Below are 266,879 nucleotides of genomic sequence, written 5' to 3' on the forward strand. Positions count from 1 at the left end.
TTTATCACATACATACGTAAGTATGAAACACTTTAAAGTGCATTGCATTTTAAAAGATATACGGTTATGCAAACAATGAAAGCAACGATGAATATACAGACAGGAAAACGAGCTTAAAATACCACTGATTTTAAAACGTTTTTTTTTCAAGGGACATTCTCAACTTTCGTCGCAACAAATGCATTTTAAACGGACAAATTCGCAACACGTACTAGACAACAAATGCATTTAATCAAAACATGTTTTTCACGTCGAGATATCTTCATCTTGAATTTTTACATTATTTGCATACGTAATTTTATGAGCGTAAAGTGAACAAAACGCCTTTTTTATTGTACCCACTAGCAATAAAATCTCGAACCTTTCACGGATTTTATTGAATCAAATCGACATTTATGATAACGATTCATACTCGGAAAAAAATTGCATTCAAACATCAATGGTTTGCATAAATAATCATAAGAATTTTATATTATTAAAAGAAGATAGCAATGTAACGTATGAATGTGACTTTTTCGATACAAATAGATATACGGCAAACTTTCTGAAGTATGTATATATGTACATATGTACATATGATGCAATATAACTATTATAAGTCATCTTTCGGTTTAAAATCCTACATTTAACACACTGATTAACACTTGCCTCACTTTAATGGATAGCGAGTGACCAGGACTTAAATTTTATTTTATTTTATTTCTCCAAATATACTGAATACAGGGTCTTCATATTTTATTTATTCCTCATTAAAACCCCTTTGATTCGAATTATCGCCTTACAAAATAAAAACATTGATCAATATCAACAGAAATAATTATTTTCACGGGAAGCCCCTTGTACACGTGCCTCACAAATGCGAGAAAGAGAGGCAATTCAGTACGCGCCGCGCTCAACGGATAATGTGAGAGTGATATTTACATTGGAATGATGGCTCTGCTTCGGGCGTTATTTATTTTTTCATTCAACGTTTAATACACGAAAAAAGGATTTTTATAGTAAATTACAATAAGTAACTCGCATACTTTTCATTATTTAACTTAAAATACAAATTTTAATTTTTTTAGCACAGTAAGGCAAGTGTTAAATGCGATTGAGGCGTAATAATCATAGCCTAGCTCACCGATTATTCGACTGTTTACCAGTTTACCAATTATTCGACTGTTTATCATTTTTTTTAATACATACCAGTAACTGAAAAGTATTTATTTAATATTTAATATTAATATACTTGGGGGAGGCGGCAAAGTATTTATTTTTATTTTATCTTTAATTTATACCAGGAAGGCCTAGCAAGTAACCCCAATGCGCCTTCCCGGTCAGAAAAATTGTACATTAGATACAAATATTATTAGTATTATACAAAGTAAATATGTACATATCAATTAACATCCACAGAAACATCTATGGTTAAATTTATAAATTTGCAGCACTTTATACAATTCAGCGAACTTCGAGATTGCTGAAAATTGCGAGAAAATGAGTAAAGGTTGCCAATTTGTTGGAACCGTTTCAATGAAAATCAGATAAATTGGCAAACTCTGATAGGAAAAGATTAACCTGGAGCACAAATCCAAAGTCTGGCCAGCAGAAACCAGTGGGATTTGAATCCGTGACCACTTTGTTCAAATCATTGAATGCTAACCACTAGTCTATTCTGGTAGTCTGGTATACCAACATTGTATAATGTGATTGAATATGTACACAGTTAGCCATTTTGTCACATGCATACATACATATATGTATGAAAAAATATATATAAGCACGAGTAAAATTTTTAAAGAACATAATCTGCCAAATTAAACGGTTTTGAGCATTGTCCAAATATGATCCGTGCAAAATTCATCATACACATACATATATAATATCGCTATTCCGTCTGTGTGTCTGTCTGTCAGTCTGTCTGAGATAACGCTCGCCGAACATACATATACACGTCACAGGTAAACCACTGCCAAAAAGTGTATACATATTCTTCTTCTTTTTTATTCCTCTCCTCGTAGGAGGTTGGATATCATGACATACATATATCTTCTCTCTATCCATGGTTGCCCTAAAAAGTGTTGTGGAGTCACATTGGTACCATCCACGGAGATTGCCCATCCATGAGATGCGTCTTCTACCAACGCTTCTTTTCCCTTGTACTTTCCCCCTGCAATATGAGCTGTATGATTTCATATTTCGGATTTCTCATCACATGACCCAGGTATTCGAGTTTTCTGCGCTTCACGACGCTTAATAACTCTCGTTTTCTTTTCATTCGTTTCAATACCTCTTCATTTCGGACTCTGTCCACCCAGGGGATCCTCAACATTCTCCTGAAACACCACATTTCAAATGCTGCCAGCTTTTTCTCTGTAGCCTGAGTCATGCTCCAGGATTCGACCCCATAAAGAAGTACTGATAGAACGTAGCAGTGTAGAATTCTCATCCTTAGGTCAAGATTGAAATCTCTATTGCAGAGGAGATCACGCATCTTGAAGAAAGCGTTTCGCGCCATCTCTATTCTGATTTTAATTTCTTGTGAATGGTCCCATTGGTCGTTCAACCAGCATCCAAATATTTATATTGATGCACTAGTTCAATGTTTTTGTCATTTATTTTTAGTGGCGTATTTTGTTATTGTATACATATACAATAACAAAATAAGAAAAATCTATATTGTATATGTATATACTAAATCTTTACTCTTGGCAGAGAATTTACCGCCAACTATTGACAATTTATTTGATATATTAATTTTTCTATTGGTGTTTTATATTGTTTACTTGCAGTTAGGTAGGTAGTTTTTACCATTTTTTTTTCATATTAAACTATTAAATATAAATATTAAATTAAATATATTTAAAGGGTATTTGAAAAAAATTCTACCCCTTGGGGATCGAATACATGACCGACGACACATTTCTTTTTATTTATTTTTTATTTAATAACTTAATATGCCAACACCCATGCGATGATATGTCATCGGGTACAACAATAGTTAATAAATAATTGCTAAGCCGCTCTGTCAGCGTTCCACGCCACAATCGCATCAATCCAAATCTCACTTTTTCAACAGCTCTCGGGCGGAAAACGGTTGACTGGCCCGGCCCTACTTTGACGACTACCATACTTACAAAAAAAACACACAATAAGCTGGACAAACATATATGAATATAAAAATGAAAATAAAAAAAAACAATTACCTGAACATCGTGGAGTTGTTCGCGCTCGTCGAGCAGCACGACGCGGCACGCGAGCACGCGGCCCGCTCCGCACATCCACTGCATACTGAGTCTTACTAACACACGCGACCACTCACGAGCACATTGCAAGAACACCGAAACACCTGGAACAACAAAAATTTACCAAATGTTAGCCATGGATATGAGAATCAATCAACTGCACCGCGAAATTAGTTTCGAGGTTTCTTTCCAATGATTATGATACGTACATACGGTCAAACTTGTAAATAGATGGATATTTATATACATTTGTATTACATAAAAATTTGAATTCTTAATCAGACAGTAGTGACAATAGAAAAATGTGGCCGATTTGTGAAGAACCGTTCCAACAATCAAATCGGATGAATCAGCAAACTATCGACTTGGAGCCACAGATACCTATGATTGGATATGCAGTACGGCAGAATTTCTTCAAATCATACAACGTATGATACTTTTCAATCGAGGTCTAATCAGGGTATGAAGCCGGGACATCTCAGTCAAATTAATGACTGTAACTAGTTTTTTTCTAACTCGATCATACGATTCAATAGAATAACTGTACAAAAATTTCCAACTACAAAAGTAGATGTTTATTTGAAAGAATTTCAAATGTTAACATTCAACGAGTTTGATACTATTTTCTATCAACATTCCGATGCAAAAAATATATAGAGTGAAACAATAATAAAAAAAAGTTTTTTAAAAACATACCTCTTCTATAATTTGTATATAAAATTATTATTTCGAATAAAAACACCAATAATTTTTTTTTACTATCGCCATCTATGTTTAAAACTAACAAACAAACGTCAACCGTAAACGTCAAATAGAATGTCGGCGGGCAAATTACAAACGCGTCTTACACGATATATTTGCACCATCGTAATGACGGAGGCTCCATTTACTTATATTGATGACCAAAATGAGCAATATGGCAAAGTATGAAAACGATCGGATAAGAGATAAAAATGACCACTAACACGAAAGCCATGTGAAACGTAAAGGAGGTATGTAAAAAGTTATAAGCGTTTAAACAATTAAAATCTGACATAGCGAGAGGGTGGCGAAAAGGGAAAAAATGATCGGAAGATTGTGGATAAATACGGCAAATAGACGTCATCGAGAATGATAATGGAGTATTTTCAAACGTGTCCATTACGATTATGTTTCACCATCGTAAATGGCAGATTTCCACATACATATATTGATGACCAAACCAAGCAAAATGGCAAAGTTTGAAAACGATCGGAAGAGTGTGGATAAGAACCCAAATTTCATCAGACGAAATAATCGAAAGCGACCAAAAAGAGGCTAGTAAAAACTATTCAAAAAGTCAAAATTTAAATCTAGCCAACTTATGATATGTAATACAAGAAATACAACAAAAAGAATATCAATCGAAAGTTCCGGAAAAAATCTTAAATATCAATATTAAAGTTGTCAAGTCGATTATAAAATACTTCCATGACAATAATGTGCTATAAAATGTTCCCTCAAAATCATCCATTTATTTGAAACAATGTAAATTTTGCAATTTAAATGAAAAACCTGGAGCCTGCCAATACCGTAATATAGGCCAAGAAATCGCCAAACTTAGAACAAGTCAAAAAAACTGCATTCTCGTTTAAAATTGGTCACACTTACAGTTGCTATACAAACAAATTAAATTGTTTTGAATAATTTGCCACAAGACTACAATATTTTTTAAATCTTTTATTTATTAATTGAATAAATAGGACTAAACCACAGAGAGGCGTTACAAAATGGTTTCGTGTCTGCGTTTTTTTAACAACTCTGCATTAAATCAAGGATATGTTCAAATTTAACCTATGTTGTTTAACCGTTAAACAATCAATTAAAATAACACGATAACGTCCGACTTTCAATTTGTGTGAATTTGCAAACTTATCCAGTAGAGTTACAAAACTAACAAATATAGGACGAGTTGTTGTTTTAGGTCTAAAATATCAATGAATTGAATAGTAAATATATCCAACTTTTCACCATAGAATTTGACCTATGAATGTATAATATTATACTTCTCAATTATAACTTTCATGAAAAAAATCATTTTATAAATCATATTAATACGTGGCTCACAATTCAGAACGTTACAACGTTATAAAAAAAATATGTACTATAAAATACGATCCATATTAAATCATTTCAAGTCCAGAGGAAAGACATTTCGAACAAATACAACAACAACAACAACAACAAAAAAGGAAACATTTCGATGGTGAAATCGTTTCAAAACGGTGCGTTTTCCGAACGAGTTATCACGAAGCGAGTCAAGCGAAAGATTTATAGCAAATTAACTCACTATATTCTTACATATCCGCGAATTTATTTATTTAATTGAAAAAATATCTAATGAAACTTAAAGGAGGTTTGTAAAAATTATCACATCCACTTTTAAAAGACACATTTTTTTTAATTAACACGGAACGATATATACATATTTTATTCAAATTATATCATACTCACCCACTGGATACGGACTTAATGAGCCAAATATTAAAAATTAAACTGGAACTTTTCCGGGCGTCGTCTTTCCTATTCGACCTTTTTCTTTTGAAACGTTCGGTTCGACGAGAGCTTTTCTTTCTGTTTAATATATGCATACGCAGAGTAGCGAAAATCGAGAAAGAAAATTAAAATTTATACAGCGAAAAGGAGCCGTCTTTAACGATCGTTATTTACATTTCGTTTAACGCAATAAAACACCGAATAAAAAAAATAAATATGTATTAAGACGAAACGTGCCCTTTTGCGAACGAAATAAAAAAAAGCGATCAATCCCCATAATATACATACATACATATGAATACAGCAATACATACATACATACATACATAAAACACTAAACACTCAAAATATTAAAACAACTATAAATTAACAAAATAAATATATTTCATATGATATATGGCCGAAATAGCGCAGATTTATCGGGTCGACTCAAAGTCAGTACTTAAATTTAATAAAAGGGCAAGATGAATATTTTTCCGCACCAAATAATGACAAATGTATTTTCGCAACGTTTGCAAAAAGGCTTCACTGGCTTTGGAGAGTAATACATTTGAATACAACCTACCCTTCTCAACCATTCTGGATCATTGAGATATATTCACAACATATGTACATACGTATATGTACATACATAACTCATCTAACATGAAAAAGAAACGAAATATCCCACTCCAAATATATGTACATACATACATACATAAAAATTAATTTTTGTATGCGATTATACAAACATATGTATGTATACATCTGAGATTCACGGCCATGGATTGAAGTCCTGAATTGAAAGGCTCACATACAAAGACATACACTGCGGAAACCGCTACATCAGCTCCGTCATATTTAAATGTTCCTCTTCCCAATCCATAGAGCAAAATTAAAGAAATTATTGCAGTTCGTTTCAATATAACTCTGCTGCTTCACTCAATTCAACCAGGAAGGTCGACTATCCTGATATTACATCGTCATCGTCATCGTCCAGTCTTGCAAATATTCCATCAATGACAGCTAAACTGCACTCGAAACACTTGAGATTTTATTCAATCTGTTGAATAAACTCTTAACTATCACTTATTTTAATACGATACTGTTAAATTGCACTGTTCGACACGAAAAATGGTTCAGAGACGAGATATGACTTTTATATTATATTTTATATCTATGCCCAGTAAACACGAATTTGTTAATAAAAAATGTTTATTGGCTCCAGATTCGGAGATATGTATATGTATGTATGTGTTTTTTAAATCGCGCGATTTTTCGATATCTTCGTGTTGTTCGGTCGATGTCTCAAAATCTGTCCATTTCCTGATCAAAATGAATATTGGAATCGTCGGGTATTTTATCTTTCATTTGTAATACATTTCAGCTTTCAAATCTCTCTAAGTAGTCGTTTAGTTCAAATCAAAAGTCAAAAGTACGTATTTTCACATGGGATTTTTTCCCACTGTTAATACTATTTTATATTGAGTATTTTCTATTGAAACATATTTATTGGGACAGTGTTCTGGCCTCGTGATAAAAAAATAAAGTAAAAATAGTGAGTAATAAAAATTTTGAACAGAAAATTTGACAGATTTTAAGACATCGACCGAACAACACCAAGATATAGAAATATCCCGCGATTAAAAAAAAAACATTTGTATATCTCCGAATCTCGAGCCAATCAACATTTTTTATTACAAGATTCATGTTCACTGGACATAGATCTATAAGAAAAGTCATATCTCGTCTCTGAACCAAAAATTTTCCATATATTTCGTAAATAGTCTTATGGTAATATAAGTTACAACGATTTTTTAAAAAGACTAAAATTTCAGTCGACCGAACAACGCAGAGTAATTCATCTAGCATACAGTATATAATATAATAGAATCCGTTATGCAATTTATGCATTTTTGCATAATTTTTTTTAAGTTAGTAGCACCTTAATGAGAGGCATCACTCTCGTATAGTAATAAAAAAGAGGAAAAACCATTTTTGAATAAATTTTAAACATAATATAATCTTAACGACCGAACGATTACTGGTTAACCCATTGGGCGAACGTTTTTACTTTCCGCGGCCTATCCATCATAACGGATGAAAGTAAAATCTACCGTTTGTTTCGTTTTATAACAAGTAGACGACGGTGAAAATGGGATTATTTCATTTAATAGGAAACTGAACGTACTGAAATCCTATCGGATTAAAGTCCCGCGCGAACGAGCCTGTAAGGTCTCGGTACGTTTTCCGATAAGTTGGCCGGCTTATAACATAATATTTCAATTCGATCCGAATAAATGAATATGCTAATACAAATTCCAAGTGCATCTGTACATACATATATAGTATATACACATGCACATAATCGTCTGGCCACTGTAGACCATTTTCGAACATTCTCAAATCCACTTTTGAACGTGAACGCAATCAAAGTAACTCGCGTCAAAATCGAATCACCGTGTACCGTATATCGTAAATGTGAATCCAGAACTGTATGTATTTCGCCTCGACCATGCTCCACTTCAATCCAAGTGATTCTGAACTGGTTTAATTTATTATACCCACTAGAATCAACGAGGTTTCCAGAACGTTGTATCGATGCTTTCGTCAAAATTCTGACTAATAAACCATATATGTGTACATTGACTACACTTCGTATCATCAAATACAAGTACACCGACCATTGTACTATCCACAGCTTTTGACCATAGACTTCTATATCTATGCTTTTGACCAATTCTTAACACAGGTACTCCGGTCACTCTGGACAATCATAACATACAATTCACTTTCCTCAAATTGTTCAGTAATGCATAAATCGTGAGCGCAAATACATCCATACACGACACACACACACAGAACACGAAACCTTTTGTACTCGGTGCCTTATTTTCATCGTCATCGTCATCATCATCATCATCATCATCGCCATCACGCCCACATGCCACATGTGCGACGACGACGACGGCGATGACGCTACTACCTACACCCATCCAACGGGCATACATGATCGTCAACGGTCATCCATTGTTCGGGCACCTCTACGAGGACATGCGTGAACGGCGACCTGTCAGAATGTCACCGAAACGACTCTTCTACGACCGTAGATAGCTAGAGAGGCACTTTCCGAATTGTAGAAGAGCCGTGGTGGACTGTCGTCGGGGTGGGATCAGTGTCCTGGCGGTACATCCTGGTGTCGCGCTGGAATGTCCTCGGCTACCAATTTGTATTCAATCCGATCTCCTCGGCCTACGAGTGACCGACGACCGAGGCTCGTGGAGTCACGTGACTCACGAAGACCGAAAGGAGAGGAACACAGAGAAACCGAGAGAGAGAGAAAGAGACCTCTCTTCCATATAAGGAGAGCTCATCTGAGAAATTCGCTGATCCTCTTCCTTTTTGCGCGTCGTCCGGTTCTACCGACTCCTTAACAGTTTTACAATCTTACAAGCCAAATTATATCAGCCATTCGACCGGTTAACAATACGACTCAATATCGATTTACGATAAAATAAATACATAAATCGGGAAGAAGTAAAAAATGCAGCGACTGAGGATCTTTTTACATACATAAAGGCCTAAATTCAACCGTTGGATCACCGTGCAATAGCTACTTTTTAAAATTAATATAGGATTCGAATCCAACACGTATAAAAATAAAATTTATATTTAAAATTATTTCTTAAACGTTGCCATTATACCTTAAATATATGCAAGTAACATACGTGTTCAAGACACTCGCAGTATATAACAAAACTTTCACAGATAGAAACAATCCATGCTCTTGTTTTATGTCAAAAAACCAAATTAAGAACAGAACACTTACGCGGGCGCCTAAGAACAGAACTGGACTAGTATGTACATATATATTATAGATATACTTAGAAAACGATTTATATATTAATAATATGTATAAATATTTATATTTTACCATGATTTCATTACGGGTTTGAACTCTGAACGACAGCTGCAGTATTAAGCTGGTATATACACATGTATATAAATTTATATATTAGATTATAAATTTGAAATCATATTCGAATAGTAGAATGGTTTTGCCAATTCGACGAGGAAACGTTTGAACAATGAAATCAGACAAATTGGCAAACCCTGATAGGAAATGACCAGTAGCACTGCAGAAATACTGCGATTATCATGAAATCGAGGTCAACCCAGGGCTTGAACTCAAGAAGCTCTCGGTGGTTAGCATTAACGCAACCACCGAGCTATAATTCTGACTTATGAAAATCAAAAGTAACCTATTTTATAAAGTGAGGTATCTATCGGCTCATATTACATCTTAAAACAAATTCCACATCATCACAGCAATCGATCGAATTATTATTGCATACAGTTTTAAGCTTCGTGGGAAAATGATACGACACCGTACAAATATCTGTTAATTATGTACATATATCTAACTGTAGTTGTACGTACATACTTACATATATACGTATCGAGATGAATTTTAACAGAACTGGAGCAGGATCGGGTGCGGCATCTCTAATTCGTGTGTAATTCAGTTAATTGAACGGATTTCCGGTAAACGATAGGCTGCCGGATAACACCCAACCGACCTGACAAGTTTAACCGGTCACAAATAGAACAAACGGAACGTCAAACGCGCACATTGAAAAATCAACCAAAACCATGACCCTCGTCGAACGAATCCGATCAAGTATTATATTAACTGAATCTCAATATATGTACATATGTATGTATGTATGTAGATGCGAATTAAATCTATTTCAAAATATATATCATAGATGCTTTCGCATGAAAGCAAATTTTTAAAGGGTATATAATTCATCTCCAAGTAGGTATAATAATTCCATACACATTTTGTATCAAATCAGTCGACAGTGAAACTGATTTAGAAAGTGCCACTTTTAGACGTTGATCTACAAATCATCTCCAAATAACACCTTTAGCCGTTGTGTCATGGTCGTTTAACCTTTCAGAATCAAGTTAAAATTGATTTATGGCATTGCCGTTTAAGTTTTAGAGATGAATCAAAAATTGCAAAGGCCAAATCGAATCAGCATAATAAATGTGGGCATAAAATAATATGTACATGTGTTTTAGCACCCAGAAATGATTTATAATCAAAAATGTCGACATACATGTGAATCGTTTTATAAAAATTTACATTTAATTCTTATCTTTACTCAATATTAGTCCGTTTTTAATTTAATCAAAACGAAAGATGTATCAAATACATAAAAATCGTTATAATGTTACTAAAAATTCCATACAACTCATTCAAAATATGACATGTGCCTAAAAACACTCATTGGAAAATTAATCAAAATCGCAAAAATTAATTAAATTTTTAAATACTCAAAAGACTTCAATTATTAAATTTATTTATTTTATTTTTAATTTATACCAGGAAGCCTAACAGATAACCCCAATGCGCCTTCCTGGCCAAAAACATTGTACATTTGATACAAATACTATTAGTATTGTAAAAAGTAAATACATATCAATTAAAACTCACAGAGACATAACTCTAAAGAGTCTAATTTGTAAATTTGCAGCATTTTAAACAATTCAGCGAAATTCGAGATTGCTGAAAACTCGAGATTTTGCGAGAAAATGAGTAAGGTTGCCAATTTGTTGGAACCATTTCAATTAAAATCGGATAAATTAGCCAACTCTGATAGGAAACGATTGAACGACCTCAAGTCACAAATGCAAGGTCTGAGCACTTTGTGACCACTTTGTTCAAAACATTATATGCTAAACACTAGTCTATTCTGCAGATTCAAATGAACTAAATGCACTATTCTGGTAAATATATAGTGCATTTGTGACAACCCAAAATTAGTGCTGCCCAAAATTTGTCAGGTAATCATTTCACAATACCATCTTAGTATAATTTAACACAACAAAGACCCGCAAATAAAATCACTTACAGTAAAACGTACATTATTCTGTACATAATCATGATTTTCTCCAGATTTTGCAAAATATTGAATCGTGTCACTTTTGTCGCAAAAATGCGACAGAACAATGGTGACTTGTGACATTCAACCACTAGCACAAATCGACGCAATAAATCGAAGCCATATTTCATATCAGACGATCGAGATATCGTCGAGTAAGTACATACAAGGAAAATCTCATACGGTGTGAAACATAAATTGCAAAAAAAAGGAACTGATATGATTAACTGTGTGACATAATAATATTCGGAATTTTTATGCCGAACGGGGACAGAAGATCCGAAGATTAGAAAGAAACCTTCGTACCATTGACCCACATATATTTTCTATGCAGACATTTTTTACGCGAAAAGTTCAACCCTGCACGAAAAAATAAGGAAAAATATATATTACACCCCCCCCCTACTCCCTTAGAACCCCTCCCAGTCCCACTTTCATTCGTGCTCAATCTGCCTACGCGTAGGATGAATATTCTTTTTTATACGTCTTCATGTCATTAGTCTTCGAATGCGAATAAACGTAAGGCACAAAACATACACGAAAAATAATAAATATATTCCACGAATACTTGCCGTCACAATATCATATTATATTTTACAATATATGTATGTATACATATACTCAAAGAAATAACAAACTATCAAAAAGCGACGATTTGTATGCGTGAACATGACAAGCGTCATGGTCGTGTCTGTCCCCTGTAATAAATTTACTTTCTATGTCGGAAAAAAGCCATCGTACGTACATACGTACGGTCGAGTACATAAAGATCATTCAAAATTAATACAATTCATTTCACAGTGATTTATCTTGTTTGTGCGTGGACGAAAACAAAACAATAAACATGTCAATACATAAACAATCGACGCTCTTATCTTACGTACATTGTACGTACGATTGGTTCGCCTTAACCTCTCCTTGACCCGACGGCGAATACGCATAACTCACTTACGTTAGACGATAAAGTTGCATCCGAAACGATTTCACATAAATTCAATTAGATAAATATAATGGCCGAATCTTCGACGACGATATGGAAATTGATTTTATCAATTTAACACATTGGGAAGCGCCGAGCGAAGACTAGTTGCCGCCTCTATACCTGGGACAAATTATCATGCTGGTCACACCTTCTGAACACAATTATTCAAAAGTAAAAGTCTGACTGACAAAAACGAACGGATGAACAGAAAGAAAGACAATCTACGACTTCTAAAAGTCCTAAAGCAATTAAATAACCAGCGGCGTAGACTAGTGGTTAGCATACTACACTTTCGAGCAGAGTGGACGTGTTCGAGTCCCACCAGACCTTGGTTTGAGACTCCAGGTCAATCGTTTCTTATCAGAGTTTGCCAATTTTTCTGATTTTTATTGAAACAGTTCATGTAAAATTGGCATCTCCTTCCTATCCCTCTTGCTAATCTCAAGTTATTCAGCGTCTTCTGAGGTTCGCCAATTTGATTATAAAATGTTGCAAATATTTCTCCATATATGTCACTGTATATGTAGATGTTTGTATGAATTCGCATTGTATAAACGCTTATGTATTTTGATTGTATTTTATCTGTATAAGTGCACTCGTCGCTTTGGAGCGATCTGTAAAGGCGTATGTGCATGTTCTATGAAATAAATAAATAAAATAAATCTAACACATTGATGGTGTGAGGATATGAAATTTATACTTAACAAAATATATGAAAAGAAGTGCTTTAAGATGGAAATATGCTAAGCCTGCTCTTGTACAAAACAACAACCAATACCAAAAACAACGACCAATTTTCACAATAGATGTGAAAATTACTTTCAGCTGCAGTTTGGAGTGTTTTCGAAACTGATGAATCTGAAAGCTGTTTTAAATCATCTATGATTGCCTCAAATATATATATATATATATATATATATATATATATATATATATATATATATATATATATATATATATATATTTGTAGAAGAAAGACAACAATATAAAAAGGACAGCATCAATGGTTACCCGATTTGATGTACATATGTATAGGTAGAAGAAGGCAACATAAAAAATATTGGTTTCAGTAGTACATAGAACATCCTTGATGCACTCTACATAGCAGACGAGGTTTGTGTAGCATAAGTCTAACTTTTCTTTGCCTAATCCTAGATTAAGGTGACCATTTTATGTTTTTAGGTTATGTGACAAAACCAGGACATTTTTGTCAAAAGAATGTTTCTAAATACTTGGGTTATTAAAAACGTTAATTAACGTTTTTAATAACTCAAAACTTTAAACTTTAGAAAATCACAAATAAAAAATCGATTCCAATATTTATAAACAGGCCAATCCCAATGATTCTGCCTGGACAGATACCCAAAAAACCAGTACTGTACTGGTACTAAAATAAGTACGAATGGGTCACCTTCTCTTAAATCAGTTCTTTGGTTTCTAGGATTGATTAAAATGAGCAGGATTGGATACGGAAGTTACTGATGATAAAAAAGTATAGGATACCTTTAAATGCGTTTTGATTTTGCAAAGTCGATTTTTGGACCTGGGTGTAGCAAGGCACTTCTTATACGTATAAGTTCTTATATCTGGAACAGTTCAGGACAGAAAAATTGTGGATTTGTTCGTCCATTTAAACAATGCAACGTACTTATGTTTGAAAACAATCGAACGATTTAAAATTTTATTCAAATAAATAAAGCAAATGAAGGTCTGCGTATATGCCAGCAGTTTGGCTTAGTGGTAGCGTATATATTTAGCACCACTGAGGTCAAAGGTTCGAGTCCTCGCCACTGCTGGTTAGATTTGGGGGTTTTGTGACTCCAAATCGATCGTTTCTCTATCAGAGTTTGCCAATTTTATCTGATCATTGCTGAAACGGTTCCTGAAAATTGGTATTAGATCTAATCCTGTTGTCACAAAAATCTGCCTGTGTATAATTTGTAATAATTAAACACAGTAATCTGAAATCTATGGATATCTCTATAGACATCTCTATAATTTCGTATTTATTATATGTATAAAAATTGTATACAAAAAAAATCTAAAAATAATCCATAAATGTCTCTATGACTATTATTCCTGATTAATTGTTATATGCTCTATATTCTGATTGTATTTGTATGTATTACTGTATTTCTGACTTCTGATTGTTTATGTATTCTGTATTTCGTTAACGTACACCCGTCGCATTGGAGTAAATCTGTAATGGCGAGTGTATATTGATTTGTAACAATAAAATAAATAAAATAAATAAAATAAATATTACACATTTTTTAATGATCGTTTTGAATAAAAGTATATTATTTAAATTGAATCTATGTATGCCGTTTAATTTGCAGGATCTTAGAGAGTATCTTTGCAAAATTCAGGCTTGATAAATCACTGGATTTCGGGTTAAAATTGAATTCACAATTGGCCCTTGTGCGCGCGTATGGTTGTTGCACTGCATCGGAATGCGAAATGAGGATTCGTCTGGATTAGGTTGGCAGTCTCCAATTTGGAAGAAAAAAACGATGAAATCTCTATCTGTATACATAATTGTTTAATTGAATTTTAATGAACAAGCGTCTGCGCGGCTCAAGCTGAGTGTTCATAAAAAATTAATTGATTCCTGAAATGTAAAGCGGCCAAAGAAAACGACCCATCAAATTTATAGTCTGTCGTAAAGTTTCAGACTCGCGACTATAAATCCCGCCCAACTTATTACTGAACTACCCATTGAGAAATTCACGAAATATATTCAACGATTTTTCAAAAGTGTACCAATATACAACCGGGTGCCAATTTTTTTTTTGTTCACTTTCTTAGTTTAAAAAAAAATACGAATGTAAACATTATCTTTTGTGCCTTATTTTTTGATACGTCATAACAAGTTATCGTTTTTTTATCGCGACACGGCTTCACATTTCGCACATGCATCATCATAATCATCGTGGTCTTTAAACGATATAATATTTCAAAACGAGAAATATGCAGAGATAAAACGCTTCACAAGAAACTCGTAAACGAACCGCTTAATATCATCCCATGAAAATCACACTCCACACATCTTCTTTTGCATGCCCGATTTTAACGAGAGGTGAAATATTTGCAAGAATTTATTGCTGAAATAACGCAGATGGTTGTTTTCCTCCAATAGGAGATAAATCGTCGAATTAAAAACCGACAAAAACAAATAAACAAATGGGCACGTGTCGCTCCACAGAGAAATGCATACAAAATCAAACTAAAAAAAATTGTAAGCCCGAATAGAACACCCGCCGACGATAAATTTTGTGACAGTGTCTTCTGTGAACCCACACTTTGAGGGTCATTGACGTTATCTATACCCAAATACCCGTAAAGAGACTGAGAGAGGAATTAACAGAATGCGCTTCGTCTATTTACATGGCGACCTGTCTAAAAGTATCGAGGCTGAGTGCGATTATGCACTGATGCAGTGATTCTAAACAGTCGATCTACTAGTTGAAATCAGCTTGATTTCATTTGGAAATATTGTAAAATTCAACGTGAAATTAGGAGAATTTAAAAAGTCATGCATCGATTGAGAGGAAATGGTCGCGTGGGTGTGAAGCATGGCCAAGGTTGTGAAATTGGTGAGGTGTTGAAAAGTTTTATGTAATTATTATGTAAATAGAGGACTGATGAACAAAAGAAGTGGTCTGGTTGTGTCCTAAATGATGTACATTAGAAAAAAAGTAATTAAGGTTGAGTATAATCGTGTAAAGTTATGCAACTGGTATCTGCTGTAGAAGGTTTCATAGGTATTTTAGTCATCATACGATTGATGGGTTGAAGTTTATTATTTACTGCGAAAACGTATTGAAGTTTATTATTCAAACGATAAGTATTGAAGATGTTGAATAAAACGTTGTAATATTACAAAATTCGATTAAAAATCTTATGAGGATAATAAAATAGTCAGAAATACATTAACCACTCCAAGATGGAGGACTCACTTCAACTAAACTCACTTATGATCTACATAAATACACTTGCTTCCTTCTATGTATATTCTTTTGGGTATCGTTTGGGTATCATATTTTCAATCCATAATATATATAAGCGATTCCCAACCTTTTTTGACTCACGTACCAATTGGTAGTACATAGAAATTTTGTGGAAAAAAAGTTATTTGCGGAGTCACTATTTTAATATGCTCAAAGTTTAATATACATATTTATCTACTATTTTGTCATACTTCTATTATTGATAAATGCTTTTAATAAAAACTATTTATCGCTAATAAGCTCTATGTCAGAAAGCTGTTCGTATTCTTCACTAATACCTAGCCAAAAACAATAACCTTATTTATTTCGAATTCAGTTTTTAAATGCTATAATTTGAAAGTTCAATCAAGTTCTCCTTTTCCTTGGTAGCTGTTCGAAAATGTTCATTATCAAAGGGGTTTGAAATCCAATTGTTTGCTTCTTAAGGTTTGGGGAAGCACTGCGTAAAAGACGATTTCATCCCTATTAAATGTTCAATTATTTTTTCACGTATATCCCGATAAGAAATTATGTAAAGTTTCAAATATTTCAGTTTGATCATTTTCGATACATACATATATTCCAAAATTTCATTTTCTAATCATACTTTCAATTTTATCTGCAACATTAAAGATCATCATCGAGTTGTTCTCAAGTGTCAAATTCAAGTTATTTATGTATTGCAGCGCTAACGCGGTAAATTTAAAAATGCCCTCCAAAATCCATGCCGCATCTGAGGAAAAAGTATCGATTGTCAGATTTTCGATCATCAACTGTACTTATTGACGTCGACGATGACTAATTAAGATAATGTTTACTAATTATATAAAAAATATTTATATTTTTATGATTGTAAATCATTCATTCCTGCATGTCTTGAAAGAAACTTAAAAGAAACCTATGGAATCAGATAATATCAGCAAAAAAAAACATATTAGCATTTGAGAGTTGATAAATCATTTACATATATCAGATTTATTGTCATTCTCAATAATCATAAACACAGAGTAGTACACTGGTAGAGCTATTGCATACCAGTAGTCTTGGGTTCAAATGCATGCCAAATAATGCAGCTGTGTATCTTGTGGTTATTAAAACACAGGTCGACTGTCTCCTGTTAGAATCTTAGTATTGTGACGGATCCAATAAATAAGTATCATCCTCCTCAGTTTCTCGCAAAATCAAATTATTAGTAACTCAAATTTGTTGAATCTTATAAATGATACCTACATATATAATGTATTTCTTGCAAATTTCTAATATATCAAAAATGTATTGATTGTCTAAGATGTCTCTATTTGTATTCTATGTACTGTTATGTTTGAAAAAATGGTTAGTATTTATGTACAAAAAATAATCTAACCATTTGTGTCTCCTTGGGTAATTCTAGTCATGGAACGTATGTATGATGTTAGTATGTAAAAATAAAATAAGATAACTATTGATATTTTTTTAAATTGTGTCACTGTTTTTACTTATACACAATGTGGATAAAACTTCTCTTCTTTGGCACTATTCTGGTTACTTTAAATATATTAAACACTCATCTGCGCTTATTTGATGAAATTCATATCCAAGATTTAAATAGATTATATGAAAAAAGCAATGATCAACGTAAATTTTTCTATAGTTTCTATGATATTCTTAAATTTCCATTTCAATCTACATATGTAATTATAACTAAACTCCAATTAGAATGGTCCAAAATTATTAGATTCTGCCAAGATGTGTCAAAGTTAAAAAATCGTTTTAAGTCCTAAAATACACTTAATTGAGAATCATTGCAATAGGCAGTTGCAGATATGTATAGTAGAGCCCAGGTGCGGCTTGGCAACCCTTGGCTTAATGCAAGCGAATGCGACAAATTCATCCCTGCACGTGTCCAAATGTACCCCTTCACTAACTTACTTGACTTGACAGACGTAAATAAATTACGTTCGTGCATGAAAACGATTAATTCCGTTCAATTCACATTTAAAAAATGAAACAGGAATAATGAAACGGAAACAGGAAGAGAGTAGCAACACGAAAAATAGCTAAGTTTCATAGTTACAGTCACACGACTACAAAAAAATACAGATTTTTATGTCTGTGAGGTATGTACATAAGAAAGCAACAAGTTTTTAAAGTAATAAATCTATTTAAAAAAAATTAATTAAAACTATAAATAGTGTACGACCTTCCCAAGCTTGCACAGATGCAACTGAAGTGCACGTGATGCACACGTGTTCTGATTTTAGTTAAGTGAAACTCATAAAAATGACACCCCTCTAGTGCAATATAAATCATTCATAAAAACACTAGTAATATTTTTTATTTTCAAACGCCTAAAAAGTGGCGACGAATTCAGTTTCTATTTAAAATAAACACACACAGAATGTCGTTGTTAAGAGGTTGAAAAAAATCGTTAAAATAATAACTTTCAAACAAAAAACTCGGTTTATAATTTAAAATGTATTTTAATAACATCAACACTGTGCGAATGTCGTAAATATAATATAAACAATTTGTACAATCGTAAAATTTTAATATTTAATAAATTCGACGTATAATTATTACTATACATCTATTAAACGGACGAGCGTATATTTTTCGCTCATCAATATTCATAATCATAAATACATTTTTTTAAATTATTGTATGTAAAAAATTCGTTTTTACTATGTTTCAATAATAAATCGACGGCCTTCCTTTTAACGTTATGAGTAATTAAAAATGAAAATATACAAGTCGTAAAAAAATATGTACGTACTTCATTCGAGACGAGCACAAATGAGACGTTCGCTTTGATCTTATAAAACTAATACGGTCATATTAAAATAGACGTATCGTAATTACGCGAAATAAAGTATATGGGTATATATTATGTAAAAAAATAAAAATAAAATGTCTATGGAGAAGAAAAATACGAAAGCGAAATTCAAAAACAACCCCGGGGAAATTGGAAAAGCTCTATGTACTCGTACGTACTGGAAAACTGGCGAGTTCACATCTCACGTTACTCAAAGTAAAAAAGGACGTTCATCACATAATTTTAATATTTAAAATACTTCAGATTATTCAACGTATTCTTGAGAACTATAGAAAAAATAATAGTGAACATCACCCGACTTTTTTCATATAAAACTAATCAAGACGTAGATATAAGTTTCGACTGGGGATTGCAATACAAATATTTTATTACGAATAAAGCACATATACAGGCATATCATTGCATAATATTACATACATATATTAAAAATCGATGCAAATGGCGTATTATGGATTAGATTATCTGGAATTTGTTTATTTTCAGTATTATATAAATGTGGCAATTTAAAATTGATAAATTCACTCAGACGGTTGTTTCATTTACGATCGAGACATTCAAAACTGACCAAACTTTAAATAAATAAATATTATTTATTGTTACGAATTTACATTAATGCATTTATATTTATTTATTTATTTACATATTAGCCACAGTGACATAACAAAATACTAACTGTGTCTAACAAACATATAAGCATAATACAAATACTGTGTGTATATAAGAAAATTAACGAAACATCTACATATACGTTATAGATAATAAATTATTGAAATCATGATCATATTATTTTTTAATTCATACATACATATGTACATACGTACATATACAGTGGTGACATAGTGGGTAGGATGATTTTTGCCAATTTGATGCAGGAACCGCTTCAACAATGAAATCAGATAAATTGACAAACTCTGATAGGAAACGATCTACTTGGAGTCATAAATATCCAAGTATAATCAGCAGTATTAAAGATTATACTCGGAATAAATTCTTTTCAATCGCGGTCAGCTCACGGGATCGAATCTGGCGACCTCTCGGTGCTTAATATCAACGCAATCACCGAGCCATGCTGCTGGCTTTGAATGATATTATTCATCTGAGATTTATTTTAAACTTTTTACAATTCAACCTGTTAACGATTTTAGGAAAAGTAGCCACATACAGTAATCTAATAAACGATTTTTTCATTTACCGGTAAATAAATAAATTTATTTGAATGCTCATTTGTTTTTTTTATTAAATTGACTGTCACGAACAAAAAAAATTTATACTGTCTATCTTTCGAAATTATATGTATACCAGAATCAGGCGCCTGCGCCCCCGGAGCCTTCGCCCCCTAGGGCTTTGCTCCATAGGGCTTCGCCCCCTACGGCTTTGCCCCCTAGGGCTTCGCCCCCGGACTTCGAATCCTTTGAATCGAAAAAAATCGAAACGGCGTCTATGAATCGAAATAAAAAAATCTAACGTGTCGTCTATGAACCAACAAACGAAGGTTACATACATACAAAGTCTCTTTCGAAATTATATATTAGATTGTCAAAATATTTTAAATAGTAATTGTTGATTAATTGATATGGTAACCATATATTCAATATAACTATTGTTAAATATATTCCATACATATGTATGTCGATGTACGTAAAATTTCGAGGAGGTCGACTGGAAGTGGGTCAAAAATTTATTTCAAACTGACCCGTACAGATGATTGAATTTTAATATGAAAACTGATCTCACGTTCATATATCTATGTATGTACATATGTATAATACATCTCAATTTCATTCGGATTTTGATGACTTTAGCCGATGCGACGATATTATACTTGATGCACTGTTCTGATTTAGCTTTCTCGGTTCTTGGATTTGTGGACACGCTTCGGCAATAAAACCGGAACAAATGTGAACTTTTATAAGGAAAAATCAAGCTAAAAGAACTGCATATAATATCCGTATAGTCGAGAGAACGTGTCCACGGCACGCACGCACAGACAGGATGCAATAAAAAGAAGATGCGATGAATATAAGGAACTTGCATCAGCTGCGAACAAACCAGAACGAAAGAAAGAGGATATGAAAGGAAATAAGACGTGCAAGAGTCGATTCCACACCCTTACAAGAATATATATGAGTTTCGGTATAGAAAAATTTATTTGCCGGAATGTGTAGATACAAATATAGAAAAGCTGACACAATCAGAATGCAAGCAAATATACCCAGCGTTGCCCAATTTAACATTATACGTTCAAAACTTATAATTTATGTATGTACATACATATGTACAGTGCCGGAAATTTGACTCGCATTATTTACTTGATTATCTTAACATTCATTATTTATTTATTTATTTAAAGTTTGGACTATTGTAGCATTACAGGAATTTCTAATGCGCCACAATGGTCAAAAATATAACAGAAAATAAACAAAATAATAACTAAACAAATTAGACATGACAAAAACAAAACATATACATATACATATACACAAACAACACATTTAACAAAATCATAAAAATAATAAGCTATATAATAGCGGATTAAAATAATAATTACAAATTAAAAAAAACTTCATCTATTGTTACTACGTACATAGATAAAGTAAAAAAAAACAAAAAAGAAGGGAATGTCTTATAAAATAAAAAAGAGAAAGAAAAATAAATATAAACATATGTATATACATACAAAGACAAACATACATTTATACATAATCATAAAAAACAATAGCATATAACGTTAAAATATCAAATATAAAATATAACATAAGGAATGTCTTGCACCTACAGCCAGTTCCATTAAGAACCAACTGCAAATACAAAACATCTATGTGAGGCCCAAACGTAAGAGAGTAAATCAAAATTCCACTCATAAATTACAACCAATCATAAAAGCAATGATGAGCGCAGACTACCGGACAAATAGGTTAGAATAAGTACTAAAAAAAAATAAAAATTAACAATACAATAGAGACCGTCTATGGATTATGTAGGTAGCATATTTTGATTTAGATTCAACACATTTAAGACGCTAATGACTCGAATCTGCCAGAAATTGAAGGGGTGGCTACCGATTTATTGGATCAGTCACAAAAATTAAGCTAGAAAAATCGGAAGGAACGTAAATTTTGTGGTTATTAATTTAAAACTGTAGATTTTCATATTGAATAAACAAAACCATCGTAATATACATACATAGTAGAATATATGTATAACGTATAGAAGATGATTGTCAACAAAAAACTTTCATCAAAATCTTACGAAAACACAAAGCTCTCAATGAAATTGTATAAATTATTGACAAAACAATCTATAAATCCGTTAATGATTGCATATACTTTTCAGGAAATAGCCTGCGAACATATCATTTTTAATTGTATATCTTTTATGAATGTCAAAAATTTCTTCGAATAAACACGTCGAGATTATCATCGCGGAACGTTGTGTGTGTCGTCTCCATATTCCGATCTGATCTTACGCGAGATCGTCGGTTATGATAAGAGTAAAAAAAATGCTCACGCTTTTAATAATAAAATTATTAATTAACGACGGTTATTCACAAGCTTAAGTTAAATAATACGCTTTTTTTAATATCGAGTGTGAGACAGAAATAACGATGGAAGTAATGGGTATATAAATATGTACCTATGTGCGTGCTTATACGTATGTGGGAAGTTGTAAAATTCGCCGAAGATGAAATCGATGTTTCCATTAACAGATGAGTCATCGGATGTATGACAGAGATAGGTGTGAATAAGAATATAAAGAAGTTAAGAAGAAGAGAGAAAGACGAGGCGTATTCAAGGAGCAAAAAATAAAGCGAGAGAAAAATATCGGACGGCAATGAAAGAAGTCGGCGGAAATTTTAATTAAATCGTATTATTTTTATTCAAAATAAATAAGTTTTGAGTGTTTGCACTGTTTTGAGTAATACATACGTCATAAAAATAATTGTGATTGGTTTTATAGAACAACCGTTGCATAGCAGCATATTTTGTTTACAATTGAATCTATGTCTAGACTTGTTTGATTGATAATGATTGTATTAGGTTCCATTTTTATATTTTGTAAAAAAATCAGTTGCGGCGTATTGTTCTACATATGCAATTTAAATTATGTATACAGTAAGTCGTCGTAGTTTCGTACTTACACGATATAGAAATAAAAAAAATCGTTTATTAAATTTCTACCAGTGCCATGCCATGACAGGTTGCCCCAAATCGACACCAATGGCCAATTTTGTATATTACATCCAAATTTTAATTCAATCAACAAATAATGTTGACAAATAAAGGGCAGGTGACAATTTGCAAGGATCCGTTTCAACAATCATAGGTCAAGAACTCGACACAGCACGGAAAATACTATGTAGTTATGTTCATACTAAACAGCACCTCCCGTTTTCAGCACGTTCATGTTTGTTCTGGACAAGTGCAAGGCAAATTTGGCTTACATATACATTAAAATGTGCGACGATACGGCGCATTATTGCTTGCGGCTATCGTCGAGTCAATTTTGTCACAATATGACGATTCCAAAAATATTCATATGCGCATGCGCACTTTCATTAGTACGTGTGCACTCGCCACTATGACGTCACGCCTTGCATGAATATTAACATATAAGCTAAATAAAACGGTTTTGTTTGGCAATGTATACATATGTATATGTATATGAGGAAGACCTAACAGGTAAACCCCAATGCGCTTTCCTGGCCAATTACAAACATCGAAAATAATTTATATAGTGATTTTTACATAGTAATTTCATGAATTTGATTTTTTTTTGCATTTTTATAAATCGGCGAATTTTGAGATGATGAAAATCGAAATTTGCGAGAAATAGGTCAATGTTACCAATTTGTTAGAAGCGTTTCAATGAAAATAAGATAATTTGGCAAACTCTGATAGAAGAAACTCATATCCATGGTCTGGCCAGCAGCGACGGATAGGAATTGAATCCGTAACCACTTGGTTTGAAATCATTACAAGCTAACTACTGTTCTATGCTACTATGACGTCACGCCATGCGTAAATATTTCCCAAATAGTAAAAGAAAACCGGTTCCGATTGATACGTTTTGAAAACCGGTTCAGATTGATACGTATAGTATGAATAGATCGTGTCGGTTGATGCTGTTTCGGAACATCGCATACACATTGTGAATATTTTTGTAATAAAGAATTTTTTTGTACTGATGTTTACGTGCAGTTATCGGCTTGAGCTGTGTTGATATAAACAAACCATAAATCAGATAAATTTGCAAACTCAGGTAGGAAACGATCGAATTGGAGTCACAAATATCCAAATCTGAATGCAGGGAAGATTTTTAAACGTGCAGAGCGAGCAGTTAACGAACGTGCCTAGTGTGTATGGGCGGAGTGTTTGTGTACTACTTAGCTTGTAAAAGTAAATGGAGCACTTGCCCTTTAATAAATGTGTAATAAATTCCGTTTGATATATGCTACCATTAAGCCAGCAGTATAGCTTAACGGTAGCGTGTATGTTTAGCACCAAGTGATCAGTGGATTCGATCCGCCATACTGCTGGTTAGATTTGGGCGTATTTGTGACCAAATCGATCGTTTCTTATCAGAGTTTGCCAATTTTATCTGATCATTGCTGAAGCGGTTCCTCAAAATTGGCAAAAAATCATCTTTCCTATTGTCGCAAATCTTCTGTATTTATTGTGTGTATAATTTGTAAAAATTATGTACAAAATCTAAATCCATAGATGTCTCAATGGATTAATTCTGTAATTAATTAATTAATTGATTAATTGTTATTTCGTGTTCTTCAGATTCTGGAAATACAGTGATTTATGTAATAATAAAATGCTGCATTGTTTGTAATGAATTGTCCAGGAAGGCGCATTGGGGTCTTCCTGTCAATCCTTCCAGGTATATATCTATGTAAAATAAATATGTATGTAGTCTGCGTGCATCACTTGGAATCCCTCATATATGTACATATATTTGAAATCATACAGATGATTATTTTTAATCAAGATCTAACCAGGGCTCAAACCTAGGACTTCTCACACGCTAACCACAGCTATACTACTGGCTATTCAAATCCGTTATTGAAATACATTTTTATGCTATGTAATTTGTAGGTGTTATAGTACTAACTGTACGTTTGTTTTTGTTGTGAACATAATGTAATTATGACTTATGTCTGAAACAGTTTCCAATGTCCGTTATCCGATGCACACATTGGATGCACAGTATGCAAGTGCGATGGACCGGGTGACCAGAAAGTAAAAGTCTGATGTTGGCGAGCAGCAGCAGCAGTAATGTTTGATAATTTAGTGTTGTTGTCGGCATAGGGTTAACGGGTAAAGCAGAGCGGCCGGTTGTGTGTTAACGCGAACGTTTGCCGTTATGGAGGACATTCAACTCGACCGGACACCAAAGACTCGGCAAACAGAACGACATCCACATCCACATCAGTAACATCAGAAGCAGCATCAGCGACCGGACTTCCCAATGCACGGCAAAAAGTGCATCACTTCCATATTAAAATGTCATAAATTGCACTAATTTCCGAAAACTCTAGTTAAAACTTGATCCGTTTGGTTAAAAATACCCCTCGCTGATCTACTGATGCCTTTTTGAATGGCGTTTATACATTATTGCTCACTATTGCTCACTAGCTGTGATAGGTGTGTTTTCATGTCATTGTTAATTCGTACGATCTGATTAAGTTTCTTCTACATTTCTTCAAATATGGGAATCACCGTTATCAACCACTGTCAAACCTATATCAACATAAGTTAAAACTTGATTCGTTTGGTTAAAAATGCCCCTCGCTGATCTACTGATGCCTTTTTGAATGGCGTTTATACATTATTGCTCACTATGGTGAGAACGATACATACTCCAGCTGTGATAGATGTGTTTTCATGTCATTGTTAATTCGTACGATCTGATTAAGTTTCTTCTACATTTCTTCAAATATGGGAATCACCGTTATCAACCACTGTCAAACCTATATCAACATAAGTTAAAACTAGATTCGTTTGGTTAAAAATATACCCCTCGCTGATCTACTGATGCCGGGATTCGCCGTTATCAACCACTGTCAAACTTATGTCAATACAAGGATAAAATATCACAGAAAACACTCCATGTGGTGATTTTTGAGAAGGATCGCGACGGTACAGAGGTACGGTAAGTCATTCAAGCATTTTTTTCTTTGGATGCGCAAAACTATCAAAAATAAAGCACGCGCTGCATACCACTTTGTATGTCTGCACCTTTAGAGAACAATAACTTTTTTTAAAGTTGCAATAAGTTTGCCTTTCAATCGTAAGTTCTTTTCATTTTTATTATTACTTTGTCTATAAAGGAAGTATTGATAGATAAAGTTTTGTGATGGTGATAAAATTTGACTTTAAGATTTGATTTGCTTTCTACTAGTATTTTCTAAAAAAAAAAAATCGTACCTGACATTTTACTCTAACATACATATGAAGTTGAAAATTTTTGCATAGGCCCGTATTTATTTAGCCAGTAACTTTTTATTGAATTGGTTAGTTTCTGAAAGTTATATTATCGGTTATCGACTGTTTGACTATTCTCTGTTTATCGAACAATACTTCTTAATAATTGGTTTATTGATCGTTCATTTTTATCTATATACATTCATAGTACACTATTTTAAGATCTGCTTGTCAGAAGTCATAGGCAGTACAACAAAATGAGACTCGTTGAGCGGTTTAAAACATTGTTTATCATTGTCATCGGAGCGCCACAACGATCTAATCGTTCGTTAAGCGTCACATGTACAAGATGACAACTCAACCGTTCTTCAACTCATGCATGCCATTTATACATGCATTATTCTAGTCTACAAAACTAAATTCTACACTATCACTAAATTTTCCTAAAAGTTACTGACCATTTATTGAAAAAACCGAACAAAACACGTATTATAAACAGTCCCAAATTCCGTAAAGGATACTCTGTCATAATTTGCCATAGCTTTTAAATGGTTAAATGCATTCAAAATTTCGACTAGAGACTTTTCATTTGAACTTTAATCAAATTTGTTTGGTAAATTTTTTCGAATTTATCTTGGATCAGCTCCAAAATCAGATATTTTAAAGTGTGTATTTGATTTCGATTTTTACATGCTTTTTATTGATCACTATATATCTAAGGTCCTTTCTAATAGATACTGATCTAGAGATCATTATCTATTTTACAGATTATTTTTCTTGCAAAAATACACATACATATAGTATATTTTTATTTTAACTTGAGTGTATACTACAGGAGAAAATAAAGTAAAAATCACATTGCTTTTATGTATGTAAATTTAACTAAATATATAAAGTGTAATACAATATTTATCATTACAACAGCTTATATGCCGATACAAGTATGTGCTCATGTATAGAAAAATAGCTTAATGGAAAATATTTTTTCTTAATAGAAAAAAAATACAACAACATAATAATTTACACATTTAAAAAACGTATAAATCGCCCAATAAAATTAGCATATTATCGGATTTTTATAAATAAGACGTAACGTATTTAATATTCAAAAGAAAAACTCGTACGATAGTAGGTATGTTATTTACATACAAACATAGATTTGGTAACGAATTATCTTCAACTAAACTTTCAATGAATGGCTTGCATAAATTTCAATGCATATAACAATGAAAAATGAACAGTAAATCGAATGAAATATACAGGAGAGATATTTATCGATCAACTTGAATTAATACCGTGATAAACGACGATGGGAATTTCAACTGAAGATTACCATAAATAAATAAATGTCATGCCATATTTGGAATTCATTACGAATCGTAAAACTATAGTGATATTTCAATTAACATTCGACTTGATAAATCCTTCATATATAAATTAGCACTATCTAATATATCATATAATTTATTTTATTTGAATTTTAGCCCTACAGTAAAAGTCGACAAATTTAGTACGTCATATTTCGAACCGCTACTAGAAATTAACATAAATCTTAAACAAACACTCTAATATTAAAATAATAAATAACATAATAAATATACAATGCTATTTAACTTTTTAAGATTAGAAACGTTGCAATAAATTAATAAAAATGACAAAAAAAATGATAGTTGGAACATAATATTTTTGCCTTATGATCCGAGTTGTATACTTGCTTAGACAAATCTTTAGGCTGTAGAATATAATGATTTAAATTTTATATCTATATATGTGTACATATTTGTACGTATGTACAAAGGTCTATGTAGTGATAGTTTTTTAAAATTGGATAATTGAGAATGTCTTTGAAAATGAGAATAGTGCTACGTAGGGGTGGGTTCAGGATGCAAATGAAAGGCCAAAGTCACTTCACAGCATTTATTCAACGATTCAGGAGGTCCACACGTAACCACCGCTCACTCCAGAATAATTGATCTACCGTGTGGACCTCCTTATAAAGGACAAGTTGCCCAGCATAGCATCCCCGATCCGTTGGCGTGACTATTGTCTAGTCACGTAGATCTACCCGCACTCGCCCCGTTCTGTGGGAACCACAGCGTATACTTTGTTCAGGCACTTACTGAATCCCGTTAGCCTAATCCGGGGTTTTTATTGTTCACCCACGAATGCACTTAAACAGTGGATACTCACTCCCACGTTTCCACGTTACAATAGTTCATCATGTTGAGAACTGAAAATATGTCATATAAAGTAACTGTCAAATTTGGACATGAAGACTGAAGCTTTATATTTTTCATAGTGAAAAACATGTTTTTTTTAAATAGTGTTACATAATTTATAAACAATTCAGTAGCGAAAATGAATTAAAAAAAGTACTCGTAACTGTAAATTAATGACAATGCGTGAATGGGAAGATCTGACGCAGAGTTGATCGATGAAAACATTTTTTTTTTACCATTTAATTCGCACAGTAACGGTTTAGAGCCAGACAATAATATAATTCAAGTGGCATTTTGATACAGAACTGTCGGGACTTTAATTGCAATTTAATGGTTTCCAATTTCACCGTTAGTGAAGTGGTGTGTATTGAAATAAACCGCGAACTATGCGAACAATAGGATTGCAAATGCTATAATAATTTTCGACCTCAATACAAACACACTATAGCAGTAAAAGTAAAAAAAATAATAACAAGTACATTAGTGCAATTTTAAATTTTGAATTCACTTTCTTTAATTTTTTCATATTGCTATAATGATAATAGTAGACGACTAGAAAGTTTTTTTTTGTTTTCCCAGTCGTGTACACAATCTAAGAACTATCGTACACGAATTTTTCATTTTACTATGAAATTTATGATTTTATATATGTATAATACACACAAAAAATATGCTACTTTCTACAATTTTTGATATAATCCATCTAAAATGTATACGTAGATTTGATTTCGATCAATAAAATTAACGAAAACAAATATATACGACGTATAATTAATTCCAGTCGAATTATTTTCATATTATTCGGCTGTTTTTTTTTTACCATGGCGATGAATATGATAAGTATCTACGCAATAATTTTATAATACTATACAAAAGATTCAAATTTTAAGCTGCTTTTCAAAAATAAACATAAAGTCTTTTATATATATATGTACATATGTACATATGTTCATAAAATGGCTTTCATATCTTCTTAAACGTATGTATGTATATTAAAATTAATATTTGTATAGTTGCTTCTTTTTATATGTATCTACATACATACGCTATGCAAATCTATAGTTTTTAAATTGAATCCAACAAATCTTTTGTACTATGAAGGTTTTCCTTCCAACCTTTGAAGTCCTTTGAAGGTTTTCTTTCCAACATTTATCTGCCGAAGCAATGCCGGTTAGTATTTTTTGATGAAAAAATTAATCAAAGAAGCTTCAATCATTTCAAATATTTAATTATAAAATAATTATAAAGTAAAAATAAAATAAATCATTATAATAAAATATACATATATGAATGTGTCTTTTTTATTCAATTCTAGGTCATTATTCATAACAAGATCAAGTTTTTGATAGAAAATATGAATTATGAATATAAAATATGAAAAATTGTTCCTTACTTTTTGAAATATTCAAAGTTTTAGGCATCTAAATGTACAATTTTAGTTGTTATTTGTTAAATATTCAATTACCAATTTGCCAATAAATAGATAAATAAATAACAAAAAAAAGAGCATACAACAACATATTAAGTGCTAAAACTTCAATATTGACGGTTTATCTCCATTGATTTCGTGTTATACTCTGTATAACTGAAATGTTATTAATCAGATAAGAAAAAAGGTAGGTTATGTTATGTTGGTTTAGTTTATTTAATATTCATAGTATATCTAAACATTGAGAGATCCCAAGTTCGAGCCCTGATTTGACCTCAGTTGAAAATAATTTATTCTGAGTATTTCTGCATTGCTGCTGGTCATATTTGGATATTTGTGACTCCAAGTTGTTCGTTTCCTATTTAAATTTGCCAATTTATTTGATTTAATCGTTTAAATAGTTGCTCATCAAATTGGCAACCAACCTACTTACTATTAGTCACCACTATTTAAACGTAATTCAAAATGTATATATTTATACGAGTTTAAAACGATAGGTTTCGCTTTAGGGCAACCTGCAATGGCACTTTAGGAAAAATATAAAATTTAAAAAATTGAATTTTGGCTTGGATAGGTTAAGTTAAAAATTAAAAATAATATATGTATGTACAATCAATCACATGAACCGGTTATTATTAATAATTGGCGGAGTTATCACATCGATGTGTACATACTATATACAGAAACAATGACGGGAAAAACTTCTTATGATATACTAAAAGATATCTATTAAAATAAATAAAACCATTCGAATCGATTGATCAATCTCGACCGCATTTAAGAGGAAAACAACCGAGAAAATTAAAAAATAAACCCTAATTCTTCGAAAAGTAATGAAGTATGTAATTAGAGAGGACTCTAATGTTCAATCAAACATGATTTATACGAGTGTTACATGGCCACAATAAATAACAGCGAGATTTCCGAGCGGACGATTAGCAAACCGAGGCAGCGAAAGGGTTAAAAAGGCAAACGATATAAGTCAAAGACCGCACAGAACGATCACTATATACATACATATATATAGTATGTATAATACGCCTCCTTAGAGCTTGGCGCAAAAAAAGAGCACATAATAAAATAAAAATTAAACGGGGCGGGAATAGATAAAAGTTAGATCGATCCCGATATAAACACTAGGCTCTAACTCGTGTGTGGTTTTGAGTCGAAAAATAAATTGGAGCCGATAGGGTCAAAGTATCGTCCCTGACCTCACGATTCCCATTCACATTTTCACGGGGCAACGCGTCCATAAATCTCGTAAATCTATCTAAAGCGTTATTATGATGCTACATACCTAAAAGTATAAATTGTGATCGGACCATATATACCTACGTGCGTGGAGAAGAGCCGCGCCGTACAAAATTATACGGACGGTTGTGAACTTTGGCCGCTCCAAAAGCCCCGGTTTCTATCGAATAATAGACGGTGTTTTGTAGAATACCTTTGGTATACCTTTAGGTTCAAAAACGACAGGGGCGTTCAACTGGATCAGTCAGGTGGGTCGGTTTACTAGAGGTCGTGTCACGATCGTGTCTCGTCACGAAAGTCTTGTCTGTTCGTAACAATGCGGCGTAGATCAGGGATGGACAATCAATAGTCAAAGAAAAATGTATTTTTTAAGTACTTAAAAGAACCTTTCAAGATGACAAAAAAGACTTAAGGTTGTAAATAAAATATGTACTGAAAAAAAAATGAGTGAAACTTCACTGTGCAAAATCTGAATACACAACAGGCAAGAAATGGGCTATGTTTGTCATTCTATGTACATATTATACGTTAACATTTTGATTTGAGGGAAAGTAGGACTAAACACCTGGATAAGACGAAAATATTGAATGGTTATTGCATCCCTGATATATTATAGAATTACATTAGATGATAAAATAGTAGTAATTATATATATATATATTTAGGGAAAATAATAGACATAGAGTGACGTGTGAAATTAAGACGGAGTGCATTTGGATGAATGAATGCCATTTTTAAATCAAAAATGCCACTTTACCTGAAGAATAAGATCGATCAATTTATTTTATGTGGAATTTAGACATATGTATGTATGTTGTGTTAGTCAAGTCCAATGTACTCAAATAAAGAGGAAATATACGAAATGGAATACGTGGGTGAGAAGTATGACAAGATATATATTATAGTTGATAAAACAAAGAGAGTGGAAATATTTAAATGGCAATGAGCGGGTTACATAGAGAAAGAAGTGCTAGAATGGTACCCGAGAGAATGGGTAAAAGATAGGCCACAAGGAAGATCCTTGGATGAAATCAGATATTAGGTGAGATGAATGAGAGTTGCGCAAAACAGTGACAAGTGGAAGCATTTTGGAAAGGCCTTCATCCATCAGTGGATGGTGACTGGCTGCAGTTGATGATGATGATATAAATTAAAACTTTTTTTTTTTTGGGATCCTGTTGTTTCATATAATATAATTTTCTTTTTTTTGTATTTTTTTTTTCGAAAATATACATTAAATTTTTATAATAAGAATAGATTATTAATAAAAATAATGTGTTTCATAAAGTGATCTATGCCAGCTCTGACCGCACCTAGTGGCGCTTATTTCAGTCAATGTATTCTAATCACTACGCTATAGTTGCTAGCGCACATTGACTGTAGAATATTATTTATAATATATAAATATTATTTTTGGTAATGCTAAATTGAAATGTAAATACAACATATGTATGTAGACACTTCCTTATGTATATAAATTTTATAGGAATTTAATAACGTGTGTATTTTTATTAAGCCATAAAATACATACCCATTTGAGTACAAGATTAAAAAGTTGAAATCCTCGTAAAAGTTTATCTCAAAAGTATTCCACAAAATGTGCAATTTTAATACCATATTCGAATCAGCACAGTGCAGTGGAAACATACATACACATATTATATATATACCAGGAAGGCCTGACATGTTAACCCCAATGCGCCTTCCTGGTCAATTAAAAACATCGATATACAATTTTTTTACGTACAATAATTTTACCAAAGCATCGTAGAGACATCTATGGGCAAATTTTGATAAATTTTTGATAAACTTGCATTTTAGGAGTATTTTTTATTATATAAATAATCAAATTTCAACAAAATTGCAGCATTTTTATATATCAGCGAAATTCGAGTCGCTGAAAACTCTAAAACTGCGAGAAATAGGTAAAAGTTTCCAATTTGTTGGAACCATTTTGATGAAAATCAGATAAATTGGAAAACTCTGATAGGAAACGATCGACCTGTAGTCACAAACCAAGGTCTGGCCAGCAGCAATCAGTGAGACTCGAACCCGTGACCACTAAGTTCGAAAGTATATATGCTAATCACTAGTCCACAATACTGGTTAATTAATACATAATGATTATTTTCCTTGTTAAATGTTAAATGCTTTTTGTTAGAAATATCTGATATGATTTACATATTGTATTTTCAAATTACATCTAATATATAATTTCGAAGGAGACTTTGTAAGTATTGTTGGTTCGTAAATCCGTGACGTCATCGAACAAATGATATTCAAATAAATTTAAATAAAATAAAACTATTCAAATAAATTTTTACTATTAGATTGGCCATGTTCAAGCGGTTTATATTACAAATACCGAGCGAAGCCGGGTAAAACCACTAGTATATTATATAATGGTTTTTTTTTTGTATAAAGTATATATTTTTATATTTGTAAATATTGACTTATTATGATAATGTATTAAGAATTGTTGAAGGAATTTTCATAAGGTTCGTCGATCGGTATTACATTTCAAATTAAAACCGAAAAAAAAATGTTGCGAAACCTACCCATAAGCCGTCGGCGAAAAAATCTCACGAATTCGCACAATTTCATAGAATACATCTTTATATAATATTATAATAAAAAGGACTCGAATTTAATTAATTAAATATCAGGCGATAATCTCTCAGTATGACGAGCGCGTTACCAAGGATGCGTAAATCGCTAGCCATGGCAACCATCATCATAATCATCATGAGATGGGATTTTCCCCAATTAGGAGACGATAACGACGTCGACATTACAATCGAGAAAATCTGGGAAATGCTACGTGTCCCTTATACATATATAGATGTATATTCAACAAAAAATTGACACGTTTTGAGCCGAATGCGAGCATTCAAGGGTTAATTGGCGTGGCTCTGCAAAAAAGCTTCACATAAACGAGCTTCTAATTAAAATGTTTAAAGGACGATAAAACAATTAAAAAATATTAGTACGTACGTATGTATGTATATAGTTGGGTACGTATAATATGTACAAATACGAAGAGGATTATCCCGTTTAGTTTGATATCTTAATATGCGTAGCTGGATCATATTATCGATCCAGCTTGAATACTGAAACAGTTATGTGAACATACCGAGAATTCGATTTATAAAAGTACGTCAACATTCCGATATATATACATACATATGTATAGTGCATTCGTATACATTTTTTTACATTTGTGTATTCGCTGTAAATAAAAGCAATGCGATTGTCGTAGTGTGAGGTCTCAAATTAGAGATTGAAATTATATTTTTTTAATAGTTATGCCTTTGTTATACGTTGATTGTTCTAAAATATTAGTAGTATTTGATATGCGGAATGAAAGGTGTATTGGACGATTTAAATATACATATGTATATAAACAAGAAAGCTCTGTATGTAAAATCAATGAAGAATTAAAATACATTATCAAACACACTTTAACCATAGACAATTACATTGATATTTTTTATATATAGGTATTATATTTAAATCAAATAATATTAATTTTTCATTATATTTTACTGATAACTTACTTTGTATTTAAAAAACATGTACAAAGTTTCGATAGATAGATGGAAGTTTTTTTTTAATATATCATAAATCATATTGTATGTAAAATAATAATAAAAGGGCAGGTGCATAGAATATAAAAAAAATGGAACTTGGAAGCTGCTTTAATTGTAAATGATGTTTTGTGTCATGAGAAATTCGTAAAAAATAATATAAGAAATATTGCACTGCCTCTAGTCCATTTAAGTTTGTGAAAATCGTAATTTTTGCCGATTTTCGATGATTTTTTTCAAATTTAAGCACTGCTTTAATAGTTTGATTTTTTTATTCACCTCATCATATAAACGGAATAATTTTACATTAAAAAAATCCGACTTGGAATGATTTTTCATGTGGCTAAGTTATGAAAAAAGATCTGAAACTTTGTCGCGCGTACCTCAGTGCTTCTCAGGTCCATTATAAATTTGTCTTATCAATGTAAAGAATCATCTCATGTGAATTTTTTTAATGTAAAATCATTCCATTTATATTTGGGACAAATAAAAAATAAATACAGTACTAAAGCGGTGATTGTATTTAAAAAAAACTTGGAAAATTGGTAAAAAATTATGTATTTCACAATCTTTAATGGATTGACTGGAGTGCAAATTTTTATTTTAGAATTTTTATATTATTTTATACGAATATTTTATAATACAAGACATCTTTTTCAACTTGGTAATTTCGAAATTTTAAAATTCGCTCGTTTCGATGCATCATAATGTATCGTATATATCAAAAAATGTTATAAATATGTATAATTAATCGCAACGTCTATGAATCTTTACGTACAATGTTTGTAGATTATTTATTACATTACAAACTAATACGGAAAACATTATTTTCAAATTTTATAAGGATAACATCAAGATTAACGACGACATAAACGTTTCGTACTTTAGCGATTTTAGCACAGTAAGAAATCCGTAAAAACGTCCAATAAACTTTCTACATGATTACAAGTTGTTTTTACGATCATTAGAATTTCCTATATACGTCAAGTGCGCCTCATGAAGATTCTTCGCCATCCCGACCATATAATTAACATTCACTTATCGAATTCGACATTTAAACCGATTATTATATTATTTACAAGACACGATCGACGCGTCGAGCACCTGTCGGTTGATGTTAACTGTAAACAGCGGGAAAAAAAGATCACCGAAACACACTAATTGATAAAATATTCTATTTGAATAAACCCGCCACTTTGACATGCCGGATAAACGGTACATATTTCAACAGCCGACCGGCGAACGGTTTTGCAGAGCAAAAAATTCGACGGGATGATGATCATCGTCTGTCTTTTTTCGCGTTCGAATGCAAAAATACTCGTTTTTTATTTATTTAATCTTGATTGATAGTTTTCGGAATCATATGTGTACGTGTGTGTGTATACTCGTATTGTTGAAGTGCGATTACGAATATGATGAAGAATACTTTTTAATGAACTGGCTAATTTAAAGATGATGGAAAAAATGTCAAGAAATGTTTGTACATTCAAAATTTTCTAATGTGAAATAAATTTCGGTATAATACGAGTGCTGTAAAAAATAATAATACGGTGAAATTTATTCCCAAGCAATTTAGATGAAAAGTTTAAAAACATACTATCACTTTCTGCGGTCCAATCTCATTTTCTTTTAAACAAATCTTAAAAAAATAACCAATTGTATATGAAGTTTTAATTTTAATTAAAATATTTTCACCAAAAATATATAAATGAAACTATATCAGGCTAAAATGCAAAAATTCGCACTTTAATATAATTTTCGTTTTCATTTACGATACATACATATGTATGTGTGTATTAAATAATCATATTATTGTACAATAGATCAATGAGCCGAATCATTTACTATATTCAGTGTGAATATAATAATGAAATTTTATTTTAGTTTCTTAAATACATATTATATAATATAATACAAGCGCACAAATCACTATGAAATTCTACCATTTTTTAGCGTTAAATTACATCTACTTCGAAACAATACAATTCTACATTTAAAATAAGTAATTTAATCGAAAAACAATAGCTTATTCTTTACACTATCATATATTATAAATTAAAAATATTCATAATAAACCATCCAGAATAGCTCAAAGTAGGAAAATATGCCGCTTTTATGTACATTATGTAGATAATTTTTTTTCTGCAATAATTGGTAGCTTTTTTTAAACAATTTTTCAACTTAAAGCATTCATATAAATGACATACCTATTCCAAAAAACTGTCACATAGCCCTATATGCAGATGATACAGCTTGCTTCACAAGTAGCAAAAAACCAGACACTATTCTTAAAAATCTTGAATTTGCAATTAAAGCAATGACTGAACACTTCACTAAGTGGAAAATTCAAATTAATCAAACCAAAACAGACGCCATATTCTTTAGTGTTAGAAAGCATAAGCCAAGTTCAGATCTGAAAATCCCCTCTGGAGAAAGTCTGAAATGGCAGTCAGTAATAAAATATTTAGGAGTAACGTTTGATAAAAGAATGAGATGGGCACCTCACATTGAGGCAGCGAAATGCAAGGCGATGCGGGGTATATCCTCAATATATCCAATATTTAATCGCCATAGTTCTTTATCAACGCTAAATAAAATAAAATTATATCGCGCGCTCATATTACCATTATTAATGCTTCACCTGTATGGAATAACGCCTCGAATACTAACCTTTCCAAGCTCCAAGTAACACAAAATAAATCCCTAAAAATAATTTATAATACACCCATATATACTAACCTGAAAAAACTGCATGCCATATATAATATTCCGTTTGTTACAGACATTACTAACAAACTAACCAGTAGATTCTATGACAGAATCACTAATAACCATACTAACAAACTTGTGAAGAGTCTCGGTGATTACAACAAAATGTCTATACCCTTCAGGTATAAACACAGATTACCTAAACACAATCTGCTTTAGGTCATCGACTTTAGAGAGTCTTTAATTAATATTATGTATTAGATGTATTATGAACATTTATAAGGATTGTAAATAGGTTTTTGAGCTCTTTTTCCTATTATGCTTTAGATTAACATTAGAATAATATAATACTGTGATTAATAACCAAATCAAATTAAATTGTAAAATAGAAAATGATCAGTAGATCAGTAGCTATTAAAATAGATATAAGATGTATTGTGAACATAATTTCGTAATAATAAAAAGCATTTAAAAATCAAATCAAAAGCATTCATAAAGAATACATCTTCAACTTATAATTTATTGTTTTGGTTAAAAATAATTAATTTGAGTCGTGACTCATATTAAACTTTGAATGTAATCAATATATGATTTATATTATATATGTAGTAGATGGAATCAAAGACGTCTGAGACTTTTCTACAAACTTTCAAAGACTTTATAGATTAGCAGTAAGCTATCAAAATGCAAATGCATCAAAAACTTCAAACAATAAAAAGTTTACGAACGTGTAGTGGGTAACTTGAGAGGGCATGTGCAACTCCTTACCTTGATATCACCTGCTGGAGCGCAACAGGACGCCGAACACTTGCGATGTTGCAACAGTTTCAAAGTTGAATCTTATACATGTATATACATATATATATATAAATATATTTTTTACAACATCAAAAAACAAAACTGAGGAAAAAAAAAAGCGAACAGTATCTCCACTCAACACGGTAGTAGTATCGGATAGCGTTCACCGTACGATAGTAACTATTCGAAAAGTATCAAACTGCACTCGGAGATGGGATTCGTAATACTATTTCGATTCGTAGTCAACACACCCGAGAGGAAACCGGAGATTTCTCGAGAAATGCGATCGCATTCGCAACAAGTGTCAAAGTTGGAGTTTTTGAGCGAACCACGTCGAACGAGAGCTTACGGAACGAAAGCCGCGGAACAACTGAGAGCACCTGCGGCAGTTGCCCCACGCCAACAACCTGTCGAAGATGAGAATTTCCGAATTAATTCCACACTGACATCTATCGTTAGAGGTTTGAACTTGGTTCTAGGTTGGTTGGTTTTAATTTGAACCAATTTCTAATTTTCTTCTAGCAGGATAAGCTTTGAAATATATGTTGGTGTGGGATTAGAGAATGAATTTGATTTGATGCAAATGATCTATTGAAAATATCACCCGATTGGAAACTTTTGTAGTGACATCTATTGGCGAAGTTCTAGTTTGCGTCTTAGATAAATTAGAATTTAAATACATACAATGAAAAACTAACAAATAAAAGTACTACTTCCGGTTCAGATAAAAATATTTAAAAAATATAAGGTTATAAAGATTATTATTTATATTACATGTAAAAATATTTCAGTCCGATTTAGCTAGCGGTTTGGGAGATAATTATATGTACATGCTATAAAAGTAGTACAAAATATATGTATGTTTCAAAGTAGAATCAGATAAGCCATAAGGTACTGTACATATAGTTAGTTGTATAGCAAATTGTAGTATTTTCAAAATTTGGATAAGATGTATTAGTTTGCCTGTATTTAAAGTAAAACAATAAGTGATTTGCTGATTGTCCATTTTTATCTATAAAGAACACTATTATCACTAAATTTTCGTTTAAGTTACTGATTTATTTATTGAAAAATGAGTATGTAAAAATTTGACCATTTAAATTGTTGCCATTTAGGGGGTTATTAATTTCAAAAATTTTGCAGTGACATCTGTTGGTAAAAATTAAAAGTTATAAACTTTTTAAGTTGTAATGTTTTTTCTACATAGATGTCAGTTTATAAAATTAAAACAAAAACGGATTAAAAACTAACGTTTCTGTTAAAATTTTAAATGGCAAATTCTTGAATAATGAAATTACCACTAGTTGCATTTTATTTTCAAACTTGTTTGATTTCATATCAAGAATTTCTGATATATTCTTCAAATACTAAAAAAAGCAATACATCAGTTAATGTTGATGAAGTGCTGGAGCGTTCCGTTCTATCAACTTGCAATATTTCGAAACTCGTTTTCTCAACTTTTCATCAGCTTCAGAGTTTGTATATTGTAAACAAAAATATTTTTTAATATACATTTATGTAATATCTTTAATATACCAGACATATTGTGATCATTCATAGTATTTTACGCTTTTAAAATATTAAAAAAAACCTTAAATAAAAATCAATTCATTCTATATTTTTTTAATAGTTAATGTTTATCTTGTAAAATAAGTATTTCACTGTGTTAAACATATATGTATGTATACAAACTTGATGACAAAATACACCGAAAAAGTTAGGAAAATGAGTCTTGGGATAATGCAAAAATATGTTGATTATATATGTATAGTTAAATTAAAACGTGTCATCTCTTTAATATATAATTTCTAAAGAGACTTTATAAATTATGTTTGTTTGTTTGGTTCGTAGCATCCGTGACGTTCAATTTAATAAAAAAATAAATGAATATTCAAATAAATTTCAATAAAATAAAACTATTCAAATAAATTTATTAAAATGTTTACTATAAGATTGGCCATGTTTTAGCGGTTTATATTACAAATACCGAGCGAAGCCAGGTAAAAACACCAGTAGACAATATTTTAATATTTATATTATTTTATTTTATTATATTTAGACAACCATGCTACCGTAAATGCTCGAACACGACCATTGTATAGTGTTTTGTGTACAAGTTTTATTTACTTTTATCTACATATATGTACATACATACATATATTGTACAAATTGTATATTTGTATATATGAAAGTCGTTCGCGCGTCTAAATATTTATCGTATGGCTTAAATCTCAAATGCAGAACTTCAGCTTAGTAATGACTAACTAAAGTGGTATATAAAAAAAAACACAAAGCTATAATTTTGATTTGTTAAAAAAAAATCAACGCAACTGAGTTAATTGAAAAAAATACAATAAAAAAAAACAATGAACTTACATACATACACGCAGTAAAAAAGTAATAATTTAAATTATTCATGTATACAAATTACACATTTCTTTGTCTATGTACCTACATACATATATGGAACATTTTATAAGCCAAAATTTTCCTCAACAAGTTTCCATCTATGTACGATTTTTTCGTCGAGTTTTGACTTGCAAATGATACATCATATAAAAACGAAAAAAAAATTGACAGAAGAAGATCACAACCCAGACAGAATGCAAAAACATGAAGCAAACGGAGAAAATAAGTATCAATTAAAAAGTTGACGAATCACTTTCGCGTGCGACGGTTTACATATTGTACAACTTATCACAAACTTGACCGAGTGTTCTACTTTTACTTTTTCGAAAAAATTCAGCACCCGACACTCTAATTGCTGAAAATCTCAACACGAGACTACGATCAAATCATTCGCTATTTACGGATCGATCGTACTATGTACATAATGGACCAGGAAAAAAAATGCATTAAAAATAATTATCGATACCCACTCTCGTGCTTCGAGAGCTATAGCAGACCGATCAGGAAGTATCGGATTGGTATAATAAAATGTGGAGCTTTTGCTTTTTAGATTCAAGATCATCAAGTGGGCAGTCTCGAGTGGTCTGTGTGGTTTGCTTTGTGCTATGATTATTGTGCAAGTTGATCCTGATGTTAATTGATCGGCTAATGCGAACTGTCATGTCGTAATACTTCCGCTTTTTGGATATATTGTGTATGTTTGTAGGACTTGACAGGATATTGCATGACTATTGTTCAATGAATATACATATGTACTCACTTTCCTGTCTTGACCGCAATAAATCATCTGTATGACTGTTTCTGTAATGAATACTTCTATTAATAATATTTGGAACGATTGTTTGATGTCTGTATTTAGTTTATTTTAAGATAACGATTCCGTTTTGTCATGTAGGTGTAATATTTCCGGTATGTCATTCTTATTGTTGGATAAATTGTGAAAATTCCTTTATTGCGGCTTTAATTTCTAAGAAATTTGTCAAAATGATTCAGTAATTAATATGAACATATGTATGTACATATCTGGTTGTCAGGAGACATAGACGGTGAGGTGAAATAAGACTAGTTGAGTGGTTTAAAACATTGTTTACTTTTCGGAGTGGCGCAACGGTCTAAGTGTCACATTACATGTTATCAATCTCATCAATAATTCTAATCTAATAATTCTTCTAGGTAATAAATTTAAATCCCACAATATGTATGTACTTATATATAAGTTGTCCTTTCATTTTTCTATCATATAAATAATTATTAAATATATATAAATTTATAAATATATAAATATTTTAATAATATATAATTTATATAAATATTAATAAAATTTATATTTTATAAATTAAGCAAGGTGGGGTGAAGGCGGGGTGGGTGAAGGCGGGGTGGGTGAAGGCGCCGAGGGTGAAGGTGCCGGGGGGGCTGCTGGATTCTCGTTTACATATAATTTTGAAAGAGACTTAGTATGTATGTTTGTTTGCTCGTGACAGTTGATTTAATAAAAAAAAAAGCAAATGAATATTCAAATAAATTTCTCTCCCATCTCACAAATTCTTCAAGTCCGAATTTGTTGATTGTTGCAAGCAGTTTATATGCTTGTGGCTTATATTCAACATTTTTCTACCTACATTGGATAATGTGAAAACACACAAAGAGCAACTCGACACGTGATTTTTTTCTGGTATCATAAAAAATGGTAACATCGCGTCTCTTAGCAAACCTCACCCCTATAAGGAGTTATTTCGATGATGTTTTATTCTTGTTTTGACATACATATGACTGACAGTGATTGATAATGGTGATTCCTACATTTCAACAAATGTAGAATAAACTTGTCGAATTAATACGATCGCACTCCAATGACTTGAGGACATGCCTATCGCAGCTGGAGTCTATCTAGGCAAGCCGTGCCGTACGAATATGTATGCCTGCGCCTTTAAGGGCGAAATCACACAGGGAAGAATGGCACGTCGTGTTCTTTGCTCCCCGCTGTGGGGCTTCTCCTACATTTCTTCAAATATGGGATACGCCGTTATCGATCACTGTCAAGTAAGGATAAATACAATTTTACCGAAAATACTTCAGGGGGTGATTTTGGGACGGTGTGTGCTGGGCCGGTCTCCTTGACGAGCCAGAATGTTAAATTACAGAAAACACAAATATCGGAAGGCAAAGATCGAAAATCGAAAGATCTTAAGTCGAAAGATAAAAAAAGGGTGCATGGTAAACGGTACATACTCACTTAATTTGCGCGAGCAGGATACAACAGGAACAAGAGGAACAGGCTTTTCCTCCCATATTAATGTGCGCGCGCAGAATACGGGAGGAAAAGACTGTTCCTCTTGTTCCTGTTGTACCCTGCTCGCGCAAATTAAGTGAGTATGTTCCGTTTACCATGCACCTTTTTTTTATCTTTCGACTTAAGATCTTTCGATTTTCGACCTTTGCCTTCCGATATTTGTGTTTTCTGTAATTTAACATTCTGGCTCGTCACGTAGACCCGTGCTGGGCATGCCACATTTTTTTCGCATGTTTAAAAGTATCTAAAAAAAACCATGTGCCACGTTCCTTGCTGTGTGTTTTCGCCCTAAGGTGACTTGTCCACTATGGCGTATATGAAAAATATGACCCCAATATTTTTTAACAGTTAATAAATTATACCGAATTAAATTTAAACAACAACACCGAGTTTTATCATTGGTCGATGTGTACATTCACCGCACTTTTCGACGACACTTCGTGCACATTATGCAAGTGATGTACCCAATGTAGTGCGACACTGGTGTCAGTCTGTAAGTGGTGGCCGCGCGCGGCGGACGCCACTGGCCGCGAAATACTTCATACAAACAACTCAAAACGAGCGTGACATAAAAAAACGCAACGAACGTAATACATTAAATTATTAACCATTTAATAGCGTGCATGCTATTGAAAAATTATATTTAAAATAATATGATGTAACTCAGAATTCAAACGCTTCCGGAAAAACCTCGCGGAAAATTTCGATTTTCGGTCTTTTAACCAAATTTATACGCAAAGGTGATAAGATATTCTAATTGTGTTTAACAATGAAGTGGTGATGTAATGTTAATTCTTAAAGTGTGTTATGCTTACATTCTTGTATAATGAGGATAGTTATTTGCGACGTTCAAGATTCATTGTTGTGCTATTTTTTTGGGGTTAATGTTATTTCAATTTGATAATATAAATATGTACATATATTATATGTTATATGCATTTCCTCTAAGTTGCATTCACATTTTTTTATGTATGTATTTCAAATACTCGAAGAACTACTTACGATTGTATACATAACAGATAAGAAACATTATTGATACAACTATTGAACATGTGTACATATGTATGTACATATGCATATAGGCGATATAGCGATATAACATTCTTAAGATACCTTTCAATGATGTTTACAATTTTAATTTCATTGTTCAGTAGTTTTCAAAAGTTTTACAATAAAGAAAATCGTCGAGGTTTTCAAAAGAAAATGTTACATTTTTATAGCTACTAGTCTTTGTATGTTTTTATCATTTTGATTCGATTGAAATTAAAGTTCATTTTGATATCATATTATTAGTTAAGTTTGAAGTTTCATATAAAGGTTCTAGAGGTGAAAATAGGATTTATTTTATGCAAGTCTCTTATAAGTTTGCCTTGTAATATAATATATGTAATTAAATGTGGTAGTAAATATTGATAGTGATAGTGATGTTCAAAAGGCATCTATATACAGTAAGCTGGAGCAAAAAACGTGAATTATGGATTTTCATCGATGGACCTAGTGGAAAACTTCAGTCATATCAAGGGAACGTTAAATAAAATTCATTTATTTTCAACAATGTCTTGTGCTTCCAACCAATCGATTTATCTCGACAAAAATTTCTTTTCAATGTCTTTTTTGGGAATAGATTTGATTTTTAACTATTTCAAAAAATGAATAAACGCTTAATATTCATATGTTGAAAATTATTTGGGTTGATTGCGGCAGGTTTTGACTGATTAACGAAAATTCAAAGTCCCCATATAAAGCGCGCTTCGCTGGCAAATGGAAGCGCTATTTTCAGAAAGTCGTCATTTTTTTCATGTTCCCGTGATTATTTTGAACATAAAAGTTGTTGAAAGCTTCCTTGGATATATACCTTTAGTTTGAATATAAAAAAATATGATTTGGTTAAATATAAGAAGGCCAAAATTACCTATTTTGAAATGTTTTACGTTAAAACAGGTCATTTTGGCCTCCTTATATTTCATAAAATTCATCATTTTTTTTCAAACTTTTGGTATTCAAATTAAAGATATATTACTGAAGAAAGCTCTCGATGAATTTTATTTTCAAAACAATCACAAAAACATGAAATTAATGACGACTTTCCGAAAATAAAGCTTCTCCCATACTAAACACTCATTGCGATCGTACAAAACACCAATTGTATGGGAACTTTTGAGCGAAACAGCGACTTTGAATTCTTTTCAATGGGTCAAAACTTAGCATAATCAACACATATACACTTCGATAGGAGAATTTAAAGCGTTTATTTTTTTAATACTAAAAAAAATAGAAAATATTCTGGAAAAAGAGATATACATATGAAGAAAACTTACTTTTTAGACATTTTTGTCGAAATAAATCCATTTGTTCGGAACACAGGACATTATTTAAAATCAATGATTTTTTTTATTTAATATTCTCTTGATACAAAAAAAGCTCTCCGATAAGTCCATCGATGAAAATCCAAAATTTGCATTTTTCGCTTCGGTCTATTATAGTACAACCCCTAAAAGAAAAGTATTGGACTATGAAACTTTTACTAAGAGACACGTACTTGATCTAAAAAATCTAAAATTTTCAGTATAAGTACGTACTTATACATGTAACGATTCCTTTCAAGTAGGTTTCCTACAAAAAAACCGTACCTACATATAATATATTTGAAACGTGATAAAAAATCTAAATCAAATCAGGAAGTGTTTAGCGATAATTTGTTGTATTGTTAAATTAGTTCAAATTAACGACTCAATTTTCCACGAACACACTATTCCATAATATGTCCATACGTTAGCGCGTTTATTTATTTGGTATAATACTACAATAAATAGGCGTGGGCAACCTTGAGGATCGCACACTATAAAGGTTAGGCTTGTCTGTTTGCGCAACCAATTAACTATTGCACAATCGGTCGAGATCTGTGTTCGGTTACTTTTTATTGTTATTTTGTTTTGTTATTTTTGCCGACTAATGTCACGGTTATTGTTTCTTTGCTGGGCGCCGAATGCACTCTCGAAGCCTTGAAAGTTTGCTTTAGAGTATATGAAACAAAAACAAAAACAATTCGAAGAAATTAAAGTCGTGACTTGCGAAGTGTAGAGATGGACGGGATTGACGTTTTGACATTTGAGAATTAGCAGATGACATACGAGATCCGATTCTTCATTATTTCAAATGTCAAAGACAATTAAAGGTTAATGAACGCTATAACCACACTAAGCAATACCCTTCTACAAATGTACGCACGTATTTATGTACTTAAACATTGGATCGAAATGCTACGTACTTCCTAAATTAGCTAAATATTTCGTACATAAATAACAACATTAAAGTTGCCATTTTATAAAAAATCATTTTGTATATCATCATTGTATTGAAAATTTGATTCGTAAACATCGTTTGAATCAACAATAGTTTCATTTATTACGATCACTTCATACGTTTTTCGCTTAACTTTGACGCAACATTACGGACTTACTGTAAGTCATCAGGCCAACTAATAACTGTTTTTGTAAAGCGTTGTTCTCGCACTGTTCAATTATTTGATTAATAATACAATTAGAGTGATGATCTTTCATTTATATCGATTTTAAAGGCAATGCATTTTCTGCCTCGTTATACATACGTCACTAAAGTGAGTCAAGCGGATAAATTCATTTCATACTTATCAATACTTATCTTGTGACATGCTTTTATGCATGTATGGACATTGCAAAATTGAAAGGTTTTCCTCGCTTTCATTGCGTTCCCGCATAGTTTAAGTGTTTCCTTTGCCATTCTCTGAGGCATTCGCTTTGAAAAAGGATGTTTTTCCCAGTCGTATCCTGCAAGAGAACAGTATCGGCTTTTGTTTATCTTAATTGCGTTTTCCGTCACGGTGTTAAATGCTCTTATGAATAATGTAAATTTTAACCCTAAGCACTCGTGCAGTGTAATGCAATTTTATTTTATTTTATTAAGCTAGGTCATATTGCGAATTTGTACTTACGCGTATATGTATATTATAATAAACCCATTGTTTATTATACTGTATTGTTATGATTCTTGGAAGTTCGATTTGTTACATATACCTTGCAAAAAGTCGGTGATTATATTATAATAAAATTATTACTCACTCATCATATTGCAGCCTTTGCTTTTAATAAAACGAAACTTGCAAATAAAGTGCATAATGTATGTATTTTTCAAATGATTTTTATTACTTTTTTATATGATTCGAACGCGTTAGCAATACGGAAAATGTAATTGGATGGAATTTGTAATAAATTTTAATTAAAACATCGCATTTACTTCATAAGTGAAAATAAAAACAACGGAAAATCGATTTAATTTCGAATGTATATTTTAATTTAAATTCAAATTTACACACTTAAGTTCAATTTTATTACAAAATGTAATTTTTTTTTGTTTCATACTCCAATTATATATATTTAAATATAATTCTACATACTTTTACCATGTAAACATTTTTTGCATTGAAAATATATTAAAATACTTGGCTCTGAATTCACTCATATAGGAAATCAATTCAGAACCATTCGTACAAACAAATAATATTGTTAACAAAAGCTTTTTATTAGTGATAAATAAATTAATAAAAAATAAAATTAGATAATAGTACAAAAATGAAAATTTTTGAATAAGATAACAATACAAAAATGTAAAACCTCTTAGAAGATTTGTTTTATATGACCAAATATAAAAGCTTGGGGTGTAAATAAACATGTAGTATATTACTTTTAAATCATGTCTGGACAGAAGCTTGTTAAAAATCATCAGTTTTTATTAAATGTATTCAGTATTGGCGAAAAGTACATAAATGCCTGTACCTGTCTAATTTATCCAGTAGTGAACGGTTAAAATAAAAGTATTACAAAATTGAATTCAACTTCAAAGTTGACACGTGTCTTCAGTTGTATTTGTATTATATTAATATATTCATTTTTTATAACTTTCATCTTAAAAACAAATTAAAATTAAAAAAAGTAATTATCGCCACATTCAATATTCGTCGTCCGATTCCTCTCATCTAAAGGAAAAATTAACTAAATAGAAGTTATATATTAGACAAACATCAGTCACATGAATACTTTTTAAGCTTCAATTTTGCAAATTTGTACTAAAATCAATCAGAAACCTTAACTAAAACAGTCAATTTTCCACAATACCTAATTGGCAATTCGTACATTCGAAGGACTGTATTCAGCCAATTTTCCGGTTTATACCTCGAATATTGCAATTACAAGCGATATTATATAACAGTAATGAGATAACACTACGCTTGCATATTTATGCTAGAAATAAAACTGAAAAACGAGAGAGCCGGACAGACATCTTGATTATTCAAAAACTTCACGATCCGCCATTGTTACGGCGATCGGCGAAACGTAACGTTACGCACCGAATAAATTATGAGGGGTTCGATTCCCTCCAGAGGACATGCTGATTCGAAATCATCATTCTGCCATCCCTCTATAAATGGATTATACTCTTTAGTTTATTCTACTTTCAAAATATATAAGTATTTGTGGGTATTTCAGTCTTCGACGTGTTGTTTCGTCGTCTATGCAATCGTCGTGTGTGCGTACGGTCGTGTTTTACGAAACAGGAAAAATGCTGACAACGAATTCACTTAACAACGAACAATAGACGGTTACCGTAATCGTCGGTTCAAACTAAAAAGTTAAATAATCGCACTGTGAAAACGGGCATTTGCAGTTATATGGGTCATTGCATACGGATATGTGCAAACCTTTCTTCATGTAAACGTTTGGCACAGAGCGATTCGTTTTGGACTATGAAATACTTTCCAAAAATTAAATGGCTTCAGGTTTTGACGATTTGTGTATTCAAAAGATAAACTTCTTATTGATAAGATTCCTGTGACAAAATATCTAAATGAAATTCGAGACATACATAGAACGTTAATCTAAAAAAGTTCAATATTCTAATGCTAATAGAAATAACTAATTTGTTCGATTTTCTGAATTATTTTCGATTATTCATACAATAATGTATTATACCTACGTCAATGTATTATATATGTAATTAAATTCAAATCCCATTTCCTGTTACAATTTACTGATTTTATCTGTTTATTATACAGTCCGTTCAAAATGGGCATCATCAAATATTATAATATTAGTTGTTGTGATTATCATTTATTCTTTTCTCTTTAATATAAAGCAACTAAAAGTTCATTTACTAGATCTTTCTTGTCCTTTCAGTCTATTTATTCGTTCTAAATCTAATAAGTACAAGTCTATCATGTATTCATTTCATTCTTATACCTATGTATATACCATTTGAAAGGCAACGTGTAACGATAATTTTGCATATGTAAAAATATTGCCAGCAAGTCTAATCTATACCATCACGATCCTTGGCAAAACACACCTTTTTGAGTGGTTCCGGAGATATTTAATCGTTCCATTGACATAGATTTGACAGTGATCGAGAACTGTAATCCCCATATTTGAAGAAATGAATGAGTAACTTGTCGAGATAACAAGTTTGCACATTTTAAAATTTTCAATAAGTAGATTTTCTAATAAGTAGGTTTTCAATAATAACTTTTCAATAAGTAGGTCTCATAATGTATTTCATTTTTTATACACTCTTCTCAGATCGTTCCGATGCGACGAGTGTACTATGTATCTATATATCTATTACCTATATATCTATTTTTACATTAAACACAACACCTTAGGTCAAATATTGTACAGAAGCATTGCAAGCATTTATACAAGGCAAATACGATCAACATCCACAGGGACATCTATGGAGAAATTTGCAGCATTTATACAAACCAGTAAAAAATCAAGAAATCAGCCAAATAGCTCGAAATTAGCGAGAGAGATAGGACAGGGATGTCAATTTCGCAGGGACCGTATCAATGAAAATCCGATAAATTGGAAATCTCTGATAGGAAACAATCTACCTGGAGTCACAAACCAAGATCTGTCCAGCATCAACCAATGGGACTCGAACCCCTGACCATTTTGTTTCAAATCATTATATATTATTTTTATCTTTTTACTAACTATTTTCTGATAATCTAAACAAAAAGCAGCCCCATTTTTGGGTTTTAAATTTATTCATATTTTGTATGCATATTCCACATACATAGCTTAAAAAAAATTAGACTATGAAACATTCTCTGACAGAAATTATTGTATCTAATATATAATTTGGAAAGAGACTTTGTATGTGTGTAACCTTCGTTCGTTGGGTCGTATTTTTTTTTCGATTCAAAGGATTCGAAGTCCTCGGGGGCAAAGGCGCCGAGGGCAAAGCCACCTTCGCACCGAGGGCAAAGCCCTAGGGGGTGGAGACCTAGGGTACGAAGCCTCCGAGGGCGAAGCCCTAAGGGGCACAGCCGTGGGGATGTAGGCGCCGGATTCTGGTATATACATACAAATAATTTCAAAAGATACTTACTATATATGTTTGTTTGTTCGTGAAAGTCAATTTTATAAAAAAAAAAACAAATGAGTATTCAAATAAATTTATATAAAATAAAACTATTCAAATAAATTTAATAAAATGTTTACTAATAGATTGGTCATGTTTAAGCGGTTTATATTACAAATACCGAGCGAAGCCGAGTAATACAGCTAGTAGTATTATATTACACAAACAATTTTTTGCCACGTGAATACTACTTTACTGCCGAAAACGAAAAAAGGTTAATTAATGCAAACAAAAACAATATATACACATATTCTTTTCAATATACTTAATTTATAAGAAAAAGCTTTTAAAAATAATATTTTATCATATTGGGTATAGCAGAACGATGCTTAATCGAATTATTCTTTTAATTAAACGTACATAACATACATGAGAGATAGAAAACGCAATACGTGGGTTAGAAATAAAACAAAGGAGGTTGATGTAATTATGAGAGTTAAGAAATTGAAATGGGCAGGTCACGTGTCAGATAGATAGACGAAAGAAGTGATCGAATGGTACCTGAGAGAATGTAAAAGGGTGCAAGGAAGGCCAAAAGGGAGATGGGTGGATGATATCAGAAAAATGTGTCGGATGAGACGGATGAGAATTCCTCAAAACAGAGACGAATAGAAGTTTCACGCAGCAGTGGAAGCCGAATGTTGACTGGTTGCAGACTGTAGGTTGACACAATTTGTCCAGAACCGGGATCTTGAAATCAGCCAAGCTCCTCTAAAGTTTGTCGACAATATTTGGGATCGTCATCGAACGCTGTAAACAAATAAGGAGACGATTAAACCATGAGTTTCACAACAGCCTAGAGCATTTCGAAGACCGACCCACCCACACGGTTCGGCAGCTCACCGTGGCGTTTCAAAAGAGAAGCAAGCCCACACACTCGCAAACTCAAATTTGACGATGTACCTACCAGAGGTTGTTTTCCTCGCACAATTAATTCGTCATCGCGTTCTCCGGTCGCTTCTTGTCCGGGTATCTCCGGATCTTCAGTGTGCTCACAGGAAACGGTGAATTCGCCCGTAGCGATCGGTGCACTTAACCGGAATGCGCTTGCGAAAAAAGTAGAGTCGGTGCCGGTCTTAAAAACGAGTGCTTTTCATCATTTTTCGAGTCCACGAACTACTTTCTCTCCGAATCCCAAAAATAAGTACCTGCATCTCCTGGCGAGCCTCGTCCGGTAAACTTGACCTTAAAGTCTCGTGTGTCCATTATTGAATTTCAATACGTAGCACTCGATTATTTTTGACCAGTCATTGGAATCTGAGTTGATCTACAATTGGACCAGCATATTTCATTCAGATTCATCTGGAACTGTGAAAAAATGATCTTTATGATTTAATTGTTATATATTTTAATTTGTATGATTACTTTTTGCTTATATTAGTATTGAAAACTATCTGCAGAGTTTTACTCACCATACATAATGTAATGATCAACATAATGTAATTGCAAAAATGTAATGAAGTACACCATAATGCAATGATCCAACAAATAACCTCTGATCTTCTCTCAGCCCCCGTCTTTAAATTTGAATCATTTAATTAGATCAAACCTGCCTATTTATGATCAGAACAGCTTCACTCGACTTTTGTTACCTTAATTGTGGGACTAATCTTCTTATTTACTACTTTGTCTCTCCCCTCAAGTGAATGAACTCCTTATAATAATAATAGCTTTTATTCCAGACGATGAGGAGAATAGTGCAATCCCCAACGCCCATATAAATAATATATAGATTTTAAAATAAAAAAAGTATTGAAAAATAGTAAACAAAAAATAAATAAATAAATACATAAGTAAACATATAAATATTACTGATAATAAATAATAATAATAATAAATAATAATAATAATAAATAATAATAATAATAATACTCCTTAATAATGGATACTCCTTAACCTCTTCATCGCCATAAGCGCACCGGAGCGCGCTCCTTCGTATTTAAGGCTATGACTCGGAATTAATTTGGTTTCTTCCCAGTGACATCTAAAAATATCCTGTGATACTAATGAAATTGAAAAAAAATCAATATTTTTCGTTAGTTTGTGACACTTATAATAAAATAATCGAATCGGTTTCTACAAACGAGTGGCGATTAAGTGGTTAAGTAAACGTCAAAAATATGTTGTTAATCAGATAATCATAATACAATTATCTATTAAATAACCTATTGAACTAGAATTGGTTCCAATTTATCCAAAATTTGACAATCTCCCAGCATCGTGATGGTCTCATCTACATAGAGCAGTAATATGCAGTCATCTGTGAATTCAATTGAATCGACTTAATGATTAATATTGTGACCTATAGAGCGCTCCATAAGGTTTTGTCTCTTATTAGAATGTTCTGAACTCTTCTTCGGGCAGGAAAAGAGTCCTGATTGAGTCGGGATCTGATTTGACCAAAAATCGTCCAGAATATATTTTCAAGGAGATATCTATGTAGAAGCAATCTTTGTTCTTATTTTTTTCACTAATCCTGTTCACGAGCAGGAAAACTTAATACATAAACAGCTTTCTAAACTATTATATTAAAGATACTGCATGTCTACTACGAGAATATTCTCAGAACTTGTAAGAACTACATATTTTCCTGTAAGCTCAAAGTATCAGCAAACAAAACAAATACAAAGTTCTACTTATTATTTAAAACTAAATGCTTAAGCACGTCTCCGTATTACAATCGACTTTAAATTAGGTGCGTTTACCCCAGATACTTCAACGTAGCTTACGATTGAAAGATTTTTCGCATTGTTTTAGCGTACAGAACAATTACCCACACAGACAATGCGTGTGCAATTTTATCGCAAAATGAATAATAACTACTTGCCCCAAGGATCGCGTTTAGCGTTTATGGATATTTATTTATTGTCTTTCAATTGGTCGTTTGGTTGACACAATCTTTGCAGGAAACAAAACAGTTGAACGTCGTTCTCATACCTCATAGAACACCATAGATATAATCAATACGTACTTAAGTGAATAATTTTAACTTTAACATGAGTGAATGCTAATAGTGATATACATAGAAGTGTTGTGATCATGGGGGCTGCTGCTGGACCTCGTCTTCTGAGGATGGCCCCTTTGAGGCATAGTTTTGCAGCACCTTCTCCTGCCAAAGTGCCACCTCCAGACACCTGGGGTTACACCAGTGATGCTGATTGCCGTGCCAAAAAAGGTAATTATAGTCAAAATTCATACTTAATTCAAAATCTTGAAGCTTGGAATCATAGGATTGCAATATTTCAGCATCAGAATATTTCATGCCAACAGAATGATACTGATTTGATCTCAAATGAGATCAAAACCTAATAGATTATAATTTACAACAAATAGATAGTTTTGTTCAACATTTAAATCCATAGAAAATATGCACTGCAAAAGCTCTCTTTTATTAATAAAACAATCCATATATACGTATATTAATTATCTTAGCAGAAACCATTTTAGTTCAGTTTCTTATAATTAAAACAGAAAGTACTTTCAAACAAATTTCAAAATTTAATTATGAAAGTAAATGTATGTATATTCTCAATTCCAAAAATGATTCTGGATTATCTAAAATTTATATGAAAATTAATTTTGAATCACTTTTGGTTGATTTAAAGGGTTAGAAGCGTCATATTAAATTAATCATCGTGATACTCGTAAATAAAAGGAACTCGTGCCCTTTTTTTTGACCTGAAATAATAGGATGATTACATGGAAATATTATTTTTATTCGTGAAATTCATTCGCTGTCTTAAAATCTGTGGCAAAGTACTGATATTTTTAATGAAAATAATCTGTAAGTTTTATCTTCTATTTCACACATTTCCGTTACATTTACACAAAATACCGATTAACCTTTCGAATTAAACGTCAAATTAAGATTGTACGTAATAAGTATGAAAACTTGTGCTCGTTTGCATTTTGGTTCGGCTAACTGTTGATCTCGTCGATGACTTTTAAACTCGCGCCATGGGATGTGGGAATAAGGTAAATCATTATGGTCGTTATATTATTGTAATTAACGGCTCTTTTAATAATTTGATAGGTATAAAATTTAATTAGTAAGTTGATTGTAGGTACATATGTTCGTGTCTTGATTTCATACTAAAGTTTTATTATGGTCATATTAAAGTTATGCAGTTATTATTAACTAATAATAACAGTCAATTTTAATAATAATAAGCAATTAAATTTTCCCTCTATATTATATTATACATAAATATAATAGGTATTTGGTAAACATATTGAAACTCGTCAAAAGTATCTATTGCTTATCCATAATATAAAATTTTAGGTGCTTTAAATTTTTTGATAATGTAGAGTTAAATTATAACGCCAAAAAGCTTACTTAACTGTTTTGGATCTGCTAAATTTTTTCAAAATAAAAGGAATTTAAGAATTTTTTTATTTTTTCTAATACACTATCTCTAATTTCAATCAAATTTAACCAGGCGACAAAAGTATTTTCATGTAAAATTATATTTTTATTAAATGGTATCGAATCAACTGAAACTAAAAAAATCCAACCTTTTACTTATGATTTTCTTAAGTAATATTTTAAGAGATTTTTTTAAGATTGTATTCCAAGTATTATATACGAAGTTAAGTTGAAAATAGATGAAGCTTTATGATCGAGAAACGAGTGATTTGTATCCAGTATCTAGCCCTGATCACGTTTTCATGGTTTCTAACAAACATGTGTATTTATTTCTACTTGGGAAAGGTGACATAGCTAATGGACCCAATTTTTTTATATTTTCCTAAGATGGTGCTATCGGTTTATCTTTGACATATGAACCGTTATATTTGAAAGTGGCTGGAGAACAATTTTAAATTCCAAAAAAACTATTTCTGTTTGACTTAATTCACATATTGTTATCCATTATTTTAATTCCATATGTCCAGAATCTCGGAAAAACTGAATAAACGTATTACAAGCCACAAATATTTTTAAATATTGTTAAACATAAAAAGTTATATTTAATATTTTGTGAGATAGACTTATAAATTCAACAATGAAATCAGATAAATTGGAAAATCTGACAAATACCCAAGTCTGACCAGCTGCACTACAGATAATACTCGGAATAAATTATTTTCAATGAGGTTAACCCATGGGGTCGAAACCTGCAACCACCAAGCGATGCTGGTTGTGTGTATGCATATTAATTTAATACCTTGAGTTTTTAATACGTTTTGAATTAAAAAAATCGTCATAATCATAAATGAGGAAATACATCATTGATAAAAATATTAGTTATTTGATTTTGCCTGGACGATTAATCGATCTCAATAGTAAAAACTTTTAGTTTTGGGTCAAGGGCTACATTAAAAATGACAATTTATTTTCCAGTGCCTTTAATGTGTATACTATTCTAAGAATCAAAATGGGTACTCATTGCATTTACATATCGCAATTCGAATCGGAAATGAGATGTACATATATAGCTGTATCAATTTTCGAATGTTTTATTGACCCTTTTGTCTTTTGTTCACAGAAGAAGGCATATGGAGCCACAATATATCCCAAGGCTGGCGAAGACTACGCAGACGTTGTTCCCGTCTACGAGCTGGTACTTCGGTGCGTGAAGGTTCACCCCTCGACTCCACAGACCGTGACTCCCCAATACCAGCTGAGTCACGATCGAAATACTCCCTTCTGTCGGACAATGGGGACGAAGCCGAAAGCGAGGAACGAACCCAGGAGTGTTCAGGCAAACTGTCCCTTAGAAACCGAGTCAAAATACTCAAATCGTCCTCAGTACGAGCTGGGGGTTCGAGCGTCCAAGAACTACAACGCTCCTTGCGAGGAGGTCTGGGTCGTCTCCAAGCTGGCTTACGCAGAAGGAGAGCTCTATCTGTCCAAGACGTGTTCTGCACCCATGCAACATTCTACGTTCCTAGTCCCACTGGACCCACCTCCCTACCACCCAGAAGATCCCCACCCAGATCCGAAGAAGCAAGCATAGACTACAGAAGATCAGTCTGGGACGTTGGAAGAAGGACTCCTACAAGATCTGAAGACATATCACCACCACCTAGAGCACCCAGACTTCCAGACAGAGCTACTTCCGCCAGGAGAGGCAGCTCTCCAGACGTGTACCACCACAGAGAAAACCGCATACCCAACGCACGACCTACCAAACTAGCTAGAAGTCCTTCCCAGAAGATTTACAACGAGGACAAATACGAATACAGAATGAATGGACTGCACAGAGGGAATTCGACAGCTTCTAGGACTTCGACTTGCATCGATAGCGATATTCCAATCAAAACACCGCGCCCCTTCAGTGAATATAATAACAACGATAGTAGATCTAGTCATTACTTGTCGCGGTACCCTAATGATAGGAATAGTTATTGGGCTCCTACGGTTCCCGAATACCAGCCAGTTTATACGGAACGTTTGATTACCGGAAGTGGACCTCGTGGGTTACCTCCTAGGCCAGGGTCGAGACCTCCTGCTCCTGCTCCAACCCAAACCCAAGTCCAGACCCAGCAGAATCGTCGTCACGTAGAACAAAGACCGGAAGAACGTGACGGCTCGCTTCTTACCCAGGTACGTGTGTGTTTGTGACACTCCTCGTATTGAATCATATTACGTCGGTGATTTTTGTGTGAACTCGTACAAAGTCCAAAGTGACGTTTGCGGTCTTGATTTTGATTCACTGTTATTATTTTTAGGTGACTTTTACCAAATGCGCCGGTGGCAAGGGTCTTGGATTCAGCATAGTAGGAGGTCGGGATTCGCCGAAGGGAAATATGGGAATTTTCGTCAAAACCATATTCGAAAATGGACAAGCTGCAGAGTCAGGACAGCTGAAAGAAGGTGGGTGCATTTTTTGTTATCACTAAATAAAATATTAATCTATTTGTTGTGCGATATTGTATTGAGTACACACATATATTAGAAAATTTTATATGTACTAATTTTTTTTAGTTCAAATAGCTTAAAACTATACAGCTGAACTTTAGCTCGTTGATTTGTTTTGGGTGCGGCACAATAAACTGATGAAATGCATTTCGGATTGTTTTTGGCTTGGTACAAATAATAAAACAGCTTTTGAATGTAATATTTTCTTACGAGGCAATCATTTTGTTCATATTCAAGGTCATTTAAGTCATCATTGTTGTATTTCTACCATCGTAAATATGTACATACATAAACATTGAAACAACTAAAATGGTAGGAAAACCCAATTCAGCGTTCAACCTTCAAATTTAATCATAAAATCCGTATTATTTTTTTATAATATAATAAATACCTACATATTTACCTTTTAATAGATGTTTGAAACCAAAATTGAATATAATAAGTATTTGTATTTGTATCACAAACAAAGATATTAATTTGAATCAAATTAATGCACAAATCACTGCTAAATATCAAAATCGAATTGTTTTCTTTGTTTTTACAAAAATTTCAAATTATTGTTTCTATTTAATAAATTTAATTTATTTGACTGTTTATTTTTTTGAAATTCATCAAATCAAATTGCATTGTTTATGAACAAATGCTATTTGAAGTTCATCAGCTTATTGTGCCGCATTCCCCGCCTCGCTTAGAAAGTGCAATACGCTAAATCGTGAAATGTTATCTAAACAATTACACATAAATTAAATTTTAAATTGAAAGCTTCATACAATATTTATACAACAAATTCAATTGAATTCTTGCGGTTTTTTATAGCAATTTGCGGTTAACATTATATTAGTACAAATCTAACATATATGTATAGTCATTCATCATAGCGGTTGACGTATCAACAAATACCGCAGTGAATATACATATGTATACTGGCGCCAGGCGTTCCCCAGTAGACTTTGAAACTAGTTTTTATAACTCGATATCAAGCAGGAGATTTCCGCATCGATTGACATAAATGTTTAAAATCAAAGTATCAATTTCGACATACCGATCGAGTGAAAGAACACGATATATAAATCTCTATGCTACATACAACATAGACGTAATTTTCTATGAATCTTACAAATAATTATTTTATTTCATTTTAATGTTTATACAAACACTTCAGTTCTGGAACGAGGCCTTCGAACATCCGTTCGAGTGAAAGGTTAAAACGTTCATTAGTAGCGAACGTGTGACAATTTGTATTGCACAAAGGTGTATAAATGCACCTCTAAAGTGCAACCAACCTGAATACTTGATTTGTAAACGATTCTACAATGATAATATCACGCTTCGTAATCCTAACCTTAGTCTCTTTATTGTAAAATACAATGGACATATTCGATATATCTTATCTATATATGTACATATAAACCCTAAGCACTTGTTCAAGTATTAAGTAGTATCAATGAGTTCCTGCTCTGTCCTATCGGAAGTAAGCAAGCAAGGGTTATACATACATACATACATACATGTATTGAGCTTTAATATCGAAAATTATGGTACACAGGTACTTGATTTAAAATCCGGTTTTGTCTCACGAAATAATGTCGGGTCAAAAGGAAGTGGGTTTCCTACTAAAAATTTCGTGAACTAATGTCTATTTTTATTATAGCCCGCGAGCATTAGCGTAAATCACACCGTAGAACGTCGTTGACTTTTATGTTTGTAATCGATTTCAGTCACGTACAAATTGAATTTATCGTATTTAAGGATGTTGGGGATTTGCCGGAAGAGATCGAGTGCTGGCTCAATTCGAAATCCGAAGATGAATGTGAACATAATTTTTTTCATAAAGATTTCCTTACAAATTTTCGCGATAAGTTACATTGAGCAGTATTTTTAAAACCATAAACATATATTTTAAGGCGTACATTCTGATATATTACAGCTTCAAAAGTACAAAAGAATTATTGTCTTTTTCTGTACATTAATACATACATCTGTACATTATTACCTACAGATCCAATGTACTTGGAATGCAAGAATGCTACTTAAATTAAATTATATGCAGATTAGCATGAAATTAGGTACATATGCATACAAACATAAAATAATTGAAAGAAATCAAATGAGACATCTTCTTGATGATAATATGATATGAATGTATCGATCAATAGGTTAAATCTCAACTAAAAATCAAAAATACACATCATCTAATTGAAATTCTGAAATGGAAGCAAAATTCTTGCTATTAACTGAGAAAATTATATCTAATATCAAAAATTTTTAATAAAATATCTCAGATTAGTAATGACCGCAATAAGAAGAGAACATAAAATAAGCCAACCATTTAAATGGTCAGTTTTTTCAAAAATAGATCAGTAACGTTAAGTTAAATTTTGTGATAATATTCTACAATATATGTATGGACATACATATGTATGTAGATATAAATGAACTGTCAACAAGCCGCTTATTATTTGAAGTATTTTTTGACAGATAATAATAAAGCAGTCAGTGATCGATAATATAATTTACTGAGAACAACCAACGAACTTACTGACCAAATAAATACAGGCCATAAAATAAATCTGAAAATAAAATAGGTTTTTTATGATTATGGTAACGATGGTGATGATAAAATATACATACGAAGATGATCATCTTCAAATTCGATCTGACACAGTTCTGTATTAGTTACACTGATATTTCAAATGACTAAGATAAAATAATTTACAAAAGTTTTTAATGAATGCAAGAAGAATAGATCGTGAACGGAATATATTCTGCATTAATACAATTGGGACACATGCTCATAGAAAAGCTACTAAAAACACGGCAAGGGTAGAAAAAAAGATTCGCAGAATGACCCAGAGGTAATTGAAACCGAATAACAAATAAATGCTTGAATTTCAGACTTGTCTTAACTGGAAAAACTTGATCAAGGTAGACAGACTTCTACAGAAGGTCAATACTTTTTACACATGTATTAGACATGCATGTAACGATTCCAAAAAAGAACAACATTAAAAAGAAAATGGAACATATACTTACATTATACTACATATAAGGGCATCTCTTTATACAATTGATTAATGTATCTGTTATGACACCGTTGCGTTCCGAATCGTTTGCAAGACGACACGTCTCTCCAAAATTGATACGTCTCACGATCGGCAGAGCGTAACATCTCACAAATCGTATGATACGCTTCTCTATCTGGAAAATAGTTATTTATGACTCGTAAAAATCAAATGTGGGAGCTGAATTGGGTCTGAGCTAAAAGTTTCAAACCTGCACGCGTAGCACAAGTCACCTTATAATTACGTAGGCGAAAGCCAATACACCTTCGATGATGAAAATCCGCGATGACGATCTGTTTTGCAAAGCGCCCATTTTAGAAAATTAGCATGCTAGCATTATAATCATTCGTCTGGACGCTTTCGAACGAGTTATGTGGTAACTGTAAAATGCTTTGATTTCTATTGGGTATGACAGCTGAAAGGTAGTCTAATTGCTCTTTAGTATGAAAATCTAACCGTTATATTGTAAATGTCGCTTTAGATCTGTAAGTGAGACGAAAATATAATACTTGCGGAAGAATAGTCTATTTAGATATGAAACGACTTGTCGCATGATTTGTTTGTCGTGAAGATCAATTTTAGGATCATATTAAAAATAATCATAATCATACTAAATATCATAATCATACTAAATCATAATCATACTAAATATCATAATCATACTAAATCATAATCATACTAAATTGTTTAATGATGATTTAAGCCCTTGAAAGACATACCACTTATGAGTTTGTCGATATAATAAGCCGCAAATTACTCAACTAATGAATCACTTAAGAACGAACTGAATGGATTTGCAAAAACTGTTGCTTCTTCTTAGAGTTAATGATGAAATTCTGAATGATAGAATTAAGTAAAGATGAAAATTACAAACGACAAAAATCAGTTGGTTAAAAAATAAGGAATTTTTTATGCAACTATCTGAATAATTGTCATAAAAAGTTGAAAATACTGTCAGCTGATTTAAATTATTATGTCAAACGATTATAACTTTGATTAAAATCATGTTTTGATAGAAAATTAAACAATGTTTTGATTGAATTGAAAAAGTTAAAATAAAATACACGTTTATCACGTATTTTTTTAATCATCTTCTGGTGATCAGAATAGCCTCTTAAATTTTTATTAAGTCTTTTTATTCATTCGTCTATCTATGATGGCTTTCATTTTATTTAAAAATTATTTAGTACCATTACAGAACCACTTAATACCGTCTATGTATTCAACTTATGCGAATTCACTAGTTTATCTTCACTTTATTCTTATTCCCTCTATTCAAATCTGTCATTTTAATCCTAAATACATGAACTCCCTCCATTAAGATATGCATATAATTTTATTTTATTTTATCTTTAATTTACACCAGGAAGGCCTGACAGGTAACTTTACATCTGACATAAATATTACTATTGTACAAAGCACATTTCATACAATTCAGCGTAATTCGAGATTGCTGAAATCTTTCGAGAAAATGGGTAATGTTCACAATTTGTTGGAACCGTTTCAATGAAAACCAGCTAAATTGGCAAACTCTGATAGGAAATGATCAACCTAGAGTCACAAAAGGAAACAATCAACCTGGCCAGCATAAACCAGTGGGATTTGAACCCGTGACCACTCTGTTCAAAGTATTATACGCTAAAACTAGTCTATTCTGCTGATTATAATTTAAGATGAAAGTATCTAATGACCAACGATCGGTGTTAGATGGATGCTTTTCGCACAAAAAATGGCTCAATATTGTCAATTTATTAGAAAAACTACGTTTTTTTTGCTCTCTTGCTTTGAACACTAATGGAGGAGTCTATAGTTATTTGAAAAGCATCCTTCGAACGCTGATCTTTGCTAATGACTGCCAAAACTATGCGATGCGCGTCTACGGGCCCCAGTTTGAGCATCGCTCAGGCATCTACACATTGTAAAAAGGATCCCATATCTTATTGTTATACAAAATAATGACTCACCATCGCATTAATCATGTCGTGACTATAATTTAGAGACATCATAGTATCACCTACGTATCCATAATTCGCACACACCTCACGTGGTTCGCACGCTTGGGCGTGTTTCCTGGTGAAGGTCGGTCAATCGTCGTGGTTCATGATTTAAAAAAAAAATCAATTCGAATGTCTTAATTTGATATGCACGCCCGACACTTTAACCATTGCGAACTTTGACCGCGGTTTCGAAAGTATTCAATTAAAACAAATATTTAACCGTTAAATCGATCACGCGTTTACAATAACGAATACGTTCTGGAATGTTTGGTTGGTTTTTTGTTTATAGGATTTTGGTCATGTGACAAATTTGAACGAAATTGTACGTTAAAATGACTCAACGTCGCATACGTTAACCGTCTGAATTAATAACGATCGTTTGGCTCTTTTTTATTCGAACACATGTGTGTATAAATAATAAAGCATCGTGATTCACTTTCAGGCGTATGCAAACTTTAACTTAAATATATTATACAAATAAATCCAGTACATACAGTTAATAATACTTCTGACATTTTTCAAGCTAATTTTGAAAAAGAATTCCCAGAAACCCTCGAAATGGAATGATGATAACATTACAAATAGTCCCATATCATTTGAATTCCGAGTTTTATGACCGTTCTTCAACATATGTACCTCAAATACTTATCACTGAATGGTTCAAATATATTTTGACTTCTATCAAACCAATACCATCAGATTCTTGCGATTTCAATTTGCTTTCATTATGAAGCACATTATTCTACTAATCGTTTTCAACCCAGTTTTTGTACCAATCCATCAATTATGTATAGCCGTTTTCCGTATATCTTCAGTACGAAATGGTTTAACTTTCAGAATCGTTCGAACTCGGTTTCGCTCTCTTTTAATTTTGATTTGTTTGCCTATCTACTTGATGAAGTCTTATCTAGCACCTGGACAGATTTTAAATTGATCGGTTTGACGTAAATTTTGCAAAATCCGGTTTTTTTTGATACGCCAGATGTCTGGCTTGCGATTCATACCTCCAACTTCCGTATAAATAAATCTATTAGTGAAGTAGCAACATGTATGAGAGATAACGAGAGCCTATAACGCAAATTTTATAAGATATAGTGTGAAAAAGATAAAGTTATAGGCGTTTAAATATTTAAAATCTGATAAAACGAGTGAGGGGCAGAAAGTCAAACAAACAAGGTTACTATGTAGCTGTTACCAATTGGTTAGCTGTCACTGTCTCCATACTTTTAGAATTTTTAAACATGACTATGACAGTTAAATTTCACTGTCGAATAAGCGGAAATCTCTATCGGTGGCCAAACCTCCCAAAATGGCGAAGTTTCAAAGCGATCAGAAAAGTTTAGGTTGAGACCACTTATTTTCGAACGAAGTGAAACTAATTAAAAACTTGTAAAATTAACCAGTGATATCTCAACTACATATCTATGGCTTGGTGTTCAGATATTGTATGTCCATTTTTAAATTTCTATCGAATTTTAATTTAGTATCGAATTTTAAGTTTGTAGATGCTGGATTAATTCCAGGTTTTTCATTTCAAGGTAATTTATGTATACCACATAACTTACCTTGAAACGATAAACCAGAATTATTCCAGAATCTAAAAACTTTAAATTCGATACAAATTCAAAAATAGACACACAATACCTGTGCACCAAGCCAACGTTTTAATATAACCCAGTTTGTGTGAATAAACAATACATAAAATAATAATGCATAAAATAATAACAATACATAATAACAATACATAAAATAATAATGCAAGGCATTCCTTATGCTATATTTTATTTGATATTTTTACTTTATCTGTTATTATTAAATGCTATTTTTTATGTTTATGTATGGATGTATTTATGTTTATGTTTAATTGTTATTTTTTTTTTTTTTTTTTTTTATATTTTTTGACCATTGTGGCGCTTTAGGAATTCCTGTTATGCCACAATGGTCTGTTTAGAATAAATAAATAAATAAATATGTATGTAGAAAGAGTACAAATAGTATACTAGGATAGTTACATACATACATATAATGAGATTTTTAAAAATAAAGATAAAGATATAAGTAAATAAAGTATTTTAAACAATATTCTTCTTATCATAAAAAAATAGTAGAATAGATTGTTTTGATTCCGTTTTGACCGGCACTGTATATATGTAAATCTTAAGTTGAATTGATTTACATACTTTCAATTAATAAATTCTGCGAAAAATATTGTTGAACCCTTTAATACAATCAAGTGGACTCAATTTTATCATTGCATTAGATCGATCGTTAAAATAAATATAATAAATAAGACTGACTTCGAGGAATTCGCGGTGACGCACTCAGTACTTCAAGTAAACATCATTAAGTTTTTTCCCAGCCTCTTGTTTATTTATCTCGACTGGTTTAAGTCACAGTTTATGTTTACATGAACTTAAAGAAGGTATCTGTATATCATATTTGCAAGACTTCAAACAAATCTGAAATACCGTCAAGATCAAATCATTCTATACCGGTAGAATCATCATTCGAAAAAAGTACGAAGATAGAATAATAGCACACATTCTCAGATTGCTAGATTTAGGTCGCAAATCTTCCATTGTATTCCAAAACATGGACATGGAAGCTCATCTGATTCGCCGAACGTTTATCTGCATGCCTCATTACTCCAGCACTTCTCGTTAGATGTTGACCTTCGTGTCTTCAATTTAACTGCTAGCTAGTGGGTCATGCCTTTATTTATTATTTCTGTTTTTATATAGATATGTATACAAAAAAAAAATGGAAATTGTTCTTTGATGAAGCCACGCCATGTGAGTGTGTCTGCGAGCAATTCATAGTGTTAAGAGACACCTTTAAAAAAAATAATAGACCGTTATTGTGCAAAGTCCTATTTATAAAAATTAACGTATGCTAAAAGACCGTTGAGGTTTTCATTTGATTGTTTGTGTCATCGCTTTCAGACGCTCGGTGATTCTAAATCGGTGGTTCGAAAATTAGATTATTTATATAATTCAATTATTTCGCTTATATAATAAAATAAACTGAAATATATGTAATATATGAATGTAAAAATAAGCATGTAAATCGGCATTCTTTTCAGTAAATGTAAACAGCTCTTATCAGTAAACATAGTGAAATATAAAACTGGCCCAATAAATGCATAGTAGCTCGAGAAAAAAATATGTATAAAAAAATTATATTATGAACTTATTTCGCTAATTTTGTCACTTAAGCACGTTTATAAAAATATATTTATCACATTTTTTATTATTTCAATATCTAAACGCACTAATCGAGCGGTAAACGATCTTAAATTGAGTTAAAGAAAAGATCGTATGCGTATGTAAAGAGAATAATGGAGAGCGCATCACTCCATCTCACTCGCTCACGTTTGCATACCGAAACTTACGAGCGATAATCGTCCCATCCCGTCTAGGATATTTCATATAGTAATATAAAATCTTTTACCGATCGAATCGGTAAGTTTAGATAAAATAAAAAATATTGAGATTGAAAACCAATTCTTGCAAACGTAGTTAAATATAGAACTGGTCCAATGAAGTCATAACTAGAGGTAGGACCGGAATCGTGCTTTTTCCAGGAAACAGACCTCAGAACTACAAAGCTAGAGTGCAAAAAAAAAGTTCATCATAAAAATGAACAATGAATGGCGCAAACTTGGTCCGTTCTTTAGTCATGAGAGCTCGAGAAAAAAATGTACAAAATACATATTTTTGACTTTTAAAATTCGCTAGATAATTAATTATAAGTATTCCAAAGCAATAAAAATTTACAATTAATAGAAAAAACGCCTGACTATTGATTTAAATACTCACTTTTGGCACAGCAATACTATATTTTGAGTTAAAGACTACAAAAGCCAAACATCTGTAAAAACTGTACATTTTTTTAATCGCTTATACCTCATAAACGAGAGAAAACCAACAAAATCATTGTCATATTCGAATTTAGTGGGCTAAATTTAGTATTAATTAATTTGATTAATCTCCGCTCCGTTATTTTTTTTATTGCTCAGTGTAATTCGCAATGAATGTGTCAACTTTCTATTTATGACTAGTGTTGTGCCCGTTGATTTCAACGGGTGGTTAGGGAACAGAATTGATACACGAATTAAAATAGAGTTATATGTTTTATATAAGTATAATGTAAGGTGATTTATAGGCGCGCGCGCACGTATTATTATTCGTAAAAAGTTAAGTGCGCACATTTCACGATCACCAATCCAACCCGTTCGAAATGATGAATGTGTGTACATATGTGTCACCCGTCGCTCGGCCTGACGTCACATGACGCTTCACCCCCCCCCCCCCCCCCCACTTCACCGCGTCTTCTCGACCACTTGACTCTGATTGGCTGTGTATCCACGGTCTGGCACATATCCACATACATACACACATCGTGTCCGTTTTTGTATATGTACATTATTATATACTAATCGAAAGTTTTCCTTCCAGGTGATGAAGTAGTAACTGTCAACGGGGTGACAGCAAGTGGTTTGACACATGCCCAAGCTGTCAGACTCTTCAGGGACGTTCGCAGAGGTCCTGTAAAGCTCCAAGTCAGGAGAAGAAACACCATCAATAGCTCTCACTCTGCATCTCCAGCTCCATCACCATCGAATACTCCAGGAGGATCTCCACCTCCAAGACCCTCAAAACCGCAACAGCTCAGATGAATTCAAAATTTTACTGAATAGTCCTCTTCTAACAATATCAAGGTCGAGTTTCTAACATACGATAATACAAAGATCAATAAAAAATATATCCGCGAATCCAAAAATAGATCATTCAATACTCACTTTAAAAATTAATGACTGTCAATTTTTTTTTTGTTCGAATGTCTATCTCATATAAAACGTGACCACATACATACATATATATGACTTCCGGTTTAGTATTTCAATTTTTATTTAATTCGGTTTTATATTAAAAAAAAATATTTTTATAATTAAATTAAAATAACCAAAAATATGCTTGTAGTTTTTAATGATTTTATTATATTATATGTGGCGTTGAAAGAATTGATTGGATGCATTTATAAATGAGTGATTTTTTTATCTAGTGATCATGAGATGTGAATAAATTTAACGTTTTTTTATATATATTATACATTGTTATAGAAATAATAATTTAAGATGTAATACTATCGGAGATCTTGCATTTCCTTTTGAAGCAGCATACTTTTCCGCGTATACTTTAATATTATTTATTTATTCCTGCGTAAGAATTTACGACAATGAATTTTATTCAAGCAGATATTTATCTTGAAACATCAAACATTTGTTTTACAAAATCTCAACGACAATAAAATGCCAAATAAATTTATCATATCCATATAATAAAAAAGCGCGTATGCATATTGAGGATTTTTATTACATTTTATATCAAATAAAATCAATTCTTTATTTATTTATTGTTATTTTTTTAAATAAGATAAAATCATGTTTTAAAAAATAAAATGTAAATAAAAATGACTCAATACTATTGCGATTTGCATATTGAATGAATAATATCGAAATCTCGATTTGACCGATTCAAAATTACACAATCGTATTGCTGTCGCTCGTTTTTGACCCTTTAAACGCTGCCTTCATGTAACTTAATATTATAATTCATTTTTATTCATTCGTCGAATTGATTAAATCGAGATTTCCTCTTAAGGCGAATCAACTGTTTTGTTAGAATTTTTTTTAATAATATAATAGATATTGTTATTATATAATACATATTTAATGAAACGTCATCGGCAACTAATCGAAATATGTATAAAACCTCGATTATACGAATGGTGCACTTCTCAAACTGTAAGACCCTTAAATATTCCGCCTATTATGAACATTGTATATGTAAAAATAATCATTTTATAATCAAAGTATTTCTCATATAATTTTTTCACCAGCAGCACATTTTTTTTAAACTAGAGTATTCTTGTAAATTTAAAATATAGTACCGACATATATGTATTGACAGTGGTGTATTTACGCACAGACAGAGGCCTTGAAAGGCCCTAAATTTTTTTAATTAAATTTTTGATAACTTATAGTTTTTCTATACCAATTCAATACGAATACGACATCATGAAAGTTGAATCATTTTCAAAAGACAAAAAAGCATTTGTTATTTTACTGAATGCAGCACATTGCCAAAAAGCTCGTGTTCGGACATTTCATCACATGACCACTTCATCGTTGTGGCTATTTATAACGGGGACAACTCATTTACAGATTTCATGCAAATATTTATTATCTACAATATTATTCTTTAATTTTTATGTTGACTGTTCAAATAAATATTCAAATATTTGGAGCAATTATTTATTTGATCATACGTACATACATCACTCTTTTTTAATAAAATTAATTGAAAACTTTCTAGTTTTCTTTTATCAACAAAACAATAAATTATATACATATTTCGTTTGAAATTTCTGATTGCTGAATAATTAAATAATATTCGCATTAAATCTGTCCACGAATTATCCCCAAGATAAAATAGTCGTGCAATGAAATGTCCTAGAGGCCGAAAAGCTCCATATTTGTAATTATTGGCCATAACTTATTTATAGCAGAACCATCAGGATCTATATCTTGAATTTCGTGTACAGATAACGTTTTACTTTTATTGTTTAATCAAAATATCGCAGACTATAATCAATGGGGGCGTTAACACGGACGTTTTTTATAATTAATGCGTGCACGTACGCATTTCCGAAAATTCATTAAGCATAGTTTTTGTCTTTGCAAACTACCGTTAAAAATCGTTGATTGTTCTAGTTAATTGAATCTAGTTTCCACCTTCTTGTAGTCTTTACCTAACAGATTTGTTAATATAAATTTGCCTTGTTTTGTTAACATATGAAAAATCCACAATTTTCGCCTCATATAATTTTAAACACATCCACGGTATGAAATTAATAAATAAATACATTACTAAACATAGCTGAAATCTTGGGATTAAAAAAGTTTGAGAAGCACTGATCTGATTTTCACGTCGTATCATCGAGGTTTTATTTTTAAATAACAATTTATTTATGCTTTCGGATGAAGCAATCTGGAAAATCTTATTATAGCATTGCATATTTTTTTTAATCAAAAGTTGACTTTTTAATAATTATGATTATTTACATATATAATATGATACAATATAATATATCAAATGTAAGGCGAGGACAGGACATAAATATTGGCAATCGTATATCAGATTCAAACACTTAGCATTTCCTTTTTAAAACACATCATTGCAAAACAACAACGCCACCATTCATTTAAGTGCGTTTTATGCAAATTTATTACACAATTTTACAATATAATATATTTTCCAGATGTTCTTCGTCTCTATCGGTCGGCTTGTGAACACGAAAATGTTAAATGGATCTTTTTAAAAGTGAAAAACTGTTGAAGAGCGATAAATCAGCTACGATTAATCATAGCAACCGATTAAGATAAATACAGCCTATTCTTTTCCAATTAATTAGATCATTTTCGAGTTCATAAGCGCTCGTAATTCTTTATTCACAACGCAACGATTTAAAACCAAAAAATTTCTAATCACAAACAGAATTATAATTAAGATACGTTTCAATTGAAGTACCCATTGTCATGTTAGATACTTCAATAGAAACGCACCATTATTTATATAATATTTATATTAATTAAATGCACATACGAGTACATTCTACCTACCACAATGTAATGTTTCATCGCTTATTAAATAAATATTTATTATTTACACGAACGCATTTATTTTTAAACACAAACATTCCTTTACCAAAACATAGAGAGTTGGAAAAACAATAGCATTATGTAGCGGAAACAATTAATAGATCAAGGCTTCACGTATGCATAATATTATAGGCAATTTAGATAATTGTCGATGGATTTGTAACATTTCTATTATATTTAGGCAAAAATTTGACCTTACTATAAAAACGATTTACTTAAAAAATGAACTCGTTTCAAGTTGTTCACTTTTATTACGTACATATGTACTGACTTGTGTATGCATGAAACTAAACAGGTTTTTAGCCTATATTTTATACAACAAATTTGATTAGGTCATCTTAAAATTGGTATTCATTACTAATCACATACTTTTTTTAATGGAAACTGCTTAAAAAAAACTTCTTCATTCAATCTGTAATGGACTTTGGGTTCTTCAAAAATAACTTAAAAATGTGCTTTGACTATAAAGAAACTTCAAACTGTTAAATTAGATGGAATTAATGGTATTTTGTGAATGAAAAGCAGACAATATCAAAAGTCAAATGAATCTACATGCTATCAAAGTTTAAATTAATATTTAGAATTAAGTTATTCAATACGTATGTATAATGTATAGCCGAAACGGGTCTACGTGACGAGCCAGAATGTTAAATTACAGAAAACACAAATATCGGAAGGCAAAGATCGAAAATTGAAAGATCTTAAGTCGAAAGATCAAAAAAATATGGTGCATGGTAAACGGTACATACTCACGTACATACTCAATTAATTTGCGCGAGCAGGATACAACAGGAACAAGAGGAACAGGCTTTTCCTCCCGTATTCTGCGCGCGCACATTAATACGGGAGGAAAAGCCTGTTCCTCTTGTTCCTGTTGTATCCTGCTCGTGCAAATTAAGTGAGTATGTACTGTTTACCATGCACCATTTTTTTTGATCTTTCAACTTAAGATCTTTCGATTTTCGATCTTTGCCTTCCGATATTTGCGTTTTCTGTAATTTAACATTCAGGCTCGTCACGGAGACCGAGCCGAAACACATCAGAAAATAAATCGATTTAAATTTATCCGATAATGATTTTTAATTAAATTAAATTTGATTGATTAAGAAGAGTTGCAGTTACAAGATCTCATCATTATTTTTCCCATTCTTTCAATGTGAGTATTTTATATCACACTTCATATTTTACATACGCCTTGTCGGTAATAAACGCACAGGTACATGCGCTACAATACGCATAGAAGTCTGTGATGTAATACGAAACGCGAAACAACAACAAAAACACCATCTTCTTCTTTAATTGCTTTACGCCACCGTTGAAAAATAGTTTGAGAAAATGCGAGATATACGAGACGCGATTGTTGCCATTATTGCGGCCATTGTTGTTTTAATTTGGACTGTTTTATGTTGGTGATTCGCGTAATGAGAAGCGCTGATTTACCTAGGCGTGTTGCATTGCACGATACTTCGTCACCGTTCAGAAGTTACACAATTGGAATTGTTTCTGAAACGTACTTCAAATGCAATACTCAGCCCTTATGTAAATATTCATATTATATTGGATACTATGTTGAATAATGTTTTTAATTTTTCTTCATATTCCAATAAGTACACCTCTACAGTATATATCTACATATATGTAGTACTCTTATCAATGATTTCGATAAAAATGTGGCATATAAATTAGGTTCACAATAAATTTTAGACCTATTATATATGTAGCTGCTGATTCAATCTATTTTACAAATTATTATTCTTGTTATTAAATTATTATTCATAGTGTTATTGATTATTGATATACCTGATGATAATAAGATAATACTATGAATAATAATTTAATAACAAGAATAATAATTTGTAAAATACATAGATTGAATCAGTAGCTATATAATAGTTCTAAAATGTATTTTGAACCTAATTTATATGTAGGATTATTATCGAAATCATTGATAAGAGTACTTCATATATGTAGATGGTTCGGTGATTATTGGTCACAAAGCGCTCGCCCAAGTCACTAAAATCTCTATAACGGAACATCTGACAGCCGAAAAGTCCTTCATACTAACGAGAACTCGAGTGCCAAATATTCCATATTCGTGATTTTCATGGCAAAAATTGTCTTTTGGGCGATCGCAATATAATCAGTATATACTATACAGCATAGTAAAAAAAGGGTACCATTTATCGGCCGAGCAAATAAAAATAATGCCCCTTTTTAAAATAGCTCAAACGACAGATTTGATTTTTGCCCGGCAAATCAAACGTCAAATGGGTTGCCAGTAACAAAAATAAAATTTGGCAAAAATAAATACCGACCCTAACAACCTCATATTAAAGTAATAGGGCCAACCCTAACTTAACCTAACCTAACCTAACCCTTAATAACTAAGCGTTGGTTGCTAAGATATTACGATTACCCAGTGAAAATGAAACTGGTTATGATTTCATTGAAACGTCAAATTTTATTTTTGTTACCGGTAGCTCGTTTGACGTTTGATTTGTTGGGTGAACGCTGATTCTGTCATGCGATCTATTTTTGAAATGTTAATTTGACATTTGTCGTGTAATTTATTTTACAGCCGTTCCAAAAATATTATCCCCAAAAAAAGCTCAAAACCTATTTACAATTCTTATAAATATATTCATAATACATTCTATATAGGTACATATGATTTGAAACTAAAGACTCTTTAAAGTCGATTTTGTAGCGCAAATTTTTTTTAGTTATTTATATAGTATTTATGTATATCTAAAGGGTATGGACATCTAATTGTAATCACCGAGACTCTTGAAATGTTTATTATATGGTTATTTTTAGTGATTCTGTCATAAAATCTCCCCTTTGGTTTGCTGGTAATATTTCTTGGAGTTTTGAATGATTAGTATTGGAATCATTATTGCATAGAGGTACAGCAGACAATTAATAATAACTGTCTGGAATTGATATATGTATTACATAGAATATAAGTCAGATTATAATTTAACTAATTGTATGATATACATACTTGTTTTAATGGACACATTCTAACCGTATGCATGTATAATATAAGCATTAATATCATCATCATTGTGCCGATTTTTATCATCGTTTGACGTAAATCTACGTATTTTTTAGTGTTTTGGCGAGAGCCACGTGTTGACTGAATTGCAATAACACTTATATATTTGAACATGGCAAGCTCTCTTAACTCTTAATAAAATTTATATTTCTATTATGTCAAATGAATGTATGGAAGTTTCATAAATGAAAATCTTTGTTAAACAACTATAGTATTTTATTTTCAGTAACAAATTAACGGGCAAATCCCCCCCATTTTCAAATAAGTAAAGCCATCTTAACATCGACTATTTAAATAAATATCAGAGTAGATGAGTTTGATGTGTAAAAAAATTTACTTTCTTCTTTCTAAGGGACTATGTTTTGGAGGCGCTAAATGTATCTAAATGTAAATGGAGACGTTGCGAAAAAGTCGATTTTTGAAAAACAATGGACAGGTGTCGCCATTGTATCCGGTGCGATAACCGAAACCGACATCCATTGTTGATTGCCAGACATAAAGAGCCGTCGGATAATCGTGTCCGAATCTCCGTTTAAGTGGCCTTTTTTCACTTCTTTGTCCGTCCCCTGTGCACTATTAGCATAAGCACAATGTGAGTGTACAATATACGTACATATATATGTATTACGATTTTCAACGATACGCTGCCGTATCATATTTCGGGATATTCGTGAGAAAAATCTCGCTTATCTCAAAATGCTCAGTACATGTCGACACAATTGCAAATAAAAGTATATTATCTTGTAGGTTCGTGTTACGTTGTAAAATAATATTTTGGTCGAACGCATTTTCCTGGTTTGCAATTTTCATGTGAGGAGATTTCAACGCGCGGTTCAATTCGAAACCCATGACTGTTACGTCGTAATATGATTTATGTATCGTGTGCTTATAAAAGGAACAATTAAATTTTATTGCCAAGAATTGAAACAATGCTTGAGTACATATGTCATATAGATGTTTTTTGTTAATAATTCAGATTATGATAATTAATCATTGTTGCCCGTGTATAAATCGTACGTACATAATGCGACATGAAAAACATCGTTTTATCATTGTTAGAGTACCGTTTTGATTTTATTACAGTGTAAAATCATTAGAAGTAGCAAATATTCATTATATTATTTATATCTGTAAGGTTAATTGATAGTCCTGTATTCTATACCATTACATATTACATTTCATGTTAATTTGACATCAATTTGATTCTAAATTCCGTATGAATTATTGCATAAAATTGGTCGTGAATTTTTGAGGAAAAAATTGTCAATTTCAAAGAAACTTTATTTAAGTCGTTAACTCTAAACTAACATCAATGAAATTATAATGACAGTCTTGAATAATAACAAGGGTATAAAAATAAACACAGCTACTGTAGAAAAGCATTACTAAAATGGTAAAGAAAAAGGTCAAGTTGTTTATTTTATTAATTTATTTATTATTTAAATCAATCGTGCAGACTCGTCTCAACACATTTCTCCAAAGCGACGAGTGTGGTGTAAAGATTAAGAATTATTTATTATTATTTATTATTATTAGACTTATTTATTATTATTTATTTATTATAATTATTATTATTATTTATTATTATTATTATTATTTATTATTATTATTATTTATTATTATTATTATTTATTATCAGTAATATTTATATATTTACTTATGTATTTATTTATTTATTTTTTGTTAACTATTTTTCAATACTTTTTTTTTATTATCTATATATTATTTATATGGGCGTTGGGGATTGCACTATTCTCCTCATCGTCTGGAATAAAAGCTATTATTATTATTATTATTATATACACAGGTATACACCCATATATAATATTTACATTAAATACAACATATATGATCAAACATTCTACAAACATCGATTAAACATTAAATATCGATCCACAGCCAGATCTAATCTAGATCTAAAGCAAATAAAAACATCGATTAAACACAAAAAATCGATCCACAAATAGATATATGAACGAATTTGCAGCATTTATACAAATCAGTGAAATTTGAGATGCTGAAAAGAACATTTTGCGATAAAATGGGTAAAGGTTGCCAATTTGTTTGAACCTTTTCAATGAAAATCAGATAAATTGGCAAACTCTGATAGGAAACGATCAACCTGGAGTCACATATCCAAGGCATTATATACTAACCACTAGTCTATGCTGCTAGTTGGTAAAGATTAATCTTCTAATTGTTAAAGATACAGTGAAAGATTAAGTTTGACTTATGTATATGGCAAAAAGAAAAGGAACGATGAAAATGTTGGATAGCAAGTGCTCGAATGGTATTTGAATTTGGGCTATAGAAGTAGACTAAAGTTGACTATAAGTATAAAGATAATTGAATCAATCATATACCATATACAGATGGACTATCTAAAGCACTTATAGATAATAAACAAATTGGAGAACATTGGAAAAGCCTTCGACGAGCAGTGGATGGCGAAATCTTACGCTGAAGATCATATATTTTTTTATTTTTTATTTATTTATATGAATGTATGTGAACTAAATACTCAGCTTCAACGATAAAATTCAAAAGATTTTCAATTAAATCACAAAATCGAGGCCGCACACGCGTCGATCATTAAATATGACTTTGCTCACTGTTTTCCATGTGACTGTTTGAATCGTACGATTACTTTTATCGAATGAAGTAACGCGCGTTTTCACTGTTTCAGTACACGGCCATTAGCGATTTGGCGCGATTATACTAATTGCAAAAAGTGAAAATCAGATTTTCCGAACACTCAAGAACACACAGACACACACACACACTCGACGACATTTTTTAAGTTATTTTAATTCATTTTTAATCGTGTGTGTGTGTTGCATATTGTGAAACGTACTGGGTATTGTGCGATCGTATTGTTCCGCAGTGGGAGCCCTTCTCTGTATGCGATGGCTAAAATTGATATAAAACACTTGTTTTTGAACACGTTTTAGCTGCTGTGGTATATTGACATCGCTCTGCATAAAAGATCCAACGCACTATATATATACATTGATCAGAAGTTTAATGAATTTTACATTAACATTAGATGAAGTTTTTCGACCTGGAAATTTTGACTTATTCGAACTCAGAATTGATCACTGATCACGTTTAGAATAAATGTGTGTCTATATCTATGTATTTTAGAGATAATTTGAACACCGTTAAGGTGCAGACACACAGAGTGGTACGTGACACATGTTTTTTACAAGCCTTTTATTAGCTTCACTCTGTTAGTTCTATGAAATCCGGCCCGTCAAAAATTTGTGATCTGATTTTGAACCACTTCCACTCTTTTAGATCACATTGATATTTTACCGATATACCCGTGATAGTTGACATTGAAGTAAACTAATAATTTTCGACTTGAAGCTAGAACATTATCCCAATAAACATTTTTCAATAGAAAAAACTCGATATAAAATAGTATTAACAGTGGGAAAAAATCCCAAAGGAAAATACGTACTTTTGACTTTTGATTTGAACTGGACGCCTACTTACAGAGATTTGAGTACTACAAATTGAAGATAAAATACCTCACTATCTAAATCCATAAATGCCTCTATGGACTAATTTATCAATTAATTAATTGTTAATTTCGTGTTCTCCAGCCTCTCGAAATATATATATAACGATTTATGTAATAAAAATGCAATGTTTGTAATTAATTGTCGAGGAGGGCGTATTGGGGTCTTTCTGTCAAGCCTTGCTGGTATATATCCAGATATATATTTAGCCAGAATCCAATAATTTTTCTAACTATATCTGTAGTGCTGCTGGTCAGACATGGATATTTATGACTCTAGGTCGATCGTTTCCTATCAGACTTTGCCAATTTCTCTGATTTCATTGTTGAAACGGTTCCCGATTTTTCTATATCTTAGTGTTGTTCGGTCGATGTCTCAAAATCTGTTGATTTCCCGTTCAAAATGAATATTGGAATCTATAGTCGGGTATTTTATCTTTCATTTGTAGTACTTTTCATCTTTTAAATCTCTCTAAGTAGTCGTCCAGTTTAAATATAAAGTCAAAAGTACGTATTTTCACATGGGATTTTTTCCCACTGTTAATGCTATTTTATATTGAGTATTTTCTATTGAAACATGTTTATTGGGATAGTGTTTTGGCTACACTATTTTTTGTTTTCGTTTAAAATGGTTAATTGGAAGTGTGCCAAATTTTAAATCGGTAAAATTGCGAGCTAAAAACTCTAGAACTATTATTTACTCGTATTTACACGAATCTGAATTGAATTAATAGAGATAATATATTAAATTGTCTTTATATGGGAGTTAAATAAAATTCCACTTAGAAAAATCATATTTCGACTATTCTTGTGGATTAATAACAAAAATTCGTTTATATTATCGAGGTAAGCCAGTTATCAATAGAATTTTTGTTAGAAATTGACATATTTTGAGGCATCGACCGAACAGCACCAATATATAGAAAAATCGCGCGATTTAAAACACACATATATCTCTGAATCTCGAGCCAATCAACATTTTTTTATTACCAGATTCGTATTCACTGGCCATATATCTATAATAAAAGTCATATCTCGTCTCTGAACCAAAAAAAAAATCGTCATTTGTCGAACAGTGTAGTTTGTACATGAACAAATTATGTACATATGTAGTTCGTTTTTCAACTTGCCCCTTTGTGTACACTATAACTGGCCAGATTGGTTAGTGTATCAACAAACTAGTATGTTCATAAACGAACGAAATATGTATACACTTGTCTTATATGTATTCTCGAAGATGGCTGTCACTAAAATGTGTTCTATGATTATTTTGCCCGAACCTATCAACGAGGAAGAACCACTGTGCTTCTCAGCCATCTATCTTCATACATACATCTCGTTACTTAATCACTGTTGTAGTACACAGTTGCTTCAATTACGACTCGAATGCACTCAATTAGCATTCGTGGGCGAGTGCATCACGTCGAATGCAACTCGAGACTGCTTTTATGGAGGGAAAAAATGGAAATTAATTGACTCTATCCTGTCGCGTGCAAAGTTGGTCGTATGCGATGTTCGCACCTGTCATTTTTGCGGCTAATTAAATCAACCCCTGCTTCACTTCACCGTCTCATTTGGTATGCAATAAAACAGCACGAACTATCACAGCGCAGTTTTTCAATTTGATTCGGCCGTGAAGTTATATGTAATTTCAATATTTTCAAGATTAGACTGCAGACGTGTCGAATCGACTATATTACTGTGATTATTCTTTGAATTATAAAGACACATTTTAAGGTATATGATTTTGTAACGTTTCATTGTTCATTCCTCGGTTTTTGGAACGGTACATTTTCACACATTTATAATGCAAGTAATGAATGTCTTAGATAGATGAACATATAAAGCAACTACATAAGTAAACAGGTAGGATTTAAGGTTCATTTAAACTAGTAGAGCACAAACAAACAACTACACGTAAACAGCATACCGAAAAATATTCTATAGTACATTCTATATGAAAAATTCATATATTCCGTAATACAATAGCAATAACCGACACGATATATTCATGTTATACAGCAGTAAATGTCACCGAAACCAATCAAGCCGAACCCGTTGTATTTGGCCACAGTGGAAATATTCACGCACGAAGTGACGTCATAGTGGCGAATGCACACGTACCAATGAAAGTGCGCATGTGCATTTGAGTATTTTCGGATACGTCATATTGTAACAATATTGACGACGCAAGCAATATTACGACGTATCGTCACGCTCTGTAACGTATAAGTAAGTCGATTTTGCCTTGCACTCGGCCAAAATTTGTCTGAACGTGCAATTCTGTATAGTATGCAAATAAGTACATAGATTTTTCCGTGCACTGCTGTGCCGGGCTGTTACCTTGCTGTGCTGGATATAATGAATATACCTTAAAGATTCATTTATATAATACAGCAGCAGACCGAAAAATATTATTTATTAGATTATATATGGATATATTCATATGTTCCGTAATATGAACGTGGCGTATCCGTAACAGCAGTAACCGACACGATATATTCATATTACACAACAGTACATATCACCGAAAAGTATCTAGCCAAACCCGTTGTATTTGGCCACTGTGGAAATATTCACGCGCGACGTGACGTCATAGTGGCGAGTGCACGCGTACTAACGAAAGTGCACATGCTCATATGAATATTTTCGGAAACGTCATATTGAGACAATATTAACTCGACGATCTTACGCAAGCAGTATTGTCGCGCTCTGTTATTTATATGTATGTAAGCCGATTTTACCGACTTCACTCGGCTAAAGCTTGTTTGAACGTGCACTGCTGTATAGTATTGTAACGTGGAAACATAAGAGATAGCATCCACTGTCATCCAAATGAATTCTTAGGTGAACAATAGAGACACCGGATTAAGCTCATTAAGTTCTCACATAATAATAGACTTCACATAAATGGATCGGGGAAGCTGTAGTGTGCAACTTGTCCTTTATAAGGGGGTTCACACGGTAGATCAGATTATTCTGGAGTGAGCGGTGGATCCGTGTGGACCTCTTGAATCGTTGAATAAATGATGTGAAGCGTCTTTGGCCATTCATTTGGATCTTGAACCCACCCCTACGCAATAGTATGAATAGAAGTTATCTTTTCCGTGCCGAGCTGTTGACGCTCAGTGCTGGATAATATAAACGGACCCATAGAGGTAGTCTAGACAGATTGAATATTAAAAATAAATTTGTATAAGTAATCGTTTATAATTTAAAAACATTTTAATAACAAGGTTGCATCAAAAATTTAATTAAATTGTCAATGTCTCGTTAGCTTTTTTTCACACACTCTCAATTCGTCACATATTACAATACGACTCGCGTAACGATATACTTAATGGCATTATAATGGCAAAAACACGCCGTAATGATACAATTAATTACACACAGAGACGAAAAAAACCCATTATTAAACTCATATTAGATAAAGTGTGCGATTTTTTGCAACCATTGATTATTGAATTACTGCGCTTTTAAGCTAACGCGAAATTAACGATTTCAATTAGCTTAACGCCGTTAAATAGTCGCACAGGTAAGTTGGTTACTGTGCTAATGCTAAATTTATTGAAAACTAGCTATTTATTAAATTACGATAAACCTTGAATGCAAGCATATTTCAAATGAAAGCGTCACGCTTTTTTAAACCGGATATAACGGATAAGATGTAGACGCCAACTTGATACTGACCCGTAGATATGTAAGTCTTTCGTAGGGTTTCTACGATTATGTGGTAGCTAGAAACACCATGACAGACCCTACAGAAGATAAAGTGTCTGGGAACCTTGAAAACATATTGAAAAAATACCTATTATATAGATATTTTTTCATTATGTACATATTATACATAAGCGCTAGGCTAGGAGGAAAAATGCGAATTTTGGATTTCCATCAATAAGCCTGTGGAAATAATAATGGAAAACTTGCGTCGTATCAAAGAGACCTTAAATTAAATAATGTTCTGTGCCAACCAATCAATTTGTTTCGACAAAATTGTCACAAAAGCCGTTTTTTATATATATCTTTTTTTCCCGAATAGTTTCGATTTATTTATTATTTTCAAATTAAAAACGCACTTAATAGTCGCCAAATACAGTTTAATTGGGTTAATTATGATTTGTTTTGATTGATTACGAGAATTCAAAGTCGCCGTTTCGCCAGAAACCCGCATATAAAGCGCTACACCCTTACACGGGCATTTGTATGACGGCAGCAGTCTTTTTAAAAAATCGTAATTTTTTAATGTTTTCGTGATTATTTTGAAAATAAAAGTCGTTAGGAGCTTTCTTGAGTGCCTTACCTTTATTTTAAATATAAAAAATGCCAAGAAAACTTACGAATATTAAAAAATATAGGCAGGTCAAAATGTCATATTACGAAATATGCTATTTCTTTAAATTCGTTTTGTATTTTTGATTTTTAAACGCTTTTTATTATTACTAAATTATGTTCACAATGCATCTTATATCTATTTTAATAGCTACAGATCTACTGATCATTTTCTATTTTACATTTTTATTTTATTTGTGTTAGTAATTCAAGTATTATATTATTCTAATGTTAATTTACAGCGTAATAGGATAAAAAGCTCAAAAACCTATTTACAACTCAAAATTCATTTTGTATGTTTTTTTACGTAAAATAAATAAATTTTAGCTGATAATTAATTCAATATGAATTTTTTAAAATGTCTATAAGGCTAAAATTGAAAGAAAAGCGTAATTGAAATACAACGATTTGTACAACTGTGAACCAAAGTCTTATCTATTGGAAGAAAAGTTTCTAGTTGCTAATAAGCAGGTACGACAGGAAAACTGTCCGACTTATTTGCCAATATAATATTTGCAAACAAGTCAATGTCCACCCTAACAATGATTTATATAATATTATAAATCTTTCTTTAATGATTACTTAATAAAAATCGACTGCTCGATCCAAATTCAGGACTTTCTGCGCTACAATTATACAACGCATATGTTTTTGGTATCGATAATATAACATAAGATGTAAGCGAGTCGTAAATTTAATCCCACGTATTTTTATAATTCGTTTAACTTTCATAAATTCGATTTATATACAATGTAGAATGCTGTAAAGATGATCGATCAAGGTCATCGTTCAGGTAATGGAATGCGGTTGGATGTTTTCATTTGAAAAGTAGTACAACTTTTTACTACATTCGTTTTCATCTCGTCGAATACATATATCACTGAATATATTGGTATTTTCGGGTAATAATATGTACTGCCAATTCACTTTGCTTACAAGCCGCATTCGGGAATATGACCTTAAACCTGTCGAACGAATTGATTTCGATATTTCAAAATACGTACAATACTTTCACACGATTTTGGTTTCGTTCGTGTTCAAAGTCCCGACTTTGCGCAATGAAAATAAATGGTCTACATTGTGATGATAATTTAAAAAATCTCAAAGAATGGTTGACGTCAACTATAGAAAATGCATTTTGAATTCAAGTGTGTGTAGGTACAGTATTTGAATTTCTTATGGGAAAAAAATATCTCAAAATTACGGGAGAACGCTTAAGCACAATGAAATTATACGTTACCGTATGTTGTCGATTGATCGCATTTGCGATTGTGTCATTTTTTCCGTTTATCTTTGACTATTGTTTTTAAACGGTCGTAATTATCGTCAGTATTCAAAATTACAAAGCGAAAGTCGACAAGTTCACTGCCTTGACTTGACAAAGGGTCAACTCGACCGGTAATGCTTCCAAAGCGCTGTATCGGCAAGTTTCAACCTTTTATACGATTTGATCTGTGGGTCTTACAAAAAGCAAAATCATATTATATTAATAATTATTTTACGCTATCTTGATTTATTACTTATTAAAATAATATAAATAATTTTTACAGATAATTTATTTTATCAATTTACCTTTACTTGTGACCATTGACTTCAATTCAACGATCTTCAAGCCATTATGATTCAGATTACGACTCCGATCCCAATTACAGCTCGCACGGTGATTATAACTTCAAATACTTACAACTTCACACCTGACTTCACTCGTAGCTACAACTATGACTTGACTTCACTGCGACTACGACTCCAACTCATCTCCTACTATATACAGGTATTATCGCAATTCCACTCCTCTTGCGATTTCAACTCATTCGTCAGATATTTAGCTTTTCCTATCGGCCTATTTATGTCCTTTTGTACTTGTCTCTATACTGGTTAATTATGGACGAAAGACAAGCAGGAAACAATGAAGAGGATAAAGGCTTCGGGCTAGCGAAGGGTTGCAGCGTATCGCAGATGTTTGTATGAAGACTTGCCTTCATAACTTTGAGGCCATTCTTAGGATGAGAGCGGCCTCCCTACGTCGTCGTGTATTTGCATCGTCAAATTGTTTGCTTGCTGCCGCGTCTTCTCTTTTCCACTCTTCTCTGTATGGATGGATCTTCGGTGGATGGAGATACACCATCGACCGTCATAAATTGACTTTCTTGTTATAATTATTTATTATTTATCATACTTATTTATTTTTTAATATCAATTATTATTATTTATCATTATTCTTCTTCTTTTTCTCAATGCCCTGTTCACATCCGGACATTAGCGATCACCTCGTCGATTATTTGAAGATATTCGCATCAGATTCGGAACAGATCTTCGGCGCTCATATCGGTCCACATGCGCATGTTTCGAAACCAAGACAACTCTTTCCTGCCAATCCATTTTTTACCTTCTATTTTCCCCCATGGTTATTAATCGGAGAAATTCATATTTTGGACCTCGTATCATGTGTCCGAGGTACTCCATCTTTCTCCGCTTGATGACAGAAACAAGTTCCCTGCCTCTCCCCAACATGCCGAGGACAGCTTCATTTGATATTTTTTTTGGTCCACGGGATCTTCAGCATACGCCTGTAGACCCACATCTTAAAAGCTTCGATGCGGCTGATCATCCTGGTCTTCAGAGTCCTCGTTCCACATCCGTGCAGTAGCACTGTCCAGACGTATGTAGCTCTTCGCGAATCTCAACCGCGTACGAAGATTGAGATGCTTGTTTGTAAGCGCCGCCTTCATTTCGATAAATGCTGTTCTACCATTGATGTATAATACACTAGATCCACCCTCACGTCTTATACTGGTCTCCCTTTTAGCGCATGCAAAATACATGGCGCATGCACAGTTTCTCTTAGTAGGTAGGTAGGTACCGCTGCGTCGTGGGGAAAAAAACCATTTTTTTCCCAACTTCCCCGCTAATTAAACCCCCCGCACCCCTCAGTTAGTGAAGACAGGATCTCCGACCAAAATCACACGTCAGGGCCCATCTATGTGTATTATACATCAATGTGTTCTACCCATCTCAATGCGAATTCTTAGATCTTCATCTGGGTCCATTTTTTCATTCAGCCAGGTACCCAGGTACTTGAATCTTTTTACTCTTTCTAACACCTCTCCATCCAACGTTAGATCACCGGTGTCTGTTTGCATTCTATCTACTTATTATCATTATTATTTAGTATTTATTATTATTATTTAATACTATCTATTGCTACACAAAGACCAATGCACTTAAATAAGTATGGAACGCTGTATGATCGGCATAACGAGGAAAGGCAGGAAGTGAAACACGTGGGTGAGAAATATGACCAGTATGAATGCAAAAGATCGCCGGGAAGATGGGTAGACGGAATTAGGAAAATGTGTGAGAGTTGCGCAAAACAGACACGAGTGGAAGCGTTTTGGAGAGGCCTTCATCCAGCAGTGGATGACGAATGGCTGCAGATAATGATATATATATACATATATATATATATATATATATATATATATATATATATATATATATATATATGTAGAATTGATTTTTAAACGAGCCGAGATAGAGTGTGTGTGGTATGCCTGGGAAAGACCGGATGCGTGTTGTTATGGTCACTTGTTGGAGGACAAGCCCGAAGAGCGTGTACAATAAATAGTTCTGACTTAATCTGCGCGTTTCACTTGGAATCCTTCACATCTGGATCCTATATTTGGGGGCTTTGTCCGGGATGCCTGAAGACATTTCGAGTGACAGCCAGGAGCGGTCAGACGACGACGCGGAGTTTTGACAGTTGAGGTTAGGACGCGCGCGCGATGACGAGATCGCGTACGAGCTTAAAGGCGAAGCCCGTGACGTCGGTGACGTCACGTCAGCGAACACGCCACACGACGATGATGATATCCACGACGAGGGAGATACCACAGTTCAATTTCCGAGATCTGGAGGTTGGTTTCGGTCTGCCGAAATATAACGGCAGAAATAGCCCTATTGCAGTGTGGATTGAGCGCCTCGAAGAAAACGCGCAAATCCTCGGCTGGACGGAGACACAACAGTTGGTGTATGGGCGGATGCTGTGTGAAGGAACTGCCAAGGACTTCTTGGACTCGGAAACGGGCATAATCACGTGGGCGATACTTAAAGAACGATTGACCAGAGAGTTTGGCCATCAGTTGAATAGTGCGGACGTGCACAGAGAACTGAGGTTAGAGAAAAAGGGAAAAGCGGAAGACAGTTTAAGCTATATTTACAGGATGAAGGGGATTGCAGCCAAGTGTAGTTTTATTGAGGAAGAGGCGATTATCGCGTACATAATTGGTGGACTTGGGTTTGATAAGTACGAAAAATTGATTCTGAGCGGGGCTGGATCTATTAAGGAGCTGAAGACGCGAATTACGCAGTGCGAGAAAATTAGAGAGGACGACGAACCCAGGGTGACGGGGCCCGTAAGAAACCGTGAAAACCGAGAAAGAGAGAGACCACAATGTTACAATTGCGGAGGACGTGGACACTTAGCAGCCGACTGTAGGTTTAAGACGAGAGGAACTCGTTGTTTCAATTGTAACGAGTTTGGGCACATATCAGCTCAATGTAACAGCACCAAAACAAAGACTGTCTTGACAATACAAGAAGAAATAAGAAAAGAAGTCAGTATTCCAACACAAGAGGACGATGCGAACATGGCAGATGGAGATGTAAACATGGCCAATGTAAGTGTGAACAGTGATGGTTTGCACAGAAAAAGACCTTTGCAGCAACGGGCTTCACGAGAGATGTCTGCTCAAAGAGAACTCATTGTTTCCAATGATGAAGAGGACGATGCGAACATGGCTGATGGAGGTGTGAACCTGGCTGATGGAAGTATGGACGGTGATGGATTGCAAAGAAGAAGACTTTGGGACTACGGAGACATACCGTTTTCAAATACAGATGAACCACCCGATGATCAATTTGGAAAAGGATCTAAGGATTATAGTCATTTGAAGAATTCTGAAGATGAGAATAAAGAAAAGGAAAAACATAAAGACAAAGAGAAAGATATGGCTAAATCACAAGAAGGATTAAGGGACCCAGTCAAAATTTCAACACCAAAAGACACTGTATTCACTTTCAAGCTTGGTCGTAGTCGGATTGATGTTAATTCAATGGAAAAGAAAATGGAACCATGGATTGAGAAAAGACTTACTGGATGTATCAGTGAGCCAGAACCAATATGTGTTGACTTCATTTATGGTAAATTACTAGCAGAAAATCTGTGGGGTGACGGCAGATTCATCGGATGCTCAAGGAGAATCGCCACGGGCATTGGATAGTATTTAAGTTGTACCGATGGAAGTTAAGTGTGCGTTTGTGAATTAGAGAATAAGTGAAAGACCTGGAGGGTTTTTAGTTAAGCCTTACTTGTAATTTGATGATTGAAAAGTGTAATGTTTTATTGCTTATTCTAGTATTTTTTGGGAAGTGCTTGGTACATTGAATCATGTTTTAAAATGTGATTGTTTCCTATGTAAAGATTTAACCTGTCATTGTAAAGGTATTGATTTTAATGTTTTATTGCTAATTCTAGTAATGTTTTAAAATGTGATTGTTTCCGATGTAAAGATTTAACCTGTCATTGTAAAGGTATTGATTTTAATGTTTTATTGCTAATTCTAGTAATGTTTTAAAATGTGATTGTTTCTGGTGTAAAGATTTAACCTGTCATTGTAAAGGTTGTGATACCTTTCTGTTTTGTATTGCTTGTAATAATTTTACATAGTAATTGTGATACCTTTCTGTTTTGTATTGCTTGAAATAATTTAAAATTGTAATTGTGATGATTTATGTGTAACTTTAATTGTGATGATTTATGTGTAACTTTATTGAAGATTGAATTTTGTTGAAATGAAAAATTGATTTGTAGTGAAATGTGTAACGATTAATTTGTTATAATTGTAATTGTTATGTAAATTGTAAAATGATTGATGTATAAGTGTATTGAAATGTAGTTGTGATGATGATTGTAATTGTGATTTAAATTGTAATTGTGACAATTGAAAGCATGTTTAGAAGAATATAAGATGATTTTATGGAATGGAAGATTAAACATTGTTGAGGATGATAGAGGAAATGTTTTAAAAGAATGTAAGATGATACATTGTATAGAGTGGAAAATGAAATGTAAAAGAATGTGAGATGAAACATTGTTGAGGATGATAGAGGAAATGTTTTAAAAGAATGTAAGATGATACATTGTATAGAGTAGAAGATGAAATGTAAAAGAATGTGAGATGAAATGCTGTAAAAATATAAAAGACGAAGAATGTCATCCGAGGGCGAATGACAGTCAGGAATGACCGAATGTAGAATTGATTTTTAAACGAGCCGAGATAGAGTGTGTGTGGTATGCCTGGGAAAGACCGGATGCGTGTTGTTATGGTCACTTGTTGGAGAACAGGCCCGAAGACATGTACAATAAATACATAGTTCTGACTTAATCTGCGTTTCACTTGGAATCCTTCACATCCGGATCCTATATATATATATATATATATATATATATATATATATATATATATATATATATATATATATATATATATATATATATATATATATATATGTTTGACTTATTTAATATTAATGCAATACAAACTAGAGTGATTATTGCAAATTCGTTTATCGATGATTAATTTTATTGAAAATTTACGATTGTGATTATGAATTTTTATTTTGATGTATTTATTTTGTCTTTTTGTTTTTTGTTATATATTATATTATTTTTATTATTTCATAATTTTTATCATATTATTATTCTTATTATTTGGATATTTTTATTATACTGTTATTTCTATTTTTTTTCTTTTTGTTTTCTCTAACTATCTTACTCTATTATCATTTTTGTTTCTTATTTTAAATGTTTGACCTTTTCTTTTTTTTACCTATATGTTTCTTTTCGTTTCTTTTCGTTTGAGCTTTTCTTTTTTACCTAAATTATTAATGGTTTACTTAATATAATATGTTTTTTTACTATCAATCTATGTAACTTAATAAACTGTAAATTTTCCAAATAAATAAATATTATTAACATAGACGATGGGGATTGCACTATCCTATCGTCTGGAATAAAAAATATTATTATTATAACAAAACTTTTTAATCAATATCAATAGAGGTTTCCTATTACAAATATTATTGAAATAAAATGATAAATAAACCTTTCCTAATAAAATCTTATAATGAAATGAGACTGCACTCAATCATTCACCAATCCCTTTTTATTGCATCGAATCACCACAGGACAAACAACAACAACCATTTACGGTGCTGGGCAAAAACACACCTTATTAACACTCTACATGCGTGGACACTAAAAACGGTACTACATAGTAGCCGTTATACCACCATATCGGGGTTGTTCGTATCACCGTGGAATTCCCGGTCGTTCGACGGGGATGTGGCCGTTAAATAGTCGCCATTTTGGGCGATTAGATGCCTCTTCGTCAAACCGGAAGTAGATTTAATACGTACATATAATAAATTTGCCGGAAAGTGCACTGACCGCCACGCCACGACGAACACGTACATCTATCCTTTGCTCGAAAAGACCGACACTGTATTTTAATTACTTTGTGAATCATATATTTCTAGGTATAATCAAGAATCAGTCTCGAACAAACACTTGTCCCAATTAACAAAAATTCGATTCTATTTATATCGAGTTTACCGATATTGCATTAACTGTTTATTTTTATATGTGCAGTTGCTTTCTTGTATACTTTGCCAGGCGTATATTTTGAATTACAATAATATCGTGTGCTTCCACTCATAACTAAAATTATAGTAGTACATATGTGCGTTTGGAATGCAAGTGCATGATGCACTTCACGTGGTAAGCACGATTCGAGGGGAGACCCACAGAAAGACAGGTGTTCCAAAACAGGAACAGGAAGAAGCTAGAAACGTGCATGTGGTTAACAAATAGTGGGTTTTTACTTTATTTATAATGCGTACTTAGTTTTTGTAGATGAAAACATTGTTTTTGTAGGAAATTCCGACAAAAATGTATTAGTTTAATGTGCGTGTATTTCAAGGATAGCTTGAACATCTCTAAAGGCGCAGACACACTGAATCATACGGCTACGTAGACTCCAGCTGTGATGGGTGTATCTTCATACCATTTTTAATTCGTACGATCTCATTATTATAATTTATGAATTGATTAAAGATTGTGATTATTTTTTTCATATACGCCATAGTGCCAGCCTGGCACTGAATCATGGTTTCAGAAAACTGCACATGCTCGTGGTCTCCAGCTGGGAAGGGCGTTTCTTCAGGTCGTTTTTAATACGTACGATCTTATGATTTCGACAAGTTTCTCCTTAATATCTTCCAATATGAGAATCACAGCTATCGACCACCGTCAAACCCATATATATATATATATATATACATATATACATATATATATATATATACATATATACATATATACATATATACATATATATATATATATATATATATATATATATATATATATATATATATATATATATATATATATATATATATATATATATATATATATATATAATGATATAATATTATCGAAAATGCTCCAGGTGGTGAATTTTGGTTTGGACTGCCATATATCAGGCGCGCTAGGGTTTTTTTTACATGTGCAAAAGTATCTAAAGAAAAACACTCTGTTTGTCTGTGCCCTAATCTCAACCACTAGGTGTGTACATACGTATGTATGTTCCCAACGGGTCTACGTGACGATATGAGATATGTTTTTATTAAGATTTGTTTTTAAATTAATAACATAATAAATAAAATAAATACACGCGAACAAGGCGCACAGCCAATCAGAGTCGAGTGGTCCAGGTGGACTAAAACCTTTGACCAATTAGAGGAACGTATCGTCATTCTGACCAATGGGTGCATTTTAAGCATCCGCTATAGGGATGTGGCGTGCGATCGTGTTGAGGAGACGCGGGAAACCGAGGTAACGGGGAAGCGGGGGGGTGTGGAGACTCTGACATGTGCTCCTGATATTGAGCACCGAGCGACGGGTGACGTCGAGTCAGATGCGCTGCATGGGAGCGTTCACATCCATGATAACACACACACACGTTCATTCATCATTTTGAATGGCTGAACGGGTTGGATTTACGAGCGTGTAATGCGCGCACTCAACTTTTTTATATATTTATACGTGTGCACGCGCGCCTATAAATTACCTTACATTATATTTATATATAACATATAACTTTATGTTAATTGGTGTATCAATTCCTTTCCGAAGCCACCCGTTGAAATCAACGGGTACAATACCAGTTTAAAATATTAGTGGCCTGTAATACGTTTATTCTGCTTTTCCGATATTTTGGACATATCGGAAAAGCAGATATTGATAAAAAGTGAAACAGAAATATTATTTTTGGAACTCGAAATTGGATCTCAGCCACTTTTAAATGTAACTGCTCATATGTTGAACGAATTCCGAAAATGAGTGTTGGAAATGCACAAAAAAATGTCCAGGACGTTTATATTTTGGTTGTTCTACGGACATTTAAGAAGTTGTTCATTATTATAAATCAAATGTCAGGAAGTGGAAATTTACTCTTGTTGAACATCCAAAATGTACAAATTTCTGAATCGAGTAATGTTCATCACAAGTTAATTCATTACGAACCATTCATCAAAAGGACTATCCATCAGAAGATGAACAGTTCATGAACTAGTCGTCCTGTAATGAAAAATCCGCATACCATATTTCAACGACTATGTATGTATGTATGTATGTGCTTCAATTAGGAAATTTTGTTTTTTTATTCTCCTTATTTTATTTTAATAAACATATACCAGTGTCTTCACATGTTACCCCATTATATTATATGTTATATTATATTATACACTGTGGCCAGATATATTATATTATATTATATTCTCCATATACAGATAAAATCACGAGTTATAAAATTATGTTTTCGTGAATCTCCACTATCGACGACAATCGCGAATGAAAACAGCCGAGCGAATTAGTTACGGTCTGCGAAGCATTTTCGAAGAATGAAATTTTTCGAGAATTTCCGGACCCAACAGTCATAAATATGCATGATCGTTAAAATCTATCTGCCTTAAATGAGAATGTTTTCGAATTGTTTCATTATAACGTTGTCAGCCTGCGTGAAATTATTTTACTCGGAATTTGAAAAAAATAACGCGTTAAGATTTTCCAGTTAGATGAAAAAAATCCAACAGCGGCCAAGTTTCAGGTTAACCATTTTCAAGTTCAGTTTAAGTCGCGTTGAACTCTCTCACGTTTAGAGCTTAAACGCTCGTCGCTCGTTTAACCTTATCGTGCCCGATCTCGCTTTTTATCGGCATTCTTGATAACGCACAGCACGCATAATAATGAAGGGACAATGATTTAATGAGACGTATCCGATGAATTTTAATCATCGGTCTGTCTTAATCGCTATTTAATTTGCCTGTTTTGTTTCTTAATGTGCTTAAAAAGGTACGGTTGGAGAATCTGTGATGTTTGCGTGTAATATGGTGTGTCGTTTCAATGCACTTTTAACCCCTTTAACACAATATTGAATTCAAATTGGTTTAAAAAATTTCCTAGTATAAGATACTAGCTGTATTACACGGCTTCACTCGGTATTTGTAATATAAACCGCTTAAACATGACTAATCTAATAGTAAACATTTTATTAAATTTATTTGAATGTTTTTATTTTATATAAATTTATTTGAATACTCATTTGTTTTTTTTTTATTAAATTGACTGTCACGAACAAACAAACATATGTATATAGTAAGTCTCTTATAAAAAATTATATGTATACCAGAATCCGGCGCCTGCGCTCCCTAGGGGGCGAAGCCCTAGGGCTTCGCCCCCAGCGTTTGCGGCCCCTAGGGCTCCGCCCTCGGCGTCTGCGCCCCCGGGAACTTCGAATCCTTTAAATCGGAAAAAAGCGAATTATTTGTTCGATGACGTCTCGGATTTCTACAACCCAACGAACGAAGCATACATACATACAAAGTCTCTTTCCAAATTATATATTAGATACTTAATATAATACTATTTGTTTTGAAATTCGGTCAAAAATTTCAAAAAATTGTACTATGTATATTTATAATAGTAATAATTTACAAATATACGTAATAAAAAATACAACATTTTTTATTACGTATATTTGGTGTCATATTATTTTAAGGCAACAAATTAAATAGTCAGTATTTTAATCAATTTCCGTAAGTATATATGTAAATCAATTTTCAGCCAATATTTTGTTAGCAAAATAGTCAGTATTATATTTTTAAATGTCAGTATAAATAGCAAATGGACAGTATAAAAATCTGACGTACATCCGCCACAACAAATAACAATGCCTGTTGAATGGAATTGTCTATCAATATCGTATCAACCTTGTGGTTATATCAACCAAAAATTAGTACTGATCAATTGTCAAAATAAAACCTCACATTTAACATAAATACTGACCGTTTATGTTTAAATACTGACCATTTAATATAAATATTGACCTTTTATTATTTATACTGACAACTTATATACTGAACGATGTATACTGGTCGTTTAATATAAATACTGACCTTTCATATTTAAATACTCACAAAAATACTTACCTATAAAATACAAGCTTATTGTAATGTAGAGATTAGGTAATTGATGCTCCTGGAACACTGGTTTACCATCACCAATCACCTGATAGCGCCAAAAAGGCCTCGACGAATGAACAAGTTGTACACAACAGCCAATAAGATCTCGCCACCCATCGGCCAATGATCTCTCCGTGTTGAGTGTACACGCTGGGTATAAATATTAGGCGGTTTTGGTCCGTGCTTCATTCGGAGCTGGCGGCTGACGGATCAAGAGCAATAAGCCTCTACCACAACTGCTGTGTCTTTCACTCGGATCTCGGAAACCCCTCTACACATTCACAACGTTGACGTTTGGAGAAAATCATACAAGCGAAAGTAACGATTTTGTCTTTGTTTAATGATTTCAATGAGCTATCGGTTGTACTTTTATGTTATTATAATATACTAGTGTTGTGCCCGATGAAACATCATCGCATGTGTTATGGCATATAAGGCTATTAATTAAAAAAATATATAAAAATGTCTTTCCTGTGTTCGATCCACACACGGTCGTATTTTTCTCAACTACCTTTTAAATTAATTTAATTTAATATTTATATTTAATTGATTAATATGAAAAAAAGGTAAAACTACCTACCTACCTACATATGTATAAACAATAAAAAACACCAATAGAAAAATTAATTAATTAATTAAATATATTTTCAATAGATGCCGCTAAATGCTCAGAGACTTATTTCCCTAGAGGAAACATTGGTAGCAAACAGTATATATAGAAGTTTTTATTTTCGTAATTACATTCGTACATTTTGTTGGCAGTGGTTTAGCTGTAACGTACATGTGTATGTATGTCGAATTGAAACGACTATTATAATATGGCGAACGTTATCGCAGATACACAGACACACAGACAGACAGAATAGCGATATTATACATATGATATGTATGTATGTATGTATATACTATAAATATTATACATAGAAAATTCTGTGTAGGCTAAAATTTTCCATTCTCATATCATTTAAGATAATATACATATACATATGTATGTATGTACGTATTGAATTTAATTAAGTGATTTTAAAAAGGGTTCATCTCGTTAGAGTAAAAAATGATATACATACATTCTAAGTGGGCTAGTAAGCAAAAAACTCCATCAGAAGTAAACAAAGTCATGTACTCCAATTAGCCAGCGACCTTCACCCGTTCTGGAGGATCTCCGGGTGTGACGAACCCTCGTTGTAATTATAGGGGCCACGAGGCCAATCCTCATTGTTCGTCAATGTGATCAATTCACAAGTCATTTGATACCTACCAGGTAGGTACGACGATGAAAAAAAGTCTAATGCAAAATATAATGATACGTCGCAGAAGAGGAGAACGCTCGCGAAACCAGTTGGACACATCACAGTGAGTGATATCCAAAACGTGGGTCCTTTTAGGTGAGCTCGGACATGGCCCAATATGGATAGTTGATCTAGAAGTGGTCTCCAATCCGCCCCCACTGATTTAGCATGCTATGGCTAATGGCATTCTGCTCTAAAGGTCATGTCTACTGCAACTGTCATTGTGTTAGCCAGTAGCTACTTTTATTCCCAGACTAGATTTATGATGTCGTTGACATATACAAATAATATATTGCGTGTGTAATGTTGTTATGTTATTGTAAACTGGAAGCCATTTTCCAAACTCAAGATTCATGGCTTGCTCTGAAGAATGGGTCCCACTCGGTGTAATTAAAAGACGATTTTGAAGTCAAGTTCCAAGAACATACATACATACATATCTTAGTTGAAGAACTGACTCTGAACGACGTATCTCAGTTGATTTGTTATAGTGTGTCAATGAAATAGGAAATGTATGAAAAACTCTACAATTGTTGACCACTTGAACTAAAACTAAACACCAAAACCACTCAAGATATTGATATCAGTTAGTAAACAGGAGCACTATTAAAGGCACTTGCTTTTTGACTTTAAAATTCAATGGCACTCAAATATAGCGTATCTCTTGCAGTTGAAGAAATTTATAATGTATAGAGAAATTGTCAAATGTAATTAAGCAGTTATCAAAACTGAGATCCAATTTAATGGTTGAATATTGAACTATAAAAAATTGGCCGACTGATGTTGTCTTCTTGACTTAACTCTAAATAGTCTCAAGTTAATAAAATCTGATGAAAAGCTATGACAAATTCAATCTTATCTGGAATTTAATCAAAATGCTAGGATTTTTCTCAAGAAAATCTACTCAAAATGCTTTTTGTATATTGTGCATACTTTCAAACGGTAATTTATAATTTAAAATACATAGTTAATAAAGACTTATGTATGTATGTTTATAAAGATGAAAGAAAATATTGGTTAAATATTGGTACTGTTTATCAGTATTATAAAAAAAAAATTACAACATTTAATACACGAATGTACATGTATTTTACAGTCCATGTGTTTCTGTTTCGTTCATGAACATACTAGTTTGTTCATACCCGAACTATTGGTTTAAGTTTAGGGCTGCTATACGTCCCAGTAGACCAGCACATGTCCTGGTTTATACATAGATCTGTGTCCCCGTGTCCTGGTACACGAGTTAGTTGTCCCGGTATTCTATCTAGCGACATCGTTAGACAAAAACTACTAAAGAAAGACATGTAAATTTGACAACAAAAGGTGAAAGGGCCTCAAGGGTTCAAGGACAAGTGTGAATTTCGAGATTTCAAGTGTGATTCGCCAAAGCTAGCCTAGTTTCTGCGCTTGATTTATGGTCATTTCACCGTGCGTTCTGCAATTACTCAATCTTACACATATCAATAATATATGCAAAGGTATCCTTCCCGCTTTTGTATGAACACTTTTTAAAAAAATGATCATTTAGAAGTTCTTTTATTTATTGACAGACTAGTGAAAATTTCATCGGATGTACATATTACATATAAGTAAAAAACCACCTACTTATATACATATAAACAATATAAAACAGCAATAGAAAAATTACTTTATTAATTAAATTAATTTTCAATAGATAGCGCGAAATGCTCGTGGCACTATTCCAAGACGAAATATTGATAGCAAACAATATTATATACAGGTTTTTTTCTTGATTCTACAAATCAAAACTAACATACAAAGTCTCTTTCGAAATTATATGAGATTTAATTTGACAAGTTATATAAAAAAAAAATGAAGATACAGAATGAAGATATAGAATTTTTCAGTAACTGCCAAATATTTTTCAGTAAACATTAAATAATTTAAAGTTGCTTAAGATCTTGTCAATTGTTCTAGTCGGCATTCCGGCAATTATGGTAGCCCTAACAGTCAAAGGTTATCTCCAAATAGACTCATTGGGTGTCGCATAAAACTTTTCGGCGTCAAAACTTTTGCGATGCCAAAACTATTTAAACCCAAAGTATTTAAAAGGGTAATCCCATGGAAACCACATTAAAACGTTTCAACAAATCCCGTTTCCACTAATTTTAAAATATTGCAACTCAGGTTAAGCATACAAACATACATATATAGATGGGACAAACGATTGAGAGTACTTAAACTTATGCCTAATAGTTTGTGCATCAACAAATTATATATGTATGTATGTAGTTTGTTTGTCAATTTGCTCTTTGTGCACAATATAACTTGCCAGATTGGTTTGTGTATGAACAAACTAGCGTGTTAATGACTTACACTTTACACTACACTTGCAGTGTAACGTATGTATTTAAAAAATTGAAAAAAGCTTGCCTACATCTCAGAAACTATACTCGATATGGACATTTTATCATCATATAAACTTGGAAAGGTCTGAAAATTGATATTTATTTGAATCTTAATCAGTGGCGTAGCGTGAATTCCAGGCGCCCCCCCGCAAAATATTTTAAGGCGCCCCCCCCCCCCCATATATTCATATTATTTCCTTACAGCAAAATAACTTTCCAAATTAATAATTCATATCTTTTTTACGTAGAAAAACTTTTTTCTGGACTCATTGGCAAACACGACTATTTTGTTAAAATTTAATACTAATCATTGCTAATACTTTAAGACGATGTTGTGATATAGTTGACCTTAAGTAATTTTTAATAAGTTTCAACTTGTAAACGAGCGCTCCGTAGTGGCTACAGTTACCGGAAGCGTGAGGAACAAGATGATTTAAATGACGAATTTAAATTATAAAAATTACAAATGAAGAGCTTTGCCAAATTATGAACACGTTGATCTTCTTTATTTTTACAAGGTTAATTTTCTTTTAAGCACGAACGGAAATCAGTATCTGATCAGGCAATGATTTGTCAAAATCATTGACATATTAGTTGGCTAGAGACATAGCTTCATGATATACATATGTACATATATATATATATTTGCAGTGGCGGACTGGGACTGAAATCAGTGCATGCCAGGAGTCAAAGGGGGCCCACCCAGGGTTAAAAAAATTGTCCCCCCCCCCCCATATAACAAAATTTTCTTCTTTCCACCACGCTAAAAATCAAGGGAAAAAAATAAATGAAATTTTCAAAAATGGGAATAAACAAATTTAGGTACAAGAAAAATGGCAAAAGCAAAATTGATCCATAAATTTCATTGTATATTTCGTTTTAACCCTTGTCCTGGGTAAATAGAATGCATCATAAAAGAATGCGGCATAAAAGCGGCTTTTTCAGCTTTTTCTTGGGGGGGGGGGGGGGGGCAGGCAAAGATTGGTCAAATTGATTTTTTTTTCAAAAAATCTTTTTTATATCGGAATAAAAATGGAAAATATCCTTTACTTTATTGCATTATAAAATATGAAAAAAAATAAGCTTATTTTTGAAAAAGTAATTATAAAAAAATATGTAAAAAGAGAAAAAAGCGCCGCAGGCGAAAATTTTTTCCACAGATCTTCACATGGTCAACATTAATCGACCATCAAACTGAGTCATCAAAAAACTATCAATAAACTTAATTTTTACCAACTGTCTTTTCACTTTATCTATGTACATACATATGTACATACGTAATAACAATAGATAAAGTTTTTTTTTGTTTTTCTTCAAAGCACATAGTAGCGATTATTTTATTAGTTACCCAAAAGTAACATACATAAGAAATAAACGTAGCACTCATATGTAGATCCTTAGTATCTCATTAATCATTAAATTCAAAAAAATGCATAATACTTTCAATTAATGTCAATCGAAAATCGGGATTTTTGGGAGGGGGCCCCTATCCTATATTTCTATTTACATGGATGTGTCTAGATTAGGAATAGATTTTTTATTCGGAAACTGTTTAAAATTGTGTATTTAAATCTAACTATATCATCGAAGTATAATCAAATGTTATTTTGAAAATATGAAGTAAATTTAAATCGCTGGTTGATGATGAATCGTCGTATCAAAATTGTTTTAAGCAATTCTGTTTATATTATTCACGAAAATTTGTTTATTCCCATTTTTATTTCAGTAGTTAGTTGTTACATAGGTATTGGTATATACATAATATTGACGTTGGAAATGGGCCCGGCAAAAGGGCCCACGCAAATGTTGAAACTTACATTTCGAGCTTAATAAAAAAAGTTAACCGATCCTTGGGCTGTTAAAGCAGGTATTAGTTGTTTGTGTATATCGTAAGAAATTTATTTTGTTGAAATACCCAAACTTTAGGTCCCAAAGTTGCAATATCCTATGAATGGTTAAAAAGTTATTTAATTTTACTGAGGGCCCATATTTTCTAATAGATAATGGGGCCCACATGCCATCGGGCATGTTCGCTTGTATGGCCAGTCCGCCACTGTATATATGTAAATATATGTAAATCGTCATCTGATAATTGTTTTGCAGGAAAGCGAACTTTGAAACAATGTTTAAATAACGTGATACGAACTTTTCTTTTGATTGTTAATCATTTCTTTTACTTTTTAAAATTATTTCTGTAAGAAAGTTTAAAACATCTGTACATATATGTACCTACATATATATCGAAGTGCATTAATAGAGTCTAATCTGGACGACCAACAAGCAGTGCATAATCTGTTTAAAGTAACTGATAATGAATTTTCCTTAAAAACTTCCCACCTGTTAATGTTGACAGCTAAAAATTTATAAATTTATAAATTTTTACGTTTTTACGCATCACATAATTTTATTTTATTGTTTTAACACGTTGTTTTAACAAAAATATATACAAGAATAAGAGAGAATTGTCAGCTATATGTAAGTACAATAAAACGAGATGCAAATAGGTTAAAAAATAACAGAGGTTTTTAAAAAAATTATTGCAAAGAAATTACAGAACAAATTTAAAAATCCGCAAATAAGGCACGCCGCTTTGCGGCGCCCCCCCGCATTGCGGGGTCTGCGGGCGCGGTAGTTACGCCACTGATCTTAATTATGTATGAAACAAATGTTCATAACAAAGTTCCATTAAAATAAACCGTTACCCAAAGGATTACGTACATATAAGTGGAATAGGTTCAATAAGCTTTTAAGAACACTTACGAAATGAATACTAAAGATATATATGATGCATCTACAAAACAGCTCGATTCACCTGTTAAAACGCCCCCGTACATAAAAAGTACGAACGCCGATCACTTAAAAAGCAATTACTCGGCAATGATTCGTACCGAGGCTAACACTCGGAGTGCCACGATTAATTATTGCTCAAATAAAAAGGAAATGATATACAATCTAGCGATACATTCATCCGTCGCAAGTACAAATTTCTTAGAAAAATCGATTCGATATTGAATTTCAATCACAAACTCAAACCACACACCTACGCAAAACACCCACACATTGTCTAGCCTTGAATACGTAACGCTCGAGATATATAATATTTCGTAATTGAGTAATTATATATTACATGTGTGTCGAAGATGTAATAAAAATCGATACGATTCAGGTATTCGATTGGAGAAATTAATATGGTGTGGATTTGAATTTTTTTTGTATGTGAAAAAAAAACAAACGAACTTTTTAAATTGATATAAATGAATTTTATTTCAATTTGATAACACATTATAATATAATCATAGTATTTGATACAAAATGTTCAGAGACAAACTAAATAATAGAATAACTAATATATTAAAATAATATATTTAATAAAAAATAAGAGATAAATAAAATAACACAAACTTATAAACGTTTGAGAGAAGACTTTTCTTCCTAAAGCATACTATGCAAATAGTAGATTGCACTTACCCTTATAAAATTCAAGGCAATGTGGATTAAGTACTATAAAATCAATCTTTAAATTTACACATGCTTATTGCAAACTTAAAAGGGTCATTGTTTAAATAAATATGTATATATAGTATTACTAATGATTAATCACATTGAGAAATTGGGCTTTTAGCATTATCAATAATGTATAATACAAGTTACGGGCTAAGAATATTAGCACATAACATATGAAGACATTTTAATGTTTCATTCTTGACTCGTAAATGTGGTTAAATAATCGTGTAAATAGATGTATCGTAAATAGAAATAATAGTTTAGGAACTAACGATAAAATTAATCCTCAATGTATTAAAATACAAAGCAAACTAAAATCAATATTTGAAAAATAATAAAAATATACATGCAAATAAAACAACTCTTTTGATCAATGAGAAATATAAGCTTCGTACATTTGGCAAAATAAAATGCTAAAGCAATAGTAGAAAAGGCAAGATATTAACGTATAAAATGCAGTAAGGTACATTCATTATTAAAATTATATTATAATGTATATTGAAATTAGTAATTAATGATTGAAATTGATCTTCATATGATTTATAAATTACTAGACATGTAGAAAAGATTTCTCTTTTGAAATCGATGGCTTACAATATTTAATTTATACAATGAAATCATTTTCATTTATAATTTTGATTAAAAATTAATAACATTTTATATGTATATACAAAAATATAAGTTTTCACATTTGATGTCAGATTTTTCATATTAAAAACTATGCAATTACAACAAAGAAGACCATTCACTGTATAATACATAAACGGTATAAACATAAAAAGCACAAAACCAAATATATATGTATATATGATTTTTTGATTCAAAATTTCAAACATTTAAGTGGTAAAACACAACACTTATTAATTGCTAAGGCACGTGTTCAGTCTATACACAACAGTGAGTCAAATTGGCACACAATTTTTACATACAATTCGTATACATACATACAAATAGAAAAATTTAAAGTTTAATAAAATAATATTAAATACACAAAATAAAAATTGTTTAGAATCGAAAAAAATTATAATGAATTGAGAATTTTGACATTTAGATAATTTTAAAATCAAACTCGCACATTAAAACCAAGAACATAAAAATATTCACCACTTTTCAATAATTCAGACTTATGATTTATCTCACATTTTTTTTTAAAAAATTCGATTAAATCCAATCAGATAAATCCGTTACACAAAAAAAAAAGAAATTTTATTAATTAATTCAAACTCAACAAACAATAAAATATTAATCAGCATCGGCACGTCTTTAAATACTAGGGAGGTCGAAGAAGAAGAGTCACCGGACCCGACGGCAATGCTCTGAGTAGACCCCATGCTTCCGTCCGAGTTAATCCGGTAAATTTAGTGTCACCGGCAGCAAGGAGTTCACTTCCGGAGACAATTCGACCACTCCTAGCAGCTGCACCGCCTATAACACAAAATTAATCATATTTAATTCAAATGCACATAGTTTTTATGAGGCTCGTATTTTTCAGGTCTACGTTTGTGGTCAAAATTTATATTACATTGGTTAGAATTTATAAAGCATTGGTCAGAATTTATATCAAATGGTCAGAATATAAATTCCCAAAATAAATATTGGATGGGCAGAATTTATACTGATTGGTCAGAATTTATATTATTAAATGGTCAGAATTTATATTATTAAATGGTCAGAATTAAATGGGGAACCATTTTTTAAGCTGTCGAGAATCGTGGCCGCCTCCCTTTAGTCAGAATTTATATTAAATGGTCAGAATTTAAACTGGATTGGTCATAATTTACATCAAATGGACCACCAATACGACTCTCTAGGCTCTTTGACTGAACTATCGCTCACCTTAGCACTATCTTATCCCGAATACGATTCATCTCGCTGGAAGACGATTGGTTATCAGTTGGTATTATCAACTTAACCTAACCTAAACTAATTTAAAATACTATTTTTTTTTATTTAAAGAACTGCTTAGATATTTTTAAAATTAATTTTTTATCAAATTATAATACAGTCTATGAAAACGTGATTTAATGCCGATTGCTCATTATTTTTGACCATTCAGACCATTTATTATTTATATTATGAACATTCATTATTTTTATTCTGACCACATGCAATTTTTATTCTAACCATTTGATTTTTATTTTGAACAAAAATTCATTTGAATTCTGACTAAAAGTCGATTTTAATTCTAACCATTTAATTTGTTGCCTTTTTATTACATTTAAATGTAGTATTTGGGAACTGTGTTAAATAATTATCAGGTACATTTATAGAATTTCATATAAAATTTCCAATATTTTTTGCATAACTTTGATGCAATATTAATTTGAGAATGTAAATTACCGAGCCAACTAATTGTTATTGCTACAAAGCATAATTCTTACTTTATTCAATGATTTAAGTAATATTGCTGTACAAAAGCTAATCTCAGATTGGTGTTGATTTTAAAGATGGCACCTTTTCATTTTACCAGTGCTGCTAAATTTTATTTTATTTTACATCGATGGACGAACCGTTTCAACAAAGAAATCAGATAAATTGGCAAACTCTGATAGGAAACGATCGACTTGGAGTCACAAATATCCAAGCCTGACCAGAAGTATTAAAGATTAGCACGGGATCGAGCCCGGTAACCTCTCGGTGCTAAATATAAACGCAACCACCGAGCCGTACTGCTGGCTAATATAGTTCTATGTGAAAAAAAATACAAACCTGTAAACAATTTATTGATGAGGAGTGGTTTATTACCACCACCTTCAAGAGAAATTCCTAATCCAGCTCCACCGGGTGCATCAGCTTTTTCCAATTCAACAGCAATAGTAGTAGAAGTAGTAGTAGTGACATCTGAAAAGTACATATTGCAAATTGTTATATGTATATTCAAAATATAAACAATAGAAGATATTTATAATTATTTTTCTATTTAATACTGTGAAACAACTATATATGTATGTAATAGGAAGAGTAGCAACTTACTGGGTGGATTTTTGGATACATCGCTAGCGGGTCGTTTACCACGGATTACAATGCTTACTTCTGGCTGAGGGTCCTATATAAAATAAATGGATGGTTTATTGTATGGCTGATTCAAAGTGTTGGGTTTGAACAACAAAAAAATGTGAAAGTTTGAGATGGTTCACCTTCAATATGGCGACGGATTGAGCGTGAGTGACGCCCTTCATCGAGTTTCCGTTGATGGACACTACTTTGTCTCCTTTGCAAAGTCTACCATCTCGTTCAGCAGCACTACCTTGTAGCACTTTGTGAATCTGAAATCAAGAAACGTTCTAGTATAAGTACATGTTTGATGTGAATAAGTCCAATATTGATTGTTTACGACAAGTAAGGATTCCAAAAACACCGACATTTGTCACTACTGGTAAAAATTTACTACATTTTTGGTTGCTCCATGCTTTGAAGAATTTCCACATAGAAGGGATGGTTTTAGCTTTTCAAATAACAAATCCAAATTCAAATAACTATCAATTGATAAAAATAGGTTTCAAAAAAAAAAAATTAAGGCAACGAGGCCTCTCATTGTTAAAAGTCAGTTTTAAATCATAATATGTATTCATAAATAGTCTCAAGTGTAAGTATGATATTTTCGACATACTTTATTCTTTATTTTAAATTTATGATACACTTAGCAGTACAGGCAGAAGACGATGAAGAGGATAAAAGTACAATACAACTGCTACCATGCTCTCTTCAGGCTACCGAAGGGTTGCAGTGGGTCGTAGATGTTTGTGGAAGGGCACGTACTTCACTTTGAGGCCATTCTCAGGATGAGAGCAGCCTCCCTACGTTATCGTGTTTCTGTATTGTCAAATTAAGTTCTTGCTGCGCGATTTCTCATTTCTATTCATCACTGTATATTCGATAGATGGAACTGCTACACCGACCACCATTATTTGTCAATTGATTTAATAATCATTTATTATTATATGTATGTATATTTTATTATCATCATTATAATATACTATATATTGTTTATATGGACGATAGGGATTGCACTATTCTCCCTATCTTCTGGAAAATTATTGTTGTTATTATTATTAGCGGCTCCTTTGAATAGCAAGTCAAAAAGGATGTTTGACTATACTTTGACTAGTCGATAAAACGTTTTCTTCTAAACTCAAAACAATTCAACTCTCATAAAATTGAAATTATTTATTATATTTCGGTATTAGCAGTTGCCTATTTTGTACTATTGGTAGTCATTTTGTACTACTGATACTCTATTTTATACTACTCGACTACTCGTAGTCTATTTTGTAATACCGATGGTCTATTTGGTACTACTGTAAATAGTATGAAGTATTATTATTGTAAGTACTGTTTGTACTATTGTAGTTTGCAGATACTGAAGGTCGGATTTTAACCAAAAACCGGTAGAAACGGTATCGGTGGTACCAGTATTGGAATCCCTAATGACAACGTTTTCATATGAAACAGTTGATAGATGTCAGTGTGCAAATTTTGTATTTAGAAACTCTTCAGATTTGAAAATGCATTATGAAGGAAGCTCTGATCTGTATCTAGTATTTTGAATATAAATTTAAACGCAATTAAAATTGTTATCTTATAATATTATCGTGTTTAAGATTAGATAGATGCATTGAAAAAGTAAACAAATAAAAATGAAAGATAATTTTCACAAAAACAAAAGATTCATATCTTGTGTATTTAATTTTTAATTATTAAAAATATAATATATACTAGCTGGCGTTAAAAATTAAAAAAACCTTCTTTGAGTGCTCTGAACTCTTCTAAAACCCATATACCGTCTAAGTGAGGATATGTAGCATACCAAAAAGTTGAAAACTGTGAATTCGTTGTATGACGGTCCTCGAGCTGCTACACGCTTCATTGCAACTTCTGTATATATACAGCTTTCTGTATTTATACAGCTACCACGAATGCCGTCTGGTGCAGCTACATATATATGGCATCAAATATGGGCCACAATTGACTTTTGTTCAAATTCCTAACAAATGAGTGTATGTACCTAAAGGTAAGAGGGTTAACTGAATCAGTCAGACGGAGACGCAATCCAAAAACAACATGTGACCTTAGCTTCTCTTTTGGCGCTTCTCTCTCGTAAGTCATAACAATTAACAAATATTAACCACTAAATTGCCACACGTTTGTAGAAACCGATTCGATTATTTTATTACATGTGTTAGGTGCCAACCCTTGACACTACCCCTTGAATATATCACAAACTAACGAAAAATATTGACTTTTTTCAATTTCACTAGTATCACAGGATATTTTTAGTCACTGTAAAGAAAGAAAATTAATTTCGAGTCATAGCCTTAAATAGGAAGGAGCGCGCACCGGTGCGGTGCGCTTATGGCGATGAAGTGGTTAATAATTAGTAAAAAATATTTTTTAGGTGATACCACCCCTAGCGACGCAACTGCTTTAAATTGATTATTTTTAAAGCAAAATAAAATATATAAGTTGACGGAACCAAAAGTTAAAATTTATGTCAAATGATTCTAATTTTTACTATTGCTAAATTTTCCTCTTCTTACTTCGCTTTCGATTGTTACGTCTGAGTTCGTCTGACGAAATTTGGATTCTTATCCGATCGTTTACAAACTTTGTCATTTTGCTCTGTTTGGTGATTTGGAAACAAATCCGCCATTACGATGGTGAAAAATAATCGTAATAGACACGTTTGAAAATACTCCATTATCTTTCTCGGTGACGTCTATTGTCCACATTGCCGTATTTATCCATACTATTCCGATCGTTTTTTCCCTTTTCACCACCCTCTCGCTATGTCAGATTTTAATTGTTTAAACGCCTATAACTTTTTCTTTTTCACTCTATATTTTATTAACTTCAAAATCCAAACGGTCAATATTAGTCTACTCTAGCCAACAATTATAACGCTTCCTTTATACAACACTAGCTGTATTACCCGGCTTCACTCGGTATTTGTAATATAAACCGCTTAAACATAACTAATCTAATAGTAAACATTTTACTAAATTTATTTGAATAGTTTTATTTTATATAAATTTATTTGAATACTCATTTGTTTTTTTTATTACATTGACTGTCACGAACATACAAACATATATAATAAGTCTTTTATAAAAAAAATATATGTACACCCCCGGGGTCTGCGCCCCTTAGGGCTTCACCCTCGGCGCCTACGCCCCCGGAAACTTCGAATCCTTTTAATCAGAAAAAAGCTAATTATTTGATCGATAACGTCAGAACAATAGACTGTCGACCATTAATTAAATTGACCAAAAATACATACATACATACATACCAACAAACTTTAGTATTTTATATGTTATATATTGTTACGTACACCGCGGATTAAGCGAATAGAATCCCAGAGACTGTATGACCGTTCAAGGATTATCTGTTAACGGATTAACTAAGTGCATACCGTGCGACCGGGATAATTAGTTTCAAGGATTACATATATCTAGACTCTAAGTGCATATAGGCTAAACAATGACCGTTATTAATCCTTTCACAGAACTGACCCATACCGTGGGAAGACATATCCGAATACGTGACTATACAATAGGTAAACAGATTAGACGTCCTGAGAGATCTACCCTTTATAAGGCAGTACGTAGGCGATATCAGGTCATTCTGGACTGAGCACTGCCAGTGCGTGTATCTCCTTAATCATCAATAAATGCTGTGAAACGACTAAGGCATTTTACTTGGATCCTCCACCCACCCCTACGCAACAATATAAACAAATTGTTACATGGCACAAAAAAGGAAAAAAGCTGCGGCCACTAAAATATTGATAAAGAGCCTTGAATCCAGTGACGTGCGCTAAAATTCTCTCTCTTTTTGTCGTACAGCCTTACTTAATGTGCACGAACAGGATACAAGAGGAACAGGCTGTTCCTCTTGTATCCTGCTCGTGACAAAAAGAGAGATAATTTCAGCGCACGCCACTGCTTGAATTCTTATGAAAAACGTCCATATACATACACAAAAAGATAAAAAAATAACAACACAATCTCACCGTGCATATCCGATAAGCATTATTGCCCCATAGTAAAAAATAAAAAGCAATAAGTCGACTTATCACATTTCGGAACTGAACCATCTCATACACAATGCTGTATAAAGATGTATGTAAATGCTATGCCGATGATGCTGCTGCGGAGAAGAATTAAATGCACGACCTTCGCCTTACAATGCCGAGTGCAACAATTCCTGGCATTCCGACCGGAGATGAGTGCAATACTCTCTGGGATGAGTAGTCATTCATTCCCATTTACGGTATACTGGTGGCAGCTGCTGATTGTTGAGCGGGCACCATTCACACAATTATATTTCATTACGTGTGTGACAAGTACCATAACCACTCGGCGAGTTTTGCAGTTGACACAATATGCACTCACACACGTACACATAACTAGTGTTGTACCCGATGACATATCATCGCATGGGTGTTGGCATATTTATTTATATAATTTTAGCTATCTAGCTAATTAAAAAAATACACTCTCAATTACTTAACTCTAAAATTTTATGTATAAATGCATTGTCCTTCACATAGGTGTCTCCTCGCACCTCGCAAGAATGCATCCACGGTCTTAGAATACCTGACGCACTCAGGGAGGGCATTGTACATAAGCACACCCCTGAGAAAAATACCAACAGCTGTCTTATTTTTTATTACTCTACTTTAAGTTAAATAAAAAAAAATTAAAAAAAATGTGTTGTCGGTCATGTGTTCCAGTGGCGTGCGCTGAAATTCTCTCTCTTTTTGTCGTACAGCCTTACTTAATGTGCACGAACGGGATACAAGAGGAACAGCCTGTTCCTCTTGTATCCTGCTCGTGCATATTAAGAAAGGCTGTACGACAAAAATAGAGAGAATTTCAGCGCACGCCACTGATGTGTTTGATCCCCACGCGGTCGAATGTTTTCAAATACCTTTTAAATATGTTTAATTTAATATTTATATGTTTAATATGAATAAAAAAATGATAAAAACTACCTACATATAAAACACCGATAGAAAAATTAATTAATTAAATAAATGTTCAATAGATGGCGGTAAATTCTCTGCCAAGCGGAAACATTAGTAGCGATCAGTATATGTATATAGACGTTTTTTTCTTTTGTTATTGTATTCGTATATACGTTTTGGCAGAGGTTTAGCTGTGACGTACGGTGACCGGAAAATGCACTCGAGATAGTTGCACTCTCGAGACATCCAAACTTTCACAGATGTTCAAGGAGAACTTGCGCAGTAGAATTACACAAAAAAAGCGTCTAGGGGTATTTGTATGTTATCCGAGGGTGGTAATCTTTTTTTGTGGAATTCTATTGCATAAGTTCTTTGAAAATCAGGACTTAGTACGGCAAGCGTTATCTCAGAGAGACAGACATACATACATAGATTAACCAGCAGCGTGGTCTAGTGGTGAGTATTGAATTATTTCGTGCTTGATGTCACGGGTTCGATTCCCACTAAGAGTCTCGTTGTTGGCCAGACCTTGGTTTGTCGAGGTCGACCGTTTCTTATCAGAATTTGCCAATTTTTCTGATTTTAATTGAAACAGTTCCTGTAAAATTGGCTTTTCCTTCCCAATTTTCTGTTGCAAACCTTATTATTATAAGTTATTGTTATATCTCAGGTTTTGCCAGATATCTCACCATAAATGTCTCTGTGGTTGTTTATCGAATGTAAAAATTCGTAAAGTTACATACAAACAAAATGTTATTAATGATGTTTGTAATATCTGACCATAGATGTCAGGTATAGTTCCGATTTACATGTGTATGTATGTAGTAATGATGTATTTAGATGTCTCGTTAATTATGAGTTTTCAATGTCTTGTAATAAATTAGCCATAGTGACAACCTGGAGCTAATCTGTATTTGTCATTATGGCGAAATTGTAAAAAATAAATAAATAAATAATACAGACGGACGGAATAGCGATATTATATGTACATATATGATGATAATAATACTTTCAATATCAGTTCAAAAATGAAAAAAACAAACAAAAGAAATTCTGAAGTAATCTATGTATGTACATATGTCCATATACTATGGAACAATATGCATTTCAATATCTATTAGATTATATTATTGCACCAGTCACATAAAGACGTAAATATATAATAATCCATTTATCTACATGTGACTTGCTTTCTACTGTCGACTTTTGATTATTGCGTAAACTGGTGGAAATTTGGTCAATTAAGCTGTGATAAAATCGGTGAATTCAATGACAGAAGATGATCTACTTGATGTATGTGATATGATCCATATATGGACATACATATGTATGTTTACTTATCTGTGAGGCAATCAATATATGTAGACACTGCAATGTTTTCAAGAATACTAAATTGAGTGCAAATATTGAACGTGTAAATCTTAGCTCATTATCTATAGCAAATACATATTCACCGACAAGGTAAATATTGCGAAATGCAACGGCAATTGGAGATAGTCAGTTCTGTGATATGTGAATAGAAGATGCTCAAAGTTTATATTATATATTATCCAGCATTGCAATGGACGGAAAAGACTAAAGACTACTTTTATTCACACTATACAGCAGCGCACGTTCAGGCAAGTTTTAGCCGAATGCATGGCAAAATCGGCTTACATAAACATTACAGACCGCGACGATACGGCGCAATATTGCTTGCGTAGTCAATACTGTCACAATATGACGTTTCCGAAAATATTCATGCGCACTTTGGTTAGTGCGCGAGCACTCGCCACTATGACGTCACGTCGTGCGTGAATGTTTCCACAGAGGCCAAAGACAACCGGTTTTTTTCGATACGTTTTGGTGACATGTACTGCTATATAATATTAATAGATAGTGTCGGTTGCTGCTACATACATATTACGGAATATGTATGTATCAGCCACGTACATATTACGGAACATATGAATGTAACGAAGAATACTTTTCGTACTGCTGTTTACATGCAGTTGCCGGTCAGTGCTTTATCAGTATGAATAGACCTTGAATCGTGCTAGAAGAGTGTAAATGAACTTAAAGAATATTTCAACCGAGATAAATTGGAACAAGTAGGGAAAAATTATGGGGTAAATGGATCAATTTTAAAATTCAATTTTCAGAAAAGAAGATTAAAAGCAGATTAGCAATGCATTTAAAGATAGTAAGCGTTTGAAAAAGATAATTATAATAATCACTTCACTTCTCTATCTTCATTCAATTCTTGCATCAAACTCTCCCTGGAGAGTTTTCCACTTCTTATCAACCCGTAAGATTTCAAGCATTTCCTCTTCAAATTCCCCAAATTGACCCTTGCAAAATCCTTCTCATGAGTCTTACTGGAGATACAATTCATGCCGTAGTTAGCTTAATTAAGACCTCTAAATCAAGAAAAAGTTCCTTATTCGACCTACTCAAGATTCTCTTACTTATGTACATCTGTATTATATCAATTAATGTAAATATAAATATTTTCTGAATCATATTTTGAAGTTTGACCCAATTTCATTGTAATGACACTGCATCCTGTGTTCACATAACTGAATCAATCAGCTCAATTGATCTAAATCTGATTGTATGCATATCCACGAGACTGCGTAAGGAAGTTGATTTCGACATTGATGATTCATAAATACTCATCGAATGTTGACAACCAATTTAAAATTGAAAAACTCAAATATGTATATGTACATATGTATACACAATGCCATTACAAATTCATCAAATATAGAAAACCATTTACAATATAACCCAAGATACGTGTGACACTTCAATATGTACATACATACATAGAAGTGGAAAAGTGTAAAACGCTAAAAGTGTAAAAAGTGTAAAACGAGTATTTGATGATATACAGAGCGATAAATACTTTACTTCAATTCGTAGACTTTATAGGTCTGTTTATAATGGCACAGCTCAGACTGGAAACTTCGCTTAAACAGCAGTATGAAAAGTATTCTTAAGTACATTATATATGGACACATTCATATGTTCTGTTATACATATGAAGATACGTGGTGTAGAAGTAACAGCAGTAGGCGACAAAATCAATTCATAGTATATAACAGTACATGTAGCCGTAGCGTATAAAGCAAAAAAGCTTTTATTTGGCCACTGTGGAAATATATTGTAAACGGATTATTCCAAATAATCACATAGTGGCGAGTGCACGCGCACTAACGAAAGTGCGCAATATTGTAATGTATATGTAAGCTGATTTAGCCTTGCCAATCAATTGCCTTGTTTAGGCCAAAACAATTCTGAACGTGCCGACACATACGCTGCTGTAAAATATGAATATAAGTAGTCTTTACCGTGCATTGTTGTTGCCGTGCAGTGCTGGATAGTATAAATAGACCTTTATGCGGTTTTAACCATTTTAACAAAGATGAATCAAGTTTGAAAACTTAGTACAAGTTTGTAAGTGTAACATATGATGTAATTGAAATACATCATATGTTACATTTATATTATTTTACACTACTTACATGGTTAAACATAATACATAAGTATTGTTAGTATTATTCAAGACCAATTAAAAAATAGATTAACAATCATAGAGACGTCTATGGAAAAATTTCCAGCATTTTATAAATCAGCGAATTCGAGTTACTGAAAGCTCGAATTTTTCGGATACGTTCAATGAAATCAGATAAATTGGCAAACTCTGATTGGAAACGATCGATCTTGGAATCACACATCCAAGGTCTGGCCAGTGGCACAGCCAGGGATTGAACCCGTGACCACACAATGGAAAGCATTATACGCAAACCACTGATCTAAGCTGATGGTTCCTGATAAAATATTCTTTTGGATTTGGGGAAAGGAGAGTTTGTTCTATCAAATTAACCCTTTGAATGCTGACGTATTTTTTGTTGAAAGCCCGCCACGCTGAAAATTTCATCAACATTTCCAACTAGAATTATTTTAAAATCCAATAGAAAGCAGGTATAAAAATTGTAGCTAATCCAAACAAATCCTAGACGACTACCCTAGATAACTACCACCGAGAATTTCGAGTTTAAAGGCGTGTTTAGACTCTCTAATATATCTTGCAACAATATAAAATAAACAAAAGAAGTCTATTAATGAATATATTTTTCCCCAAAACTAGTTCCATCTTCTTAATTGTTGTTAAAAAGTAATGCTCACAATCTATATGCCAAGCCACAATCTAAAATAATCAGCAGTTAGGGATTTCCATCGGGAAATTCTGCTATGGTAATAAATTCGGAATTTCCGGTGTCAACCAGTCTTTATAAACGTTGACCCATGTTCAATGCATTTTTTTTCAATGCTACCTGGAAAGGCTTAGCGGGTAGTATTCTTGTTTATTTATTTATTTATAGTAGATTACTTTGTACATGCTCAATTAATATAATTTATATAATTGTCTTTGGCCAGGAAGGCGCATTGGGTTTACCTGTTAGGCCTTCTTGGTGTAAATTAAATAAAAAATAAAAAATAAAAATAAATAAAATATACAACGCCTATCTGCGATTAACAGGTCCATGGACTTTTTGGCAAAACGCCGATCGGCGTTGGCCAGCATTCAAAGGGTTAATAAAAAATAATTATGATAAAATTGTCATATTGTGATTGTTATTAAAATTGTCATATTGTGATTGTTATTAAAATTGTCATAATATCGACCTCTGTAATACGGACATTTTTTTCTCTGGTTCGACTGACTGTCTACACTCTACACTCCGTACCACTTGTAAGTGCCAGAGTAGCAAGTAAGCTGAAGCTGGCGTCCACGGGACCACAGCAGATAAGCAACTGCCCCGAACTGTTCAAAATATAATTTTAAATAAATAATATAAATAAACGCCTATCGGCGTTTATCAGGCCCATGGATCAGCGTTAGCCAGCATTCAAAGGGTTAAAACTAAACGAGGTCGACTATTAAAAGTTCATATAAAAATATCAATTAAAATTGCATATACGTATGTATGTATGTATGTACATACATAAATATATCTATTAATCAACTCTTGGAAGATGTGGAAAAAAATCTCATTTGCCATGTTGAAAAAAAATCTAAGCACCATTGTTATATTGAAATAAACGAACTTTATTATAGGTTGATGTGAAAAATTCTCAGTTTTGTAGATATAAATATATATAGGTATGTGTCTGCTATGGTCTTGATCCGTGATGTATTTAAAATTCGACTGGTTCGATACGAGTTTCAGCATTATTATATGACAGGTGTGAGTCGTTGTTGAGAGCGTCTAGGATGCCATGGGAGAGATCTAGATCGAGAGTAGTTCTTCAATTTTTTTTTATATTTTTGATCGACGGCCACTGCAGCATCTTCAGAGAGCGAGAGCACGTAACGCAGACCAGTTTGACCAAGATTGCAAAAAAATCCAATGGGTTAATTGTATGGTTTTGTGTATCGCAGCGGAGGTTCGATGAACGCAATCGGAATGCCCCGCGGCAATGGCCACCATCGGGAAAGGCGCACATTTCGTGCTATTATTTTATTACCTCATCTATGGCATTCTCGGGTCGGATACCACAAGAAGAAGACGACCAGATCGATGACAAGATCTTTGCCTTTGTTTTTTTGTTGTTTTCGTTTGCTGTTGTTATTTGTTACGTGACTGAAATGAAAACAAACAAAGCTACCGGGCCGGGCCGGTCGAAAAAACGGTGGCCGGCGAAGCATCGTTTGCCAAAAACAATCGATGGTACAAGACAAAGCAATTATGGTGGGACATTGTTGCTATTAGAAGAAAAAGGATCTTCACTTTACAACTTATTCGCATTCTTGGCTGTTTTTAAGCTGGGAAGAGTCTGGCGATTAAAGATCGGATGGCAATTAGGGCACAAATGAAAAAATTGGACAGTTGCTTCATATAATTCATACAAGCTATCTGCCGAGTTGCGAAGCTCTCACCGAAGTGGGGTATGCAAGTGCCCCAATTTTTACGTTTTTCATAATAACTGTGTGGTTTTCAAAGCTATACACCCTATATTTCTTGTATTCCTAGAATGAACTACAATAAATTTATTTTAATAGATTTTGTATGATTTTGAAAATGGGTACATTGTGAAAAAATACATTTCTACGTTCCAAAGTATGATTTAAAGGCGGTAGCGATAGGTCATGTTTTTGACTGTTCGCTTGCATATTTTTGTTGATCGATGAATCAATGCGAGAGAAAGATACAGCTATATTTTCGTAAGCTATTGTTTTCGTTGCTTTTGGCGCGTGTCTATTGAGTTATGCAGTCGCCTGTTGGCTTTACTTATGTGCGTTTGCATGTTTGCTTGTTGCTATTTTTTAATACAAAAATAGTCAAAAACATGCCATAGGACTAATACTTTTTTATGTTGATGTATAAAATGATTAATAAGATATTGAACATACATATATTGAACCCATTTGTATTGATATAAGCTGTATTTTGATTAAAAAATACTGGGGTCTTGCTCGACCTCGGTTCGGGACACTCGTTCGATCTCGACGCTCCGTCCTTCAAAGGTTGAGAATTTGCATACTCTGATATTGCTCTATAATAGTTTGGTTCGTAGTAATATGGAGTATGCTAGTCATATGGTCTCCTTATTACCAAACCCATATAGATCATTTACAGACAATTCAGAAGCGTTTTCTGCTCAATTTATCCCATAAGACTGGTCTTGTGAGATTGCTGCCAACTAATAATGACAGACTCTATTTTATCAAGATCACTAGTTTGTCTCATCGCAGAAGGGTTTCTGATTTGTTACTTTTATACAAGATTTCTAATGGTATCCTTGACACATCTGTTTTGAACGAAATTACATAAGTGTAACGTTAATGCCCGATTCACTAGGTGTAGAAATCTGTTCGATACACCAATTTATCATAACAACACTTCATTTAGTAGTACAATCGCACGTATATGCCGTCTTTACGATAGTATGCATGATTGTCTCGACCTTTTTGCTGACTCTTTCAGCACGTTTAGGGCTAAGATGGAGAAGCAAATCTGTGGTTGATTTGCTTCTTCAACTTAATTGTTTATTAATTTTAATATCTTTTGTGTTGCTCACTCTTTAATATGTGGTGCTCACTGTACATGGAATATAATATTTTCATTTATATTTGAATATTTTTTGTCTCGCTGTACTGCTTCTTTTTTATATTTAAGAGTGGCAACACAGACCAACCAATTCGTAATAAATGCGATCAGACGGTTGTTTCAATTGTGATTATTAATTATTCCAAATTGACTTCAAGTATTTATATGACATAATTCACCTGAGATTTATTTTTAATTATATACGGTTCAATCCAGATTGACGTTTTTAGAAAAAGTCACCACATACAGTTATCTAATCCACTTTTACTTTCATTTACCGGTAAATGAAATTTGACGGTAAATTGTAATCTCTCTTTGTAGTGTAAAAGTTGACTTGAAAATGGTCATACTTGTTTGAAAGTTACAACTTAGATTTTAATAGACGAATCTTTCTATCTAGAATCTTCCGTTCACAGTTAGCTACTTCCATATGTATGTATTTAAACTTATGCGAATCGAATATTGCGAAGAGGACAATTAAGTACTTAAAAGCTGTTTTTTCTTCATTGATAGCATTTTGTTACGTCACCTATGCAATGATGTGCGATTGTTCAATTCAGCAGATATGTATATGCACGTCTTTTATTGAAGCTTTTTTATTATTTAAATCAAGCTTGAGCAAACGAATATATCAAGAGTACTCAAGGATGAACCACGTACATATGTAAGTGCTCTTATGTACGTATGTGACGGTGTTTTTAAAGTTCGGGTTCAACGTATGCGATTTTCAATGCGAAATAGTGTGAGAACAGAGCGGGAAGCATTCGCAGGCTCTGCTGCTGAATGGTACGTGGAAAAATTTTCAGTCCAACGAACGTTCCCGAGAAGTTGGTGGAATTTAAAAGCGATCTTTCTCGGCCGAAATAACAAAAGGAGAAGAGTAAAAATAAACGTGACGGGAAAAAATTCGTTCTTGCGACGACAGCGATGAAGGTCGATTTTTTTCGCGTTTCTTTTGTGCAAGAGGAATATTCTCTTTTCTTCGATTCTCGTTTTCAATCGCGCGATCAAGGCGAGATCATTGCGCTCGGGCTTTCCATTGGACCATGAACGAGCACAGTGAATTCATCCGCTTTTGATAACAAGAACACAAGGCGACAAGTTGCGGTGCATAACTTCCAAAAAGAAGTTGTGCAACTCCTTTTGAACGGAAATTAAAAAAAAAGTCGTGGAAGAAGCCGAGATAACCACAGCGACAGCTCAGTCGGAAAAAAATGTTTTATCAATGGTTTCGATTACTCCCACGGCTTCTGACAACATTTTCATATTACCATGTTCAGATCGACTGTCACCTGTCAGAACATTTTAAAATAGAAATACTTGAATGAGAAACATAAACAAGGTAGCATTTGTTATATGAAGCTAACAGAGCAAAAAGGTTAAAGTTGCAACGGGTAGGATATGTACCATATAGGGACAAAGGAAGTATAGTCGGACTTGCTTAATATAATATGAACACGGCTGTGGCGAAATCTCGCCCGTTGGGAAAAGTTTTACTTTATATAATCATAACAAATTCACTATCTGAATAATGAGATAAAAAATTCTGGCACTATCTGGATAATGAGATAGATATGCAAAATTAAAAAAAAAACCCAACACGATTGTGAAAAATCATTGCCAGCAAAAGCACCAGTGTCGCTCTAAATTTTAGTGTGTGTGTTTAACAATGGTTTCATAAAAAAACCCATCCATTCTCAGAAGACACTGAGATTGCAATTTTTAACTATTTTTTATAAAGGATGTTTATTGTTACGTACGTACATATACATAGATATAAATATAGGATCATGAAATTTCCGCGAACTGCCTTAGAATGTTTAGCCAGCTGAATATCTTGGTAGTTGCGATAGACTTGGGTTCGAGCTATGGTTTGACCTCGATTGGAAAGGATTTATTCCGAGTATTTCTGCAGTGCTGCTGCTGCTCAGGCTGATTGTCTGACTCTAATTCAATTGTTACCTATCAAAGTTTGCAAATCTGTCTGATTTAATTGTGGAAACAGTTTCTCATCAAATTGGCAAAAACCATCCTACCCACTATGTTGTGTTTTGCCAATTTATCTGATTTCACTTTTGAAATGGTTCCTCACCAAATTAGCAAACAACCTATTTGAATATAATTTTAAATTTATAATCTATAAATGTATATACATGTACATACAAGTTAAACCATAGATGTCACTTTGGAGCAACCTGTAATGGCACTATGATACGAATATCATTAAAAACGTAAAGGAGGTATGTAAAAAAACAAATAATTATTACAAATATGTTGATAACGGACGAAAACAAAAACGACAGAATTTACTCGTTGTGGGCCCCATTTTGACGGTTTTTATGGTCAACTTCTAAGAAAAATCAACCAAATTGGAGATGGATTTGATTCCTATTAATTTAAATACCTTGGGTATTTGTACTCTAATGAAATACAAGATTGAAATATGAATTAAAAAAGATAATTTTAAGTAAAAGTGGAAGTCGATTGAAGAAAATTCCACCCCATAGAAGCAGTATATATTAGAATAGAAAAATAAGGAAACACTTAATAATACTGAAAGAGAATGAATCGATTTATAAAGTCGTAAACGGTACTAAAAGGGTTTAGGTTCAAGCGAGCGCTATTTCGTAATGACACGTATGATAATGGAGGAATAAAGCTTAGCATTCTGAAAGCCCCCCGGGCAACGCTTGGCATTCTGAAGCCGCTGTTCTTCGAAACGAGATCTCGCATTATTTCCGTATACGTCCGCGCGCCAGAGCGATGGTAATAAATTTAACAAATATTAATATTTATGCGGCAAGACAATGTCTCCTTTTTCATTTTTTCGCCATACATGTAAGTAGAAGTCTTTGTCAGTTTTCCAATAAATGGCTGCAGCTTGCACTCTCGACCTCGGTATCGTTAAGGCTTTATTTATATACATACATATATAAATTACAGTGTTTGCCAAGCTTTGTTGACTTTTAATACTATGTATGTAAATAAATAATAATCTGCCATATTTTATGAATCGTAAAACTAAAACGCGTGTACGTACTAGGGTTTCTGGGTTAATCGTAAAATATTCTCAACTTCGACCGAAACTAAAAGAGTTTATTCCATTGCTGGAAATTTTTCTACCAAATATAGAAATAGTCTTTCTTCTTGAACTTTTTACTATTTGCTGACGACATACAAATTAAAAAAAAAATCCATTGAAGAATGTCTGAAACTTTGACTCCTTCACTAACCACTGTCTTAAATATCCAGTTTTTTCCCAATGTTACCAAGTGTTTACACATTAAATTCGCTAGACTTACATCCCCTTTATTGTTTAATTCTTTTATCAATACGAATCAACTACTTGGGGTTAATCGTTTGACAGATTACATTTTAAGCATTTGTTTTCGAACTTTGAAAATTTGGCAGTTTTAAAAACATACGAACCCTAATTAATTTATAATAGTAAGCAGTCCTGCAAAATCGAATAAAAGCAAAAAGAACATTTCTGTTTTTAACTTAAATTAATTTTGTTGTTTTGTGTTGTGCGGCATGGCATTGTCGAGTCAATAAATTTAAGAAGCAAAGACAGAAAGAATCTGCACTGTTTGCTTAGGATGCATTTCATAATTATTCTGAAACATTGTTTTCAAAGAAGATGACAATTCTAGAATCAATAGATTTTGAAGAAGTTAATAAGGATTTTAAATTTATGCTGGCGTTAAAAAAATAGAAGATTGTCAAACATAAAGAATTTCAATGTATTCCAGAAGAATTATGATCAGCCTGTAGATGAAGGACAATAGACGAATCAAATCACATAAAATGAGTATCCAGTGTCTCTTTCCAGTATCCAAGAGGCACGGAATATCCTTTCCAAGAGACTTTGTATGCCCAAAAGATAATTTCTGCAGAGCCAAGTCGCCGATCGTGAAATGGGAATCGCCGATATGGTGTGTATAGGAATAAATGTTGAAATTTCCTCGTGATTCCATTATGAATGTCGGGGTGGTGGGGTGAACAATGTACCCCGGGTACTAAACAAGTTTGTGGCACGACCACGGGAATGTTAATACAGCAGAATACCTTGAACTCTATCAAGCTCATAGCACAGCCTGAGCGACTTATAGGCAATATTATTAGATCATGGTGGTTTACGAAGTTCAGCGAACCCGTTTTGTGCAGAGCCGTTTCGACGACAACATCCCCATAGCTCGCCGCGAAAATATTACTTTGTAGCGAGACCCAAGAGTTACATAGTTGGTGATGCTGTCGATTGCACCTTCGAACCGGTCAAATAATTCCAAAATTACTTTCGTTTGATGCGGTCATAAAAGAAAGAGAAAGGCGGCAACCTCTGATCAACATCCGTCTGATAACATTATCCGGCGGACAGTGGCGTCACTTGAGTATTTGGAACGGATCCTTATTCAATACCTATGTACATTCATACATTCATACATTCATACCTGCTCCAGTACATTTTTTCACAGTGAAATGCTGTTGCATAATATGAAAATGGGCGTAAATTTTATAGTAATATGTAAGTTGCTACAGCGTGTATGCAATTCAACTCCTCACAATACCTCAAAATTAGAGACGTCATTTCAACTATTTGAAGGGGGGGGGGGGCAAAAGTTGCATTTTTGGAAGAAGTTTCTGATCGAAATTGTTAGAGTTTCAGCTGGCCTAACTTTTAATAACAAATAATCGATTTGTTTAAGATTCATAGTATTACAAATGACATCTCCCTCTGAACCCTCAATAACGTCTCAGGTCAAAAGTATTTCAATTTTCGGTTAATAATATATGTATACACCTGTCAATCGGTGGAAAAAGGTTTTCTATGGGCTCACCTATTATATCTAAATTTCAGGTAATTAATGAAAGGACACTATTACTAGTATTTAAGAACAGCCAGAACGATGCAACATTAAACTTAAAGAAATGCCTGGTATAGTTGAAATACATATATTCAAGTATTCCCATAAATTTTGCATAAAATTTAAATCAGTGTTTCACGAATTGCCTAGTTTATGATTCTTCATGAGATTCCTTGTTTAACGGTTCTTCGTGAGTTGCCTCCAAGCTTTGTTAAAACGATTCTTTACAACTCTGAAGAATTCAATCTATGAAAGTCTAGAATTCAAGTAGGAAGAGTCTACATAGTGGCAGACAAATATTATACATGGTAGGTTATCTTGAAGGAAGCTCATTAAGACGTTGAGATTCGGACCCAATCATGAAAAAAGAAAGCTAGGATAATAGTATAAATAACTATTCTAGAATTCAGCCCCCTTTCTTCTTCCTCATTTGCTCGGTGCCGGTCATTAATGTCGTCTGGAATTTGATGGACGATCCAATTCCACTCCTCCCGGTTTTGTGCCAAGTTAAAGTCAGCGTTGAGGATGATCTCGTTAATTCCTTGATTTGGTTTGATTTGGCTTCCTCTTCTACACTGTCCAGACTCTCTACATACTTCCTGGCAACAATGGCCAAAGTAGGAAAGAACCCTTTTCCAACATGTTGTGGAGAGTCTCTTAAGTAGCCTCTATTAGACCTTTAAAAAAGCTTTCCTAATCAAATATGCTAACAAAAGTTCAATGACTCCAAATGTCGAGCACTGCATTTCAGGATAAGAATTTACACAGAAGAACATTAAAGTGCGACTGTCCTTCCTCGGAATTGGAATTCGACATTGTATGTATATTTTAAATTGAAAATGAGATCCTACAACATTGAAAGCTTGTAAAATGCTGAGCTAGCTCATAAATAACTTCAATTTGGCGCCTCGTATACACGTAGAGAGAGAGAGGCCTTGCGGCGACCGACCCTGAGAGTACATCTCCTTCAAATCTCTTGGCAGATCTTTTGTTTGCTCTGCTTCGGTAATGTAGATCATATCCACGGGATTCTCGTTCACTATGGCTCGAGAGAGCGTTTCGCCATTAAATTACGATAATGGCCGCTCACGATCGGCGCCTCCAATTGCAATACACACACACACACACACACGAGAGTACGTACAGAGAAACGAAGGTAAATATTTGACCAATGAAGTCATCCTCGAGTGTAAAAGTGACCCGTGGTTGTAAAAAAGGCGCCGACATCACGACCACGAAAGGAATGGTAAAAAAGCTCTCTCGGCGTACATCTCGCGAAACTTTCACGGAATGACACAACCGCGAATTCCGCGCAGCTCGGATTCGAAAGTCGAAGGTCTCTATCGAAAGCTCTCTCGGCGTATGCAAATCCCCGCAATGTGCACTGTTGCGATTGTGCGAGATTGACAAAAGGCGAACAGGTTTGAAGGTAGCCAGAGATATGTACGTATTGCGGAAAAAATTTTACAGTTTCGTTAAGGCCGAATGATGTTTGTGTAACAATTTTCGTAAACCGGTTGGTCGCTCTCCGTCTTACACATGCGGGCGCATCATTGGAAATTATGCTCGTTTTTTATGATAATGATGATTCTACATACATAGATTCAGCTCACGACGAATCTTTTTTCGACTGAAGACTGGATGATCTTTCGCGCCAAAAGTATAAAGGTGTCAATCACATTTGATTGTAAGACAAAGTCGTCTCCTGTCGGAATTTGCATACTTTATATGACCTAGATTTTGAGATACAACATTTTTCTCACCCAGTAAATCAGTAGCCTTTCCTCTTTTCAACAAATGCAAATCGATTTTTATAAGAACAAACACTTTATGTATGTATGTACTTGTTAAATGTTTCTAAATATACTAGGAATCATTATCATGATATACAGCTACTCGCCATCCACTACTGGATGAAGGCCTCCCCAATACGCTTCCAGTAGTCTCTGTTTTGCGCAACTCTCATTCATCTCACCCCCACATATTTTCCTAATTTCGTCTACCCATCTTCCCTGCGGTCTTCCTTTTATCCTTTTGCATTTTCTTGGGTACCAGTGTTCTAGTGTTTCTTTTATCCAACTATCGTTCATTATTCTAGCCACGTGGCCCGCCCATTGCCATTTCAATCTCTTTACGCTATCCACTATCCTGGTCATACTTCTCACCGACGTATTCCGGATCCTGTCATTTTATTTGGACGAGTTAGTTTCATCATGCAAAATTACAGAAAATACATATATTTACACCAAAAAGCAAAATTACAAAGGTTAGGCCCATTAAATGTATGTACATTACACTAATAAATGGTAGGATTTGAAAGATGAGCTTAACCAAATAATAAAAAAAAATTATGAAAATCCATTATTATTATTTCAGGACAGAAATTTTCAAAATATTCAAATAAAAAAAGCATATGAAATTTTAAACTTGTAGTGAAATCTAATATATAATTTCGAAAGAGACTTTGTATGTATGTTTGTTTGTTTTGGTCGTAGATTCCGTGACGTTCAATTTAATAAGAAAACAAATGAATATTCAAATAAATTTAAATAAAATAAATTTAATAAAATGTTTACTATTAGATTGGCCACGTATAAGCGGTTTATATTACATATACCGAGCGAAGCCGGGTAAAAACACTAGTATTAAATAAAATAATGCGACACCTCTGATATGAAAAAAAAGACAAAGAAAACATACATGCGAATCTTTAAGTCCTCAGCACGAGGCTATTATCTTCTAAAACCTAGAATCTAAGAAATCCTTATAAAATTAGACCTGAGAGAATTTAGAAATGTGGAAAAAAGGCAAGTACTTTACAACGTCCTTCATGATCCAAAAAGTGCAAAGACTCGTACCTACGTAAAAGTAGCGGGTTGTTGATAAATTATACTAAATACAAGAGGTAGCTTAAGTTTGGCAACTTAGCTTAACCTGATACTTCAGCCTAAGAAACAAAAAGGAAAGAAAGCTTTGTACAACACAAGCTAAAATATTCCAGCTCAACTGAGAAGACACTTGGGTCATCTCAGAAGATGACCCAAAACCTGAAGAACAAGTGGAAGTTAAGACGAGACGATACGACGACTGGAATTTTAATTGTAACCTACTATATAAAACACCAATTGCTAAGCAAGATCAGAAGAAGCTCAATAGCAACCACAGCCAGAGCCACATACGGCTCCCCAGCCTCCGGTCGCCGACCGCTACACTATGCAGAACCGTAACTTTTTCGCGAAAAATCATCACACGTTCATTTTGGATACGCCACACCGCGATAGGATTTTAAACACCATGAATAATTCAGAGCGCGCTCTCGATACTCTCTAGCCACGTAGTTGGATGCATTTCAAATCGAGCTTGTTACATTACGTTCGTTTACCTCCTCGGGTCACAACAACGCGAAATTCTGTCAGAGGCGACATTTTCGCCGAATCGCATTAAAAATCCGCACGAAATGGTAGTCGAATGGTGAATTTAAAATTCCGAATTCGCGGCGAGAATAATGGATAGGAGGGGATCGAACTCTTGCGCAACGCCTAAAATTCACAATAAAGATGCAGACTGGGTTGGACCACCCGTGTCGTTTAGAAGTGTCGTCTCGGAAACCGGCCGGATTATGAAATTCGCATTTTAACGCTGATTCGATGCCATAAAGTCGACATTATTGATCAATTATGCGTCTATGCGGGCTTAGTTCTAAAAGAGCTGATGTCAATGCTTCGATTTGTGGATTTAAAGTATATAATATATCAGATTCAGTTTGCAGTCAACGGCCTGCAGCCCCCATTCGAAAGAACAAGGACAAGAAAATCGATCACGAAAGTTAGGAACAATTATTTATATATCGTTACCTTATTGACCTGCAATAACTTCTAGAGAAGATATAATGGAAAATGATTAAAGATAATAATTTAGTTGAACCAATTGCGATTAGAAATTATTGAAGAAATCTTAATTAACTATCGTCTAAATATGTATATCTAAAAAAAGATTAAATAAGGATATCTGATTTTGGAATACGTGGAAATAATAAGATGAAAATAACAACTATTTCTACTTAACAAATCGTATCCTCAGAAACTTCTTCAATAGCCACTTTAAGTCTTAATGACACTGAAGATACCATTTTTTTATGTTTAAAGGGGTCAGAGAATTTTTAAAATCCTCGGCTCTTTTGCATCTGCAAAAAAATGTCGCATTGTTCAATTTCGAATTTGGATTACCCAAATCCAACAGAGAATCTGCATTTTCAAAGACTTTTTCAATAACTACTTTAAGGCTTAATGACACTGAAGATACCATTTTTGAACGTTTAAAAGGGTCAGAGATTTTTGTAAATCCACAGCTTCTTTTGCATCTTCAAAAATCCAATTTCGAATAAGGAATACCCAAATCTAACAAAGAATCTGGATTTTCATTTTAAGTTTAATGACAGAATCTTTAAGCACCATTTTTAAAAGGTCAAACAGGCCATAACATCCTTGAATTCCTCAGCTTCTTTTTCATCTTCCATAAAGTTCCACTTTGTAGAATTTCAGATTAAGAATACAACATATTATTAAACCCATACAAGAATACACAAAAACAACAAAGAATATCAAATCAGGATCTTTAAGATTTAAGATAAAAGAGGACACGAAGGCACCATTTTTGAAAGTTCAAGCAGGTCAATACTCTCACAAAATCATAAATTTTTCTACATCTTCTAAAAAGTTCCCCTTTTTTTTTCAATTTAAGAATACTTTTCTACAAAGAAATTCTAGCACATTAAGACTGGTACAAGGGTTTGGGCCCAAAACATCTCAATCCAGCAAAACTACTAATATGAATGTTTATCTAAAAATTTGGACATCAATCCTTTTACAACCGAGCCGCGTGCTTTATTGATATTTTGCCAGAAGAGGCGCGTGTAATTAAAATGTGCTTACGGGTAATGTGGGTTAGGTGAATCCGTGTAATTAAATTTTCCGGGTCATTTGCCAATTTGTTTATAATCGCTCGGGTATGGAAATGAGCACTCTCAAGGTCCCTCTCACCGAATCTGATTCATAAATTTTCGGATAATCGTCGTGCGAAAATGTCATGTTCGAAGCTCCACATAAACGGGCGAGGTACGTGACTTGCGTTGTTAAATACGTGTGACACGTTCATGGGTACGATCAGGAAAATACATCGTGTACTCCGAACCGGGCTTTTCATCGATTCCGTCATCCATGGATGATTCCTTGATATTTAAATCGCAAATATAGTAGTAGTAGTACCCAAAAATAATCAAAAATATTACCACTCATCTTTGAGTTTTGAATCATCTACACCCTTAGATTGAGGTCATTTTCAAGCGATCTTTTTGCGTCATAGCATTTATGTACTTTCAGTGCAATCTACTTCTGCTAACCACCTCCATTACATATTCATTGAAATACATGATCCATCGGCCTTCATATTTATTATTGTATTCTTACAGCAGATTGTACGACCTTCCATATTATCCGGAATGTATACAAAGGATTTGCAATTTTAAGAAGACGCTTTACATAAAACTGCTAAAATCTTAGAAAAATGCCAGAAGTTGTGGGATATGGGATTAGTTGAGTATTTATTGATGGATGCGAACTCTGTAGGTTTTTATCACATAAAAATTGCAATCTACAAATAAAAATGCTCCGCGGTGAATTTTTAAAGTAACTTGATACAAAGTTAAGTAACTTAATAGGTTTCTAGTCAAGTTTTCATCGATCAGAATGTACACACAATAAGTTTAAATATGATCTTGAAATGGAACAATTATGTACTAGATTTCTAAAGTACCTATTAAATGCAAAATTCTCGTGCAACCTAAACTTCTCCAGCTGGTTGACGAACATTTGGCCGATGGAAATTAGGCCGACGGGCTTTTGGCCAAACGAACACTAGGCCGAGGGACATTTGGACGAATAAATTTTTAATTGTTTAAATTTATTTGTACTCTTTATTTTATTTCATAGAACATGAACACGCGCTTTTACAAATTGCTCCAAAGTGCACTTAAACAGATACAATACAATCAATATAATCATTTTATACAATGCGAATTCATTCAAACATCCACAGTAACATCTATGGGGAAATTTTTAATCAAATTGGCGCACCTCAAGACGCTGAATTACTTGAGATTAGCAACAGGGATGGGAAGGAGAAGCCAATTTTATAGGAACCGTATCAATGAAAATCAGAAAAATTGGCAACCTCTGATAAGAAACGATCGACCTGGAGTTACAAATCAAGGTCTGGCCAGCAGCGGAACTCTAGTGGGACTCAAACCCGCGACCACTTTGCTCGAAAATACAATATGCTAACCACTAGTCAACGCCGCTGGTTGATATGAAAAAATGGATAAATAAAAATACCAATCCGTAACCATATTTTCTTTTTATTTTGTTTATTCGTTTATTTTTCAATTTAGAAATAAAATAAAACAATTAAAATTTTGATTCGGCCAAATGTCCATTCGGTCAAATGTTTGTTTAGCCAAAAGTACATCGGCCAAGTATCCATTCGGCAAAATGTCCACGCACGCACAAACCTGCCAATATGTAGCAGACATGGTAAATGTTGCAGATCATTGTCCTAGAAAATTGATCTTTACAGCAAAAGTATGTAGAAATGCCTGATTGGCATAAAGACAATTTGTTTCAATGATTTATCGCCTAAGCTAGTGGGTAATAGGTAGCAGAACTTTCAAGGATTGAAAGCATTATTAATTAATAAAACCAGACGTTTTAGCTCAGATACAATAAAAACCTACTTTATCTACACTCCTCCGGTTAATTGTAAATATATTGTGAACTGCAGTCCGATTTTAATTTTATTTTCAATATAACTTCAAAATTGAATTCGACAAGACTTTTTTACCGATAAAAGATTCCCAAAACGATTAACCCAATCAGAGTTGGTCGATTTACTTCTCAATCTTGCATACCATATCAAAATCGCCAGCTACGAAAACAAATATCATAAATGCGATCTCTATGACGGAGAAGGCATATTTAGAACAGATTTAATCACTTTTATTTTTAACAGATAACATGCATGTAAATGATTTTTATCATAGCATTTTATGTACATATGTATAATTATTTTGGTGACACCTACGGACTGACGAATTTGCCGCACCTATGCACAAAATGTGCATCTTTAAAATGTGCGGTTACACTTGCATCATCGGCAATGGTTTACGCAATCGTTCATTGTTTCAAATCATCCTCGAAATGAGTCAAAATTATTTCGAACGGTGTATCCTCATATGAGGCCGTCATCCTTCCGAGGAATTGCGGTGCCAATTGCGGTCATTTATATTACACTAATAAATCCTTGTTCATAATTGAATCGAGCGAGCTTATATAGCGGTAAATCTAAGTTTAGATCGAAACGAGCGTAGGGTACTTAAGTAGAGCGTGGTGAAAGGATCACTAAATGGGTTACGCTAAAGGGCACGCTCATTTCCAGGCAGAAATATTACATATGTATGTATATCCGAGGCTTCGGAGCCGCATGCGGTCCTCTGTGTCGAGATATTATATTTTATTTCACTTTAAAACAAAATCGCAGCGGGTTTACAGATTAAATTTATCAATCGTTTACATGCAAGTATCTAATGAGGGACTTTTCCAAGACTCAATCAACATGTAAATATAATAAACTTATTTTTCTTTTAAAATATTCTTATCTGAATACTGAACTGACATAATCCTTACATACATCCTATATTATTTTCCGAATTTACCAAAACTAAATAAATTTCGTTGCCAATTCGAGACCTTTTTCAGGCGATTATAAATTTTCCTAATATTTCCGAATATAAAACTTATTTATAAAGATGCATTGCTACGATCATTGTTTTTTTTTCTTAAAACAAAATCAAATCCTGGAAGAAATTCTTGTGGGAAAAAAAACTAATAATTTCAGTGATGTTTAATAAATTTATAATCATTGTAAATAAAAGTAATAAATCGACCGATCTGTTTAATCGCTAGAGTTAGTGTCGCCACAAACCACAGCATGTTGATTATCAGTAGAGAGATCGTGGACCAGCAGAAAATATCAGTGGTTAGCATGCCATGCTTTCAAAAACACGAGTGGTCACGGGTTCAATCCCTGCCCGGTACTGCTGGCCTTGGATATGTGAAACGGTTCCAACAAACTACAAATTGGGCAATCTTGTTCGCAAATTTCGAATTCACTGATTTATAAAAATTATGCAAAGACATTTGTCAAATTTATTCATAGATGTCTATGATGCTCTGCTAAAATTACTCCATAAATTGTCCATCTATTTTAAATAGGTGTTATTTTGTTTTTTAGCCTAGCATGTATGAATGATTAGGTTGGCATGCATGAGTTGAATGAATAATTAGGTTGGTAACATGTAATATGTCAGAACAGTTTAGTTCGTTGTGGCTCTCCGAGTAATAACCAATGTTTTAAACCACCCAACGAGTCTCATTTTTCTGTACCGCTTATGTTCCCTGAGAAACAGATCCTACATTGTTGTGAGGTTCATAAAATGGGAATTCCGCCTCCCGTCTCTCGAAAAATCGGCAAATTCGAATTATTTAATTGTTGCAAGCATATATATGCTTGAAATTTGTAATAAATATCTTGATGTATACAACAGCTAACCATATTTTCGATTTAAGGTGGCCTGTCAAAGCAATGTGACATACAATATATATATATATATATATATAACAAAATCAATCCAAAAAGTCGAAATCAGATAGTTGAAAACAAATATAGAAAAGATCGAAAAGAGAGACGTCAAACTAGCCGCGAAAGCGACTTGGCCAAAGAACAAACAAGGCATCGGCCATTTCAATTGAATAAAAACATATTTTTATCATTCATTATACAACCTATTAGTAAGTAAAAATATATATGAGAGATAATGAGAGCCTATAATGCAAATTTTATAAGATATAGTGTGAAAAAGATAAAGTTATAGGCGTTTCAACAATTAAAATCTGACAAAACGAGTGGGGGGCGAAAAGTCAAACATATAAGGCTAGTGGCTGTCACCGTCTCCAAAATTTTCGGATTCTTAAACATGTTTATTACAATTATATTTCACCATCGAAACACCGAAAGCAATTTAAATGTCTATCGGCAAAATGGCAAAGTTTTAAAGCGATCGGAAGAATATAAGAAATATTGTTTAATCGATTAGCGAAGTAATCCTAATGTAAACCTTGTAAAAATATAAATAACGTCACATGCTAAAAGAAAATAAAAAAGCTTTAATTAAATTTATTTAAAAGAAAATGTTGATCCATAGAGATGATTTCATATGAAGATCATTACAATAACCTTCATTTCAATCTCACCCCCCCCCCCCCTCCAGTAGGTTCCGGAACTTACTTGTACTTTCCAAAAGACTTTCCATACTAGATACTTATTATAGCAAAGCGATCAAGTATGAGTTATAGACATGGAAACGTGATTCGGCTAAAAAGGTAGCCAACGACTGGTCTAACATCGAGAGTGAAATATCACTTAACGCCGCGAAAACCGTAAATTTTATACAATTTATTAATAGCCAAGTGTGTATTAATTTTAAACAAGATTTTACATATTTAAGAATATGTAAATCGATATCGCCGGCCGTTACACGGCACACACTACTGATGTCACGTTGTACCGTTCAACGCGAAGCAAGATGCACATTCTGCGCATACCGCACACACACACAACATACCTGAGGCTTCGGTCCAGATCAGCGTTGTCCAAACAGTTCCAAATGGGAACACTTCAAAATCACATTCAGACAAATTCAACTCATTTCATTTGTAAGACCGACGCGTGAAAACCTACTAAGTTATGCACGGAGTATGAAATCCCTACAAATATTATTTCTTACTAGCTGAACCCGGCATGCGTTGCAATGCCAGAATAAGGCATGCAATTCCCGTTCCCGTTTCAAGTGATGGTTGGAGCTCAAATAACGTCTCTTCAAAGCCGTGTCGTCATAAACCAACTGTTAACGTGGTTACCAACGAACACATTTCCTTGACTACACAATGGCGCTTCAAACTTTCACGTCGGTAAAATCGTACGAATATTATTATTAAGACGTTTTTTTTCACAGTAAGCTTCCCGGACATGCATTCAACAAATCTTGAAAGTTTCATCGTAATCGATTGAGTGGTTTAGGAGCCTATTCGAGACAGACAGATAAACAAACAGACATTCAATTTTAAATACCTATTAGCTTTATTATCCGGCTTCGCTCGGTATTTGTAATATAAACCGCTTAAACATGACTAATCTAATAGTAAAAATTTTATTAAATTTATTTGAATAGTTTTATTTTATATAAATTTATTTGAATACTCATTTGTTTTTTTTTTTATTACATAAATTGACTGTCACGAACAAACAAACATATATAATAAGTCTCTTATAAAAAAATAAATGTACACCCCCAGGGTCTGCGCCTAGGCCCCCGGGAACTTCAAATCCTTTGAATCGGAAAAAAGCGAATTATTTGTTCGATCACGTCAGAACAAATTGACGAAAAATACGCAGGTACATACAAACATACGAACAGACTTTAGTGTTTTATATGAAAGATATATATATATATATATATATATATATATATATATATATATATATATATATATATATATAGATGGACAAATATTAATTAAAAGCCGCAAGCATATGTATATACAATGTACATTTGTAATAAATTCAGACTAGCCGAATTCACGAGAGGTATGTATGTCGATTTTATTGGACCCTTATCAACAATCAAGCTAGATAAATCAGCAAAGTCGGCAACAGGAGACGGTCGATCTGGATTTAATAACCATCCAGAACTTGCAAAGATGTCCAATAAATGTTTCCATTCCGGTCGGTATCATTATATATTTAAAGTAAAGTATAGACATGTCCGGTAGCAAAGAAGAGGAAATAAAGAGACTTTAGGGTGGAATGCATTGGGGCGAATGAACGCCGTTTTAAAATCAAAAATACCACTTTGTCTGGATATTAAAATCTTCGATCAATGAGTTTTGCCAGTGACTAGACTACGGGGGATGATTAGGATAATAACAAATAACAGAACTGAAAGCAAAAAAGAATTTCGACGAAATTAAAAGCAAAACCTATTTGCCCCGATCTCCATCCGTCCTTTAGTGATGAAGTATGGATGCAAAACTTAGACATTGAACGCCAAAATGTAACACAAAGTCCAGTGCACTTAAATAAGTATAGAACGCTGTATGCTCGGCATAAGAAGAAGAAATAGGAAACGGAATACGTGGGTGAGAAGTATAACAAAGTTAGTCGATGTAATGGAGAGAGTAAAGAGATTGAAATAGCAATGGGCGGGTCATGTAGTTAGAATAAAGGGCCAAATGTGGAAAAAAGAAGTGCTAGAATGGTAAGGGAATGAATGTAAAAGGGTGAAAGGAAGTCTAAAGGAAGATGGGTGGACGAAATTATAAAATGGTGTAGGGTGAGATGGATGAGAGTTGCGCAAAACAGAATGGAAACGTGTGAAGAATGCCACAAATGGCTATAAATGATCTTATAAACAGCCATATCTATGGATAAAATTTTGCCGCAATCAACAAAAATCGAGCGAAAAGGATAGGACGGCGTTGCCAATTTGTTGGAACCGTTTCAGTGAAATCAGATAAATTGGTAAACTCTAAAAGGAAACGATTGACTTTGGAGTCACATACCCAAGGTCTGGCCAGCAGCACAGGGGATAGAACCTGTGACCACACAATTGCATTACATGCTACGGTCGAACCGACCTAGCATGAGATATGTAAAATGTACATGCTATCGCATTTAGCCCCCACTCGACCCGCGATAGCCAATTACATTTCGTTTCAGTTTCGTATTGCATTTTGGTCAAGAATACAACATTGTTCGTATGTATAGCATTTTATAATAGCGGTCGGTAGAATTTGACATTTATTTTTTGTTTGTTTTGGGTTCGTGTTTTGTATTTTAAAATATTTACATTAATAAAGTTTTAATATAAAATACGTAAGTTGTTGAGATTATTAATTTATTTGTGGAATACGTATATATAAATTTTATATTAATAGAAATTTATATTTTTAGACGATAAAAGTAGTTGTCAACGTCATGTTATGGACAGAAAAACTTACAGTAATATTATAAAAGATCTTGCAGTGAATTATATTATAATAATATTATTAAGATAATAAGAAAATTTTTTTAAAAAATAAAGAAATTATGTTACGTAGTTAGTAGTAGTAGATAATAGAAGTAGTAGATATAAGATAGTAGTAGAATATATAGATATAGATATAGATAGTATAGTAGATATAGATAGTAGATATAGATATAGATATAGATAGTAGATAGAAGTAGTAGTATATTAAGTATTTAGGCATTTATTTGGATTGTAAATTAAGTTTTAAGGTGCACGTAGATTATATTATTAAAAAAATGGCAAAAAAAGTTGGTGTACTTTGTAGGTTAAGAAATTTATTAAGTATAAAAAGTAAAATATTGATATATAATTGTATTGTACGGCCTCATACTGTATACTGTGCTACAGTGCTCAATCTATTTAGTGGTTTGTGTATTGATAAACTGCAGAAACTGCAGAATAGAGCAATGCGTGCAATTTTGAATGTGAGGAAACGTAAGAATGTAAGAAGTGTGTTAGATGAATTTAAATGGTTGGACATTAGAAAAAGTCTTAAAGTAAGCACTTTAAAGTTTATATATAAGCGAGATAAGAATATATTACCCAAATATTTTAATAATCATATAGTTAGGAATAGAGATATACATAATTATAAAACGAGAAATAGGAATAAATTAATTATAGGTAGAGTTAAGAAAGCTAAAACTGCAGGAGGTGTTTTTCACAGAGGTGTTCAAATGTATAATGCCCTTCCTGAAGGCATTAGAAGTTCCAATAACTAGTCACCGGACCCAGAAGGTGCCGCGTATTGTTCAAAGGTTGTAAATGCATTGTTAAAGGTTTGCCGAACCTTTTTTACAAAGGATTTACAACAATGAAACAATGGATAGCATTGTGACTATCCTACCTCTACTAATAACATTGATGCTTTCTTGAAGGGTGTTAATGGATACCTTTGTGGAAGATGATTTATAATTTTTTGTTGTTATTTTGTGTTATATGTATTAGCAGTTTGCTATATAAATAAATAAATAAATAAACGTCATTACAATGTTACAACACATTGCACGAATGCGACAGCATGCTCGGTTCTCGTAAGTATCACGCTACATCGGATCAATTATAACTTATAACTAAAGAGCAGACCAACTTTGCGCCGTTCTTTGTTCATTGTTCGCCGTGCTTGATTCATTTTTATGATGAACCCTTTTTATGCTCTCTAGCTTTGTAGTTTGCCTTTTTTCCTGGAAAATAGACCCAAAACGCCCTATTTCCTAGAAAAAGCACGCTTCCAGTCCTACCTCTACTTATAATCTATGCTGCTGGTTAGTATGATTCAAATTCCGAAATCAAATAATTTCACGTAGTGAACACGCCTCGTTAATGCCCGCATTGCAAAAGCAAGTGACCGAGCAGTTCAAGAAACTCCGATCTATGTAGAGTCGAAATCAAAGAAAACCGTATCGATCGCCTATCGAGACAGTACGTATGTGGTTTTTTTTTTCACATTATTTTTTGTTCAAGTGGCGGGAAAGCCAATCAGCGTCCGTCCGTCGGGCTATCTGTTAACACTATAACAGCCGTCACCGTGGACCGGTATTAATGATACCCGCGTATAAAAGCTTTTTGTAATATTAGTATCGGTTCATTAGATTTTGAATCGAGTCCGCCCAGCGGCCGTCCGGACCACATTTCGGCCCTGGCCAGAAGATCGAGCTCGTATCATAATGAACTGGCGGAAAACCCGTTGCGAACCAACGGGCATCTGTCATTCTCATACTCTTTTCACGACGATCACGCACCCAAAAACGCCAAAATTTATTATGTTACGCCGCTGAGGAGACGAAGCTACTCAGTTTGAATAATTAAAAAAAAAAACCATATATGTATACATACATATATACTGTTCAATGCGTCTCGCGATAAGAGTCGCGAAAAACTCGCAGAACCGGTCAAAGCGTAGACAGAGGCAAATTATGGTTTTTTTACGTTCCGAGTTCAGTGATAATTGTTCCGATTAAAGAAGAGGTTTCGATCTGTGAAGTAATTTATGGAAGAATCATCAAAGGTTCTAAATAAAATGGCGCAGCCACCATTATTTATTTATTTTATCTTTAATTTATACCAAGAAGGCCTGGCAGGTAACCTCAATGCGCCTACCTGGCCAGAAACATTGTATATTTGATACAAATATTATAAGTATTATACAAAGTACATAAATACATATCAATTAATATCCACAGACACATCTATGGCTAAATTTGTAAATTTGCAGCTTTTGAAACAATTCAGCGAAATTCGAGATTGCCGAAAACTCGAGATTTAGCGAGAAAATGGGTGAGGTTGCCAACTTTGTGGAACCGTTTCAATGAAAATCAGATAAATTGGAAAACTCTGATAGGAAACAATTGACCTGGAGTCACAAATCCAAGGTCTGCCAGCAGAAACCAGTGACCACTCTGTTCAAAGCATTAAATGCTAACCACTAGTCTATTCTGCTGATTAAATAAGTAAATAGCGGTAAATTTTAAAATTTACCGGTAATTGCCGAAACTACTTTGTCGTGAATTAAATACATATTGTACATGCATTTAATTGCATACTGTTGCACTAAAAATCGATCCAAATGGCGTATTGTGGACAAGTTTTTTGTGGACAAGAATTTGTTTATTTTCAGTATTAATTGTGGAAATTTTAAATTGATAAATTCACTGGTAACACGTAACTGGTAACCAAATCGTAATAAATGCGATCAGACCGTTGTTTCAATTATGATCGAAACTTTCAAATGGTCCAAACTTTAAATAAATGAACATGATTGGTCAAATAAAATGTATTTATTGTTACGCATTTATCTTAATGCATTTATGTGACATCATTTACCTGAGATTAATTTTTAATTATTTACGATTCAATCTAGATTAACAGGAAATCATTTACCTGTAAATACCGGTATACCATATACATATGTATGTACATATGTACATATATATGGCAGGAAAAATCATTTACTGTTTACCGGTTTATGAAATTTGACAGCAAATTGCGTATTATTACTGCTAAATTCAGATACAATTAAATTTATGCAAATGTATATTGTATGAAATCATGTAAATCAAATTGTAATAAAAATCTGTGACAGCCGGACATTAAATCAATACAAATATTTTTCTTGGAATTCTTTTCTTACGGTTGCGGTACATACAAATCTATGCCTAAAAAATACAAACATTATGCAACAGATGAAAATTCCGCGAAAACCATCGTTTGGTAAAGTTCAAGGATTACTATTGTATAATATGTCTATAAATATTTTTCATATGAATTGATTACCCTTTCTTATTCCTGAATATTAAAAGCCACTTTGTGCACGATTCGAACGGTTGATGTAAAAGAAGTATGTAATTATTTAAAGGCTGTAGTTTTTAAGTTATCAAAGCTAAGTACAATATATCATATGTATGTATGTTTATGTAAAAAATAAATAAATTAAAGTTTCAAAGTATTTTAAGCATGACACGATTCCATATAAAATTTTCTATACTTTTTAAAATTCTTGGCATAGCAATCTTTATGTTTTAATTATTGCATACGATTTAGTACCAATCTCTATACTAAGTAATTTTAAACTAAAGACGCATATATGAACGTACATACATTATTGCTGATTCATTTAAGATTATTGACAATATTTTCAATCATTCCGAACAATGCAAGTGAACAACATTTGCTATAAATAAATTCTAAATTACAATAAGTAGTATACCATTCATAATAAAGAAAATTTCATTGTTGTAGCATACGCTTATAACATGTAATACGCATATGTATTTATGTATGTGCTATATATCGATTAAAAGTGAATATTTGTTTTTTTTGTTTGATATGAAAATCAAACCCACTATATAATATATGTATATTCTGAAATCCCTCATTTTAAACTTGCGACCTCGAATCTTATGGTACTCAACTTGAACCATGGTTTCGGCAGGGCTCTGAGCCCTTCCGTTATTGGTCCAATGGAATGCCTTTTACAATATTTTGTCGAGAGTGAACATCAATGCAAACAATGATCCTCGTGAAGGAGGACTTGAATAAATATAAAATGTACAAGAGTGGACTTACGGTGACTTCTTTGGCCTCGCAGTCAGCGCCCCCGGCCAGAGTGACTCCTACGCCTCCTCCTTCTCCTCTCGACAGTCGCACTTCGAAGCACTGCTCGTCCTCGGGTTCCTCAACTTTCGCAATTGGGTCACCCCCATCGGCGGCCGCCCTGACCACAGTCTCAACCCCCTGGTTGGCCTTGGCCGAGACCAACCGCTTCCTCGCGTAATTGTCGACAATCCTTTCCGGTTGGGTCGGTCCATTGCTATACTTTTTGGGCTTGGTCTGCTTCACCTCGACCTTAACTGGCATAGCAATCTCGGCCTCGCTCTCCGAACCAGTATCGCTTGCACAAGTGCAGTCGACGCCCTGCTTCTTCAGCGACGGGCACTTATCCTCGACCACCAGTGTCGAATATGCCATCTTCAAAACAGCATCTCCAGGATATGAAGATGCGTTCGGTACGGTGTGGTATCTAACCACCGAGCTGCCGTTGGTGAGTCGTTGATTTTCGTCTGAAGTTTCCACCTCGTTGAACTTTCGTTCGATGAGCGGTGAACCGAATTTGTTGTCTTTGCCGCTTCTGCACTTGGCTGAAGCCAGTATGTTCTTTCGGTTGATTGCTTCTATGCTTTTCGGTTTTAGTATTCGGTGACTCGTTTCGGAGTTGGAGCTGCAGCTGGCTTGTGAGCCAGACGTTAGAGTCGAGCTGTTGGATGAGCCTACGGAGGTGCTCGTGTCTGAGGAGAGTGACCTGCACACACTCCTCTTCCTCTCGTCCGATTGGAGGAAGTTCAGATTGAGATCGTTGTCGAACTGGTTGTTGATTTTGCCCATGGCTGACTTGGCGCTAGCTATAACGTCCCGGGACAAGGTCGACTGGCCGGAGCAATCCGATTCGGAATTGTTGAGGGACGGCGTCGGAGACGACACGGTCGACAAGTAGCTGGACTGGGTGGAGCTGAGTGCCGAGTCGTTGTCGCTGTCGGCAGCATCCGAGAATGCCTTCACGATCTTCAGATTCGAGTGATCGACCGTGTCTATGACAGAAAACAACTCGTGACGCTTCGACTTTGGGTTGTAAGTCGCAGAATTGGCGACGACAGCTGTCGAACCCCTGAAGTTCGACGGAAGCGTGCTGGTCTTTTTGCTGTAGTCTACTTGCTCGAAAGGTCGTCTCAAGTCCAAGGACGTGCGGGGTTTGGAAGGCATCTGCGATTTCGGCTCCGGTTTAGATTCGTTGCCGTTTAAAATATTTGGCGTAGTCGGAGCCGAGTTGGATTTGGAGCCGTAGACTTGGAGGGGTTTCCGCTTGAAGGCTGGGGAATACTTGGGCAGATTGTTAACGAGCGATTGGCTGTCCCAGAGAGATGGTAGGAATGTGGGCGTCGTTGGCGGTTTGGTCTTGTTCGAATATCTGTCCAGTGTGTTTGTTTTGTGAATGATCGGCGAGGAGAAGGTCTTCAAGGAATCGCGGCTTTTTATTTCAGGCAGGTCGGAAATGCACGACGAATCAGGTATGACAAGTCCTCTCAGTTTCGTCATGGACTTTCGTCTCTGCTCGATGAGGTAATCGATCGTCGACTTGTGTGAATCAGTTTTTGCCTTGTCGATTCTCTTACTGTCAATTGCACTAATTGGCTGAGGGTTTCTCAACGGACTCGCTTTGACTTCCTTTAATTTTTCGACAGTTTTAGTGTCGTAACTAATATTATTACTATAAGGTTTCGCTACGACGAAATCGTGGTTTTTATTCGTTGCACCGTTCGATGTCGGGATCTCTTGACTCTTATTCGCTACACCGTTCACACTCCAGTCCAAGTTTGACTTTTTAATTTTAGCACTTTTTCCACTATACAAATTAGAACTATCGAGAAGGCTCTCGTGTGACTTAGATAGGGTATCATTGAAAAATCCGGAAAACCTGCTTTGCGTCTTTGCGATTGTCGGTGACTTTTTGTCGGTGCAAGTTTCCGGAATTGTTTTGTGCACGGAGAACATGGCAATTTTATCCTTGACACTACTTTCACTCTTGGCATCTTTTCCCCGGCCGTATGTTTTCGTCGGAGTGATCTTGCTCTTGGCCGGCGGGTCGTACACAATGCGAGGACTCGTTTCTACCATCATGTCCTTCAGCATGTAACTCGGAGACTTGATGTTGATCGGCGGACAAGGCGCCTTATGGGTGGGGTAATCTTGGAGAGTGTTGAGTTTATTGGTGATTGTCGGGAAAATCGACACATTTTCCTGGTGAGATGCTGGATTTTCACGCCCATCTGGCGGTGAACGAGTGCCCCGGGATACTACCAGAGTCACGGCACACTCCTCGGGCTCTGTAAATAAGCAAAAAAAATCATTAATTAAAAAATCATTAATAAAAATCACAATTTATATAAATGCCTGACAGTACTACAATAGATAACAAGGCAATAGAATAAGTCGACAGTAATGTACATATGTACATATATGCATACAAATTAAAGCATGTCATCAACACGTCATAAATAAGGAAGAGACGAATTAAATTGGAATGGAATGGAATGCTGTTTTTAAATAACAAAAATTCCGCTTTGCCTGAAGAAGAAAGTTTATGATCAATATGTTTTGCAAATAATGACGTATGCATGCGAAACTTTAGCATTGGATGCCGAAATTTTGCATGAACATTTATTTTATTTGATTTTATAGAACGTGAACGCTTGCCTTTACAGATCGCTCCAAAGCGACGAGTGTACTTAAAAAAATACAATATAATCAATCAATACACATTAGCATTTTATACGATGCGAATTCATACAAACATCCACAGTGACATTTATAATCAAATTGGCGAACCTCAAGACGCTGAATAACTCGAGATAGGAAAGGAAATGCCAATTGTACAGGCACAGTTTCAAAATTTGCAAACTCTGATAAGAAACGATCGACCTGGAGTCACAAACTAAGTTCTGGCCAGCAGCGGGACTCCAGTGAGAAACGAACCCGTGACCACTCTGCTCGAAAGCATAATATGCTAACCACTAGTCCACACCATTGGTTTTATATATGAGGAGGAGAAACATAAAGCATAACACATGGATGAGGGGTATGATTAGAGTAGCCGACATACATAGTGTAGCGAGCTAAGAGATTGAATAGTGCATAAACAGTGTAAGAAGAAACAAGTGAGATGGGTGGGCAAATTAAAGAAAGTTTGTATGTAGATGAGTGTAGCTCAGAACAGAGAATAATAGAAGCATATTGGAGAGGCCCTCAACGACCAGTAAATGGTAAACGATTACAAATAATGATGATTTAAAACCAAATCCCTTTGAAAAATGCCCTCACTTTACAAGTACATACTATAAAATAATCCTGTGACAAAGTTGCTCTTTTAACAAGTACAAAAACTAATAACAACTTCTCAATCATACTTCTAGAGACAGGTCTGTAGGCAAGAGCTATACAAGTACAGAGCACATATGTATTTACAGTAAAAAAAAAGATTACATATATACTGAAGGAAGCAAGAAGTAAACATTGACAGGTCCAATCATAGAAGGTTGAGGCGGTGTTTTTAAAATTGCGCAACCGTGCTGCGTCACCAGTAATACGCAGATGCAACGGTGCACATTCAGATCAAATCGACTATAAAATAATATTTCTAATTTCGCACAAAGATGAACCGAATGATGCGATGACTGGCGGGTATTTTCACGTCGTTCAGCACAAAGAAAACGGCGAGATGTCGGACTATTTCGATTGATTTACAACTTGTCGGTTTTTCGCCTTGTCATACGCTTAATGACGCGAGTGTGTATAATACGGTGAAATTAAATCCGAACAAAATGATCTGGAAAGTCGACGGTAATTGCGAACGGCTTTCAACGTGCCAAATTATTCCTAAATGCAATAATAGGATGAAAAAGTACATTAGCCGTTGAAAATACGTGGACGTGTAAGAATCAGTATGCTATGGATTTTAAGCAGATTATACCAAGTATGATTCCGTGCACAATGAAATGTGAAATTTCACAAAATGCCCAGAGTAATGAGAGTGTCATTGGAGAATTCCAAATATGCAACAATATCCCACAAACCGGATTCATTGCAGTTCAGAGGCCTCGGGATTTCTTCAATCCAGTATACGCGCTATCACTGTGTATCAAACGCAAGTATTGAATACCTGTGTTGAATAACCTTTAGAAGACATAAAAAGGCTTAAATCTATCAGAAGATTATACGTATCGACTTTGTACAATTTCTGTTTAGATTCTTAATCCTAGTCCCAAATATGAACATATCCAGTTTAAACCAAAATTTATATTCTCTATATATGTATGTAATCCAATTATCGTCTAAGAAGTGTATACGAATAAGAAACGCCTACAATTTATGTATATGTACAAATGTATACATCTAACATAATGTACAGTTGCAATTCACATCCTGAAACATTTTTCAATCAACTTTTTTAAAAGTCAGACAACCTTATCAGTTTTGACATTTATGTATGTATGTAATTGCTCCGATGGAAGTGAAAACTGGATTTTATGTTACTGTGCATAATATAAATGTACGTATTGTAAAAGGTAATATTCACAAAAAGTCTAATGTCTAAAATTGCGAACGTATCATCACGGATGATACAAATGCTTATCAAAGGCTCAGTTATAAAACTTATCTTCACAAAAACGCGATATGCCGATAAGCATACTTTGAAGCGTTAAAAGAATACTAAGTATGTACGTCTATTACACTGTTCGACAAATGACGACTTTTAAAATGTTTCAGAGACGGGATATGACTTTTCTTATAGATCTATGCCCAGTAAACACGAATCTGGTAATAAAAAGTGTTGATTGGCTCGAGATTCGGAGATATATGTGTTTTTTAAATCGCGCGATTTTTCTACATCTTGGTGTTGTTCGGTCGATTTCTCAAAAACTGTTTATTCGGGTGCTTAAAATGTACTGATACTTATTTTTACGCTATACATATTCGTATTCAATAAATATATTATTAAATTCAAATCCTTCTAATTATTTCATTACAAAATTATTTAAAAACACATTGAAAAAAGTTTGTGACCACTATATCGTTGTATACAATGACGCACATGATGCAGCGTTCAATGATGCAGCGCACACAACACAAATTTGTGCTCTACTAATACGAAGTTTTTGGTCACAATTTTACCGGTTTAAAATTCACCACACATCCAATTAACCCTTTTAAACGAAATCAAAAAATAGTGTGGCCAGAACACTATCCTAATAAACATGTTTCAATAGAAAATACTCAATATAATATAGTATTAACAGTGGGAAAAAATCACAAGTGAAAATACGTAATTTTGACTTTTGATTTGAACTGGACGACTACTTAGAGAGATTTGAAAGCTGAAAAGTACTACAAATGAAAGATAAAATACCCGACTCTAGATTCCAATATTCATTTTTAACAGAAAATTAACAGATTTTGAGAAATCGACCGAACAACACCAAGATATAGAAAAATCGCGCGATTTAAAAACACATATATCTCCGAATCTCGAGCCAATCAACACTTTTTATTATCAGATTCGTGTTCACTGGGCATAGATCTATAAGAAAAGTCATATCCCGTCTCCGAAACATTTTTCGTGTCGAATAGTGTTATCAGCAACTGCACATTTATCTTCGTCAAATTTTATAAATACATGTATTTATTGTTTAATGGCCCTATACAATTCAATAATCGTAGGCAAAAGCAATAATATATTATTGTTAACATTAACGTTAACAAGTGCATAAAATGTTGTACATACGTAAAAAGTCACGAAGATTCTATTCATTATCATTGGTTCAATTGTGAAAACAAAAGATTATAATCTTAAAATACAATTGCCTTTCATAAAACAGATTAGAAAGAATAAGTAAGTAATGTGGTATATGAGGAAGAAAATGTATGATCCCAAAATATTTTTTCAAGAGAATCGTTAAAAATTATGTAAAGGCGACAATTTAAATGTTCAGTTTTTTTCAATAGATGGTCAGTAACTGTGATAATGATAAAATGAACGGTCGGTAAACCGCACATTGCTTCGCAAGTATTTTTTAACTAACGGACAATAGTCGTTCAGTCAGTGACCGATAATATAACTTACCGATCATCTATTTACTGACCAAATAAAATTAAGTTACTGACCAAATAAATACAAGCCTTATGCGAAATGAACATTTGCTTAACAAAACTATATTAAAATAATACATCAACATAAAGAAACAGCAAAAACGGTGACCGATAATACAACTTATTGATCATCTATTAACTGACCAAATTCAACGAAACCACTGCCAAAATAAACACAAGCCTTGTGCGAATTGCATTGAATCATTTGATTCACAAAACTAAAGCAAATTATTACATCAATGTAAAAAACAAAAACAGCAAAAGGCTGAAAACATACTAACATTCACATTTCAAACCCCACGAAAAGTAATCCAAAAACAACCCCATCTTTCATACAGAATCTAAATAAATTTAAAAAAAAATACAAAAATAAAAAAGGAAAAGATTTAAGTATGTACATACTTCCAACCCCCTCTGAAAAAAATCAGCATACCACTACCGAATCATCTCAACACACTACAGTTTAGCAAAATGCGAAAAAACATGCTAAAAAAAATCGTATTGTATCGCATTTCCAAACCACCCTACCTAAAAAGTACACGCATATAAAACACGCCAAAAATTTCGTATTGTATGTATCCTTAAGGAAATAAAATAAATTACCAAATCATCCACCCCTATTAAATGTTTTTTTTTAATCGTACATTTCCCACAAAAGAAAAACTTTAAAACAACCACCCCTACCGAATAATTACACTTGAAATACAAATTCGCAAATATGTAAATCATCATTTATGCACAACTATAATATAGAATACACTTTCGCGAGGACAATGCACACCGAGTTTGCACACACACACACACACACACATCCTAGACGCGCCGCTTTAGGCAAGCTTTGCAGAAAAGCTCGCCGGTCGGATGGATCGAGCGAAGGATCAAAACCAGAACCACCCCCAAGAAGAGGGTGACGAAGACGATGTCTGATGCCGAATCCTGACATCGGGAGCTTCCCTTATCGGAACCGACCTGAACACCTGGTGATGGCCATGTCCGTGGGTGTGATGTCCATGTGCGCGCGCGCATGTCTGTGGTCCGCGAGTCCGGCGCCGACTGGCCACTTGTTGTTTTCGCCGGCCACAAAGAGCGGTGGGGGCTCGCGAGGTGGGGGCGGAGGAGGTGGGGGCGAGGGGGCGAAGGCGCGGGGGGCGGATTCGCCTGGCGAGTGAACGCCCTTGGCCGCGCGCCCCGCCGCCCCCGCCCGGTTTCCGTTATTAACCCGTTCCGGTCCGCGCAGCATCTGCACACTCCGGATTCGCCGTCTCCGAAAAGTTGGGCTATTCTGTAATCCGCTCGCCGATTTGGACCGCGATCCGAAGAATGAGAGTTCGATAAACCCGGTCGATCGGGCGACGCATCGCTCGTCGATGTCTAACCCTTCACCTGCCTGCATGCCTGCCTCCATTCCCAACTAATACACTTTTCAGAAATTATACTAAACAATTTTAGTCTATGTACTATCGCATGGCAACTACAATGTAGACGGTTAATGGTAATGGTCGAATTTTGGAATGGAGGATATATGCAGTGGTGTACTTGCTAAATAAAAAATAACCAGGGAAAATCCAAGAAACTTATAATTAGTCACCGGAGCCTGAGGGGGCCGTGTATTGTTCAAAGGTTGTAAATGCATTGTTAAAGGTTTGCCGAACAATGGATAGCACTGTGACTATCCTACCTCTACTTATAATTGTACATTTGAAAGTTTCGCAAGCATTGATGTATATATATATATATATATATATATATATATATATATATATATATATATATATATATATATATATATATATATATATATATATATATATATATATATATATATATATATATATATATATATACTAGTGTAGGGCCCGTTGATTTCAACGGGTGGTTTCGAAAAGAAATTGAAACTCGAATAAAAATAAAGTTAAAGATATGGAATCGACTGGTTTCGGAAAGACAAAGGCACAAAAAAATGAAAATTATGAAAAAAATGAAAAATATGAAAAAAATGAAAAATATGAAAAATATGAAAAAAATGAAAAAAAAAAATTTTGTTCCCCATACTGGTTGATGGTTGATCATAATAAATCGGAAATCGATTCGAACAAAAGTCGATTGTCGACGAAAGCCGAAGATACGCGAATGATTGGTTCCCCATACTTCTAAAGGATAATCGAATATTAAGTAATTTTAGAGCGTTTTTTCTGTCGAGGCTGTAGTCTAATGGCTAGCGACCTGTTCTGGGCGAGGGGGCCTTAGTTCGATTCCGTGATTTGGAATTAATTTTATTTTTCAAATATCGCTAAAATATAAATTAATTTCAATAATTTCAATTAAAAATATATATTTAATTGTTTTATATGAAAAGAAAAAAAATGGTTCAAAACCTCGCTAAATAAAATGATTATAATTACGTATTTTTATATGGCGAGAAGGAATATTTCAATTAATGTTTAAAGATGCTTGTTTGTAAGCGCCGCCTTCATTTCGATAAATGCTGTTCTACCATTGATGTATAATACACTAGATCCACCCTCACGTCTTATACTGGTCTCCCTTTTAGCACATGCAAAATACATGGCGCATGCACAGTTTCTCTTAGTAGGTAGGTAGGTACCGCTGCGTCGTAGGGAAAAAAACATTTTTTTCGCAACTTCCCCGCTAGTTAAACCCCCCGCACCCCTCAGTTAGTGAAGACAAGATCTCCGACCAAAATCACACGTCAGGGCCCATCTATGTGTATTATACATCAATGTTCGCAAGTGAATGTGAATTAGCAAAATTATGTTCGTATTTTTTACATGTCTTCATACTGATTCTGAAGGGGCGAGGGCACCCCTCGCATCGAGCGCCCTTGCCATTCGCCCATTTGCCATAGCCTCGCTACGGCACTGTATGCAGGTGTAGTGCTAAATTAAAAAGAAGCATGGCGGTGTTTAATCTTTACAACCGCCCCTCCCCCCTTACTTTTTTCGTTACTTAAAAAATATGTATCCTAATAATGGTAGTTCAAATATATATAAAAATAATCAAATGTTAATTAACAAATATTCTTACTTATTGAAATTGTGACGTTTTTAAAAGATGACTTCCACACGTGTTTTTACCCGGATTCGCTAGGTATTTGTAATATAAACCGCGTAAACATGGCCAATCTAATAGTAAACATTTTATTAAATTTATTTGAATTGTTTTATTTTATTTAAATTTATTAGAATATTCATTTGGTTTTTATTAAATTGAATGTCACGGATTCTACGAAACAAGCAAACATACATACAAAGTCTCTTTCGAAATTATATATTAAATAAGGCCAAAATGATCTATCTTGACTCAAAATGTCATGCAAAATTTATTTATTTATTTATTTAATAGAAGGAATATTTATTTATTTATTTAATAGAAGGAAATGTTGTGTTTGTATTTAATTCGACGTTTAAACAGAACGGGCGAATCCAATTTGATTTGTCTGAAATTGTAGGTCACGATTTAAGGTGGGTGCGAAACTTTTTTGGCACAATTAAATGGAATGTAAGCAAATTTGAATTGTAAGAGAAAATATGAAAAAACTACGTATATGTATTGAATAGAAGCTTAAAAGTCACGGCTGTAAAAATTTTGAGAGTCACTGCTTTCAAAGATTTTCATGGTAGCTTTGTAAAAACTATTATACATTTACACATTTAATTGAAAATTCTATATTTAATAAATAAAAAATAAAATAATGAATATTTTGAAAAGGTCCTTCCATAACTACTTACACATACATACATATATATGTTTGCACATAAAATCGCAACGATTCATAAAACGGCTTATTATACAAGAGTTTTATTGTTTGAAATAAAAAAGAAAAAATTAAATACCCATTCATTTTTTACGGTAGACTAAGAAAGTGTACGACCTTTAAAAATTCGAATTAAAATTAATTAATTAAATAAATAACAGCACCAAAACCAATATATTTAATAATAAATGATAATAAAATTCATTTCAATATATTTACAAATGTATATATATATATATATATATATATATATATATATATATATATATATTTACACATACATATGTATATATGTATGTACATATGTACAATGTATATAGATATAATATATGCATATCATTCATTGTCAATGACTTACTAAACTGATAAGTAAATATTTATTCAATTTTTCACCAAATAAGGTATATTGAGATAATATTACTAATATATGTATGTATATTCAATGAATAATTTATAATAATAATAAAGTTATCAAAATTAATCAACCAATAGTCGATAATCTACAAACAGTCATTAGATTTATATTGAAAATGCGATTCAATCATCCAAGTTTGCTACGTATTTTGATTAACAATCGATTATCTCAATTTTTAAATATACAGGGAGTGAGTAACATTTGTCAAGAGCAAGAGAAAGTTCAAAATAAAACACAATCAGCGGATTATCAATAGATATCAACAGTAAACACAAATGACGTACGAAAATTTACCGGGAAATTTTATCAAGAGTTAAAGTTAATCTTATCTGGTTTACCTTTTAGTTATGATGGACGGAAAAGGTGAAGCGATAACGTTTGTTTGCAATAATAAGCAAACGCACTCAATTCCGAAAGTCCGCGAAACCATTTTCATTGCAAATAAAAATTTTCACTCGAGAGGTTCATTGGTATTTATAAAAAAATAATAAATTTTAATTAATTAAACCGTTGACAAGTCGTTGACGGAAAAATTTCGAATTCATTAGAAATTTTGCCAAAAAAAAAAAAAACTGTCAATAAACAATAATAAAAAACGACTATCCAATTTCCGAATACGTCGCAGATAATTAGCAAAGGAAAACATTTAAAGCATTCCGAAGTTTATTCATGTATGATATTTACACGAAATTCCTTTTTAGACGAAGTTCAAAATTCAAACGACTATAAAAATAGACGTTAAGAACCGGTGAGTAGTCGTATTTAATCAATCATTTGCGATGATAAATGGCAATCAATTCGATTGCGCTTTACACCTTGAAGAAATTTGAATGAGTCAACGTACATATGTACATATATATTGCACGCTAATCTAGCACTTTTATGAGCAATCTTTATAATATGCTCACAAATCTGGAATATGGAGATCGAAGCCTTATATGAAGAATCAATACCGTAAAAGTTCCAGACATATAATACATATGTATGTATAATAAAATACGAATCCAAAAACGTCTTGGATGGCTAACATAAAAATATCGATTTCGTATGCAAATTAACGGCGACTAAAAATTAATACGACGCTTATTTGTATTATTCTGTGTATGTATGGATTATATTTCAAGGTAGGCTTTTATATACGATGAAAATTTTTATTTTTCGTGTTTTGAATTGATGGTATGGCATTTTAATCGTCTTATATGACACAAACATGGAAATTTGTCATAAAAAGATTTAAGTCCGTGGAAAATATCTAAGGATATACATACATATTTATGTAAATATACCAGCAGCGTGGTCTACGTTTGGTAGACCCTCTTTAGTATTGAGATCCGCCCCTTATATATAGCTGAAATTTCCACACGTCCGTCTATATTTGTGTCTTTATTGATCTCGTATTGATGCGAAACTTGGGTATTGAACGCCAGAATGCTGCATAACCAGCAGCATGGTCTAGTGGTGAGTGTTGTATTATTTCGTGCAAGGTGTCATGGGTTCGATTCCCACTAGAGTCTAGTTGTTGGCCAGACCTTGGTTCGTCGAGGTCGATCGTTTCTTATCAAAATTTGCCAATTTTTATGATTTTCATTGAAACGGTTCCTGTAAAATTGGCTTTTCCTATCCAATTTTCTATTGCAAACCTTGAGTTATTGTGTTATATCTCAGGTTTCGCCAGATTTCTCTATACGGATGTCTTTGTGGATGATTATTGAATGTAAAAATTCGTATTGTTACATGAAAAATGTTATTGATCGTATTGTTTGACCATATATGTCAGGTGTTCTTTCGATTTACACGTGTATGTAATAATTATGTATTTATTATATGTAATATATAATTTCTGGAGTCTAAATCTGTTTAGCACACTCGCCGCTTTCGAGCAATCTATTAGGCGGGTGTGCATGATTAATTGAAATAAAATAAATAAAAACAACCAGCGGCGTGGACTAGTGGTTAGCACATTGTGTTTTCAAGCAGAGTGGTCACGGGTTCGAGTCGCACTAGAGTCCCACTGCTGGCCAGATCTTGGTTTGTGACTCCAGGTCAATCTATTCCTATCAGAGTTTGCCAATTTTTCTGATTTTCATTGATACGGTTCCTATAAAATTGGCTTCTCCTTCCTATCCCTGTTGCTAATCTCAAGTAATTCAGCGTCATGAGGTTCGCCAATTTGATAATAAAATGCTGCAAAAATTTCTCCATATATGTCACTGTGGATGTTTGTATGAATTTGCATCATATAAAATGCTTATGTACATATATTCATTGTATTGTATCAGTTTAAGTGCACTCGTTACTATGGAGCGATCTGTAAAGGCGTATGTTACTGTTCTACGAAATAAATAAATACCGTGTAGAAATTAAATGGCAGGTATGGTATGTAAGTTATAAACTTTGCTTGGATATCATATTTAATGATAAGGTTCTCACAGGCCCTTTCACCGATATTTTACATCATCATGCCCAATTTTGAAATAAATCTACAATCGAACTCAAGACCAAATATTGCACGAATTTATCGATCTCTATTAAGTTTCGAAACTGCTAATAAGCAAATGCAAGCAGTGTATATAGTAGATCCGAGGAAGCGCGACACTTATAGCGAAAACACACGGAGTGCTATGGGACGTCACGTCCCTGGCTTGTTAACAATGGTTGTTCAGAGACCGTAAACAGTGGTGTTCCCCAAACTGAATTCGGGTGTAGTTCCACGTGCAGAATGCATATGTTAGCCAGCAGTTTGGCTTAATGGTAGCGTGTATGTTTAGCACCAAGTGATCAGCAGGTTCGATCCGCCAAACTGCTGGTTAGATTTGGGGGTATTTGTGACTCCAAATCGATCGTTTCTTATCAGAGTTTGCCAATTTTATCTGATCGTTGTAGAAACGGTTCCTCAAAATTGGCAAAAAATCATCTTTCCTGTTGTTACAAATCTTCTGTATTTATTTGTAAAAATTATGTACAAAATCTAAATCCATAGATCTCTCAATGGATTAATTATGTAATTAATTAATTAATTGTTATTTCGTGTTCTTCGGCTTCTGGAAATACAGTGATTTATGTAATAATAAAATGCTGCATTGTTTGAAATTAATTGTCAAGGAAGGCGCATTGGGGACTTCCTGTCAAGCCTTCCTGGTATATATCTATGTAAAAAATAAAATAAAATGTTTGGGAGGTTGAACGTGTATGCATATCCATATGCCACCGACAAATTTCTCCTACATTTCTTCAAATATGAGATTCACCATTATCGATCACTGTCGAGAAGGGATAAATACAAGGATAAAATATGACTGAAAACACTCCTGGGGGTGATTTTTACCACTCCTGGGGGTGGTATCTAAAAAAAAACGTACCACGTACCACTCAGTGTGTTTTCGCCCTTACGAGAACCAAGCATGCTGTTTCATTCATGCAATGTGTTGTAACATTGTAAAAACGTAAATTAGTTTCTTTATTTTTTTCTCTATTATTTCTCATTTAACTATGTAATATTATTACAATATAATTCAATATAAGGTCTTTAATAATATTACTTTATGTTTTGATGTCTATAAAATAACGTTGACAATTACTTTTATCGTCCAAAAAATATAAATTTTAATTAATATAAAATAAATACGTATTCCATAAATTAATGAATAATATCAACAACTTACGTATTTTATATTAAAATTTCATCCCAAACAAAAATTATAATGTCTTCAATAATAATTTGACTCAGTGGTGTGAGCTTATAAATGTTATTTTTATCAATTTTGTAACCTTTTTTTTAATTGACTTAATTCACATATCTAACAAAACTTCGATTTTATTGATTTGATCGGAAATATCTTGAACGGTTCGGTGATTCAAACCTCGATCACGTAATATTTGGCACCCGAAAATACCACTCATCGAGAGCAACACACGCGAACTATCATACGAGAACGAGAACTCGAGTGTCAGATATTCCGTATTCACGATTTTCGTTTGCGCGAAATAGCCCTGAAATTTTTTTTAAATAGCCCTGATCTTCCCTGGAGTTTTTTTCCGTGATATTTTATCCTTGTATTGACAGCTTAGTGGTAGGATCGATAACGGTGATTCGACTATATTTGAAGATATGTAGGAGAAATTTATCGAAATAATAAGATCGTACGAATCAACAAAGACCTGAAGAAATGCCCTTCCCATCTGGATACTACGAACACGAGACACAGATCGGTACTCGGCACGTGTTTTCTTTTAAGATAGTTTTGCACGTACGAATTAATAATGATATGAAGTCACGCCTATCTCAGCTGGAGTCAAACTGAACGTGCCGACCCACACTTTTGAGTGTGTTCTTACAATTAATTCGACTTGAACCAATTATAATCCTAATTCCGATACCAATTACAGTTAAAGTATTTAAAAACATGTGACTACAGTTTTGACTTCGCTTTAAACAACCAAAAAAAAGGAAATACATATGTAGGAGAGATCTAATAATAACTACTCTATGTAAATCCACGAATTTATCTTTGAAATATTCACAAAACAATGAAAACCTTACTAAAACTATCCAAAATATATTCACAACTTAAGCTAGAATCTACAATGGCTTTGAAACCAAATATGTATATATATATATATATATATATATATATATATATATATATATATATATATGTATGTACACATACGTATTATATATTCAAAATCAACGACCGACTCCAACTTCAAATTTGACTCCGGCTTCGGTTCAAATTCCACAACTCTTCTCGATACTCATACATACATATATTATATATAATATGTAGATATAATACATCTTCACCAGGACTGTGAAGTCGTTTAAAAAAAGCCACGACTAAGGCTTTAAATTTTGTCATTAGATCACTCTGCGGTATAATTTGTATAAATAAATATGCATAAGAGCATTTTTAAATATACGCATACATTCTTGATTTCACCAACCCATGCGACGGATAGGCTAATTTTCTAACACAGAGATGAATAGACTACAACTCCAGTCACAATGAAACAAAATAATTAAAAAAATCCATATAAAATCGTGCCAAATTCTGCTTCCATAAAAGGCCAACACTAAACACCTATTTTATTTTATTTCATAGAACATGAACACTCGCCTGCAGATCGCTCCAAAGCGACGACAGACACAGTACAGTAATAGAAACAATACGAGCATTTTATACAATGCGAATTGAAACAAATATCTATGGAGAAATTTTTACAGCATTTTATAATCAAATTGGCGAACCTCAAGACGCTGAATAGCTTGAAATTAACAAGAGATAGGAAGGAAATGCCAATTATACAGGAAGCGTTTCAATGAAAATCAGAAAAATTGGCAAACTCTGATAAGAAACGATCGACTTTGAGTCACAAACCAAAGTCGGGTCCCACCAAAGTGGGACTCCAGTGGGACTCGAATCCGCGACCACTCTGCTCTAAAGCACAATTTATTCTTATTATGCAATAACGACATGCATCAACGAACGAATCATCCTATTGAGGATGATCGGAACAAACCAAAGAAGGACACGGGAAGGCAACGGGTTAAGTGAGGTGTGACCGAGAAAAGACATCGGCAGCATTCGAACCTCGAACCCAGAACAAAAAAATAAATGAAAATAAAAAAAACGTGACGGGGAAAGTCGCCGATGACCGGAGCAGCGTTCAGGTTTCTGGTGATCGCGAGGGCGAATTCTTTACGAGCTCGAGCCTGTGGATATCAGATATGTATGTACGTGTGTGTGTGTTTAAAACGAGATTTTGTAACTGTTATCCTTGCGAGTGGACCTCGACTGAGGCAGCATGACCTGGAGATTCCGCGAGTTAAAATGCGATTATTAATGGGAAAAAGTACGATAAATTACTGCGGTGGACCGCTCGCAGTTATGCAAAGCTTTTTCGGCGACATTAAAATGCAATATCGTCGCCAAAGTCCGATCGGACTTTATTGTGGACCTGCCGAGCATCCCGTATAACGGTTCAATGAGGATAAGAATTTTTCAGCAGTGCTCCGACAATACCTTGGGTTTAATCCTTTGACTTCGAAAGCATTCCGAGTATGTATGTATTCTGAAAGAAGATTATAATAAGTACGTATTGTTGTTGAAAGACCCACAATGTGGCTACATTAATGTTTTGTAATGTCGACTAGAGTAATGTTTTGTACATTGCTTTCAGCACGGTACAAAACATTACTCTAGTCGACTGATAACAAATAGCTGGCTGTATTGTCGAACGGTTCACAATGCAAGGGAAATTATCAATAACTAGCGTTGTGCCCATGGATTTCAATGGATGATTTCGGAAAGGAATTGATACAAGTATGATGTTATATGATATATAATGTAAGGTAATTTATAGGCACACGCACGTATTAATAGTAAAATGTTGAGTGCGCGCATTACACGCTCGCCAATCCGATCCCCGTTCGCCCATTCGAAATGATGAATGTGTGTTTTCGTGGATGTGTGTATTATGTGAACGCTCCCGCGCAGCGCATCTGATGCTGACGACATCCGTTTCAATGCAAGTGCTCAATATCAGGAGCACATGTTAAACGCTCCACACCCCTCACTTCCCGCTACCTCGCATCTCATCGACAATACTGGTCGACGCGTCCACCACACATCCACAAACATATATACATAAATCGCGTCCGTTTTTATTTTTATTTTTTTCAATTAATCATGCACACTCGCCTAACAGATTGCTCCAAAGCGGCGAGTGTTCTAAACAGATTAAAACTCGATAAATTATATATTACATATATTAAATACATAATTATTACATACATACATATGTAAATCGAAACAATACCTGACATCGATGGTCAGACATTACAAACATCGTAAACAATATGATCAATAACATTTTTCATGTAACAATACGAATTTTTACAATCATCCACAGAGACATCTATGGAGAGAAATCTGGCCAAACCTGAAATATAACAATAACTCAAGGTTTGCAATAGAAAATTGGATTGGAAAAGCCAATTTTACAGACTCTGTTTCAATGAAAATCAGAAAAATTGGCAAATTCCGATAAGAAACGATGGACCTCGACAAACCAAGGTCTGGCTAATAACGAGACTCTAGTGAGAATCGAACCCGTGACACCTTGCACGATAGAATACAACATTCACCACTAGACCACGCCGCTGGTTATGCAGCATTCTGGCGTTCAATACCCAAGTTTCGCATCAATACGAGATCGCTGACAAGACACATTGATCGAATAAAGACACAAATATAGACGGACGTGCGGAAATTTCAGCTATACATATATAAGGGGCGGATCTCCATACCAAAGGGGGTCTACCAAACGTGCATAGCCAAGTCGTTTACATACAAATAAAGGTGCAGACAAACAGAATGGTACGTTTAGATGGTTTTGGATATGCAAAAAAATGCTAGCACGTCTAATCTAGGCCATCGCGAACCTCGGCTGACTCACCCCTGGAGTGTTTTAGGTGATATTTTATCCTTTATTGACATTTGAGGAAATTTTTCGAAATAGTAATGTTAGGTGAGCACGTCACATGCCGCAATTTTCAGTGTGTGCTTGCCATAAGAGACAAATGTCTCACCAGGACCTCCTTGTTTACACGGTCGAAAAATACCACGTAAAGTTACGTCATCGATGCTTTAAATCGATCAAAGATTTTTTACACATTCGCAAATCTATTAAAGAAAACGTACAAAGTAGAAGACATGAATGGTAATGCTATGGAAAGCAGACTGCAGCTAATGTATATAATAGATGATATACGAAAGAGATTCCCAATACTTGAATGATAAAGAGAATGTAGAAGAAGGTATGATGCATACATGAGTACATTGAGCTGACGAAATTAGAAAAATCTGTAGTGTTTAAGTAGAGAATGTACCCCAGAATGGAAAATAATGAAAGCGTGTCGGAAAGATCTTCATCCAGTACATAAGTCGGAAATGATATGCAAAATCTACTCTAGAAACGAAAATGCAATCAATTTGTAGACTTACTTAGTATGTAATATCGATAAGAGGCAAAAAACAGTGAAAAAAAGCGCTCAAATGGTATACAAAATTGCAAAATCTACATATCTAGGAAAATGTTGTAACACAGAAGCAACGACAAAGACCACTGAACCACTTCATCAAAAAGGACCAGGACTGCCCAGATAATCCTATATTCCGCTACACCTGGAACCTGATTCCATTTGAAGCTTTCAAACATTGATATCATTTACATTTTGCAAACCATTCTAGGTCACCCTTTATGTCTTTCACTTGCACGCACTAAGGACATAAGCATCTTCATTAACCCTTTGAGTGTTGACGTCTATTCTGTTGAAGGCCCGCCAAGTTGAAAATTTCGCTAACATTTCCAATTAGAATTATTTTGAAATCCAATAGAAAGCAGGTATAAAAATTGTAGCTAATCCAAACAAGCCCTAGATAACTACCGCCGAGGATTTCAAGTTTTGTAAAGGTGTGTTTAGACTCTCTAATATATCTTGCAACAATATAAAAAAAACCAAAATAAGTCTATTCAAGAATGTATTTTTCCAAAACTAGTTCCCTCTTCTTCATTGTTGTTAAAATGTAATGCTCACAATCTAAATGCCAAGCCATAATTTAAAATACTCAGCAGTTGGGGATTTTCATCGGCTAATTCTGCTATGGTATACATTCAGAAATTCCTGTGTAAGCGAGTATTTATAAACGTTGGCAAATTAATGATACGGGTTACACGATCCATGTTCAATGCATTTTTTTTCAATGCTACCTTTAAATGCTTAGGAGGTAGTGTTCTTGTTTACTTTGTACATACAAAATTTACGACGCCTCTCGGCGTTTTGCAGCTCCATAGACTTGTCAGCAAAACGCCGATCGGCGTTGGTCAGCATTCAAAGGAGTAACCTGTCCCCTAACACTCTTAGTAGTCAAATTAAACAAAGTTAATGTAGTATGAAAAGTTCCAGTACATATGTATGTATATCAGAATTTTATGAAGATTTTATTCCATTATAATAATATGCACTGCTCCGGTGGAAATGCAGCATTGCAAAAGGAACAAATTAAAGCTCAAAGTCAACCGGAGCTGGGTCTTTTCACCCGAGCCTGATTTAGAAAACGTTGAAGGAGTACCACCGACAACAACAAAGGCCATTCAAGTGAGCTCGTTGAAGAATCGGAAACCCGATATGCAACTAAAAGCTCCGATGCACATGCAAAAGTGGTTGAATTCAAAACGAACGAGCTCTGCATTATATATTACAAAAACCCACATATGTACGTACGTATGTATATCAATTACTAATGAAACAAATTAAAAATCATGATCAAGTAACACTTTGGACAGTATAATAGCGTAACGAAATGGACAACTGTGAAGCGAAAACAATGAAAATGCATTATTTTTATATTATATATTATGTATTGTGAGTAAATATTCGCATAAAATTAACATCAATTTAATTTGAAACGGGCGTTTAGTATATGGGTCAATTTTTTTGCATTAATTACCGCTATTTTCCGTTATATACTAAGAGTCAAAGTGCATTTGTGGTTAATGTACGTTGAATGTAATATTTTAATAAAATACATATATTAAGAACCAAATTATTATTTTTTAAATTAATTTATAGTAAATATATTTATTATATAATAAAAAATATAAAATAATAGTTGAAATAAACTAATCATATTATTTTTAAATAAGAAATACATATTAACTTCAATTTTTAATGTGCAATTTGTAGAGACATCTGTAGTGAGAGCGACAAACTATTATGAAAAATCACACTGAGCCGTTTTTCCCTGGGAAAATTTTCATAATAAATAAAATCAAACTGGAATTTTTTGTATAAATATTATTAGATTGACTAAATTAACACTTCGGCAACCGTTTGCCAATTAGCAAAAATTATAAATATTTAAATGTTCACAAATTGTAAGGATATTGAAAAAAGATAATAAATAATAAAAGTAATACGATATCTCGTAGTACTAAAAAATCGATCAAAATTGACGGAAGTCCAATCATCGAAAAATTAATTGTAAAAACAAGCAAACGACTGAACTATAATAAAACGAGTTTCGTTCGTCGTAACGACGATACGTTTTAAGTGTGAAAATATGCATAAAAGCGCCGGATGAAATACATTTTCAACAATTCACACATAAAAAAGATAAATCTTTTATCGAATATGATTTAATTACAGTCGCACTAACGATATATGAATGTATAAGCGGTGGCGATTAAATGCCATAGATCCCGAGGCACTTTTAACTAGTCATTAATCACGGGGAAATTAATTGATAAATGCCCCCATGATGCGAATGTGTGGAATTTTTACGACGAAAAATAAACTAATACATGTGTGTATTTAAAAATAAATATTAAAGCATGGGAATCTCCAGCTGGGTTGCTTCCTCTACGGTTCGTCGACTAATAGAATGAGAGTGCGAATTTACGACGATTGAATATTTAACAGGGAATGTGTTAATTTACGATCGGTGCGAAGATTCAATGAAATTTCATTGAAAACTGGTCCAGGGCTGGTACAAGTAAAGTTGTACCGTGTGAACTGGGATCGAATTCTTGTTTACTCGTCGTAATTCCAGTTTTCGCCTTACCTTATATAGAACATTGCCAATGTATACATATTAAATCAATTTCGTAATTTTTGATGTTTACATTCTTTGACGGATACGTAAGACCACTATGTAGGAAAAATTTAGGAAATGATTTGGTTTTTAAATGCTAGTAGATCACAGACTAACTGTGCTATAGTTAGGATGACAATACGTGCCCTTTTTTCCCGGGGCAGTCCCATTTTTTTACGTACTTTGCGTTCGTGCCGTCGTTTTTGTAAAATTGTATGATTTGTCCGTTCACTGATGTAGAAATGAATTTTATAATACATACTCGTACATATATATGTAGCCAGCAGCATATCTCGGTTGTTAAGCTTCTGCTTAGCGTCGACAGGCGCCGGGTTCGATCCCATGAGCTGACCTCGACTGAAAAGAAATTTTCTGAATATGTCTGTAGTGCTGCTGGTTAGACCTGCATATTTGTGATCCAGGTCGATCGTTTCCTATCAGAGTTTGCCAATTTACCCTAATTTCATTGTTGAAACGGTTCCCGGTAAAATTGGCTAAATATCCTTCCTACCTACTATGTCACCACTATTTAAGATTGATTAATGTACAATAAAATTGATTTACAATTCATAGATGTCTCGTTAATTTGCGAGTTTTTCAGTGTCTCGTAATTCAGCGACTTGTATAATAATAAAAAAAATGCTGCAATGTTTCTAATTGGCCAGGAAGGCGCATTGGGGTTACCTGTAAGGCCTTCCTGGTATATAAAAAACAAATAAAATTAGAAAAAAAAAAACAAAATATATTTAAATAAGTTTCCAAATCCATTTGTTTCCCAGTAACAAATATAATTATATAAATATACATTTTCATACAATAAATTCATTTTAAATTAACATTTAAATATTTTGTTACATGATTAATTTTACATATTTCTGATAAAAAATGGTTTTGTGCCATTATTTTAACAATAATAAAAATTAAAGAAATCAAAATTTTCAGTTATTGAAAATATTCTGCTATACGGCAAGACTTTATCTGTGACACACATTAGCCAACATACTGAGAATGGGCATCAACTATCAGAGATTTCAACTGGGTTCGCAAAAATTTGAAAGAAATCAGATCCCTATCACGGCCGAATATCTTCCAGAGCTTATGACAACGGTGTTTTTTCCTGATGATTCTAATAATAGCAGAGTTGAACCAAGTTGGGTACGTTCTTATAGAAGACTCATTACGTCGAAGCAATACTCTATTAATAAAACAAGAGTCGAAACAGTTATAAAGTACACGATAGAAGGCTTGAAGTGCCTCATCAACCTGATCACAATTATAAAGCGCACCCCAGTCAGCAGATAACAAAATATTGTTGAGATCATTAAAACAGACATTTCTAAAAATCAAAACGGCATTCACATCCATATTAACAACTGGAGATAATTGATATACACGATAGGAAAAATTAACGTCACAAATAATGTCAAAGTTTAACGGACGATGATAGGGGTCAGATTCAACCAACTCGACAAGATTAGTGACCGGGGAAGCATCAACATGCTGAGTTACCAAAGTGTAATCAAGTATATGACCAAAATTGTTAGATAATGAGTTGATCTGGGTTAGCTTATAAAAATTAATAAGTAAATCAATATCAGCTTTTATATTGGGATGACAGTTGGGATTGAAGTCTCCCATTATAATAATTAGGTTTTTATTTTTTTCAAGTTTTTGGATGCATTTTTTTTAGTAAACGAATTGACGATAGATACAATTTTAAATAGATAATTGTAGCAATATAGCATTATTTTAACAGTTACAAAAAAGTTTTGTTGGAAACCCGTTGTTGCACTAATTAAATGACACCATCGAGAAAACTCTATTATGTGATACGATCCCCTTCGTTAATTCCAAACTATGTAATATGTACAACCTCACATGAACTTTGCTGTTTATTTTCGAAGCTGAATTAGTTGTCCACGTATTGTCAAAACTCACTGATACGCTTTGCCCCTTTTTTCGATGTCACAACTCATTCAATTAATGTGATACACGTGAACATTTGCAATTGCACGCTCGGTTTAGCATGGAAGCGTGACAGTGCGCTCATTTGCACAACTGAGAGGTGTTAAAATTGACTTATCAACGTTATGTTTCTTCGTTTTTACCTCGTTTACTGTCATGTAATCGTATGCTGTCACACATGTCGCATATCACCATCCTTTTTGCAACTTTTGGGACCAATGTATGTGTGTACGTAATACTCGCTTATCGAAGATGTGACTTGCATTCACAATATTACATATTACGTACCATACGTATGTACATACATCTACGTCAAGAAAAACTTGTTCGCGCTGTGCGATGAACCGCTCGTTTTAAAACTGTGAGAAGTGTGAGAACTAGACAGTTGTTGCAGTCAAAATTTTGACCTTGGTAAACTATAATATGTGGTGTCTGTGATTTATTTCAGTGCTATAAATTTCGCATGAAATCTCCATGCGTTTATGTTTTGCCGAAATCTCTAAATGCTCTTATCTATCATCTTCGTGGTGTGAATATATATATACAGCCAGCAGCGTGGCTCGGTCGTTAAGCTTCTGCTTAACACTGAGAGGCGCCGAGTTCGATCCCTTGAGCTGACCTCGATTGAAAAGAATTTTTCTGAGTAAATCTGTAATGCTGCTGGTCAGACCAGGATTTGTGACTCCTGGTTGATCGTTTCCTATCAGAGTTTGCCAATTTTCTCTGATTTCATTGTTGAAACGATTCCCGATTAAAAATTGGCTAAAAATCCTTCCTACCCACTATGTCACCACTATTTGAGTATGATTAATGTAAATATTACAATAAAAATGTATGTACAATTCATAGATGTCTCGTTAATTGTCGAGTTTAAGTCAGTGTCTCGTAATTTAGCGACTTATATAATAAAAAATGCTGTATTGTTTGTAATTTGGCCAGGAAGGCGCATTGGGGTTTACCTGTAATGCCTTCCTGGTATGAAATAAAAATAAAAAAAAATAAAAAATAAAATACATATGTATTCTCTATTCTTGTTTTATTATACTTTTATTTGGATCTTCTTAACTAAATTCTGATTATTGAGAGGAAACTGAAATACCTGATCACAGCGCGGTTAGTTTTTTCAACTATTTAAAAAAATTGTACATTTGTATAATAAACGTTGAAATGAAATGAAATGTCTACGAACAAAACATCTAACAGCACAATGTCTACGACAAAATGATTACGGACAAAATTTTAACGTGACATAATGCTCACGGACAGCATGATTAGGCGACTAATATTCATACAGAAAACATGTACAATTGACACTGTAAAATATAATGATTGAGAAAGTGCAAAAAGAATTTTTTCGTTTCCTATATCGGAAAGAGAATGGGTATTACCCATATCTCTACCCTAATCCTTTCCTTTTGAGTATACTTGGGTATAATTCTTTTGAACTTCTCATTAATTAGTTTTATTCTCCAGCTTCTACGTGTTGTTGTTTAAATAGTTGGGACTTTTTGTTCCTAATAATTATGTGCGTGGTAGACATAATTATTTGACGGTTGAACCTCCTGCTAGCACTGTTCTTTATCGAATGCCTCCTATTCCAAGAAGTATCGGACTTCTTAATTAAATCGTTGCTGATGAGCCTGAATGTGATATTTTCCAACTCAGTGAGTCTAGATTATCGAAGACTATTTTAACGTATTTCTCTGGTAGCCTGCACCCATCATTATTTTCATAATTGAATGAGATGAATGAGTGGAATATTGATCTTCTCTCTTCCATTTGTGCAAGACATTCCCTACTTTGTATTTTATTATTTGATATTTTTAGTTTATCTGCTATTGTTTTTTTGATATAAATGTTTTGTGTATTGGAGACTCCTGTAATGGCACAATGGTCCAAATTTAAACTGAAATAAATAAATAACGACCAAAACTTTTTACTTTGTTTACTTACTCAAAGCAAGTAAAAAAAAAGCACTCCCTTTAAAGGTTTGCAATAAAGAATATAAAAAAAATCTTTTTTTTTTATTATTTATGATTAAAATTAGTTTGTTATTTATGACTAAATTTCGATTAGACTGGCTTATCTAATACTTATTTATTAATCTGTCAAAGAACATGCGTAGGTCTTCATCACCACAGATTTGATTAAATTCTTGTACGTTTTTTTGGTTAAAAAAAAAAGATTTTGAACATACGAACAAAATGTTTACGTGTCGGCATTCTGTCACGTAAACATTTTGTCCATATCCATTTAGTCGCGTAATAATTTTGTAGTATGTATGTAGGTGTTTCATCGTGGAACTATAATATATTAGAGATTGCCATCGTAACCAGCTCTGTTTGCGATATAATTATATAAAATTAATGTTTAAATATGTATCCGCTAATAGGCTAAATCAAATCAAATTTTTAAAACTCTTTTAAAAGATCAAGCAGCATCTCTTGACATTTAATAGGTTAAAATGCGAGCTATGTGACCTTGACTTAAACGAATTGAACATTTCGACATTGACCTATTTAAAGAAATGTAACGGACTAGTAAAAAACTGGTTTAAAAACTTTGATAAGAAGATATGGAGTCCTTAACCATGCAAAAATCAGCGACACTAATCAGACCAGCACCATTTTAGGAGTGCATCAAAGATGCATAAATCAACGCTATATTAATCAAAACGAATAAAATTCAATAATAAATGCCGTTGGTCATAAACGCGACCTTATAACCGTTCGACCAATATCCAAATACGGCCATCCACTTACACCATAGAAAAACCTTGGAAATTCATTATACACACATATTTTCAAATTGTGTGCTGCCTCCCATGGGTTTCGTCGAAACATTTCAAAACAATTAATCCAATTATTATTATCTCGGGAATGGTATCTAACGCGCATTCCACAGAACTTATGCTCGAGTGCCGAAAATAGAGTAACGTGAGAAAAGCAGAAGAGGCTGCTGCACCGCTCGGGGCCATTGTTCTCGAGATCTTCTGGGTCACGCTGGGGCAAGAGGGTGACCCACAACATTTGCAAACAATCGAGAAGCACACATCCACCTGATCGGCGAAATTATCCCAAGTCTTCAAGGTGAGCTGCAATCTAAAAGTGAAGTCATTCACATTCAAGAGGACATTTCTCGTGGCAGTCGCCATTTTCTAGATTGAAATTCGCCATGCATACGTGCAATACCGTTGGTCTACGAACTGTCTTAATTTATTACACATTAGAAATGGGTTGACCGAGCATAGTCACGCCGAACTAATCGATCTGATCTTAGAAGCTATACCAATTATCCACTGTGTAGGCAGCAGACTCCTTGTTATTCAAACGAGCGCTCTCTAATATAGCATGCCCGTGGTTTGGGCAAATTGGTTCGAATGCACCACGACGGCGATTCTCAAACTATGTGAAGTGTCTAGATTTTAGACGCATTCTTCTAAGTCTAGAAAAATCAAAATAGTAGAAGTTTCATATTAGGGCCATTTCAGTTGAAATATTGGCGGATCGTGGTGTTTGCTACATGCGGTGATATCATTCGGTAGGTTTCTAGAAGTTTAAGGAAATCTTTTTGTGCAATTTAAAATTTCTTGAGGCTTTGCACAAGGACAGGTATGTGTTGGACAAACGTGTGTGTATGGTTGAAAAAAACATTGTAACTTATGTGGTAGAAATGTTTGTTTTAAACCCGTTGATAAGGAAATATTGTACGACACTACTAGGTACATACATCGTACAGGGAATGATATACAGAAGAGTTGAAAAGTGCAAAAATATATAAGCATCTGTATAAATAGGTTGGTCGTTTCCTATCAGACTTTGCCAATTTATCTGATTTTCATTGAAACGGTTCCAACAAATTGGAAACCTTACCCATTTTCTCGCAAATCTCGAGTTTTCAGCGATCTTGAATTTCACTGAATTGTATAAAATGCTGCAAATTTACAAATTTAGCCATAGATATCTCTGGATATGGATGTTAATTGATATCTTTTTACTTTGTATAATATAAATAATACTTGTTTCAAATATAAAATGTTTCTGGCCAGGTAAGTGCATTGGGTTTACCTGTTAGGCTTTCCTGGTATATACATTATGTGCATAAAGTAAAATAAAATAAAAATAAGCATCAGCCGGTGATTAACGAGCTAAGCACCCAATAAAATATAATTATATAGAAAAATTAGCATTAAGCGCATATTTACAAGCTTTTGCTTGGCTTCACTCTGCTAGTTCCATGAAATTCTTGCCCGTCAAAAATTTGTGATCTGTTTTTGAACCACTTCCACTTTTTAGATCGCTTTGATATTTCATCGACGTATGAAGGTTAGCTAACATTGAAGTAAGCTAATGTCTCTGACATGACGCCAGAGGAGTTTAATCATTAACGAACTCATTAAAAATTACAATGAAATCTTGTGTCAAATCGAAGCGGTGACAGCTAGCTATCAAAAAACGGCTTTTTACAGGCCCCTTCACAACTCACTTAAACAGTGGTAAAAGTTACTTTTTTCACTCTCATTTATCCCCTGTATAATATCCTGTAATGTATGCATAAGTTCGATTGATCATTCCAGAAGATTTGTTACATTCGTCGATAGCATCAAAGCTTCAATTCTTCAATCTAATTTAATCTCATCTTAAATTAACCTAATATTACAAGATTTTATATTCTCTCATAGCAAAAAGACGTCAATATACTTAAATGAATTCATTAATTTTTGTAGACCTGTGTCAAAAATTTTATTACGAAAAAGTTTGAGAAATATTCCACTGTGAGATGCTTCACCAATCCAATCAACGTTTGATCCATAGCTAAAGTGCACACAACATTCCAATCTGTTTTAGTAACGTCTAGTTATTTCACTTCCATTCAGAACAGTCAGATTAGTATTTTAATAGGAATACAAAACAATAAACTTTTTACAAGCTAGAAAACCCATAGAAGTGTACATTTTCACATAAATATGTATTTCACGAGGTGACCTCGACTCGCATTTGAAAATATTTGCACTTAAGGTGTTTCCTGACGCAAGTACTTGAACTGGAATTCGCTCATAATACATACAAATGTATAAGTTGATTTGTTAAATCTATTCAAAGTTATACTTTACGATCAAACCCTTACAATCCACATAGTAAAATCTTAGAAATTACCTTAAATTATCATGGATTATGTATAATTTTAAAACACAAAACAAAAGTCAACGTTATTAGATTGGAATTGAGCGATAGTTTTGGCCATCAAATTCACTACGACCAATCAAGAGATACACACAACTTAAGTTGAGTGTATCTCTAGTGTATAGTGGATTTCATCGTGGAAACGGCTCCTCATCAAATTGGCAAAATCACCCCACCCACTATTTGAATATAGTTTCAATATTTAAAATCTATACATTTATATATGTAAAAGTTTAATACCATAGATTTCGCTCGGGGGCAACCCGATAACGGCATCTTAGAAAAATATAAATAAATGGGTACATCGGATATGCCACCTAGTATAAATAAATAAATAAAAATTGAGACAAAAATTATCTTTCAATAAGAGCTTTACAAGTGCCGATTATCACTATATATGTACATATATATATCATTTATTTTTTCAATGCGAAGACAAACGAAAAATCGTCCATATAATTGCGAGAACAATACTTTAGGTGAGTTACGACAAACTTTTAAGACAAAAATGCACTGATTTTATACAGTACTAGTGGTGCTACCTAGCTTCGCTCGGTTCCACTTTTGACGGTCTCTTCCGTTTTAGCACGGATATAATAAAAGTAACTTGAAATAGAAATGCAGTCTAGTAGTGAGAATACCGTCGAACAATGAAAAAAATCTTCACTTGTTTTTTTTTATTAAATTTATTTGAATCGAAAAAAATCATATTATTTAACGAACGAACAATCACAAACGTCTCTGACCAATCCAGACGATCAGAAATGACTTTGACTACAGCCAATCAGAAACGAATTACAGACTCAGTTTCGGTTTAATATATAAGAAGATTTATGAGGGGAAAATCACTAGGGATAAAATATTGGACAAGATAAAATAAATTACTATTTCCTAGAAGTGCGAAAGGAATCAAAAAACTACAACTATAAAGCAGCAATTGATCTACATACTAAAGCGTCATAAAAACTATAACTGTTGGCACATGCCAATTGTCAGGATCGTCGCATCAGAGATTTAAGAGCAAACAAGTTCAAAACGGAGGATGTGGTCCATTTGAAACAGACAGACGAACGAGGGTGTAACCTCCTATATACGAGTATGTATGTACATACGCACATACAGTTGATATACCTATACATATACCGACCAACCTATGCGTTGCAAGTTTATTTAGTCTGTCTGAATGGGAGCGTTCACACCGCATAAACAGTGAATCTGCTTCACAAAGCCCCACACTCTCAAAGTCTAAATATACATGCGCCCTCAGACAGAGAAGGAAATGACCTCAACAGGATGTTCACTTGCCGGCCAGCGTGGAGATATTCGGCGCAGATTTCAAAATGCGTGGAAACACATCGGTACACTTAGCCGACATTCCGGCCCGGCCTAATAGGGAAGCCTTTTCGCGAAACGACTTCCGTTTACGGATTTAACAGGATAAATAGTAGAAACTTGGCCGCGCTGGCTCCATTTTACATGTGTACAAGTAAATTTGATCGCTTCTAAAACTGCTCGACCTTGCAGAAAGCAAAATGCCCAATACTAGGGGTAGAGTTGAGCGGCAGTCAAGGAAAAGTGTACGATTAGTCCTGCAAGTAATGAAACAGGCTACATATGTATATTAGTAGTTATAATAATACACTGATAAATTAAGAAAAAAACCCAAGTTGAGAATCTGTCAGAATAGAAGCATTTCGTTTGTTCATACGTCACTTCAGTAGTGTGGTGAACCTGAGCAAGTCCTATAGATCTAGCTAGCAGTTATTTACATACATAGATATTATCGGTAATGAATCAAATCAAGTTACCATACATCAACAATTCGATTGACTTCATTAAAAGTTGTTGATTTTTCATAATTTTTGTCCTTCGACATGTATTTTGGCCTTAGAAGTGGCGCCTACATATAAATTTATTTACAATATGATTATATTATATGTGGGTCAATCGCTACTTGCTTAAAATTGACACTGTAGGTGAATGATAAATGTAGTTATATCTACAAGACACGGGTAACACAGGCAGATCTACATATATATTATAATATATAGTCTATAAAAGGTTTTACGTTCCTTACAAATGTTGTTTAACTTCAATGGAATCCTGCTGACAGGTGTATCATAAATTTACCTTTGAAATTGTTTATTTTAAAGGTGTGACAAAATAAATGGAACATGTATAAATGAGTACAGATTTTTCATCATTTGAAAAAGAGTCTTAAATAAAGATGCGCTGAAAGATTTTTTTCAATAAACTGAAATATGTACATATTCACTAGTCTAAAGTATGACTCGATTCTTGCAGGTTAGGTCTTACTAAATTTTTATGAATACACGAATACACGACGATCAAAATTTAGTATATGCACTAGGCAAAACTAGCAATTGATTAGCATAATATACAATACTTCTTCGTGGAATACATACATATCTATCTCGCGACACAGTTTGGACATCGCTGGCCTAGAGAATATGTTACGTAGGTACATTTACTTATAAATAAATAAATGCATGCAAATTTCCACCGTGTATCGAACGCGTACGACGAACGTTAGATACACAACGCTGCGCCGATAGTGATCCGAATAGAAAATAGTAATAATATATATTGCTCAATGGAAAATGCATTTATTACACTTACACTTTTACCGCGATTGTGCAAGTGAGCAAAATTACCATCGCGCATTAATTTTGGCGTAATTTGAATAAAACTTCGTAACCGCGTTGACAGCGCGTAGCAAGCGAGCGGTCGAGTAAACACAGTAAGTAGCATTCTGTTATCCAATAATAAATAACAATCGGTACAAAATTAGACTTACCATTCGTTTTAGCCTGCTTCTTGTCTTTGGGTTGAAAATCGTGCACGTTGGTCTTGACCACGGTCTCGATGATCGGATCGTTGAAGATCGTATCTTCGGAAGATGTAGATTTAGCAACTTCCAGCGAACCATCTCCGTAGTTGCTATCTCCGTTCGTTAAAGCGATCGACGGTTGTTGGGTCACTTTGATGCTGAAACCAAATATAAAGATATGATGAATTTGAATAATTATCTGAGAGCAGAGATGAACGATTGGAATAACAAGTAGAGGCGTAATTACACAGACACGTACAAACAAGACAATCCCTAGTCACAAAAGAGGTTGGAAGAAAAAGGTGAAGTAAATTTGTTAGTGGTAGTTGATAGATTTTCCCAAAGAAAATTCATAAGACTTCAACTCGATCTTGAAAAATACAAACTGAAACCTGAAATAGCTCTTCTGACCATACCTTATCAATGAATTCACATAAAAATTAGCATTTCACCAAAATTCAGCTACCAATTTTTACTATCCACTTCTATTCGATAAGTGAAAAAAATAATTAGAATAAGCTGAGCATACAGACTAGTTCTCAGCCTAGGTAAAACCTTCTGAAAGAGATTTTGGGATCTCAAACTGATCAAACTCAAACTCAAACATAAAGGTTTGTGCATTTAAGCATCAAAATATGTTTGTTGGAAAAAATAAAATTAAGTATTGAAATTTAGCTAAACGACCGGACTTAGTTACGCCAATTCAAGAACCAAATTAAAGATAAATAAACATAGAAAACGTTCAAATAGTATCCATTAGGATGGAGAGGCAAACAAATGGGACTCAATGGAATTGTTTAGATTCTAAGTAACTAAGATGTATCTATTTGTGTCCATACATATGTATGTACATACCAGTGGCATGCCATCATCGGACTAGAGGGACTAGGCCAGTTAAATTACAATAAATTCAAATCGTTGCCCATATTGATATTGTCCAATCGGATTAGCGAAGTTCAGAAACCGGAATCGGCCTTATCTAAGGTAGTGGATTGCTATGGTGTGGTCCGCCCCGTCGTTCGCTTGTACGTACTCGCCGTCTCAATTCTATTCTCTTCGCGGTATTGGCGAATTATTATGTATAGATGTTCCGTCGAAGACAAAACATTTTTTAATTTACTTGTCTCTTTAAGCATTTTTGGAATTTTCAATAAGAATATTCAGATTTGTGTCCATCAAAAAAACTTTTTTTTTTTAAATAACACATATTTACACATAAGTTCCTTCGGTACAAACATGGCATGGAACTCGGCTCACGAAACGATTCCCTTAGAACAAATCAGTTCAGAGCGCGCGGAAACAAATAACGAAGTGGAATGTTGTATCCTTGATCGATTGTTCGACAATCATTCAGAAGATTTAGTTTTGAAGACAAACAAAATGTTTTTAAGAAGGTATGCTACTTAGGATATTTCTGTTAGCACAAAAATGAAAAATTATACTCATATCACTTCAAGACAGATCATTATAATTAAAAAATTAAAAATATACTTTTTTATATCCATATATTTTGACCATACCTAGGCCCCTGTTGTAAAAGTTACGGCACGCCACTGATGCATAAATAAATGTAGACATGTACTGTGAAACTAAGGCATACAGACGCTTTGTAACCAAGATGTATAGATGACACGTAACTACAACTACATAAGTGCATAAAAGTGGAGAATAAGGATATTGAAGAAACTTTCATTCAGTGGTGAATAGGGAAAAGCAACCGGTAAATTTATAAGCAGAAAATATCATGACACGTATTTAAAAAGTTGCCGAAAAAAAAATGCAATAAGCAACCTTGGTAAAGGTGAGAGAGCATATATCACGGCTAGAGAGCCATATTTGGGAATCTTTAAAATATGTACACACATACATACACGAACACGCTATAGAATCTATCGAACGTGCACCGATTAATTATTTGGTATCACGCAAATCGAATTAATCAGCCATTTTTAAAAATTAGATGGCCTCGTGAGATAATTAGTTACTTTCTCACATTCGGCACAAACACGCCATAACCACATTTTGGGGTTCAATGAGCTGAATTTTGGGTTTAAAAGTACATATAATCGTGTATCTGCTGTATGTGTGTGTGTATGTATGTATGTATATATACTTCAAAGAAGACATGGACCTACGTAAATTATATCTACGATCTGTCTAGCTTAGAAACAATGCACAATCTTCCATCAAAACATGAAGAACTTGATTATTATATTGATAGTTTTTACTCGAATTAAAGTACTGCTTATCGTAATAGATACTCTTATTATCTATCATTTTTAAGCGAACTTATTTATGCATTTTGGAAATTGACTTAAAGATTTGTCTGCAGACAAGTTTCTAGTGAATTGTTTGTCGGGCTATTTTTCAACTATCTAGTCTGCCAGCTTTTCTTCACAACACAATATAATCAGTCGGGTGATCCTAGTTGGGTTCGTAACTGTATAAGGACTCAAAATATGAATTAATCAACAATCACCTATAAGTATAAGATTTTTTGTTGATAAATATTTATCGTAGGGTCTGTCGTAGCATCTCTAGCTACGATAAATATAGTAGCCAGAAATATCTGCGATAAATCTCTCCGTTAATGCACCCACTGCTGTCTACTGGAATTAATATAGAATTTTGTGTGGATCCTACTCAAATTCTGAGAATTTAGTTTTGAATCGTGAGTTGAATGAACCTCAGATTGTATTATATATGTACATATGTATATTAGAGAAATAATAAAAATAAACTTACATCGGAAGAGTTGGACCGCTGGGTGAATCTTCATCGTCTTCTCCAATGGTCTCCAATTGTGGAGAACTGCCACCCGTATAAGTCCAATCGGACGTCAAATCATCAACTTTGCTAGGTTCTTTATCGACGTTTATAGTCAACTTGAGATTATAAGCTGGTTTTTCCTTCCGCTCAACGGCTACAGGTGCTTCCATCTGCTGTACAATTTCCACTTGATTTTTAGCACCAAATTGCGACTTGGGAACGAAATCGATCAGTCTAGGCAAAGCTTCCGGTTTGATCACCTCTCGGTCGTACTCCGTATGATCTTTCGCACTGTCGAAATTGCTCACGTTGATGGCTTCCTGGAGCCAAGTTTCGATGTTGTGCAATTTGGTCGGAGATAAGTTCTCCTCATACGGACGGTCCACTCTATTGTAATCGTTTTGCAAAAGATGCGTGTCTATGTTCTTCTTGTTCAAATTCCGCGGAAGCGGTTTCGGTATTTCCGTCAATGGAACCACTTTTGAAGCGAAGTCCACGACGTCTTCGTTTCCTATTTTGATCGTGCTCGTGTTGTTGTTGGCGTCGTTGTTGTACTTGATGGAATGTTCCACTTTGAAGCTCATAACTTCTTTAGAAGATGACACTGGTATGGATATGGGCACGCTGTCGTTCTGTATAATATCCCCGTTAGCCATTTGAACGTCTCCATTTTTTTCGCTAGTTCTGACACCCGACTTCGGCGAGTCCTTATTAGAGATGTCGTCCATGAATCGCGACGATATGTCCGAAATGAACTTCTCGTCCATGTTTTCTATGGATGTGAGGACGTGTATATTGATTTGTTTTGTGCCTAGAGTGGGCGTTGACGGTATACTATTCTCCACCGAGCCTGGAAAACTGGAATAAGAGCTCAATCTGTCAATGACAGTTGATATGGAGCTGCCGGTGTCGTCGGACTCTGATTCCGCTATGTGAATACCATTTTCGTGACAGAACAGATCTGTATACACCTGCGCTTCTTGAGGCGGAGGTGCGCTATGTATAGGTGCAGGTCGTCTAGGTCTACCTGGTGACTGCCTGCCCAGAGGACCTTTCCTCTGAGCACTATCCCCTAACCCAGAAGATTCCGTTATTTTAAATTGACTATCTAATTTCTTACTAACTTCGCTCACTTCAAATGTGGATACGATCCTGCTACCATTCAACAATGGTATATCAGGAGCAGGCGTATCCTTTGAACTTCTTCTGGGTAATTTTCGTGGGGGTACTGGCGGTGGGAGTGATAGCCGTTCAGCTTCCACCGTGTGTTGTTCGGAATCGCCATTTTTTATATTTGAACCGATTCCGTCCAGTACTAGGTGCTTACCTTCTGGGGAGTGCCTCACTAGTAATTTGACAGCTACGTTTGAATCTTTGAGACAGCGCACGCATTCTAATCTGGTCAAGGAAGTGACGGATACACCATCTATGCGCAAAATCTCATCTCCAGCATCCAAAGGTCCCCAAGCGGCTTTAGCTCGTCCTGCAGGACTCTCAGCTGCACAGGATTGTATGAAGAGTCTGCGGACTCTTTCTGCCGACTTGGTTCCACCTTCGAATTTGAGTCCAAAACCCAACTTCTCTCCAGGTAGACGATATACTGTTACTTCTTCCTCGATTGCAGCCTGTCCGATGGATAGCACTGTCACGAAAGGAACATCACTTGCCGCTTTCTGAACGTTGTTTGCCGCTTCGCAAACGCCATTTTCTGCAAAGGAATTTCCCACCGATACGATCGTGACGAATTCTTCGTTGTTGACATTTTCGCTTACAGTCGCCATTGTGGTGAATGTATGAAATTTGCATCTGAAACGATAAAAATAAAACCACACATAAGAATCAACTCCATTGAATATCAGGTTTAACCCCTAGAATGTCGAGGATTTTCCATGATCTTTCGTGTCAATTCTCTCGACACACTTCAGAACCACAATACATGATAATAAGAATTTGACTATTTACCTATGTACATACATACATACATACACGCTGATTAGAAGACTTTCAAAGCTATAAAAAAAAATCATATCATTATGATAATAGCACTATACATATGTAGTATAAAGATTCAATTGTATATACACGCAGTATGTACATATAATAAATAGCCACATTCCACAAACAAGTGAAACTTATAAAAAAAACCTTGTAAAAATCCGACAGTTCAACACCGAAAGGGTTAAAGCTGAGATTGAACAATCGTTACAACCGTAATAAACACTTTTACGACACTTCCGAGCGAAAATTTACAATCCCGAAACACAATAGTTAATAAACGTACGCCGCATGCTTAATAACGAATTCTTATATACATGCGTGTTTTGATTAGTTTCAGATTACGTGATTTATGTGGTATGCAAAATCGTTTTACTGCTGAATTGAAGCGACAATTGAATAAATCCAGCCTCCACGTAAATAATTCGAGACTTTCATGCACACTCGCATTTCGAACGAGTCAAATGAGAGGTCATCGTCTTCTCCGGCAAACTTAACAAAACGGCAAATTTGCATAATATAAATACATTAATTACGTTATAGGTGTCAAAAGCGCGACAAAGACAGTTGGAAAATATTCAAAGGAGAAAGAAAGCGTGATTTATCACATACGGGTCGGCCGATTTTAACCTTTTTATTGAATGAAAAATATACAGTTAATTTATTTACAGGCGCCTTTGAAAAAAAAATCTATTCACTTTTTGCAATAAAATGCGAACGAAATTAAAACAATACAGTCATAAATTAATTCATTGGAAAAAATACAAAGATTTGCATACAATTTGTTATACGGCATACCTGACACGGTTATATATCAAACCTTTCACTTTATTCATTAAATGTGATATAAATAATTTACTATGAAATACAAAGGTCACAAGCATTCATATTGAACAACAAATATACATAAACGTTCAAAAAGTTCTCGGAATATGCATAATAGACCGGAACAAAAAACGCGAATTATCGATTTTCATCAAAGAACCTTTTGTTGTATCAAGGAAACGTTAAATAAAAAATTTCATCGATTTTAACAATGTCCTGTGCTTCGATTTATCGATCCAACAAATCGATTTATCTCGACAAAAATTTCGAAATGTCAGATTTTTATCTCTTGTTTTTTTTACTATTTTATAAAAATAAACGCATAATATTCATCTATTAACGTTTATTTGGGTCGATTATGATGTTTTTAATTCAAAACCTCCGTTTCGCTCAAAAGTCACCATACGAAGGGTGGGTATTTGTATGGGCCGGGCCGCATCGTGCGACTTGCGAGCGACTTGGTTGAGGGTGACCAGACCAATGCTTTCAGGTAGATGGGACATGCTACACCCGTCAACTTGTTTGTCGCACACATTTTCATATATTTTTTCGTATCGCGCAACTGTTTATTGAAAAGGTCCGTCAAAAAACGACATTATTTATTAAATTTTTAACATAAATATTATATATCAAAAATCTACGACTTAAATTTGTAAGTGCATCCTTACTATTGATATTTTAATTTTATCGGCGCACTTTTGTCACCGCGTTCTTTTGTCGGCGCGGTTATGTCATCGCGGTTTTTTATCGCGCGAATAAAGAATGGCAGACGAACGGTTTGAATAAAAATAATAATTTATTATAATATTCAGTACAAGAGCTGATTACAGCCTGACTTAATTGTAACACGAATGGTTTATATATTCTTTTTTAAAACAATTAATGTGTTGAAGAAACGTGTCGTACAATTTCGGTTAGTCAGTGCGTAAGGTGTGGTATAACTCAATAGTGCTATTCATTAAATTATGTGTGTCACAAATCAATCGTATTACTTATAAAATTAGGTGTGACTTATCTCTACTGGTTGGTCGTTTTATTCTTAATCTTAATTACACATCATGTGACAATGAAGGAGTCATAATGATAGTGTCATACAAGTGACGAATTTGTGATAGTTGAGTATAATGGTAGAGGGTTATCCTCAGCCCTTAACTCGCGCTTAAATCGGGATACCCTATAATCATAGAGACTATGCACTTTTAATGAATACATTTTAATAATCAAAGTTTGTCTTCAAATCAAACTGAAGTCAACTTCAATTTCTGAAGAAAATCCATGCAAATGATATCTCAAACTTCAGATAAATCTATAAGATTAGCAGATTTCTAAAAAAGACAGCCTAAACTCAATTTGCTGTTTTTTCCATGAACTTTTTGAACGCTCGTATCAATGTAAATATAATATTACATTAACAGACAAGGCCCTAGAATGGCCCGGCGTTTTTACATTATACGTATACAAACAATATCAAATTACAAAATCCAATTCGTACGCGTGTTAATTAATGATTATAATAAAACTATCCTAAATGTAAAATCGGCGTATGTGCCTATATGTAAGCGGGACCGTTATGTAAATTTGTGATGTGCTTATAATAATGGACAGTTGAACGAACTTAGGTCCATATTATTACACAATACAAAGCATCTTTCAGGTGGCGGATGACTCGTCTCGTGGGCAGTGAAAGAACCACATAATGTTTATCTATCCATATTTGAGTGAATTGGTGTTTATCGTGAGACAAAAACGCATAAAAGCTTTCGAGGTGTGCAAGTTGGGAAAAGCGGTGATTGGAGTGTGTTTCAGTTAGAAGGCCAATGGCTAGTTGACATTTATGGGCAGTAAGTAAGTAAGGTGTGGTGGCATTGTCCAATTTTTTCCATCTCACATGCTAACTAAAAATATACGATATTGTATACCCACTTTGAATGTGACGAGATAGGAAAAATCTAAGTTAAGGTCATACATATAACGTGTCGCTAAATCCAATTTATTATAATCAGATTAAAATTCAATACAATGAAACTATGTAGACATTGATAATATACTATTAGATTGTTTATGAACTGGTCGAAATGAAACGCATGTATATTTTTAATATAAAATATGGGCTTTGTTCTACATTTAATTTAATCAGATTCCTACAAGAGAGTCTATGTATATTTGACTATTGCTCCCATCGAAGTTACCTATACCTTCTGGGTCACCCCAGAGTTCTGTCATCCTATTATCTGGTATTTTATTGCCCTGTGATTAACAGGGCAATAAAATACCAGAACTTAGAAATAACACCAAGTAAGTATGTATGTACATATTTCATAATAGCAAATTTGTGCGGAGCCAATTCATAAGAATAAGGCCTATTTGAGTTTAGCATGACAATTGTATAATAAATTTTAGCTATCTCTCTTCGGGGATTTTGAGCAAAATTTCTAACCATCTAAAATAAAATATCTCAATATAAAGGGTAAGTGGATCATATGCATATGTATGTACATATACATAACGGATTTCTTGATATGAAATAAAATAATTAAAACAAGAATCAAAATAAAATATAAACAAAAAAAAACTATCGGAAATAAAATACAATAAGAATGAACTGAAAAAGAAGAACTTAAAAAGCCGATGATTTCAATGAAATCATGAAGTTTATTTTTTAATAGATTTAAGTTATAATAAAAAGTTAGAAGGCCAATTAAAGCTTTTTGTAAGACAGTATGAACTCTGACAGACTCCCTTCAACACATATTTGAACCCTTCCAATCCTTTTTTAAATGAGTGTTTCAAATAATATATAATTTAGATAAATTACGTCAACCTTAGTCGCTTCTATCGTTTCTGAAAATGAATCCAAGATCTGACAGGACTAAAACTTGAAGCCTACAAATTAATATCAATTTATTTTTACATAAATTAACAGGTAAACCCCAATACCCCTTTCAATCCAATTACAAACATCGATTTATAATTTTTAGAATAATTTTAACAAAGCATCATAGAGACATCTATGGATACATGTTTTGACAAATTTTTGATAAACTTACATTTTCGGAGCATTTTGTATGTAAATCGTCAAATTTCAAGATGCTGAAAAACTGATAATTTGTGAGACATTTATAGACAAATTTGCAGCATTTTTATAAGAAACAGCGAAATTCGAGATGCTGAAAACTCGAAAATTGCGAGAAATGGGTAAAGGTTTCCAATTTGTTGCAACTGATCGATCGAAACGATCGACCTGGATTCACAAACCAAAGTCTGGCCAGCAGTAAGCAGTGGGACTCGAACCTGTGACCACTATGTTCGAAAGCATATACATATGCTAACCACTAGTCCAAGCTGCCAGTGTATAAATTACCTAAAAAATTGTAAATGTTTAAGTTCGTCTACTCAAATTAAGGAAAACGGAGAATTAAGGAAGTATACGTACTACGGTTTTATAAAAAATATATACATCCAAAATATTTGAAAAAACGTCATCGATGAGAAATCTAAATTATCAATGCGAAAATTAAAAATATATATGTATGTATATATTACGTATACTGTGTTCAAACATACATACTTTCCGTTTATGTCAATACTACATATCCAAACATTATTTAGAAACGCAAATTATTTATATAAAACTTTATTTGACATGTGCGTTCATCTTTATTTCAATTCAATAATAAATATCCTGTACTCCGTCATTGACCGTTAAAATATTGTATGTATTGCGAATTCCAAACATGATGGGCAAATAGAAACTGCGCTTTTCCGTTAAATTTTCCGGATATAGACCTACTTACCTACCCGCTTTTATGAAACCATTTGACCTGCACTAACAAGAACATTTAAGAAATCAATTAGAAATCAAAATTTAATCACGGTAAGAACCAATAAACGATGAATCGTAATAGCTTTGAATACGAAAGATCTTCATAATTGCACTCATCGACGAATCAACTAAATTTCATTAATTAACCACATGGATTTACGACAGCAGAAAAAGCATAAATCAAAAGAGCGCTTGCAGAAATAATTGAAACGAATACGAAGTGATAATGAACGAGTTCCACTATCTCTACAGTAATATATTTATATTAATACACACATACACAGTAACAGATGCACAAATGCTAATTAAAACAACTCAAAAGCGGCGAGAGAGCATCGGCGACTATATAACGGACAGAGAGACAAACACACTCATGTGTACACGAAAATTGAATAATATTTTATCAGCTGTCAGCTCCATTTCTACCTAATCATAACCGGTTGCGGTCGTTAAACTGTACGTATAATAATAATATTAAACTGGGAAGTTCACGGATCAAAATTCGCATTATAATTTGACAACGCGTGTACGATAAATCCATTTATTAAAATTCAATCGTCGCTCAATTGATTCGTAATAAAGATTGAGAAGCTTGCGAAAGATATCTGTTTCAAAAAAATATATATGTACATAGTTTCGATATGCTTCGTCACATATGTTTTTTGTTTGCATGATTTACAACAAATACCATGCAAATATTATGTACGTATGTGTATACATGTGTATATTTATACGTACTAATGTCAAAAATATATTACAACAATGTTAGATTGATGGCCTTGTATAATTTTGCAATTCAATACAGCGATTCTCTGCATTAATGGAACGAGCACTATTCAAACTCACTCAATATAAATATAATTTCATTAATTGTAGCTACCATAACGGTTTGAAACTGCACAAATCCTATGAGCTAGTGTTTGAGATGAACTATGATGATCAATGATGTTGATGAGCAATGGTTAGGCGATAGTTTCACATTTCTTATATATACATACATATGTATGTAGTATCCGTAATAAATGATTTCTAAGAAGTTATAAAACGAGTAGGCAAAAGTAAAACTAAACAATGATCATTGTGATTTTTGCGTATTTTTCAACAATAGGTGTATTATTTAAATACAAGAAGATTAAATTAATCAAAAAGTCGTCAAAAGGGTCGAAAAAATAGTAGAAGAAATTGCGAAAAATTTCACGTATGAAATCACTATTCTAAATATAAAGTATAACATTTGTATTCTGAAAAGGAGAAGTATTTTCTTATTGTATCTTAATATACATACACACAGGGGGGGCGCAGTTTAAAAACTTTGAACGCCGCTGACGCACAGTCAGGTTCAGTTAGGCGTATGTTTAATTAATGAAAGATTGGTATTTATTCAGATCTCATCTGTAAACAAATGCGCACATTTTAGTTTGTGGAGCAAAAAAGAAAATTTACGATGAATCAGCGAAAAAGGAATACGAATGGCCGCAATATTATGAATGACATGGAAAAAATTATTGTCATGCGCGTGAAATGAAATTACTATTCCGAACAACAGACTCGCAAATAAAATTGAGTGAATTCGCAATATTCACATACTGTTTTTGATTTTCTAATATTCAGCTTTTGATTGGTTATGAGATTAAGTGGACCACTTCATTATCGGCGAAATGAGATGTCAATTTAGTGTATGATTGTTGAAGGGAAAAATATCGAAGGGATATGGAAAGATGTACATATATTAGGAAATATAGATATTGGCAAAATGACAGCGAACTTGATTTATATCAATTTTGTATAAATAAATTTCTCTCATATACCAGACTTATACATAAGATTGTGTAAGAAAAATTGTAAAAACACAGGCACTAAATTATCCAGGATCGTGTTAACCGGGAAGTAATATAGCCACAACAATCCAAGTCATTTAAAAATGACAAAAAAGTAAGTGCGGAAATCATCTAAATGCAAATGCAGTAACCCACAAACACACAGTAAAAAAACGAGTTTAATTTCGTCATTTTTTGATGAACAACCGGTAAATCCCAGTATTTTAGATCTACAACTATGAAACGCTTCAAATTTCCATAACAATATTTAAGTCATAAAGTGTGATCATATTATTTAAGAATTGTTTAAATTTAATATCTATAAATTTCTGTTCTATAAAAAAAAATTTCTTTTCACAAAAAAAAATTGTAAGCTACGGTATAAGTCAGAGTAAACAAATATATCTTTATATTATAGAGAAGATATGATATTGAACATATGAGCCGTTATAATTGAAAATGGCACTTTACTTCATTTCGAGAAATATCTCGCAGAACAATATATACGTATAATGTTTTGCGTTTAACAATATTTAAAAATACTGGTTGTCTGTAATACGTTTAGTGCGAAAACACACTGAGTGGTACGTGTTTTTTTTTTAGATAATTTTAAACATGCGAAAAAAACGCAGCACCCCTAGCCCATATACACGGTGCACGGTCCCAAAAATCACCCCCTAGAGTGTTTTCGGTGATATTTTATCTTTGTATATTTATCCTTGCTTCACAGTGATCGATAATGGTGAATCCCATATTTGCAGAAATGTAGAAGAAACTTATCGGTTGCATACGGATATGCATACACATGCTACCTTCCAAACATATGAATTCGGTTTGGGGAACACCCACTGTTTACAAGTCAGGGACGTGACGTCCCATACCACTCAGTGTGTTTTCGCCCTTATTCTGCTTTACCAAGATTCTAGAATTATCAAATTAAAATAAGTGACAACAATTTGTGAATTAAGTCAAACGGAAATGATGTTTTTGGAACTGAAAATTGGACTTCCATCACTTTCAAATATTATATAACGAATCATATGTACCTATAGATACGTAGTTTTGAAAGTCAATGAAAATGGCCTTTAAAGCCCTCAACGTGAGGTCACCCTCCCTTCCCAATAAATATAGCCTGAAAGATTGTTCCATCTGAAAACCAGACTATTACGTAACATGTACATACATACTTACCTAATTCAAAATCTTAAAATCAAATTGAACAAACATTCAAAATAACGATTAACGCCGAGGGCCACCTTAAGAGCAAAACGAAGATGGCGATGGTACATACACATAATGGCTACCTACCGACTACAACACACATTACGGTTTTTTTCCGTTAATGTAAAATAAGCGTTCAGGTGTGGTCAAGTGCACCAAAGTTGAAAAACTGGATTATTGCAATACGTGCGTATACACACATATAGGAAAGCCGATGAAGTGGTCGCATTTTAAAAACGAGAATTTATTATTTACAGTTATGTAGTTCGCCGAAAATGGCCATTACATTATATTTATTATGCACGCTCGGTTCTTTTGGCATCATCGATGTCGTAATAATGTCCCTCACCCCTCCCTCTCTTCCATTACATGCTCGTATGTTACAAAATTTAATTAAAAACGATCTCATTGTTCGTCGCGAGTCGGGCGCTAACGGGTTGTTTGATTAGTATCTGGTAATAATTGCTCTCATTAACGCGGGAAAATTGGGTATTATGTTTATAAAGCAATAAGAATATACGCAGATAGAAACGCTTTCGGTAAGGATGAGATTTTATTCGTTGGTTGCAAAACGTTATGCATTTATACGAAAAAGAAACGTAATTAAGCACTCTTATCTTATCAAACGCAATCAATATTTGAGCTGCTCATTTTTATTTTCATAGTGCAATAAGTCTAGTCTAAAAATATTACAATATCAGCTGATGACAATCGCTTGCGTATGGATGTAAATTTTAATTAAAACCAGGCCGATCTATGGATTAAATCAGACAAGTATAGATTTGTCTGCAGACAATTCGATAGGCCTCATATTGTAAAAAGGTAATTCCAATTATGCTGTATAGTATACAGTGTATGCTAATCATTAAATGAGATAATATAATACCTATAAATACGAACAAGAAAAATAATTTGTAAAATATGTGATAATGATCACTGGTTCAGTAACTCTTAAAATCGACCTAAGATGCATCGTGAATATGAATATTAAAGTCATTTAAAAATCAAAAAATAGCTAGACAATATTTTAGTAATTCGTCTGTCGTAGCGGTTTCTTACTAATCAGCAATTAGTCTGTCAACATAAAAAGGTTTTTTTTCACAACGCAATACGATCAGTCGGGTGATCCTAGTGTTAGCCACGTCTGCCAAGTAATTATAAATAAATAAATAATAGACAAGATACATATATGCAGAAAAAAAACATATGTAATAATGAATAATGAATGAACATATGTAATAATGAATGAACATATGTAACATGAATTGTTAACACTATGATTGCCGGTGGTTCCCAAATCAAATTTAATGTGATACTTTTTATCCCAGAAAATATCCTCAAAAACGAATGTGTCTTAATAAGGTTGATCGTAGTATCTTGAGAGTGTCAAATATTATAGCCGTAGACCATATGAGAATCATCTTCTAACAAATATCTACGAGAATGCTCACCATCATCTATCATTGAAAATTATCAAAGAAAGTTTTACTATTAACGATAAAATTATCAGTCCTATATTTGTTTTTGAGGTAATAAAATAATCCAGTCTCATAAGAAGTGGCGATACATATGTATATGTATGTATGTTCAAAACATACATATGTACATATAATATAATATATCTAGCCCACCGTATCAAACTTCAATGAAACGATTTGATGAATTACTTTTTTTTAAATTTTCTGATACTTGTTTTTAATTTGCTTGCATCTATTATAAGTAGTCACCGGAGCCTGAGGGGGCCGTGTATTGTTCAAAGGTTGTAAATGCATTGTTAAAGGTTTGCCAAACAATGGATAGCACTGTGACTATCCTACCTCTAATTATAAGTACATCCTTGCTTTAAGAAGGCTGTACACCTGAAATCTTAATTTTTTTGCCGTTCCTTTCTTCGATATACATATATATTGAATGAATGTATATACATATTGAGTGAATGCGACAATATATATATTGAGTGAATGCGACAGTTGCGCTTCCACCAGATAATACGTATTTTAAATCGACAAAATCGAGGTTTCGTATTCTCCTATTTGCTCCTCCAAAACTGGACCAATTTTTAAAAAAATTTCATCATCGGTATGAGAAAGATATTTTCTGTGCAACTATCGGCGTATTTTTTTTTAAATCGACCGTTAAATAAGCACGCTGGACTCTTAACGTGTTAGCCTAATTCCACTATAAATACGATAACTAATACGACATTGCTCACATAAAAGGAAATATACTTTCGCGCAAAGTGTGGCCTTTGCGTTTGACAATCCTTACAAATGATACAAAAAATCGACAATAAATCAAATCGATTACACACATCGAAAATCACAATGGGTCGATTTATCAATAGCATAATAAGATTATTGTAATGCGAGTCAAATGTCACACTCTCACGTTACAATTAAACTTGCATTATAATAATGGTGCAAAATTAATCAGTCGGCCGGGGTTGTCCGTCGAATTACCAAATTGTGGCGAAAAGTGACCGTTCGGCCCACACTTTGGGAGGCGCTCGTTTCGAAACTATGCAGATGAATGTCCACAGATAACGCACCATTGCACAACGCGTCGAGTTCAAGGTGTTAACGTCGAGATTCAGAGTGCTCTCTCTCTCGCCGAGAATGCAAAAAGTACTAAGTAGGTATGTCGACCGTGTTCTATGAATACTCGGGTATATGGCCGCATCCGTAGAAATATCATGTCTTTCCATTTTTTTTATATACATATATTTGATTATTCTAAAAAACTAATCAAAGAATCACTAACAACCAAACTAATTTACTTTTTCATTTGAATAATATTTTACCATGATGCCATTACGGGTTACTCCTTAGCGACATCTATGGTATAAAACTCGTACATATATAAATTCATATAAATTCGAGTGCTACCCGGCTTCGCTCGGTGAATGGAAATTAAATAAAAACCATCACTTGTTTTTTATTAAATTTATTTGAATAAAAAAAATTATTTAACGAACGACCAATCACAAACGTATTTAACCAATCCAGCCAATGAGAAACGACTTTAACGACAGCCAATCAGAATCGAATTGCATGCGCCACTTCGGTTTTATATGTATATATAAGATAAATTTTAAATCATATTCAAATAGTGGTGATAAAACAATGCAGCATTTTTATTACATAAATAACTCTATTTTGAGAAGCTGAATAACATGACATTAACAATTAATTAATTAATCCATTGAGACATCTATGGATTTAGTTACATAATTTTTACAAATTGTACATAGATTAAATACAGAAGATTTGCGACAGTAGGTAGGATGAAATTTATGCCAATTTTGAGGAACCGTTTCAACAATGATCAGATAAAATTGAAAAACTCTGGTAAAAAGCGATCGACTTGGACTCACAAATATTCAAGTAAAGCGGGATCGAACCCAATAATCAATTGGTGCTAAACATACACGCTAACACTGAGCCATACTGCTGGCTTAATATATAGAATGTTTTTTTCCAACATGATGAGGAATCGTTTCAACAATAAATAAAAAGATCAACTTGGAGCAAAATATCCAAGTCTGTCTAGCAATACTGCAGAAATACTCTGAATGAATTCTCTTCAATCGAGGTAAACTCAAGGCTCGAATAGTGGTAACCTGTCGGTTGTTAACACAACTACCAAACTATACTGCTGGCTATACTAATAAACTTGTGTGAATGATTACATGATGATTTTACCCTTGGTGTAAACACGAATTACCAAAGCACTATTAACTTTATATATGTAGATCGTTAATTTAAAAATAAATCACAATATAAACTTAAATTCATCATTAAAATGCTAAAACGATTATTTACTTTGTTAAATTTTAAACTAGCTTAAGAACACAGCTTCGCTCAGGTGCGATTCAAGGCGACGAAATACAGAAATAATGGTGATTCAAATTTTATATTATAACCAATATTATCTCAATGGTCCGAAGTATTCAATATCCAATTTTGGTTTAAATCAGTAGAACGGTTTAGAATATTATAAAGAACACTTTTAAATATTACTCACACATTATCTATTTGTGTAATTATATACATACAACGTTTCATTTAATTATATGGTTTTATTTATTATTTAAATTTAAATTGATTATCGGGATAATAATACTATCGTCCGTATTTTCTAAAATAAATATTAGTATTATATATTACGAAATCTTTGTGTTTAAATTATGGATTGAGTAAATACAACAGTCAAGGTTTAGTCGTAACTCGCTACTCGAAAGTACTATAATTATACGAATAACTAAACCCAAAAGGTTAAAAATCGTAGATTTACATTACAAGCAATGCTTTGCGATATTTATAGGCATGCAGAAATCACTAACAGTATATTAATTACATTATATTTAAATATGTATGTACGTAGATAAGAATGCGAACGAATCTTATGCAAAACACGCCTACAGTAATTGTACGAAATATTATACAAAACATGAACTACATTTTAAAATTATAATTCAATCAAGTTATAACATAATAATAACAACACTCGAAGAATAGCATGTTTTTATTTATGCAATATAAAACTTGATTGCTCGTTCTCGCGTCCATTAATTATCGTCCATCTCGGTTTTAACGGTTCAACATTCCAATTTGAATTATAAAGTTAATAATATTTTAAACGTGATGTTTTTTTTCCTTCCTGACCGCAATATGTATATATATATGGCTTGTTAATATTTCATTCATTGCTTTTCGGTCCATTCATAAAAATAACACATTATGTAAGCGCGGGCTTCCTTAACTCATTAACATCAGCACACTTCCCAATTTACATGACAATAGAATTTTAAGCGAAATTAAATTTGCGCGTGCATTTCTTCTGGTGGCCTTGGCGAATTTAAATGTTAAAATTTTAAAATACGGTTTTACTTTTTCGAGTTTTTTTGCGGAAACTACTAACAGTAGTTTTCCGCACTAGTTCGCAAGCTCGTTTTTTTTTGTATAACGCGCACATTAATTAAAATGCATCAATTTTACGGTTTGTTTTGAATATCTGGTCCATTTATTTATGTACTTACTAGTCAAAAGTGAAACTTATAAAATCGTTCGATCTCGATTGCTATCCGATTCTGAGCAGATCTACATATTATGTAGGTATTAATTTACAATTTAGAAATCGCTATTTCGACAAGCTCTAACTGTTGACTGTTATAAATTATTAGTTTGCATTAATTGTTAGTTTCAATTTATATAATGTGATAAAAGCGAATTTATTTACCAAAAAAAAAGCAATTCCGTCAAGCAAGGTCGCTCAATGTATCATCACGCCCACACATTCGAAACTGCGAATTTTTCATGACTAAAACCACATAATATGCAGGATGGGCTTTAAATAGCGGATGTACTTGATTCATCAGCGAAAACCTTCTTCGAAATGAAATAAAATACTTCAATAGATGTAGAATAACCTATTCTATATCTATGTACATATGTATGTGGAGATCTAATAGTATCATCCGATTTCTGTAACAATGGGTTTCCAATAAAAAATTGTAATAACAACCAAATTATATAATAAATTATAATATTCAAATATGTAAAAACTTGTCAACTGAATTTTTCTGATTAGATCCAAATTATCATAAATCTATCCATGGAAATAATATCATTATAGAAATGAGAATAGCAGAAGTTCTTTTGGGATTAATAAATGAGCATGTTATTATTTATCATTTCTCAACAATTCAAAGTTACATTACTAAAGGGATTCTAGAAACCCTTCGAAATACCCCACTCGATGACAGCACTGACTATACATATGTATGTTCATATATTACAAATCTTGCAAGGTTGAAATGAATCGATATGTGCATTGTGCAGGTCACGAACATTGTTGACATTTGAGAAGGTAACGCTCGAATTGCCATTCGTCATATTGCGATACTTCCATAGGTACTTGAGAAATCTATTTGAGCGAATATAAATAATGGTAAGTTTAAAACGAGGAGTCAAAGCGAGATCGAGTGCAACAATACGCTTTCTTGATAATCAAAACCTGGTCTTTACGATTGACGGCCGATAATAATAGGTATACGCTAAGAAAATCAGAACAATGAAATCGTGTAGTGTGTGAATAATCGAATTATGCAAATAGGTACTTACTACAAGTACCTTCTGAGATTAAATAAAAAAACGACTAAAATTTTCCATTAAAAAATATGTATGTAGAACTCGTAATAGATGGTAAATAGAAACAAATCTATGTCGTTATATTTGATGGAATAATTTAATACGATTTGAAAGGAAAAGTGATACTGAAAAATTGTATCTATTAAAAAACCATTATTGAAAAAATTCCATTGAAAAATTAAATTCAAGGAACCTTAAAGGACCTTCAATATAATAAGATAAAGCGATAATTTGATTCTAACTAATCTAAATAAAATATGAAAGAACAGAAAGGCTAGCAAAATAACAGTTTTTTATACATACATTTATATTTATATACCTTATACCATTATATACCTTATTTATATGTATATGTATATACCTTAAGAGGGCTGGACGTACTATACTTCTCCCTACCTCAATTATGGCACTAGAGAAATTTTTTATTAATATGCTATGGATATCTACCATTGGGGTGCATCTATCGTTTTATTTTTTTGATTAATTATTTTTTATAGGAGCTAGGAGCCGCCAAACATCTATAAAATCGCCTCTTTTTTACACCCACGAAAAGAGTCTAGCGTGGTTATTTAACGGTCGATTTTTAAAAAAATACGCCGATAGATACACAGAAAATATCTTTCTCATACCGATGATGAAATTTTTTTAAAAATTGGTCCAGTTTTGGAGGAGAAAATAGTAGAATACGAAACCTCAATTTTGTCAATTTAAAACACGTTTTATCTGGTCGAAGCGCAACTGTCGCATTCACTCAATATATATATGTATATATATATATATATATATGTATATATATATATATATATATATATATATATATATATATATATATATATATATATTTATATATATATATATATATATATATATATATATATATATATATATATATATATATATATATTGATATATATTGTCGCATTCACTCAATATATATATCGAAAAAAGGAACGGTAACAAAATTAAGGTTTCGGGTGTACAGCCCTCTTAAGAAGCGAGTATCAAAATAAATACAATCAATAGTTCGGTTATAAGAACTAAAGGACCCTAGACGAGTTTTTCAGAGTTATACGAAAAATAAATATCTAAAGCTTTAAAATTTATAACGATGACCTTTGACATTGTGGAGCAAGTCAAGAGATTGAAATGCCAATGCGATGAGCTTGTGGCTAGAAGATTGGACGAAAGATGGACAGGGAATTTATTAGAATGGTGCTCAAGTGGGAGTCAAAAGACAAAGGGAAGGTCATAACTGAAACGGGTGGACGAAATAAGGAAAAATTGTAGAGTTCAGAGGATGAGCTTTGCTCAGAAATGAGAAAAATTAAAGACCCTTAAAATCCTCTTCCAAATAAGCTAATATACATTGATGATGTTTCTAAATGATTGAAACACGTTCAATTAGGTGTGATTAATACGACTTTCACACTAAATAGCATTCAAAAAACACCGACACAATATGTACATAAATATGTATGTATGTACATAAAAGTGCATTAATCATTGTTCAAATCACGCAATTTCTCCACCAATCACTACGCACACCCTATGTCAAAACACAGCGCATAACTAAACGCACGATAGGCAATCAAAAACGCATAAATTCAAATGAACAAAACGACCGTAAACACAATAAAAATACCAGAGCGCTAATAAATAATCCGATCGGTGGAAAGGTGATGCGCCTCTGCTGTCAATTCGCCGCCAACGGAGAGTGAATGTATTACATATTTAAAATGCGTATACCTACGAAATGAAAGTTCTCGTTGATCTTTGACTGTGTGGAAAAAAGTGCCGATTTATGGCGGCGACATTCCGATTTAGAATGACGGAGAATTTTTCGTGAAAGTGGCAAAGCGAGTGAGTGGTGCACATTCGCGGTTGTAAAACGAAGAAAATCCTGCACTGTGGAAATTCAGGTTGAAAATGCATACAGTAATGTCGGAAGCCGAAAGGCGAAAGTGGTCGATTGGTTGTTAACTCCATAGGTCGTATCTTTACTTGCGACATTTAAGATACGACGATGCAAAACTTCGATGAGAAATGATCGTAATAATTAAAGTACGACGTGATAACGACGCAAGTTCGAAACTACATACATACCTATTGATTAAATGTCCGTTTTTTTTATTTTAAATTGCAAAGTGGAAGTTTCACTTTAGTTGAGTCTTACATAGATGTTTATGTAACAGACGACGCTTTTATATCAGTTTATATACATATTTTATTTTAATACATACATACATAATATGTACCATGACATGAATTACTCCAAGGCTACAAATATGGTTAAATTATTTTTTTACATATATAAATACTAAAAAAAATTCAAAAATCATAACAGAACATAGAATACATACAATAGAGACATCTATGGACATTCAATAAATGTTTTGATACACAGCAAATTTGCAAGAAATTCATTACGTAGATAGCATTTTATAAGATTCAACAAATTTAAGATGCTAATAACTCAAATTTGCGAGAAACTGATGGGGAGGATACCGATTTATTTGATCCATCAAAAGAATAAACGCAGACCGTCGGTCTGCGTTTCAATAACCATAAGAACTCGTCAGTAGCGTATTTGGCTGGAATTTGAAACCACGACCTCTCTATTGGTATCGAATACCTCTAGCAGTGTACTGCACTGATTTTTTTTTAATTCTAACAAAATCGTCAAGATTGATGTCTGATAGAGCGGAGGCAACAAGAAAAACGGGTAATATACAAACATCGTTTAAGTTGACTTGGCAGTGATTAAATTCTAGATCTCGATTATTATCTCTAAATAAGCGATTCATAATGGTCAAGACATTTTAGCTAATCGACATGAATTAAATGAATGATTTTGACTAAAATAGATAGATATTTTCTGTAACAAGCTTTATTCTATTGACAAAATTCTAAGCTGTCAAACTTAGAAATAATTGGATTTGTCCGAAGATTTTTAAATTTAAACATTAATTACCATATTATATATAACTAGTGGTTTTACCCAGTTTCACTCAGTATTTTTAATATAAACCCTAAACCCCTTAAACTAATACTAATAGTAAACATTAATTTCAAATTCGGAACTGAATTTGGAACCGAAATCTAAGTCGGAATCGAAATTTGAATCGAAAACGGAACCGATATCGATATCGTGGTCATAGAAAATGAAATTTTTTCGATAACTTCACGGATTCTACGAACCAAAACTTATAACATAGTTACAAAATCTCTTTCGAAATTATATGTATACTAGTGGTTTTACCCGGCTTCACTCGGTATTTGTAATATAAACTGCTTAAACATGACTAATCTTATAGTAATCATTTTAATAAATTTATTTGAATAGCTTTATTTTATATAAATTTATTTGAATATTCACTTGTTTTTTTTATTAAATTGACTCTCACATACAAACAAACATATATACTAGGTCTCTTTCGAAATTATATGTATACCAGAATCCGGCGCCCCCTGGGGACGGAGGCGAATTTATTTGTCGTCATTGAAACTTTGTCTCGTTTTCATTTCCCACCCAACTATAGTTACAAAGTCTCTTTCGAAATTCTATATTAGATTAGATAAATGTTTGTTCATTTATTTCATTTAATTCAATATTTTTAATATTTTTTTACATTATTTTAACGACTTACATACATACAGACTAACTTTGAATTTTTGCTCGTTTTTATTGAAACTCTGGTAAATTTTCTTAGTGATAATAATAAGTCAAACCAAAAATTTCAGTCAATTTACTTTTAGTTGCAACCAATGATCCTTCTACATATAGAGAAAATGAAAATATCATAAAAATCATGATGAAAGAACATAACTTTTACATTTTAATTAACAAAATGACTAAATACTAGATTGATTATTGTGGTTTTTTTTTTTTGTTTATTGATACACGAAAACCGATGATTTAATTTGATAATTATCTGAACACATTGCATTTAAAAGTAAAATGAACACAATGATATTCTCACCGATTAATGAGTGTTGTCACAATCGAAATCAATCAAACAGACTGTGTACAAAGTTGAACGAATGCTCGTAAATTCAAAGCACCGTTATCATTATTAATGCGTGTGTTGAAATGAAAATAATTTTGAATGCATAATGAACCGAATGCACGCGTTTCCTCCCATATAATCAACGATTATCCGAACAAGTACAGGCTCGTTAATCAAAATTCGGATTGAATGGGCCATAAACGCGTGTACCTGCGCACCATAATGAATCAAAGAGAGAATCAACAAAAATCATAATAACGATATACATACATACATACAAATATAATGTATCGGCCGGTTAGAAACGGATGATTGAGAGCGCCAGTTTTCATTTCGATGAAAATCAAGGTTAAATTCCAGATCCTACAATATTGGTTTTCTTCTATTATATACCCACTATGCAGTACGTATGTATTTAGCTCGAACAGAACCAGTCGAGCACCGTCGAGAAAGTGAGTTAGTTGATGAGCAACTTGCATGTCGTACAAAAGCAGCGAAAGGTGCAAAACCCAAAAGAAAATTAACGAATTATAATAATACAGGTAATGGCGATAGCCAAGAAAATCTATCGACATGCTTTTTCCGTTGTTGGGTTTCGTCCGCGAAACTATAATGAACGGTTAATGATGTTTTACGCTTCTAACAAGCGTTGTCAATCGTGTGCAATTGCACAATTGAATTTTCCACAGTTTTGAAACGAAAAAAAATAAAATATAAAAACGGCCACGATACGGTTAAGTGCACCGTTACAGTGCGATCGGATCGAAATGATGTCTAAATTTTTATCCGAATGAATGTCAACTAAATTTTATTGAGGAAAAAAAAATAGCACAATTGTGTTTTTTATTCGATTTGAATATTTACAAGCGCATACGAATTTGAAAATTATATCAAATCTCAGTTGGAGGTGTCCAAATCAAGCAAATAAAATTGTATAGCGTGTCCTGATATACAGATATGTATGTATTTTACATTAGAAGTATATTTAGCTTTGTACAATAAGTAGCGAAGCTATGTTTAAATTAAAAACCATCTTTATATACATAGCGATAGTGTCTTACTAAATAAGAATAAAGTGAATCAGATGTGACATTTCTCATGTGAGAAATTTTAATAATAAAGAAAACCAGATAACTATGCGAAAAACTCTTAATATCAATCAATTAATATTCAATCAAGTTGACATGATTCAATGAAGACTTTTTTTCAATGAATTTCCTGATTTTAGCTAAAAAGAAACTTAACTTCTTTGCGAAACTTTATAAGAAGTTGTACGATTCATGGTATAAACTGTATGTATTTTTCTGGATAGTCAATTGGTATAAGCGAAGGCAAACGAAAATTTCAATATCTATCATAGTAACAAGTAAAAGACCAATGGGGTGATCCGAGACCAAGAAATTTTGCAAAGAAATACTATATAAATCATACATGCTTAGGTTAACATTCCGGAGGAGTTACTATACAGATTCTCTTGGAGAGATCAAACAAGTTAAATGATGTTTAACTTTTTCAAAGAGTACTAGAAATCATTGAAGATATTCCATTCTAATTATATTTCTATAGTGAAAGGTTTTCCACGATGTAAATCAAATTTAGAATAATTGGATTAGTGATATTATTAAAATAAATAGATCAAAATCAACTTACACTTTTTGTAACTGTTAAATAGTTGCACACAGCCAAGTATTGAGTACGATTTTGCACAACTCTAATAAAGAAGACAGAATGAAAACTGTACATATGTAGAAATTCATTACTGAAAGTATGTTCATCTTCATACACACACAGGTACGTACATGGAGACGATAAGTGCAAAAAGCACTTCTTTGTTTCCTATATAGAAAAAATATGGGTTTTACCCATATCTCTACCCTACTCTTTTCGTTTTGGGCATGCTTGGGTATAATTCCATTGAACTTCGGAGAAACTTTTCATTAATTATTTTTGTTCTCCAGCTTCTACGTGGTAATACGTCATTCCCATCGCTGCTCGAACAATTGGGACTTTATGTCCCTAATAATTATATACATGGTAGACATCATCATTTAATGGTTGTACCTCCTGCTCGCACGGTTCTTTATCGAATGGCTTCTATTATCGAGCTATCCGACTTCTCAATGAAATCGTTGCTGCTAAGCCTGAATGTGATATTTTCCACCTCAGTTGTTATCCACCTCATATCTGAGTTGTTATTTTCCACCTCAGTTGGTTATTGGGGATTATTTAAACCTTTTTGTCTGGTAGCCCGCGCTCATCATTATTTCAATAATTGGATTTGATGTATGAATGGAATTTTGATATTCTCTCTTCCGTTTCGGCCTTGCAGGGATGTTTTATATTTGTGGATAGTTCCTTCATATTGTTGCCGACTATAAATACAAGAAATTCCCTACTTTGTATTTTATTATTTGATACTATTACATTATCTACTATTATTATGTATTATTAAGTAAATGACTATAAAAATTTGACAGCTAGACAAAAAATCAACGAATTATGTCATCAGATAGTGAATTTGAACAAAATATGAATCTGGTCAAATAAATATCGAATAAATCTTACAAACTGTATACCCAATGGTAAAACGACCGAACGAGCTTTTAGCTTGTACTTTATTATAAGCCTACAAGTAGAACAATTTAGATAGCCATCACGGCGAAACGCACAGTTTCGATCAAAAATCTCACGGCCGAATATTCAAAAGCGATCGCGGTTAATATTTGATCTGTAATGTAACGTAAATATGAACACGGCAATAATCAGCCTGTAATGAATCACTAAAACAAAGCTGATCACATAAGCGGCGTTGACAGCCTGTAATTTACGCATGTTTAAACAATTTATTAAATTCATAATAATAAGCAGCCTCACACACACACACAACAACAGACGGCCCACAGCTTTTACTCGATTATACGAATTAAATATTCATTCGACTGCCAAGTCTAGTCTTAAAACTACACGCTCCGAGAGGAAGCCATAAAGAATGCGGTGAATTTTGAATGACATTTAATTCATTACTTGTTATGACTCCATCGCGGATGAACAACCGGTGGCTGATGAATCCAATGAAAAGTTAAAAATTATCGATTCAAAGTCTTTAATTTGAGATATAATTTTAAAGTTACTCACATAGTGACGCTATAAACACGACTTGACATGGCATGAAGCGAGGAATTGTAACCGATGCTACCTTATTTTTTTTTAAATAGTCTCCTTTCTCATTGAATAATGCGAGTCATTTTCTACGAGTGAAAATACTAATTTAATTTTTTATTGCCATGTATGCAGATTCTCAGATGACTGAAGACTACACCTAGACTCTCACCTGAACTTTAACAGACGAAGCTCTCATAGACTGTAGTCTAGCCACTAGACTTTCAAAGACTAGACTCTTATAGAACGCTAATATGAAGTTGCGGCAAAGGTAAAGGTGCAGTCTCCTATGGCTCAAATTATACAAATGGCTTAGAAAGGGAGTTCCCAATTGTTAAGTCAATTTGATTTGAATTTATTATCATCCAAATCTTGCGAGCAACTAAATTCATACATATATTAAGCTCCTTGTTGGTTTGTTGAGCAATCCTCAAACTAGTGCAGAATTGAGCTTTAATGCTCCCAGCCAACTCAGGTGCATTATATGTGGCACATCGCTCTCTTCTCCTGTGGCACGTACCAATTTGATGGTATCTTCGCCAACCAGATTCAAGGCATCAAGCTCCTCAACATGATTTAACTTTATTTATTTAATCTAAAATATACTGATCTGGTTGAGAGATTGTTTAATTTGAGATTGTGACGTGTTCTATCATTGGATATATTTTATATTTGTTTATTTTATTTTTTCTTATTATTGCACCCTTTTTAGCCATAGTTACGACATGGAACTACTCTGTAATGTCAGTCTGAAAGACCCTTTCATCGGAAAACAAGACGGTTGCCAGCTAGGTTGCGAGCTACTATAGAAAAACAACAACTGAAAAAACCAGGGAGGGCTGTAGAGTCGAAGCATTTCTCGGACTCCAACTCCTGTTTTTTTATTTTCTTTTACAAATAGTATTACGGTATGTGTCAACTAGGGTCTCCAATTTTGTTGAAGTAAATCTACAAATAAATTTAAATTTAATAAAGTCTTTATAAAAATCATGAAATTATATAAATTACATTATAAATAAAATCGTTGAATTCCACGTATTTTGATGTGTTGTTCTCCCAGAACCGATTGTCACCCCTTTCTCATATTTTTTTTATTCTCATTTTTATCATTGATTCTTTTGGGTATGAAATTCATACACATATTATTTATACCCATTTAATTACCAATAATTCAAAAACATGGGTAACATGTCAATTTTCTGCGATTTTTTAAAATTTTTATACATTTTGAAAATCGCTATTATTTTTATTACTAACAATTTAATATGTTGGGAAGAAAAGTCGATCTTACAAAAATCAAGTTTAAGCCGGAATTTGGAGTCGGATTCCGAGTCATTACATTTTGAACCGACTCCACAACTCTGGAAAAAACCTTTCAAAGTGATAACTTCATAAATCAAACAGGAAACTCCAACTGACGACACATCACATTGAAAAATCAACCATACATTTTACAGAACAGAAGCACTAGGGAAGGGGAGAGGAAAAGCCTTCCCCATCGTCCCGCTTAAAATTTCATATGAAATTTTCACCAAATAAAATCTGACGAAAAGTTTTACTCGAAAAAGGTTGCCGACCGCAAGTACTTACAAAACGCGTCGGCGGTCGTCTAAGTCGCCCGTCAAAATCGCGTCAAATGCTAAAGGTTTCGCGGTCAATTGCCGCGTCCGGCATCTGACACGGCCAACGTTTATTGTTACGAACCAGCAGATTTTCGATGTATGGAAATCGCATTCATCATTATTGTAATCGATCGACGCGATACTTTGACCGTACCGCGAATATGTGGACCGATCGACCCTTTACGGTTAGCGGGCGGGTTTTTCGGGTCGACGAACCCGACGAAATCGGACGAACCCGTTTCGACGGCTGGACCGTCTGCCGAGGAGAGGCTTTATGGTGATGAGGATGGGCAGTCGGGTCTGCCTCGCGCTGGACCTGGGATGCTGGTGGGGCCAGATGTGGGTCGGCCGGGCCGCCTAACGGGACACGACAGAATCTCGCAGCACACATTCGCGCCTATTACACAATTTTGTACCTCGCGGTCACCCATTCCGGATCGGTTCGCCGATTGTCGTCGACGTGCATACCGCGCCAGCGTTTAAATCGTCATTATGCACACCGATGAGGATCTTCAGGTGCATCCACTGGACGGGCTGACCTGCTTCTGGAGAACTGCACAACTGGCGCAATCACTACGTTTGTTATAACTGGAAGGTGGAGCATTTTGATCGACCACACACTGCAGTAGTAAAACTTATTTATGCAAAACCTATTATCTACATACACATTAGGTAAGTAATCCTCAAGGCTGGTGATGAAGTACTTTATATTTAAATGAAGAAATTCAAAAATATAAATTAAGTACTTGAAACATCATCATAGTTTGATTTGAGAGTCTTCTTTCTCGTTTGTTCAATGCCGAACATCGTTACTATCATCTGGAGTAGGGTGGACGACCCGCCTCCATTCCTCCCGGTCCTGTGCCAAATTGAAAGCAGCGTTTAGGGACGGTCCTGTCATTTTTTTTAATTTGGTCTGACCATCTTATGGGAGACCGCTCTCAGTCACCTTCCCTATGATGTTCCGGTAACTACCAGCTTTTTTTTTTGAGGACATTCGGCACATTTTTTAATTTTTCTTCCTCTTTCCTCTAAGCTTGAGGGTGAAGTGAGAATAGGCACTTAACCTGATATTAGAAAAGCAGATCTATGGGCAAGGCCGAGAGGCCAATAGGGGTGGAGCCGGGGTAAAGTTCCAGTGCCCTGACAACTCGAGGAGCCCCGTATCGGAAATCATACTTTCTTACTCAATTATTTGAAAAAAATAGCAACCAACATTTTTTAGACAAAGAGGTATTTTTCTAATATTTTTCGCATATTAAAAATATCTAAAAGATCTTTTTTTAGTTTGTCAAAGGGGCCGAAATTATTTTCTCAGGGCCCGGGATTCTTCTCAGCGGCTCTGAATATGAGAGCACTTATTTTAAGCCTATTTGTAGCTTTACTGGTTAGTAAACCCCTGGCTAGTTTGTTGGTATGATTCTCCAGTTTGTTTCTTATATACATACATATAGTTAGAGACTGCTGCTTCCTATGTCACCGTCGGTATCCATGGGTCCCTGTGTATTATACAATTTGCGACAAGCCGCAGGGCATCCAAAATGACTCACAAAATAGGGCCAAGAAGACTATCCTGGGGCACTCCAGATTTAATCGCGATATGGACAAAGTAGGAAAGCATTATTCTTCTACGTGTTATATAATACACTAATTAATGGCCGCATTTTTTCACGAATTAAAATATTTGTTTTGAAATCCTTTAAGTGAAAAGATCACTCACTCTAAGACAATTATCGAAGCATGCAAAAAACACCATCGTGGCATGTTTGTCAATGTGCTTAATTTAGTTTTTTTAAAATTTAATTTAATTTAAAAAAGGCCGTATGTGCTTATCACATAAGGCTATTTATATTATAAATGTGTAGTTCTGCATAATGGATTCGACCCAAATGGAAATTATTTTTAAAAAAAGTGACAAAACAAAAAAACTCGACCACATTCTATCATTTGAGCAATAGATGAACAAGTTGACCTTTTCACCGAATATTTGCAGTCCATCATTGCCGAAAAAGAGCAGCTCGAAATAAAAACAAATACACTTTTGTTGAAAGAACAATCTATATTATATATTGTGTATATAAATAAAACAAATAGCTCGCGAATAAAAAATAATAATATAGCATCTCTCGAGAGACTGCGTCATCTCATTTGAAAAGTCGGTACTTTCTAGGGACGCAACTTTCGAAGTTTCGGCACACTTTTCAAACATGAAAAAAAACATATTATTTTCTATAGGCATCAATCAAACGGTCTAAAGAATCTTTTTATTATTATTTTACTTCATCTACACACAAGCCCATAGTGCGACAGCGCAGCATTAATTACTTCTTCTGGCGAACTCGCTATAAGCTATATATTACTTTCACTAAAAGAACATCGCCGACGAACTTTTTTATCAACACATCTTTTTTTTGTTCACAAACCGACCATAAAATTAACATATAAACGCGTGTTTGTATACATGAGAGTTACGCCGTATAATTTTTTTTATCTGTCGTGTGTGACACTTAACGCATTATCTAACGCTTTATTAGATCACATTAAGATTAGTTTGCATGCAGGCGGGTAATAAACTTTTTGTTTACATTTTTAATAGATACGAAATTTGAATATTAAATTTTAAACTCAACATCACATACATCAAGGCCGCATTTTTGGTTAGTTGACGAACCACCGGATGCACTGATTTAGAGCCTGCCTGATGTAGTAGTTACCCAATAGTATTGTGATGAAAACACACTGAGTGGGACGTGGTGCGTGTTTTTTTTTTTTAAATACTTTTATACATGCGAAAAAACCCAGCATCCCTAGCCCATATACATGATACACAGACCCAAAAACAACCCCTGGAGTGTTCTCGGTGATATTTTATCGTTGTATTTATCCTTGCTTGACAGTATCCCATATTTGAAGAAATGTAGGAGAAACTTGTCGGTTGTAAAACATATGCTTTCTGCACATACAAGAACACCCGAATTCGGTTTCAGGAACACCCTTTATTTACAATCCAGGGACGTGACGTCCCATACTAATCAGTGTGTTTTCGTCTCAAGTCTCACGCTACATCTGCCGACGGTTACAGCGTGAAGCTAAGGACACATGACGTCCTTTACCACTCAGTGTGTTTTCGCCCTTATTCTGATTACTCCATACTAGGCGGAAAATATTTTTGAAAAATTTAGTAAAACAAAGTTTTAAGATGAGCATGCATAGTATCTGTTAACGAATATAGCTTTCGTTCACGATACAAAACAATCGGTGGAGTGATCCTAGTTGCTGTTTCAAAGACTTTTTTGTCAATTTGTTCACAAAATTCCTTTTTTTCTTTAATTTTGGACAAAAGATTCTCAAGAACAAAATTAAGGAATTGATCTATCATAAGTTCTATCTACAAATTTCTCCGTGATTGCCCTCTTTTATCCTACATATTAACGATTACTCTAGTTAGAAGTGTTTCTAAAACACGAACGCATTTTAATCACATTTTGCAAAATGACACAGTCAAATCACAGCGCGTCATTTAATAATGCAAAATTTCCCAAAATTACCACCGAGAAGATCGTGTGCAAAAAACTCGGTACACTGCGAATTATAATTACATTAGCGTGCGCTCAAAGTTGGGTGTCATTTTTTTGCGCCGAAAAATCTACAATTAATCGGCGTGTTTGCTGGCAATTCAAGAGCAAACGTTAAATACGAATTACCAACTAATCAATTATTCATTACGTGTCTTTTGTCTCGCTATTAGTTCAACTGGTCGTTTTTTTAATTCGACTGTTGTTTAGCGAAGGCCAGTGCCTTCCGGTTCGCAAAAACTCGGATCAGCATTAAAAAAATGCAACACGAGCGAAACTTGTCTTCGGTAAAAGGAACGGTCGACCGGTCAAAGGACCGGCAAAGGTCAACGCAATTTAAAAACAAAAATTGCGAAGGACTTTTAAATATTGGCCATAAGAATCAATTAGCACGAGCGATCGGGTCGTGCTGATCAATTGAACATTTATAAATTAACACGACCTGTCAATCTTCAACTTGAACTTCAAATCAAAGCTATATGGTATTTGAAATGCTACAAAAATTTCACCATACATATGTACATACATACATATGTAGATGTTAATATACCCAGGAAAAATATATGCATTGATATCTTAAGAATATGCACATACATATATTGTACCTATACATTGTACAAAAATTTGAAAATTTGAAAATACATATGTTTTCATCATCGTAAGCTTATATTTTCAACTAGTACGTAAATAGATTTTTGTTGTTTTGAAAAGGAATTGATACGTATTGGTTCCATAACTTTTGTAAACGGAACATTATTTTGAAAAGTTGCCAATGAGCTCTGATAAAATGTGAAAGCTTGAAAAAACAGCATAAATAAAGCTTTGCACTATAAGGTCACGATATGCTAGTGAATCACCGAAAGCATGCGAGTAACTTTCATGACGATTCAATCATGCAAAAAGTATGTATGTATTTTGAAATTTTACGACTAAATTTGAAGCAAAATGTCAGTGAGTCAAATAGTCATAAATGGCATATTAACTACATGCATTTTCGAACCAAACCACAAAAGCACAATTTTGATATACCGAATATAATACAATGTTAGAAATGTAATCTGTATTTTACATACTATGTAACACGCTTGTTACCCTACTTGCGTAATACATACTATATATTTTTTTCAAGAGTCAAAATTGTCCATTGTATAAAGTGGGCAATAAAACCGTTTTTTTTTCTTTATTTTTCAGTAAAGTATGTCAAAATACTGCACAATAGATTCCATCGCGTAAAATATAATAGAATACAATGGGAACTACAGTTTATGAAAAAAATTAATAATTTCAAGTCGGTGATTTCGACTGTAATAAAAATCCCCGAGAATGATTGATGATGTTTTGCTCATTGAACTTGAAACAAACGTGTGACGTGTATGTTATCTATCCAATCATCGGAAACCAGAAACCGCAATGGATTTCACATTATAATTAAAAACACGTAATGTAATTCTTGTCAATATACACAAGATAGATTGACAAGCAATTATCCTAATATTATAGTTAACTCTTAAATAAAATAAATAGCTATCAGTAGAAAATTTAAGTACAAATATCACATAAATATGAATTTTTTATGTTAACCTCCCCTTGTGTTGATAAAAAAATCCCACGAGCTACTACGATATCAATTTATTTACATTTTATCAAAATCTGTCAAAAAAAGACGAAAATACTATCCTTTTTCAAATAACATCTACAGGTCTATAAGGTCAAACCATTTACAATGGTATATTTATGTATAAAACGTATTATGAACATTGTAAAAATATTGTTAGTGGGTTTTTGACCTTTATTAACATTAAAATAGAAAATATTATGAATACCAACAAGAAAAAAAATGTGTAAAATAGATAATGATCACTAGATAAGAGTAACTATAAAAATATATGTATTGTGAACACAATAAGCTAATACTATGTACATACATATGTATTTTAAAAATAATGATGTATGAGTAATTTCAGATCAAAATGAAGAAAAACTAAATTTTTAAACTTGAATTTAATAAAGCCAATTATAATCAAGTCAATGGTATAAATGTTATAAATTAGTCACTCCTCGTTGAATCTGATACGATACATACATGGCGAATACGCATAGTTATGTTAATACAGTCAACTGAATGTGGAAAATGGATATTACTTTAAATGTATTGTGAACATAATATACAAATAAGCCACTGCGTAGTGTAGTGCACTGTAGTAGAGAGGTCGTGAGTTCAAGTCCGGGCCAAATATGCTGCTGACGAGATCTTGTTGTTATTGAAACACAGATCGGCCTGACAGATCTCCTGTTAGAATTTTTCGATTTTTTTTAGCTTACATAATTTTTGTAACGGATCCAATAAATCGGTATTGGATCCCGCTCAGTTTATCGCAAAATTGAGTTATTAGCATCTCGAATTTGTTCAATCTTATAAATGCTACACAATGTATTTCTACTACAACCTTCACAATGTATTTCTCAAAAAAATTACTGTGTGTCAAAAAAATTATTAATTGTCAATAGATCTCTTTATTGTATTCTATGTAGTTTTATGTCTGAGATATTCTTGGTACTTACATACATACATATGTACAAAAATAATCTAACATTATGTGCCGCCTTGAGATAAATCCTGTCATGTCACATGATGTACATATCATATTTATGTAAATAAAAAAAAACAAAAAATTATAAACAATAAAAAGCTTTTAAAATCAAAATTTACATAGGCCCACCCCCACTCCTCAAAAAACATGCGCAAAAGCAATATAGTCAGTATATAATCGAAGCGTACGATTTTTTTCCATGGAGTGGGGTGCGGGTCTTTGTAAATGGATCGACCTTTAAATACACAATTAAGATTACGAGATGATTTTAACCTACGAGTATTTGTCTGATAGCTTGCGCTCATCATTATTTTCATAATTGAATGTGATGTACATATGAGTGGAATTCTGTCTTTCATTTGGACCTCGCAAGGATGTTTTTTATTTGTGGTTAGTTGTTACATATTGGTGCTGGTTATACATAGGTGCAAGACCTACCTAAATTTATTTTTTATCTGTATATGTATTTTTTTTTCTCATCTCTCAGTATTTTTTTCAACCATTGTGACGCATTAAGGACTCCTGTAATGCCACAATGGTCTAAACATTAACTTAAATAAATAAATAATTAAAATACGCTGTAGGCAAATTTTTCGTTATAATGAAATGATAATCTCGTCACTTTTCAATATAAATATATTTATTTATTTTTAAAGTTTGGACTATTGTGGCATTCTTAAATAATCATAACACAAAAGTAAGTCGTAAAAAAAATATAACACAAAAGTAAGAAAATAATAACTATACATAAATTAATACATATTCTACATATATACAATTCATAAAAACAAAACAAAGTTCAAGCAGTGAGAGTAGTCACATAACATATACATAATAATATTTAATATAAGGAGAATAAAAATTAGCAATGTCTAGTATCAAAAGTCAGCACCAGTATATGTACTTATGTATGTATTTACATATGTACATACAAGAACTAAACGTGAACACAAAACATCCCAGTAAAGTCAAAATCTGAGAATATCAATAAGAGATATAAAAATGACGTCTTAATGTGAAACGTAAAGGCAGTTTGTAAAAGTCGAAAAATATATCATATCCAATTATTTAATTATACATTTAGTTTGGATCATTGTGACATTACAGGAATCCCCTATTCACCACAATATATTTACGTACATACATATGTAACTTTTGATAGAATTTGAATAGAATGTGTCAAAAAATGTATTTTCAATACATTTCAATATAACTTTAATACATAAAACAACTTATGAATAATTGGGACAGTCGACTAATCGAGCCAAACACCGCTTTACCATCATAGCTAATATGGTCAACATTACAAACGCGATACAACCTCAACCGCGACAAAAGTCTCGAGTCTTTAATCATGACGCACGATCAAACGCGACATTGGCAAATACGTGATGTGGATTTCTTTCAAAAATTTTCTAACACTGCTTTCATACAACCCGACGATCATCAAATGACTCCAGGGCTCTGCAGAGGTCTACCAACCTCCCACACATATTATACGAGATCGATTTTGAGCTTCGAGACTCATCAGCGGGCGAGCGCACATACATAAAAAAAATGATTTATACGAGCTATTTGCATAAACCGCAAGAGCTGCACATTGTTCGATACCCCACGGCACAATAACGACATCGAATTTGTCAAAATGTTGACATTAAATACGCGACTGTCATTAAAATATTACAAGTGTGCACATTACCACGCCGCGCCGGTCATCAGCGTGTGAAGGGATCGCGAGCTTTTGTATGCTACGAGTGTGTGGAGCGGTCTTAAGGAAAAGCCGGATATTGATGATCTTTAACGTGCGTGGTGATGCACCGTTATTATTATGTTACAGCTCGTCAATATTTTATTATTGTAATGTCGTATTGTGTGCAATTATTGCGCAATATACTAACGTCTGACAGTTTAAATTATACTACATAAATATGTTTCGGTTGTAATTTGTGCGTATTGTGTAACTAAAAGTAGAAATTAATGGTAATTTGGTGGGTTGGATACAGTGTTGAACTCTACAGATAGATGAAATCAAATTACAAATATCAATATGCAATTTGAATTTTTATCGATTTCTTTTTCTTATTGTATTAAATTATGTTTAATTAATTGTGTTAATAATAATTGAAATATATTGTACATGTTATACCTTAATCCACGGTTTCCAATCTTTTCGCTCCATAAAAAAGTGAAATAAATTCGTAATCATTTTTTTTAATTAAATTTTATATAAAACTGGACATGTGACTTAACTAAACAAGTGGTTAATGTGACGTTTTTAAATTAACCCACACTTATGCACTACCTGTATATTTCAGATCATTCATATGGTAATTAGAGAGTGTAATGAGATTCAGCAGGCATACAAAAAGGCAGATTAAGAGAGATAAATGCTTGCTAAAAATAAAATTTGCTACCACCAAAAAATATTGTTTTATTTAAAAAGAAAAATCATGAAATCTTTGGTTTATTTTTGAACGAAATATTTTATAGCAAAAATCAATTAAATACACTATCAATTTTCCTTCGATAAATTTTAAATAACAGTTGTTTGCAGCTAACAATTATCCGCAAAAACTTTCGGACACTTGAATTTGGACGAGAACTCATGTCCGAATAAGTACATACATATGTACATACTAGTATAGTACTATAGAAATACGCTCAAGGATGTTGAATGAAAATTTTCAAGCTTTTCGAGCTTTTTTTCTATTATGCTATATGTACAATATACATGTTACAGTAAGAGCTTCAAATCTCAAATCATTATACAGTGACTAGTAAGTGTGTACATTCACTTTGGTTTTTAACGCCTACGACGCTACATTCCGCAGATAGTCTTACTAGACAAAGTATACACTGACGCGCATATTCTAATTATACACTAACGAATGAAATTTGAGTGGGTTGACAGCTGACCAAAGTATGACATTGTTCTTCCAATGAATTTAATCCTCAAGAATATAACTGGTTGTGTTCAAATAACTAATTTATTGTTGAATGGCTAAATTCACTTTAGAAGTTTTACAATTACGTACATTCGTATAACCTACGATTTTAGGTTAGGTTAGATTACATTTTATTTTGTTCATTGATAATATGTTCTTCGATATAATTTCGCATTCTTTCAGTTTTTAGTTGCCGACTATATACTTCTTAAGAATGTCAACTTGTAATTCCTTTCGTAAACATTTATCGCGTACAGATAGCTTGCATATAAATTTACTAGTAAACGTATTCATCCATTCATACATCCATGCATACACTTACTAGTCAGTGTATACTGATTCGAGCTGTACACCCTTACTGTAACATACACTAACATCAAAATAAGATAATACTATAATATGTGTACATAAATACTGACAAGAAAAATAAGGTGTAAAAGAGATAATCATCACTGAATTAGAATAGACCTAAGATGCATTGTGAACATAATTTATAAACAATAAACGGCATTTAAAAAACAAAATCTTTTCTATTTTTTACAAACCTCTTCTTATTTAAACCCGAGACAATAAACTGTGAATTATCAGAATAACGAAGAAACCCAAATACATATACTTTTTTTCAATAATACCGACAACACAATGAAATATTCATCTTCAAAACACAAAAGCGAAAATCAATAAAAATAATAACTTGAAATCCAACCAAGAAAAGGTATGATAGATAATCCGATCCGCGTCCAATAAATAACTAACACAATTTAACACGGTCGATACATTGCGAAAATATTCCCCGCATGATACGACACGATAAATAAAGATAATGCATTATATCTGACAATTACAATGAATTATCGAACGCTCATTTGGAAGATTCGTTCTTTTGGAGGCGGACGTTTAAGACGGGTACACACGCGCGCGTAGGACGCCATTATACGTATTAGAATTTTATTTTATCTTTGAAACGACCATCGAACAATACGAGCTTAGAGGTTAAGGTCGCGCACAAAATACTCTATTGGAACACGCAGATATGTATTATACATACATACATACATATACATATATGTATGTATATATATAAAGTAGCGTAATTTCGTGTGAAAATTACGCGCGCGCACACAATGGAGTCTGCGGTCGATCATCGAGATGTGAGATACGGTTTACGGTGAATGCTATCTAGTCTGGGTCAACCGTTCGCAATTACCTTTTTGCCCATTTCGCTGATTGTTCAGACCGAATGCGGTTAGCATTTGCTTCTTAACCCCGCTGTGACCTTTGTCGATTCGTATTTTACACCCTTCGATGAATTTGAACTGGGTTAAAACGAGACCAACAGCATTTTTTTATCAGTAGATGCCCATATTTAATCTGTGCTAATCATCATCATCATCATCTACAGCCATTCGCCATCCACTGCTGGATAATGGTCTGTCCAACACGCTTCCACTCGTCTCTGCTTTGCGCAACTCTCATCCATCTCACCCCACACATTTTCGTAATTTCATCTATCCATCTTCCCTGTGGTCTTCCTTTTACCCTTTGAATTCTCTCGGGTACCATTCTAGCACTTCTTTTGTCCACCTTTCATCCATTCTTCTAGCGACGTGGCCCGTCCATTGCCATTTCAATCTCTTCACTCTGTCCACCATATCCACAATCCTTGTCATACTTCTCACCCACGTCGTCCGTTTCCCGTCTTTCCTCGTTATGACAAGCATACAACGTTCCATACTTCAATCTGTGCTAATTTTATTTATAAAATGAAATAACACAACTCCGTCTGTTTGTTTATGGTAACGCTATTAGATATAATACATAATACGACATTAAAACTACAGTTTTTTTACCCTGGGTGGGTTTCGAACTTATGAGCCTCCTGTTGATAACGAGTTGCCGAGTTAATGACGGATTTAAAATTCGACTTTAAGCTAATAATTTAGCTAAATATCTCTTTTCTTACATTTGCATATACATACATATGTATTATGATTAAAACATTTTTCGGTTTAAGTTTTAAGAAGTTAATTTTTTTAATTAAATTAAAAAAAAAACAATTCTAATAATACACGCAATTATATCTCAAAGACCTGTCACTAGCGATCGTATAAACAACAATGCAATGTATTATAATACTATTTATTATATGTATACAATGTATTATAATACTAAGCATCATATTTTTTTTAATAAACGAATAAATTACATAGACACTTAGTCATTATTAGCACAACGTCTTCATATTTTGATAGTAGACATATTTCTAACAAGAGGCTTCGATTTTTCAATTCGAAAAAATAGAAACGAAATTCAAATTTAATAATTCCATAGACATACCGAAAAGTGGAAGTTACGTTCACAGGTCGTTGCTGTGAAAAAAAACCTCAAAGTTACAGTAATAAATATGTATATCTGTAAAAGTCTTATGAGTGAAGTGTGGCTACGCGCGGTTTTTTTTCTCTTATAAATGGTTAATTTCTTAGAAAGTCTACTTATAAGCAGACTTAGGCTAAGAGCAGTTGCATTTCGCACGAAAAATGGTTCACTTTTGATAATTTCTTGCTTAATGCTTTTTTGCTCTCTTATATACTTCGAACACTAATGAAGCGGTCTATTGTTATTTGCAAACACATCCGCGACTCGCCGGTCTTTGTTTATTAGTCATAATTGCATAGTAGGTTAAGATCGACATAAATTTACTCGAAAATTTTCAGAATATGTACACTATATTTCCGCATTTTAAAAAATAGTGTTTTTCTAGATTGTAAAACCGATTACAACACTTAATTCAACGATCTTAAATGGATATATTTTTTAAACATATTGTAAAATAGAAGGAAAACAACAAAAACAATTGTTTAATATCATTAAATTTAATTAATTAGCTCTCATAATGTACAAAAAACCATTCATAAAGTTACTGTTGTCAAAAAATCAAAACCATATGTAAGTACCTTTACGCAAAATGACAATAAAATATTACAATTTCATTTTTGTTAATATTCAAACAAACCATATCTATGATAAAAATACATGTTTCAACCGAACAATTAAATACACAAAATATGAAATGAAAAATGTGGACAAGGCTTTACAAACACTGGCTGAAATTTGACGTGTCGCATTCAATAATAATAAATTTATTTGCGTAATAATTTTTGACTACATAATAACTGTGTAAAATTGCATTCGAGCGAGGAAAAAATAGTAAAATATACGCTTCGTATAACAATAAACAATAGCATTACATATACATACATACCTTAATAATATCCATAGATAGTAACATAAAAATGAAAATAGCACATTAAAAATAATAACAATAAATTTATTCGCTTAATTGGTGAACATAAAATAGGATGTTAAAAAAAACAAAAATAATTGGCATAACCACTAACTAGTCCAATTAAACCCGAATTACTCGTGCTATAAAATGTAACATGGCTCCAAATTATGGCTCCAATATTAATATATCTAATAAAAAAATGCCAATAAAATGGCCGAACTGGTAATCGAATTTTACGATAAGACTATTACACGGAAGAGTAGATCAATACAGTATATAGCAGTGATCTGCAACTTGAGACCCCGGTGCCGCATGCGGCTCTTGATATCATAACTTACATAAGTCTCAATTACTTTCTATCCCTATACATTTTTATTTTACGTTATTGCATACATACATACATGTGCCATGACAAGAATAAACTCAAGGTGAAACAAATGGTTAGATTATTTTTGTACTTATGTAAATACTAACAATTTTTAACAAACATAACAGTGCAAAAATAGAATAAAATAAAGACACCTATGGACAATCAATATTTTTTCTGGGTGAGGGGAGACGGGAGGATACCGATTTATTGGATCCGTCACAACAATTAAGCTAGAAATATTGGAAAATTCTAACAGGAGACGGTTGATCTGTGTTCAAATAACCGCAAGATCTCGCCAGCAGCGTATTTGGTCGGGACTTGAACCCACGACCACTCTACTGCAATTGCTCTACATCGCTGTGGCTGGTACATTTATAAAGCAATTAAAAATAACCGAATAATTTGTGTGGTATGCTTTTATACAGATTCAGTTTAACACGGTTCGGTCTTTATATTATATAAAAAAGCTCAAATCAACAATTTTAAAAGCTCGGTGGTTGCGTCAATACTAACCACCTAGAGGTTCCCGGGTTCAAGACCTGGGTTGACCTCGATTGAAAAGACTTTATTCGGAAGTGTTTAGGTAGTACTGCTGGTCAGACTTGGATACTTATGACTCCAAGTCGACCGTTTCCTATCAGAGTTTGCCAATTTATCGGATTTCATTGTGGAAACTGTTCCTCATAAAATTGGCAAAAAAAATCCCACCCACTGTCACCACTATTTGAATATGATTTCAAAAATTTATAATTTATAATTTTTTGTACAAGTTTAATACGTCAGGTGTGCATCAGGAGCAATCATTGGAAAAATATAAATTTATTAAAAAAAAAAAATGAATGAAGTAATTATTGTATTAGAACCTTTAAGAAGTCAATTCATGCATATCATTAACACTGATTAAATCATGGCACGGCACGGCCCAGACCTATCCCGGACGCGTATAAACTTGACCTTCACCCAAAATCTTTACAGAAACTGAAATACAATTCACACAATATATTTATTATTCTACGATTAAAGAACTTGAGTACAATTGCGGCCCCATTAATTAGTCCACAGGAAGACAAAGCCCCGTCCACACGGGTCAACATCAACTAACTAACCATCCATCGACACGAAACGTGTGGATAGGGCGTGGACGACAGCTGGTGGGTCGATACCCATAAATTCGAACGGTGAAAGAGTGATGCGAGTTCGGAAAAAAATCCAAAAAGAGAAAAATTCAGTGGGCGTTTCAAAAGACCGAAACGTCGTAAGTAACAATCGCGTTTTTACGCTTTTGACGCGTCGAACGATACGATGATGATGCGTATGTTTACAAAAAATATAAATAACAACAATAGTAATAATAAAGAGTGCGATTTCACGTACTGTCCGGAGCACAATGCGTCAAAAGTGGGTACATACAGACTGCGTTGTGCAACGCGAAACATTTAAAACGGTACCGTATACGCCCGGATGATAATAACCCGAAAAAATTCGTTTGAACTATGGAGAGCGTCGAATAAAAAAAAAACAACACAATAGTTGAGCAACGCTCGATGGGTGCATAATGTGTTATAAAAATCTATCCGAAAATGTACTCGAACGTTGGGTAATAAAACGTTCGATCGTACGCGCGAAATTGGGCTATCCTAGAAACATGTTAAAATTTGATTCGAACAATAAAAAAAATATAATGCTATGTTCAGTGAAAGTATGATTCCGTAGTAGTACGTGCATAATTACCGGTTAGTGTGTGTTGAATTCGATTCCGAAGTATGTATGTATCCACAAATACTATTTATTTATTTGTTTAAGTTTGGACCATTATGGCATTACAGAAGTCCCTAATGCGCCAAAATGATCGAAAAAAATACAGAGAGATGAGAAAAATGATAATATATACATTTGTACATAATCATAAAAAAAATAGCATTATAATAATATTAGATAAAGTAAAAATATCAAATAATAAAATACAAAATAGGGAATATCTTGCACCCATAGCCAGCACCAATATATAATAACCAGCCGCAAATACAAAACATCCCTGCGAGGCCAAATGTTAAGAGAGAAGATCAAAATTTGACTCATACATCACATTCATTATAAAAACAATGATGAGCGCAGGCTACCAGACAAAAAGGTTTAGATAATCGCCGATAACCTACGCCCACTGAGGTGGAAAATATCACATTCAGGCTCAGCAGCAACGATTTTATTGAGAATTCGGATAGCTCTTGGAATAGGAGCCATCCGACAAAGAACTGTGTGGGCAGAAGGTACAACCATCAAATGATGATGTCTACCACGCACATACATAATTATGAGGAACATAATAATACATGTTTCTAATGTACAATATGTTTCTGGCCAGGAAGGCGCATTAGGTTTTACTGTTAGGCGTTCCTGGTATATACATATGAACATACGTATATGTGTAAAATAAAATAAAATAGGTGGAACAGAAATGGTGTTTTTGGAACTAAAAATTGGACTTCCACCTCTCTTAAATAAAAAGGCTCGTATAGTGGATTTCTTTCAACAGAAGCAAAATAAATCTATATACATATATAAAAATCAATGTTAGTCTGTTTGTCTGTCTGTCACGTATGCTTTCCTATACCATTTAACCGATTGCAATGAAACTTACATGAGTTATTGTGTGCATGTCCGCGATGGTTTCTGTGAAAAAAATCGACCAAAAACGGGAATGAGTGGCATTGCTATGCAATAATTTCAAACGTTTTCGCGTCACCACCTGCGTTGTTAGGGTAAAATAAACAAACAATTGAATAATTTCAAATGTGCTCGCTGCCTTCGTCTTTCCGAAAAATTATCATCACTGTCATTTAATTTGATTATTACGTATTAATTTGAAACTGAAGCATTCACTTATTGAAACACATCGAGAAACGGGAATTGCTTGCATTATTGTGGCATTGCAACGCATGCCGGGTTCAGCTGGTATATTATATATTCATATTTTTAGTATATTATTTTTTCTAGCTAGTATATTATATTTTCACATTAGTCGTGAAACTTTTTCCGCTGTTAAACGCTGGATATGTTAGATTACCACAACTTTAACTCGGGAATTAACGGGAATTGCATGCGTTATTGTGGCATTGAAACGCATGCCGGGTTCAGCTAGTAGTATAACAAAAAGTGTCGGCAATTTCACGAAAAATTCACAGTACCCATACAATCACTGCAGATTAGAAAAAGTTTATCATTTTGGGATAGTCAGTTGCATTAGGAAATATCGTATATCGAATCGTATACACGTGAGAATCAAATCGAAACGAAAACAACAAACGTACAAAAGATTTCCATCCCGAGTTGTTCAAGTCCCCTCCAATCTACAGCAATCATCGCAATCAATTAGCGCGACCGCAACAACAATCAGGATTGCACACTTTACCTGTCCCTTGGAGACAGTGCCAGGCGCGAACGCAATTAAGTCGAGAGCAACATGCATTCACGCCACGGAACCCATTAGGTGCACACAAATAGGTAAAATTCTCAAAGGCGACCGCAGAGCGCAGCCGAGGGAGGTTGTATAACCGCCGCCGTTTAAAATGCGGAAGATGCAATTCGTTAAAACGCAATGATGTTTCTGCTGATGATTTTCCGCCGCCGCTGATGGTCGTGCAACAGTCGCTTTTGCCCAACAAAAGGCGGGTAACCGCAACGCAACGCATACATCACACCGAAGAAGCACGTGTGGCGATTAAATGCCGAAATTTTCACCGGAAATCACAGGTCGTTACGTGAGAGAGGTGCGTGACCGATTCTGTACACTCTATGTACGCACATTTGCCGGCGAATGTAAACTTTTGACATCGACTAGCTCGCCTGATCTATGCTATGGCAGTCCTCACTCACCAAAACTCACTCGCTAGTGTGCTTTTGGTAATATTTTATCCTTGTATTGACATAGGTTTGACAAAGATCGATAACGGTGATTCTCATATTTGAAGAAATGTGGGAGAAACTTGTCGAAATAATAAAATCGTACGAATTAATAATGACATGCGGATACGCCCATCACAGCTGGAGCCTACCCAGGCAAGCCGTGCCGTACGATTCAATGTGTCTGTGATCCAATGCTGGTCAAAGCGATAGAACGATAATCTGTCACTTTGTCGGAATAATGTCAAAATAGTTTTGAGATTAAAAAGTACTTAGAATAGTAATAGTTATGTACATAAAATAAATAAGAAAACACCATAACAAATAAGTCATAAAATATATAAGATAAATATAATAAGTAGAGATCGGCGGCCAGGATTATTTTCAGCACAAAAATATGGTTCACAATTTTCAATTACTATTGTCAACCTTTATTTTTGCTCTCTTGGTTTGTAGGAACATAAGAATGTAAGTAAGAAAGTAAGTAAGTAATGTAAGTAAGAAAGTAAGTATGTAATGTAAGTAAGTAAGTAAGAATAAATATAATATACCGATTATTGTTCAATGCTATTCGAAATGTATCAATGGTTTTCGAAAGGAATTGATACACTAACCGCACCGAGGTTAGTGTCGCTAGCAGTTTCAGCATGCAAACCCCTTGATTATTACTTACGAAAGATACTTACATACATACTTTCATACTTACATACAAAGTCTCTTTCGAAATTATATATTAGATACATTTTTGAAGTCATGTTCAATAGTGGTGACATAATGGGTAGGATGGTTATTGTCAATTTGATGGAGTAACCACTTCAACTATGTAATCATATAAATCGGCAAACTCTGGTAGAAAACGATCGACTTGGAGTCATAAATATCTAAGTTTGAGCTGCAGCATTTAAAAGTATACTCGGAATAAATTCTTTTCAATCGAGGTCAGCTCACGGGATCGAGCCCGGCGGCGCCCTCTCGGTGCTTCGTATCAACGCAACCACCGAGCCACGCTGCTGGCTAAACTTACGAACTTTGGATAATTGTAATATTCATTGAAACTTCCATACTCGTTCATGCAAAAAAACATGCATATTTCACGCCTCAAGAGATTTTTTTGCCTAAAATTTACGGGTTAGAAAACCATTTGAAAATTTTCATTTTAGATCTTTGCGGTGATGTGAGACTCGACCCGAAATGTTAATTTTTCACATTCCTAATCAGATCGCATCTTCGCCAAGATCCAAAACAGGCATTACACAAGACAACGAAATAGCAATATCGGTAGCAAAATGTAAAACACCTGACTTGCATACATACATACATATACTTGAACTTTTTGTTACGGAACTGCTTATCTTTCAATACCATCTAATAATAATATACCTTCTAAAAATCATGATCATATTCAGTGGGCAGAAATCCATAAAAAAAAAAACGTTAAAACTCGACACAACGACAGTTCGGTGCATAAAAGTGATGAATTCCCGCGATAAAAGCATAAGTGATCGGACCAAAGTGCATTTTCTACAACATGCAATAAAAAATGAACTATCTTATGCACCGTTTTTTGTATTATTTATTTATTTTTTACACTGATAACTCATACGTATACACACAAGTACATGTGTAATGAAAACGGTCCATAACGTGACGGTATGTTCGCGTGACGGATTCACTTTTATTACATATGAAAGTAACCGCGATCGTCGCCAAACACTCTTTTGGACACACACACACAAATCTTTATTCATTGATCGTTTTTACCGTTACATTTGACGGACGAGAAGAGAAAAACACACTCACGTACAAACATATGCGAGATGTGTATTTTTGGGTCATATACTTTTATACACACGCGAAAATAAATCCGAAAAAACACCCACATACACGCATACTACGGTTAATGCAAATAAATGCCAGTTAAGAATTTGCCGTATAATCATACATTTTTAATAACAAATTCGAAAATCCTGATTCGGACTCGTTTATGAGAACGACGACCTCTCTTCTGGGAGTTTGGATAAATTTCGAACATCCGACGTTCTACATATACATACATAGTGGTAATTGAGTAATAAATATAATATTTCTGCATTGGAAATTAGCCTGTTGACCTATGGAAGTCGTTTGAACGAATTGGTTTTTGGCTATTAGCCGTGTAGGTACTGTTATAAAGATACCTACATACATATGTAAAGTCAACTATGTATTCAAACAGGCGATTAATTATATTTCGCTTTTTACTTTCTCTAAACACATAGTGGTAATGCCACAAGTGGAACGCATTCTTCAATTTGGCTACCTCTGCTCTAGATTAACAAACTATATGAGACGAGAGAGCACCAAATTCCGTGGAGATATGAATGGTGTTAAAATGTACATATCATTCGAGTTAATTTAAGATATCATCAAAAAATTCAAACTTTTACAACAAAGTATATCATATATGTATTATGCTCGATTTCAAGCGTAACTGCTTTATTTATGGTATTCAATCTAGTGGTTTCCCGTTGCCTTCTGTCACTATAGAATTACTGAGGCTATTTGAAACTGCAACAGAAGAACAGTACTTTTTGTTTAAATGGAAAATTTACGGTCTTCAAACGCTATAAACGTGGAAATTAACGATTATTTAGCAATAAAATAAACATAAACTGATTGTTCGAAAACTTTGTTTAAACTGAGACCTCCCAGAGTATAAAAGGAAAACAATCAAACTTACAGCACATTTTCCTGTTTTAACTGAGTTTTATGTGCTTTTTGTTCTGTCAGATCTTAAATTATGACTTTTTGGTGAATGAAAGGAGCAGCACCTAAATTAATATTTAAGAATAAGATTTGCACTTAGAATCATTTGAATAAATGATCCGTCGACAATCACTTCAAAGGGTTTGTCAAAGCGACAAACAAAGCAACGGGTTTTTTAAAGACTTAATATAATATATATATATATATATATATATATATATATATATATATATATATATATATATATATATATATATATATATATATATATATATATATATATATATATATATATATATATATATATATATATATATATATATTATTGAAAAATAGACAATGCTTTAACTTTACGACGATCAATTTCAATTGTAATATAACCTCAAAATTGCACTTAACGAATAACCAGGGCCGCGCCTACCACATCTACAAATGTGTGCAACGAAATAAATGAGATGTATACTTGTAGATTGCTATTGCAAATTACAACTTGTAACACACCCGAACTATAATTCGGGGAAATATCGGGATAGCAGTTATAGCCTCGGTCCGCATAGAGCTAGGTCTTTTATGTTCTATTATCTTTGCGACTGCCAGATTTACATATTTCTTCAAGGATGTTGAGCATTGGTTGGTCATCGAAAGGACAATGTCCTAGATGTGGAATTTGAGGTAAAAATACTATATTTTCATAAATGAACTTGAAAACGTCCAGTCTCTGTTGTCGTCTGGTCCTGTTCAGAACTAACGCTTTGGTTTTCTGGTTAATTTTTATTGTGATCAAAATTTTCAACACTATATTCCTCACCTAAGATTTTTGCACTACTCGTGTGCACTTCATTTTTTCAATTTGTTTTTTTTATTAATAAGATTTATACAAATGCTGATAAAATTAAAGAGCGGCCGATTTAAGTTTGCAAACAGGCGGCCGCACTCCTAGACGCGGCTCTGCAAATAACACTATCAGATATCATAGGCAACGACCTCAACAACAGACAAAACACATTGCTTCCTTTGTAGTACCCATTACTATATGTGTATAAACGGGTGAGCTACAGGTGTCTGTACCTACACGTATGCATGTATGTATGTAGATTGGTCAACATCCTTCTGAAATGATCAATCTCAAGTGCTCTGAAAACAATTTCGATTGCGAACGAGTCCGATGCACTTGCGCAATGATGCAAATTCAGCATGCCAACGAAGAAATTAGGTTTAGTAGGTGAAGCACGAAGTTTTTAAGCAGCTGCCGACAGCTATGGGAGAAGTGGCACGCTCGTGAGTGACATCACCGCTTCTGCTCGAGTGATACGTCTACAACAGTTAGAAAAATCCACCGATGAACAAATGCACATCTATGTACATACATGCATACATGCATATACATATACCGAATAATAATAATCTTGACATTCGTGCAAGAACCTGATACGAACATAAGATTTGTAACGACGAAGATCGAAAGAAGGTGGGGCAACGATGATCGACCAGAGGCGGATAGGATCAGATTCTACATACGAAAAAAAATCGACTGATGAATCATAACTTTTTTATTGATTTCTGTTCGATGAAGGTGAATATAAAAAAGAAAAATACAAAAAATAGAAAATTAAGATGTACATATGTACCCACCAACGTACCTATGTACATACATTAGAAGTTCAAAATCATTACTTGGAATGTTCTCGGGTTCATTTCAATACCACTATTAAACTTTCAGTTTTAACATTTAGTACGGAAATAATCACCGGCTTTACAATCACTTACAAGCAAGTCTCGTACGAAATTCTATATGAACTTTCACGTCATCGACATCACAATAACAACACGGAGCACCCAACAACAGGCTACGACTCGACTAAAGGCGCAGACACACACACATAATCACTCGGCACGGCATGCCTAGGTGACTACAGCTGTGATTCGGCTTTTCTTATGTCATTGTTAATTCGTACAATATTATTATTTCGACAAGTTTCTCCTACTTTTATTCAAATATGGGAAACACTGTTATTGATCAATGTCAAGGAAAATGTATCACCGAAAACACTTCAAGGGGGTGAGTTTTATCCTAACATAGCTCAGGCGGGCTAGCGTTTTTTAAACATATTCAAAACTACATATCTTAAAAAAGCACGTGCCGCGTACCTGTGTATCAGCATTCTTAATCAGACTAATTTCGTTGGAGATAAACCACCATCACAGCTCAACTGCGACCTTATAAATAGATAAAATTCAATTGTCTTTTTTTAAGTTGGTTTTAATTACTAATTTAGTAGCATTCAGTCATAGATAATAGAAAAAAAAATAGTGTATATATATATACATATGTATGTATGTGTATGTGACCGGAGGAAAAGGTACGTGAGACATGTGACAATAGTAGCGGAGAGATTAAAAAGGGACAAGAATAAAGGACTTGAAAAATGCCTGAATAATATCCAAGAGAGCATAAAGCGACACTAGTGAGATAAGTGAACGAAGTAAGGAAAATGTTTGGAGTTAGATGGATGAATGTTGTTCAGAGCATACATCTATATATATACATATAAAAAATTAATGTATGCTGGTTTGTCTGTCTGTCTGTCTCGTATAAGCTCCTAAACGCCTCAACCGATTACGATGGAACTTTCAGGATTTGTTGTATGCATGTCCGGGAAGCTTACTGTGGGAAAAACCCTCTTAATAATAATATTCGTAAAAACGATTTTACCGACGCGAAAGTTTGAAGCGCCATTTTGTAGTCAAGTAAGTGTTCGTTGGTAACCACGTTACCAGTTGGTTTATGACGACACGGCGTTGAAGAGACATCAGTTGAACTCCAACCATTATGTACTTGAAATGGGAACGGGAACGGGAATTGCATGCCTTATTCTGGCATTGCAGCGCATGCCGGGTTCAGCTAGTATGTAAATAAATTGATGATACATGCATACTAGTTAAAAGTGTGCATTTTTTCAATACGACACAATTTCTTCAAATTTTTCTGTATTGAAAATTCGATACCAAAAATGAATTCAAAGCTGGATTTTGATCTGATTAAAAAAAATTTCCTCCAAAGCGTTTCTTCACCGATCCGATCCGCTCCTGCCCAAACAACCACCACCGGTTCGTAGAACAGAAAACACGAAAAAAAAAGAAGAACTTTCCTATTATCGTAGGCCTTCGAATGTTGATCACGATCGCGCCAGATACCTAGAGGTGTTTGAGATGTGTATTAAAAATAAACAAGACAAGTGTTGAAGAAATGATTTAGTGTGTGTGTGTGTGTGCGGTGGCCAGGGTACTAGAGATGATTCTTCCGCAGCTGAGAGGCCTGGGATAAAAACATGATAACAGTAATTCGAAACATGACCCCGGGCTGGTTTGGAGCAACCGACGCGCCCAAGTGACCATTAAGTTCCGACCAGCCGCAAAGTGGTCATTTTGCGAATCGAAACGTGGCCGTTCGTTTCAATTTTGACTTGTTTGGACACTTGCATACGTTTCCGCAGCATGGATGCAGACCTTTGGAATTTTTTTAAACGAATCAATGGCGTTACACATGCATATTGAAATACAACAAATGTTTTTGAATATGGGTAACTATGTAACTGGATCTGTACATAATCAATCAGCTATAGAGCGTAAGTCCTGACTGAATACACACATCAAAATTTAAACCGAAAGTCTCACAAGACGAATGAATAGTTCAAAAGAAATACAATTAAATTACGTAATTAATAATACATATAAACAGATGCTTAGATCATTTCATCGAATTCTCAAATATCAAAGGGAACAAATCAAATATTTTTGATTGAGATTATGGCATTTTTCTAGAATCTAAAAGATCGCCACCAGTGTTAAACACGCTTCATCAATCCAAGCCTAGAGATCATCTGAGATCATCGCATAATGTAAACAAAACCTTATTCGTTAACGTTCCAAAACGATTTATTCGATGCTTAAGCAATGATATCATTTATACTGAAGACTAAACAAATCCTGCCATCAAAGCAAAATTTCAACTACGCATGACATCAACGACAAATTTACGAATAAACAATTGAAACAAGTCAAATCGAATATCTATGTATGTACATACTATGCACATAATATACACTATGCACATATGATTTTAAATTTAAAATACCATATCAAAATACTCTAAACTAGAACTGACCGTACAATGTTTTTACAAGTGTTGGTCCACCGAGCAACGCCAAGCAATTCAACCAGTATACATACATGTGTGCATATTATATTTAAATACACAATTATCGTTTGTAAGCAATACGTGCGCAATAGACTTTTGGCCGAATGGACAGTTGGCCGAAAGGATATTAGGCCGATGAACTTTTGGCCGAACGGAAAATTTGACATTTGGCCAATTATATATGTATAGTAATTATTCAAAACTCACTGAAAACAGATGCATTATTCAGTAATCACTTCTACTTATTATTAAACTATCATTATCAACACGAGCAATTATTTTCATAATTGTATGTGAGTATGAGGGGAATTTTTATCTTGTCTCTTCCATTTGCGCCTCGCAGGGATGTTTTGTATTTACAGCTAGTTTTTATATATTTGGTTCTGGCTGTAGACAAGACATTCCCTACTATTTATTCTGTTATTTGATATTTTTACTATATCTGCTATTATTATAATGCTATTGTTTTTTTTTTATGATTGTAGCGCATTAGGGATACCTGTAATGCCATAATGGTCCAAAATAAATAAATAAATTTGATATTTTTGATAAATTAAATTTAAAAAAAAAAACAAGTGAAATTTCATTCGGTCAAATGTCCCTCGGCATAATATCCGTTCGGCCAAATGTCCGTCGACCTGATGTTCGTTCGGTTAAGTGCCCATTCGGTCAATAGTACGTCAACCAAACAATAACGTATTAAAATAAAAATAAAACTACATTATGAATGCGTTAAGGTTACATATACAAACAACTGATGATTCCATACATAATAAATATGTATGTATGTAAATATATATATGCATAATCATACAAACAAACATTCATCGATAAATCATCCAAACACACAGAGACTCACACCTGCCGAAGAAAATTGTGCAAAATTCAAATTTCACGCACAAGTGTGTCAATGGATGATTTACTAACGTTACACGGGGATAATTTCATGAAATGATATCCAATGTTTGTATGCAAGATGAAATAATACACCACACAATTCTTACAATGTACATACATACATACCTATATACATACAATACGAAATGGTGGTACATAGCGGAATCGACACGAAACCACGGTTCTTACATAGATACATTCCGATCTCGTCTGAGGAATTACACGCCATAAAATATTATGAGAGATCTCGATAGGTCACATCGAAACGGTGCAAATAATCTTTAATGTCTATATATTCAAAAATTGATCTCACACACTTTCCGTAATCGCCCACGTCATATAAATTATCTTAAGTGTAAATTTGCCAAAAAAAAAGCAACCTATTGTATTAAATTAATCTTTTTAGTTATCCGACAACTAATGGTAATGAGTCACATTCGAGCACACCTTTGTATGATATTATACACGTGTGAGACTAATCGCACACTCATCGCAAAGTCATCAGTGTCAGCATGTAACTAACTGATCAACAATACTCGATCAGGTCAACAGATTACCAGTTGCTTGCTACCCACGTTTTAAAAATATCTGCTCTGTGCTAGCAGATACTTCCACATGTTTTATGGTGAAGATTCTCCGATAAGTCTTAGAAATTTATCGACATTTTTGAATAAAAAATATGTTCTGAGCAAAGATAGCAAAGGTTAAAAAATTAAAGATTAAAAAGATTAAAAGCAAATAAATAAGTAATAATAATGAAACTAGAAAAAGTTTTAGAACTGTTATAAAGATTACAGACGATGCAATTCATCATTAGACTAGTTGTACAACCTATCTAGATGATTTAACGCTCGTAGACTTCACCCGCGTCTGATATAGTCGATAGCGACAAACTAAGCAGTATGTAGCAGATATTTCAGACAGATTATCGAAACAAAAGGCCAAATCAACGTTAATTGAAAAGGTTACGATGGCTACGCACCATACAAATAACATAATAGTGATCTCAATGATCGATAAATCGCTGCATCTGTGGCCCCCATCAGCTGAAACGGTACTTAATCATATTTAGTCTTATTCGTAGGCACTTGTGTCTTATCTATACTCAAAATCAAAGAATAGTTAAACGATAAGATAAATGGCTAAATAAATTATGTACAATGAAGGTTACTGTACAGAAAATCAATAAAACCATTGATTAATGTTAAAACTAAAACAATTATTAAAGAAAGAAGTTGCTAGTAGAGTACTGTGCTAGTAAGCAAAAGCAATTTGTAAAAACAAATAACTATATGTTCTCGTTCAAGACCCAAATTCAATGCAAATTGAAGACCAAAGCTCGGATTTCGATTGAATCCAAAAAGTGTACGTTGCTCTAACTTTTAACCGGTTCGGGTTCAAAGATCATTTATACAGCAAAGATACCCAACCTGAGTCACGAATTAAATAGTCGAACACAAACTAATCAAAAGGTTTCAATCTACTGAAAACTTCGAACAACGATATATAATATACCAACCAACGAAGAGCGCAGAAAGATAGTATCGTGAATGCCCATCCTAAAACGGGTCTAAAATGGACTGTCTCCATTAAATTTCTCCTAAGAAACACAGTGTAGGGTAAGTTTGGTGAAACCTAGAATCTGAGGTCCAAACGAGAATCTGAGCCAAGAATCGTTGGGTCATTAGCGCCGGAGGAAACGAACGCTCGGAGGCACAACGGTCAGAGGGCATCAATCAAAGTGGAAGCGACGGTTCTTTTCGATTTCACCTCAATTGTGGAAATCGAGCACGCAATTGCGGAAAAACGAGGGTGTGACGTAAAATCAGACAGACAGACAGACAGCCAGATGACCGAGTCCGAGGCTCCACATAGTCAACGGTGCAAGCAGCCAGCCACGTTGCAGCATCAGCGACGATGACTTCCGACAGGCGAGGGGACGACAGCAGAGAGTGAAACCCGATTAGCATCTCGACCCTGATCGGCAAAACCGCTAGGATCCGATGCCCTCGTTTAGCAGTCACATCATTATCATCATCGCCTGATTATGTAGTGTGAAGCCGAACGCGGCCTTGGGACATCTTGAGTCATCCAACTCCGAAGAAATATAACAATCGGTATTCTTACCGTATGCGGTCTACTGTCGTTTATTGGGGCTGACATTGCCTCACAATGATTTGCGTAGTTTAATATTTGAATGAGTAAACGAAAATTTGCATTCAAACCGAATTCGTTGCATTTCTCAACATTTGATCGTAGTAGCTAGATACCCTACGACAGACAAATCACCCGATTCAATTTCCCGACATCTTTTTTCGGGCAAAACATTACATATATTGACGAATGCAATTTCAGAAACGTGCATGCTAATAACAAACAAACAATTTTTTTATCACATTCATCGGACTTATCGATAAGCTTCAAACTTTGAACAATGCCAAACTAAACAATATCTTATTATGTAGTGGGTCAATGAAGCTTAAAATCAAAATTTTCATACAATCACCCGGACACTTCTTGAGATGTGTACATTATTTAGCTAATGTTGATGATTTAATTCTCGTTACTCCGTGATTTTTCAAAAAAATCTATAATTAAAAAAAACACTATACCTACATAGAACAGGTGTCCCAAGTTAATCAGTCGATGTGTAGAAGTAACTAAGATTAAGTATTAACAACCGATCTTTCTCCCAAGCAAACATTTCTACAATAGTGGATTGTTTCAATTAGTATTGTGAAGAAGACCGAACCATTTGTTGGTCCTAATTTTTAATAGAACCACAGATTTATTCAACATGCTGGTATCCGAGATGTACATACAATCTACCATATCTCGAACCAAAGACCTCTCAAGCATCACTCAAACCAGCAAAGATTGACTAAACAAATTATCCACCACTGACGTTTGTGCGACAGTAGACCGCATACGACAAGAATAGAAACCAGTCTTCTGCGAGGCACATTTTTGCATTATCGATAATAATTACAACAAAAACAAAAGCAACAGTGCCGTTACGTATCTCGTTAGACATGCGATTTTTTTCTACACAAATCCTTTCACGAACGAAACCTTGGGTCTCTTGAGACCGGCACGCGTGTCGAGATGATGTGCCCAACGCACTCGTTATATGTACATAGTTAGTCAGTCAGTTAGTGGTTGCTTACTTACTTATGTATTTTTAGAAAAATGCGTGTGAATTATTTACGTTAACTATTTCAGTGGCAGTTCAGTGTTGTTGTTGTTGTGGGCGAGTTAATCGCCACTAATTGAATGAATGTTGAAACGCATACACAAGTGCAGCGAGCCCTAATTCAATTACAACTAAAAGCATATGCGTTTTCAATTGGCTTCCTCGTAAACACGACGAAATTATGCATTCACATGCGTCGCAACACGTGTGAATACAGAGTGGTCTGTTCTGATAAACAATGGCATAAATATAAATAAATTATAAACGGGAATTACCTCCAATTTCAAAACATAATTCAGTAGGTGTTGGAACTATAGTATTACGTGCCACAATCTTAGTTATGCTCCAACGATTAAGATAAGATTACCATAGGCCATACTACATGTAGTTCATACGATTGGTCAAATGAGTAGTTCTGACCGAAGCTCGTTGATTCGAGATCTACATAATAGAGTTTGCCTGCTGTCAAGTCAACTGGATATATCAGTGCTGTCACTCAGCGGGTTTCTGAGGGTTAAAAATCTGAAGTGTTCGTAAACCCGTTGTTCCAATTATAAATTTTTCGTATTTTTTGTTGAAAATGCATTACAGCTTGGAAAAAATCTATAGTTGAGAATAGTTAAATTCACAATTGATAGCGTAGCAGGTAGTACATGAAATATGCCCTAATTTATTTTAAATAATAACTTGCATGTTGCATAATATGTAACTTGCATGATATATGTATGTATGTACATATGTAGTTCATTTTACTTTTATTCCAAGGTTTAAAAACTACGATCTCCTAAAAAGGTTTAAAAACTACGATCTCCTAAAAAGGTTTAAAAACTACGATCTCCTAAAAAGGTTGCGAACACTCACTTATCCAAAAATTAAAATTAAATTAAAATATTTTCAGAAAAAAATTTGCCTACTAAACTATTAAAAAAACTATTAAAAATCAATTAATTTATAACTTGAATGCAGTCTGCCATGAGTAGCACTTTTCAGCAAATTTCGGTAATAATAAACGAAAAATTCTCAAACACATCACTTTTTCATATGTACATAATTACACGAATATTGGTTTATTTCGGGGAAAAAATCTCCCGCATGTGGTTATAATCATATTCCATAAGCAATAACTTTCCAATTGTTCTATTTTGACTAGGACATCCATATTTTTTGGTATTTCTTATAAATTTCGTATAAATTCTATTCAAATTGGCATGTCTATATGAAAAAATTCTCAAGGAGCGGTTTTTAAAAATCTTATTATAATATATACTTCATTATATTTTCATCCTGCGCAAATTTGCACAAAAATATAACTATAAATAAATTTGGGAACCCATTTAAAACTATATTTTTGTTCCGAAATTGTGGTGACAGCACTGAGTACATGTGTATCAAATACACACATATAGAAAGCATTGATGCATTAACGACTGCGCTTAAATAATTCGAGGTAAAGAGTACTTATAAAAAATAAGGATATGAAATGCATTTTGAAATTCAATTTAACCTTAATTGGCATTGGAAGAGTTGAGGTCGAATAATAATCGACAGAGACGAAACATTCCCCGTACAAGGAGATAGTTTTATGTACAATGTGCCAAACTTGGATTGATTCTCAAACTGATACAAGGTCTATGTCGAAGATCAAATTTAATTTAAATTATAAGTGTATAAGTAACACAGTGTTGGAAAATTTTGTCTGAATCTTCTCAGTGCGTTTTGCTTGTGGAAACACAAATTAAAGTTTGGCATCCCGATGAAGCAGAATCTATAATAACGAACAAAGGAGTCTAAAAGCGAAAGTTGAGTCACATTGCTCTGAATTTTCATATGTTCAATGTTTCAGGAGGGTAAAACAGACGCATGTGTTTTCGCGCGCAAAAACAAACCGTTTTCAGGCAGCGGTGTATGCGTCATGTTTACATATGCGATGTAAACACACACCACTAAGGCCACAATTTAAAATAAGTCGAGCTAAATTTTTTAATGCATAACCTAAAACATTTTTACTAAAAACTACGAAAAACTATTACAAAACAACCAAAGAATCTTCTAATTTTTGAAAGCTTACCGGTTTCGTCACGGACTCCAAATTGGATTAAGCCATAATTCTCCAGATCCCCAAGCTTTCAGCCGAAATTTGCACAGGTTTTTCCTTGTCAAATCCCATTGAAGTGCAAACCTAACAAGAAAAAAAAAATACAAATAAGTACACGCTACCATTTTGGCTATTGTAAAGATGTAGCTACTACATATCTATGTACAATCGTTCTTTATAAACTTCATATACGTAACAATCCCTGGGAAAACTTTTTTTGTGGATGGGGGGGGGGGGTTAGTTCAGTGTTTAGTTAGTTAGTTAGTTAGTTTAGTTTAGTGTATGCCGTACAATTCAGTGTGTTTGAGCCTTATATTATTTAAATGGCAAAATCTACACTACCTAAGCACCTTTAAGTTGCTTAGCTAGTATTGAAATTGTTTAAAGTTCATTTTTTGATAAAAAAAAAGCCTTTCTAAAATGATATATGATAATGTGCAATGCAGATTCACTATTATTATATTATATTTTATTTTTAAAATGTTTTGCCACAGTGTCTTTACAGTTGCCAAAAAAGACACTGTGGCCAAACGTTTCAATTACAAAAAAATTACACGAAAAAGAAAAAATACACAAATATGATAAAAAAAAAAAAAAACACGATAAAACATTTAAAATTTGCAATACAAAAACAAATAAAAAATTTTAAAATTTTAAAAAATACTAAAATTGGAAAGGTTAGTTGAAAAAAAAGATCAGTTTGAGGAAGTGAGTAGCTCGAGCAATATACATAATATCCTTGTTATGATTATCTCAAGAATCAGAGATGCCTTTTAAATGGCAAGAACCCCTTGAAATTACCCCCCCCCCCCCCCCCCCCCTCCACATCACTCCTTATTCTAAACTTTTTTTCAGCCAACTCAACTTTGTCTCATTTTGAGTAGATTGAAAAGGTGCCTCAACTATGCCGTCTATACACAATGCACTCATGAGAAATGTCAACTTTGAAACAAAGTCAAACCAAAATAAACACACACATCTAAATTTAAAACGTAAACATAGGGGGCGTTGATCCAACCCAACGCAACCTGAAAAGTCAACAGTTGAAAAGTTTCGAATGGGGTGGGGAGGAGTTGGTTCTGCTGCGGCTGAAGATTGAACTTACTTTTTATTATTCGTGAAATCAAAACGACCGCAGTAAACAAGCGGCAGGTCGACTTTCTACGCTCCTAAACGGTGGACATTTTTATTTCGCCCTTTGGCAAAGTTTACAAAGTGGCAGGGGAGCGCGAGCGCACAAACACCGCGGCCAACGTGACGAGCGAAACGGCCAAATCGGAGATAAGCAGGCGGACACACGACCAGGTCCACGACAGATTCGGGCAGCCGAGTGGCTAAAGTGCCGAAAGTGGCGAGCGACGGTAACAGTAGTGAACGCGTGACGCGAGATGCGCGCGGCGAGCGCGACTGACAACAAACCTGTCGGCGGCCGACGGAGAATGTAATTTGACCTGGAATCGGCCGGCTCGCAGCCTCACACACTCGCATAGCAGACACACACACACACACACACACACCACACTCTCGGCCACTTCACATCTCATTCCTCATTCCTCATTCCTCACTCTTCGCCCGAGTCCCAAATCTGGCCGAAGATGATGAGCCTCTCTCGCTTTTGCAATGGCTGTTGCGGTTCAAAATCTGTAGGGGATGTGCGTGCGTGCGTGCGTGCGGTGGCGGTCGTAGCTCCGTTTAGATTCGGCCATGATTCAATTGTTTTTATTTTCCGCTTTATTCAAGTCGCACTTACAAACTGTAGTCATGCATTCGTTTCTATCGGCAATATTATCATCTTTAAAGCACTTCAGCAATGTCATCGAGTTATTGTTTTTAAATTGTACAGGAACGATCACAATTTTCAAAGATCGTTGATCGTCAACTTTGAAGAGTCGTCAGATTTTTAAAATATAAAAAATAACAATTGGGGGGGGGGAGTCAAACAAACAATGCATCAAACAAAAATCTCCAAAATTTGTGGATACTTAAGGTCTGACCGCACTATGCGTCAAACGAACGATCCGAACTTCACAATAGTGTCTTCTGTCTTTTCTTTTTCATTTGTTTATCTTGTATTTATCTTTTTCATTTGTTTATATTTGTAAAAATTTGTAATTGGACTCGGATGTTATATATATATATATATATATATATATATATATAAATATATATATATATATATATATATATATATATATATATATATATATATATATATATATATATATATATATATATATATATATATATATATATATATATATATATATATATATATATATATTATATATATTTACTCTTTGTTTTTATGCTTGTCTACATCTTGTTGTCTGTTGATTCTTCAATAAATAAAATAAAACATAAAATAGTGTGCGACAATATGGGTAAACCGCACTTGAACGACAGCGATGCGACACTACGCAGTAAATTATGTCAATCATTTGTTCGGTACCTCGGAGCAAGATGGACGAAACGGACGCTATTATTTATTTATTTATTTATTTATTTATTTTAAACAGACCATTGTGGCATAACAGGAATTCCTAAAGCGCCACAATGGTCAAAAAATATAACACAAAAAAGAAAAAAAACAAAATAACAATTAAACATAAACATAAATACATCTACATACATAAAAAATAGCATTTATAATAACAGATAAAGTAAAAATATCAAATAAAATATAGCATAAGGAATGCCTTGCACCTACAGCCAGTTTCAATAAATATGTAAGAAACAACTACAAATACAAAACATCCCTGTAAGGCCCAAATGGAAGAGAGTTAATCAAAATTTCACTCATAAATCACAATCAATCATGAAAACAATGATGAGCGCAGACTACCAGATAAATGGGTTAGAGTAATTTCCGACAATTTACGCTCACTAAGGTGGAAAATATCACATTCAGTCTCGGCAGCAACGATTTCATTAAGAAGTCGGATAGCTCTTGGAATAGGAGCCATTCGAAAAAGGACTGTGCGGGCAGGAGGTACAGCCAGCAAATGATGATGTCTACCACGCACATAGTGAATAGGGACATAAAGCCCCAACTGCTCCAGCAACAACGGGCATGACGTATTACCACGTAAGAGCAGGAGAACGAAACGAATTAATGAGAAGTTTCTCCGAAGTTCAAGGGAATTATACCCAAGCATGCCCAAAAGGAAAGGAGTGGGGTAGAGATATGGGTAATACCCATATTCTTTCCTATATAGGAAACGAAGAAATGCTTTTTGCACTTTCTCAATCATCTTAATATCTTAATATCTTAATATCTTTCATATGATAATCAATTATAATATCTTTGATATGCGAGGAAGAAGAACAATCGAGAAAAACCAAAAGATTATGGCTACATGCTATTTCAAAGTGACGATATGAAGAAGGAGAATAATTGTCGTAAGGCAACGCCCACTCAAAGACACTTGTCACGTCGCAAACGACACCTTGCGTCAAAGTTGGTCGGAAAGTCAACTTTGATGCACAGTGTCGTACTACGTCATGCGACTGTCGCGCAGTGCGTTATGTCTCATACAATTTCATACAAACAATATTTGATCGCGTACTGTTGTGAAGTGTCGGATCGTTCGGCTGTCGCATAGTGCGGTCAGACCTTTAAACGTGTTTATTACGATAATACTTTACAATCGACTTTGCGGACCCATTTAAAATCTCTATCGGCAGCCAAACCTCGCAAAACGGCAAAGTTTCAAAACGAGTTTCAAAGAGTGTAAAAAGTTTTTCAGACTAATTGACGAAATGAAAGAAACTTATAAGTAATAAAAATAAATAACAAAAAATATAGAGATTTGATCAAAATTAGGGTTGCCACCCCAATGATTTTGCCCTAGAGTCCCCGGGTTTCAGCTAGTACCCGGGCTCCCGGTTTGAGTATTATTTCTTCGGGTGTGTAGTAAACCCCGCAAAATATTATAAAAACAAATATAATTGTACATATATTAGAAATGGATGACCGTCGCCGCACCGAATGTTAAAAAGTTGAAAATGTTCGTTTACCATGCATTTACATATATGAAAAACGGTTAATTTGTTCCTGTTGTATCCTCACCGCAGGATCTTTCGATTTTCGATCTTTGCCTTCCGATATTTGTGTTTTCGGGCTTTTCACTTTCGGTCCCGTGAGGTAGACCCCTTAGCAGCCTACACCTATTTATTTAAGGGTCAGGATAGGTTAGGTTAAGTTAAGGTGGGCCCTATTCATTTAAGATTTGGCTAAGCGAAATGTATCTGCTGACGATATTTTGATAGAAATGCTTCGACAACATTATGGGGCGCAGGAAAAAACAAAAATTGTAATAAAAATTTACTTGGTTTTAGTAAAGTAGCACCAATTTTACTTAGTTTTGTTTTCATTGGGGGCTTTGCCCCAAAGCGATACCTAATGGACAAATTTGTAGATAGATATGTACAATGTACTTTATATAAATTTATAACATTATTATTATAAATTTGAAGTTATATTCAAATAGTGGTGACAAATGAGTAAAGCCCGGACCCAGAGGGGGCTGTATATTGTTAAAATGTTGTAAATGCATTGTTAAAGGTTTGCCGAACCTTTTTACAAGGTCCTACCTCTACAAATGAAGATAGGTTGCAAATTTGTATGGAACCGTTTCAATGATGAAATCAGATATAACCACCTGATACTATCTACCTGAAGTCACATACATACATCCAAGGTCTAGCCAGCAACATTGGGGCAGGGATTGAATATTATAGCATTATATAACCATTATAATCACTGAGCTATGTTGCTGGTTACTTACTTGATGTAACTAACTCAATCTCAAAAAAATCAACCAATTCATATTAATCGTTTCTTTATATCGAAGGTGTACTCTGCCCGTTTATCTAACTTAATTAAAAAAGACAGTAATTTTCCCTAGAGAAGGACAACATTTTTGAAGTAGACAAGGACGTTTCTTCTCAAGTATATATGTACATATGTATAAAATGTATTATGAATATTTATGTATAATAATTGTATGTTAATAGGTTTTTGAATTAGGAGTCAAAATCTGAACGAGCCCAAATATTGACTTATGAATGACATACAGAATATTTTAAATTACTAACTTAGAGTGACTCACCAATACACAATGAATGTACATATGTACGTATGCAGATTTGACACACGGTGTTGCCAACTTTTTTCTTTTTCTCACCTTTAGGTCAAATTGAGGAGAGGCTTGACATTTGAAAAATGTCGAAGTCAGAATCCAAAGGTCAAATTGGCCGAAATTTCAGACAAAACTCGAGCATTTGATGGGATTTGAAATTCCAACGTGATGAGAAATGGCCGACAGGTTAATTAAGACCGAAAATGTCAAACAATGATAAGGTATTATTTTACAAATCAATGCCTACTTTTATAAGTATTTTGATAAATTACGAAGTAAAAAATATTTATTGTAGAAGTTATAAACAATTCAAACCATAAATATGTACTTACAATGTGTAGGCGCTATGTTGCTGAGAAGTTGGTCGAAAAAAAAATATTTTGATTTTTCACAAAAACAATAGAACGTAATTTTTAGAAAAAAATTATTTGAAATTTTGTTTGTGAAAAAATATTGATTTTATTTCATAAAATACATAAATCGTGCCTCGGTAAAATGAAACGATTAAAAAATGAAAAAAATACTGTTATAAGACAAAGTAGTTTTACAGCTTGACTAAAATTATTGACCTATTCGATAATATTGAAAAAGAGATTTATATTCGTGTCACAATTTTTGTGTAAGTGTTAAATATAGCTGTTGTTTAGCTTTTCTCGCAAGGGTACGATTTATAAAAATTAAATTTGTGTTTGTTCGAAATATTATATATGTACATGTACATACATATATGTATATGCTGAATGTTTTCGAGTTTCATTTTTGATATAAATTAACACGATAATTACATGCTACATGGTTATATGCTCTTGATGAATTTTACTGAATTAGCAAAAAATTGTATTTATTCGTTTTAATCCCCTCTCCTTCCCCAAATTAAGTTCTGTTTATACCACTGATATAAGTCATTCAATCGAAGAATGAGGAAGTTGAACTATGTATATACAACAATAAAACATTCTGCATTTATGTAAGTATTTCCCTGCAATAAAATATAATTAATACGACTAATGACTATTCGATATTGCATTTCAAATTTTCAACAAAAAGGCCGTGAAAACTTCACGGGTAAAAAAATAAAATTAATTGTGTCTACGAAATTTGTAAATTTCAAGCTAATGAAATTCCAATGAAATATAATTTCCCTAACCAAGTGTATGTATATGTTTGATAAAAATATGTAACCAGGGGTGTGCTTTAGCCGGCTCGATCACGCGAGACAGCCATTGAGTTTGAAAAGCTTTTATTTAGTTTGTTAGTATTTAATGAAGTTACTTTAATTTACAATTAAATTGCAAAAAAAAAGATACATGCATACGTATGTGAATAAACAAAAAAATATTCATCTTTTTCTCACACAAGCAACTGCATCTTTTTGTGCATGAAGTTTTTGTCATGGAATGAGGCCAACGTCAAGTGTGGGCATTACCCGTTATCCACATGAATCTGGATAAGGTTTATTACTAATGAGAATTATATATATATATATATATATGTATATATATATATATATATATATATATATATATATATATATATATATATATATATATATATTTTGTTAAATCTGCTTAATTATGAAATTTCAAATTTTTATGTTTTCTTATATATGTTTTTATTTTATTGACCAATTTAGTAGCACACCCCTGCCTGTAACCGACATATGTATGTATGTAATATATCTACATAAAAGTTATTTTAATTTTATGACTGAAGGTCAAAATTAAATAAATTTAAAAAATATTAGTATTATAATTCTCTTTTCTTTCACTTCATATATTATAAAACCACACATTTTCAAATGAACGAAGACTATACACGTATTGCCGTATTTAATTAAAAATTAGAAAAAAAGTATTCTGGTATATGTATATAATTATGAACATGAAATATTTACATATCCTCAGCATATTTACATATGAACAAAGAACAAATAAAATAAAAATTCAACACCTGAAAGTACATACATACATACACTACTGAATACATACTACATATTTCGAGTACATAAATTATAAATATTTATTTTTAAATTAAGTTTCACCTAAAAATCCACTTTCATCTGTCAGCATTGTTTAAAATTTTTGTGTCGACAACCATTTCTGCTCTACATACTAGAGCTTTTAATTTTCAAACATAGATGTCACTAAAAATAATTATGAAAATTTAAATAAAAAAATATGAAACAAAAACAATTGAATCCAGGATTATTTTATTTGAATTTATATAAATCAAATTTCGAATGCGTGTAAAATCTGAAAAATAGTTGCACAAAGTTAAAATAACAAATACATATGCACATAAAAATTCTAAATTCATGAGCCAAAACATGGCATAATTTTTTAACAATTGTCATGAGAAATCTAATCGTAATCTACGCACTAAGGCCTTAATGAACTATAATCGAAGTAGCAATGATAATCAGTTCCTCATGATTCAATCAAATCTGTACGTACTATATCCAAACGTAGTTTTACATAATTCGTGTATTGTGTCAATATGCACCAAGTTTTGAATAATAAATCATCACAATTTATGATAATATACCAAATATGAATCATCTCAATCAATGATAATAATATACACTACAGTGCGTTTATTTTACATAAATATTATATAGCTAAATTTGTAACATTATCTTTACGTTACGTCCCATTCCCCTGCTCACCGAAAGTATTTCACGTTACGAAATCGAGTTTTACTACCCGTTTCAGCCATGCACATCTACATACAAACATACATACATATACATATGTACATATAGGAAACACATTGTGTTTTTCTCAATCGAAAAATCGTCGACTTCGATAAGAACTTCTGGCTACGTTCGAGATTGCTTTGAGTCGGCTGCCAACAACGGATTCGAAAGTGCTCCTGCCGACCGGAACCGGAAGTAAATATGAGTTTGGGTGGGTGGGAGTGGGGTGGGGGCCCCATCGGGTGGTTCGACCACGTAGTGTCGCACTACAGTCAACCAGCATCCCTTCCTACCGGGGAACAACTTCATTCAGTACCAACCCTGTTCTGGAATCAATACCGTAACCGCAATCTATTGTCGTACACTTTTCGGTTGTATTTCCTCAATGCTATCAGTGCCAACGAACGGTACGACACTCTCATTCATAATCAATTGTCCAAAAGCAAGATGTTGCAACCTGACATGAACAAAAATGTTTACTCACCTGAATATAAAACTTTAAATCTATATACATATGTACATACAAATTTACATATATACATATCTATATACTATGTAGATCTATTTACATATATAAAAAAATCATTGTTTATCTGTCTGTCTGTATGTTTTCCTATACCATTCAACCGATTGCGATGAAACTTACAGGAGTTATTGTGTGTATGCCCATGATGGTTTCTGTAAAAAAAATTGCCCAAAACCGGGAACGGAAACGGGAAAAACGCGAATGAGTGGCATTGCAACGCAATAATTTCAAATGTGTTCGCTGCCTACGTTTTTCCGACAAATTATCATTACTGTGATTTAATTTGATTATTAAGTATTAATTTGAAACTGAATCATTCACTTATCGAAACACATCGAGAAACGGGAACGGGAACGGGAATTGTTTGCGTTATTGTGGCATTGCAACGCATACCGGGTTCAGCTAGGATATTATATATTTATATTCATATTATAAACATACTTTAAGTCGTGAAACTATAAACTCAAAATATTTGTTGGATTTTGGGTAGAAGCAATCCCTCCAATTCCATATGAGTGTTTTCTGCTTACATTTTGGAAGCAGAAAACTAAATTATATCTTAATATGTGCATACATACTTATTCACCACATCAATATTTGGAATATGTATATCTGAAAATTAGTACACACATACATGGTTCCAAGAAAAAAAGCTCCAAAGATATTTAGTCAAACGGCTACATACTTCCACGACAAAAGATCCATTCGACAAAAGATCTAGCCGACCGAAGCTCCAGTGAATCATTGATCTACATTCCGTTAAATCGAACGACTTTACTTTTGCCGTGGACGTCCTTTTTATTTTACATATAATAGATATATACCAGGAAAGTCTAACAGGCAGACCCCAATGCTTCTTCCTAGACAATTAATTACAAACATTGCAGCATTTTTATTACACAAATCGCTGTATTTCGAGTGTCTGAAGAAGAAGAAGTTAACAACTAATAAATTCATAGAGACATCTATGGATTTAGACTTGTATATAATTTATTACATATTGTACATATGATTGTACGTAGGATAATTTTGGAACCATTTCAACAATTAAGTCATATATGTAAATTGGCAAACTCTGATAAGAAACGATCGACTTGGAGTCACAAATCTGTCTTGGAGTCAGAGTCTGACCAGCAGTATTTAAGATTGGCACGGGATCGAACCCGATAACCTCTCGGTGCTAAATATTAACGCAACCACCGAGCCATACTGCTGGCATAAAGTCGTTACATCAAAAATCTTTCTAGCTTTTGTCGTGAGAACTACTGATGTGAATACCCATACAAATGTAAATATCACACTCTTATGTAAGCTCACCTTTACAGACCCAAGTTTCATTTAAGAGCATTCACTCACTTCCATCGTTTACTATCTGAAATCTTCATTTTTCGAGCCGGTCCCCTATTTTAATCCTCTGATTAAATCTCATCCCAAATCCTCTTCTACCCTGTTATATATCCCTGAAAGATCCCATGTAATTTCTTAATATAATTTAAACATTAATGTATGCGTGTTTCCGCGAATAGAAACGCTTGTCAAATCCGATTTGGGGTCGTTTGGTTCATTGATTTTTCGCTTAATTGTCTTTTCGGCCCACTTCCTATACTTCTTAGTCCTTTTATCTATAAATTTGTGGTATACATATGTACATAAATATCCTCTCATTTTTCAATCCTTAAAACAAAGCTGCATATTATACATAATGATTTTTGTGAGGCTTCATCATTATTGTTTGAAATTAATGACATTTGGTGGGTTTCAGTACATATTCTGAATAATATTTGGGTTAAAATTACGTATTGGGGTCAGTGGCGTGCCGTCATTAGACTATGTAGAAGGACTAAGCTTGTCCCCTACAACCATTTACCTAATATTTAAAAATATTGACAATTAATTTACAATAAATTCAAACCATTGTCCATATTGATATTGTTCAGTCGGATTAGCGAAGTTCGAAAACCACAATTGGCCCTACCTGAAGTAGTGGATTGTTTTGATATGGCCCGCCGCGTCGTTCGCTTGCACGGACTCGCCATTTTAATTCTGTTTCCTTCGCGGTACTGGTGAATTGTTAAGTATAGGCGTTCCGTCGAAGACAAAACATTTTTTAATTTACTCATCTCTTCACAATTTTCAATTCTCACTAAGAATATTCTAATTTGTGTCTATCAACACCACTCTTTACATTTTTTTTTAAATAATACACATTTACACAGAACTTCTTGAGTAAAAATATGGCAAGGGACTCGGCTCACAAAACAATTCCCTCAGAGCAAATCAGTGCGGAGGACGTGAAAACAAATAATGATACTTGCTGTTTAATGTTGCTTTCTCGATCGATTGCTCGACAAATCATTTAGAAGATTAAGTTTTGAAGACAAACAATGTATTATTAAGAAAGTTTAACTATTTAGGATATTTCTCTTAGCACAAAAACGTAAAATTATACGCATAACTTCAAGACAGACTTATTATAATTCAAAAATTAAAATTATATTTTTATACATGTTTTTGTCCATACCTAGCCCGTGTTTTAAAAGCCACGGCACGCCACTAATTGGCGTTATTACAAATAAAATTCAAATGGAAGATTCCTATTCAGTGAAGAATTTCGTCCTGCTTGAAGAAATTTTGCATCTTTTTCATCAAGCATTCTAAGACAAACAACAATATATCGTCGTTTGATAGCTGAAGGGTTAATAAAGAGTGGGGTGGAAACAATTATACGACTATCATCTTTAAAGCAGCATAGCTCGGTCGTTAAAGCTTCTGCTTAGCGTTCGATCCCATGAGCTGACCTCGATTGAAAAATAATTTTTCTGAGTATATCTGTAGTGCTGCTGGTCAGACTTGGATATTTGTGACTCCAGGTCGATCGTTTCCTATCAGAGTTTGCCAATTTTCTCTGATTTCATTGTTGAAACGGTTCCCGGTAAAATTGGCTAAATATTCTTCATACCTATGTATGTACTATGTCCTCACTATTTGAGATTGATTAATGTACAATAAAATTTATGTACAATTCATAGATGTCTCGTTAATTTGCGAGTTTTTCAGTGTCTCGGAATTCAGCGACTTGTGTAATAAAAAAAAATGCTGCAATGTTTGTAATTGGCTAGGAAGGCACATTGGGATTACCTGTAAGGCCTTTAAAAAAAATGAACACTTAATTGAATAGTACATATTCACACGCATAGGATAGTATAATGTTACAAATTTTTAGTAACACAAATGTAACTATTTTCGTCCCATCCATTACTTAAGCCTTAATAGCTGACTTGAAATAGCCGTTCAATAAAATATTATGAAGAGGTTTCTTTCACGTTATACGTATATAGAAATTCGAAAGGAAAACTATCGCTCTAATAAGTAATAAAAAGAAAATATCGCCAACTGTGGAAAAGCCTTACAGAAAATGATATACGACCGGTCAGCACCACTGCACTGGTCATTAATTTAAGTAAAGCTTGATGAATGGCCGGCGAGCTCTGCTTGCAACATAACCTTATCCAACATTATTTTTTGTTGATAAATAATTTACGACATTCGTCGTCAAATCCCCTGAGCTAAATCATCATCATCATCATCATCACAATCTTAAATAACCAAACGACAAAGATAAACCTACATGAGACGTGTTTTGACTCCCCGTGTCCCAGCACTTTAATATTTGGAACTATTATTAATCGTATGCTTTATATGTCTACGCTTCCCAAATATTTTCAGCCGGGAATTATTTTAACTTCCAGTATACTTGAAATTGTAAAAATGAAACTTATAGAAACATTTTATATATAATATTATATAAATAAAATCCTTTATTTTATCATTGGAACGAATTTGATTGATGTTTAAAACATAAATATACGTCACAAGACACTTTTTTTAAATAAATTTTTTAAATAAACAAGTAAAGCTCAATAAGCCTTCCTGGTCAATGATAAGCATCAATAATCTATTTATAGACCAGTTTTACAAAGCATCATAGAGACATCTATGGATAAGTTTCTTCATAGAGACATCTATGGATACATTTTTGCAACATTTTATAAATCAGAAAATTTGAGATGCTGAAATAGCTCACGGTTGCCAATTTTTCGGAACCGTTTCAATGAAATCAAATAAATTGGCAAACTCTAATAGGAAACGATTGACTTTTAGTCACATATCACAGCAGCAACGGGCCAGGGATTAAGCCCGTGACCACTCAGTTGAAAGCATTACACGATAATCACTAATCTATGCTAAAATATACCACTATTATATAATCATTTTTTTGAATTTATAAAATATTTAATGTATGTATATATGTATATATTTTTACTATGCATGAAAATAAGTAGTAACAGTACACGAATAAAGTTTTGTAACCATGTGAAAGTTCGACCTTTGTCCGCTATCCATCATCCAGATTTTGACTGATTTGAAATCAGAATCGATCACTGATCACGTTGTCATGGCTTAGAAAAACATTTTATGTGTATTATTACATATTCGTGTAGGATCTGGTGATCAAGATAAGGCGCTAGATTAAAATGAGACTCATTGATTGGTTTAAAACATGTTTTCTCTTGCGGAGAGCCGCAACGGTCTAAACAGACTATTCCGACACATTACATGTTACCAACTTCGTTATTCATTGCACTCATTCATGCCAACTTAATCATTCATAGATGCATTCTTCTAGGTTATAAAACTAAAACCTAAGATAATTTGAATGCTATTAATTTTATCACACTGAAGCCATGTACATATGTACATATATAAGCTATTAAAATGCTTATTGTTACGATATAAATTCGGAAGTTAATCAGAAATGGCATTTTACTTTTGTTAAATTTTTCTTCTACTATTTTTTTCGACCCTTTAAATATGTGTGCTCTGCACAAGAAAATTCCAGTATAATCCTTTAATCGTCTTATAAAAATATTCAGTCAGCTCGACTTTGATTTTATTTTAATTTTTCTCCGTTCATTACTTTGACTGTTTCTCAATACGTTTATATTCTTTAATTAAATTAAATTTTTTGTGGAAAACATACATATGTAAGTCCCGCAACACCCAGTTTGAGAAGCTAGAGCCGTAAGTACTTATAAGTATTGTTTTGTAAGCACCCATCAAACAAACAGGACGCGTTTTCGCATACAACGTGCGACTTGTCAAGCATTCACTATAAATATATGCTCTCAATTTAGCTCAAGTTAATAGCTTTCTCATATTAAAACCTAAGGGCGCACGTTCTCCATTTTCAGCGTCGGTTCAATTTGCGAAATAATAACGTTCAAATACACATACGTGTGTTTCTATTCTTATACATACATACATACACGTACTTGTGTTTAACTTCGTATTTTATGCATGGCTATGTGTATACTAAGTCGCGATATAGTAATTAAGATCCGTAACTCGGAGATTTTGCCAACTAAACTACATACATACGTAGTAATATGTGTATATTATTATTATTTATTATTATTTTTATTCAATCAATCAAAGTACTCTCGTCATTACAGATCGCTCAAATGCGACGAGTGTACTATACACATCAAGAAATTATATTTTCAATACACAATCATTACATAATTCGAAACCATACATGAAATATACGGCCAGACATTTTTATTTTACATACATATATACGGCCGCAAGGACCATTTAATTAAATTAAGCAATTAATTAAGTACAGAATTAATCCATTGAGACGTCTATGGATTTTTTAGATTTTGTGCACAATTATTACAATTTATACACAGAATAAATACAGATGATTATTGAGACATCTATAGATTTAGATTTTGTACATAATTTTTACAAATTATACACAATAATACATAAGATTATTTGTGACGACAGGAAAGGATTTATTTGCCAATTTGAGGAACCTTTTCAATAATGATCAGATAAAATTGGCAAACTTTGATAGAGAAACGATCGATTTGGAGTCACAAAACCCCCAAATCTAACCAACAGTTTTGGCGGATCGAACCAGTGATCGCATGGTACTAAACCATTAAGCCAAACTGCTGGTTTATATATGTATGTACCTATTCGAAAAGCGAATGTAATATAAGCCACACCTTGCTTTTTTTTAATTTGAACGCTTTTATAATTATTCTTAAGGTGGCTAAATCTTTCGTAGCGTTTATGGCTACGGTATTTGTCATAGGTAAAAACGACAAATTTCACTAAGGAACACCATACTTGAAACATATCAGGAGACAAATCTATTAACCTGAGAGTTTTTCTTTCTTCATAGAACTTTTGTCAGGAAAATTTTATCAAGGAGATTTTAGAATTTTATTGGCAAAATATATATATAAAGCCCTATAAAGCTCTATAAAAACTTTATAAAGCCCATTAAAAATCCTTGAAATTTATTTGCAAAGCTATATGCGACCATTACAACTAAGATAACTTGACCGATATTTACATATGAACATACAATTTAGGTCAACAAATGTAGCCAACAGTATAGATCAGTGGTGAGAGTGTGATGCTTTCAACTTAGTAGTCTCGGGTTCATTCCATGGCCCGGTGCTGCTGACCAGACCTCGGATATGTGACTCCATGTCGATCGTTTCCTACCAGAGTTTGCCAATTTTTTTGATTTCATTGAAACAGTTCCGACATATTGGAACAATCATATCCTATTTCTAGCAAAATTCATATATCTATGATGCTCTACATTTATAATTGGTCAAGAAGGCGCATTGGAATTTACCTGTTAGGCCTTCCTGGTATATATATATATATACATATATAGGTATAAAATTAAAACAAATATATAATTAAAAACCCTTTTAAAAGTTCAAAACAAAGAGGTACGTACATATATGCTATCGCAAATTGACAATTCAAAAATGCACTTTTCTTTCTGTTTAATTTCTTCTGGCAACCACGCATCTTGAAATATTAAATTTAATGTGTATCTTATACAATTAATGGCACTAAAGAACGATAAATTATAGTACAATAGGGAAAAAATCTGATATATTTATGTATGAATGAGATATTCTATTGCACGGCTATTAATATTAATGCAAAATGAATAGGAAATGGAATGAAGGTTCACTTTTCCGGGTGCGGAACTTGTTACCGACCTCACTCTCATATTTATAACTTCTTATTGTATCTAAAAATGCGTCCTATTCTTCGTCTTGGCGTTGCTGGTATTAAAATTCCATTCCTCATGTTCAATATTCAAAATAAATTGTCATTCTCTTACACGAATTCTAGGTACTCGGTCTAAAGTTACATATGTGTTTTGTTTTGTATTTTTGTATATGTGTATTAATATTATTATTAATTAAAATCCTGTTTTATGTTTTGTTAGGATGTTTGTATCATACTTGATATATTTAGAATGAAATTACTTTGTACGTATAATGTTGGGTAAGAGACTGTCAAAAGTGACGTGAAATGATTTGGTGTAGTATTTCTTTGCGCTAATTACATTTTTTTCTTGTCATTTCTTTCCCTCTTCTCGTCTACTTCTGCCACTTATCCTAATGCTACAATTTCGCCTGTTTCTTCTCGTCTCTTTCACTCTCGGATTTCTCCCCATTTTAATTCCTCAGATAATTAATTTAATATTTGAATTGTCTGAAATTCAATCTCGCCGTATTGCAATTACATAATTTGAGATGCATCAAATGGGTCCCCACTTTTTTTTAACAAAGCCCATTATGAGAATCTTATTTTTTTTTAATTGAATTGTTTTTTGAATTCGAATAAATCCTATAAAAGATTTTTTGTATCAACTTTTTGTTTTTGTAATTTAACCTTTCTGAATTTATGTCAATTTGTCAATGTCGTTAATTTGATCGTAATTTCGTGTAATAATTAGTTTAATATACGACTTGTTTACTTGTTAAGCTTATTATTAAGATTAATATTAAAATTAATACAGAAACATAAGATTGAGCACATTATTGTGTTCAATCTGTAATTTTATTTTAACTTTTACAATTTGATTATCATTTAATTTGAAAATTCGAAAAATTATATTTTTATATAAATTGAATTTTAATTCGAGTCTTTGTTTAGTATTAATTTACTCGGTTGACTTTTATATATTTAATAAATTATAATTTAATATTATGCGAGTATGATTCCACCTCTTTTATTTTGTATATAAATAGGTACCTATTTTATTCCAAAATCTGTTAGTGTTTCAAGTAAATACATATGGTTAATAAATAAAAAAAATATGGTTTTGTAAAACCTAGTGAAAAACCATAACTGAAAAGCATTGTAAAAAACGATAGCATTTTTTTACTAAAGTGGGGGCCTCAAATTTCAAATGAGCCTGTGGCCCGTCATCTAATTCCACCACTGCTTAGTAGAACTTCAAATGATAAATTTTATTTTATTTTATCTTTTATTTATACCAGGAAGACCTTACAGGTTACCCCAATTTGCCTTCCTGCTCAGAAACATTGTACATTTGATACAAATATTACTAGTAAATATTATATAGAGTACATAAATACATTAAATTAACATCCACAGAGACAGTTTGCAGCATTTTAAACAATTCAGCGAAATTTGAGGTTGCTGAAAACTCGAGATTTTGAGAGAAAACTGGTAAGATTTATAATTTATTGGAACCGTTTTAATGAAAATCAGATAAATTGGCAAACTCTGATAGGAAACGATCGACCTGGAATCACAAATCCAAGCATTATATGTTAACTACTAGTCTATTCTGCTGGTTATGAAATAAAATCATAGCTGAAAATATTCGTTTATTTTATCGAGGTAAGCCAGTTATCAATAGAATTTTTGTTATTAATCCACAGGAATAGTCAAAATATGATTTTTCTAACTGGAATTTTATTTAATTCTCATATACAGACAATTTAATATATTTATTCAATTCAGATTCGTGTAAATACTAGTAAATAATAGTAGCGAATTTTTAGCCCGCAATTTTACCGATTTAAAATTCAACACACTTCCAATTAACCCTTTTAAACGAAAACAAAAAATAGTGTGGTCAGAAAACTATCTCAATAAACATGTTTCAATATAAAATACTCAATATAAAATAGTATTAACGATGGGAAAAAGTCCCAAGTCAAAATACGTACTTTTGACTTTTGATTTGAACTGAACGACTACTTGGAGAGATTTTAAAGCTGAAAAGTACTACAAATGAAAGATAAAATACCCAACTATAGATTAAAATATTCATTTTGAACATAAAATTGACAGATTTTGAGACATCGACCGAACAACACCAAGATATAGAAAAATCGCGCTATTTAAAAAACACATACATATATCTCCAATCAACATTTTTTATTACCAGATTCGTGTTCATTCGGCATAGATCTATAAGAAAAGTCATATCTCGTCTCTGAACAAAAATAAGTCGTCATTAGTCGAACAGTGTAATCAGCCATGTGGGTTTGTTATTTAAAATAAATAAGCTTCATGAGTTAGCTGTCAACTGTCTGGTCTGTTTTCAAAACAGTTCACGTAAGCGATGTTTCTGAACATGACGAAACTCAGTTCAAGTTGCGGCGATGGATATTTATCGCTGTTGCAGCACCAGACCCGTTGTTTAATTTGCGCAACTTTGGTGCAGCGTCGAATATACTGGCGCATGCGGCCGCTCATTTTCTCCATACCGTTTTCCAATTACGCCACTGCGAAGAGTCAGATACTGGGAAAGGGGAAGGGAGGTAAATGGAAGGGGGTAACGGGAAGGTGATGAGCTTTTTCCGCGGATTTTCCCGCGCCGCCCCTGTCCATCATCGGGGAATTCAATTACGCGCTCTCCTACACCTACCCCTCCGCTATCACTACATAGGGCTACCATCTCTTTCGGACCTTAAAAGAGTAAAAAGTTTATTTTTCAGTGGAAATCACTAATTACTTCCAGTGAGTCTCAACTTTCGCCTAGAAGTATGTATGTATGTATGTTAGATGAATTGGGATGGACGAGTATTATAAATAGTTTAAATCTTAGTACATCGTATTTTGTTTATAAGTTAGATCATAAGTAGAGGTAGGATAGTCACAGTGCTATCCATTGTTCCATTGTTGTAAATCCTTTGTAAAAAAGGTTCGGCAAACCTTTAAGAATGCATTTACAACCTTTGAACAATACGCGGCACCTTCTGGGTCCGGTGACTAATCATAAGTTACTACCCTTACTTTCTCTGCTGCTACCTATTACTAAGTATTTTAAGAATTATACAATAAGAAATAGTAATATCCATCCGCAAGAATCCGCATCGAGATGGCTAGAACAGCATTTGTAAAAATGAAGGCGGCGCTTACAAACAAGCATCTCAATCTTCATACGCGGTTGAGATTCGCGAAGAGCTACGTCTGGACAGTATTACTACACGGATGTGAGACGTGGACTCTGAAAACCAAGATGATCAGCCGCATTGAAGCTTTTGAGATGTGGGTCTATAGGCGTATGCTGAAGATTCCGTGGACCAAAAAGATATCAAACGAAGCTGTCCTCGGCATGATGGGGAGAGGCAGGGAACTTGTTTCTGTCATCAAGCGGAGAAAGATGGAGTACCTCGGACATATGATACGGGGTCCAAAATACGAATTTCTCCGTTTGATAAACATTGGGAAAATAGAAGGAAAAAAATGGATTGGCAGGAAAAAGTTATCTTGGCATCGAAACATGCGCATGCGGACCGATATGAGCGTCGAAGATCTGTTCCGAGCCGCTGAAGACCGATGCGGATATATTCAAATAATCAACGAGGTGGTCGCCAACGTCCGGATGCGGACAAGGCATTAACAAGAAGAAGAATATCCATCGCTATTTTCGAAATTGATATCTGCATTTATCGATACCGTCATCATAGAAAATTATTTTTTTTTCGATAATGTCACGGATTCTACGAACCAAAACTTACATACATACAAAGTCTTTTCGAATTTACATATTTATTAGATTTTTCCTTTTGTTTTTTTATCACGTTTTTTTGCTTTTGAATATTTTTTTCTTGATTTTTTTTTTATGTAAGCCATTGTGGCGCATTAGGTTCTTCCTGTAATGCCATAATGGTTCTAAACTATACATAAATAAATCATCCTCATCATCATCATCATTTACAGCCATTCGCCATCCACTGCTGAATGAAGGCCTCTCCAACACGCTTCCACTCGTCTCTATTTTTCGCAACTCATCCATCTCACCCCGCCTAATGCGTCCTAATTTTCCTTTTACTCTTTTGCATTCTCTCGGGTACCATGCAAGCACTTCATTTGTCCACCTTTCGTCCATTCTTCTAGCCACGTGGCCCGCCCATTGCCATTTCAATCTCTTTACTCTATCCAATATGTCCACTATCCTTGTCATGCTTCTCACCCACGTGTTCCGCTTCTTGTCTTTCCTCGTTATGCCAAGCATACAGCGTTCCATACTTCTTTGAGTGCATTGGATTTTGTGTAGCATCTTGGCGTTCAGTGTCCAAGTTTCACATCCATACGTCATCACTGGCAAAACGCATTGATCGAAGATCTTTTTCTTCAGGCAGAGTGGCATTATTGATTTAAAAACAGCATTCGTCCGTCACATAAATAAATAATGTTATAAAATTCATAGTGTTTCTATGCATAGTTCCGATAAAGTAAATGCGTATGGCAACCCTGTCAGTACCCCTGCCCCCTACCATGGTCCACGTCGACGTTCCTCTAATCAATTTAATAAATGTCGCAGTCGACTTTCGAATATTTCTCGTTCGGGTCAATTCACGCTATCCGATTTGACGTGACCCCTAAATAAACATCAGGTGACGAGACGTGCTCTAAGCTGAATTTCAGGCATCGTTGCCCCACTAATAAACGACGACTTCCACTCACCCATTTCCCAACCCATTCCTCCATTCTAGTCGACTTCAACATCGATCTTGTTCCAGTCAAAATGAAAAATTGGGTTAACACTTTCGGATGCCAGCGGCGTAACGAGCAAGATGCGGCCAATGCGGCAAGGAAATTTTCCCGAACGTGCTAAACTTTTCGAACCGACTTTCCGACTACACTGTAATATGGGAAAATCGAGATTGTTTTCCAATAAAACTACTCAATTTACTTTGTGACTAAATACTGCATACTAGATCAAGTATATTCGGAGGAGACGGACTCCGAGAGAATATTCGGGAAAAAAAATAATTCTACCCGAATACATTGTGATTGATGGCACATACTTTCATAAAATATCTCAGTCGTTGTATTCCAACGATATGGGTATAATACAATTTTTTTTTTTCATTACAAAAATAATTTAACAGTCGTCACAGCACAGGAAAATTAGGCCTCAACCACAAAGTGTCAATTGGTGGCAACCACTCAATTTAAACTTTTTGAACTCCAGGAACTTTTCCGTTGAATATTTAGTATTCAAATTAGTTAAATATATCATAAACATAACTTATATTACTTGTGTGAATACTTTTAATGTTGATTATCAAGGCCGCCAAGAGGAATCCCGGGCGCTGGATTCCTGTAAAATACACAATTCCTAGCCCTTAAACAAACTAAAAAAAACGATCATTTAGGTATTTTTAAAAAGCGAACAATCTCTCAGAATTATTAGAAAAATACCAAAAATGTTGTGACCACACGATTTTTTGCACACCCCTGAACTTATCAAGTTTAAAATTTATCTTTGTATTCTTTATGTACTAACTTAGAATTGATAAGGTTTTGGTCAGAATCCGTAAGCCGGAAATAGTAACTTTTTTAAAAATAATATTTCATTATTTTATTTTAACCTTTTAAACTATTTTTATTTTCTTGATATTTAATGTGTATCTAATATATAATTTGGAAAGAGACTTTGTATATATATATGTATGTATGTATGTATACATACATACATACATGTATATTTCCTTCGATCGTAGAAATCCGTGACGTCATCAAACAAATAATTCGCTTTTTTCCGATTCAAAGGATTCAAAGTTCCCGGGAGCGTAGACGCCGAGGGCGAAGCCCTAGGGGGCGGAGCCCTAGAAGGCGGAGCCCTAGAGGGCGCAGACATAGGGGGTGTACATATATTTTTTTATAAGAGACTTCCTATATATGTTTGTTTATTCGTGACAGTCAATTTAATAAAAATAAAAAAAAGTATTCAAATAAATTTATATAAAATTAAACTATTCAAATAAATTTAATAAAATGTTTACTATTAGATTAGTCATGTTTAAGCGGTTTATATTACAAATACCGAGCGAAGCCGGGTAATACAGCTAGTAATATATATGTATATAGTGATTTTAAGTAATAAAAAAAATTCGACAACAGGAAGTAGAACTTCTGTCTTGCGCTAGCATAATTCTCTCATAGTTTTGCTCTTTTAGTTATAGCTAGAGGTAGGACCGGAAGCGTACCATTCTTTGTTAATTGTTCGTCGTCCATTGTTCATATTTATGATGAACCTTTTTTTTTGCACTCTAGCTTTGTAGTTTGCCCTACGTATTTCCTGGAAAATACACCCAAAATGCCCTGTTTCCTGGAAAAAGCACGCTTCCGGCCCTACCTCTAGTTATAACTACCCAAGCGCTTTCGTCTGAAAAAAATTGGTCGATGTAATCGAATATTAAAATAGTCAAATATCACTAAACTAAATTTATATTGTTAGAAAAGCCTCCCACACCTCCTGTATGCCTTCTCACACCCCGTGGGGTGCGCGCACCCCGGTTAAGAACCACTGCTGTATACCCTCTTTTTTATTTAATTTTTCTTTGTATATTTTTTTTAGCTACAAAAGCTAAAAAAAATATACAAAGAATTCTTAAGCTGTATGAATTGAGCTGAAACTTTATAAATATAATAGGAATAGCGAGTTTCATATAATAATCTTTTTTAAATATTATTTCTTCAACCGTGAGTAATACTCTCAATCTTGAGTTTCAAGGTTTTCACGTTTTCCTTAGAAATCGTTCTTTCTTTGTTTACCTAGTAATTTTATTACGGTTAGAGTTTTACAATTTGCGTTGGTTGTGCTGCAGGCTTAACAGTTTCCGGAAGTTGGGCTTAATTTTCGCATTAGGGCAACGGTCGACACACAATAGGACTCTCGTCCTTTTGTAGACCCGTGGTCGAAATTTTTAAGGTGTACTTAAATGTTGCCCAATTTAAATACATCATCGTCCGCTCGTCGAGTAAGTATAGGTAAGTATCCCGTGGGTGGGTAAATATTTCCCTTCTGAATTTTATTTACGTACATACATATATATATATATATATATATATATATATGAAAGGTACGTGGGCGTTTTTCGAAAAGTTACTCTCTCGATATTCCCAAGTGCGAATAGATAGATAGGTGTGTTTTTAAAGGTCGTGGGGAAAAATTTTCAATTTGGTGTCACGGCTGCATTACGTATTCACGTCACATCCGGTACGTGAAAATTTGATCGGAACGAATAGGTTCTAGAAACATTTTCCTTTTTTGTTTGAGGAGGAAAATTTTTTCCGACCCTAGCCCGTTTCTGTGCCACATCAAATGCACATGATATCTTTTTAATGGATTTGGCACACGGCCAGCATCCGCATATCGATCCGCTATGGATAATTCATTAATACAGGCACTACTCTGAATAAAATGTGGATTGTTTTTAAATATTTACGCTTACGGGTTGTTATTATGTACATAAACGAGAGAAAAATACAATCAAAAAATAAGTATACAATATTTATAATAAAAAACTATATCCAACATACTTCATCATTAAATATGTATATAGAAATTTAGTTTCCTTTCGGAAAATACTCTTTTTTTTCTATAAATTTCTTCTTTTGTCTGTTTATTAAACATTGAATCAATTTTTGTCAAAAACCTATTTTCTGCCGCTACTGCAACTTGCTCCTTCTACATTCTAAATCATTCATTGATTAAGGTTCTAAACCCTTTTAGGTCGTTCTACCGGTGTACAATTCGGCATCCTTTTTTTTCAAGTATCCTAAGAATGTGCCCCAGCCAGCATAATTGAGACAGGTACATTATAAGTACACGTGACAAATTACAAAACCAATCTACCTAATTTGTAATTAAAGTTAATTGGGGTTGGTTATACATATATCCCAAAAGTTGAAAAAATCACATACTAACAGATGCACAGACACACACACACATTTTTTCCAGAACATGAAAATGTGATCAGTGATCAATATATTGTTACTACGATATATTGTAAGTATATATGTAGATAAAGAAAAATTATATTTTCCCATGATGCCATTACGGCTTGTGGTAAACACATGAGTGACACTTATGGTATTGAATTTTTACGTCTAAATTTAAAGATTATAAATCATTTTCAAATGATTTATAATCTTGACATTGTACTAAATGTAGGATGGTTTTACCAATTTGATGAGGAACAATGAAATTAGATAAATTGGCAAACTCTAATAGGAAAGATAGACTTTGAGTCACAAGTCTGACCAGCAGTACTTCATAAATACTAGGTTAACCCAGGGTTTGAACCTGAGAACTTATCGGTGGTTAGCATTAACGCAGCTACCGAGCTATACTTTTGGCTAATGTATTTTACATCTAAATTTTGAATCAAACTTATTGCTAGCTATAGTGTTTAATATACGCTTAATTGATGTTGGGACACGATTTTTATTTGTTATGCTAACTCTACATCCCTAAAAGCAAAAAGCATGAAATTTTCTCTTAGAGATTTAAATTTTTTTGACAAATTGAGGACCACTCTAATCTATGTATGTATGTACATACAATTTTTTTTTCAAATTCTATATACTACATATATACTATATTTAAATCATCAACAGTCACATGCATTTACTCGTACATAAAATCTACATAATCCTACTACAACCATAAATGCAAAAATCTATACGGTAGCTCGCTCGAGTTCAATGCTCTACCTTTACGCTACGTCGCACTTCAGCGATTCAAACAAAATTGATTCAATTAAAAAAACCACGTAAATCCACAGAATTGGAAATTAAAATCCTGCACCACTTATCGAGCCTGCCTAAAAGCTCCATTTTAAAATCGGTCACAGCTTAGTTCACTGGTTAAACAATTTTGTTTACCAGTTGAAAGGTTTTGGCTTTGAATCCTTCCAAAATAGAAAAATGTAGATAGAAGTTTGAAACTCCAAAATAGAGTTTGTGGGATTTATATGAGGTAGCCAAAAGCGCATCCAAACGTCAGAGACCAAGCGTAAATTGTCGAATTTTTCAAAATAGCCGATAGGCAACGCCAATGCGTCTCACTAGGCTGAAGCATTTTGTTTCACATCCGGTCAAAACATACCCCCTTTAAACTTCAAAAAGAAGGTCCAAAGTAGATTCATCCGCTGTGTTTAAATATAGAACTACGGACGCGGGTCACCCCTACATAGATTATGATTATACCACGGCTGTTTTACAAAAATCCATTAGCGGCTCGTGCATAGGAGCTGCGATTATATAGCACTCCCAAAAAAGTACAAAAAAATCACATCTGTATACATTAACAACTTGTGAATATAATTTAAATAAAAATGATTAGATCTTTAACATACTCATTATTAATGAGTATGTAAAATCTCTAAATGCAAGTTGTGAATTCGATTTCTTCGAGGATGCTGCATCTCTTAGGTTGAAAACACACTGAGTGGTACGTGGACCATGTTTTTTTTTAGATACTTTGAAACATATGAAAAAATGCACCACTCCTAGCTCATATTCATGGTACACAGTCTCAAAAATCACCACAGAGTTTTCGGTGATATTTTATCCTTGCTTGACAATGGTCGATAACGCTGAATCCCATATTTGGTGGATTTGAAATGTAAGAGAAACATATGCACTCTGCACGTGCAACTGCACCCAAATTCTGTTTGGAGAACACCCACTAAGGACGTGACGCTCCGTACTCTTCAGTGTGTTTTCGTCCTTATGGACGAGCCGCCAATGCAAAAATCCATTTACTTCATAGTATCGCACATTTATACTAAAATTAAAAGATAGCATTATGATAGTTGTAGATATTACTAAGACACTATCCAGGAGATTCTATGAAAGAACCACCAACAACCATTCTAATAGTCTCGGTGATTACAATATGGTGTTTATACCTTTTGGGTATAAAAAATCGTGGATAAAAGCACCAATTAATTATCTAAGGTAAGTAAATTTCTTTAAATGAGCCGCCAACAAAGTTTTGCGCGCTACTGACGGCGCGCTTAAGTCGGGGTCTTACTACGCGCTTTAATCCGCGCGCTAATGTCGGGATGCCCAATTTGACATATACATCGCCTTTAAAAAGTCTGTAGTTAATAATATAATGAACTTTTATGGAATTGCAAATAGATTTTTAAATATTTTTTTTATTATGCTATACCAGGCTTGGGCAAACTTTTCGAATGAAGGGCCGCATTAGGAATTAAAAATGAACGCCAGGCCGCAAGTAAAATGCCATTTATAGATATACATTATTTACTGTCATGAAAGAGAATTTCAACATAAAATAAAAATAAGTGATCCTCTAATAACCAACAATTTGGCGGGCCGTACAAAAATTGGAATCGGGCCGCAGTTTACCCAGGCCAGTGCTATACTATAAATACTAAAAATATGTATGTGAGTGTATGTATGTAATATGTGTACATTATTCTTATTTATTTTTTACTAATTTTATTGTATTTCAATATACATAATTTGTTTTTTTTTTCTTTATGTAAAATGATCATGTTTTTTCGACCGAACATATAAATAAATAAATAATATAGATAATGATCCCTGTATCAGTAGTTGTTAGAATAGACCCAAGATTTATCATGAACAGAAAAAAATTATTTAAAAATCAAAAATCAAACATCTATGTCACCTTTTCAACTACATATACATATCGTCGGCCATTGCAATTACTGGTCGCAAATCGGGTGTTTGCCATGTCGCATGCATTTATTATGAATTTTGACATATTGCAGCTGGCGAGAGTTGACCGAATCAGAGCCGGTCCTCACCCTGCCTCCCCCCCCCCCCCAACCATGGTGAGTAATATTTGCTTTTACGTCGGTATTTGCCGTACGAAATCCGGGTTCGATATTAAAGTGGGTATTTTTAGTGGGCGGGGGCGGGGGTGGTCGGCTGGCGCTGTGCCGCAGAGAGCGGGTCAGTGCCAGAGGAGAACCGGAGGGTTTGGGGCTTCGGGCTCGAGTCAGGGTTTGGGGGCTCCTGGGGGTGAGAAAGGGAGTGTTCTGGAGGGGAGGGTTCTGGCAGGAGTCGTCGCTCCCCGCCAGCTGTGTCCCGCTCTGGACGCGCCTGCGTCTCCCTATCGATCATTGCCGTTATGCGACAGGACCGGCATCCGCCTATCCACACAATCACCTATCCCGATGCCAAATCCTTGCCAATTCCCAATAAGGACCTGCCAAGGAATCGTGCGAGATTTCGCTAATGTTCATCGCCAACGAGCGACCGTTGCCCTCTGGAGGCTTTGCACGATCGTTAGCACCTAACTCACGACTCCCCTGAGACGAGGTGAAATCTTGCATGCAATGGATTTGTAAGCAATTTTAATACAAATCTATTCCTCGGGTCGTTAATTTTGGGAATTCAACTATCCTAATAAACTCTTTGTCTTGTGTAATTATTACCTCAACCGGTTGATAAGCCGTATGCAAGGCAGCTAAACTCAACTACATACATAAATACACACAGTACACTTCTATGAAGTGATCATAGATTATGATCATTTATTTATTTATAGCTGAACCCGACATGCGTTACAATTAACTATCCCAAATATTCGAATTTATTTTATTTTTTTACATAGATTTTACCAGGAAGGCTTGACAGGAAGACCCCAGTGCGCCTTCCTGGACAATTAATTACAAACAATGCAGCATTTTATTATTACAAAAATCACTGTATTTCCAGAAGCTGAAGAACACGAAATAAGAATCAATTAATTAATTAATTACAGAATTAATCCATTGAGACATCTATGGATTTAGATTTTGTACATAATATTTACAAATCATACACATAATAAATATAGAAGATTTGTGAGAGCAGGAAAGATTATTTTTTGCCAATTTTGAGGAACCGTTTCAACAACTCTGATAAGAAACGATCGATTTGGAGTCACAAATACCCCCAAATCTAACCAGCAGTATGGTGGATCGAACCCACTGATCACTTGGTGCTAAACATACACGCTACCATTAAGCCATACTGCTGGCTAAATATTAAAATATATTAAATAATATATAAATATATATATTATATTTTAAATAATATATATAAGATTTATTTATTTAAAGATAATAGAACATAAAAGACTATGAACCGAAACTATACCTCAGGACCGCGTCTACCATATGTACAAATGTGTGCAACGCACACAGGCGGCCGAAATACAAAGAAGGCCGAAAGAAATGAGAGTTGAAAAAATTATATTCCTTAAAAAATACGAAACAAGACATCGTACTTTTTAAAATTCGCTAGGTTGGCCTTCCTGGTATATACATACATAAAATAAAATAAAATAAAATAGGTCAAACAGAAATAGTGTTTTCGGAACTAAAAATTGGACTTCCACCGCTTTAAAATAAAAAGGCTCGTATAGTGGATTTCATTCAACAGAAGGAAAATAAATCTATAAATATAAAAATCAACGCCACCTGCGGTGTTAGGGTAAAACAAACAAATAATTGAATAATTTCAAATGTGTTCGCCGCCTGCGCCTTTCCGCTGTTAAACGCTGGATAAGTCAGATTACCACGAATTTAACTCGGGAACGGAAAAAACGGGAATTGCATACGTTACTGTGGCATTGCAACGCATGCCGGGTTCAGCTAGTATCTTATATAATTTGCATTATACATAGGCTCTCATATATATTTTTACTTCTATCATAGGTTATTAGACACATAAAGCAGTGCATTCTTTCAGAATGGTCTTCATCTGAGATTGAAATTACATATATATAATCGTTATGATTTTTTGAATTTGATGGGAAGATTGGTGTTTTTCGGTGAGATTCATTATGAGGCTTTTTGTTTTAGTATTTTTAGACAGCCCAGCGATATTCAAATGTGGAGTCCGTCCCTGGGAGGCTGCGCAGCCCCGTGGACCAGCTCCATGGTGGGAAGAGGGGTAGGAGAAGGGGATGGGGACCGCGTCCCGCTCGCGAGCCGATCTTCTGCCAGTCTGCTGCCGCGCGGCGGCCGAGGCCACCGACCGTTCTAAACATGCACTCTAAAATAGACCACCAATAATATGTAACCAACGTTAAAAAAACACACATATATTATGTATTATAAAACTAAAAACCAACCGTGTGAATAATAATAATAATAAAAAAAATAATAAAATTAAATAAAAAATAAATTTAAATAATAATTATTAATAAAAATAAAATTTAAACAAACAGTAGTGTTAAAAAATTATTAAAAAATAGCAATGTCGCAATTAAAGGCAATAGTTTTAGCTAGAGATGGGCTAGGGGCGGCAGTGGGGCAGTAGGCGCCCGGAGGACGGGATGGCGAGGGGCGCCCTTTTGTTGGCCGCCCTCGTGTTCGCCGTACTCTGGCCACGCGGTAAGAAAACACACATTTTTGACATACATATATAACACACTTTTCTGCTCCAATTTCAAATCACATACTATGCAGCAAACACAACATCCGATTGGGTGAATTCAAAGTCGGAACTGATTTGGCGCTATATACGACTAGCGTCACAATATTACCCTATCTAGTCGTATCAAATCGGATGATGTGATTCCTGCATTACCTGTGATTCGCACGATATAGTATTCAAGGAAGTACCGGACCTCTGTCTCGGGAAGATACGAACTTCCTGGTGGACTCTCATCCGAGTATAGTTGAAATTGTTACACACACATACATATGTACATATAACCACTGAAAAATGAAAAATATAACTGACTCCAAAACAAATGCTTTGAAATATACATACAAAGGATGCAAATATTTAAAAATTCTTTATTTTTTTCATTGTTTGGGAAGAAGATAACAGTCAGTTTATTAAGTGAGAATTTCATTTTGCTCGCTACTACTACCTGTATTTATGCTAAAAAAGTAAATCTGTCTAAGAAAGTAAATCTGTCTAAAATATTGAACAATTCCGAATCCAATTTAAACCAAACAAAAATTTATTATTTAAATTCGTATTACTATACTTTCAAAGAACGCATTTACCGATACATTTTAGTTTAGAGCTTCATCCACTGATTAAATAAGTTCATGGTTTAAACCTTAACAGAATTATATTTAATATCTTAATGTTTATGTATATATTAGCTAGCTGCTGAAAGACTGAAATGATACTCAATCTTTATCAGTCAGATTCAGCTGATTTTATCTGACAATGTATTGTCTTGTTGTTTCCCTACAATATTGTTATTTTCTTCATTCCTGCATAATCACTCCAAAAAACTTTTATAAAATATTAAAGCATGCGTAACAATGCCACAATAATGCATGCAATTCCCGTTCCCGTTCCCGTTCCCGTTCCCGTTCCCGTTCCCGTTCCCGTTCCCGTTCCCGTTCCTGTTCCCGTTCCCATTCCCGTTCCCGTTCCCGTTCCCGTTCCCGTTCCCGTTCCCGTTCCCGTTCCCGTTCCCGTTCCGGTTCCCGTTCTTGCTCCCGTCCGAAAAACGCAGACGGCGAAATTGACTAAAAAAAACAATAAAAGGCGACGAACACTTTTTCAATTATTCATTTGTTTGTTTATTTTACCCTAACAACGTAGGTTTTGCGACAAAAACAGAAATTTTCAGGGCATGCTACTGGTTTAAAAAATGAATTCAGATAAATTGGCAATCTCCGGTATCAGCCTTACTTACATACATGTATGCGAAGAAAATACAAGGGAACTAGGTATGACATTACCTAGTATCCTACTCGCGCACAACTAAATAAGGCTGTGCGTCAAAAACAAGGAGATTTTCAGGACACGTCATTGGTTTCAACAATTAATTTAGAAAAAATTTGGCATCTGTGGTAGGAAAACGATTAATCTGGAGTCACATATATATCCAAGATCTGGCCAGCAACACTGGGACGGGGATTGAACCCATGACCTCTCAGTTGATAGAATTTTACGCCGCTGAGTTATGTATATTTAATACTAATGTATATTTTCATTTTTAAATAAACTTTTTATTCGAAACGGTGCGACACAAAGACACTAATATTTAATAGAATAAATAAGAGCTCCAACTCGTTTTCTCATCCTCTATAATAATCTTCAGTTTCTTATTTAATATTAATATTCTGCTAATCAATTCTTCCGAGCAACGCAAACACCAATATACAGAGTAAAAGGAAAATGCGTCATTAATCAACTGAAGCCTTAATAGAATAATTAGTAGTCTGACGACAAAATAATTACCTGTTCATTACGGCCGAAAAGAAAGTCTCTCAAAAGTCCTCGTTCAATCCTGTCAAACGATCCTTCTCAACCTCGTCGACAAATGTCGAGATTTTGTGACCTCTTCCTGACATTTATCCGCATCGTTTGCATATCGCAAACAGCTCTTATGTCAAAAGAAAACACTCCGATGCTAATGAACATTGTGAACTTTGACCCCACACAGGTGTGTGGGTTTGTTTGAGCTCATCTGAAAGTGTACATATTTTTGCACCCCCGCAAAAGAAAAAACTCAAAAAAAAAGTTTATCCACCTAAATGTTAAATATTTATAACTTTGAGTCTCGGTGCTTTATATAACTCGTTCGCGTATTCCATTCGTAATTCATAATCGGGTTTATTTCAATTTAGCGAACAGGGAAGCTCTCGTTTTCTGGAGCTCGAGAGCGCTAATTGAATCAGCGCTGTATGAGGGATCATTATAACATAGTCCCTAAGGAACAGCTCTCCCAAAGTCTAATTTATTATTCATAATCAACGTGTTAAGGGTTTATTGCATTACCGGAATAAACAATAAACGCTTTCAAACAATCGATTGCTTTATATATAATATTTCATGATACATATTTTGATATAATAGAAAAAAAATAGAAATCTACAACAGATATTGTAAAAATTAATCTCATGATGGCTCAAAACCAGTGGGGTTAAAGTTGGAAAAAAATGAAATATTACAATTTAATTTGAAAAATTTATATTTAAAGTAAACTTAAACAGCAGTAAAGATCAATGGTTAGCTTGTAATGCTTTTAATTGTATGGTCACGGGTTCTATGCCTGACTGTACTGCTGAGTGTGACTCCAATGTCGATCGTTTCCTATCAGAGTTTGCCAATTTATGTGATTTCAGTGAAATGCTTCCAAAAATTGTCAACCGTCTTCCACTAATTCGAGTTTACAGCATTTCAAATTTACTGATTTATAAAATGCTGAAAATTTGACATACATAGATGTCTAAAAAAAATACAACTTTATGAAAATTTGTCAAAATTCATCCAGAGATACTCCGTAAAAATAATTGGCCGCGAAGGGGTTTATAGGGGTTTTCCTATTAGGCTTTCCTGGTTTATATGTACATATGTATATATTTATTTAAAATACATGGAGAAGGCGTCAAAGCCGATAGACCCACGGGTTTTGACTTATACAAATAATCAAATAAAAACAAAAATATTCATAACAATAATAAGACGAAAAAAAAGGAAAATAAAAATAAAATATCTGAAAGATAACATAATAAACGAAAATAGAGAAAAGATATTGGAAAAGAAGAATTTAAAAAATCCTTTTAAAAGATATGGATGTATGTAAAATAAAAAATTGGGTTTGATATCGAGTTCAGATATTTCTCAAAAACTGTCTATGGTCTAAGTTAGTATACCAAAATACTAATACGGATAGATAGTAATACGAATCTTCAAAAGTATTATAAGACGAAATTTCATGGTTCTTAAATGAAAACTGTAGATTTACATAACAGAAACAAATAAAGATTCATATTAATACAATGTAGTAAGATTTTACAATTGAAAAGAAGAAATTTTAGATCTTAAATGATGTTTACGATGTCTTAGATATTAAATATGTATTAATGTAAAAAATTATCAGCGGATATATTGGCAAACAGTTTTTAGCACATTTTCTATCGTAGTAGTTTTTCGGAATCCAGCAGTTTGTCTGAAAACAGATAAGCACTATTTTAAGAACGGGTCTACGTGACGAGACAGAATGTTAAATTACAGAAAACACAAATATCGGAAGGCAAAGATCGAAAATCGAAATATCTTAAGTTGAAAGATCAAAAAAAATGGGGCATATTAAACGGTACATACTCACGTATATACTCACTTAATTTGCGCGAGAAGGATACAACAGGAATAAGAGGAACAGGCTTTTTCTCCCGTACTTTTTCCCCTGCGCGCGCACATTAATACGGGAGAAAAAGCCTGTTCCTCTTATTTCTGTTGTATCCTGCTCGCGCAAATTAAGCGAGTATATACGTGAGTATGTACCGTTTAACATGCCCCATTTTTTTTTTGATCTTTCAACTTAAGATCTTTCGATTTTCGATCTGTGCCTTCCGATATTTGCGTTTTCTGTAATTTAACATTCAGTCTCGTCACGGAGACCGGTTAAGAACATATTAAAATCGATTGAGTCCGTCGCTGTTTTACAAAGACTCAAAATATTATTAAACAATGGACCAGATATTATAATCATTATGATTTTTGTGTAAGTATAATATAAGATTAAATTTTTTACAATATATTAAGTCCCAAAATTGCATTTAATAAATCATTTTTTGGTCCAGGGTAGATTTGAGTCTTGATATATCTGTCGTAGAGTTTATTATAGCGCCTCTAGCTACGACTAATATCGTTGCCATAAACCGTTTGAGAGATTTGTCATAGAGACGGATAAATCTTTAGGGGAATGGCTACCTTTACAAATCCCTCTGGATTATATTATAAATTGAATGTGAATAGTCATACAATAATTTCGATAGTTCGATGAATGAGGCCCATTCTTTATAACGGTGTCTTAGAATGCCCAATAAATAAATATCCAGTTTCTGAATAGACGTGGGTTGCGGTGCAAATGTATTAAGCTGATATTGGAAACTGGTGGCAAATTGGGTCACGCTCGACCCCACGATGATTAATTGCATTATTAACACAAAAGGCAGACAATGTATGGCAGCGCACATACATGGGGATATACGTACACAAAGGACGAGGAGAAGAACACATCAGCATGCATGGAATGAAGAGAGGTTGAAACTACACTTTGAAAATGACAGAAGAATGGAAAACGAAGGTGAGTACCACGCGAGTTCTCCAAGAACAATGCTCCTTCCACCGCGTGATAAATGAGAACAGCAAATGTTTTCAACGTACACAGTTTCCATAGTAAGGTACCCACTATTCAGACGAATGTGATGCACTCAGGATATCCTCCTTCATTGTCGAGGGACGATGCATCTTATCTCTAAGATGCACTGCGATGAATAAAACTTGGTAAATGCTCAATGAAGAGGACTCGTTCGATAATGGAGGACTTCGGAGACAGGCTATGTAGTCTTTCATTTGTATTATAATTTATCGTAGATGGGACTATAAGAAGCATGCCTATTGAAATTTTAATCCTTTCAAACAGCAATCTAGTATGATAAAAGGTTCGTAAAATATTGCAGTTCGGAAGAGAAGTTCTCAGTCCAAAATCAATACAAAAAGTCGAAATCAGAGAGTTTAAAACAAAGATGGAGGAGATACGTCAAACAAGCGGTGAAAACGACTTGGCCAAAGAACAAACAAACACCGCATCGGCCATTTCAATTTTACAAAAACATATCTTTATCATTCAGTAAAAATATATATGAGAGATGATAATGAGAGCCTATAATTCAAATTTTAAAAGAAATGGTGTGAAAATGATAAAGTTAGAGGCGTTTAAACAATTAAATAGGACAAAACGAGTGGAAGGGTGGAAAGTCAAACATATGAGGCTACAGGCTGATGGCAAAAAGTTAGTTGTCACCGTTTCCAAACTTTTTGGATTCTTGAACGTGTTAATTACGATTATATTTCACCATCTCACTAGCGGAAGCAATTTAAATCTCTATCGGCGGACAAACCTCGCAAAATGGCAAAGTTTCAAAGCGATAGGAAGAATTTCGGAAGTTCGTCAGACCGCTTGGTGAAGTGAAACTACTTAAAACCTTGTAATAATAAAAAATAAATTACATCAAAGATAAAATTCAAAGGAAAATATCCGGATTGAAAGCAATCATCTGGAACTACATACATACATACATAGTGTTCAAATACTAAGTTGCATGATTTATTACACTGAGCAACAAAAAATCACGTTTTTCATTTACCGGAGTGGAAACTAATCAATTTTAATTTTGACCCACTGAATTCGAATATGATAATTATTTTTATTGAATTGCTCTCGTTTAAGAAAAAAGAGTGTTTAAAAACAATCTACAGTTTTAACAGATTTTTTTTTATTTTTGCAGTATTTAATTCAAAAACTAGTATTGTTGTGCCAAAAGTGAGTATTGTAATCAATAATTGGATGTTTTGTCTATTGATTATAATTTTTTATTGCCTAAAAATATGTATAATTAATTATCAAGCGAATTTAAAATGTCAAAAATATATTTTTTTTACACATTTTTTCCCGTAGTATTCGCTAGATAAATAATTTTACGTATTTTACATCAATAATAATTACAATCAATAGAAAAAACATCTGACTATTGATTCCAATACTCACTTTTGTCACAGTAATACCAGATTTTAGATGAAAGACTGCAAAGCCAAAAATCTGAAAATTACCCATTTTTTTAAACGGTTATTTCTCTTAAACAAGAACAAGACAACAAAAAGTATTGTCATATTAGAATTTACTGGGTCAAATTTAGTAAATATTAATTGATCTCCGCTCCGGAAAATAAAAAACGTTATTTTTTGTTGGTCAGTGCTATCAATGGAATCAAAAGATCAGTTGTAAAATTGAATGGACTAAAGATGTATTTATAAACATGAAAGATGTTTTCATCAACAAGAACCTTTCTTTACAACTTCTGAAATGTTTATATGTAGAACATAAGCCTGGATAATGACAAGTTTTTTGTCTTTTTTGATTGCCTAAAATCGTTTGATATGAAAAAGTCCTAAATGAGATTGTTTTCCAACGGAGGAAAGAGATATTGGCACTTAAGATCATAAAGTTAAGAAAATTGGGATATTTTGGACGTACGATGAGAGTTAAATGTAAGAAAGAATATGGCCAAAATTTTCTAATCAAAATAAATAATCCACAACATTCACAGATGAAACAGTTCTCAACGAAAAAAAAGATTAACCTATGATACATATAGTATGTATCTTCAGCTGCTACTAGAATCTATTAAATATTTACTTTAAACATTTATATTAAATAATGAAGTAAAAATAATATGTTATATCACCAATACAAGTATGGAACCATTTCAAGAACTTGACACTAATTAATGCGACCTGGACTTACCATTATTCAAATTTCACCGGCACATGCAAGAACATTTGAAACCATCAAGAAAACCGAATAAATTAATCCCACCATTATGAGAATTTATGTATACCCAAGACCTTCAAGCTCCATTTATTCTACATACATATGCATGTCCTTCGATACATACATCCATACATAATTCGACGACTCCAACAATATAGCAGAATTTGTATCCAACACGGCCATCAAAGGGTAAAAACTGAGTTGGGTTACGTCAGCAGGCTCGCCTGGAGCACTGTAAATCCTAAATCTGACCCTTCATTTTGGCATTTAAACAACGATTTCGCAAGCTTTGACACATTACGGTCACTATATCCCCGGACGTGCGCTTAGGAGATTTCCCCTCGTGTCGTTTTTCCCGGTTTTCCCTCTCTTCGCTTCCCTTGTTTTTCTTCATTCGCCCATCCGATCACGTACGAATGATCTTCTTGTGCGTGCTATTTGTTTTTCTCTTACACTCCATCTTCCCCGGAATGGATGAGACAAGGTCAGGTAACGCGTATAAATATTTGAAAACGACATGTCCGATCAATTTATTCCCGTCTCAATAAAAACAAAGTGACAATACACACAGTCGACAAATACAATTGATACTTTTTCGTGGAATACAGAACAAACAAATGGTTTGATGGAAACAAAACAACATCGCCACATATCAAACGCACATACATATTTACATGTGCCAAACTGTACGATAAAATATTGGTTTTCAGTTTCTGGTGATAAGTAAGTGAGAAACTATAAGAAAGGAAACATAAATAAGAAACGCTTTAACCGTCTGTATTTTAGTGTCGTGTCACATACATGCATATGTACATATGCATATACATATAGTATATATGTATGTATATAGATAGAGATGGAGAAGAAATATTGATTTGGGAAACAAAAAAAAATTACATGGAAACAAAATAATCAGTATAAATTAAGAAGAAAATTAACGCGACTTCTATAATACTTAATCTAATGTATGTATTATATGTATGTCTCTATATATTATACATACTATAGGTATATTAGAACGGAGCGAAAAATGTGAATTTTGGAGTTCCCAAAAAATTAAATAATTATTAAATAAAAGAAAATCATGCAGTTTAAAAAATTTTCTGTGTTACAACCAATCGATTTTCATATATCTTTCTTTTTAGAATAATTCAGATTTTTATACTAAATAAAAATAAATAAATTCAATAGTCATCTATTTCAGTTAGATTGGGTCGGTTATGGTTAGTTTCGACTGTTTAATGAGAATCTGCAGTCGCCATTTTGCTAAAAACTCTCATATAAAGCGCGCCACGTTCACAACGGCCATTTGTATGGCGGAAGTGGTTTTTTCAAAAAAATCGTAATTTTTTTCATGATCCCGTTTTTATTTTATACTTTGGTACAGGTGGCATCGCCTTACGGGCTACCCCTGAGCGACATCTATGGTGTTAAATTTTATTAAATTATAAAGGATGAAATCAGATTCAAATAGTGGTGACATGACATATTGGGTAGAATGATTTTGCCAATTCAACAATGAAATGACATAAATTGAAACACTCTGATTGAAAACGATTGACTTTAAGTCACATATATCTGAGTCTGGCGAGCAACACTACAGATAATATTCGAAATAAATTATTTTCAAAGGAGATCAACCTAAGCGATCAAACCCTGAATTAAGGGTGTTCAGCATTGAAGCTACCACCAAGCTATGCTTCTTTTTTGTTTGAAAATAAAAGTACAACTCTGTAATGTTTTAAATCATACCGAGCAACGTTTAGTTTATCTTACACTAGTGTTTTTACCCGGCTTCGCTCGGTATTTTTAATATAAACCGCTTAAAAATGGCCAATCTAATAGTAAACATTTTATTAAATTTATTTGAATAGTTTTATTTTATTTAAATTTATTTGAATATTCATTTGTTCGATGACGTCACGGATTTACGAACCAACATTACATATTTACAAAGTCTGTTTCGAAATTATATATTAGATTAGCGAAAGTACTCGGTGCTAAAAAAACATCTATTGAAGTTGGATCTTCATGTCAATCTATATTATTTATTTATTTCTATATGTATTTATATAAGAATTAGTGAGACATCTGTTAAAGATAGTAATTTTTTTTTAAATCATATTCAAATAGTGGGTAGGATGGTTTTTAGCAATTTGATGGAGGAACCGCTTCAACTATGAAATCCGATAAATTGGCAAACTCTGATAAGAAACGATCGACCCAAAGTCACAAATATCCAACTCTGACCAGCAGCATTTAAGATTATACTCCGAATAAATTATTTTCAATCAAGGTCAGCTCACGGGATCGTACCCGTCTACCTCTCGGTGCCTAATATCAAAGCGACCACTGAGCCACGCTTCTGGCTAAGAGGCCGTTCAAGTATTACGTAAGCAGATTTATTACAATTATTTACCCCCTCCTCCCCCTTGTCAGCAAAAGTAAGCAAAGCTCTTACCCCCCCTCCCCCTCCCATGCTTACGTAAACATTGGTACCTATATGCATTTTTCTTTTAATGTATTCTGTTTTTTTATTGATTCATGAGCAGCAGTTATAAAATATCTTCTAAGCGAGTACCTAAACGTATTCATTATTTGTGGGAATCCCAGAATATGTGTTTGGTTTTCAAGCATAGACAATGTGTGGGTTGTCAATGTGTAAAAAAAAAATTGTTACTGCTGACGTTATCACCATCTCGACCCCCGCACCCCCCATGTCATCAAAAATAAGCAAAGCAAAGACCCCCCCGCCCCCCCCTATAGTGCTTACGTAATACTTGAACGGCCCCTAATGAGAATGGCTAATAGCTGGTGATGATTTCTAATGAGAAGTGTTGAAAAATACAAATATATGTATGCAAAAATTGCGCAGATTCTATAAGCAGATTTTTCACTTATACGAAACATTATAAAAGATTATTTTGAATGCATTGATAAATTGACTTTTATAATAGGAATTGTTCAAAACAATTAAAACGAGAGCGAAACAAAAAAATTCACTATGCAATTTTCCAAACAACAACATATGTACAATTATTACAAATTTTAGCCACGTAATTTAATATAAAAAAAGCACATGAGCACGTAATATTTCAGATTACGACTGATTCAATAAGCTTAAATTACAAGATTATCGCATGAATTTTATTATAGTATGTTCGCGTTCAAATTCCCCACTGTTTTTTTATTATAATTTTTTCCGCGCGCGAATATTTTTTTATATTGCGTTGACGCTAAATTAAAAATTCCCTTTGAAAGCATTTTTCGCGCATATTTCGTATAAAAAGGGTCGACTAAGCTAAATGGCCTAGGAGAGGTAAATGTTTAAATCCGCCACTGATGGAAGCAAATACTAATTTTTCAAGAGTAGCGGAATTTACATCGTGTCGATTTTTCCGAAAATAAAAATATACATATATATATATAGGTATATACGCATATATTTTTCCCGTCAACACCCTTTTCAATTTTCGACAAACGTACGCATATATAAAATGCGAGGTTTTCCAATGTTATTAAGTAAACATTAATCGTCGGCATTCGGAAAAAATATAGGAATATACGACGGTGTGTATTTGTCGGAGATTGACGCGAAAAATGGAATTATCCGGAATAAATTTCAATAATAAACAACGGTTGAAATTTTTCGCGTCGGCGAAAAATGTTAATGAAAATAGGGGATGATTTAAAGGCGAGAACCGCTATACGTTTATTGCGTAGTAAAATATTACATGAATAATACGGTGAATTTCGTTTTTAGTAGGCATACAATATATGTACGTACATTCTGTATGAAGGATTGTGTATACTTTTAATCAAAATGAATTTTATTACTTTGAAACGAATGGAAATACAAAATACTGTCCTCTTCTCTCCTTCCCTCAACCAGTTTATAATCATTTTTTCGACTTTTCATTACGCTCTAATTCCTTGCCGTTATATTTTTCCCTTGTTTTCCACCTTGATCTCGGTAAAACGATCAAATTATATTGAAGGCCCTTTGTAAGTGGAACGTCCCCCTTCGTTCACTCCAATGCTCAATTTTGATTATAAATGTATTTCTCTACTGGCGCATCGTACGCTTCTTGGACAGAAACATACTTAATCGTATTAAAATTTCACTAACCTCAAAAGCTTTGTATTTTCAGCAAATGTGAATATAGTAAAAAGTACAAACAAAAATTTTATAAAAAATGTTTTAAGCAGCGAGATAGCAACCCATTCCAAAACATTCAAACTGAATTTAATCATCTCGTGCAAAAAGCATAACCAAAATGTACGAGCCTCATTTTTATATCTAATATTTCAACTTTAAGAAAGTTGTAATGCTACTACATATGTAGATATATTACCATATATGTAAGTTTCTTCTGGAGTACCTCAGGGATACCTTTTGACTCGATTTTTGTTCACGCATTTATTGTTGTATTTTATAGCAACTTCATGTCCTTCTTGATTTTCTAACTTAAGGCATTATAAGTTTATTTAATTCAAAATATGTTATTTTGGGGTCTACGTGACGAGACAGAATGTTAAATTACAGAAAACGCAAATATCGGAAGGCAAAGATCGAAAATCGAAAGTTCTTAAGTCGAAAGATCAAAAAAAAAAATGGTGCATGGCAAACGGTACATACTCACGTTCATAATTTGTGCGAGCAGGATACAACAGGAACAAGAGGAACAGGCTTTTCCTCCCGTATTAATGTGCACGCGCAGAATACGGGAGGAAAAGCATGTTCCTCTTGTTCCTGTTGTATCCTGCTCACGCAAATTAAGTGAGTATGTACCGTTTACCATGCACCATTTTTTTTGTTGATCTTTCGACTTAAGATCTTTCGATTTTCGATCTTTGCCTTCTGATATTTGCGTTTTCTGTAATTTAAAATTCTGTCTCGTCCCGGAGACCGGTTATTTTGGCATTCTGGACACATACCAAATTATATTTTTCAAAAAAAAAACGTTTTCAAAGTATTGATGCATTGTTTGCTATAAGTTAGCTCAAAATTTATGTTACTATACATATGTATTATATTTAGCTCGCTTGATAGCTTCTTGTGCAATTTATATCCACAAATCAACCATGCAAATATCGTCTCCAAATATTTGCCTTTCGGAACATTTCGGTCTGAAATTACAATCGCTTAATTTTCCATCAAAATGACATTAGAGTTGAATGAGGATGCTCGCATCCATTTAGTGATTTTCAGATAGGTAGATGCGACGACTAAATGGTGCAGTCGTTCGAGTCCAAAAGTGACCCAAGTTGGCCTGGAAAAATCCTACATCGGTATAAGAATTGGAATTGATTCACTTTTGCTATTGGCAAGATCCGATGACGCAGAGTGTAATATATTACCCGAAAAATTACAATACGCCTACACTTGTAAAACGAACATGGCAATAAATTCACGTTAAATTAAGCAAGGACGAATTGAGCGACGAACAAAATAAATATGCACACAAACATTTCACCAGGGAATCAAAATGTCCTGCGGATTCAAATTAAAATTAACTGCGAATTGAAAATCTCACCAAGCACGAACGAAATTAGGCTAACATTAATTTTCATTTTTATTTTTAAAAATTGTGAACAAAATTTTTCAGGACTTCATTGCCCTTATAAAACAAGACAGTAGAGTATGAGCTTTCTAAATTCATTAAATCGCATTTTTACAAGGCTTTTCTATGTTTTACTCGATGAAAACGATTCAGCTAAATTTCCTACAGTTTTCCAATCGTTTTGAAACTTTGCCATTTTGCGCAGTTTGGTCAACGATGGTAATTTCAATCGATATTTAAAGTTCGATGGTGAAAAATAATCGTAATAAACACTTCTAAATTTGCGAAATTTTTGTAGACGGTGACTTTTAATAGCTAGTAGGATTATACTCGTATGTTTGACTCACTCACTCGTCTTGTCAGATTTTAATTGTTTAAATGCTTATAACTTTTTCTTTTTCACACTATATCTTAAAAAAATTGCATTATAGGATCTAATTATCTCTCATATATATTTTTACTTCACTCATAGATTATATATTGAATGTTATTATAAACAAAAAACTCACACTGGTACCGATTTAAGAATCCGCACTCATACATGCTACCGTGTGAAATCTAGCATACTCGTTTTCAAGGACTTTGTTTAAATATCTTGGCTTGTTTTGGTTTTATCATTTTTATAAAGTCTTCTTATCCAAACTGGGCCCAGCTCAGATTCTACTTATATGTAAGCCTATCTGATTAGAATCTCTTCCTACC

The 266,879-nt window shown here is 33.6% G+C and overlaps 2 protein-coding genes across 3 annotated transcripts; one reads left to right on the forward strand and one right to left on the reverse strand.

Moving 5' to 3' along the window:
• The first annotated feature begins 44,063 nt into the window (after positions 1 to 44,063).
• On the forward strand, positions 44,064 to 68,060 carry LOC143915494 (uncharacterized). 2 transcript variants are annotated; one of them, XM_077436182.1, is made up of 5 exons: positions 44,064 to 44,163; positions 53,938 to 54,206; positions 56,518 to 57,578; positions 57,704 to 57,848; positions 67,410 to 68,060. In XM_077436182.1, exons 2-5 carry the CDS (start codon positions 54,071 to 54,073, stop codon positions 67,628 to 67,630), a joined length of 1,563 nt encoding a protein of 520 aa, XP_077292308.1. In that variant the 5' UTR covers positions 44,064 to 44,163; positions 53,938 to 54,070; the 3' UTR covers positions 67,631 to 68,060. The 2 variants fall into 2 exon arrangements, with proteins under 2 accessions (XP_077292308.1, XP_077292309.1); XM_077436183.1 differs by having other exon boundaries at positions 44,065 to 44,316.
• A 33,372-nt stretch (positions 68,061 to 101,432) lies between these two features.
• LOC143916014 (uncharacterized) lies at positions 101,433 to 226,194 on the reverse strand. Its single transcript, XM_077436869.1, has 9 exons — positions 225,885 to 226,194; positions 224,753 to 224,863; positions 170,343 to 172,172; positions 167,565 to 167,755; positions 136,622 to 138,933; positions 103,528 to 103,656; positions 103,364 to 103,436; positions 103,100 to 103,231; positions 101,433 to 101,815 (listed from the first exon to the last, which is right to left on the reverse strand). The coding sequence occupies exons 3-9, from the start codon at positions 172,145 to 172,147 to the stop codon at positions 101,661 to 101,663; spliced, it is 4,797 nt and encodes a 1,598-aa protein (XP_077292995.1). The 5' UTR covers positions 172,148 to 172,172; positions 224,753 to 224,863; positions 225,885 to 226,194; the 3' UTR covers positions 101,433 to 101,660.
• Between the last annotated feature and the right edge of the window lie 40,685 nt (positions 226,195 to 266,879).

Source organism: Arctopsyche grandis, chromosome 8 (assembly GCF_051622035.1).
Source record: "Arctopsyche grandis isolate Sample6627 chromosome 8, ASM5162203v2, whole genome shotgun sequence".
Lineage (NCBI taxonomy): Eukaryota > Metazoa > Arthropoda > Insecta > Trichoptera > Hydropsychidae > Arctopsyche > Arctopsyche grandis.

What these genes read in the sequence shown, in the direction of transcription:
- LOC143915494 (XM_077436182.1), top strand. Translation starts at nt 54,071, where the DNA reads ATGGGGGCTGCTGCTGGACCTCGTCTTCTGAGGATGGCCCCTTTGAGG. An exon ending in TGATTGCCGTGCCAAAAAAG is followed by an intron (nt 54,207 to 56,517) that starts GTAATTATAGTC and finishes TTTTGTTCACAG; the next exon opens with AAGAAGGCATATGGAGCCAC. An exon ending in ACGGCTCGCTTCTTACCCAG is followed by an intron (nt 57,579 to 57,703) that starts GTACGTGTGTGT and finishes TATTATTTTTAG; the next exon opens with GTGACTTTTACCAAATGCGC.
- LOC143916014 (XM_077436869.1), bottom strand. Translation starts at nt 172,147, where the DNA reads ATGGCGACTGTAAGCGAAAATGTCAACAACGAAGAATTCGTCACGATC. An exon ending in TGTATCCAAAAATCCACCCA is followed by an intron (nt 103,232 to 103,363) that starts GTAAGTTGCTAC and finishes TGTACTTTTCAG; the next exon opens with ATGTCACTACTACTACTTCT. An exon ending in CATCAATAAATTGTTTACAG is followed by an intron (nt 101,816 to 103,099) that starts GTTTGTATTTTT and finishes TTTGTGTTATAG; the next exon opens with GCGGTGCAGCTGCTAGGAGT.